The sequence below is a fragment of the Anolis sagrei genome, chromosome 2 (genome assembly GCF_037176765.1).
Source record: "Anolis sagrei isolate rAnoSag1 chromosome 2, rAnoSag1.mat, whole genome shotgun sequence".
In the NCBI taxonomy this organism is placed as follows: Eukaryota; Metazoa; Chordata; class Lepidosauria; order Squamata; family Dactyloidae; genus Anolis; species Anolis sagrei.
The window spans coordinates 219,617,538-219,905,895 of record NC_090022.1 but is presented as its reverse complement, the minus strand read 5'-3'; the positions used below and the strand labels follow the sequence as shown (position 1 = coordinate 219,905,895).

The 288,358-nt window shown below is 39.7% G+C and overlaps 1 protein-coding gene and 1 long non-coding RNA gene across 4 annotated transcripts; one reads left to right on the top strand and one right to left on the bottom strand.

The window, feature by feature from the left end:
- Positions 1 to 47,697: 47,697 nt before the first annotated feature.
- Positions 47,698 to 251,942, bottom strand: GLIS3 (GLIS family zinc finger 3). 3 transcript variants are annotated; one of them, XM_067464418.1, is made up of 12 exons: positions 251,563 to 251,942; positions 235,702 to 235,762; positions 229,278 to 229,758; positions 189,525 to 189,732; positions 187,016 to 188,129; positions 124,005 to 124,166; positions 122,445 to 122,555; positions 98,259 to 98,400; positions 80,361 to 80,511; positions 73,661 to 73,845; positions 53,298 to 53,480; positions 47,698 to 49,589 (listed from the first exon to the last, which is right to left on the bottom strand). In XM_067464418.1, the coding sequence occupies exons 3-12, from the start codon at positions 229,660 to 229,662 to the stop codon at positions 49,453 to 49,455; spliced, it is 2,778 nt and encodes a 925-aa protein (XP_067320519.1). In that variant the 5' UTR covers positions 229,663 to 229,758; positions 235,702 to 235,762; positions 251,563 to 251,942; the 3' UTR covers positions 47,698 to 49,452. The 3 variants fall into 3 exon arrangements, with proteins under 3 accessions (XP_067320519.1, XP_060618255.2, XP_060618256.2); XM_060762272.2 differs by lacking the exon at positions 251,563 to 251,942 and adding an exon at positions 251,207 to 251,361; XM_060762273.2 differs by lacking the exons at positions 229,278 to 229,758; positions 251,563 to 251,942 and having other exon boundaries at positions 235,702 to 235,758.
- LOC132766459 (uncharacterized) lies at positions 251,474 to 270,529 on the top strand. Its single transcript, XR_009630486.2, has 2 exons — positions 251,474 to 251,537; positions 269,698 to 270,529. It is a non-coding gene; the product is annotated as an uncharacterized lncRNA (long non-coding RNA).
- Positions 270,530 to 288,358: the final 17,829 nt, after the last annotated feature.

Here is a 288,358-nt window from a genome sequence, read left to right as displayed (position 1 = left end):
GTTTGGATGGTGTTTTTATTAACAAAAGAGAAGGTGGGAGAGTAAACTAATTTGAAGATGTAAGGTATCTTACTTGTTATGTAAAGCAGCCATGCTGGTCAGGGAATCTCAAAATGCCAGTCCAAACCAGTAATGTTTCCAGGCTTTGTGTTAGATTCATAGCTAATGGTATAAATCATAATAAAATACACCTGATATAATTTACTTCCAAGTAAGTCTGTGTAGGAATGTAGCTTAACCCCATAATTCTTCTGTTATGATCTCTGTTCTTGAACAAGTTAATCCTATGTTAAAGTTGACACATCTGCTCTGTCCTCAAAGTCCCATTCATTCAGTGAGATTCCAGTGCAGGATTTGATTCTAGGACAGCGTTTCTCAACTTGGGGATCAGGACCCCTGGGAGGTGGTTTGCGAGGGAGTGTCAGAGGGTCGCCAAAGATCATTGGAAAACACAGTATTTTCTGCTGGTCATGAGGCTTCTGTGTTGGAAGTTTGGACCAATTCTATCGTTGCTGGGGTTCAGAGTGCTCTTTGATTGTAGGTGAACTGTAAATCCCAGCTATTACAACTCCCAAATGTCAAGGTCTTTTTTCTACAAACTCCACCAGTTTCCACATTTAGGTATATTGAGGATTTGTGCCAAGTTTGGCTCAGATCCATCATTGTTTGAGTCTACAGAGCTCTCTGAATGTTGGTGAATTACAACTTCAAAACTCAAGGTCAGTGCCTACTAAAGCCCTCCAGTATTTTCTATTGGTCATGGGAGTTCTGTGTGCCAAATTTGGTTCAGTTCCATCATTGGTGGAGTTTAGAATGCTCTTTGATTTTAGATGAACTATCAATCCCAGCAACTACAACTCCCAAATGACAAAATCAACCCCCCTCAGTCCCACTAGTATTCAAATTTGGGTATATCAGGTATTTGTGCCAAATTTGGCCCAGTGAATGAAAATACATCCTTCCTGCATATCAGATATTTACATTATGATTTGTAACAGTAACAAAATTACAGTTATGAAGTAGCAATAAAGATAATTTTATAGCTGGGGATCACCACAACATGAGGAACTGTATTGAGGAGTTGTGGCACTGTAGAACCACTGTTCTAGGAGTTTTCTGTCTATACTGGTCAACAGTATCACAAAATGTGGATGCAGTCTTAAAGACCTGGATCAGGAATGCAAAACAGCTGCAGGTGTAACATGGAAATTAAATAGTCAGCTCTCCATTATCTGCAAATTTAACTTTTGCGGATATAATTTAATACCTCCCCTGTTCTGTAATTCTGTTTGCTACTTTAAGCAAACATACTTACAGGACAGGGCAGTGACTTTCAAGTTCTATCTATTTGGTTTTTGTTCTTTATGATTCAAATCGCTTTGCTGGAGAAGACCACGAGAGCAATGGATGAAACAGGAGGAAAAGAAAACCTCTGTAAAATCAGCAACCAACTCATCTTGGCACCCCTCCTTACTTCTCCCCCCTCTTTAAGTGCTCCTTCACTCTTCCCCTTTGAAAGTGCAGTGCTCTTTAGTAACCTATAATCTTTCGAGTGCTAGTTGTATGCTGTGCAGCTCAGTTGCCTTTCTGACACTGGCAAAATGCTTTCCAGCCCTAGTCACATTTCCGCCCCTTTGCACGTCCAAGGTTGCCAGCCTCACGTTCCAAAAACGACAGGAGAGTCCTAAATTTTGAATAGCCCCCCACCATATGCTTTTCAGGGTAAGGCATAAAAGATGAAAGACTGGAGAGGAGCAAGGGTGATGGCTATTTGTATTTGTAGAGCACGAAAACTTATGTATTGACTGTTGACACTCACATAGTACAGGTTAATCTACACTGTAGATTTAATGTAGTTTGATACCACTTTAATATCCAAGGATTACTGTAATTGAATCCTGGGATCTGGAGTTTGCAAGGGCAATAGCGGTCTTTGGGAGACAATGTTAAGGACCTTGTAAAATTTCAGTCCCCATGATTCCATAGCACTGAACTGTTAACATGGTGTCAAACTGCATTAATTCTATAGTGTAGATGCAACCTTGGACATGATTGGCAGAATCAGTAATAGAATAGGATGAATTTTCAGATATCCTATCTGACGATCTTGCAATTCTGCCCCAGCTTTCTCAGAGCTTAGAAAGTAGCTTTTTTTGAGAAAAAAACCTGCATTAATTGTACAGTGTAGATGCACCCTTAGTTAGTCCAACATAATATTGTTATAGTATGCATTTTTTTTTAAAAAAAATCTTGTATTCTGATTTCACACTGTTTCTGGTTAGTTCATGTAGTGACACAAAATTATTTATTTTATTTATTAATGTCACTTTTATCCTGCCCATATCAGCCCGAAGGCGACTCAGGGCAGTGTACAAATCGGCAACAATTAGATGCCATATATAAAAATACATACATCGGTTAAAAGCAAAAAATCACATCACAATACATTTAAAAACCATAAAAGCAATAAACAATAACAATTATAAAAACTATGTCTTTTTGTTCAATTCCTCAGACTTGAAGAATAGTTAACTAGATATAGGACAGACATGGGCAAGTGCCAAGGGAGCAGGATGGTATTTCTTCCCCACCCCAAAAGGTTGTATCATCATATTTCAGCATGCCAGAAGTGCATTAAGTAGGGTGTGTGTGTATATGTGTGTGTATATATGTGTGTGTGTGTGTGTGTGTTAGTGGTATTCACACACACACATCATTGATTTTGTTCTTTCTGATAATGGGGTTACAGACTGGATAGCCTGCCGTTTTCCATCCCATCATCTTTGGGTCCCATTATCCTTCTACCCAACTCTGTTTGGTCTCTTACAGGCCCGTAGCCAGGATTTTGATTCGGGGGGGGGGGGGCTGAGTCTGAGTGAAAGAGGGTCTACCCTAGCAAACCTTTTGTATCATTACCCCAATACCCCCATACATATGGGATATATTGAGCATGGTGATCAGATCATGATATGAATAAAGTTTAAATAATGCACCAGTAAGGCCTTCTCGCGGACCACCATGAGAATTTGGGGGGGGGGGGGCAGATGCCCCTCAACCCCCCCCCCCCCGGCTACATGCCTGGTCTCTTAGAAGATGGCCTAAACCATAGTAGATGAAAGTGTGTAAATATTGAAGCACATATTTCAAGACAGTGATTCTATAGTCTAAAATTACCCCACAAGAAGACTGATGCTGTGATTGGCTTTCTGTACCTCTTCCTCTCTCCATAATTTTTGCTTTCACCCGACTTTCCCATTCTGGCTCTCCACCCTTTGTTTATCCTGTTTCTCTTGATGCCGTTGGCTGATCTGCTGTGAATACGATGCCCCACAGGGGACTGTGTTGGCAGAAGAGTCGGCTTCTTTCTGGCTGCCAGCACTGTGAAACTAGTGCCGGAACAAGTTAAGCTCCTAGGAAATTTTGCAGCAGACCTTAGAGATTTTTCCCCATCACTGCTTGGATGACCTGCCCCTTCCAAGGCTGTCAAACTGCAGTCTATCACTGATGGTTCTTCACGGTGTCACAGCTCTGGCCTCAAACACGTATGGGCTGCTTCTCCTTTTCAGATATGGAAACAAACTGCACTGCCAGTTGATGTAGATTCTGTAGCAGCTTTCACTATCCCTGAGGGCAGTGTGCTGCTTTAGGGAATCAGAATGTATTATTTGGCACCTACCCAGAGTCTTAATAACTCGATTTTTGGAGAGGGGTGCGCGAATACCCAGGGGACTGCCACATCCTTCCCTTAGCATTTTCAGTCTGTCATTTCACATGTTAGCAATTATTATGGTATTTGTATTTAACAATTAAGAACTACAGTGTAAGAGCTAGTGTTGGACTAGGGCCTCATCTACACTGACCATTTAATGCAGTTTGAAGATAGCTTCAAAGTGTGGTGGCCAGACAACAAACTCCCACAAAAGGGCATGAAAGAAATCCTTTAATACTCATCAGTGCTCTGCATTTTGTGAGATCACCATCCAAGCCCCAAGCTACTTCCACAATTTCCTATGTAACCCACTATGCAATGAAACCACTTTGTTCAATGCCAGTTTGAAACCACATTAAATGGTCCATGTAGATCCGTGTTGTGAATAAGAAGCTTAAGGTTTGAATCCCCACTCAGTCATGGAAACCTACTGGGTGACCTTGGGTAAATCATACTCTCTCAACCTTAGAGGGTAAAGCCCCCCTAAACAAAACTGGCCAAAAAACATGGTAATAAGCCCAATCTAGAGTCTCCATAAGTTGGAAATGACTTGAAAGCACACAGCCACACAAGCAATTATTAATCAATCCACAATCTTTGATGTAAGCTTTTGACAAAGGTAGCACGGTGTAAAATCTCATGTTGGTTGGCATACAGCCAACTTGCATTTCTGCTTAGCCGACCTGCCTCTCGTTTTGGGGAAGGCCATTTCTTCTCCAATATCAATACTGCTCTTCTAACATATCAAATCACAACTTTGTTCCAGTTAATTTGCCACTGAAACCTGGCGTCCTTCCTATACTAACAGACTTAAGTTCATGATTCACAGACGGAAACTCTTCCATTTTTTGAGACTTTATGAATTTAACATGAATAGAGGGTTTAAAAACTCTAGAGCACATTAACGCTGCTGGTTTTTATTATACTCCATCTCAGATACTTGGTACATGACTGTTTGATATTCTTTTCTATTCCTTCTAATCTTTTTTAAAGAAGTGAAACACTAGATATGAAATAATGTGGAGTAATTGTTAGCCATGTTACAATATGCTTCTATAGATCTCTTTATTCTCGAAAGATCAGTTTAGCTTCCTATACATAATTGAATTCCATCAACAATCTCTGAGATTTCATACTGAATTGGTGAAAACGAACGCCTGACTTGTCGCATGGCATTCCAATCTCGTTTCATTGTAACCGGATGGTAAAGCCCATATTCTTGGAGAAAGGCCCTACCGCATTCCTTCTAAAATTCTATATTATCTCGATTATGGTATGCCTGTTTTGTTTTGCAAGTTTCCTTGTTTTATTTTTCATGCCTTCTAGCATGCAACATTGTTAGTTGTTGCCATGGGGATTATATTTTATTTCTTTCTACTGTTTTTACAGGCTTTCCCAAGGTTTATAAAATACATCTTGGTTACAGTTATTTTTATCTCTGTAAAATGCACAACACTTTTCTGCAAAGGAAACGTAACAGGTAAAAGCATGAACAGCACCCCAAAATCTTGACGTTGTTTCACCATAGGCATTGGATGTATGTAAAAAGTGTGATGGGTCAATACTGAAATGAACATGTCGTGAAGAATCTTTGGGATCTTGACAAGTGAAGGAAAGTTAAGAGACAAGCTGACTATACAAAATGTTGTGATTTACAAATGTGTATTGTTGAGGGGAAAAGATGCCAAAGCAAAAACTTATTTTTAATATATACACATATTGCCATATTTATTTGTTTGTTTGTTTATATTATTTATATTCTGCCCTTCTCACCTCACAGAGGACTCAGGCAGATCACAATGCACATATACATGGCAAATATTCAATGCCATAGACATACAACATATATAGACAGACACACAGAGGCTATTTCCAGCTTCATGAGAGAATTCCAGCCACCAGGGGAGCTGTTGCTTCACTGTCCACTTGTGACAACAATAGAATACTTCCTCAGTCTTTTGCACACTGCTGGAGAGTTTTATGGAGTCGTAAATTAGTTAAAGTAGCCTCTCCACATAAGCGGTACCTAAATTTCCTATTTGAGTGATGCAACTCTCTTTCGGGCTGCAAAGGTCGACAGTAAGCTAGACAAAAGGGTGGGAGCTTACTCTGACCCAGGCTAGCTTTGAACTCATGACCTTTCAGTCAGTAGTGATTTTAATGCAGCTGTCTCCCAACCAGCTGCGCCACAATCCGGTTCTTTTCCATCAGTTTTACATGTTGCCCCTTTGTATGAAAGCCATCACAGTTCAACAGGACTATGAATATTTTAGGTGATGTTGTGCAGTCCTTCCATTAGGCAAGCGGTGGGAATCATGTGGCCTTCCAGATGTTGTTGGACTGTCATTCCCAGCATTCTTTATCCTTGACAATGCGGGCTACAGCTATTGAGAATTATAGTTCAAGAACACTTGGAAGAGTGAATGTACAGTACAATCCCTGTATCCACAAAGAATAAATTCCTGAACTTCCTGTGAAAACAAGAAATCATGGATAATAGTGAACCCTATTGAAATGAATGAGTTACATCAAAAGATCCCTTAGAGTTGGTCTAGAGAACCTAGGGAATTGTTAAACATGTATCCCTCTATAGCAGTGGTTCCTAACCTTTTTCTTTTTAAACAGGGACCAGTTGACCAGGGACTACTCTCAAAAATTAGTACCAAAAGGATTATGAATTGAGCCAATCAGCATTGAGCATGAGTGTGGGAAGCACAATGAAGGAGGAAAATATGACTCGGAGATGGGAACGTGACTTTAGAGCAGTGTTTCCCAACCTTTTTCTTTTTTTCTTTTTTTGGCCAGGGACCACTTTGACCAGGGACCCCTCTCCAACATTAGTACTAAAAGGGTTACAAATCCGTTTTTGGTCAACTTTTGGTCAGTTTCGGTATTTGGGGTGCTGTTTCAGAAAATTGCATTGGATAGACCACATCAGCTCTAGTTTCTGATACAGAACATATGCCACCCATTAGTCACCATGTGCTCACCCACAGAAAACCATATTTAATAATCTAGAGCTGATGTGGTAGTAGTAATCTTTCGTGGGTAGTCAGCCTCTCCCCTCTCGACATCCCCATTGCCTTGGCACTACAAGATGGTTTTGCGAGACCAGTCGCTCTCATTGCTGCATGGTTCGAGGCAACAGTGTAAGAATGGTGAGGCTGCGTACCATATTTTTGTTCTTATGGACCACTTCTCTATAGTAACTTTGAGCAAAAGCATATCATAGAATTTCCTGGAGGACTTAGAAAAATTCCCAAAAGGATATATTTAGTTTGATAAGGGCAGGTGTAACTGTTGGTACTGACCCCATGAATACAGGGATCATACTGTATAACAGGGATGTCGAACTGATTTCAAACTGATTTTCACCATTTGTGTGTGAACGGTGTGGATCGACAAAGAGCAGCAACTAACAACAACGAATGCAGCGGAGCTGGTTTGGGAGAGACTGGAGGCCAACATCAGCCTTATAGTTGCCTTAAAAGGGCCGATTGTAAGACTTTGTAAATGTAATTCAGGCAGTCCCTGAGTTACAAACATCAGACTTACAAATGACTCTTAGTTAAGAACAGAGGTGAATCAACAGGAAGTGAGAGAAAATCTACCCCTAGGAAGAGAAATTCACTCCAGAAAGAGTTATCATGGGGGAAACTTTCTCACCCATCCTTAAATCCAAAACAAGTCATTTTTTTCAAAATCCAATTATCACAAGGATAGAAAGTGGGGAGAAATCTTCTAAACAGGGGCACAGATAGCAAAACCAATACCACAAGTGTGTTAACCCTTCCCTACTGTATCCAAAGCTAATATGTGGTGCTTGGGAAGGGCTGTCAAAACTGTTCCACCGCCTGTAAGTTGCTGAACAGAATCTAAGATGGTACCTGCTCCCTGGCACAACCCCCTCCGGCAAATACTGGCTATGCCCTTTGTGTCTGCTTTGTTTGAAACATAGAGGATGCAGCCAGCGCTTGCCAGAGGGGGTGGCACCAGCGCAGGGAGAGGCTACAAGTTTTGGAATACGTTCAGACATAATGGGCAACATAAAATGAAATTATGGGTTGGATTCGGCCCGCGGGCCTTTGGGGACATGTGCTGTAGAGTGATACAAGCTGCTTCGGACAACCAGTTGCAAAGGGTATATTTATGGAGGGGGCAAAATGTGAACCTGGCTCCCCAATGAGAATCCCTTCCCATGAAACCTTCCTTCAGCCCCTAATTTTCGGTCCATGTCATCTGACAAGCTTTTCTCCAGCACTACATTTCAAATGAGAGCCCATCCAAATGAGAAAAAGGTCTCTGAAAATCCCATTTGTTCCTGGGCAAACCTGTTTTATTTTGGAGATTGACATGCCTTTTTTCATCTTCAGGTATTTTCTTGGAAATCCTGGAATTACCAAGGATTTTTCATTTCTATTTCTCAGGTCAGTTTAAATTAACCCAGTATTTACGGAAATGAAATGTATTTCTCCATGGTGGTCTCTATTATCTTGGAACTAAAGGAATGGAGAGGGAGATATTTAAGAAAAGAGTTGGGATGCAAAACTGGCAATGTCGGCAGGTAAAACAAAACAAACAAACAGCCCCCTGAAACTCTCTATACTTCTAGAGAGTTTACGCCCTTCTGAATAAGCCCTGAGTTGATTTTCTTCCTGCTGGTTTTCTTCACTGTTCAGCTTTCACAACCATAAATAGAAATGAGAAATATGATGGCATAGATGACTATGACTTTGGTATTTAATTATCTGCCTTTGCATTTGAGGAGCACGCCTTGTACCTTCATAAGTGCTCTTTCTAAATTCTTCTGAGTTTTTTTAGTCTCAATTTTTATTAAAGTCTGAGCTGAAATACAGAAATCGTTATTTTGATGTACAAATATTAAAGGTTTTTGTAAAATACAAAACTGATATATTGCAACACATATAAACGAGGAAACAGTATTGGAGCATTCTGGAACCATGCTGTGTTGATTCCAGAAGGAAGCATTGTTTGTGTTACATTATCACCGTTTAACTGAATTGGTTGATTGCTTTTGAAGGATGCATCTAGGTCTTAGAATGAATGCAGTTTGATATCTTGGCTCAATGCTATGGAATCCTGGGATTGGTAGTTCAGAGTTCTTTGACAGAAAAGGCTGAACACCTTATAAAACTACAACTCCCATGATCCCATAGCACTGAGCCATGACATCAAACTGCATTCATTGTAGTTAGATATTCCTTAAGAAAACATAAACATCCCTGACTAGAGCATTCTCATTGAATCAATTAGATTTGCCTTCATGTTAACATACCACTGAATCATTGTTAATCATAAGGAAGAGGCACACCAGCAGTGGGACATGTGTAGCACCATGTTTCTATGCCAGTTTGCCTGCCTCGTGCGATAAAGTCTGTTATATTGTTGGGTTAATGTCACCCTGATCTTCTGTCAAGGACAGAGTAGGCATTTTATTGCATTAGGAGATCCCTTGTAGTCCGAGGATGATAGTCCTCCAAGTGTAGTGTCTTGCCGGTGGGTCCGCAGATGGCTGTGGAGCCACCAAGTCTCCTGTGTCATCAGTTGGGAGCCCCTCCCCCCAGAACAACTGCTGCACTGTATCCAGAGTGAAGAAGGGGATCCAGGAAGACAATTCCACCATCTCTCCTGGGCCATCAGAGCTCCTCCACCCAGCAACAATATAGTAATATACAGGGTTAGTCAAAATGCATTGGCCAATAAGCCATTCAATTGCCATTCAATAAGCCATTCAATGGCTTATTGGCCTATGCATTTTGACTAACCCTGTATAATACTAATATTGTGCTGTGCTAAAATAATAATAATAATAATAATAATAATAATAATAACAACAACAACAATACAATACAATACAATACAATACAATACAATACAATACACCTGACATCACGATTGTGGAAAAGAAAAAAGTTTGGATTATTGATGTTGCCATACCGGGTGACAGTCACATTGAGGAAAAACAAGAGGAAAAGCTCAGCCATTATCAAGACCTCAAAATCGAACTGCAAAAGCTGTGGCATAAACCAGTACAGGTGGTCCCAGTGGTAATCAGCACACTGGGTGCCGTGCCAAAAGATCTCAGCCAGCATTTGGAAACAATAAACATTGACAAAATCACGATCTGTCAACTGCAAAAGGCCACCTTACTTGGATCTGCGCACATCATTCGAAAATACATCACACATCACACAGTCCTAGATGCCTGGGAAGTGTTCGACTTGTGATTTTGTGTTATGAAATCCAGCATATAGATCTTGTTTGCGGTGATATACTGTGTTTTTGTGTCAGAAAATAATAATAATAATAATTATTATTATTATTATTATTATTATTATTTTATACCCTGCCAACCATCACCTCAAGGGCCTCAGGGCAGCTTACAAGGGACAAGCCCAAAAATTACAAATAGAACACAATCAATTAAAAACATCAGATGAAATATAATAACAATCACAATTGTAAACAACACCAAAACAATATGGCTGAGAAAAGGAACATAGCTAATAATATAATATAATATATCGTACATACATATAATATTGATAATAATATTATAATGTAATGCAATATAATACTAATAACTATAATATGATATTATAATTATATATTTTATATTGCATGTAATATTACTAATAATATTACAGTATAATGGTATAGTATAATATAGTAATATATAATACTAATATTGTGCTATGCTAATAATATAATATATTGTATGTACATATGACTTGTAAGCTGCTTGGAGTCCCTTTTGGGGTGAGAGGGGCAAGAAATAAATAAATAAATAAAATAAATATTCTTGATCCGCATGTTCTCCTGTGGTCCTGGTCAGAATTGGCTTGACATGCCTTCCTCTTGACACATTTCTCCCTTTCACCCTCCATTCATGCCTCTTTGAATTCTGCATCACTGCTGGTCACAGCTGACCTCCAGCTAGACCACTCAAAGGCCAAGGCTTCCCAGTTCTCAGTGTCTATGCCACAGTTTTTAGGGTTGGCTTTAAGCCCATCTTTACATATCTTTTCCTGTCCACCAACATTATGTTTCCCGTTCTTGAGTTGACTGTGTAGTAACTGCTTTGGGAGATGGTGTTTGGGTATTCGGACAATGTGGCCAGTCCAGCTGAGTTGATGGCCTAGGAGCATTGCTTCCATGCTGGTGGTCAGCATTGAGTAGGACAGAGGGGAGGATGACACCTAGTGGGAATCCACAGTTAGGAAAGTAGGAAAACAACTTTGTTGATTCTGCCACTTGTTCAACAGCATTGTCCTGTCAGGAATAAATGGATTAGGAGTTGTCTTATAACATCTGAAAAGCTTTGCAGTCTCCACTCTTGATTGCACCTAGGTATAATGACGCCTGCATAAATTTTCCTTGAATCAGTGCTTGGAAACATTCCTTTTTCATAGTAAAACATTCCAGGAAGTAATGTTTGCCTCACAGATGTCTCAGATTGTATTGTCTGCCCAGGAGCCCCATATTCTTTTTTCTTCCATTCTCACATGTATATGGCCTGGTCTTGCCAAGCTGCTTCCTCCCTGATTAAATCATAGTTGTATTTTGATATTCACATTTTCTCTCACGTTTATGTTCATTGCTGAGGACATTTTTTTTAGTTCCACAAAAGTTAGCAGGGGCTTTTCTAAAAAGAGCTTAAATGTCTTAAAAATAAATCCGAGGCTTTAATGCTGTGTAATTATCTTGTCTGTTATCTGAGCTGCTGCTTAATCTTTCATTCCTTCCCTTGATCTTTTATGGGACTGCTGTGCATGTTGTGTGTGTGTGTGTGAAGATCTCATAAAGGAAACAAGTATTTTCAAAAGGAAAAGTTCCTTTTGCTGGCATTTTCATCTTATTTTCCAGAAGAACATTAATTTGGGAACCTTTCATGAATAGCTAAGAAACAGTGTCAAAGAGAGGGATGTAGAAATCTGAAAAATGTGTTGTCAAATGCTTTCATGGCTGGAACCACTGGGTTGCTGTTAGTTTTCTGGGCTGTATGGCATTCTCTCCTCAGGAGGGAATGCTTCTGGAACATGGTCATACAGCCTGGAAAACTTACAGCAACCCAGAACATCTGAAAGTTAATGATTTGTGCCTCATCTCTGCTATGAACACCTTAATTTTGTAATCTTATGTGTGCTTAGCTGGCAGTAACACCAAGACCCCACAATCATATGGCAGGAAGGACAGCTACAAGTTGGGAAGGATATAATATACTTCATGTTATACATGTAATCTCATGATCCATGAGGAACATTTTGTTTCATATGTTGTTGCCTTTGTTTGTTAAAAGGCTTCCCATTGCAACTTTCATTTAATAATGACATCTAAGAGTACTACTAATTTTCTATCTACATGAAACTTTATAGGACTTTATTGCACAAAGCTGGTAAATCATAGCTATATCAGGATAATAGCATGTCGAGCTAGTACTTATTGCACAATGTCACATCTCTTTGTTGTTAGTGGAGTGCCTCTTTTCACTGACATGAACAACCAGTTAATGACTTACTGCTGTTCCAATACTGACTCTGGTACAATGCAGCAGAGTCCCTTCTGCTGCATTTCCAGTATGTCGGCAGTCAGTCAGGTGGCATAAGTGAATGTGATTCTCCTTTCTCCTCCCCACTTGCTATTCCCAAGCAGGGTAAAAAACCTGATCTGATTCTCCTTGTCAAGCTATTGTTGGGTTAGGGATATGAAGGGTGTTTCTACACTGACCAACATGTCTACACAACTCACTTAGGATGGTGCAATTTAACCCAGGAAAATGTATTGTCAAAGGCTTTCATGGCTGGAATCACTGGGTTGTTGTAGGTCTTTTGAGCTATATGGCCATGTTCTCGAGGCATCCTCTCCTGATTTTTCGCCTGCATCTATGGCAGACATCTTCAGAGGATGTGAGGGCCTACAACAACCTACAATAACCCAACCCAGGAAAAGCTGCCTGATGCAGCTGCAGACACCCTACACTCCTGACTCAAACAGCCTCTCCCATCTCTATCCCCACCTCACCAATTATATATACCGGAGTTCCTAAATCTTGGATGAAGTGGGAAAGTAGCTCACTACTCTCAAGTTCACTTGCCAGCCACATAGAGAGAGACCAGAAAGTAGAAATGCAGGAACTCAGGTACGTCCCTTTTTACTGTATTTTTGGAGGGGGGAGGGAATCGGGAGAATAGGGAGGGTGGAGTTCAAGCCCATGCTCAGTCGTGACAAATCAATTTTGGCTTAGTTATGCTATCAGGTCAGTGTCCTATCACTGAGGTGCTCAGGACACCCCCTGTCTGGCTACAATGTGTCTAAAACCAGTATTTTTCAGGTTGGTTATGACCCATATTATGTGCTTGTGTAGAACCACCCACAGACACACAGAGAGCTGTCTGTCTATCTGTCTACCTATCTTTTCATATGCAGTGTTCTCTTTGTCATTATTATTATTATTATTATTATTATTATTATTATTTCCCTGTTTCTCCACATTATTGAAACTGAGTCCCAAGGAGCCCATACACGACACAGAGCAACTTTCAGTGAGACTCCATGGGGCTCTGTTTTGGCAGCGTGAAGAAATGGAGCCCAGAGTGGCTTTGGAGGACTTGGGTGTTACCTGACTCCTCATTGCCGAACACAGGGAAAAAACAGGAAACCACATGGGATGGGAGGTCATCACAGAAGAAGGGGAAAGACTGTAGGGAATGAAGGAGGACAGTTCCCTCCACTGTTTGCCTCTTTCCCCCGCTTTCTCACACTTTCCCCCTGCCAATCTGATGAGGATCTATCTATCTATCTATCTATCTATCTATCTATCAATCATCTATCTATCTATCTATCTATCTATCTATCATCTATCTATCTATCTATCTATCATTTATCTATCTATCTTTCTATTATCAGCCCTCCACATTCAACCACTCTTCTTCTCAATTCTCCTTCAGTCTTCTCTCATCCCAACTCAACCTTCCAGATTTCAACCCCAGACCTCTTTGCCTCATTCCTCTTTGTCCCAATTCACCTCTACCCAATCTCCCATCCTTCAGACAACATGGTCCATCTCATCCACTGATTTTAATGTCCTGTCCTACCAGCAAAGCGATTAGTAAGGTGGTGGGAAAGAGTAATCATGGGACCCAGTATCACCAAAGCAGTACCGCAATGTGATTTCTGAGAAGTATGATAATGATTGACTTCATATTGCTATGTATTTGTTTGCTTAAACAACACAATTGCTGTGAGACAACAGACTGGTGTGATAGTCTATAGTCATCAATACATGGATTATCTTTTCAGTGTCTTGGTTTGTGCTGATGAACCAATGTTAATGCAAATATTTAGCCAGTTAACTTAAAAAAAGTATGACCTTTTAATTGCAAAATCATGAATCAACACCAAAGACAAGAACTATTGAAGGTTTATTTCACTAAAAATGAGGGTCAGTTGTTTCTGTAAATCTCCTGTGTGTTTCGAGTCTACCTCATATTTTTCTTCCTTTGCTTTAGCAAAACAGACACAGTATACAGGAAGAGATAAAGGAATCTGCAGGATTAGTGAAGTGGTGCATGGTGTCACCTGCTCCTCCCATTTCCCCTGGGACCGCCACAGGTAACTCCCCAACAGGAACACCTCAGTCCCCCACAAAGATGTTCATTCCTGCCCCCCCCCCCACTTTTGTGGAAAAAAGATGGACTCATAGCCTCTATGAAACTGGAGAGAGACCTGTATAACACAAAGATAATAGGCAACTATTTGGCCTTTCACTCCTTAATGCAGTGGTTCTCAGCCTGTGGGTCTTCAGGTGTTTTGGCCTACAACTCCTAGAAATCCCAGCCAGTTTACTAACTTTTAGGATTTCTGGGAGCTGAAGGCTCACAGGTTGAGAACCATTGCCTTAATGGGCATTTGTGGAAAGGAAAAAAAAAGAGAAAGATACAATTGTAAAACATAAATTGGTGCAAATGAAAGATTGTAATACCTGGCATCCAGGAATAATGTTGAGCGATGCTCAAGCCTTGTCTGAAAACACAACTACTTTCAATTTATTTCAAACAACTCATAGATTTCACATTGGTGGTGTGTGTGTTTAAATTAATGTTTACGCAAGATATTGAGTGTCACAACTGACAATATGCCATGAAAGCTAGAATGCCTTTGTGAGGTTGGTTTGCGTAAATGACAAATACTCAAGACGACAGCTTTAGATTTTAGTTAAATAACAATTTCACATAACAGCACTGAAGGCATTCCTAAGCCTAAACAAAAAAAAAAAACCCCGACTCTGCTTTGAATACTATCTGTAACTGCTGTCTAGATTGGGCTTCTTTGCTCCAAAAGTAATGACAGTTACGTGACGTATTTGTTCTCTAAACCATTTTCTTCTATAACAAGCCCATCGAATCAACATGACAGGATTTAAAGTTGCAGTGTTATTCTCTGAAGATACATCCAGGTTTCCCGAAACAAGCCTCTCTGTAAAGCTGTGTCAATAGTTTAAAAAGAGAAAAATCTATTGTCTTTGCCACGCAACATACAATTATTTTTGCTTCTGAAAAAAGACTTCTCTCTTTGTTATTTGATGATGAGAATTTACCAGACTGCCTTTTTAGTATTATTTCAAAGCCAGGATTTCAATGCAGTGCTAAATTTATTCACCAGGGGTCATCGAAGGTCTGGATTTTCTTTGTCTACCTGTTGCATCTAAGATGCAGGAAGAAATCGGAGCGGCTCCTCAAGGATTTAATATTCCGGAGTTTTCTTTAACAATCTGTTGAGGCAGTACAACTCTGTTTCCAAACCCCAACAGTTTGCATATTTAAAGCACAGTCATTTTTCTTTGCTCCCAGATTGGTAAAAACCTTCAAGTCTTTATTAAGAAAGCTGTCCTTATTATGACAGATATCACTTGTGTTATTAAATAAGAGAACATTCATATGTGTAATTGCCATATTAGCTGATGAATGTGATGAAGCCAAATGGGGATGAGGTTGCATTCTATCTGTGAGCCTTTTTCATACTTGCCTGTGCTCTGTTATCATATAAATATATGTAAAGTATATGTATGACCCCCATATCCAAAGGGGATATGTTCCTGAACTTTGTGTGGCTATGAGAAATTTATTTATTTATTTATTTACAGTATTTATATTCCGCCCTTCTCACCCTGCAGGGGACTCAGGGAGGATTACAATGTACATATACATGGCAAATGCCATAGACACACAACATATATAGACAGACACACAGAGGCTATTTAACATTCCAGCTTTTTCATGAGGGTATTCTGGCCACCAGGGGAGCTGTTGCTTCACGGTCCATTTGTGACACTGATGAAGTACTTCCTCATTCTTTGCATGCTTGCTGGAGATTTTTATAGCATCACAAATTAGCCTCTCCACATAAGCTGTACCTACATTTCCTACTTGACAGATGCAATTGTCTTTTGGGCTGCAAAGGTCGACAGCAAGCTACACAAATTGGTTGGAAGCTCACTCCAACCCGGGCTGGCTTCGAACTCATGAACTTTTGGTCAGTAGTGATCTTAATGCAGCTGACTCCCAGCCAGCTGTGCCACAGTCCCAGTGCTAATAATAATAAATTGTGAATAATAGTGAGCCCTATTGAAATGAAGGGATTCTAGCACAAGAATGGCATTGATTCATGCTGGAGGACCTATAATACACCTAGAGATGACAAGTACAGATGAAAGCATGGCTACCAGATTGTCTTGTACTTACTTAGGTGATCCCTCGTTGTCGGAGTATGATGGTCCTCCAGGTGTAGTGTCTTGGTGGTGGGTCCAAAGGTGACTATGGAACTCTATTCTTGATCATGAAGGTGTTCATGACAAGAGTTTGCTTGATGCGCCTTCATGGCACATTTATTCCTTTCGCCCTCTATTCGTGCCTTCTCAAAATCCATGGCACCATTGGTAACAACTGATCTCCAGTTACAATGCTTGAGTGCCAGGGCTTCCCAGTTTATTTATTTATTATTTTATTTAAAGCATTTATATTTCGCCCTTCTCACCCCGAAGGGGACTCAGGGCGGAGCACAACATATAAACAGCAAACATTCAATGCAGAAACATACTAGACCACACACATACAAAAGCATTAAAATCACTTATCTTGACATTAAAATCCTCTAGTTAAAACTGTCTCAACACCCATATCGAATTTGGTTATCATATTAAGAGTTCCTATTGCTGCCTCATTACACAGTCCCAAAGGCTCGATCCCACAGCCACGTTTTTATCATCCTTCTAAAGGACAGGAGGGGGAGGGGGGCTGACCTGATCTCATTAAGAAGGGAGTTCCATAGCCGAGGGGGCAATCACTGAGAAGGCCCTGTCTCTCGTCCCCGCCGAACACGCCTGTGATGGTGGCAGGACCGAGAGCAGGGCCTCCCCAGAAGACCTTAATCTCCCCAGTGGTTCATAGGGGGAGATGCATTCGGACAGGTAAATTGGGCCAGGACCGTTTAGGGCAGGGGTCCTCAAACTTTTTAAACAGAGGGCCAGGTCACAGTCCCTCAAACTGTTGGAGGGCCAGATTATAATTTGAAAAAAACATGAATGAATTCCTATGCACACTGCACATATCTTATTTGTAGTGCAAAAACACTACAAAACCATACAATAATTAAAATGAAGAACAATTTTAACAAATATAAACTTATTAGTATTTCAATGGGAAGTGTGGGCTTGCTTTTGGCTGATGAGATAGGAATGTTGTTGTTGTTGTGTGCTTTCGAGTTGTATCAGACTTTGAGTGAGGGCCAGGTAAATGACCTTGGAGGGCCGTATCCGGCCCCAGGCCTTAGTTTGAGGACCCCTGGTTTAGGGCTTTATAGGCCAAAGCCAGCACTTTGAATTGTGCTCGGTAACAAACTGGGAGCCAGTGGAGCAAACTGGGATCCAGTGGAGCAAACTGGGTGCCAGTGGAGTTCTCTGTGTTTATGTCACATTTTTTAAAGGTTAGCTTTAAGCCCATCTTTAAATCTCTGTTGTCCACTAGCATTCCCTTTTCTGTTCTTAAATTGAGAGAAAAAATAACTGTTTTCAGAGATTGTGATAAATCATTTGGACAATGTGGCCAGTCCAGCGAAATTGATGGCAGAGGATCATTGCTCCAATGTTGGTGGTCTTTGCTTCTTCCATAATGCTTCATTTGTCCACCTGTCTACCAAAGAAATCTGCAGGATTTTTCAGAGACAATGCTGATGGAATTTTTCCAAAAGTTGAGAGTGATGTTTGTAGATCAGTGGTTTTCAACCTGTGGGTCCCCAGGTGTTTTGGCCTACAATTCCCAGAAATCCCAGCCAGTTTACCAGATGTTAGGATTTCTGGGAGCTGAAGGCCAAAAACATCTGGGGACCCCAGGTTGAGAACCACTGTTGTAAATGGTCCATGTTTTGCAGGAGTGTGATAGAGTTGGAAGGGCAATAGCTTTATAAACAAGCCTCTTCGTATCCCTATGAATGTCCTGACTCTCAAACACTCTCTGCTTCATTTTTTAAAAATGCTGCACTTGCAAAGCTCAGACGGTGTTGTATTTTGGCATCAATATCAACTTTTGTTGGGGGGTGGCTGTCTAGGTAGTGGAAATGCTCGTTGTTGTGATAAAGGGCATAAATGAAGAAGAGGAGGAGGAGGAAGAAGAAGAAGAAGAAGAAGAAGAAATAATTAATATCGCTCTATAAGCATCCATGGAAAGCATTTGTATCCTTCTCTTATTTGAACAAGACATACATCTTATTTTAGAAAATAATGGTTCACAGAATGCTGTCTTCATAAAACAATATTTCCCTAGCAAGCATTTGAACCTCTCTGTGTTTATTGCATTCTTTTACCTGGAGGAGGTTGTTGAGATTTAATGAGGTCGCCTGGAGAGTTTGTCTCTGGCAGCGCGTCAGGCCCGAGCCTGATTCTAAAATGCTTCTTTCGAATCAATTAGCACTAATGGTGAGCTGATCTGCTGAACTGGTGCATGCGGCCCATCCAGAAGAGTATTGTTGTTCACCACTTAAGTAAATCAATTGAGCTTTGTGTTTCTCCAAATGGGAAGTTAATCTCACTAAAGGCCAATTTGTATGTTAGTCAATCACTCATAAAATTGTATAATAAAAATTGTATGAAAAATGCAATTGATATGAAGGACAAACTTGGATCAACTTTAAAATAGCATGAACCACTTGTAAAAATGCTGAAGAATATCAGAACGAATTCTCAAGGATTGAAAATGCTTCTCTGGAGGAGACAGGAAAGACATTTTCTCTTGGCTTATACAATAAATAAGTGCCAGTACCTCACAAAACTTTTCCCTTTCTCCCACCTACAAAGAATTTTCAAACACAGGTTATGCTCTCTGGCAATGCTAATCTCCACTCTCTATCCAGTTCCATAATGATAAACCTGAAGTAAACTTCTAGTTCATTGATATTTTTAAAGGCAGTAAGATCATCAATGATTTATGATTCAAATGTTTATTATTTGATTAAAAATGGTTAGCTTCCCCCAAAAAATGGAAATACCATATCAAGAATTCAATGTGCTCTTGTTGTTGTTGTTGTTGTTGTTGTTGTTGTTGTTCATACAAAAGCTGACTGGCACAACCTGGGGATCACAATTAGACACAGTGAAGACATCTGCCCTTGCACTTTGCTACTCTGCTGCTGAGTACGCATACCCAGTGTGGAACACATCTCACCACGCTAAAATTGTGGATGTGGCTCTTAATGAGACATATCGCATTATCACAAGGTGTCCGCGCCCTACACCACCGAAGAAATTACACTGCTTAGCTGGTATTGCACCACCTGACATCCGCCGGGAAGTAGCAGCTAATTGTGAGAGGACCAAGACAGTGATATCTCCAGCCCATCCCTTGTTCGGATTTCAGCCCACACGCCAACGCCTTAAATCAAGAAATAGTTTTCTAAGATCTACAGAGATGCTTGTAGAAACACCTCAGCAAGCGAGAGTCCAAAAGTGGCAGGCTAAACCCCAGAATCTCAATCCATGGCTAGAGACTCCCTCCTGGGCATGCAGAAGACTGGGAGACTTGGAAGGCACTGAACAGACTGCGCTCTGGCACCACAAGATGCAGAGCCAACCTTAAGAAATGGGGCCACAAAGTGGAGACCACTACATACGAGTGTGGAGAAGAGCAAACCACAGACCACTTATTACAGTGCAGTCTGAGCTCTGCCACATGCACAATGAAGGACCTTCTTACAACAACACCAGCGGCACTCCAAGTGTCCAGCTACTAGTCAAAGGACATTTAATATAATGCCAAGTTTTCAAACTTTGTGAGTTTTTTTGTTTGTTTGTTTTTTAAATACATTACAACTGTACCCTTGGTTTGCTCCTGATACCATAAATATAATAATAATAATAATAATAATAATAATAATAATAATAAATTTCACATGTATACCACTTTCCAATAAGCCTTTATTGGCATATAAGTTTTCCCCTGATATTAAGTCTAGTCGTGTCTAACTCTGGGGGTTGGTGCTCATCTCCATTTCTAAGCCGAAGAGCGCTGTTACCTCCCTGCCAGAGCGGTACCTATTGATCTACTCACATTTGCATGTTTTTGAACTGCTAGGTCTGCTGAAGCTGGGGCTAACAGCGGGAGCTCACCCCACTCCCTGGATTCGAACCAGCGACCTTTTGGTCAGCAAATTCAGCAGTTCAGCAGTTTAACCCACTGCAGCACTGGGAAGTATAACACCCACTATTTCTTGGACACTTCTTTTGTCCCCTGAGGAGACATTCAGGCAAACAATGTATAATTCTCATAATTCACCTTGAAGCCTAATTAAAGCTGGTAGTAAGAAATCAAGATGTATTACAGGGCAAAAATTACCTCTTTGGGCTGTGTAAGAAAACACATTAGTTTATCAGACATTGACCATCACTGGTATTTAGAACAGTGAGTTTGGATTATGATCAAGGCCATAGGCTCGGTTTCCAGAGCAAAAAATAGGAGAGGCAGAGGGCAGATCTTATTTATTCCTATGTAAGTCTTGATCTCAATTTAATTATTAATTTAATGACTTTTAAATGTTTATGATTTTACCTAAATAATGGAACATAAATGCAACCAACTAACCAATCAACGTTCCTTCTAGATTATACATAAGATGCTAAGCAATCTCCTTATTTTCTCCCTAGTAATGTAATAGTAGTTACATATATCATCTCTCTCCATCTAGAACAGTGGTTCTCAACCTATGGGTCCCCAGATATTTTGGCCTTCAATTCCCAGAAATCCTAACAGCTGGTAAACTGGCAGGGATTTCTGGGAGTTGAAGGCCAAAACATCTGGAGACCTACAGGTTGAGAACTACTGTGCTAGAGGTTTTCTTTTATAAGAGTACAAATATGGATGGTCTGGATAAGGTGTGATGCTTGACTCAAGCATGGACTCAGCTAGGAACCCAAGGACACGCTCAAGGAGGTCATGACAGCAGTACACTCACTCCAACAACATTAGGGAACATGAAAATGTTTCAGACATTTCCATTTCCATATTGGCATAAGAGAAATTTGAGATCAGTCACATTCATTGTTTATGGCAGGTCTGCTCCTCCTAATTGAAATGCCACTTCTTTTCTGTTTTAGGACTCTCCATATTCATGAGTAGATTCAATAAATAAGTGATGGCAAAAAAACCTGCAGTACCCTAGATATTGTAATGAATTAATCAAGTGTGTGACCTGTAAGACCATTTAGACACACACACATGCATCATTCAGTTTCTCGTCATCCGATGGCAATTGGAGATGCCAGAACAAATTTTGAAATACTACTTTTTCAAACTGTATAGAACTAAATTTCAATTACAAATATGTAAATGAGAGCCAGCATGGTGTGGTAGTTTGGGCATTGGACTATTTATTTATTTTTATTTACTGCATTTTTATCCTGCTCTTTTCAGCCCAAAGGCTACTCAGGGCGACGAACAGACTGGTAACAATTAGATGCCACTACATACATACATACATACATACATATTAAAAACATTTAATATCACACAATAAAAATCCATTATAAAATCAAATAAAATTATATAGTCCATGTTTACCAGTTCAGCTCCGTATCCATTTACATCGTGTAAGCTGGAGACCTGATTTAACCCTTGCTTGGCCATGGAAACCTATTAGGTGACCTTGGGCAAGTCATGCTCTCCCAATCTTATAGGAAAGCAAAAGCAAACCCACTCTCTGAACAAATCTTACTAAATATTGTGACAGAGTCACTTACTAACTCATTAATGTGCTGCCAGAATCACTACACATTGTGGTGAAACCAGTGGTGCCTGGTGGGGAATGGGGGAACCCGTTGCCTCACACTCCGCGTTGCCTGGCGTCCCCCCCTACCTCAACCCACAGGGGATAGCATCTGCCACCCAGGTTCTACCTGTAGATCCCAATGTAACACATGGGAAGTCTTCTGTCCCCGTTCCTCTTTAGGTTTTTGATGGAGGCCCACCAGAAGCTGTATGTTATGGGATTGGAGCTGGTGGGCTCCGTCACAAAATTGAAGAGGAACTGAAGTTGCCACCAAAAATTACCCCATCTGATGAGGTCATTACAATCACCATAAGTCAGATATAGGTTGAAGTTACTCAGCAATAGCACTCTAGAAATATTCTAGAAAATATTCTAGATTAGTGCACACAGATGTGTAAGTCACTGAGATGAATGTGTAACATGTATAGATTACATAAAGTGCATACCGAAATCCCTGCATCTTTTTGTGTGGAAAGGAGAGGAAGCAGAAATCTCAAATGCTACTAGGACGGAACTGAGAACCACGATGAAAACGGGACTGATGCATTTCCACATCACTCCTGAAAACAGACAAAAATAACCATTAGCTAATAAAAGATTTCTAATGTCAGAAGCAAAGTATTCTGCAGCTATTTAACAGCTATTGCAAAATGGGTATTTTTGCTCCTGAGAACAACATGAAGGTGAGTAAAGCCACCTGTATAAACCATATTCAAGATGAATAATCAAAGGGCCTCATCAGAAGGGCAAAATTGCCTGTCGTACGATGCCCCCTAATCACTTGCAGCACAGAGCCCGCCACTTCCCATCCCATGACATAGATGGACTTCTGGTGGGGCTCCATGGCGCAAGTAAAGAGGGAGCGTTGTAAGCCTCCGTGGGGAGGCAGCCAGATGGCAGACACTTCTCCCCCACTTGGGATGAGGTGAGGGGAAAGCCGGGCAATGTGGGGCATGGGGTGACAATTTCCCCATGCCCAAAGCCGTGGTCTGCCATTAATGTGAAGAAGGACCACTATCAATGTGATGAGGTCTAAGCCAGTGAGAAGTTATAACACGAAATACACAAAACAAAACAACAAAACAAAGAAAACCTAATATCTCAAATACATCATGGAAGAAATATAAATATAGTGCAAGTGACCATTTGGCCATTCATTGGGAAAGCTGCTCATACTGAGTAACGATGTCATAGGAAATTAATGGGGGGCATTATTGGTTTCATCATCTTATTTAGTTGAGTGTATGCGTGTCCTTCAAAAATATTATGCTTGCTGTCTACAGGGAATGAATGGATAAAACATTTATTGACTGATGAAGTCCTTTCCTCTGGGAGGCTTGTCAGAGTTGTCACTTTTTTCCCATTAAGTGCTCTTTTCTTTCTGAAAATGGCATAAATAAATGACCAAAAATCTGCTCAGATTGACGGGCAGTCATTGGGATTGAACTGATTTGTACTGCAATTTGTGCTTGATTGTTTCAGAGGTGCATTTTGGGGCTTAAAATGTACTTATCACCTCGATTAGTGGAGAATTATTCCTACAGATCAAAGTTGGTTTTGTGTTTATATTTGGAAAGGTGATTATTTTCAGTGTTGTGCACAGGAGCATTCATTTAAACCTGGGCTCTCAGTGAGTATCTGCAGGCATCCATGTACCTATGGAGACCCCTCTTGGTAGCTGCCCAGGTCCATGCTCCTTAGGATTTTGATCGTGTTTTTCTCTTATAAAGGAAAAGAAACAACTTGTAGTCACCCACCATCTTAATTTACTGTCAGAAAATGCTTCTGGGTCTAACCTGGGCCTGGAGGCATCCATAGGAAATGGAGACAGTAGTTGATTACAGGCCGGATGCTTAGTGCATGCTGTGAAGATCCCTTACCTTGCCAGCGTGGGTGGCAGGGCCTAGGAGAGGCAGGCTAGGTAGTTTCAGCTTAGAAGGCCTGGCAGAGGGCAGCAGGAGCCATCTTAGTTTAGGGAAAAACTCCAGTTCAGAGAGGGGGAGTGGCCTAGGCCTGAGCCAGCCTGGAAACAGCCAGGATTGGTTTGTTAAAGGGGGGCGGAGTTGGCCTGTTTGGAGGGAAAGAAAGAAGCTGTTTTAGTCAGAGTGAGTCTGGTTGATGTTAGAGTTAGAGCAGGATTACAGTTTTAGGAGTTCGTGATTAGAATAGGCAGTTTGCCTGAAGTTTGCCAGCCAAGTGAGCTGTGGCAAACTGGGTTCAGCTATTTAGTGAAGGAATAGCTGGGTTTTATATTTGTAACCAAGAAGGAACCATTCTCATGCAACCGCTATGCTTTTCAAGAACATTTTATCTGTAACAGCCAAGCTTATTCAACTGCATTTTCATTCTCTTCTGTACCTCTATCAATAAACGTTCCTTGTTATTTTTGAAACTTAAGCCTGAGTCAAGTGTACATCTGTGGATTTAGCCTTTTTCTTTTTAAATCAACCTCACCTGTTTTCCTTCAAAGAAGCCCTTTAAAAACATACAGTACTTGGTGGTCTAAAAAGCCTTTTAACAGTTTAACCAGCTAGAGGGTTCCTGTTCATTAGGTGTATGGTGGCAGCGAAGGTTTAAATAGAGAGACATCAAGTGTTATATAGGTGCCAGTGAAGTCTTTATAAAGTGGTGTAAAGTCTTTATTGTCAGGAGGGACAGTGGTGGGATCTGTTGGCCCCCTGTCAAGGTATATATTGTTGGTGCCATATCGTAAAGGAGTCATTATAACTGGTGTCAGATGGTGGGATTGATCGTATTGCCATCTGCCCAGTTGTTTAGGAAGCATCTGGGTTGCTTCCTAAAGTTTGTCAAAAACACAACAGAATGAAAAGGAAGGAGTCCCACTGCTCTGTAGTGTTGTGGGGAAGGACAGAGAGGTCGTGAGTTGGGCTGGGGAGGGTTTTAAATTGCTATGAATTGACAAGCAGGCTCAGGAAGGGGTGCAGGGAAGTCAAAGTGGGATGGGATCGGTTCAAGAAGAGTCTGGAAGGAAGAGAGAGTGATTAAATGGAGATGGTTGTGGGGCAATTGAGGTGTGGCAGAGAAAGGAAGGATGTCATTTGCTGGTGTGGTTGATGCATTTTGGGGTAGGAGGGTAGGGGGAGGAGAGAGAAAAGACTCACCAGATTGTCCTTTGGGACTCATACAACCCCTCTATCATGTATTCAGGTTTTAGGGAAAATAATAATAATAATGAAAATAATAATAAGTAGTTTTTTCCAGTGCAGGACTCACATATTATTTGTTTTCTTATCTTCTTAATTACTGTATATACTTGAATATAAGCCAACCCAAATATAAGCCAAGGCATCTAATTTTACCACAAAAAAACTGGGAAAGCGCATTGACTCAAGTATAAGCCGAGGGTGGAAAATGCAGTAAATTTCCACCCTCGGCTTATACTGGTAAATTTCAAAATAAAAATAGATACCAATAAAATTACATTAATGAGGCATCCATAGGTTAAAATATTTTTGAATATTTACATTAAACTGTAATTTAAGATAAGACTGTCCAAACTCTGATTAAACCATTATTCTAACCTTTTTCAATGTAAATGTGCTTATGTATCCTTCCAATAATAACAAAAAGAGTAAAATAATAAATGTAATAATAATAGAATAAAATAATAAATGTAATAATAGAGTAAAATAATACATGTAATAATAACAATAAGAGAGTAAAATAATAAATGTAGTAATAGTAGAGATAATAATAATAACTACTAATATTACAACAGAGTAAAATAATAAATAACTTTTCCTCAAGTATAAGCCGAGGGGGGCTTTTTTCAGCCTAAAAAAGGGCAGAAAAACTTGGCTTATACTCAAGTATATACGGTACTTTTTCTGAGGTTTGGTTTTGTGAATGGTTGTACTCAACACAACCAGCATGTCATGACTGTTCCTCCATGGCAGTGATCTTGTGAAGATGTCAGGAACAATGCCTCAAAATTCAAATATGGCTACCAACCGAAAAATATTGGGGAGCCCTATTTTGGTCCTTTGGTAACCCAGATCTTGCCGTGTGCATTGTGGAATTAAGGCAGTTTGACACCACTTTTAACTTCTGTCAGCCTCATCACTCCAGAGCATGGATCCACTTTAAACCTGATTTCTGCCTCCTGCAGAATTCTGTGGTTTGTAGTTTAGTGAGGCCCAAGACTTGCTTGGCCGATGAGTTTAAAAGCCACTCCCTAAACTACAAGCCCCAAAATTCTGCAGGAGGCAGAAACATGCTCTAGTGTGAGGAGGTCCTATTAGTCTCAATGCAATGGAATCATAGGGATTCTTGCTTTATCTTTAGCCTTCTCTGCCAAAGAGTGCTGCTACCTCACCAAAATACAAACCCTGGGATTCAAACGCAGTTAAAGTAGTGTGCCTAAATTCCAAAGTGTAGATGCACTATTAGAGAACTGCTGATCCAAAGATGTTTGAAAGAGATGCTAAAGTTGAACAAAGAAATTCAAACCAAACGCAGCAGCATGTAGTAATGCTGGCAACTTTGGACATTCTTGGCTGAAAATGATTTCAAATAAAGCCCTGTTCAAAAGAATGACCCTAGGAAAAGTTTGCACCGCAGTGAATAACAATAACCCAAAGGCCCTCTGTCTGTGTCTTATTTTTGGCCAAGAATAGGGCTTTTTTTGGAGGCACTTTGAATTCTTTCTGGTGTTGTCCACTTAGAGAACAATGTGATGTGCAACCCTGAATGTTGGCATCTTAACCGCAGAAGAAAGCCCAAGGCTCACAAACTCATGTCACTAGAAAAAAGCACGCTGAAAACAAAACCAGCAGTAAATATATTTGAAAAGCTCAACTTGTTTTGCTTCTTTTCTGCTTCCTGTGGGATAAGAGGAAAGCTCAAACCCTCATTTCTTTTTCATGGATTAGTGAAGCAAGCTCCCGGGTAACCATTGTTGCCTTGTAATCTTCTGGTCTGCCCAGAAAATTCTTTGCAAGTGACAGCAATTGTTGTTGTTGTATATTTATCTTGATGCAGAATAATGTGTGCAGCTGAAACTTGCAGCATTATCTTTTCTTTCCTACACAATTTTCTCAGAAATTGTGGGCGTTGGGCATTTGAAAAAAATAATCACTCCTTTCCAGCAACAGCATTTGTTCTCGAGTCTGGTAGAATCTGAGCCACCTTGCAGTAAGACAGGAGTGCGTTTGGGAAGTGGAGTCAAGTTTTTAAATCTTCCCAAGATTCCTGACAATACAGAGAAACATCTCAGAGAAACCCAGAGGTTTAGACAATCGTGCTAGATTTACAAATAATCTACCTACTGGTAAAATACACTCAAGATAGGAAGATCCTGTTTGTAACTAGAAGCTTAAGCAGGTTCAGTCCTGCTTAGTATTTGGATGGGAGGCTGCCAAGCAATATCAGGTGCTATAAGCTATATTTAGAGGAAGGCAGTGGTAAATAATAATAATAATAATAATAATAATAATATTAATAATCATAATCATCATCTTTATTTATATCCCGCCACCATCTCCCGAAAGGGGACTCGGGGCGGCTTACATGAGGCCAAGCCCGATAATACAATTACAATAAAATGAATACAAAACAGCAAAAATAACAACACAATAAAATAAGGCAATAACATAAGTGAACATAAGAACAAAACAGCACTGCAAGATACACTAACAAACATACACAATGGGCGGGCCAAATTGTACACATAAAGTGATAAAACCCTGGATGAGATGACAATGAAAAAGAAGTATTTGTAAGGGAGGAGCGTATGGAGGATGGCACAGTGGAGTCAGGCCTTTAAAATAAAATAAAATAAAATAAAATAAAATAAGGTGAGGGGAAGGGCAGTATGAGGACAACTTGAGGGAGAAGACAATAGGAAAGAAATATGTGGTCACTCTCCAAAGGCACACCGGAAGAGCTAAGTTTTTATATTCTTAAAGGCTGCTAGGGTGGGGGCATGCCTGATCTCACCAGGCAGTGAGTCCCACAACCGGGGGGCCCACAGCAGAGAAGGCTTTCTCCCTCATACCCAAAAGTCGTCCCTGTGATGAAGGAAGGGGCGAAAGGAGGTCGAGGAGGTCGTGCGGGTTTATGGAAGGAGATGTGGTCACAAAGGTAGTCTGGTCCCAAACTGTTCAGGGTTTTGTAGGTCAAAACCTGCACCTTTAATTAGGACCGGAAAATGAACGGCAGCCAATGGAGCTCCTTAAACAGGGGGGTTGACCGCTCCCTGTAATTTGCCCCCGTTAGTAATCTGGCTGCCGAACGTTGGACCAATTAAAGAGCGCTTCAAGACAGCCCTTTAGTCTGAGCACATTCGTGTTTTAAAAATATGAATGTTCCTGGGTCCTAGTCTACACACACCCCAGGAAGTGCATGTTTTCTGGGGTCAGTATCCAGATGTTCTCCTGGGACTTTCTGGGAGAGCACCCAGACACGGAAAACTGTGAGGACACCAACCCCTTCCCCAAAAGCCCTGTTAAAAGTAAAAGAACTTACCCAGCCTCAATTAGAATGGTGCTGGAGCTCTCCTGGTGCTCAAAATGATGTGCCAGGAGAAGGGGGGGGGGGGAAGAAAATCACATCATTTCTACATGCCAGTAGACCTCCAGCACCACTCTAATGGAGGTTGAGTAAGTTCTTTTACTTTTTAAAAGGGCTTTTGGGGAAGGGGTTGGTGTCCTCACGGTTTTCCAGGCTAATTTAGCCCGTAAAACTGCGGGACTGTTTTCTGGACTGCCTCCTCAAAAGCCTAGGATTTTTGAGGGAGCAATCCGGACAGTGGAAGTAGTAAGTTTATCCCGCGCTTTCCAAAAAGGTGAGGAATAAACCCACTCACAAATTAATTCATGTTTCTCTAGGACGTCATCTGGACGGTCCCATTTTAATTACGGGAACTCCCGCATTAAAGGGACTGTCTGGATGCGCCCTGAGTACTCCTTGGCCAAGAAAAGCCACAGGCAACCCGAATGCACATACTGCGACTGCTGTTAATAATACCAAGAAAGTCAGTTTGGAAGTAATGATGGGAATCATGTGGCTGATATGTCAAATCCTTTCAGATTAAAAAAGGACATTATAGTTGACTGCTCATAAGGGATGCAATTTGCCCTTCTCTGCCCCTCATTTTTCAAGCTTCTAGTCTGTAAAAAGCATGTCAATGGTATCCCCTGAACATGTCAATAATGGTGGTTTTTTTGGAGGGTTTATATACCATGTCAATGGACTTGCTCTTTCCTGCTTCTTCCTTGACTTTGTGGGGTTATGCAGTCCTCCAGGGCCCCATCTACACTGACCATTTAATGCAGTTTGAAGCTAGCTTCAAATGATGGTGGCTAGACAACAAATGCTCACGAAGGCGCATGGAAGAGAGCCCTTAATGCATCCCAGTGCCCTGTGGTTTGTGTAATCACCATCCAGGGCTCAAACTGGTTCCAGGATTTATGATGCAATCATCTGCACAGAGAAACCATTTTCTTCAATAGTGGCTTAAGTAGTCAGTGTAGATGCACCCCAGGTGTTCTTGAATTGAGTACCCCAGGAGTCCTAGCCAGAATAGGCAATGATGATGAAAACTGGGAGTTGCTGTCAAACCATGGCTATTTGAGAATGGAGAGATCAGTGGAGATTCATGCCACTATATTCCTGCACCTGGAAGCTGAAGGAGACATTCTGAGGAACTTCAAGATTTCCTCAGGAAGACCTTGCAGATGACATCCTTGTGAGACATCTGAAAAACACAGGAAAAGAGCGGGATGCACCTCTGCCACTCCTCCCATTCCAACAACATGGCAATGGGTTGTTGTAGGTTTTTCGGGCTGTATGGCCATGTTCTAGAACATAGCCATATAGCCTGAAAAACCTACAACAACCCAGTGATTCCGGCCATGAAAGCCTTTGACAATATGGCAATGGATGTGTTGAGAGTGGACGGGCTGTATCAAAGGGAGGGGTGGCCATTGATTGGTTGGTGAAAAATTATTTTTAAAAGTGTGACAATAGCTAACCTAAGCTGATTATGACAGAGAGATTGCTATTTAGAGAGTGAATGGAAGTGTGTGTGTGTTTGTTAAAGAGGCTGCTTTTGAAATAAAATCCTTTAACTTTCCCTGTCACAAGGTGATTGTTAGTTTATTTGGGTCTTAGATCAGTCTTTCTAGCTAATGATCATTGTGCAATACTCTCTTATTTCTAAAGGCATTTTATTTAATTGGGAATTTAGTCATTGAGTCAAAATAATTTTGCAATCCTAGATTAATTCACAGCTGCGTTTGTTTGCTAATGCAAGACACACGTCATACGTCGGAACAGATATATTTAGCAGGCATTGGAAACTATGAAGGCATGGATTCATAGGCACCCCCACAGATTTCTGCAATTGTGTTCATTCAGAGGCAAAGTTTAAAAATTGAATTTGAAAGCTGTCTAAGACAACTCTTCCTTTCCCCTTAAGCGATTTATCTGCCGTGTAGAAGAATCAATCTACTGTATCTGGAATTTTCAAGTTCCTCTGTGAAGAAAAAGCAAAATTCAGATCTCCTAATAGAAGTGAATGCAGAAAGGATGTTGATCTGGATTCTTGAGTCGTATCCAAGCTCCAGATTTCAGATTGGAGTAGGTCCAGATAATTTCAGCTCTTCCTGGATGATTTGGAGCTTTTCTGGTGTTTTTCTAATCTGGGGTCAAACTGGATTAATCAGGACAGAATCTGGATTTTCAGACTTGCCCCCAGAATAAGGAGAGCTGTTCACAGCTCTGGTGACGAAGCCCTCTAAAGACTTGTGTTTATGAAACAAAGGTGTTCAATGTTTTTGGGTGGACTGGCAACCAAATGGAGCGAGGCTATGTGTGCACCAATGTCCCTACTACCCATTTATCTCCTTTGAGTGCAGCTAAATGCCTGATTTGGGGTTTGATATGATTTGTTTGACACTTGCAATGGCCCCAAAATGCTACAGCCAAGCTGTTGACTGGGTCTGGTCCTAAGGAACATCTAAGGGCCCGTCCAGACAGCCCCTTTATTGTGGAAACTTCCACAAAAAAGGGGCTGTCCAGACGATGTTCTGGGCAGTCCCGCATTAATTCAGCACAAACCAGGAAATTAATTTGTTAGTGGATTTGGGTCTGGACTGCAGAATACTTCAATAAAGACACCATTCCCACAATCTACTGGGCTAAATAAGCCCGGTAAACTGTTGGAATACCCACCCCCCTCCCCCCAAGCCCCCAGACCCCTTAGAAAAGGAGTAAAAACTTTCCAATCATCTACTAGAAGCCTCAGCAAGCTCTCCAGGCACATAGAAATTGACCCCCCATCCTGCTCTCCTGGTGCGTCATTTCTATGCACTGGGAGAGCTTGCCGAGGCTTCTAATGGATGATAGGTAAGTTTTTACTACTTTTCTAAGGGATCTGGGGGCTTGGGGGGAGAGACGTAAGGCCTCCATACATTCTCTTGGGCTAGTCTCGAAAGAACGCCTGGATACCCATGCCAGAAAGTGCATGCTTTCTGGCTTGGGTGTGGACAGCCACCACCAACATCTGTGCTCTTTTAACACAGATGTTTGTGGGATAAAGGGCTATCCAGAACCGCCCTAAGTCCCTTGTTGTAACAGCTTCATTGGTTATCACTCTGTTTCTGGAAATAATTCAAAGTACTAGTTGCAGTCTTTAAAAGCCCACATGGATTGTGTACAAACAATCTGAAAAACTGTATGAAAGACTATGTTCCTATCTAAGTTTTAAGATGTTTGGGAGGTCTTCCTCATGGTCCCATCATCACAGGGATGTTTGGTGAGTATATGAGAGACAGTCAACTCAGTGGCTGATCTCAGGCTGTAGAAAAACTTCTCCCATGGGAAATTCAGTTGGTCTACTATCTGCTCTCTTTCTAATCAAAGGTAAAGATCACCTCTTCTAGCGACCTTCCGCACAAGCATAAAATGCAGTTAGAACTGGCATTAAAAATGTCTAGCTCTGAGTCACATTGAGGCTACACTAAGATGCCCTGAGCCATTTCTGTGGCAGGACAGCAGCCAACCCCGCTGTGCTAAAGCTGGTTCAGTAGGGCTTGGCATGGACTGGGTTTCCCATCCTCCCCAAACCCCCAATTCCACCCCCAAATTACACAAAATCACCCTTTACCATTGCTGCAGGATCTGTACTTCTACCTTCTGTGTCATACAGTAGCCTGGAGGGGAGTAAGCCCCCTCCCCTCTTCCAAAGCTCGGTCATTTACTACATGATGAAAAATCAGGAAGTACAGACTTTGCAACAATGGTAAAACATGGCTTCCTATAGTTTGTAGGCAGGGTGCTGCCATCCCACCTGCCTGAGCTCGGGGAGTGCTTTGGGCTAGGGGGCTGGATCCTAAAGATGGCAGTCTCCACTACAGAAAACCAGAAAAAGTCATCTTCTCGGATGATTTGGATCTTTTCTGGTATTTTTATAACCTGGCGTCACAATGGATTAATTGCCATGCTCTAAGTTAAATCACATTATCCTTTGTGCATTGTGTGGGCACACCAGGCTAATGCAATTCCTTTGCTGTATTAAATGGCAGTGTAGATGCAGCCTTAGAGAAACCTTTGGTTGTTAATTCATGTAGCACACAAGTGTTTGCACGTGGTGTTATGTGTTTTTGTCTTTATTTTATTATATTTTAAATATGTTTTAAATCGGTTAAACCTTGTGGTTTAATATAATTCTTTAATTGGTTTTTAAGGTATATTACTATTTTAGCTCTATTTTGGTTAATCCTTAGTGAGTACCTTGTCCCTGCAGGATATTAATTAATTTTTCAGTGAGTTATAGCATATCCCATCTTTTGCTTCAAGGAAACCCATTATTTGGAATATAACATCAACTTGAATACAGATGACAGCTGGAACACTCTTATAAAATTTGGAGGCATTGACCATTATTTCTGAATGATTTATGTCAAGCTCCCCAGTTTTGCTTCTAAGAAGGTGTCTGTTGGGAATTTTGAATTAAAACTGGCCACTGCAGTCTGGGCTTGTTACATTAATGCAATGGTTCTTAACCTGTGGGCTGTGGACCACCAGTGGGGCCACGAGGACAAAAATTTGGTCTGCAAGTCTCTTTCCTCTTTATTTATTTTATTTCCGCTTCTTTCATACCACTTCCCACTTCTTCCCTGTCACTGACCATGGAATATGTTCTCTATCAGAAACTAGAGCTGATGTTCTACTAGAGCTTCTTCTGGCAGTAGAAGTAAATGTATGCAGTATTTCGGAAAGACAATGACTGGAACGTCAATTTGACGGACAAGACTGTTTTATTGTTTTAATGATTGTTTTATTGCTTTTGGATGTATTGTTTTAATTTGTTTTATGTCTAACTGTAGTGTATAACTGTAATTGTTACTGTAGTGTATAACTGGCATTGAATTTTGCCATTACTTATGTGTGAACTACTTTGAGTCTCCCTCGGGGTGAGAAAAGCGGTATACAAATACTGTAAATAAAAATAAAATAATAATAATGTGGTCTATCCAATGCAATTTTCTGAATCAGCACCCCAAAAAACCAAACCAAATCTAAAGTTGACCGAAAACTGATTCATAACCCTTTTGCTACTATTGTTGGAGAGTGGTCCCTGGTCAAGTGGTTCCTAATGAAACTGGTCCTTGGTCAAGTGGTCCCTCGTCAAAGTGGTCCCTCATCAAGCGGTCCCTGGTCAAAGTGGTCCCTGGTCAAGTGATTCCTGATCAAAGTGGTCCCTGGTCAAGTGGTTCCTGTTCGGAGTGGTCCCTGATCAAAGTGGTCTCTGGTCAAAGTGGTCCGTGTTCAAAGTGGTCCCTATTCAAAATGGTACCTGTTCAAAGTCATCCCTGGTCAAACTGGTCCCTTGGTCAAGTGTTCCCTGGTGAAGGTGGTCTTTGGTCAAGTGCTTCCTGATCAAAGTGGTCCCTGGTCAAGTGATCCCTGGTTAAAAAAAAAAAAAGGATGGGAATCACTGCTCTAATGTATATCTGCTCTTGAGCTGCCTTAGATCCAGCACAGATAAGCTGAATCTGGGACTGGTGTCAGGTGGGCAGGAAATGCACTGACCACATTGGGATGTCACCATGTCTTCCACTGCCACTCCTCACCAGCCACAAAGCTCAATGCATGTGCCTGGCCATTGCCTGTTGTGTCTGATGATGTCCAAACTGAGTGCCTGGGAAACAAGCAAGTATGGATTGAAACCCTTGTGAATTAGGGCAGGGCACAGGTGATAACGGTGGTGTTCATCTGTACAGGGCATTGGTCCATAACAGTCCCAACCATCTGTCCAGATTGCTGTGAAGCCCTGGGATACTTCATAGTTCCCAGAGGCAAAGTTGGGTTAAAGCCAGAAAACCTGAAGTACTCACTGGAAGTCCGTGTGCACCATGGAGACAGGCAGCCGATTTGAGGTGTGTCCAGGTGTTCTGATTAAGATAGAAAAGATTCTGGACAATAACCAGAAACACTTCCCCAGGTTTTTGAGCATCTAACATGATGTTTCAGTGGGTAACATTTGCCACAGACAGATAAAGGTCTACACATTTTAATTTATGTCCAAATACTGTATCAGTTACAGGCCTGTTCCTGGGCATTATTTCTTTAACTAGAGGCAGAACTAACTTGGAAAGGACAATTATGGATTCTACACCTTCCAAAAGAAGAGTAGTTCAACATGTGTTGGCAAGCCTTTTATTCAAAACAATATATGTGAAACGAGACAGCAATGTCAGGGAAGCCTTGTATAAGTAAACAAAAAACATTTTGAACCTTTTAGAGACCACTTGACACCTTTTCAAAATGGATTCAGGCTTTTTATTTTCATCAGCCTCAACTTGTTTTACAATTTCCATTTTAGTGGCCAAATCTATAAAGCCATTCTTTTTTTAAAAAAAAATGCTGGAGATCACTGGTCAAGCAGGCTGATCTGCTTTCCCTTTTGTCTCTGTTTTGTTGTTCTACTTTACCAAGCATCACGGGTAGAAGGACAAGTTATTTAGTTCAATGTACTTAACTAAGGAGCTGACATAGAATTCCAGCCGCAGATAACTAAATGGTTGGCTTTTGGTGAGAGTGGGAATAGTAATAATAATAATAATAATGATGATGATGATGATGATGATGATGATATAATAACTTTATTTTTATACGCCGCCTCCATCTCCCTGAAGGGACTCTCGGCGGTTAACATGGGGCCAAACCCAATCACACAGAGCTAAAAACACAGCATGTAAAAATATAACAGTGTAAGACAACATAAAACAACATTATAACAATAATAAATCAGGCATCATAAGCAACAACCAAACAACAATCAAATCGCATTGTGGGAGGGCAGGCTGGTGTGCAAAATTAGAAAATAGGTGCATAGGTCATATAGCAACTTAAGAATAAGAGCAGTTATAACAGGGTCATTATGGCTTTGAATAGGGAAGTAGTAAAGTGCAGGGACATAATTTTAGGCCATGGTTAGGGCCAACTGTCAAGGGAATTGTCTAATCAAATGCACTATGGAACATCCATGTCTTTAGTTCCTTATGAAACATGGATAGGGAGGGTGCTAGCATGATCTCCCTGGGGAGGGAGTTCCAGAGGTGAGGGGCCACCACCGAGAAGGCCCCCCTCTTATTCCTACCAACCGTGCCTGAGACAGGGGTGGGAACGATAGAAGACCCTCCCCAGAAGACCTTAAAGATTGTGTGGGCTCGTTGGGGAAGATAGGGTCATGAAGATAGGAAGGTCCCAAACTCTTTAGAGCTTTATAGGTAGTGACTTGCACCTTGAATTGGAAACGGAAACTTACCGGCAGCCAGTGGAGCTGTTTAAGCAGTTGGGGTTGACGGCTCCTTGTAGCTTGCTCCAGTTAGCAACCTGGCCGCTGATCTTTGCGCCAATTGCAGTTTCCGGACCATCTTCAAGGGCAGCCCCACATAGAGTGCATTACAGTAATCCAACCCTGAGGTAAATAAGGTGTGGACCACCACAGTCAAGTCAGACTTCTTGAGGTACGGTTGAACAAGGCCTTGCACAAGCTTTAACTGTGCAAAGGCCTTTCTGGCCATCACCGACACTACGTCAGCACTGAGTCCAGAAGGACCCCCAGACTGTGGACCTGAGTCTTCAGGGGGAGGGTAACCCCATCGAGCACAGGTTGCCACCCTACACCCCGATCGGCCGAGCAACTGACCTAGAGGACCTCTGTCTTGTCAGGATTTAGCTTCAGCTTGTTGGCCCTCATCCAGCCCATCACAGCAGCCAGACACTGGTCCAGGATCCAAGGGACTTCCTTGGAGTTAGGTGGAAAGGAGTAAACTTGCTAACTGAAAGGTCGACAGTTCAAATCGAGGGAGCAGGGTGAGCTCCTGATGTTAGACCCAGCTTTGTCCAACCTAGCAGTTCAAAAACATGCAAATGGGAGTAGATCAATAGGTACCGCTCTGACAGGAAGGTAATGGCACTCCATGCAGTCATGCCGGCCACATGACCTTGGAGCTGTTTATGGACAATAATAATAATAATACTTTATTTGTACCTCGCTACCATCTCCCCAAGGGACTCGGTGCGGCTTACATGAGGCTGAGCCCACAATACAACAATAAAAACAATAGCCACAGTAATACAAACAATGAATAAAACTCATGCCGGTTCTTCAGCTTAGAAATGGAGATGAGCACCACCCCCAAGAATCAGACATGGCTAGACTTAATGTCAAAGGGAAACCTTTACCTGTACTATCATAATATCGTCCACAAAATTTCCCAATTGCTGTTGTGCTACAAAGGAGAGGGAAAAACTATTTTAGGAGTAGATTGGTTACACATTGGTGGCCATTTTTTTCCACTTAAGGGAGAGTGTCCATGCTAACGTTTAACTATGGCAGCTCTAATTTCTGTACCAGCAACTGCTAGCATGGTATGCCTCTCTACAAAATGTCGAGGAGGCTCAAATCAAGAATGTGACCTTGTTGAGGAGGTGTGTGATGGCATCATTCTTTTGCCATGCCTGATGCACACTTTCTCTTGGTCCCACAGTTAATTCACTTGAGTCACGGTTCAGTCTGGCATACTTGGCATTCCTCAGTGCAATTGTCATAATTAATGATTGGAAGCCACAAGCGTACCCAGTGGAGCGGACACCTTCTGCGCATTTCAAAAGCTGATCAACAGGGAACCTAATCGTTTGTTTGCAACAGAACTGTTTGTAAAGGGGGGTCCTATCGCTCTTATTTGCTCCTTTTTACAGCTGGAATTATTTGGGGGTTTCAAAGAAAACAATTATACACCTTTTTTGGAAATGAAATTTCATTACATCATCTCTCCCATGTTCCCGATTTTGCCCAAGACATCTGAGAGAATGATTAACATTTCAGTCGGGTCAGGTGTTCCTTGTTGGTCCTGCTGCCTTGCTCCCCGCCGGCCCCCATGCCATTGTAGATAATTGGTTGGATCTTAGCATTCAATAATGCTGCCTTTGTAAAATGCCTGATGGATGAGGTAAGGCTGTGGTACTGAGGTCAGTGCATTTAAAGCCAGGCAAACACTTTGGGATTTTCCCCAAACATTTGGGGCAGTATCAGACCAAAGTGTGTCAGAAAATAATGGAAATATTTGAGAAATTTACTCCTCCCTCCACCATTTATTTGCTTTAGCATGTCCTATTATGCAGAGGCATGGCTGTACTGAATATTTAAATGGGGCTAAAAATAAGATCTCTCTCTCTCTCTGGGATCTTGGAAATTCAGAATCCATAGCAAAGACTTAGGAAAGTTGGGACTTGGCACAGCAGAATCATCAAGCCTTTCATGGATCTTAGTTTAAGTTTGAGGGGCCCTCGGTGGCGTAGTGGGTTAAAGCACTGAGATGCTGAGCTTGTTGACCAAAAGGTCGCAGGTTCGATTCCAGGGAGTGGTGTGAGCTTCCGCTGTCAGCCGTAGCTTCTGCCAACCTAGCAGTTCGAAAACATGCAAATATAAGTAGATCAATAGGTACCGCTCCGGCGGGAAGGTACCTGCGGTCATGCTGGCCACATGACATTGGAGGTGTCTATGGACAACGCAGGCTTAGAAATGGAGATGAGCACCACACCCCAGAGTCAGACATGACTGGACTTAATGTCAGGGGACAACCTTTACCTTTACCTTTTAGTTTAAGTTTGAGGAAATTGTGACAGGAAAGATAGAGGAAAACAAGTGTAAATATGTAATATATGTATTTATTTATTTACATATTTAAATACTGCTTTTCTCACCCCTGGGGGGACTCAAAGCGGTTTACACAGAAATGCCTTACATACATATACCAAATCACAATCAACATCATACAACTAAGCATAAAATCAATAAGACAATTCATCATAAGATAGGATAAAAGGACACTTTCAAACATGAAATGTAAGAATTAAAACACCTAATGAAAACATTAAAATCACATGATCCAAGCACGTAGACTGGACCTTTCAAATGTCGATTGCACATATTCCATATTTGCTTCTTGTACTGCATTACTTTACTAGACAAAAGCTTGGCTTCATAACCATGGTTTTGTTTTGTTTCTGAAGGCCAGGAGGGAGGGCACTGATCTAATCTCACTGGGGAGAGAGTTCCAGAGCCAAGGAGCCACCACTGAGAAGGCCCTGTCTCTCATCCCCACCAACTGCACTTGCGACGCAGGTAGGACCGAGAGCAGGGCCTCCCCAGAAGATCTTAATGTATTTCTGCTTTTATTGAATACTTCGTTAGTCCTCCCCTTTGCTTATATCCAGAAGACAAATATCTTTCCCCTCCCCAGTCACTTTTGGTTAATAGGCAGAAATCTGCCAGCTTGAGAGTTAAGTGTGAACAATTTTAGTGAATCACTCTTTGCAATGCAAACATTTTGGAAGTGAAGGACAATTTCATTTGGGGTGAAGAATTCTTATGGGGTGGCAATGCCGTCATTCCATCTATAACTTCACCCCCAATGAACTCCAAATTGACACTGACGAACTTCAAATTCAATAAGTATTGGTGAAGACCAGTTTTAAATTCACAATTAAATAAGCCATTTTGTTGCCCATTTGTGAGGATTACTGTGTGGCAACAGCAAGCAGGGACAATGAAGAAACAGGAGTATGTTCTGTGGCCAACCTCATGGGATTATAATAACAGGAGCCAGAGTCAGTTTTCTGTGAAATCCCTGAAATGGCAGAATGCTACTTCAGCTGCTTAAGCAGAAAGGGTTATGTGGAAATGGAAACGAAAGAAATCTAGATGGTGGACCAAGGTGAAAAGTGACAGCTTTCCAACCATTAAACTTCATAACTACATTGGCATACTCTTATTAACGGAGCCCCCAGTGGCACAGCGGGTTAAACTGCTGAACTGCTGAACTTGCTGAGAAAAGGTCGGTGGTTTGAAACCAGGTAGCAGGGTGAGCTCCCGCTGTTAGCCCCAGCTTCTGCCAACCTAGCAGTTTGAAAACATGCAAATGGGAATAGATCAATAGGTACTGCTCCGGTGGCAAGGTAATGGCGCTCCATGCAGTCATGCCAGCCACGTGACCTTGGAGGTGTCTATGGACAATGTCGGCTCTTCGGCTTAGAAATTGAGATGAGCACCAACCCCCAGAGTTCAATAGGTATCGCTCCGCTGGCAAGATAATGGCGCTCCATGCAGTCATGCCAGCCACGTGACCTTGGAGGTGTCTATGGACAATGTCGGCTCTTCGGCTTAGAAATTGAGATGAGCACCAACCCCCAGAGTTCAATAGGTACCGCTCCGGTGGCAAGGTAATGGCGCTCCATGCAGTTATGCCAGCCACGTGACCTTGGAGGTGTCTATGGACAATGTCGGCTCTTCGGCTTAGAAATTGAGATGAGCACCAACCCCCAGAGTTGGACACAACTAGGCTTGATGTCAAGAGGAAACCTTTACATATATAGCACCGGTTCTTCGGCTTAGAAATGGAGATGAATTGAGAATTGGACTCATCTAGACTTAATGTCAAGGGGAAACCTTCACCTTTTATTCTTATTCACAGTGAAATTTTGAATCAAAAGCTATTTGCCTTTCAGAGAGAAAACGTATGATTATGGACCTTACCACACAGTAAAATACTTGTCTTTGACACGCTTTGCATACTGATTCCTATGGGACTTATCACATGATGCATGGTCTGTTTTGTAGGTAATGCTAGGTACACTATACCAACAGGATCTTGCCATGTGCCTTTTTTCAAAAAAGGGTGGATTTTTGCTGAGAAACAGAGGTTGGTCATCCCTCAACAATATTTATTTTTTTACTATATTTGTATATTTGTATACCACCCTTCTCAGCCCTCAGGCAACTCAGGGTGGTTTACAGAGGCAACAATTCAATGCCTAAAAACACCATAAAACATTTAAAAACATTACTATATAATATAAAACCATCACAAAAGCAATACAAACATAAATCATTTGTGTCTCCTAATTAAAACGTTGTCCAATCTCATCATCCAGTTGTTCCATATGTGAGAGCAAATCTTCTAAAAGGCTTTTAAAAAGTGAGACGATTGGGTTGTACTCTCTGTTTTCTGAGGGCCCTTCCAGACAGGACCTATATGCCAGGATCTGATCCCAGGTTTTCTACTTTGAACCAGATTATATGAATCCACACTGTCAGATAATCTGGGATAAATGGAAAACCTGGGGTCAGATCCTGAGATATAGGGCCTGTCCGGAAGGGGCCTGAGATGTGCAAATAAATCCCAGAGAAGCACTATATTGCCACTAGTGTTTAAACTGTTAACAGGAGCATAAATATGACACTTTACTGCTTTTTCAATCTCATTGATTGTTCAGGGTTCTGTTTTGCTTCCTCCTCTTTCTCCTCCATCACCATATCATCCAATTAGCATATAACGTGTGATTTCTTGAGTTAGTGTTTTTACTCCCCCCACTACAAAAGAAGTGATGGAAGTGCCATGCTGGGAATGCAAAAGATTTCTTAGGCTTCCTGGAATGTATTGGCATGAATCTTCCTCCCCTCCAGTTGCAGCCATGCATGAGGCAGGAATTTGCTACTTACTTCAAAGGTATGCCGAGGTTTTAAACAAGGAACACAGAAAACGAGTCCTTTGTTACAATTCAATAAACTAGCCCATCGCTTTTGTGAATCATTAATGATGCTGACAGCCTGGTAAATTTACTTTGGTTTTAAATCCATAAATGGCAGGGGGAAGAAGTAGTAGAATGATTTTCATATCTGACTGTAAAGCATTTGGGTTGAAACGACAGGCTGAAAATAGAGGTGTGTGGCAGGAACTGGACTAAAGGTAACACTGTGTCTGATGTGGGGAAGATAATATTGTTCCTAACCTTCTGGAAGTCAATCAGAAATTTGACATTACCTTTGCCTGGGACAGAATCATAGGGTTTGAAGAGACCTCGTGGGCCATCCAGTCCAACTCCCTGCCTAGAAGTAGGAAAATCGCATTCAAAGCACCCCTGACAGATGGCCATCCAGCCTCAGCTTAAAAGCCTCCAAAGAAGGAGCCTCCTCCACTGAGTTCTGATATGGTTCCATGAGCACTACTGAGTGCCTCCTACCATTCTCTGCAGAGTTGATATATATGGCCTTAATCATTGTTTTGACCCAATTGCTATTTTATAAGGTCCTTGTGCAAATTTATTTACCAGAACCATTATTTTAATTTCTTGTAATCTGCAGGTTATCCAGTGAACATTTGTAATTAGGCTGTAAATATATGGATGAAAAATAGACAGAAAGACAGACTGATAATTTTAGATGTGTCCAGAACCAGTGCTACAATCTTACCTGGAGCAAAGAGAGATGGAGGTGCTCTTTGTACAAAGTGGTGCTTTCATGTGTAAATGATGTGATCTCAATTTGAAAAAGCTGGAGTTAACAATCACTACGGTAGGAATCAGGATTGCAACACTGTTTGAATGCTTTAAGGATAATTTGAGAAAATGAGCATGTCAGGAAATAAGAGCAGAGAGGAATCCTCCTTTCTGATGTTTTCTTTTACTATATGCATGTCACAAGGAGCAATGCCTATTGAATTCACTGTAGCTTACTTCTGAATTTTCATGGGAATTATTGTAAATGCAGCATCATCTGAAAATACTCTTAAGGCAGATTAGCTATTCTTCAAAACGTGAACTTAGCACAAGTGATTAGCAAAGTAATGAGCAGCCCTTATTTGGAATTCTAAAATCCAAAATATTCCAAAATCGAGAACATTATACTACTATAAGCAGTAACAACAGGAGGAAAATAGTGATAGTGAGATAGTGATAGCTTTGCTTTCTGATAGTTCAATGTACACAAGCTTTGTTCCATCCACAAAATTATTAAAAATTACCTTTGGGCTATGTGGATAAGGCGTATGAAACATGTATGAAATTTGTGTTTAGACTTGGATTTCATTTCCAAGGTATCATTGTGTATACTGTATATCCAAAATCCAAATTCTGAAACACTTCCTGTAGTAAACATCTCAGATAAGGGACATCCAGATTGTACTTTCTTCAAAAAGGCCCATGAGCACTGCAAGAGCAATGGGACTGATCACAGAACCAAATCATTTCACCATGGTTGATAGGATGTGTATGTGTGTAATATACATATTGTTTAAAGAAGATATTGTATCATATGGGACTTCTTATGCTAGACTGTGGGGGGAAAAGATTTGAAAACTTTTGCCAAGGAGAGCTAGACCCAGTGTGGAAAGTCATCCACACAAACACAGTTTCTTAGCTTAGGACAGAGGTCCTCAAACTAAGGCCTATGGGTCAGATGAGGCCCTCCAAGGCCATTTACCTGCCTCCACCTTAAACTTTAGACTTAAGGTTGGCCTAAGTCTGAAACAACTTGAAAGCACATAACAATCCTAATTAACTTGACTGTTTCATCAGCCAAAAGCAGGCCTACACTTCCCATTGAAATACTGGAAAGTTTACAGTGGTTGAAATTGTTCTTCATTTTAAATATTTTATTGCTCTTTCATTATTATTTTTGCACTACAAATAAGATATGTGGAATGTTCATAGGAATTTGTCCAAGTTTTTTTAAATCTATAATCTGGCCCCCCAACAGTCTGAGAGACCACGAACCAGTCCTCAGCTTTAAAAGTTTGAGGACTCCTGGTCTAGTGCATTCCTTTGAACGGCAGCATCAGAGCTTTTCAGCAGAAGATTGTAGGTCTTTCATAAAAGCTACACATCCAAGGATTCCACTGGGTGAAGCAATAGCATTTAAAGTGGATACAGCCACTTGCTGAAAAAAGTACCTTTTCCAGGCTCAGCTGTTTTATGGGTTTACTCTGGCTTCTGGTCTTTTAAGTTTAGAAACCCCCATTGCTTCACCTGTCTTTTTTTTATTGATGTGAGATGTTCTGAGAAGCGAGCGATTTGTATTGAAAACAAACAAACAAAACCTCCAGACATTGAGAAGCTTTTAACAGACATTTGCTTACAGAACATAAGGAATGCTAACAAATACTAAAGACTATGGCTGTTGAGTGGTTATGAGATTGTAAGCCAAATTTATAGTCTTGTAACTTTTGGGATTCATGTTCATGGTGCTTAATGACTGAATATGACCCCCCAAAATTACTTTTCCGGAGAAGAAGCACATCAGCTGAAGAGTTTCTAAGGATCTATTATTCTATCTCCAGAATTCTATATGTTATATTATATATCTTTAGATTTGCCTGGCTATCAGGGGTGTTCATTAAAGATTTCCCTTCTCTCTTCGAGGAGAAGTTGGGGCAATGCTGACAGGGGATAGGGAAAAGGCAGAACTACTTAATTCCTTCTTTGCCTCGGTCTTCTCACAAAAAGAAAGTCATCTTCAACCTCAGCAAGATGGAGTGGATGAGGGATTAGAGGACATCCAACCCCAAATTGGGAAACAAGTCATCCAGGAATACCTGGCTGCTCTAAATGAGTACAAATACAACGTGGCTTTTGGAGCAACCTGTCAACTTCTTCAAGCGAGGTGTTTACAGTTCCTTAAAAAGATGGGTGAAGTGTGTTTCCCTAGGTGGCCCCTATGTAGAGAAGGACTAATAACTGTGCTAAGTTTCATTGCTCTTAAGTTGACAGGAAGTGGGTCAGGGGAAATTTTTAATGAATCCCCCTCGTACCTGGCAGAGGTGGCAAAAAAGTAACCTTTCCTTCCACACCAAACATATTTTGAACCTTATAAGATTAATTAAATACTGGCTTGAGACAGAGATGCTTTTCCAAATAACTCTCAAATTTCCCTCCCACTTTCTTCCCATATGTTTCTAATTATATTAACATGTTTAACTACTGTAGGTCCTTTCAATGAAATTTAGATGCCAGTGAAGCTTTATTTTTCAAGCATATTTTGAAATAAATTGTTCTGGTCACATAGATGTGTTATAAATTCCAGTTTTCACTTTATTTTCTTTATCCTGTGCATAAACCCTTCATTTCACCTTTCATATTTAAAAAAGACTTCATGAAACAAGACAAAATAACTTATGATTATATGAAATGTAACTGTAACCAATCACAAAACTATACATGTTAATAGAAAAAGGCACTCTAATTCTTTTTCTTAGGCATACAGTACACAACGGATAAATGCAAAGTACAGTAAAATCAGCAAGATATACATTATAGCATAAGGAATTAAAATCTATAAAAAGAAGCATATATAAATATATACAAAAATGTAAGATTTATATAAAACACATTTCCACATCCCCACCTCTCCCCCCAAAGTGCTTATCATGAGCAACATTACATAAAATGTTCTACTTTGTATAGAAATTGAAGACAATACTCTGTTAACATTAAAACTCATTTCTTTGATTTATCTTTTTTAAAAATCACAGAAAAGTGCTGGTTTTTACAAATGCTGTTATAAAATGGCACAGTCTAAACATGGGCATAAAACACAATTACTGCAGTTGGTTTGGTGGGGCTTTTTTTAAAGGATTTTTTCTTTTTTATGATAGTGGTTTCATATAACAGTACTAACCTCACAATGTAAGTGACACTAGAAAAGCACAATCACAGATTTATGTAAATGTCTCTTCAAATACATGTGTGAATTTCTTCCTAGGACAGATATAAATACTTTATCTGAGGGTAAGAAATGATGAGACAGACATAGCCATGATACAGTCAGCATGAGACAAACGTTTGCTTGTTGTTAAGCCACCCCCTCTGTTTTATGGCAACACACTTGAGGATGACAGAGAGAATTACGATACCACAAACATGTAGCAATTTTCTTCTTGACCTCCAGAGATATATCTAAAGCAAAGGTTCTCAACCAGAGGTCAATGGACCTGGGTGTGTGTATGTGTGAAATATTATTTCAGGGAGTCTATGAACTTGAATCAATTTACCATATATACTTGAGTATAAGCTGAGTTTTAGCACATTTTTAATGCTGAAAGAGGCCCTCTTGGCTTATACTCAAGTAAGAATCCTAATGGGAAGGTGTGGGGCTGAAAGAAGCCCTTTACAAGGCTTCTATAAGCTGGATACCTCCTGCCCTTTTGGCACAGCAACCCAGCTGGGTCTCTGTGCTGAGAGAGGAAGAGAGGAAGGTGCGTGGCCTCTCCTCTCGGCACAGTAACCCAGTCGAAAGGGGAGAAAAGGAAGGTGCATGGCTCATCAGCCATGCACCTTCCCACTGGGCTAGGGCTGGCCTCTCCTCTTGGCACAGCTACCCAACTACCACACACCTTCCTTTCCTCCTTTCTCGGGTCAGAGACCCAACTGGCTTGCTGTGCCGAAAGGAGAAACTCCATGCCTTCCTCTTCTTCCCTCTCAGCACAGCAAACCAGCTGGGTCTCTGTCCCAAGAGAGGAGGAGAGGAAGGTGTGCGGTAGCTACTGCACTTCCCACCCTAGGCTTATACTCGAGTCAATAGTTTTCCCAGGTTTTTGTGGTAAAATTAGGTGCCTCAGCTTATATTCGGGTCAGCTTATACACAAGTATATAGGGATTAAGATTATTAATGTAATTTTGAATAATCCAAAAAAATTAATTTTAAGACATATTATGTTGAGTGTAATAAAACTATTTGCTGCCGCTACATTCTGATAAGGTATTTGTGGTTTTTACCTGACTGGCGAAAGAGTTTTTGGAACAAAAAAGGTTGGGAACCCCTGATCTACTGTGTCTAATAGCTGTGTAAAAGATAGGATTCTACAATATGCATGCAAAGGCTTTTACTCACACATAGATATATTTTTAAAGAAGTGGGGAGATTGGGTTGCAGCCTTTTCCTATTGAACTCCTCAAAACAAGCTCAATTTTGGGAAGAGTGAATAGCACAATGTACTAGGCACCAGCAGCCTGGATCCTATTGTTAATTCCCACTAGGGTAGAAATGTTGGATCAAAGGACTTATGCCCACGTTGATTCACCATCAAATAAATGATCTAATGGGTCTACACTAGTTAGGACTAACAAACAGGATTCAGGCCCCTCTGTTTACTCTTCTATATATAGTCACATACACAGCCAGCCTATAAAAGTCTGTTCCAAGGCATTTTGCTCCAGGCATCTGAGGAATAGACTTGGGCCACACCTACATAGGACAGGAAACTCCAGCCCCAGTGTTTTTTAGCCTCAGATTCATTATATACCTGCTGAATCCAGAATGAAACCTAGGATACTCACCAGACATCTCTGTGCATCTGGAAGACAGTAGTGACTCCAGGTCTTTTCACTGTTGCAGACAAACTTTTATTTTATAAAAGCTTATGCTACCAATTCAGTTAGTCTCCAAGGTGCTAAAAGATCCCTTTGCATACTGACAATCTGGACTAATATGCTCTGCCTTTCAATTCTACCTCCTTTAAAATAAGTAACATTATTTAGCAATTAGAAATGTAATGAAATATTGAAATGGGTTGTAGGTTTTTCGGGCTATATGGCCATGTTCTAGAAGCATTCTCTCCTGACATTTCGCGTGCATCTGCGGCAGGCATCCTCAGAGGTTGTGAGGACCTCACAACCTCTGAGGATGCCTGCTGCAAATGCAGGTGAAATGTCAGGAGAGAATGCTTCTAGAACATGGCCATATAGCCTGAAAAACCTATAACAACCCAGTGATTCCGGCCATGAAAGCCTTCGACAATGTATTAAATATTGAAATATTTTATTCTGACTGCCTGTGGTGCAAGGTGAAGGGATTCATCCTGATACTACAGTGAACCCTTCTCAGATCATCCACCAATGTGTGAGTTAGTAATGTAACATGCTCTTTTCAACAAAGCCTGTAAGAATAAAGTGAAATTTTGGAATCTATTCAGTCTCAAAACCAAGTTAGAGTGAATTCCTTCAGTAAACTTTGATTTAGCAAACTCTTCAAATAGCTTACTTCAGAATACCAGTTACAGCTCTACAGAAGGAAACTAAGCACGTCTAGGTCAGGAGACCACTAACAAGAGGCCATATGGGGAATGTGGGCAGCTGCTCTGAAGTCTTCATTGGAGGAGACAGCCAGGTGTAAATATGAAGTTCAATACACATCTGATAGTGGTTCTCAACCTATGGGTCCCCAGATGTTTTGGCCTTCAACTCTCAGAAATTCTAACAGCTGGTAAACTGGCTGGGATTTCTTGGAGTTGTAGGCCAAAACATCTGGGGACCCACAGTTTGGGAAGCATCATTTCAGTTTGTAAGATGTGTTCTTAATGGGAGGTGATGGTACAAAAATGAATGGACATTGTGGCTGCATGTGCTACATATATGACAATCACAGAACACATTTGCATGTATATATATCTAAGCTCCACTAAACAATGACATCATCTGAAGACTCCTAAAAGTAATCCTGTTCTAATTGATGTAATTCTCACAATTAGAAATGCTTAAGTGTAATTAACCATATTGATTTCAGTGGCAATTACACACTCATAAATTTACCAGGAATGTACCCAATATGTTTCTTTCTGAAATGTGGAACACAGGAGGAATATTAATGGGGAAAAACAGCTCCTAATTTTCCATATTTCGCCTGTTCTGTTGCTTGTGAAAAAATGCATGTGTGAAACACTTCTGGTACAAAAAAAATTACCATCTATTTGTAGGTATTATGGAGAAGTGGTGCTTCTAACTTCTTCAAAAATAATTTCTGAAATCATGGGTGTTAACGAACCAAAACATAGCAAAAATTGCAGCAGAATTATATAGGGGCCTCATATCTGCCCACAAATGTTTTCTCCTAGATTTAGTCATCAGCTATTTTTAAAAGAGCAATTAAAATCACTGAAGTACTATAGAAAAGCTAACATTGTCAACAAAATTTGTAAAAATGTAACCAAATGACTAGAACCCCATTTTGTGCAGACTGAGCCTTGTCTGTTGTTGTTGTTGTTGTGTTCCTCCAAGTCATTTCTGAGCTATGGTGACCCTAACATAGGGCTTTCTTTGTAAGATTGATCAAAAGAGTATGCCATGGTGTTCCTTCAAGGTCAAGAAGGTGTGACTTGCCCATTGGTTTTTATGGTCGAGCAAGGATTCAAACCCTTGTCTACAGAGTCAGTTCAATGCTCAAACCACCACATCATGTTGGGTCCTCACCCTAACTATCTATCGGATTATTAAGGAACTAAGTTTGGTGATATTTGTTAGGAAAGTGGAGGCTGGTGTGAAACACCTACTCAGAATGGGTGTGCTTTTAAAAATAAATTAATATATATGGAAACTAAAAATTAATTAAATTATAAAGCATTATTCATACTCAGCAGAATGAATTCACTTTGACAAAATGTTAAGAAGCCACAAACACTCATATTTTACAGCGAATGCAGTTAATACTGTGTTGTTAAGAGTATTAAAGGAGTATTAACAAATCCAGAAGCAACAATACCTATATTTTAGAAAAAGACATTGCAGCAGTACTGTTACCACTACCTACTGGTACCACAGAAAGTCTGAAAAACACACGATTTTCCCTTTTTGCCCTTTTACATGTGGGATTACTTAAATTCCAGAGCACCTTAAGACTGGCTCATTATGTAAGGAGCTCTCTTTTTTTTACAGGAGGTTTACAATTTATAGTTGTGGTTCATTTTCATATCGTACTTACAACAGATTTTTAAAATATCATTTTCTAAAAACCAGATAATTCATTTTAAAATGTATCAAGCAGTCGTTTTCTTTTCCGTTCCCTTTGGAAAGAGGTTTTGCCACAGAAAAGGCTGAACTGAATAAACGACTGCTCACACTTTGGTAAATACCTTTGAACCAACATCTTCTCACAACTCCAGATATTAGCTGCAACTGTGAAGCTGAGTCTTTCTGATGATGATAGTGGTGGGATTTCCTCCATTTTTAAAAAAGTCATACCTTTAGTACTTGTTTCCTGACCAAGAAAAAAAAAGATCTATAATACAGTGGTTCTCATGGGAGTTAAATGTAGAATTTTTACTTGTGTTTCCTCAGCCTTCAGTATAAACAGAAGAAAGTTGACTAGGGCAGCGATCTACAGCATTTATCTGAAGGAAACTGGTGTCCTCGGCCCCATTGCATAAGGGATCACCAAAGATACCCGTGGAGCCAGATGGAAGATCATACACTGAAAGAAAGAAAAAACCAAGTCAGTTAGGATATCAGTTACAGCTGTGGTGGGAAACTGGCCGATCCAGGGGCTAACTTTCTCCTGGTAGCCTCCAAGGAACAAAGGACCAAGGACTCCATCCCTTGCCCCATTAAAAACTTAAACATGACTGAAAATCCAGGTTTTGAAAAATCAAACACTACTGGGTTGGTGATTGTTAATTTTCATTAGTGTTGTCAAAGGCTTTCATGGCTGGAATCACTGGATTGCTGTGAGTCTTCTGGGCTGTATGGCCATTCTCTCCTGATGTTTCAGCCACATCTATGACAGGCAGGTTGCAAAACTTCAGGAGAGAATGCTTTTGGAACATAGACTTAAAGCCCGGAAAACTCACAGCAACCCAATTGTCATTAGGCTGGCTTCAGCTTATGGCAAGACTGTGAACGAAAGATGCCGAAGACACTTTGGGCCCTTCTACACTGCACATAAAATGCAGAAGTTACTGGGTTAAAGGGGAGAGGTGGCTACATGATGCTAGTGGTAAATCTGCACTGATTCACTGCAATGGATGAAAAACACATGTTTAAAAGGTCCCTTTCATCTTGATTCCAGGCGGAAAATGCACATATTCACATCACTGTATTATTCCTGCACTCAAGGAAAACACATGATTTCTTTCCCTCCCTCCCCCTTTCTTGGAGACTTCTCCAGCACATGTCTGCTTTCAAAAGGCCCAAAAAAGCTGATCAGCTGATTGGGCTGTGAAGTGATACCCAGCTACTTTAAAGGAAGCATGAACGGAGGACAATTAGAACTCTCTGAAATTCTCTATTTTAATTTTTATAATAGTAAACAGAACTTGAATAAATAATTGTGGGAAGAGAGAAATCTGGCATTTTTTTCAATACAAAATTTGCTCTGTTATACCTTGAGCCTCATATGCGCACATGCGAATCTGCTTATATTTATATTAAGATATTTGCATGCGTGCATATACAGTCCAGGGCATAACGGAGTGATTTATTTTTTTAAAAAAACTTCTGCTGGATATCCTCCATCCACCATCTTGGTCTGATACAGAGGAAGCCTGTGAGGATGGCAGGGGAAGAAATCCTGGGACTGACAGGTATATGTGGAGACCTGCAGTCAGATCCCGGCATTTTTTTTGTTTGTTTTTAATTGAAAAGTTTTATTTTACATACACATACATATAAAATCCAAAACCAGTACAGAAACAGATACATACACCCACATACATCTACATATAAACGAACATATCAGGTACAAGAGGGTAGATATAGGTAAAGAGGGGAGGGGAAACGGAGGGTACGGGGCAGGATAAAACGAAAAAGGTAGGGAGTGCTGATACTTCCAGGTACACCCAGGAAGGTTCAAATCTTTTAACTTCTACATACGTTGCTTAAGGTCCTTAATACATTATATTCCTTCATTTCACTATTTTTATTTGATAATCTTCTTCAGCGTATGTTTTATCTGCTTGCTCCGGGGATTTGCCCCCTTCTTTATTTGATTAATCCTAGGATTTTTTCCCCTTCCTTATTATTGTGATATATATATATATATATATATATATATATATATATATATAAGTCCACTATACATATCTCTTTGTTTCTTTCCCTTATAAATTCTATTACTGAGTTCCATTCTGTTCTTTGAGGTTTCGAGTAGTTTTGAGATATTCTTTGTGTCAGAATGTCCATGCCTATTACGTCTATTATTTTACTACACCAATGCTCAGTTGTTGGAATCTCTTCGGTTTTCCATCTCTTTGCTACAACCATCCTAGCTGCTGCAGTTAGATAAAAAAAATCCCATCTTCATTCTTTTCCAAGCTCAGATTATGTAGGCCCAATAGTAGAGTTTCTGGTTTACTGTCAAATTTTGTTTTCAATATTCCATCATTTTGTGAATTTGTGACCAATATTTTTTAATTTTTCTGCAATTTCACCACATGTGTAGGAGATTGCCTTTCACTTTTCCACACTTCCAGCACCGATCTTTCTTTTTATCCTTGTTAATTTTTGCCAATATCTCGGGAGTTATATACCACCTATAGAAGATCTTATACCAACTCTCTTTGAGTTCTGTGGCATACGTATATTTAATTTTCTTTTTCCAGATTCTTTCCCAGTCTGACAGGGGTATGGAATGACCTATGTCTTGTGACCAGCTTATCATGTTGGTTTTTACTTGCTCCTTCTCTGTGGCCCATATTAAGAGTTGGTTGTATATTTTTCTTATTATTTTTGTTTCTGTTGTTAATATTTTGTCCCAAAAGGATTTCCCAATTTTGAAACCTAGTATTTTATCTGCCTTAAAGTTTTCCTTTATTTGATGGTAATGAAACCATGAGATGGTAGCATCTAGCTGTGCTAATTCTTCCCTTGATTTTAGTGAAATTTCTTGTCCCTTAATCTTTATAAGGGACAAGATTAAGAGATCCCGGCATTTTTAAACTACCATTTAAAACCCAGAGTTTTGTGCTGTCTGGAAGCACCCTTTGTCATCAGCAACCCTGCTCAGATCCTGACATATGGCTTTCTTGACTAAATCAATCCATCAATACAGCCTTCCCCTTTCCTTACTCCCATCTACGTCTAATGAAATATCGTGATTTGGCCAAAGTATAATAGCTTCAATTTAGTCATTTTGGCTTATAGGGAGTCCAGGCATTTGCTAGGTATTCAAAAGGTAAGCTGTCGTGCATGTAAATCTCCCAGAGAGACCATGTGCCAGGCATCCTCAAACTTTGGCACTCCAGCTGTTTGGGTCTCCAACTCTCAGAATTCTTGACCATTGAACAAGCTAGCGAGGGCTTCTGGGAGTTGGAGGCCCAAATAACTGGAGGGCCGCAGTTTGAGAATGCCTGTCATATACTATTCTGGGGGGGGGGGGCAATGTAGGGAAATAGAAGGCTTTGATGGCTGCAAAAACAGTTTGGGGGGAACATTTGTACTCCCATTTTCATGCCTTCCCTATCCTGAGGATAAGAATGAGCTTGAACTGTTGTGCACGTGTACTACACATGAACTGTTTACTATTGCAGGTTCACTGGCTGTTGGTTTGATGGTTGCTTTTATATATAATGTTGTTGTTTTATTCTGTTTTATGTTGCTGTATTTTATATCCACATGTGTATTTTTAACCATGTTTGTTTTGGGCTCATGCCTAAGCCGCCCTAAGTCCCTTCAGGGAGATGGAGGCAGGGTATAAAAATAAAGCTGTTGTTGTTACTACACAGAGGAAATCTGAGATCATCTGTAATTTTCATAGATACGTAAGATTCCTCATGCATATTTGGAGAGAAAATCTCCCCCCCCCCCCCCCCCAAGACTAAAGGTGTGTCCATTGAGGAAAACATACATCTATCTGAAGCACTGCAGAGGAAAAAGCAGCAGTCATTTGTGCGCATGTATGGTTGCATGTGCAATTTGGAGCAAAGAAGAGGTGAAACTAAATACATTTTCATCAGGGGAAAACAACTGAAAATCTACCCATAGAAGTTTCAAAGACGTATCTACAAAGCTTATGCCTGCCAACTGAGATGCTTTGGAGAGCCTTTCAAAAATTCCCCACAGCCCAGTTCTTAAGTAGTTTCCCCCAAAGAAAGCCACACAAATATTTTGTTGCCTAAGAAGATAGGGCTAAAAATATTAACCATGAAATGGCTCTTTAAGTAGAAGGCACACTATAAGCATTTACCTGCAATACCAGAATGTGCTGAAAATGCTCTGTGGAAAACATCAAGACCTGCCTGCCCCACAGATGTGGGTACAAGACAGTCTTCAAAAGGAGGGACCATATTACAAGTTCCAACATGTTGAATATTTCTTTGATTGTCAGTATAATGTGGAGAACAGAAAGTTTGTAGTTGGCCATAAACACCTAAAAGGGAGAGAAAACAAGAAGATATCAATTACTGTATGTACTCATGTATAAATCTAGAATTTTAGAGAAGAAACTAACCCCCCAAAAACCTATGTGGACTTATGCGCAGGTCAATAGAAGTACTGTACTGTAACTTATAAAAAAGGAACCATAGAATCAGAGTTGGAAGAGACCACATGGGCCATCTAGTCCAACCCCTTGCCATGTAGGAAAAGTACAATCAAAACACCCCTAACAGACAGCTATCCAGCTTCCACCACACTCCAAGCCAGGGAGTTCTACTGTTGAACAGCTCTTCTTAGGGTCAGGAAGTTCTACCTAATGTTCAGGTGGAATTTCCTTTCCTGTAATTTGAAGCCATTGCTCCAAGTCTTAGTCTCCAGGGCAGCAGATAACAAGCCTGTTCCCTCTTCCTTATGACATCATTTCACATATTTAGGCATGGTCATCATGTCTCCTCTCAACTTTCTCTTCTGCAAACAAAACATGCCCAGCTCTTTAAGATGCTTCTCATAGGACACACGCTGTCCAGACCTTTGCTTGTTTAATCACCCTCCTCTGGACTCCTTCCAGCTCTGGACACACATCAGCAATACTTTTCTTTAATTGTAGTGTCCCGAACTGGACAGAGTATTCCAGATGAGGTCTGACCAAAGCAGAACAGAGAGGCACCACTGCCATCTGTAAGAAGAGGCAGTTGGCTACCCGACGTGGTGCTGGTACTTTCTTGTCTCTGAAAAAAGGCCCTCAACTGACATGTGGGTCAAACCCATAACCTCAAAACCTGCCTCAACTTGTACATGAATTCAAGTTATACATGAGTGTATACCATATGTACCTCACTGGCATGTGTCCTGCCTTGACACTAAATTTGTTATAAAGTTATCTTTGATTATACATTTTCCCAGTAAAGTTTTAGCAATATGTTCTCGGCTATTTTAAAACATAGCTAAATCTAAACTCAGATGCTACCATAGTAATTGTCCTGACATTTTCATAAGAATCAACTCTAAAAAAATACTAATATTTGCTAATTTGACCCTCTTTAACCAGAAAGTAAATATTTTTCTTTGAAGATGGTAAATATGGAAAGGATAAAAGAGGAATTAAGAGGAAGAGACTTAGATTGGTACAAGTATCTACAATTGGGTAAATGGTCAAGTGACATAAGGAAAAAGTATAATGGAGGTAGGGAATATACAAAAATAGAAAAGATGATAACTCAAAGGAAGACTAAAGAAGAGACTGTAACATTAAAATGCACAGTAAGTGATATCTATTATTAATGGACGAACAAGAAGTTTATTTGAAGGAAGTATGGGAAGTAGATTTGGGGAGAAAAGTGAATAATCAAGAATGAGCAAGCATATGGAGTATGAGATTACTAAATATATGTCTATAAAAACCAAGGAAAATTACTATAAAATGGTATGGAAGTGGTATCTAACTCCCATTAGATTAAATCAGATTAATAAAAAAGTACTCAAATCAGTGTTGGAGAGGCTGTCAGGACATACCTTCATAGGTGGTGGTCATGTAAAACTATACAAAAATTTTGGGAAAGTATATTTAAAGAAATAAGAGCAATAATAAAAATAGAGATTGAGATTACACCAAAATTAGCATTATTACTTGTATATGACAATATAATTCCCTTACAAGAGGAGAAAGAATTGGTTTCTAATTTGATAACAGCAGCTAAATTGGCAATAGCAAAAAATTGGGGGGGGGGGGGGAGGAAATTCAATCAGAAGAATGGTATAGGGAAATTTGGAATATAGCTATTGATGATAAGCTAACTTGCAATATGAAAATTAAAAGGGGAATATAGAAACAGACAGACTTTTGGAAAATATGGTTCTTTTCTTGTTAGATTGTATATAATATGACATACTGTTTTGTTTAAGATATGGTAAGATATGGTAAAAAAAGGGAAGAATGTATGATTATACGTGTTGTTTGACAAATTTATAAATAAAATCTATTAAAAAGTAAGTATTTTTCTTTGATTACTCTTTGCCCAAGTACAAGTGTAAACCTTTAATACTACCCATTAGAATAAAAATAGACGTATATGTACACAGGGCAAAGGATGCTGATGGGAGCTAAAAACCGTTGCTATTCCCCCTAGCCCTGGGCAGTTTAACTGAAAGCTAGAATCCCTTGAATTTTCTGAATTCTAGCACTGTCTTGTGAAATAATGATATTCCATCACGTTTTGGATCTTGGATACCGAGCCAAAAAAGCAATCAACTAAATATTAGCTATTGATAACACAAACAAACCTCCTACTCCTTTTCCTTAAATAAACATTTCAGGAAGATAGAGCCATTCTTAAAGTTTAAATATATGAAGCAAAGCATCTAGCCCTCATTGTATGTGGAGAAAATTGAGGCCAAGATCTTGCATCAGAAACGATAATTTATATCTGTATGATGATGAATTTATGTCAAAATAATACACAACCCATCTAGTGAATTGTGATAATGCATATCTGGTGATCCTAAATGCTGTCCCATTACACAATGAGAAGCCCCATTGCATTACAGGACATTTGGTGCTATGGTGGCTCTGCTGACATAATGGTCTCCAAAATATCTCTGCTCGCCTTCCAAGAATACAAATATTGCATAACACAACAATTCAATTTCACAATTATAATGTAACTACCTAGAAGATCGTTAGCAACAATTATGATCACTGATAGTTCACATCTGCAAAATTAAGTAAATTCTCCTGCCATGACCCCCTGCTAACATTAAGAGTCAGCATCCAGATCAGGTGAAGGAGATCCATTCAGTTTCTAATCAGGATGCAATGAGGACAATGCTTCCAGCCAGAGAGCAAGACTGTGACAAGGGATTGTGATTAAGGTCCTGCTTCTAACTATTACAGTTTTGCTTGCTGGAAACTTCATTTAGAAATGTCATATCTCTTCTGCTCCAATTGGAAGCTGAATGGACCTCTGTTGCCCAGTCCAGTTGTTGGTTCTTAAGATGGGATGGGTGGCATTTACATAGACTTAACAGAACAGTTATAGATCTATAACACTTCAATACTGAATACTAAGCATTATTTATAACTCTGATATCTATGGAAAGAAAAAAGTCTAGAACAGTAGAGTCTCGCTTATGCAACATAAACAGGCTGGCACAATTTTGGATAAGTGAAAATGTTGGATAATGAGGAGGGATTAAGGAAATGCCTATTAAACGTCAAATTACATGATAATTTTACAAATTAAGCACCAAAACATCATGTTTTACAACAAATCGACAGAAAAAGCAGTTCAGTACATGGTTAAGTTGTGTAATAATTACTGTATTTACAAATTTAGCACCAAAACATTGCCATGTAAACAGCTGTGGATCCAGGTGGGAGGCAGACTGCGTTGGAAAATACAGAAAGTTGGATGAATGGAGGTTGGATAAGCAAGACTCTACTGTACTTAAAAAAACAAAAACACTTCCTTTAGAGTATTACCTTCATAATTTGCATTCTTATCTCTTGGGAGATTACTTATTCCATTATTTTTTAAAGAAACCTTTCTCCACTACTACCCTCCCTTTCACATTTGGCAATCTTGTGTCAATCAGCATTATCTCAAGTGTGTTTGGGATCCAGAAGAGGGTATTGTAAAAGGCCTAAACCAGGAATGAGTGTGGAACAATGTGAAAGAACATTTTTAGCCTGGCTTTTCTTGAGCTTTGCCAGCTGGCTTCAAGTACTAGGGTTAGAAATAGCTGTTTCTGGTAACTGCTGTGTGACTCAGCTGTAAATTCACACAGAGTGGCCACTGCTGGTTGGGATTGCAGCTATTTTAAAGAATGCTTTTCAAGTAAGCACAAAGCACCATTGAGAGTAATGTGCTAAAAACTGTTTTGGAGAGTTGTCCATTTTCCATTATTTTACTACAGCTACTTTTCTTCTTAAATGTCAGCCCGGGGGGGGGGGGGGGGGGAGGAGGAGGACCTGCTATAAACAACCAACATAATTTGCAATCCAGTTGATTTAGTGGAAAGATAGTTATAGCAATTTGCCCCCAAATCAGCATAACTCCAGCAACAAGTATAAGTAGTCATACTGCACTGCACTGCATTTTGGTCTGAATAAAATAACCAAGGGGTTCTACTGATCTGATATGAGAGTTACTATGTTATGAGATATAAAAGTATTTTCTTATTATATTAGAGTAGCTTGATTCAAACACAAACACAACAGAGGCAGGCAGAAAGGATTTGGTGTCAAGACTGCAGACGTGACCATTTTAAAGCGCTTTCTCCTCTGTGCAAAAGAATGAGGGGAGAAGGAGGCTGGCCAGGGAAATGAGTATTCAACAATGACTAAACCAAAACAATATTCTTGACTCATATTTTTCATCATATTTTGCATGAGTGCAGCATGATGTCATTATGCCAGCAAGCAAACATTCCCATGGCTTATAACTGAACTGCAAACGTTAATGTAGAACAGGAATGAGAGGCTTGCCTTTGCCTTCCACTGTGGTTGAGAGAACGTGACTTGCCTAAGATTATCTCATACTTTTCCATGGCTGAACTTTGGTCTCCAGGGTTGTGGTCCAAAGCAAAAACCACTACAGCCAATTGATTTTAATATAGCCTTCAAAAATTCATGTTTTTTTGAAAAAATTCTTGCAGTAGGAAAAAAACACAGAAATTATTCAAAATTACCCCCAAGAAGAATTTTGGTGAAAAGTTACATTCCTACAATGTTCTTTCACATTTTAGCTAAGTTGTAAATATCACCAGTGGGTGACTCACCCATCCCATCCTCTTGAAAAGAAGCCCCCAGTAGTGCAATGGGTTAAACCTTGTGCAGCAGGACTGCTGATTGACAGTTCGAATCTGGGGAGAGCGGGTTGAGCTCCCTCTGTCAGCTCCAGCTCCCCATATAGGGACATGAGAAAAGCCTCCCACAAGGATGGTAAAACATCAAACATCCAGGCGTCCCCTGGGCAACGTCCTTGCAGACAGCCAATTCTCTCACACCAGAAGCAAACTTGCAGTTTCTCAAGTCACTCCTGACACACACACACACACACACACACACACAAGCTTTTGAAAGTGACTAGGGGTACTAAAACATCACTTCTGGTCTCTAAAAATGCCAGGGTCTTACGGGTCTTAAAAGGTGCCAAAATGCCCTCTAATTCCAAGAGTAGAGCCATCTTTGTACCATATAATCTCTGTATATGTCTCTCCCTATAAGCATGCATGCAGGCAACAACTTCCCTCTTTTGGTTGACAGATTTCTGCAAAATTTCCTCCTTGCCAAGTCCCATTTAAAAGTGTCTTTTAGACAATGCTAACATTATAAACAAGTGTAGTGAATGTTGAGGCTGTGGCACTAGCTCCCAGATGGTTTGATGCATCCAATACAAGACAGCTAATGTTTTGTTTTATTGCATTTCCCTGACTTAATGAACCGGCATCATTACTGGTAAGCCAGATGTTCCCAATCTCCCTCCCTACTTTTAAATAATCACCACCCATCTCTGTTTAGATTTATTTGATACCATTAATTACTCATCCACTTTACAAGGCAAATCCCAGCTGCAAACATAAAAATTGTAAATCACAGGGTGTCAGAAGTACTGTAGGGCACAGAGAGTCAATACAAGCATCTTTTCAAATGTATATGTGAAAAAATTGCTCCTTTTCTTCTTCAAGTATGTGTTTTCAAGTGCTGCAGTCAAAGATCAACAATTTTCAGATACAAAACCAGTATAAAAGTATTGTCTCCTCTACACACGTCCACACACATTCAGGGAATGAACAAAGAGAAAGAGAAGTTAATGGAAGCTGACTAGAGACTGTACATAGGCATTGGTGACTGGGGTTCACATAATGACACGACAAACATGCACAAATAATCTTAAGAAGGAAAATTTAAAGACTGCCTAGACAAAAGCTCCAAGTGATATCAGAAAATATGTATCTGTGGAAGGCAGAAACAACTTGTTGTCAGTGAGATCAATATACATAATAGCCATATATACAAATACAAAATTTCTCGGGTAAACTTTGTTATGGGTTGATGATGCATGCATCTTAGTCCTTTTGTATTTTCATATGAGCAACACAAGCAGAAAATGGAAAACATACATTTTACTCTTATACAGTAGAGTTCAAAAAACCAGTAACTTCAACACAAACTTGCAGCATTGCAAAAAATACTGTCACAGTCCCTCTGGAGTAACACACATATAGTCCTTGCATATGACTCATGCAATTATTCCCACAGAAAATATATCTCTTCCAATATTCCTTTCTTGGACATGGAGACGAGCAGAGAATGGCTCCAGCCCAACTTACCTGCCTGAACATATATCTTCCTACAAACCAGCTAGAACATTAAGATCTGCCGGTGAGTCCCTGCTCTCAATCCCACCCCTTTTGTAAGTGTGTCTGGTGGGGAAGAGAGACAGGGCCTTCTCAGTAGTGGCCCCTTCGCTATGGAACTCCCTCCCCAATGATATTAGATTGGTCTTCAGGGAAAAAGTTGTCCTGACTATGGAACCAGGTGTTTGGGGAACAGGGCAATATTTATTCTTTTATTTATTTACGGTATTTCTATCCCACCTTTCTCAGCCCAAAGGTGACTCAAGGTGGCTTACAACTGGCAACAATTCAATGCCACAATAGTCATAAACCACAATTAAAAACATTTAACACACATTCTAAAAAACCAATAGTGCAATAGGGAACAGACACGAATGCAGCAGCATAAAGGACTACCACAGATTTAGGATTATGTTTTTAACAGCTTTAACAGTTTTATTGTATTTATATGTTTTATCTGTTTATTGTTTAATATGATGTATTTATACACTGTGTTTCCTATGTGGCACGGAAGTGACCAAGCTCTGAGTCCCCTTTGGTGTGAGAAGAGCGGAGTAGAAATATAGTAAATAAATAAATTTGCCTGCATCAAATAGGCAGCAAGCCAGGAGCCAACACAGTGTTAAGTTCAGGAGCAAACATTCAGTAAGCCCAAAATTGAATTACAAACACTCCCCGGTTATACCCCTTTGGGAGTGGCCCACACTTGCTGACCTTAAATTATCCCATTCACCCAACCTGTGTTTTGTAATTAACCAGGGTGAGTCTTTTTCTCTTCACACACACACACACATCTGGTAGTGATCCCACTAAAACCTAGCCGGTTCCTTACATATACTGCACTCTCCAGCATTCTTTGGACGCTATTTATATCTACAAAGACAATGGGGTTGGAAATGCCCTCTTTATAATGGATGGTTATTCATATTCTCAATTTTTGTACTGGAACCATACCTTTGGTATTCCAATCAATTATCCCTGTCCACATATATAGCTATAGATATTGCTAGTCCCAACTGGAGTAGATCCACTGGATGTGGGATTTGCCATGCTGCAAGTACCCTATATACGTATGCCTAAGTCTAGAAATTTCAGTCATTAAATTAACTCCAACTACCTGGATAGACTTGTACATGGGTCAATGTGAGTCGTAAACTCTTTTTTAAAAGGGAACCTAAAGGAAGTACCATCTGCTCTTTCTACTGTGATGCTATTTTTGGTGGTGGCAGGGATGGCTGGCCCTCTGAGGTGGAATTGGTGCTCCCCTTTCACCACAGAATGACCCTTGACTTATCCATATGTCATATCAAAATCCATTATTTTGGCCCCAAAATCTGCTGTCAAACTATACATATGATCAACTTGTGTATAAAGAAATAGAGTATAATGGAGTAAAGTCTAAGGAAACTGAAACTACTTCTAGCATTATACTATGCCATTAATCTAGTAAAGGGTATGTAAAAAGAAAGAGACTTTAACTTTCCGCCTACTAAAGCTTCCTACACATATTTATGAAGAATATATGGGGTAATTCCACAGATATACTCTAGCTGGAATAAGCAATTGGAATCATGCTCCGCCCCCTTTTGTATATGTATGTGATCAATACATATGCAAGATCTAGCTGTGTTCTGATAGATATGAGCCTGTATAAAATTATGATTTAATCTTAGCAAACGTCATCTGAACATGACGGTGCCAGCTGGGAAAAGCTGGGCCTTTGCTACTGCTGAACAGAAAGCAAACAGAACAGATGAGCTTCCTGAACTTTTGAAAATATTGCTCTGTTCTCTTGCCTTCTGGAATAGTGGAAGTTGGCTCATTATAAGAGCTGCAGCATCTCTTCAGCTGCTCCACTGCAGATCCCAAACAAGGACTTCAATCACACCGACAGAGAAGAGCCTTCTTTTCTTATAATTACTGATAGTACAGCATTGCAAGTTCTCAGTATAAAGCAGCCTTCCTCCATATGGTACTCTCCAAATGTATTGAAACACAACACATGAAAGACAGAAGTCCAATGGGTGCAGACCCCAGGGGCATTCTGCCTACTGAGTGTCACTTGCTGTTAGACACAAAACTCCAGAGACACGTGTCCCAGATGGTATGTGTCTCTGGCATAGAAGAAACACAAACTGCGCCAGTGTGACTTTACCTAGCATATGGGAATGGAAGCAGGACCTATAGATATTGTGCTTGCATTACAAACAGCGGCAGGACTCCTGGGAAGATGGCGGGCAGCCTTAGACTTGGGTCTAAGGTGCACCAGTGTATCTAAACCACTTTTATTCAGGTACTACTACATGCAAGCAAATGGCACCATCCATAGAATGATTGAAGTAAATTTTCGATTGTTCTGGTGACTCATTTAGGAGGAAACTATACCCTGTGTATTGTTCAATGGAATATATTGTTTGCCACAATACTGTTTTAAATGGAGCACATTACTATGCCTAATACCATGTGTGTCATTGTGCTGGCAATACCACAGAGTCCACTCTGTTCATTACTCATGTAACTGACCAAAGAGAATCCTTCATGTGGGAGTTAATGTAAAAGAAAATTAATCACAAGTAACTTGTTCCAGGCATTCAACCAGATTACTTTTAAGGTACTTCCCTACTCTGTCATTCTACATGGATTAGATGGGTTGCCAACTTTTTTTTCCATGTCAGGGGCAACTTGAGAAACTGCAAGTCACTTCTGGTGTGAGAAAATTGGCTGTCTGCAAGGACGTCGTCCAGGGGATGCCTGGATGTTTTACAATCCTGTGGGAGGCTTCTCTCATGTCAACACATGAGAAGCTGGAGCTGACAAACAGGAGTTCACCCCGCTCCCTGAATTCGAACTGCCAACCTTTCAGTCAGCAGTCCTGCTGGTACAAGGGTTTAACCCATTGTGCTACTGGAGGCTCCCAACTGGGAATGGCAGCTTCAACTCTATATATTCTATAGGTCCAATTCAATGAACTAACAAAACGTAAATATACTAATTTTCTACAGATAGCCAACTAGCTCCAAGGGAGTTGTGGAAGATGGAATTAACTATAAGTCAAGATACCACACTATATTGCCTAAATTATATTCCTGTTAAGACTGTGGGAACTTCCTAGAATTTGGGAACTTGAATCACCATGGAAAACTGGAAAGCTGTATGGTTAATCAAATATCAGAGTATAGGCAACATGTGAATCAACAATAAAAGTGTCTTTAAAATGTGTGTAAATGTTCATATCTTGATATTTTAGATGAAGACATCACATTTTCCTTCAAATGCAGAGCTTTTTTTCCTTTCTACAAGGTTATCCCTTTGTCCCCAACACAGAGAATTATTTTTCTGACTAATGATGTGGGGTTAGTTACTTAGCTGTCAAGCACAATAAAATAATCAAGGCTGAATGTACATTAGCAATTATCTCTTGAACCGTAACTTTACATTTAAAAGCAACCACAAATGGCCTACAAAGTGAAGTAAATAACTCTTGGAAACTATCATGTTCTCGGATTAATGTTCTAATAGTACAATGCTCTGCATGTCGTCCCCCCCCCCCCCCCCCAGAAATAAGTCCTTCTGTTTTCAGTGCTGCTTCCTCACCAGCAAGTGTGCTTAATTTTCTGGCTGAGAGAAAAGGGCTACATATTTTGTCTGTAATGTAACTTCAGATTGAAGACATAGAGTAGCAGAAAAATCATTCCTTACTGCCATAATTGCTTCTGCAAAAGCTGTCCAGCTGAACTGTTTCGAGTGGTCAGAAGACTACTACATACTGGTCCTCAAGGAGAAATCCTTGACCATTCATCAGCCTGCTTTGAAGAATTTGAAAGGCACTTTGCAGACAAAGTCGCTCAGAACTGTTGTGACTTGGATGCTGCTATTGATACAGTTCCAATGGAAGTAACTTTGACTCCTGTTTGTCCAGTGTTGATGGATACCTTTCAATTTGTGCAGCCTGAGGATGTGGACAGGATTCTAAGAGAGGTGAGAGCTACCTCATGTATTCTAGATCCTTGCCCTTCCTGGCTGATCAAACAGGCCAGAGGGGGACTGGCAAAGTGGGTGAAGATGGTGGTCAATGCCTCCTTGGAACAAGGCAAAGTTCCAACTTGCCTAAAGGAGGCACTTGTGAGACCTATATTTTAAAAGCCATCCCTGAACCCCTCTATAATGGACAATTATCAGCCAGTGTCCAACCTTCGCTTTCTGAGCAAGGTTCTGAAGCATATGGTGGCCTCTCAACTCCAGGGATTTCTGGATGAAATTGATGATCTAGATCCATTCCAATCTGGTTTCAGGCCGGGCTATGGAACAGAGACAGTTTTGGTCACCTATGCAGAAAGCTAGATGGGGGGGGGGGGGGGTGAGTGTCCCTGTTGGTTCTCCTGGACATCTCAGTGGCTTTCAATACCATTGACCATGGTATCCTTCTGGGCCATCTCACTGGGATGGGATTGGGAAGCACTGTTTTACAGTGGCTCCGGTCCTCCCTGGAAGGCCGTACTAAGAAGGTGGTGCTGAGGGACTCTTGTTTGAACCCCTGGCCATTGATCTGTGGGGTTCCTCAGGGTTCCATTTTGTCCCCCATGCTGTTTAACATATACATGAAACCACTGGGAGAGGTCACCCAGAGTTTTGGCATAAGATGCTACCTATATACAGATGACACCCAGCTCTACTACTGCTTCCCACCTAATTCCAAGGAAGCTGTTCTGACCCTAAACCAGTGCATGTCATCAGTAATGGACTGAATGAGTGCAAACAAATTGAAACTTAATCTAGACAAGACAGAAGTACTACTCATCAGTTGAAAGGTAGGTAAGAAAATAGAGATCTAGCCTTGGGATTTCACTCCCCCTGAAGACACAAGTCTGCAGTTTGGGGATCCTCCTGGACAAAACACTGAACCTGGAGGCCCATGTATCAGTGATGGCCAGAAGGACCTTTGCTCAATTAAAACTTGTGCGTTAATTAGGCCATGCCTTGAGAAGCCAGATCTGGTCATGGGGGCAGACGCCTTTGTTACATCCCATCTGGATTACTGTAATGCGCTTTACATAGGGCTGCCTCTGAATAGTGCTTGGAAACTTCAACTGGTCCAAAGAGCTGCAGCCAAGTTGCTCACTGGAGATGGCTACAGGGAGCACACAACTCCCATTGCAGCAGCTCCGCTGGCTGCCAGTTTGGTTCTGGCACAATTCAAAGTGCTTGTTATTACCTTTAAAGCCTTAGATAATTCAGGCCTAGGCTATTTGGCTGACCGTGACTCCTCGTACAAACCTGCCCAGGCCCTGAGATCTTCAGGAGAGGCCCTTCTCTTGGTTCCACCTCCATCTGAAGCTTGATTGGTGGGAACGAGAGCGCGGGCTTTCCTTCGGTCTCTGCCCCTCATCTCTGGAACTTCCAGGGAGCCAGAACGGCCCACTCCTTGTTGTCCTTCCGGCGGTGGCAGGCTAAAACCTTTTTTATTTAGACAGGCTTTTAAGGATTAAATTGTTTAAGATTGAGTCAGGTTGTGCTGTGGTTTTAACTTGAATATGCATTGAATATGCTTGAATGGTTTTTATCTGTGGATTTTTAATACTGTTTTAATTTAATTCTGTTTAATGTATATCTGTATATTTTAAATTGAGTACTAATGCTTTTATGTTAAGCCGCTTTGAGTCCCCTTCGGGAGAGATAAAGCGGGGTATAAATAAATACTATAATGATGATGATGATGTAGTAAGGTCTAAGGAAACCAAAAACACTTCTAGCCATATCCTATGCAATTAATCTAGTAAAGGTTATGTAAAGAATAGACTATCAACTTTTCCCCCACTCAGGCTTCCTATACTCATTTATAGAGAACACAATCCCAACCACTAAGCCAAAAGACACATTCAAATGTCAATCTCAGCAATGTTTTTTTAATACCACAAGAACAATGTTTTACAGGTTATTAAAAGTGGCAACTTTGCTGCATTATTAATGCAATGAATTCATAAATTGTGCAACAGAAATGCTTCCCCATGTTTGTCAAGTGAATACTTCGCCATCCTTGGCTTCAGCTGATTACTTCAAGTAGTTGGGGAAACTGGTGATATTTCCTTCATTATCAGCCTGGAAAACCTACTTTTTTGGATACCCAGCACCTAGAATCCTCCAGCCAGACATTTGGCAATATCACTTGGGAGGACAACGTGGGGCAGACATTGGTGCTTAGCTAACGGTAGGATAATTGCTACTTGGGTTGGCTGCAAGTGTTTCCCTTTAAGAATATAATACACTATTATTTGGTGTATCACTTATTTTATAATCCTTCTTTAGTCCAATATATTCTATTTGCTTCTTAATTAACATATAGTACAAAGACATCAAATATCTCCATGGCGACAGTATCTATAAAATGTCATCCCTGGAGTTTGCTAAGATTTTGGGGGAGTGATGCCCCTGCCTATTTATTAACTAGTGGTGTGAATTAATTTGTCTAATACAATAGATGTGCTAATCAGACTCTTTAGATATTGTTGTTATTTGCTGTTGAGTCAAATTCCCTATGAATGAGAAACCTCCAGGAGACCCTGTTGTCAACAGCCCTGCTAAAATCTTGCAGATCTATCTTACATTCCAGAATGTATCCCCGTTCTTTTCAATTTTATATTGGGTTAAAATGAAATCAAACCAGAGAGGTAGTATAAAAGGTATATGATCATACTGGGAGCTGACAGAAAATATTCTGGAATAAACAACATGAATGGATCTCCAAAATAAATCTGGAAAGAACAAGAATAAAAGATGGCACTTTCTGGTCACTGGATGTGCCTCTAAATATACAGAATTGAAGCAATGCAAACATTGATCTGAGTCACCTTTGCTGCAGCATTATCTTCTGTGATCTAGACAGACTAGTTGGCTTGTGATGTGGCTTATCCAACCCTTTATAAAAGATCACAGCTAATATTGAATTCAGTGCATCATTTTCACTCCAGATGAGGTATTTAGAACTTCATCCTAAAATCGTAGCACAGTTTTTTAGAGAATACAATGCTGTGCCCATTATAGCTCTACACTTCGCTACTTCTCCCACTTCTCCCATATAATCTGCCCTGAACACTTAAGTCCTCTGGAGGGCATCTGCTGCAGCCTGCCAGAACCCGACTGGTAATCGTTACCCAGAGGACTTTTTAATCGGCCGCCCCACAACCGTGGAACAATATGCTGGTAGAGCTTCAACAGATAGATCAGTTGTCAGAATTTAATACACAAGTGAAAACCTATCCCTTCCGGCAGGCCTACCAAGATAGTTTTAATGATGAATTTTAAACTTCTACTCTATGTCTAACTTTTTCTTTGTGTATTTTAATATGTATTTTATGGAAATGTGTTTTAATATGAAATTCTATGGTGTGTTTTTAAATGATTATGTGTTTTAGCTATGTTGTAACCCATCTCGAGTCATGAGGAGGGGCAAGTAATAAAATTGTTGTTGTTGTTGTTGTTGTCCGAATTCCTGATCCCCCAAACCAGTTACTTTACTCTCAGCTCAAGAATGGAAAACGGAATGTCAGTGTACAACAAAAGAAATTTAAAAGATGGGCTTAAAATTAACCTTAAAAATGTGGCATAAACACCAAGAACTCAGAAGCCCTGGCTTTCAACTGGTCTAACTGGAGGTCAGCTGTTATTTTGAAGAGGCACAAATAGAGGGCAAAAGGGAAAAATGTGCCAAGAGGAAGACTACTTCTGGAAGACAATCATACTCAGTCGCAAGGGATCACCTATGATGTTGATAGCTCTACATACTATCACTTTGATTAAGTGTTCCAATTGTGTCTGGAAATATTAGCTGGTGATAATGTTAAAGATGTAAAGATGTAGTCCTACAGATGTTGATGACCAGCAACATGCTACCCTTATTGTCCACCACATTTGCTATGCCTCAGGGGAGTACAGAGCTAGTACACAATAGTTTTGCAATTTCCAAAGATATAATCTGCTGAAGTGGAACATGGAGTGCCCTTGTCCCCTATATTAGGAGTCTCAACTCTTCTGGACTGGCAGACACATTTTGAGAAAGTGTCATGGATACTTGGTTTTCGAAGGCTTTCCTGGCCAGAATCACTGGGTTTTTAAAAAAATCTAGAATCAGGACAGTGAATAAAGAACAACACTCAGAAAACAAGGAATTCCACACAGGAAACAATCAGGGCCAGTTAACATCTCCCAACAAAGGATTCCCCCAGGCAGGAGGCAGCCAGGCTTTGAAGCTTCAAGGCTATCCAATGATAATCAAGCCGGCCAATTGCAACATTCACACTTGCCTCAAGCAGGCAAGAGTTCTTTCTCTCACTCTGGACTTTCCACAGATATATAAACCCCACTTGTCCAGTTTCCAATAGACCTCACAACCTCTGAAGATGCCTGCCATAGATGTGGGTGAAATGTCAGGAGAGAATGCTTCTGGATTTTATATGACCTGTCGATAAGTCAATATTGTTCCACAAATAAGGGAAAGCACAATGCCGTCAGAGATAAGAATTAAGCTACAGTATTCACATTCACCCATGAATAAGCCAAACCAAGTTTTTTTAGTTTATTTTGTAATTAAAATTTCTAGAGTTATACCAGAGTATTATAGGGTAACCTATCCAAGAACTTGAGATCTGGTTTGAACCTCAGAACACAAAACCTTTCAATCTAATTTTCTGGTCTAATAAAAAACATGCACTGGCTTCCTCTCTTCCTTTTTCCAAAACAGACACTGAGAATGGCTGTTTCTCTTTCTTCCTCCTCCTGTTTATTCAACAAAGAAGCAATGCCTTTGTACATCTGAGTGTGGAGCTAACAGAGAAGCAGCAGCTAACTGAATCTTTTCTAAAACCAGCCTCAAATCTGTATTGCTCTGAGTACTGCCTCGATGTGGACGTGTAGAAAGCATAATAGATTTTGTACAGTGATAATGAATTTTCTCTAGTGCGAGTGCAGTAATAGCAAGTAAGAGCAGTGCAATGCGTACACCTTTTTTTTTTTTTTTTTTGAATTGGAGCAATTACTTGTAGAATTAGTCATTCTTTCCCTCCCGGTGTAAGCAGCTGTCAAGCACTGAAAAAGTACATTATGAAGTGGAGTATGCTGTAGCTGATATGAAAGGTTATTAGGCGTTTATTTGACTGCAACATCGCTTCACTTGCAACACCCACTGATTTCATTGAGTTTTGAAGATCTCCTGTTTTTTCAACATAGGAAACCATTTACAACCTGTTTTGTTCAAAAGTGTTTCTTTTTGGCAGAGAAACTCCTTTTCTTTTTAGTACAGCCAATTTAAACCTAGCTGACAAGTTTAAGGCTACGTATTGAGACAGAAAAATGTCACTATTGTTGGCAGCAGATTGAGCTGAAAGTTCAGTGGCAAGAGCTATAGCCCTCTAAATCATGTGAAGGCGGCACAAGAATGGTAGGAAACAAAGGCTAACAGAGTTTTCCCTGCTACCTGATATATATACCAAATAGATGAGGCTTATGAAGCTGCTCCATGGGATTGTTCAACTGAATTGTAATAACATGACCCAGGACAACAGGGCATTTCCCCCCCCCTTTTTTTTTTTCTGTAGCTACCAAGAAACTTAATACTTTTCAACTTTTAAACAAAATACAACACAAAGCAGCATTATTGCTTTCCATTTGCTGCAGTAGAGTAGTTGAATGAGAAAAGGTGATTTACAGAGCAAAGATGTCAGCCCAATGAACAGGTTTGAAGAATGGTGCTTTGCAACTCTTCCCATAAGTGATTGAAAGTATATATATTTGTCAGCATCCCACATTAGGACACACACGTATGTTTTATAGTGGTGAATAATACAGCTTAAATCAAATATTGCACCAGTGGATGTCTGCTAGTGTGATGGAACTGCCCCATAAATCTGCTCCAGAGGGTTTCCCAGCTCCATGGAATAGATTTCTCTGTGTGCCGAGAAGCAGGGAGGGGGGAATAAAGAAGAGAAGAAAGTGGTTTTTTCCTACATTTACTGATGGAAACAGCCCCATCAGTAGATAGCACTGAATCTTGCTCCTTGGGATTAGAGTCATAGAGTTAGAAGAGACCTCGTGAGCTATTCAATCCAACCTCCTGCCAAGAAGCAGGAAAATCGCATTCAAAGCACCCCCAATGGCCATCCAGCTTCTGTTTAAAAGTCTCCAAAGAAGGAGCCTCCCCCACACTCCAGGGCAGAGAGTTCCACTGCTGAACAGCTCTCACAGTCAGGAAGTTCTTCCTCATGTTCAGGTGGAATCTCCTTTCCTGTAGTTTGAAGCCATTGTTCTGCATCCTAGTCTCCAGGGCAGCAGAAAAGAAACTTTCTCCCTCCTCCCTATGACTTCCCCTGACATATTTATACACAGCCATCAACTGAATAAACTACTTACTACTACTACTACTACTACTACTAGAAGCTCTGAACTTTCTGTATAGGACTGGCCTGGGGCAATGTGAGCTGGGTACTAAGGTGAAAGATGATCCCAAATGAGCTTGGAAGTCTCTGTTTTGTTAATCATACTTTCTGTAGTTGAGTAACAAATATTTTGAAAACACTTCTCTCCACCAATGCTACAGGTTGTATGGGTGTTGGCTGCAAAAATATACTTTTCTTTTAGGTCATGTAATGATAATGATCCACAACTGTATAGGACAAAAACAGACTGAAGTGGGCAAAGACATTTCAGCTTTTGAGAATTCTTGAAAAACACTGTCCAACATGTTTGGTGTTTACCCTCCTAAATCTCTTGTATAAGCTTATTATTAAATGCAGAACTGTACAAGCCCGGAAGCAGATTTTTGAGCAGTTGTTTGTACCAAACTAGCACTATGTTCACATGGATCTTGCATAGAATTTGTAGGATTTCTATACTAAAACTTTAAAACTTTCTGGATCCTCACCCCTGACACTGTAACAACAATTTTGGAATGTTGAGGCGATAGAACAGGCATGGGCAAACTTTGGCCCTCCACGTGTTTTGGACTTCAACTCCCACAATTTGTAATAGTCTACCGGCCGGTAGGCTTTTAAAAATTGTGGGAGTTGAAGTCCAAAACACCTGGAGGGCCAAAGTTTGCCCATGTCTGCTATAGGACATGGGCAAACTTTGCAAAATGTTGAAACATTTTGAAGAAATGGTGGGGAGGAATTGAATAACAATGTTATTAAAAGTTAAATTTCCTTCCCTACGCATTTATATTTATGTACAAAAAAGTATTTTTGCAAATAATAATAACAATAATAATAATTCCCCACCTTTCTCCCCATGGGGTTGCAAGGCGGCTATGGGGACTCAAGATAAAAATATGCATTTTTTTCTGTTCCAAAAGCCAATCTTTTTTTTGCATGAATACATTTTTTGCTGAAATGTGTTACATGCCAAAAAATCTTGCAGTTGACTATTTTCACAATGAAATATTTTGATGTGATGAGATAAACTTTCTTGCTGAGGATGAGAAAATGTATGAGCATTCTTTATATCCCCAGTGGGAATTCAAAATATACCATTCTGAGTGTAGGTTACAATGCTGCCAATATGGAACTATTATCACCCACACTGCCTGCATGGTGATAATGAATAGCTTTCTGATTACACTTCATTATACCTTCAGTTAAAGAGATCAAATACTTCTCCAGTGGCAGTAGCATTCTGTGTTAATGTTGATGGTACGTCAGTTTGTTAGAGCATGAACTGTTGCTGATGCTAAGTATATTAAGTGGTTGTGAAGGAGAAAAAAGGAGGAGAAGGAGAAGAGGAAGGGGAGGAACCACCACCACTTTTTTTCTTTTCTTTTTTCCGTATCAGAAGCAGCTTGAGAAATTGCAAGCCGCTTCTGGTGTGAGAGAATTGGCTGTCTCAAGGACGTTGCCCAGAGGATGCTGGGTTGTTTTGATGTTTTACCATCCTTGTGGGAGGCTTCTCTCATGTCCCCGCATGGAGAGCCAGAGCTGACAGAGGGAGCTCATCCGTGCTCTTCCCAGATTCGAACCTCTGACCTGTCGGCCTTCAATCCTGGTGGCATAAGGGTTTAAACCATTGCACCACTGGGGACTCCTTACCACTAATGCAACAAGGTAAACCCAAATTTGGGGTTTTGTATATACTACAGAAAGCAAGAAAATGTAAATACTAGGCATGGTTAAGTCTAGTCGGAATCCTCGTTATTCGGAATAAAGTTGGGAAAAATTCTTTTTGAAGTGATTTCAAAGTTTTTAAAAAACCGGAAGTCCCTTTGCCCTTTCTGAAGCCTTTTCACCATTTTTGTTATGACTCATGAAGTGAGTCAGAAATTATTTAGCTTTTCCCCACTTCTGGTCCCTGGCCTCGGCTCAAGCCAGAGAAGCCAGTTTTAAATCCAGAGAAGTGAGTTATAAACCAGAGAAGCATGAATTTGCTCCCCTTCTGTTTCAAGCCAGAGAAGCCAGCCAGTTTTAAAGCCAGAGAAGTGAGTTATAAACTAGAGAAGCATGAATTTGCTCCGCTTCTGTCTCAAGCCAGAGAACCGAGCAAGTTTTAAAGCCAGAGAAGCGAGTTATAAACCAGAGAAGAATGAATTTGCTCCCCTTCTGTCTCAAGCCAGAGAAGTCAGTTTTAAACTGGAGAAGGAAGGAATTTCCTCTGTTTGCTTTTCCCTGCTCCTGGAGTAAAACAACTACTTTCAAAGTAAAGACCACACAATGAAACAGGAAATAACACTTTCAAACTATTAACGAAAGGATTTGGAAGTCTTGGAAGTTTCAAAAAGTTTTGAATTTTTTTTTCTGTGAAAATCGGAATTGACATTAGAATCAAACCACCGGCGCCCCCTACATCTGAAATGAGTTTTGAACCATTTTTTAAAGATCAAACAAGCCTAGTAAATACATTTCATTTTGCATAATTTACTTTACCCATGTTTGTTACAGTAAGGAGTAAAGAACCACAGTTAACCCTCCCATTTGCGGGAGTTAGGGGCACAGGACTCCTGTACAAATAAAAAACTGCAAATAAAGGAATCACTGCATTTTTTTTTTACCAGAGACAATAACTCTTTATACCAATGGTTCTAAACCTGTGGGTCACCAGGTGTTTTGGCCTTCAACTCCCAGAAATCCCAGCCAGTTTTCCAAAACATCTGGGGACCTACTGGTTGAGAACCACTGCTTTAGACAATTCTAGGTTTTCCAGCATGACTCTAGGGTTGAATTTCACTGGAGGCTGACCACAGAATCACATTTAAGAACCTAGAGATTCCTAGAGAGATGTTTTCCTTAGAAAATTATAAGCCCTCCAGCATAACAGGTTAAAACCATAGAATCATACTGGAGAACCTAAAAAGGAACATTTTAAACAAATCCATGAATAATCAAATCCACAAAAGTCACTACAACAAACGTGGAGGGTTCGCTGGAATGCAAAAACTTTGTTTCTTGGTATCCCAAAGCACCACAGCATTGCTCTCTGACTTTAGATATTCAACTGAACATGCTGAATCATATTTTGACATTTATGTAGAGTAGAAATAAGTTTTTTTAAAAAAATAAAGAGAAGATCGAGGATTTATATTTCCCCAGTCAACAGTGTCTAATTTTGTTCCTCTTTGTGTATCAAGAATGGTAGATACATATAACTTAAGACAAACATGGACCAAATGAATAAAACAGCTAACAACTGAAAATATGAATTTGGGATGAGTACATAATTTCAGCCTGTATTTACAACTTTATTGATAAAGATCTAGATATAGATGTTTTTTGTACATTTGAACATCCCAGTTAGTCCCACAACACAGATTCAGAATAAGGCTGGGGCAATGTATCTACTTACCTTGGATTTGGATGCTGTTTGGCTGAAGAGTGGGATGTTTTGATGGGTCATACACCTTCAAATGAGTCCCCACAAGTTGCTGGCCATTGGAGCACTGTGCTGTCCCTTTCTGCATCAAGGGAGAGGGAACAGAAATTCTCCTGGGGCTTATATGATGAGGAGAAAAAGGAGCAGATGTGGAAAATCTGAGAAATTAAGAAAACAAAATATGCAATCATAAATGATCAGACTTGGGTCATATGGGATAATATGTAATTCGCAGTAATGCGATTTGCAAGGAACAAGGTACTACAAATGAAGTTTTCCACCCTAATCTTTAACCCAAACTCTATAATGACAGATGAAATGTGTTCCAGCTTGCTTTTACCCTTCTGGGGATGTTTAGGCAGGACAGTAGTTCTCCCCCTCCTCCTCCTTCTGTTTCTTCTTCATGACATCCCTTCAAATATTTAAAGATGGCTTTCATAACACCACTCAGTCATATTTTCTCCCACCTCAGTGATTTTCAACCTGTGGGCCGCCAGGTGCTTTGGCCTACAACTCCCAGAAATCCCAGGCAGTTTACCAGAACAGGATGTGGCACTGTAAAGTTCTATCAAGTGAGAGGGAAGTAAATATCCCCCCACACCTCCCAAACTTGACCTTTCAAGCTCCAGATGTCCACTCTCAACATGGCTACATCTTCAAAGGGGAGAGACAGTGGCAGGGAGAAGGAAGGAGGAAAGACAAAGTCTTGTTTGGTAAACATGGATAGGAATGTGGGGGAAGAATCCCTCAGCCTAATCCTATCTCTAGTCTATCTATTTATTGAGGTCTGGAAGCTTGATGACACAAGAGACTTGTGCAGACCAGGGATGAAACCCAACAGACCTAAAGAGGCCATAGTGGTGAATGTACACCAAGGCATCCACATGATGCACAGGTTCCATTACCTTAGCACAGTCTTTTCCTGTATTAAAATCAAGCTGTCTGATACTCCAGAGTTTCAGGGAATTTGGGGCCAGGGTAAAGAGTTGGGCTGCTTACTATTTAGAAGCAGACGTGACTGTTCACAGAGTCATAACAGTTTCCCCAGGCTTGGACAGGCCAGGGACAGGGGATGGCACTTACCTTCCTATGTTGTTTTGATCGTAGCAGTAACTACCAGGCATCAAACTGGTGATGGTGGTCATTTAACACTTGTGCTGGAGAAGGGGTGGGGGAGGAGTGATTCCTCCTTTCCCTCTCTTCTCTCTCATTACTCTAGCTAACATCATGACAGGCATGGCTTTCATGCCTGTGGTTGCTACTATGACCAGATCGATGGGGGTAAGTAAGGGTGGCACAGCTGAGCAGTGCAGATACCCACCAGCCAGAGCCAGCTCACCAGCTGGCCATGCAGACTTCAGCTATGCTGATCTGGAGAAGCCTGCTCCAGACCAGCATCTCCATTTCTGACAGGTATACATGACCCTGTAGATTAACCTCCAAAAGCGGAAACTCTGACTTCCATAAGGCAGGAGTGCAGACCTTTAAATCAGAAAAGCATTGCAATTCTGTTTGTTACTTTTCCCCTGCACCTCTCCCATTTTGATTGATAGGAAAAGATTATTGATTTACTTTAAGGGATCAGAACAATGTCTATAGCTGTCTTTCTTATGTAAAGAAATCTGGAACATCATTGTGAGTGTAAGCGTGCTGAGGGCTCTTGCATAATTTCACCTCTGAAAATCCAATCAATGAAAAATGGCTTTAACTGTCAGCTAACAGTTGAAGCAAAAATCCTCTAGAAAATCTTTACATACAAGCACAGTTTTGAAGATTTCAAATGGGATTTAACATTGGAGAAAACCTTCCAGATGATAATACAGTATTTTGAATAGCCAAGCATATCTTTTTATTAGACTTTAGTGCTTTTTATAATGATTTATGAATCTGGTCATGAATTCCTGGCTCGCTCAAGTTGGTGACTATAGCATTCTACTTATATCGCTTTCCCATCTCACAAAAGAGAAAGTTGGCCTTGCTTCAGTCCAGATTTGTCCCCAAATAAATCACAGTGTGTTACTGGGGAAACAGCAAATTAAATTTTGCATGCACAACCATCTATACCAGCTTGCAACCACAAGGAAACTGATAGTAGGAATGGAGACCATGCCCTGCAGTCCACACAAGTAATCACAAACCAGATTATTACTTTTTCTTTTTTGTTGCAAAAAGAAAGAATTCTGACTTCAAAGCCTGAGAAGATCAGCTCATACAAAGATGTATTATTCACGTCTTCACTGCCGAGAACCTACCCATGGAACTGAAGGCCAAAACATCTGAAGACCCACAGGTTGAGAACCACAATTCTTTTTTTTAAAAAAAAATACTTTTTATTGTGGTTTTAGAACCACAATTCTAAAACATGTGTTTTAATATCCTGATTGCAATATTTCCATACCCCCCAACATTTCAGAGATGTAATCAAACCACATGCAGTTAAGAGATATCAGAGTATGGGCAACATGGCAAAAGTAATTAATGAGAAAAAAAGAGACCAGAAGAGGTTGCCATACCTTGCTACTTCATCACACTAAATAATGAATTCACTTTAAATTTGGTTTCTGCCTTCTGCAGAATTCCGGGGTTTGTAGTTTAGTGAGGCTGTTAAAGGCTCCTTCCTAAACTACAAACCCCAGAATTCTACAGAAGGCAGAAACCAGATTTAAAGTGGATTTATTCTCTAGTGTGATGAGGGTTTGGCCTTAGCCTACAGGGAAGAACAGTATTCTGCTCCTCCTTTCTTCTTTGCCCCGCTGAATTAACTGGTCTTGAATTCAGTTTGAAGCAAGGGAAGGAAACCAGGCACAAAGGTAGAAAGTAAAAGGAGGCAAGGGTAGAAAGAAGAAGGAGGAGAGACAATCTGGGACATTTTAAAAGCAGCTGAAGAAGTTAGAATTGAGATTATCCCTGCAAATTTGGGACAACTGGAGGATGGTGAGTGAGCACTTTCCAAATATTAAAAATCCTTCAAATATTGAAAATAAAAATGGCTCTTACTGTATCATATAAAAAGTTTTTTCCAAAAAATATAACAATTAAAGAACACATAAATAGATGGGTTTAATTTCACAGTGGACATAGTTGTGCTGTCTCTTAGAGACAACTATTGTAACACAAAGACGTTAAACAATATTCGGTATCTTAGTAGGTCCTTATGCAAAAGAGAATGGAATTCAGTGACCTGGTATGTTTTACCAAGATACCAAATGAGGAAAAACTTGCTCATATTGTGCAGTGGAAAAAACACTGATAGATTATACAGCTATGTAATATAATATGCCCAATAACTCAAAAGGAAGCTCATTAGCTGCATAATGTAACATTGGAAATTCAGTTGTAGATAAGAGATGCCCAACTTCTGGGAGCTATTTTTCACTTGACTCCAGTCCCTTGACTCCCATTTTTTAAAAAATAGACACTTTTAGTTTCTTTTAAAAATCTGGCTAATCACAAACTCCATTGACATGTTTTTTTTCCAGCATAGGGAGCTGAACAGGTAACAGGTAAGTTATCAGTTTTCAACAGTGGATCTGTTTATTGTGCAATTCTTAGCCATTCTTTCCTATATTTAGCATTTTCGGATTAAGATATTCATTAAAAAGTAACACATTATAAATGTGGCACTCATAAAACAGTTTGTGTAATGCCTTTTAAAAATTAATGCTTACATGAAAACATTCAGTTTATAAAATAATGTCCCAAGCTTTGCACCTTTCATTCCTTTTCACATTATGAATTACACTTCATCTTGAGCATGTTGGTAGACAAGGTGGCATCAATGCACAGAAAATAAATAAACAGCAACATGACTGTGAGGAGTGAAGTTAGACTCGGATAGGGACAATCTTGATGGCAGTAACAGCAGCTTGAAGTTAGGGGGCATGAACCAGAAATAAACAACAAATACACAATCTAAAAAGCATACAGTACGCATTGAATACAAGAATCTGGCAAAGAACATGACAGCCTAGAAGCAAGGAGCAGAACTGCAAAATAAAAACAGAAACGGGGAAGAAGATTCTGTGAAGCAAGCCTGGAAAGGAAAAGAGATTCAAACCAGAGCCCAGATTTTTGTATTGTAGATAATGATCAGAGATGAAGACTAACAACATTATTGCACTATGGTTTAATGGTGAATTTAGGCATTCCAAATCCATCCTTGTAGAAATCAAAAACACACCGAGATAGCCCCTCTCCAGATTGCCTGATTCCCCTAATAACTCTCTTAAAATACAGTCACATTCTCTGCTTACCACACCATCTCATAGAATACACTTCCCAAGCCATATATTGCCCTTCATAGGCCATGACCTCCCATTTTTTTACCAGAAGGACCATGCAATTTCACAATTTAGGTCTTTATTGCCAGAGTCCACCATTTTATGTTTTCATTACTGTGCCATTTCACAGTAGCGCAGTAATATACTTTTGAGGTTTGTCGTGTAGGTGTAAATCTCTCTGTTTTGTTGTTCATTCGTTCAGTCGTCTCCGACTCTTTTTGACCTCATGGACCAGCCCACGCCAGAGCTCCCTGTCAGCCGTCACCACCCCCAGCTCCTTCAAGGTCAGTCCAGTCACTTCAAGGATGCCATCCATCCATCTTGCCCTTGGTCGGCCCCTCTTCCTTTTACCTTCCACTTTCCCCAGCATAATTGTCTTCTCTAAGCTTTGCTGTCTCCTCATGATGTGGCCAAAGTACTTCAACTTTGTCTCTAGTATCCTTCCCTCCAGTGAGCAGCCGGGCTTTATTTCCTGGAGGATGGATTGGTTGGATCTTCTCGCAGTCCAAGGCACTCTCAGAACTTTCCTCCAGCACCACAGCTCAAAAGCATCTATCTTCCTTCGCTCAGCCTTCCCTAAGGTCCAGCTCTCACATCCGTAGGTTACTACAGGGAATACCATGGCTTTGACTATGCGGATCTTTGTTGCCAGTGTGATGTTTCTACTCTTTACTATTTTATCGAGATTGGACATTGCTCTCCTCCCAAGAAGTAAGCGTCTTCTGATTTCCTGGCCACAGTCTGCATCTGCAGTAATCTTTGCACCTAGAAATACAAAGTCTGTCACGGCCTCCACATTTTCTCCCTCTATTTACCAGTTGTCAATAATTCTTGTTACCATAATCTTGGTTTTTTTGATGTTTAGCTGCAGCCCAGCTTTTGCACTTTCTTCTTTCACCTTGATTAGAAGGCTCTTCAGCTCCTCCTCGCTTTTGGCCATCAGAGTGGTGTCATCTGCATATCTGAGGTTGTTAATGTTTCTTCCAGCAATCTTAACCCCAGCCTTGCATTCGTCAAGCCCCTCTCTCTCTCTGTACTTCCCAGCAAAATAGATATGTATGACATAAGTAGTAGTAGTTGTAACAGTAATAGCAGTATTTACATCCTGCATTATGACTATTCTGAATCTCAATCTTTTATATATTAGTTTGTGCTGCCAGGGGTTGGTACAGTTATCGGTTTTACATTACTATGGTGTTTTAATAGTCCAGAAATAAGTAAAGTTATGAGATCATATTTTAATCAGCAGGAAACAGCTCCTGACTGTATCAATCTGTTCCCATTTTATTTATAATCTGCTCTGCCCGTCTGTTCTCAATCATAGTGTTATTTCATAATTTCATTGATTGTATTGTTCTGAAGACACCCCCAGCATTTGTGGAGTGCAAGTGACTTTTGCTTTTTGAATAGCTTGCATCTATTTATAGAAGCTGAGGACAGAGGGGAAAGCACGAGGAGAGAGAAACTGGAACATTTAAAAGCAGCTAAAAAGTGGGACGACAGAGGATTAATCAGGACTGTCCTCCTAAATGGGAACAAATGTTCTTATCAATAACATAATTTTAGAAAATACAGCATCTTTGTGCAAACATAGCTGTCAATCATTTGTACTGCAGGCTGCGTATTTATGATACAAGTAACAAGAGTAACTTAACAATGCCAAAGCAAAACCCTTCACCGTGCCAAACTATGCACAACACAGTATTTTGGAATACATGATCCAAAGTGTGTGTACTACTTCCATTTGAACTGTAGTCTCATCTTTAGACAAATTAACTGAAGGGAAGTAAAGATTTGACAAATATAAAAAGTGACCAATACGTGGAAGAATGATTATTCTGTGTCCTAATCTTGTTGTGTATCAAATAATAATAATAGGACACAGCAAACAAGATCACTATGCTAGCTTTTGTATTTGAGGTCAGACACTTCACAAGTGTCTAGGACTGTGTGATGTATTGGCGAATAATGTGTGCAGATCCAAGTAGGGTGGCCCTTTTCAGGCTGACAGATGGTGATTTTGTCAGCACGGATTGTTTTTAAGTGCAGGCCAAGTCTTTAAGCACTGCACCCAGTGTGCTGAGCACCACTGGGACCACCTTTACTGGCTTGTCCCAGAGTCTTTGCAGTTCGATCTTTAAATCCTCATATCGTGTAAGCTTTTCCAGTTATTATTATGTCATCAGCTTTCAGTCATGTCTCTTATATCAAAGAATGTCTCTTTCAACCTTGCTCTTTTCAGGGCATCACAGTTGGACAAAACATATTATGATTCTTTTTTTAAAAAAAACTCGTACATTTTAGACATAAGAACATTGGGTTTGCTGATTTTGACACCAAAACCTTTTGAAATACCGCAATGATAACTTCACACGGTCCTTTTGTGGCCTTACCTCTCTTTTCCAGAGTCTCCTGTAGTGAGAGGGAGTCCTGGGCCACCATGAATGTTGTGTCCTGGTGAACTGTGGCTCACAGAGAGTGACGAGGTCATAACATCTACTGCCGTTGTACTTTGGCTTGACTGATTACTTGAGAACAGTGCAGCTGCAATAAAAGCAAAAACATCTATGCATTATATAATAATAATAACTATAATAATAAAACGTCAATAATAAAAATTATGACTTTTGCAGACTCCTCATGCAGACTCAGCATTTCAGATATGTGAAGAAGATAAACCAACCTTAAAGGTACAGCAGTGTAAAAACAACAACCGTGACAGTCTTTTAAAAAGAATCACGAATCTCTGAAAACAAGTTCTGATCTTTGTTTGAAAAATTGTAACATTTGATATGAGCTATTTTGTACTACAAGAAGAACACATTCTTTATTGCTGTAGTTTTCCTTGGTTAGAAGTGAGAGGCTGGTTCATCCTTCAAGAACCATGAGCAGAACCTATTTATTGCTTGAAACGGAACAGAGAAAATGGTTGGAACCTGACAGAAAAATAGCAGCCTTTCTATAGATCAGTACCTGTCCTGGATGAAAGTACTGTCATACATGTCACAATGACTCAAGGCAGGACTGCCTCCCAAGTCCAATAAGACAGCTTCCATATTTGAACCAATCCTAAACGCATATGACTGACCCTCCCCAGCCTACACACACATTTTTATCCTGTTCTCCTTGTCTCCATCTTTGCTTCTTCTCTGTCTTCTCCCACTCACTAGTAAAATGTTGAGGTCTTTCAGATATACGTCTCCTTAAAAGAAAGTTTCTCTATCAAACACCATGTATTTGGGTGGCACGATTCTTAACACTAAAATTTGGAAAATATAAAAACAATTTACACTGGCTGAAGACTGAAATCCATCTCCAACCTTTTCTTGATACTTCCAAATAACTGGAGATTTCTTACTTGGATTGGTTTTGTAGTCCAATTCTTCTTGATACTCCAACCTTCAGTTTCCTCAGGACACAAACCTCTCAGAACCCCACCTTCACTAAAGTCCAACCTTCCAAAACCTCAGCAAGAAGCAGCCCTTTTGCTCTTTTATTACTCTGGCTGTAATTGCACAATGGTAGCAGGGTGGTTTGGCTCTTTCTGCTTGCTGCCCTGATCCTTACACTACTTGTTGCTTAAGAAATGATAAAAACTCTAACAAAAGGTGTCTCAACTTAAGCTTTATCAGCAATCCTTGTTTCTACTACAAGCCATTTTTTAATCCACTTGTCAGAGAGACAGACAGCGAGGTAAACACTTCAGAACAAGGGGGCAGTCAGCTAAGGAAACATTACATGGGTGTTAACCATTCCCTATGCTATCGAAAGTTTGAGTGTGTGTGTGTGTGAAGATAGATAGATAGATAGATAGATAGATAGATAGATAGATAGGCTGGAGTTACACTTAAAACATGTGCCTGTTCCAACTTACATACAAATTCAACTTAAGAACTACAGAACCTAACTTGTTCATAACTTGGGGACTGCCTGTATTATATCTACTGAAAATGTAATAGATATATATTCAGTACATGGGTATAGCTAGAAAAAATTCATGTCAAAAATGAAGAGACTATGGCACCAGGAGCTGAAAAACCGTAATTCAGACTCCATTTAAAACAAATCAGCATTGTGAAAGATAAACTGTCACATTTCAGTGACAGGATTGCCATGTTTCGGGTGCCAGCTGAAATCTCAGGGGACTGATATGTTTCTACAAGTCTCCAGATAAAAAGACAAATCTCAGGGCTTCAAAGGTCTTGGCTCCCAGCCCTTTCCCACTCTCTAAGCAACAGGGCCCAATGGCTATGTATTTTGAAGTGGTGAGTGAGATTTAGGAAAGCTTTCTGGGGCTTTATAAGTTTTTCCCTACTGTCATTACTTGTTTTTCCTTCTTAGCCATGCTTCTGAAGAAATAATTTTACAGCAACACATTTCTCCTTCAACAAGTAGAAAAATCCATTGCAATTGTAAATTTACAGTGGTATCTACCATCAACATAGCAACAAGAAGATCTCTGTATGCAGATCTCTGGGAAGGATTTGTACGTGAATTGCACCCATGGGACAGCTACAATAACTGTGTTTTTTTTTTTTTACACTGATTAAGGAAACCTTAACGCAGCATTTGACATTTACTCTGATGGTTTTCAAAAAGGCATTTGAGGTGGATGAGTCAGTTTCAGGAATGTTATTGGTTTCATTAGCTCATATCTATCCCATCATTCCTCCAAAGAGTTCATGCATTGCTTCCCCTTTCCTTAATCCTCACAACCATCATCTCGAGTAGATTTGTCTAAGAGTGAATGTTTGGTCCAGTATCCTCCAGCGAGTTTCATGGTTCAATGGGACCTAGAATGTGGATCTTCCAAGTCCCAGGCCCAGTCTCTAAAGTGAAACCTTTTATAAACAGTAAGCCTTAAAACATCTTGTTTTAATCATGTTTTTGTGGGTGCATTTGCAGAAAAGCAGAATGAAGATGAGAAGTATGAACACACAAGTAGTCTATATGTGTTCGTGCTCACACCACTTTCTGGAAGAGTATTTTTTAGGAAAAAAAAATTCCACAGGGTTATTTTATAGAAAACACATTTAATGAAGAGTAACAATGATGGTGGTGTTAAGGGAAAGAGGAGACGATATCCAGACTCTTGTGTTCATCATAAGTAGTGGAACACTGGAAATAAGGCTTGTTCATGCACAGCTGGGACTCAGATGTTTCTGTGCCAATGAAGTGTTCAGTCTAATTAATAATAGACATAAATGAAAAGATCCAATACCAATTAAACCAGGCAGTTTCTAAATCATACTAAGCTCTTTTCAGGGGACATGGACTGGAATCCTATTGAGCAGTTAAGACTATATAACAAATGTAGTTGTTACAAGCAGTCCCCAAATTACTAACAAGATAGGTTCTGTAGGTTTGTTCTTAAGTTTGATTTGTATGTAAGTCAGAACAGGGACATTTTAAAGTGTATCTCCAGCCATGTGTGTGTGTGTGTGTATAGCTGGAACTACACTTAAAAATGCCTCTGTTCTGACTTAGATATATATTTAAAAAATTGGCCCATTGTGGAAAAAAAGATTAGTGATAAAGCTTCAGTGGAGACACCTCTTCCCCATGATAACTCTTCTAGGAGAGAATTTCCCTTCCAAGGGCTTGATTTTTCTCACTTGCTGTTGTCTAATCCCCTCTCTTAACTATGAGTCATTTGTAATTCGAGGACTGCCTGTAGTTACTGAGTTTTGTGCAGTGAATTATTTGTCCAACCCCTTCCCTTGTTCCTCAGGGAAGAGCTGACTCCCATTTCTACACTCTCCTGTGAGTGATCTCCACTGCAAGAGACAGAATTAGGATCTCTCTCACAATTCCCCCCATTTTGGAAGGAGTGAGTCAGAATGGCAGTCAGCTGCTTTCCAGATGACATGGGTTTGGGTCCAAAATTATGGACTTTGGTATGAACCATGGATAAGTTGTGGGCCATTCCACGGAGAGGGGAAAGTACCTATTCTGCCTCAGGGAAGCCACTCACCCCTGAGCATCACCAGCATTTTCCCCAACCAGTGGGAGGTGGGTTCAGTGCTTATTTTAGGTTTTCCTACAATGGAACAAGCTCTTACCTTTTACAACTCTACTCAGAGAAGGTGATGGTTCCTTTTTTGATAAGACTCACACTGACCCATGGATAAGTTGACACAAGTTTTTGAGTTGATTTTTTAACTAAAATATCTAGATTTATACATGAGTATGTAGGGTAGATATGCAATCTTATTTTGTTCATGCAAAGAAGAACCAGAAATTTCAAATGTTCTTCTTTCCATCAGGCATCTGGCATTCTCATTTGGTTCTTGTTTTGCACATTCTTCAATCTATATATATAAATTTGTTAGGGGCATCCAACGAGGAAACAAAACTCAAAAACCCCCCAACGAAACTTAACCAAAATTCCCATGCCCATAACACAACCCACAAGGTACAAACATATCTACTCAAAATGAAAAACAACACAATAACACACTCACAAAACGGCAAAACAACAAAACTCAAAAATCCCCCAACGAAACTTAACCAAACTTCTCATGCGCATAACACAACCCACAAGGTACAAACATATCTACTCAAAATGAAAAACAACACAACAACACACTCACAAAACGGCAAAACAACAAAACTCAAAAATCCCCCAACGAAACTTAACCAAAATTCCCATGCCCATAACACAACCCACAAGGTACAAACATATCTACTCAAAATGAAAAACAACACAACAACACACTCACAAAACGGCAAAACAACAAAACTCAAAAATCCCCCAACGAAACTTAACCAAAATTCCCATGCCCATAACACAACCCACAAGGTACAAACATATCTACTCAAAATGAAAAACAACTCACTCCAAGCCCCGTCGTGCCGCTTCCCGTACACACACACCCCCTGCCGCACACACACACACAACCCCACACTCCATCACTCCCCCCGCCGCCGCACGCACACACGCAACCCCACTCCCCCTGCCGCCGCACACACACACGCAACCCCACGCTCCATCACTCCCCCCGCCGCCGCACGCACACACGCAACCCCACTCCCCCCGCCGCCGCACACACACATGCAACCCCATGCTCCATCACTCCCCCCGCCGCCGCACACACACACACAACCCCACGCTCCATCACTCCCCCCGCCGCTGCACACACACACGCAACCCCACGCTCCATCACTCCCCCACCCCAATCTTACCTCCTTTTACTTCATGCCACCTCCAAACCCCACCCCGCCCCTTTCCGCCCTGTCAAAATCTAGGAAAGACAGGAAGGAAGGAAAGAAGGAAGAAAGAGAAAGGGAGGTAAAGAAAAAGGGGGAAGGAAGGAAAGTTAGAGGAAGAAGAAAAGGAAAGAAAAGGAAAGATGGAAGGAAAGAAAAGAGAGACAGCAGAAAAGAAAGAAAAAGGGGGAAGGAAGGAAAGAGATAGAGAAAGGAGAAGGAAAGATGGGAGGGAAGGAAGGAAGGAAGGAGGGAAAGAAGGAGAGAAAGAGGGAAGATTGGCCACAGCAACACGTGGTGGGTAAAGGTTGTTATTTCTATTATTATTATTATTATTATTATTATTATTATTATTATTATTATTATTATTATGCTATTGTTCCTATGAGACCCTTTTAGGGGGAATGGGAGAGGTGTCAGTTCCCAGAGGCAATGTATTGCATTATTGTTATTGTTATGATGGTGGTAAAATAAAAGGAAATAAAAAGTGAAAGAAGGAAGCAAACAGGGAGGGAAGAAAGGCAAAGGAAGAAAGGGGGAGGGATTGAAGGAAAGAGAGAAGGATGAAACCAAGTAGTGAAAGAAAGAAAGAGGTAGAGAAGGAAGAAAGGAGAGAAAGGGGGAGGAAAAGGGGGAAGGAATAGGTAGGGACCTCTCTTTCATAATAGTCCAGATATCTACCTCAACTTTGATAAGTTTTACTATAGGCCACAGCAACGCGTGGCAGGGCACAGCTAGTTGTTTATATTTAAAGACTTTTTCTGAGAAAATTAACAATATTTTGTGAAAATAGGATTAGTTTGGTGCAAAAATTGTATTATGTATTTTTAAGTGGTTCTAGGGATTTTTTAAAAAAAAATGCTTTGTGTTTGAAAAAAAAGAGACTTGAAATGTGAAATAATAACAGAAGTAATAATACTAGCAGTTAAATAGTACATTAGTGGGGAGCTTGTTTTATTGAGCCCTTTTATATCTTAAAATAGCAGTTGTGAGCATTGTTTATATTCCAATAGTAGGTCTGAAGTACTGTTGTTTAGGCTCCTTTAATTAGTATTCTAACCATCATGTATGCTTTACATAAAAATTGGTTAGGAAGCAGTGCAAGACATTAAATGTCTCTTCCCCTCCACACTATCCTTGTTTCTCCCACACGTTATTTTGCAGTTGTTACACAAGGGACCACCCCATGAGACCTTAGGTTTTGGCCATGAAATTTCAGGGAATGGGAAGCTGCTGACCTAGCAACTCTTGTCATGACATACAATCCAGAAAGTGCCATTTAAAGCATGGCTTTCATCTATCAATAATAAAGCACTATAAAATAATTTTGGAGAAGCAGCTTCAGAAGTTATACAATACAATGGGAGAAGTGTTTAAAACTGAATGTGTTAGAAGATTTGAATTACAAATCTGGGCTGAAATATTTGTTCTAGATGTTTTGGACTTTAGTTTCCAGAATCCCTGACGATTTAACACACCACCTGGGGTTTCTGGGAGTTTTCCAAAAGACCTGACCTGGAGGATGGAAGGTTGAGAACTAGTGAGATAGAAGCTATGCAGAGAGAAAGCGGGGAGTACTGAGAGAAAGAAGTTGAGCATGTAATCAACACTTTGGATAATTACTGATCTTGTGCCTGACACATATATGATGATTTTCATAGTTACTGGAAACTGATATTACAAAGCACTGTAAAATAATACACCATGCTTTGCTTTTAGCACTAACATTTTGTTTACAGGGATTGTTAAAAGAACAAGACATGTTAATCTAGTGCAAAATCTAATAACTGCTTTAACATACACAGCAAAACACGGAAAATCTGTAATCAAACCTTTAGAAGGAGGAGTGGTTTCAAGAACCATGGGAAACAATATTTATGAACATATTGACAGCATTAAAAGAAACTCGCTGTTCTTTTTCAAGTCCCTTTGTAAAGATGTGGGAATGTTCTCTTTGTTATTGAAATGTGCATAGTAAAATGGGAAAAGAATTAAGGTGCATTTTGTTTTTTCTCAGTTCAATAATATGTGCCTGCTTAGGTTGGGTGTAATGTATTTCATGGGTGTTTTAATCATAACAACACATAAACTAAAAACTAAAACTACCATTAGTATGAAAGGAAAATGTTTTGATTGCATTCTACGCAGTAGAAATGAACCATGAATCCTTCAGCTCTTGAAAGAGCCATACTGGATCAGACCAGCGCTCCCCAATCTGGTGTCCTCTAGATGCGGTACATTACCACCCATCATCCCCACCCACTCTGGCCAATGGACATGAGAACTTGGCATAAAGAGTTATCATCCAAGGCCATGGGGGGGGGGGGGAGATGGCAATGTTTGGAAAAAATCTGCTCAACACCTCTTTCCTACATCTGGCCACCAGATGTTTCAGAGAACTGGGATCTAAGAAGCATTTAGCTCTTCCAGTTTGTCTCCCAATACTTGGTATTTTGACATGGAGGTACAGTAGAGTCTCGCTTATCCAACTTTTGCTTATCCAACATTCTGTATTATCCAATGCAATCTGCTTCCAACCCAGATCCACAGGTGAGGGAAGTGGAGTGTATGTTTACCTGTGGAATAATGTCCAGGGTGAGAGAAAGAAATAACTCTTGTCCGTTTTGGTGCTAAGTTGGTAAATACAGCAATTATTACATAATGTTATCGGGTATTGAACTGCTTCTTCTGTCAATTTGTTTTAAAACATGATGTTTTGGTGCTTAATTTGTAAAATCATAACGTAATTTGACGTTTAATACGCTTTTCCTTAATCCCTCCTTATTATTCAACATTTTCGCTTATCCAACATTCTGCCGGTCCGTTTATGTTGGATTAGCGAGACTCTACTGTACCACTTAACAGCCACATCTAATATTTATTTATTTTTAAATCCAGAACTTCTATTCACTAAGCACACATTCTTCAAAAACATTTCATCCCCTTCCTCTTCCCATGCATTCTCCTCTTTACCCTAAGTAGCTATGAAATATTTTATACATTTGAATGTTATAGCTTTTAGCTTAATGGTAATTTTCTCTTGTTAATGGATGGTGATGTTTTGGCTACAAAACGAATAGCATTTGGGTTTGAATGACAAAAAAAGAAGGAAAGATGGATCAATAGATTTTTGTTATATTATGAAAAGTACATTCTTTTATCTGTCCTCAGTCTACTGTAAATCAGTTTCATCCGATTACTTTAAGGGTCAAACAAGATGTGACATTTTTGGTTTTTGTGGTGTGTTTTGTTTTCTTCTGAGCTCAGTTCCTTGAGCAGATTGCAATCATGGTGCATGGGGGACGGCATCAATCCTTACCACCCAAATGGATTCCCCCATATACTGTCTTTTGCAATGAGCAAGGCTCCCATTGAAATAAATGAGATCTTTTCCACCACCACAATGACAATGCACATGGAACTCCCTTCTGATCAGAACTATAGTGGGTCTGAGGCTTACAGCTCTCATGCCACAGCCCTCATTATTCTCCGCCTCTGCATCAGCTACTGGTTTTAATAGTCTCACCTTGTAGAGCAGATGGTGTAACTGTTTCAGCATATTATTTGTTCTTTTCTGCATGTTTTCTTACTGTACAATATGCTATTAGACCCTTGACCTTCAACCCTGTAGAGTTGTAAAAAGGCATTCTTGCTTTATTTTCCATCTCTTATGTTATAATCCCCAGCATGAAGTTTGTCATCTCCATTGCTGTACCATTTTCGTTGAGCTATTCACCATGATTCCAACATTGTTTTTATGTTCAGTCATTGCCCATTCCATTAATGTATCTGAGTAAAGTTCTGTGAAGATGTTAGCATTTTATGTATGCATTTATTTACTCACCTCTCCACAATGAATCTTATTTGACAAGTTGCTGTCCATCCACTTAGCTTCAAGACCTCCTTTGTTTCTATTGTTGGCTGGCATCCTTTTTTATGACAGATGCAAGTCCAACTCACTTTTAGTTTTTGAGGAGGCTGGTATTCTCCCCCATCTTCTACAATGTCCAAAGACCTCTACTGTTGCTGCAAGGGGGTTTTGTGCTGGTTGTAGCTTTTTGAATCGGCTGAAGTTTCTGAACACTCTCAAAGGTAGCCATACACAAAATCCATTACAGTAATCCTCTGGGATCTATCTACGGCATGGGTTACTGTGAGCAGATCTGACATCATTATGGTAGGCTTACTATTTAGCAGTTGATTAAATCAGTTTACTACGGATAGGACTACCACTTGAATTTAAGTTACATCTTTTCACAACACAAACTAGAACCAAAGCAGCTCACATCCTGCTTTTTAAAAAGATATGAGGACTATGATAATGTTTAGAGTTCTCTCCTTTTTAAAAAACAAAAAATTAAAAACTCCTGGAAAAAGAATTGCTTACTGTTTATTTTTGTTTTCTCCATGAAATATTTTTCTGCATTTCTAAATTCCAGAGAATTTCTATAAATTAAAATTCGAAAAATATGAAAAATTACACTATCACTGTACAAACCTTTCACACTCTAAAAGCTTATAAAAAGAAATTGCACAGAAGTTGTGGACAATATTACAATTAAAGGATGAGAGCCTGTGTTTTCAAACGGTTGCTAAATTGAAGCTTGAAGAAAAACCAATTTCCCCACTTAGTACTGCACATACTCTGTAATTTTATTTTATTTTTTCAAATGCGGAATTGCCACCTTTCCTCCTGCAAACTACCAAGTATGCTGTAATTCATTTCCATAGATATATTATTCTTAAATTAGTCTTCCGTCAATCTTTTTTTCAGATCAAAAGAAAAATATCTCTTCTGTGTGCCTACAGAATCCAAATAGAAGAGTTGTCACTTCAGTGTCTAAACAGTCATGAAGAATAGGGCTGGCATTGGCCAAAAAGTAGTGGACATTTTTAGGTGTCAAACTAAGTAAAGCCTGTCATAAATTGGTGTGAAATAGAGGGTTAATTTTAGATCCTCAAATTCCATTTTGTTGACACAATAGACAGATGAACCGAGAGCCAATCTGTACATTATCAGTGTTTGAGGGTTTCTTTTTAAATAGTAGCCATAAGCTTTCTCATGAAGGCTAAAGACAGGAGGGAATGGCACAAATGCTGTCTGTTCATTCTGCATACTTAACTAAAACTGTTTACTTCTATGTTCTCAGAGAAGCTGATGTCTGCTTAGAGGCCACATCTACACTGACTATTTAATGCAGTTTTAACCTAGTTTCATTGTGCAGATGATTACATTGGAAATCTTGAAACCAGTTTGAGGCCCAGAAAGTGATTACACAGTGCACTGATGCACATCAAGGGCTTTATTTCATATAGTTTTGTGGATGTTTGTTGTCTGGCCTCATAATTTGATGCTAGCTTTGAACTGCACTAAATGGTCAGTGTAGATGGAGCCTAAGAAGAGAAAGGAGAGAAATAGTTGTATTTGCAGTTTTCAGCAGTAGCCAAACAGTCTTTGATTCTAAGAATGAGAAATTTATTTCAATGGGTCCAAATTACACTTATATCAAAGTTCTGAAAAAAGTCTGCTTGTGGTTAACTTGTAAGTTCAATTGATTTCAACAGAACTTACTCCAAGGTAAATGAAGTAGTGGATTACCGCCTTAGCTGAATTCTAGTTCCAATCTAGTATTCTCTTCTCTTCCTTCAATTTAAGTCTCAAGGAGACTTACTCCTGAGTAAACATATGTAGCATTATGCTATTAATTAATTCAGCAATCAACTATAGGTTCAAAACCATATGACTATTTATCTTGAAATGATTTAAACAGTGGATAAACCCAGACATCATAAAAATGTTTGGAAAGAAGGACCAATGGACAAATTGAAGGTTATTTGTATGGCTAAATAATCATGAAGGAACTTGTACTGGTGGCATATGAAATACATTTTTTTTGTTCAGAGATGCATATGTTATCAATCTTGAGGAAGAAGGGATTAATCTCCATGGACATATTATGTCACAGGCCTGCTGCATAGTTTCAATATATTACTTTTCCCAATATTATTTTTATGTATTCCTTCCCATTCAACTATACTGTTGTAGTCTAGCTGGGGCCTGCAGGGTCAAAGTGCTAGAATCAGCAGAGATAATGAAGCCATTTTCCCCTTCTTCATCCAGACTTCCTTTTTTCCTCCTTGAAACAGTGCAAATCTCAGAAGTAGCTGAAGGGGAACCGACATTCCCAGCAACAATATATTTTTGAAATCAACATATCCTGCAGAACTTGGGTGAATTAATTTTTGGATGACACCTTCCTGTCAGGATGGTCTGTGACTTTTCCAAGTTGTTCTCTGTTGCAATGAAAAGAATACATGAGACAGGGAGGTGTCCACATAACCTGCCTATATCTTGAGATTCTCCTTGGGGTGTGTGGCGCTTATAGCTCTGTTGTGTTGGATGCTGGAATTGCTAAACTTCATCAACTTCTGATATTCTTCTCCTTTATATATGACTGAATTAGGTATCCTGTTTGACTCAACCTTACATCCTTCTGCTTGTGGTGTAAACTTTAAACTAGATTGGCATAAATGGCTGTAAACACTGACAGCGGCTCGCTATTTCCTTCTTACATAACAAGACAAGACCTCAAAACAGGAATACGCTCCAATCTTCTAAATTAGATAAGAGCCAGCCTTTTGAGTGGCAGGGATCTAACATAATGACCTTCACTTTTAGAAAGACTGGTTTTAATCCAGATCCCACACTTTTATTGCTTTGGGGATTTTACTGCCTCTTAATCACAAAAGCAATAAGAGTTTCCAATATGTTCATCTGCCTCACTTAATCAATTGTTCCAGCTGCCAATCACAAGAAATATCTGAAGGCAAACTTAAATGATTTCAGCCAGCCAACAGAACAGCTGTGGCCTCCTGGGAATACTGAAGGGTCTACACAGTGAACTTCACCTTTTCCTCAAGCCTCTCTGACATGTTGTATATTGTTTCACAGCAGGCTCACCATTATTGCAGTGTAGGTGAGCAGCATGGAAGGGATTTTGTCGGTACTGCTCTCTTTCTCTCTCTCTGTGTGTGTGTCTAAGGTAAGCCCTGAAAATTATTGCAATGTCCAGAGCTCGGTCTATTTATGGAAACTATAGAAAAACTGGATAACTAAAATTAAGTGAGAAGTGCCTTATAAACCTTCAGTAATAGCAGAAATAATACTATAGTATATCAACTTGATCATTATTATGAACTTTGCTGGATGCATAGTGATATTAGCCATCTAATCTAATTTCTGACCCCTGTAGGGTAAAAAGTAACACATTTAACATGCACCAAATCAGGTAATCCCTCTCATGATACAGAATAAGCTTTATTATTATGAGATGTGCGACCGGTTGCAAAGAACAGGACTCCTTTGTGTTTGAAAGAGTTTCTCTGAATAGGTGCAGTTTTCAACCCCGCCTTGTAATCTGCATAGACCCAAATGACCCCCTAAGGCAGTCTCCCTCTCTCTGGGCCATTCTCTGGATCTAGATTCTTTCCTGCAAGAAGAGAAAGTGGCTTTCAAGAGAGAGGATAGATCCCCTCACAAAAACAATATGGTTAACTCCACAAATACTGTGAAACATTGTATTATTCCTGGGAATGTTGCCTTGTTGTTGTTTTTTTTTAACTCCACCTTTAGAGCAGTTCATTTCATTTAAAAATGGTACTGGAGGAGAGTTCTTGGATTGCTGTTGTATGCCTTCAAATTATTTTTTACATATGGTGACTGATGTAACCTAAGGCAATCCCCATCGCAGGATTATATTAGCAAGATTTATTAGGCTTGCCTTTGCCTTCCTCTGCGGCTGAGAGTGTGACTTGCCCAAGGTCACCCAGTGGGTTTTCATAGCCAAGCACTGATTCAAACCTTAGGGCCCTTCCACACAGCCCTATATCTTAGAACATCAAGGCAGAAAATCCCACAATATCTGCTTTGAATCCACATTGCCATATATTTCACTTCAAAACAGAAAATGTGGGACTTTGTTCAGCTGTGTGGAAGGGACCCTAGTCTCCAGAGTTGTAGTGAAATACTTAAACCACTGCACTACACTGTTTCCTTCTACAGATACTATAGGCTAATAAAAATGCAAAATGTGAAATTTAGATCTCAACTCTAAATGGAAGTCCAGATAACTCAACTGCGTACTTTAAACATATCTAGAGACAATGCCATTCATTGAAAAAGTCAATAATACTCTAGAACGTGGAAGGTGGTAGGAAGGAGGAAAACCATACTACAGGTAGATTGATTCAATAAAGCCATGGACCTGAGTCACAAGCTGTAAGCAGGGCTTTTGATAACTAATGCTCTTGGAAGTCTCTCATTCACAGGATCACCATAAGTCAAACTTAACTTGAAAACAAACAACGATACAATGGGTTGACTTTTAATGCAAAAATTGAATTTATTCAGTAACCACGTGTATTACGATTGAGATATTTCCCTTTATTTTGTGTATTCTACACAAAAAAATGTAAAAAAAAAAAGCTTTATTAGGGTGTTGTGGGGTTTCCAGGCTACTTGGTCATGTTTTAGCAGCATTTTCTCCTGACGTTTCACCTGCATCTGTGGCTGGCAACACCTCAGTGATTTCAGCCGTGAAAGCTTTCGACAATGCAAAAGCTTTATTGATTATGTCTTCAAAGAGTCCCTGGTTTTTGTTCACGTCCAAACCAGATTGATCCCTTTCACTGAGAAACTAAATGTATAGATTCAATAGCTTTTCTTTCTAGCATAATATTGGACTTTATATCAAAAAAATAGAAACTGTGCTACCTATTCAGAATGTATTTTATATCTCTTTGTTGTCTTCTGTTATGGACATGTAGCGTCAGAGTTATTTAAACAACCTTGGAAAACTACTAAATTTTTTGATTCACTGCTCAGGTAAATTATTATTTCTCTAAGAGGTCCCCATTCTATGTTTACATTTTGGTAAATGTATTTATTCAATGCATATGTGAAACTCAGAATATAAACCACTGGAGAATTCTACTTGAATGAAATGAGTAGTTATCCCTGACCTATACCCTGGGTAATGTAAAGGGGAAAGTACTGTCTCAAGGAAAGAGATAAATAAACATGTTAAGAGATTGATAGCCATAACAATGAATAAATATATTCTGGTGCACAATATATTATCCAGTGAAATGTAATAACTTGTATTTACATTGACAAGGAATGCTTTCAGACAAATATGCAACAGACAAAAAGACAATGCCTGGCAGTGATTTATATAAGCCTAACTTACACTACTATGAATCACTTTTGGGTTGTTGCAGAGATTGGGATTCTTTTCCAATCCTCTGCAGTGACTAACTCACATATCCCTTAAACCAGGCATCCTCAAACTGCAGCTCTCCAGCTGCTTGGGCTTTCAACTCCCATAATTCCTAACAATTGAACAAGCTCTTTAGGGCTTCTGGGAGTCGAAGGCCCAAACAGCTGGAGGGTCGCAGTTTGAGGATGCCTGCCTTAAACCCACCTTTCAGCTGCCAAAGGCCCCTTTTCCACACTTCTCTGGTCCTTCCTACTCTCCCAGTCACTCAATCTCTCCAGAGGGAAGGCACTCCTGCAATTAGGATTGACTTTGGAGGAATATAATGTAGTTCTGCATGCAGATGATTTATGCTTATCTCTGAGACTCCAGTATTTTGCCTATCATGTAACTATTTTGCCTTTCTTTCCTTAGCAGATTTTTGTTGAAAGGCTGTCAAAAAAGGGATGGAAGAAATGGTGGGAAAACAGAAGAGGGATACAAAGAGGGTTGCATTTTGGCAAAGATAAGAGTATGTCAGTAAACCTATCGGTGGATATTAGTCATATTCATTTTCACTATCACAATTTTGGACCGGATTAAATGGAATTCTGTTTTTCCTCATGTGAAAATACACATATCTTGGTATTTTTATTTATCGTATCAGAAGAGAACTGAGGGTACAGTTGTAATTGTTTTGTTTTTGTTTTTTTAAAAACACAAAGTTTAAAAAACTTGACATTATACTAAATGTCCTTTGATCAGTAGTTGGCCACTTGTGGAGTGCCTCTGATGTTGCTGTAAGAAGGTCCTCCATTGTGCATGGGGCAGGGCTCAGACTGTATTGCAGTAGGTGGTCTGTGGTTTGCTCTTCTCAACACTCGCATGCTGTGGACTCCACTTTGTGCCCCCGTTTCTTAAGGTTGGCTCTGCATCTCGTGGTGCCAGAGTGCAATCTGTTCAGCACTTTCCAAGTCGCCCAGTCTTCTGTGTGCCCAGGAGCATGTCTCATATTCGGTATCAGCTATGACTTGAAGTTCAGGGTTTTAGCCTGCCACTTTTGGACTCTTGCTTGTTAAGGTGTTCCTACGAGTATCTCTGTAGATCTTTATTGATTTAAGGTGTTGGTGTGCTAGAATCTGAACAGGGGATGGGCCGGAGATATCACTGCCTTGGTCCTTTCATTATTGGCTGCTATTTCCCGATGGATGTCAGGTGGTGCAATACCGGCTAAGCAGTATAATTTCTCCAATGGCATCAGGCATAGACATCCTGTGATAATGTGGCATGTCTCATTAATAGCCACATCCACTGTTTTAGCATGGTGAGATGTGTTTCACACTAGGCATGCGTACTCAGCACACCCAGCAGAGTATGTACATATCTTGGTATGTATCTTTTTAAATACACATAATTTCAACACATTTTTCCATTGACTAAATCATGTTTGTGAGTACTTTCAAAACATATTTCTTTAGTCACACACTTACTTATAAATCAAAAAAGAAAGTTAAATAACCTCTTTCATATTTTCTTCCTGATAGTGGAATATGTGTATTCCTTCATTAAGTGTTTTGCATACCATAAACTAGGTACTTTTCTTTTCGATAGTTAATACAAATTTCTTTTCTGGATCTATGTTACCCATTCCAATGCTAAATATGCAATTGGTTTTCAGAACACAGTAAAGAACCTGCCCAACTGCAGTTCTGGGAAAAGCATGTCATCCAAAACCATGCAAGGCTAATTCTAAGATAGTTAGAATTATCCATACTATTGTATTCCCTATTTCCATATACAGTTATAAAAGCAGGACAGTGAAAAAAGCTGACAGGAAGGAAATCAACTCATTTGAGAGGTGATGCTACAGAAAAGTTCTATGGATAAGTTCTATCTTTTTGAATTTGCTGTACCCTGCCACGAGCCACCAGGAGAGAGAAGAAATAAATAAATAAATAAATAAAGATAATAATGATAATGATGATGATGATGATTATTATTATTATTATTATTATTGAGACTGTGGACTGCTAAAAAAAAAACAAATAAATGGGTCCTAGAACAAATAAGGCCTATATTTTCTCTAGAAATGAAGATTACTAAACTAAGGTGGTCGTACTTTGGCCATATCACAAGAAGAGATGACTCACTAGAAAAGATAATAATTTAAGGTAGAAGGAAAAGAGGAAAACTGCATTCCAGTTGGATAGATTCAATTTAAGGAAACCACACCCCTGAGTTGTCAAGACCTGCTGGGTATAGGGTGACTTGGAGGTTTTTCGTTCATAGGATTGCTACATTTGAGTCGACAACAACAAAAAACTGAAAGCTAGGACTCAGAAGGAATTTCATCTGAATAAATAGAGTATTGCACAGTAAATGTACTTTTGCATAGGAAAACTGCATCATCACCACTATCACCTTCATAATCATTGTCTGGAATCTGTATGGCAGTTACAAATGTGTAACCTAGAGTTACATACTTGTGACTGTTTTTATATTTGTGTAGCAGTTTAGAGCAGTGGTTGGTTCCCAACCTTTTTTTTCCACCAGGGACCACTTGACCAGGGACCACTTTGGCTAGGGACCACTCTCCAACATTAGAACTAAAAGGGTTACGAATCAGTTTTTGGTCAACTTTAGATTCGGTTTGTTTATTTTGGGGTGCTGATTCAGAAAACTGCATTGGATAGACCAGATCAGCTCTAGTTTCTGATACATAACATATGCCATCCAGTAGTTGCCATTTGCTCACCCACAGAAAACCATATTTAATAATCTAGAGCTGATCTGGTCTATCTAAGGCAGTAGTTCTCAACCTGGGGTCCCCAGGTGTTTTTGGCCTACAATTCCCAGAAACCCCAGCCACTTTACCAGCTGTTAGGATTTCTGGGAGTTGAAGGCCAAAACATCTGGAGATTTCTGGGAGTTGAAGGCCAAAACATCAGGTTGAGAACCACTGATCTAAGGGGTCGGGGCTGGTCAGCAACAGGGCAGGCAGTGCAAAAGGAGCGGAAATAAAATAAAATAAAATAAAATAAATAAAGAGGAAGGAGGCTCATGGACCAGATTTTCATCCTCGTGGCCCACTGGTGGTCCGTGATCTCCTGCTTTAGAAGCTAATAAACACTGTGGAAGTCCATGAATCCCTACTTACTGGGCAGAATCGATGTGGATCTAATCCTCTGTTGCATGGGAAGCAGCTGACTGACATTCCCACCCCTTATATGAGCGTTGTGGCAAAGGTCCAACTTCTGACTGTCATACCAGAGACCATTCACAAAAAGACTGCTTTCTGAGCAACAGTGGAACAAGTCCCTGTAAACTGTAGGAACTGCTTCTTAGTACATAGCGTCAAGGAGACAGGACAGTCTGGATTTCAGTGCAAAAAACAATAACTATGGTGCATCATCATATCATTCCCCAGTTCTAAGACTCAAGCCATATTACAAAAATGAATAAATTTTATTATTACAGCAGCAGACCAGAAGTTGATTACAAAAATTAATCTTCCCTCTTTAAATTTAATAGGATCTCAAGTTCTTAAATTTGGCAGAATGATGCCTATTTTTCCAGGAATTATGTAAACTAATTATAGGGTTGTTTTTTTGGGTTTTTTTGCTTTTGTTGGCTGTTTCTTTGCAGTGATTTATGCTGCAGTATTTATGCCACAATTTTAATATGATAAATTATTTCCAAATATCCTATAAGCTTCTACTTTGATGGAATGTTATGCTCCTTCTGCATTTAATATCTCTTTCATTTTTGGTCTTTTGCCTCAGGTCACATGGAGCACCTGTTCTTATCAGTTTTTCATCCTTATCATACCTGTGTAAATGTCAGGCACCAGTCCTGGTGATCGTCTCACACTGCTATCTGCAGCATCATGTGGGGATGTGGATTGCTGAAAAGTTTGGATGGTGAGACAGTCATTGAGAATGTCCTGGTCAATCTCTGTGTTGGAACGCAACTGAAATACAAACACAAACAAACAGAAAATCCTAACTGTGGGAAAAGGGCTGATATGGAGACAAGTTCACATGGGGCTGTTATGATCCCCAAACTGACAGTATAAGACAGGCTAGGAAGAACAATCACTGTGTCAAAATAGGAACACCAGGTCCAAGGTATGAGCTGGCATTTCTTTTTTGGGAATGCCAAGATAGCGTTTCTGCTTTGCATTACCATCACTGCTGGAAGAAAGAGTTGGAAGCACTGTGTGGATATTCAAAGAAACCAAAACGTATATACCAGGAATTGATAAACTTTGGCCCTCTAGGTGTTTGGACATCAATTCCCACAATTCCTAACAGCCAGTAGGCAGTTAGGAATTGTGGGAGTTGAAGTTCAAAACACATTATATAACTCCAATGCAAATTGAACAATTCTTTTATCATTTCATCCATTATGTTCACATTTAGCAGATCATTTTGTCAGTATACATGACATGCTTTGTCTAAGAAAAACAGAACAGACAGCAAAAGCTTATTATGGACCGTGCTATTATGTTACTCAAACACTCCTTTTAGCTCTATAATGTAGTATAATTAATAACCAATCATGGCCTGATCCCGAACATGGGACAGGGAAGGATATAGAACCCAGACATTTAGAAGAGCACAACTGGATTGCAACCCTGTTGGAATAGGATGCATCATATGGATGATAGGTACAGATCACACTTGAGAATAATTATGGAAATGTCACATACCAATATACCTATTGTCCAGATGTTGTGAAATGTGCTGCAAGCAACGAGAAGCAGCATTAGAGCAGAACAAACAACAGTAGAGGTGGGCTAGAGAGACAGACAAACAAACTGGATCAACAAAAAATCTACTAGTCCAGAATTCTGTCCACATAATGCCCAATCTATGGGAACACCCAAACAGGACAGGAATGCAATAGCAACCCACCACATGTGTTACTTAGCAATGTGTCAGAGCCATTCCACTTTTAATAGTGCAGGCAACATATAACTATCCTAGTTAGCAGACAGTGTTGGACCTATTCTCCACGAATCTCTCTCAGTGAGTTGCTGGCTCAAGCTATTCTCTGTAAGGGGGGAAGGGGGTTAAATTAGAACATGATGTCTGAGACACAAACTGCTTCTGTGTGACATGCCACCTCAGCAGTCGCCAGACCACAAGTTCTTTACACCTTGGCAAAAAGAAGAAAGAACAGATGTTAAGGGCAAAGCACAACATTTTTTAAAAAAGTACTAGTTCCTGAAGCTTTAAAATTAATTGCCGTTGTAGTTGTTACTGTGTGGCTTCGAGTCATTTCTAAATTATGGCAATCATGAAGCTTATTTGGAAGAATTCATTCAGATGAGTTCTGTCCTTGATGTATTTTGTTTTATTTGATTTTGTTTTCTTCCTTTGTCAACTTGTTCATTTATTTTGTATGTAGTATTTATTGTATTTACTTATGTTGTGAGCTGTGATGAAATCTACCTTTAAGACGACAAGGCCGAAGCCTGCATGACAGTAGCTGTCATCTTGGAAGGCAGGCAGAGATAGGAGGAGGAGTCAAGCCGACTCCTGATTGGGTATAGCAATTGGGGGAGGAGTCGGTGGAGAGAGGGAAATAAGCTGTCAGCTTTTGACAGGGAAAGAAGTGTTTTGACAAGAGAGAGTGAAGGTTCGGTTTGGTCTAACCCCAGAACAAAGCTGAAAGACCTTCAGAGAGATTAAGAGGAAGCCTGGGGAGACATTTTCCCAAGTAGGGGCTAGGATTGAAAAAGCTCTAGTACGATGGCTGGAGGGTAGTAAGGTGACCACCTTTGAGGCTTTGAGAGACCTGATCTGTCTGGAACAGTTCTATAAACTGGTCCCAGCACAGTTACGATGGTTCATTAAGGATAAGAAGATCCAGACAGTGGCCGAGTGTGCTTCAGTTTTGGACGGGATGGAGGGAGACTTTGAAATGGTCCCCCCAATGTTCAAGAAGCAGAAGGAGTGGGTCCTGAAGGGCAGAACTGACAAGGAGGGTCAGGGAGCCAAGCAAGGGGATGCCATCTCTAGGTCTGTGCCACGTAGGATCGTATGTTTCCTGTGTAACCAGGAGGGACATGTTAAAGCCTCATGCCCAAAGCTATCTAAGGAGAGAACTGGAAGCCTGCCAAAATTCATTAAAGTGGTCAAAAAGACTCAACCACAAGATGAAGAACCTACTCCTGAGGGAGAGCCCATCAAAATAATGAGGGTTTGGAGTATGGACCGTGGTGTGGGCAAAGAATACTTGGAAGAGGTCCAAGTTAATGACCAAAAGCTAATGGGACTGAGGGACACAGGCGCTGACGTGTCTTTGGTGCACCCTCATGTAGTTGAAAAAGACCAGATAGTGCCAGGAAAGAAGTGGACACTAAAAGGAATAACTGGTGTCAGCTTCAGTCTATCCATCTCCTCAGAACCAAGTCTGTCAAACCCATTTTAAAGTCCAGTCATCCAGTGAAGAAGAAATAGAAAAACCAAGAGCTCAAACACACCTTACCTACAACACATTCACACCTTTTGGTTCCTCAGGCCAATAGAAGCTGAGGTGGTGGCAGTTATACCTACCAAGAGCATCGGTCATTTATAGTATTTTGTTCTCCCTTGCCTTGAGGGGCAGAGGTGGGATTGATTGTTTGTTCCCCCCTGCCCAGACAGCCTCTTAATTTCGTTATATGAGCCTCCCCAAGTCCTTTCAGGGAGATGGGGCAGGATAGAAATAAAGATGATGATGATGTCTTCTGAGATTGAGAATGTGTGAATTGCCCTGGGTCACTCAGGTAATTCCATGATGAAGTAAAGTTTTGAGTCTTGGTCTCCTAATGTTCAATTCCAAACCTCAAGCCACCATACTAGACTATTAATTAATTTCCCTATTCTCCAAAGTTCATAAAATATTTGCTTTCAGTTATAGAATTGAGAAAAAAAATAGAAAGCTGTGAGATGCTGACATGTGAGACAAAATATAACCATGCAGCCTCTGACAACAATAAAATATACAAAGAAAGAATAGATTTTTTTTAAGTGATCTATAGGATTCGTAAGAAAAAGTAAGAACACTATACCAAAATGCAGCCTTCACCTCCAAGCAATGATACCCTGGTGCATTGTACAGAAATATTTTTAAATGTACATTTAGAATGCTGCTTTTGAAATACAGCTTTTTTTTCTCCTCCAAAATAATCAGTTGCCTTTGAATAAACACGCAAGAATGGGGGGGAGGGGGGGGGAATCCATAAAGGTTTATATAAAAGCCTAAATAAATTTCACTTTAAAGTAAATTGCACAGAAAAGGCATGTGAACAAAGCACTCCCCAAACAACCCCTTTCCATATTGAAAAATGAGAAGAAAATGATTTCAATATATCATTTGTGTCTGTAGCAACAATGATAATGAAAAGGTGCTTGAAGCATCTTTTGACTCCAATCAAACACTTCTGAATAATCCCCAGACAATACCACCACTAGAACCACCATATTCTTAAGGTTTACAGAAACATAAATGCTACACAGTCCTAATCATGTTTTTCCAAAGGTCCAGGTTTATGGATTACAAATGTTACTGATGACTCATTGGTCTGTAATGAAAAAGTGGATTTCCTTGTCCATAAACTGTTTGCAGCTGTACTGCCCCATTGGGTTTTTAAAAAATGACACACTAACAAGATAGTAGTTTCACAAAGACGAACCAAAAAGACATAAGACAATCAAATCTCCTGTAGACATGATAACCCCCCCATGCATTTTAAAGAGCTATCTTATGCAAGGAATATTCAGAGGTGTTTTTTGTCAGTTCCTTCCTTTGAAATATAGTCTAGACCAGAGGTCTCCGAACTAAGACCTGGGGAGCCCTCCAAGGTCATTTACCTCCATTTACTCCTGCCCTAAACTTTAGGCTTAGAGACACCCTTCTGAAACTACTTGAAGAAACACAACAGCAACAATCTTAATTAACATGACTATCTCATCAGCCAAAAGCAAGCCCACAATTCCCATTGAAATACTGCTATGTTTATATTGGTTAAAATTGTTCTTTGTTTAAATATTGTATTGTTCTTTATTTTTTCTTTTCTTTTTTGCACTACAAATAAGATATGTACAGTGGGCACAGAAGTTAATTCATGTTTTTCCCCCACTATAGTCCAGCCCTCTAACAGTCTGAGGGACCATGAACCAACTCTCTGTTTAAAAAGCTTGAGGGCCCCTGGCCAACAGCATATGGGTTCATTGGTTGACTCTCATTCAAGGACTAACCAATGTTAACCATGCTTAGCTTCCAAGATCAGAAAGGATCTGACGACTTCAGGGTAATTATGTTGGAGTGAAGGCACTTCTCTATAGAGAAGAAAATGAGGATTTTTTTCTTACATGATTAATGTATTGTCATGTAGGATGGAATTGTGATATCTGTACGGAAGGAATTTGAGGTCTCATCTACACTGGTCAGTTGAGCAGCCTTGGTTGCATCACGTTCGTGTTGAATCCAAGACCATTGTTTATATGGTCAGGGAGAGCAGCTGTGTCACCATAAGCAATTCTCTTAGCTGGCCAAAGAGCTCCATGCAAACTCTTGAACAGCATAAGTGGCTCTGCAGATGTTAGAATGGGGAACCCAAATGATACCCCTCCTCCTTCCAGGTCACACAGGTGCTCCGTTCTGACATTGGTAGAGGCGTCTGCCTGATCACTAAGAAAGAGGAGAGACTTCCTGATCGCACAAGTGCCTCTGCCAATGTCAAAATGGGACATTCATGTGATCAGAATGAAGGAGGGGAGTTCCACAGATTGGGAGTAGTCATTGAGAAGTCACTGAAAAGAGGTGAACTGACTCTCCGGAAAGCCTCTTGGGGTGGCAATTTATCTTTTAAATCTTCACTGTGCTGTGTAACATTTTAGGTGAATGTACAGAAAGTTTCCACACATATTAATTCTTTACAATAAAGTGTTGAAAAAAATCTTTTTTAAAACAGGAAAAAGGAAGATGCTCTAACAACTTTTGACATCCTTTCTCATTTCTTTCTCGTACTTCTTTCCACACTGGGACTCAGATGTTTCTAATGCTGTAACCATGAACTTTGCTCTTCATTACTTACCAGCTATTCTTACTATCCTGCATGTGCATCTGTGAGGTCAAAGATACCATCTACATTCCCCATATCCTTATTCTTAGTGCAAGTACTGCAGTTGGCGCTAATTGCTGTGAAACACTGTTCAAGAAAGAGTAACCTTTCCAATAAAAATTTCAAGGCTACAGTATTTACCCTATATTTATGTGTGAAGATCCCTTTACAACTTGGCTTACCAGCAATTTATCTGCTTAAAATATATATATACAAAAGAATCGGACTGTGAAGGTGCTCTCTTTATAGGCATCACAAGTATCTGTAATTGGACTTGGGGCATCAGGGGAAGGAAAGAGTGAAGGAAATAAAATTAGAAGAAATTGTGCTTTGAATGCTTTGAAATGATGAACTGCAAACAAAAATGAAATAAATGCAAAATATAGGCAAGCAGTGGTAAGAATTTGTGTGGGTTCCTTAGCACAACTATATAAAGGACTAGTATAGAAAAACACACATGCATTTTCTTTATAAAGGAGTGAAGCTAGCTAAATCCCAGACTTAACACAACAATATTTTGATGGTTACAAGGAAAGGTGGATAAAGCAATTTATTTTTAACATGATCCTTCATGGATATCAATCCACTTCCTCAGATTCACTAACTGAGTTGGAAGTACAGCCACAAGCATATTGGAGCTGCAAGAAGTAGAGTCAGAATGTAATGGGATACATTAATGCAAATTGTAACCCAAAAGTAAGCTTTCAAATGGTTATGTGATATAATACAGGTCTGTTAAGCAGATGAGAATGCAAAACTCAAAACAATATTAAGGAAGTCAATATGTAAAATGATACTGAGGAAATGAGTGAGATTTAAGGCTATTTAGACAATACCAGAGATACCAGAGGCAATGCCCAAGAAAAATGTGAAAATAATGCTAAAGAAAATCAGTTTCCTGGAGCTGGAAAGGTTTTCTGAGAATTTGCACGTACATGAGCAGTTGTTAGGATCTAACATGAATAGTAACAATTATCTCATTTCATATCTCTGTTGATGGTCTGGAATTTATAAATATATCCTAACTTCACATTGTTTGGCATGGGGGCATCCAGCCAACTACTGAGATTTCCTTTCACCATTCAGTTGTACAGGGTTAGTCAAAATGAATAGGCCAAAATGAATAGGAAATTGTAGCCGAATTGGCCTATTCATTTTGACTAACCCTGTATTTCAGTTGTGAAACTGTACAATCCACACTTCTGACTGTAATTTAACCTAATAACTCAATAAGCATTTCTTGCCCCTATCTTGTGCCTTACAACTGCTACTAATTCTCCTCTATATCAGTACAAGACCTACAAAAAAAAAAAACCCCTGTGCAATGTCACCATATAAAAATCACCTAAATCATAATACTTCTGTGACTCTGACAAGATATGTAGACTAGGCGCTAAACTATTTGCTGTGTGATCTCTGGGTGGCAATCTAGGCAGTGGCATCACTAGGGCAGGATTGGTATCACCTGATGTGGGAATTCACGGTATAGTACCAACAACGTGGATGGCACCTCACTGAGCAAAACAATAAAAGAGACAACCAAATATACCAAAGGCATATAGTCTAATTGTGGTGAGCAGCAGTTCAATTCAACACAGCTAGAGAGTCCTGAATTGAGAAATGACAAAGAAATGCCATGGAGCAGGTGCTGAAGTTTAAATGCAAACTGTTCCTGTAATAAAAAGTCAAATGGCACACCATCTGCAAATTAGGTCTAGAACTCAAACAATGGGAAATTTTGGTTTGAGGGGAACTTGGAAAGGAAATGAATTATGACAGGGCAAAAATTAGATAACCTCTCTGTTCCATTAATTCTCTTCACTAAATCTCCATACCACCTCCACATAAAAGGCAAAAATTCAATGCCCAAATACAACAATACATCCATACTAACAAAAATTAAACAACTCAACATATAAATACGAATTATAACTTAACAAATTAAAATTAAATAAAAAACGCAACCTGTTATAACAGACATAAGACAAAACATGGACAATTAATGAAAGTCTTCAAAGTCAACCATATAGTTTGGGAGCTTAAACCAATTAATTTCCCAGACATTTTGCTAACATTGTTTGCCATCAGACCAACTTCAACTTATGGGGACCCTTATGAATGAGAGGCCTCCAAGAGTCCAGACCATCACATGCTCTGCTCAGCTCTTGCAAACTCAGGGATGTGGTGTCCTTGACTGAATGAATCCGAATGTATCTCCTTCTACGTTCCACCTCGGAGTTTAAGATATTCTGGGAAGGCCCTGCTCTCGGTCCCGCCTCTGTCTCAAACACGTTTGGCGGGGACAAGGGACAGGGCCTTCTCGGTGGTGGCCCCCCACCCATGGAATTCACTTCCCAGGGGAATTAGGTCATAATCATCCCTCCTCACTTTTAGAAAGAAGGTAAAAACGTGGATGTGGGACCAGGCCTTCGGGCAATTAGGTTGAAAGGACAATTGACAATGTTGACCATGGCTTGGAAGTGGGTTATGGATAAGTCAAATGGAGTACTCAGTCATAGCATACGGCTAGATAAATAACCACCAGACTGGTAATAGCTCAGTGGACTGTAAGTATATTGCTTTAATTTTTATGTCTTAATGTCTATGCTTTTAACTGTTATAATTGCTGTTTTGTATTTTATTATGCGGCATCAAATTGTTGCCAATTGGAAGCTGCCCTGAGTCCCCCAAGGGGTTGAGAAGGGCGGAGTAAAATGTTTGAAATAAATAAATAGATAAAATACTTGTAATTAGACTTCTTCTTTTGATACTGCCTTCCACTTTACCAAGCAATATTCTTCTTTCGGTGAATCACATTATCTCATGATATATCCAAAATACAATAGCTCAGATTAATCATCTTGGCTTCTACTGAAAGTTGACATTTGGTTTGCTGTAGAATCTATTAGTCTTTTTAGCAGTCCATGATATCCATAGAATTCTCCTTCTGTACTATACTTCAAATGACTTTATATCCTTCCCGTCAGCTTTCTTCAACTGCCCAATTTTCACACCCATATATAGACATATTATAACATAGATTGTTCTGACCTTTAAAGTTGAGGGTCTTATCTAGTGTTTTCATAGCTGCCCTTCCAAATTTTAGCCTTCTGATTCTGTGGGCTCAACTGAAATCATTTTAACTTTCTCTACCTCATGTCTTTCCCTCAAGATGTATAAAATGATCAAAATTAGAATCAAACTACCAGTAAGATTTAAAACCATTTCTAGTCTGGTACCTTCCATGCTATCTTTTCACAGGTAGGCAAAGACCTTTTCTTATTATAGCCTGTGAAGACTGAAAATCCAAGAGAGCTCATCTTGCATAATATACTGTAATATCTCCCACCTAGAATACTGTGTCCAGTTCTGGGAACCGAAATTCAAAAAATATTGACAAGCTGGAATGTGTCCAGAGAAAGGCAACCGAAATGATCAAAGGTTTGATTGTAGTGAGAAGCATTGTAGTGAGTTGTGTATGTGTAGCTTGAAGAAGAGAAAGCTGAGAAGGGACAAGATGGCCATGTTTAAATATTTGCAAGAATGACACATTGACGAGTAGAGAGCTAATTTTCTGCTGCTCTGGAGACCAGGACACCGAGCAATCGATTCAAATTGTAGGAAAAAATTCCACCTAAACAGTAGGAAGAACCTCCTCATGGTAAGAGCTGTCCGGCAATGAAATGTGGTGCCTCAGAGCATAGCATGGTGGAGTCTCCTTGTCTGGAAATTTTTAAGCAGAGGCTGGGTGTGCTTTGGTTGTGTTGGGTGTGCTTTGGTTGTGTTTTCCTGCATGGCATGGGGTTGGACTGGGTGGCTCTTGTGGTTTCCTCCCACTCTAGGATTCTATGACTGTGTCCGTTTTAATATGTATGGATTTTTAATTTTACATTTTAAACTTTTGCATGAGGTTAATTTTTAGCTACGTTTGTTTTAACTTTTCTAAGTGGCTTCAGTCCTGGACTGGGGAAAGGACAGGACTTTATCATTGTCATATTCACCACCAACAAGAAGAAAAGCAGCAATGCCTTTGATTCTGTAAAATCTTTTTTTTCTGAAATGTTTTCCTTTCATTGTCTCTTTCGGGTGAGGCAGTCAAGCTTGCCCATCTAACAGATAAACTTTGCATCTGGAAACTTGAGTAGCTCCCAGGAGAAATATCTTGCTTATTTAAATGTACTAGAAAACAAGACAACATCTATAGTGATTATAGATTTTTCTTCTTCTTGACAGCTCTTCTAATGTGTGTACATTCTCAGAACAAAAGATGGAAATTCAACTCCCATCATTTTCTCATTTTAGATATGATTGGATAATCACCCAAGATTTAGTAAATCAAGTGGAAGCAACTAGAAAAGAACAAGGCCCTTAAATTCTTCAGTTTTCAGCTGCATTATATTTAAGTGTAAGACCAAGCATTTCATCGGTATGAAGTATGACACACTTCCCAAGACAATCAAAAGACCTTTTCTTTTGAATTTCCCTTATCACTTTTGTTTATCAGACTCCTGTTTGCTTCATGGAGAACCGGGTAGTTTTTATTATTTAGTGGAAACCAGATGCTGCTTAAACATGCCTCTGAATAAACTCAGTCAGGGGGAAAATAGTTCGATATTTGTTCACCCACATTTTTTATAATAATAATAAAAAAAACCACTTGTCGTAGAATCATAGCTCTGTCAATACCTAGACTCATATTTCCCATTATTGTAACATTTAAGAATCCATCTGAAGACTGACATTTATGAAGCCAGATAAGCATTTTGGAGTCACAGAGTGTGCAATGTTATACCAGGTGATAACCTAATAGATAACCCAGATGGATAACTAGCCAGATGGCCTTTTCTCTGGCTATACCATGAGATAAACAACTCACTGCAGATCTTGTACCAAACTGTGACATGACAGTCAAAAGCGATTGAGGAATTAGGAGCCACTCCAAGGCAGCCTGTGGAAAGGCCACTTCATCTGTGAGAGATCCACAAATAAAATAAGAGCAAACAAAACAGAAGAAGGGACTATCACATCCACCCACATTGATATATACTAGTGAAGGGCAAGCAATCATAAGTAAATGTGAGGTTCAAGAGTATATAAATGAAGTAGGAATTGTTTTCTCACTGGGTCAAACTGGCAGTGAAGTGGAAAGAGTTATCTCAAGGATACAGAGATTTTCATCATTCCACCTAAAATCTTGAGGTTGGCTACATAAACATGCGCTTTCAGCTTGATGATGTGATGATTAATTTCCACAAATCCTTTCTGTCAAACCTTAATATGCCTCTGCATGACAATTTTGCATGGTCCTATTTTGACACAACGTTGGAAAGTCAATCCAGCCACACTTTGATGGATGTGGCTGAAAACACAGAAGAAGTAGTCCAGAGCCTAGGGGATGTGGCTGCTGTTGACAGACCTTCCACATCTGAGGACATAAATGAGCCAAATTTTTAACAATCACAGACCTTCTGAAGAAGGAGGGAGATATGGAAGTAGGTCCTTTCCATCAGTTCTGTGGGAGCAACCCCATTCGGTTTTTCTTCTTGATGCTTCCCATTCCAGTTCGTTAGAAGAACAACTTGTAACTTTTGAAAACTGACACCTGAATGTGCTTGCTTTCTTCTGCTCTTTTCATCCTTCCCCAAATGCCACCCCCTTTTCTGTCTTTTCAATTATAAGATTGTTAGCCAAGACAGTCTTGTTCCGTACTGATCCTTAAATTGACATAGGAACTGTTTCAGCTGAAGAGCTGGATAAAACTACTTTAACTGTCCAAATCTATGTATATGTGCTGAGAAGTAAATCTCTGAGAGTTCACTGGAGCTAATTCTTGGGTAAGTGAGTACTAAATTGGAGCTTTAAAGTACAAGGAAATTTAGGGGAAAAAGAGACCCCCATTGTACAAGATATCATGGCTGGTGACCAGGAGATTGTACTGTGTTGCATGACTTAATGAATAACAACCAGATTATATAATTCAAGCTCTCTGAAACATTTTATTCTTCTGCATTCAAACTAAAAAGAGATTTAGATGGTTCTCTTTCGTCAGGTTAGTTTTGTAACATTTTATTCATTTTAAAGCAGTGTGGACCACAAAAGAAACCTGAGCAATTGCATCCTCTTTTCTAAGTCAGGTGCACAAAACCCAAGCCTATTTTGCACATGCCTTTCTTGCTCCCTGGCAGTTAAAAAAAGTAACAGAATTCAATCAAATGACCAATGAGTTGGTGTCCTGGTGTAATATCCCAAATTTGCTGCCTAATCAGATGTTGGCATCCAATAAATTAGGAGCCCCAGATAGCGCAATGGGTGCTGGCAGGACTGCTGACCGATAGGTCAGCGGTTTGAATCCGTGGAGAGTAGGTTGAACTCCCTATGTCAGCTTCAGCTCTCCATGCAGGGACATGAAAGAAGCCTCCCACAAGGATGGTAAAACATCCAACATCTGGGTGTCCCCTAGGCAACATCCTTGCAGACAGCCAATTCTCTCACACCAGAAGTGACTTGCAGTTTCTCAAGTCATTCCTGACACACACAAAAAATCCAATAAATTCATACCTATCCCCTCCCCCCCACCCCCAATTCTGCTTGGAGAAATATTTATGCTTCAGTTAGGATAACTGGCATGTTCTTTGGGATATGCAGGCAAAACATTTGGAAGATAACTTGACACTGCTGTGCTGTAACCAGTAGCAACTGGATGCTCCCATGTCAGTGAGCCCATGAATCTGCTCCAGGTTTTAGTCCAACCTTTAAAGAAGCTAAGTTGTTAAACTCTTTCTCGAAGACGTTCAGAACCTCAATAGTTTAGACTAAAACTCAGATTCACCTGATATGGAATCTACTAACTATCATTTTGTTGTTAACTGCTATCAAGTCCAACTTTGACCTATGATTACCCAAATCACCCTATAATCAATAGGTCTTCTCGGGTCTTGCAGTCTCAGGGCCATGTTTTCCTTCATTAAATGAATAACACACATTAGTAATGCAGTTTTCTTCTTTTCCTATTGCCTTCTACTTGCCAAGTATTATTATCATTTCTAATGAATCACATCTTCCTGTGATATGGCCAAAATAAAAGTCTGAATTTAGTTGTGTTGGTTTCTAGAAAGGTTCAGGCATGATCTGCTCTAGACAAACATTTATTTGTCTTTTTAGTCATCCACAGTAGCCAGAAAACTCTTCTGTGTGTGCAGGCATTCTTTAGGAGTTGAGCAAATTTGCTCAACAGATGGAATATGAGCTATATTTTGTTCACACACTACAAACAGATCTAAACTGATGTTCCGTATCACTGAAATGTACTACAAGTACCATGTGCTTTACAAACATGAGATATGCTCTTTACAATGAGAACATGCCCAGACTATGTAATAAAAATAATAGGCTTGGACTGCAAAGCTTTCCGGGATGAACCTCAACAAGGAGTAGATCTTCCATACACTATTTGTTGCATTTAACATAGATGTATTAGCTGCATGTTTTTCCCCCTTTCCACATAAATTTTGAATATCCAAAACAGAAGAGTTACTTAGGGAAAATGTTGATGCTGATCTCCTTGCTAGGCAATATTGTTGTTTGCAACCTTAGTAGTGCAGGTAGTTTAGTATCTACTGTATAATAAGCCCTGAGTAAATCTATCTTTGAGTCCCCCCAGGGGTGAGGAAGGCGGTATATAAATACTGTAAATAAATAAATAAATCTAGGCACAGATTGATATGCATAAGGCAAAGATGAGTAAGGGAACAGGCTGTTTTGTTTTGTCAGCTTAACATCCTTCAGAGGTGTTATTATTATTATATCCCTGACCACTAGCTATGTTGGTTGTGGGGTTTAGGTTTGTTATAGTTTATGCACCGGATCCAATTGTTAGAACCCACTAAAGTGAATGCATTAAATGCATTGGACTTAATAAGTGATGACTTGTTGTCTAGCAATTAATTAAGTGGGTCTGCCCTAGTTGGCAATTGGATATAGCTGCTCTTCCTCTAAAGCAGTGTTGCTCAACCTGGGGGTTAGGACCCCTAGAGAGGCTGCAAAGGGGTTTCAGAGGGGTCACCAAAGGCCATCAGAAAACATATATTTCCAATGGTTTTAGGAACCCCTTTGGCAGAAAAGGTGAAAGATCTCTCTACCTGTCCTTCTCTTTCTTTTGGAAACAGATAGTGAATCCTCCCATCAAAAGCCCTCCTCCGCTGTGATTGGCTGGCCTCTCAGCCAAAGTGAGAGCTGTGTCTGAGACTCCAAGCAGGGATGGGAGAGCAGGCGTGCTTGGTGCATGGCTGTGTGGTGCGAAAGTGCTGGCAAGGGAGAGAGTGTGAGGCTGGAGAGAGGCTTGCACCAGCAAATCCCTTCAAGGCATGGGGGTTCTGTGTGGGAAGTTTGACCCAATTCTATCATTGGTGGGATTCAGAATGCTCTTTGATTGTAGGTGAGCTATAAATCCCAGCAACTACAACTCCCAAATGTCAAGATCTATTTTCCCCAAACTCCACCAGTGTTAACATTTGGGCATAATGAGTATTCATGCCAAGTTTGGTCCAGATCGATCATTGTTTGAGTTCACAGTGCTCTCTGGATGTAGGTGAATGACAACTCCAAAACTCAAGGTCAATGCCCACCAAACCCTTACAGTATTTTCCGTTGGTCATGGGAGTTCTGTGTGCCAAGTTTGATTCAGTTCCATCATTGGTGGAGTTCCAAATGCTCTTTGATTGTAGGTGAACTATAAATCCCAGCAACTACATCTCCCAAATGACAAAATCACCCCCCCCCCCCAATCAGTTTTCAAATTAGGGCGTATCAAGTATTTGTTCCTAATTTGGTCCAGTGAATGAAAATACATCCTGCATATCAGATATTTATATTATGATTCATAGCAGTAGCAAAATTACTGTTATGAAGTAGCAACAAAAATAATGTTATTGTTGGGGGTCACCACAAAATAAGAAACTGTATTAAGGGGTCGTGGCATTAGGAAGGTTGAGAAACACTGTTCTAAGTATGTAGCCCATGCTCAGGATCCTATACACTTTGAGGTCTCCAAATAAAACCCAATATTGGATCATTCACTATAAATAAAATTCAGCAATGCATCAATGATCTATAACAGCCACAACATTACCAAAGAGGAGTAAGGAAGTGGAAAATTACAAGTTATTTGACTGCATCTTTCCTTGGTATCTCAATAGAGGCCCTACTGAGGGTAAGTATTGTACTGAGCAAAAATGTTGTACAAATTCAGCAGCTTTCAGCTGCAACAAATGAAAGGAACGATGTGACAACACTGACAAAGCCAATCTAATCACTTTCAAGGTTTGTTTTGTTGTTTTTAATTCACCATTATCAAAAGAACTGGTTGGTCATCATCTCCCACATTTCACCACAAATAGTGTCATTAAATTTCTTAAACACTTCTGCACATCCCTAATCCTTTTGCACCAACACCTCTTTTAAGAAAAATCACTGTGCTCCACAGTGTCTGAATTATATTTCATTTTGAGAACAGGAAGTAAAGGGATTAAAGTTGAGGATTAAAACACTTACTCTTTACAGCATTTTTGTGAAGAATAGCTTCTTAGTTGCTATGGGCACAGCTCAGTGACCCTTAGCCTCCAAATGCAATTCCTCTTGCATTAATGAAATATTTCAATTGGACTCCATTGAAAACAAATGAGTGGAGATGTATTTAAAATTCAAGTGCGTGCAAAGTAAGAAAACAGATTACTTCTGTTGTCTTCTTGCTTCTCTCTTTTTTACAATGAAATGTCAAATGTAATTTGAAAAAAAGGACATTTAAAAACTACCGCAGAATGTTGGAAAGCCCACCTTGGAAATATAAAGAAATGATACAATTGAAAAATACTTTGAGACTGATGTTCAGAAGGAATACGCTCTAGAGCACCAAAAAAAATTGCCATATTGTCAAATACTTATAAAGTGTGAAATGTATTTTTTCTGTTCTTGTGCCTCATCTTTATTATATCAATCAACTGTAATCAACAACAAAGGCTTGAATTCTATTGTTAGTCCCAACAAGTGTAGACCTGTTAAAACATTTATTTATTTTCTTACTTACTTATAGGATTTATATCCTAATTTTCTCTCAGAAATTAGATTTATACTTATTGTTCAACAATGATTGTTTTATTTATTTCTTGTCAAAAGCATTGCATAAAATAGTTTATCTAAAACTGATAGTTTATCTAAAACTGATAAAATAATGGGGATCACAAGCTGCTAGATAGTCTTAGACCAAAAATGGGCAACAGCGACCCAAAATCTTGCCCTCATACTTTACTATTGTTCTGTACCCAAAGTTATAATATATCTTATATTGCCTTCCATCTCTACTGTTGCCATATGACCTACGCAGCCCTATCCTCATAACTGTTTTTGCACCAGTCCCACTCAGAAATTGATTATCATCACAGGCTCATTGGTTGTTGGTTTGGTGCTTGCTCATATGTTTTGTTATAATGTTGTTGTTTCATTCTGTTTTATGCTGTTGTTTATATATTTTAATGTATTATATTTTAACTATGTTGATCGGGCTCATCCCCATGTAAGCTGCCCTAAGTCCCTTTGGGGAGATGGAGGCGGGGCACAAAAATAAAGTTGTTGTTGTTGTTCTGTGCGTGAGTTAGGGCATTGTGGACAAGCATACAGATGCAAAGTTGTTTGTTCTGCTCCACCATCGCATAAGGTGGAGGATTCTTCTAGGCAGTGCCATTTTGCCAGGTTGTCTTTTGATCTGCCAGTAAAAGCATTGCTTTACTACAACAATTAATTAAAAGGTCATATTCTAGTTGGGTTACCAATAGGATTCCAACCAATGTGTCTGCCTTGGAGTCTTAGCTCCAAGATCAAACCAAGGCGCCCATTGTATTTGGCATACTATTAAACATGCACCCAGTGTTCCTTTTAAAAAGTATTGATTTCTATGTATCCATATCTTTGAAGCATTCAGTCACTAGCATTCAGTCACTAGGTAGCAGACTTCCCTGCATGGGAAATTAACTGGTCTATTCTACCTACCAGTAACTTTGGATATTCCACCTCAAGAGTAATTTGAAAGGTATTTTTCTAATGTTTTTTAAAGTATTTGTACCATAAAACTACACAATGCAATTTTGTATCATAGATCTATGCAGTTATTTGCTTTGTCTACCCAATTTCCTTGGTTCCATTGAAAGCTTGATGCTTTAACAGAAGGTTCCACCATTCAAACAAAGTGCTACAGCCATCTTAAAAAACAAAGAAGCATCTTAGCTGCTTAACTCAAAGGATTAAGAAAGTCCCATGCTTTTAAATCCATATGTCTGTTCTCTTTCTCAAAACTGCATGCACAACACACTGTCCCATTCCAGAGACAGTCCAATTCCAGCTTGCTTTTCTCTTAACACATGACACAACTCTACTTTAGAAGTCTTTCTTATAGTCAATTGCTTCTCCAAGGAGAGAAACAGAAGTCTTTTCTCTTTTACAAAAAGCACTTTGATGATGATGCTCCTGCTGATAAAATCCCAAAAGGGAATAAAAAGGGCAGCCTTCTTTTTGCTCCTCTCTCCAGTGTCACTGAAATCAGCAGCAGCAAATGCTCAGTTGGTGCTTTCTGCATGGAGAGCAGCTCTTGGGAGCAAATAAAATAAAATAAAATAAAAATATCACTCTTTCCCCACATGCCAGAAGGTTAGTCCAACAACAGTATACGGGGGGGGGGGGGGGGGGGGAGCAATGCAAGTTCTAACCCAACAAGCCTAAAACTGCAAGTTTTGTTGATGACAAAACATGATATTTTTAAAAACAAAACACCATTTGTATTGATGAAAGATTTGTGATAATGATGGAAGAGGAAACTCTTAGCAGTCAATCAGCTGCATATCTATGAAGTCCTAAAGAAAGAATCACTGCTTTTTTCTTTTCTCTTCTTTCGTGGTAGCTGCTTTATTTGACTTGTCAGCAAACCCAGGATTTGTAAACAAAATCATGATCTGTAGCTGTGGTTTGCATTTTAAAGTATACATCCACCCTATATTTGAAAATTGCAAAACATTTCTTCAAATAGTACTCCTTGTGACCAGCCATATTATCCAGCAATGATGAGAGCAACAGCAACAGGTGGGTGATGAAACCACTCTGAGTTTTAGTTCAGGCTTTAAAGGTCCTAATATACACAAAAATAACACTTCAGCTCTCTCTTTCTCTCTCTCTCTCTCTCTCTCTCTCACACACACACACACACACACACACACACTCTTGCTGAATGCTGCTGCATGCTTCTACCCCCTTGTCACTCTAAAATCCAATAGACAGAATTTCAGGGAGTTTGACACTTCCTTCTCCAATACTCTTACACTCAAATAGTGGCTGAGACTCTTTCATTCTCAAAAGCCTGGTTGTATTTGCCAGCATCTAAAAGAAATGGGTTTGTTTAGCCTGCAGAAGAGAAGGTTGAGAGGAGACATGGTAGCCATGTATAAATATGAGAAAGGGTGTCATAAGGAAGAGGGAGTAGGTGGCTTGTTTTCTGCTGCCCTGGAAACTAGAACTCGGAGCAATGGGTTCACATTACAGGAAAGAAGATTCCACCGGGAAATCATTAGGAAGAACTTCCTGATGAAAGAGATGTTCAACAGTGGTGTAGGCTCCTTCTTTGGAGGCTTTTAAGCAGAGGCCGGATGGCCAACTGTCAGGGATACTTTGGTTGTGCCTTTTCTGCATGGTGGGGGTTGGAATTGATGTTCCATGTAGTCTCTTCCAACTCTACTATTATATGACTCTATGATTCTAAAATTGGACCTATGTGGGAAAAACTGGGGGAAAGTAGGAAATAGAAAGAAGTGTTTGGAATGCAGAACAAGTAGCATACTGCACTACATTTTGTGGCAAGTTCCAGCAATACCCTTTGCCATCACATTTGCTCTGGGCATCACTAATGGCTGGGATCACTCTGTGCAGTAACGGAACGGAAAAGAGATTTAAAGATGGGCTCAAAGCCAACCTTCAAAACTGTGGCATAGACACAGAAAACTGGGATGCCCTGGCCTTTGAGCGCTCCAGTTGGATGTCATCTGTGACCAGCAGTGCTGTAGAATTTAAAGAGGCACAAATGGAGGGCGAAAGAGAGAAACATGCCAAGAGGAAGGCACGTCAAGCCAAGCCCAGCCGGGACTGCCTTCCACCTGGAAACCGATGCCCTCACTGTGAGAAAACATGCAAATCAAGAATAGGGCTCCACAGTCACCTAGGTACCTAGGACACCGCACATGGAAGACAATCTTACTTGGACAACGAGGAATCGCCTAAGAAAGTAAGTTAATCTCACATAACAGACTCATACACAGCATTGTAGCTAAAATGCCAGGAAATGTGACAAAAATCAACAGCTATTTTTTTTTTAAAAAAGACACAGCAGCAATTGAAAAAACAGTGCATATGTTAGTGCATGCAGATGAAACCACATGATTCAAAAAGCCATTGTAATTTGACACCTCTAATGACATGTATATTATTAGAAAATTCAAAGAAGTAAATTAGCAGAGAGTTTTAGGTATATAGATACTGAACAGGTATACTAGGCTTAGAAAAAGGGATATTGTTTATAAATAAAAATAATATGTATTGTCGAAGGCTTTCATGGCTGGAATCACTGGGTTGTGAGTTTTCCAGGTTGTATGGGCATGTTCCAGAAGCATCATCTCCTGACGTTTTGTCTGCATCTATGGCAGGCATCTCTGAGGATGCCTGCCATAGATGAAGGCAAAACGTTAGAAGGGAATGCTTCTGGAACATGGCCATATAGCCCTGAAAACTCACAACAACCCAGTAAAAATAATATATTTCTGCTGAAACAGTGCACAAAAGTTGTATAGACAAGTTATTTTGGTGGCATCCTCTTTGCGAGTATCGCCCAGTGCAGTTTGCACCCCTCTTCACCCACCCAGCAATGACACTGGCTACAAGAAACAATAGTGCCTATTATCTGGTCCCTGTCTGAATCAATGTTAAGCCAATAAGATTATTTGTTGATTTTTTAAAAAGCACTCTATGTTTGTCAGTTCATGAACACTAACACTGGCCAACACACATATTGGTGCCTCACATGTTACACCTGTCTCTGGGTATATTTGACCTGCGGATTCCAAAAATAGATTCACTTTTCTCCTACCAGCTCTAGGTTTTGAGATACAGAACATATGCCATATATCAGTTGCCATCTGCTTGCCCATAGAAAATAATGATTTTCTAAGAAACAAGAGCTGATGCGGTCTATTCAATGCAATTTTCTGAATCAGAGTCCCAAATTATTCTAGAAGCTGAGATCATGAAGAAGACTTCAAGAAAAAAATCGGTTCAGACGTATAACCAAAGTAAAGTGGTTGGGCACGAGAAGTAATCCCTTCATTTCACTATTGTTGACTATGAATAGCAGAGTCCCAATCCTTATATTTGTGACATGTACTAGATAATGTCTTTTCTCAATGTTTCCTCAATCAGCTTTTCTCTCGAATGCCACAATTTCAGAGCAAGTTCCCATGCACTGACCAACTGGAATGAGATCAGAGAAGGCATGGTCAGTTTGCCCTATTTCATTCACTCTGTCCTAAATACAGTATTTGTGTTAACCCAATTAGGGTAGACTTATTCAATCAATTGGATTTACCTAGGTGTTTACTCATTAAATCAAGAATTCAGTAGGCCTACTTTGTTTAAGACTACCCAACAGGAATGAACCCCCTGTCTTAAATATATGCAGTAAATAAAGAGGAATGCTAAAAAAAACAGGGGAATTCATGACATGAAACAATCAAGGCCAGCTAACACCTCCCAACAAAGGATTCCCCCAGGCAGGAAGCTTCTGTTGTAAGAGAATTGGCCATCTGCAAGGATGTTGCCCAGGGGATGCCCAAAAGTTTTGATGTTTTACCATCGTGTGGGAGGCTTCTCTCATGTTCCCACATGGGAAGCTATAGCTGAGACAGGAGCTCAGCCTGCTCCCTGGATTCAAACCATCAGCCTGTCGGTCAGCAGTCCTGCCAGCAAAAATGTTTAACCCACTGCCCCACCGGGGCTCCTACCTCTGAGGATGTCTGCCATTGATGTGGGTGAAATGTCAGGAGAGAATGCTTCTGAAACATGGCATTACAGCCCAGAAAACACACAGCAACCCATATGCATTCAATTTGGATCAGTTCTGTTTTCAAGTAAGTATATAATACCACAATCTGGATTGAGACAGCCATGGGTAGAAAGAATTAAACCATCCATTTTAAAAACTAAAGTTCACCCTCCCACTTGCAAAAGCCAAAGGGGGAAAGGAAATTCTCAACTGATTTTTTTCTCTTTTTTCAAACTATGATATGTGAAGACAGCATATGAATTAGGGCTTAGCCAGCTGCGGAGAGATTCCTATCACCTCATATTATGCACAGTGGCGCCAGTTTATATCAGAGTGCTGTATGCTTATTTAAGAGGTAAAAACTATTTACTGTAATTTGAAGTTTAGCTTCCTGGTTCAGAAGTTGACCATCTACTAGAGAACCCTTTGAATTAAAATAAATGTGGTGACTATTGTGGTTTTTAAACACGCAGATAGGTATGAGAGATTTTATACTGTCTGGAAATGATCATCTGACATGTATCTATATGAAAAGAGAGTGTTAACTCGCTGCCCTCTAAGGAAAAAGGTCACTAGTTTTTCAACACTCTCCCTGGATGTGGCATGCATTTAGAGCACAAGTAGTCAGTATGTACAGGATGTGGAGTTCACTCTAAATTACTACCAAAGTGATGTCTTGACTAAATTCCCTGGGGAAAAGCAAAATGCTATAATGATTCATTAGGATACTGGCAATATCAGTGTGACCACATGCTGACACAATTACTGAAATCCAGCTGTACTGGAATCAATAGGCATTCTGTCACTGTGGCCAGGATTTCTCAAGAGTTTAAACATAGGGTTCACACACACACACACACACACACACACACAGAGAGAGAGAGAGAGAGAGCACTCATGGTCAATATGAGCTTGGCATTTTGAATGGCAAGTGATAGCAAAGTAACAAAACGATGTTATTTAGTGTGCAGAGGGGAAGTTTTAAAAAGAGGATTAGAAGGCAGTCAAGCAGGACATATTAAACAAACCCATGACTAACCGGGCGTAACAGCAAAGGGTCTCATTCTATTCAACCAAACGGTTCCCTAGGGCTGGAACTATTACTTCACTGTGCTTTTATCACCTTGGAATTTTTATGGTTATTTTTTTTTTATGAATTCACATTTTTGTAAAGATTTTTTTTGACATTAAGCCAATTTTAACTTTTAATTAAAGTCATAAATAACCTTAATTCTGACTTTAAGGGTTTATTGTTTCTTACATTTTTATTATTATGCCAGGAAATATTTCAAATACCAACGCATGAAGTGAGCGAGTCTCATAAAGTTCCCAAAGATATTGGAAGTGGAATACAGCTCACAAACGTTATGACCTTACTTAGAGCATATTAGTGAACTCTTTTGATCTATACCCAAAATTCTTTCCTCCTCCCTTTGTTCACCAAATGTATTTCCAATTCAAATTGATAAATTACAAGGATACAAAGGTAAAGGAACAATAGAGCTAAATCCTGTTATTACGCATAACTAAGGAAGAAAAGTGGCTGTTACATTTATTTCATTTTCAGGGTTGGAGGTTATGGAACAATCAAGAATGAACAATAGACCATGAAAAATGCAATATAAAGAGCCAAATCATATACTGTAAAGAGATAATAAATGATTTTTTATATATCATGACACATTGTTTTACATTAACAGAAGGCAAGAAACGTTTAGTAAGATGTAGCTTTAGTGATTACCCCCCAATTGGAAGAAAGGAGCACCCGGTGACACAATGGGTTAAACGCTTGTGCCGACAGGACTGAAGACTGACAGTTCAAAGGCTCGAATCCGGGGAGAGTGCGGATAAGCTCCCTCTGTCAGCTCCAGCTTCCCATGTAGGGACATTAGAGAAGCCTCCCATGAGGATGGTAAAACATCAAAAACATCTGGCCATCCTCTGGGCAATGTACTTGCAGACAGCCAATTCTCTCACGTCAGAAGTGACTTGCAGTTTCTCAAGTCGCTCCTGACACAAAAAAGAAAACCATTTGGAAATACAGTAGAGTGTCGCTTATCTAATCTTTGCTCATCCAATGTTCTGTATTATCCAACACACTCTGCCTCCCACCCAAATCCACAGGTGTTTCAATATATTGCAATGTTTTGGTGCTAAATTCGTAAATACAGTAATTACTACATAACGTTAACATGTATTGAACTGCTTTTTCTGACAATTATGTTTTGATGCTTAATTAATAAAATCATAACGTAATTTGACATGTAAAAGGCTTTTCCTTAATCCCTCCTTATTATCCAACATTTTTGCTTATCCAACATTCTGCTGGCCCATTTATGTTGGATAAGTGAGACTTTACTGTGGACCTCATTTGAAATAGCAAGGGCAATTATATTGTGCATACCACTGGCCTGGGCAAACTTCAGCCCTCCGGGTCTTTTAGACTTCAACTCCCAAAATTCTTAACAGCCTCAGGCCGCTTCCTTTTCCTCCTCAGCCGCTTAAGCAGCTGAGGAGGAAAAGGAAAGGGCCTGAGGCTTTTAGGAATTGTGGGAGTTGAAGTCCAAAACACCTGGAGAGCCGAAATTTGCCCAGGTTTGATATAGCAGGATACAGTAGTACACAGACTTGTGGATAAAGTTTCTTGTTTCTAAGGTTTTTATATAAACAAAAGGAAATGTCATGGTATTTGCTGATATGATTTACAAAGAAAATTTAAAGTCAGAGATTTATTTAAGAATTCGGCACCAGATACACTCTGGTTTATTTAATCAACTTTTTACAAAAAAAAAACCAAAAAACAAAACCCCACAGTAGCTGCAATTCAGTGACAAAAGGCATGTCTCAAACCTACAACTGTTGATAGCCTCTATTAGCTAGATGGCATTGCCCCCCCCCCCCCCCCCCGAATGTGCAATGGGAAGTTGCTGCCAACTGTGAGAACAATAAGGTTGGACACTGTGAAAGCCACCCACTGCATGGCTATCAGTCTCTTTCCAGCAGATTCAAATCAAGGAAAAGTTTCATGAGAAGCACCACTCCTCTTAATCTTCCTCCACCAGCAGCAAGACTATCTCTCTAGGCAGGTAAACCAGGAAAGCCCAATTGGATGCCCCCTCCCCCCCCACAAGGGTTTTCCTCCAGGGGCAAACCAAGAATGGGCAACTTGGCAGTCCCTGAACAGACTCAGAAGTGGAGTGGGCAGATCAACAGACAACCAGGCAAAATGGCACTACCTAGAAGAATCCTCCACCTTGTGTGACTGTGAAGCAGAACAAACAACTCCACATCTGTATGCTTGCCTACAATGCCCTGCCTCATGCACAGAGGTAAACTTGTTTAAAGCTACAGACAATGTGATTGCTGTTGCCCGTTTTTGGTCTAAAATTATTTAGCTGCTTGTGCTTCCTCTATTTTAGCAGTTTTATACTGGTTTATTTATGAAATGTTTTGACACAAAATAAATAAATGACAAAAGGCCATGACAAACTCACTGATCAGCAGCAAGCAACATTTCCAAACTATATATATTTTTGTTGTTATTATTTTTTGTTTCTATTTTTTTCTTTAACTAATAATGTCAAGACGTTTTGGAACGTGGCTCAGAATCTTTTGCACATGTTTTAAACAGAAAAAAAACCCTAGAAACTTACAACATTTTCTATGTCTAAGTAAACTGTTTTCCTCAAAATGGCTCGACCTCATTTAAGCATTACGGTCACTTTCTGACTTTTTTTTCTGACCCTCTGGATAATAGTGCTGTGAAAAAAGTTACCTTTTTCCTGGCCTGCTGATCTTTGGAGGAATGGGCCTTTACATGCTTTCTTAAAGAACTTGGATCGGTGTATCGTTTGGTACATCCAGGAATCTGGCAAGCATAAGGTTTCTAGATAAACAAAAGGAAAATTGCTAAGTCACAAGATCTTTATTAAAAGATCATTCATGTTAGCTTGATATCAATAGCAGTACAATAACTATATAGAGCTTAATACCACAAGCAGAATGGCCATGTAATTTATCGAAGAGTTAAGAGAGAAAATAAAGCAGAGGGAAGGAAAAAATGAGAACATTTTGATTATTTTAAGCATGGAGATCTATGTTGAGATATGAAAAAAAGTTTTCTCATGTTTCTCTCAATGTGTGAGCAAGTCCATGAAAATAGTCATATCTTGGACATTGTATATGCTAACATCTCATTCATATGACACAAGTAAAATATTATTATTCAGTGTTAACTACCATAGTTCTGTATTATGGACTCCAACAATTTGCAGATTAAGGGACATGTAGCTTGAGTATCTTTTATCCAAAATGCTTAGGTTCACAAGAATTTTTGATTTCTTGCATTTTGAAATACCTACATAAGGTGAGATCTGGGAAATGGGATAAACATGAAATCCATTTATGTTTCATAAGCTCAACCTGTACTATATCTGTGTAGCGTGATAGAGTTCTGAGTAACTCCACCTGTGGCATCTGCACACCCATTTTCAGAGACTGAGACTTCAAAGGTAAACAGGTCCATGAACAAAGGTTTCAATGTGGATTGATTCGCATCACATGAGATTCCAGATAAACACAAAGGCTTTGTTCTTGCAGATTCCCACATTTCATAAAAAGATGCTCGAATATGGGGCTAAGTTAGTACATACACTGGGGTCATGGCTACTCAATATGGCTCCATTCACATGCTGGAGGCTTGCTTGGACAAAACTTCTGAATTGAGGCAATTTTGGAGCCAGATGAGATGTATATCCTTGGTAAAAATGAGAGGCAGAAACAGGAGGGACTGAATTTCACATATTGCTCAAATAAATTCTCATCTCTACTTGTACTTACAGTTATTTAACCCTCACAGAAACCTTTGCCATTGTCAGAAATTACATTTCTTTATTGGTTCAGGTAAAGAAGCTGTAGGAAAGTCCCAGACACAGAGATATAGAAATCTGCTTCGGAAAGAGAGAATGAAGGGGAGACGTTAGATGTTATAAGACAGAAAAGAAATAAAAGTAGAAAGCAATGCTCACATGCTAAAGCTTCAAATGCATTAAAGGTTTTGCAAAGAATGTTTAGACTTAATTTATTAAAATATTGTCAACTTTCTGTGAAACAACTACAACATGTGCAATTGTCCTTATATGATTTTAAAAAAAATATTAGACTTTGGGGGAATTACCTATGTTAAGCCATAATTCTGTGCCTTTCTTAGTATTACATTCAAATACAGAATAGGCACCATCTGCATAGAATAATAGAATCATAGAGTTGGAAGATACATAGCAAAGTCAAAACAGGATAGCAAAACACCTTGAAGACAATCTGATTCTTCTCTTACCGTGTCCAGGTGCGTCCTTTGGTGCTTGGCTCGGTCACTGGAATTACTGAATGCTTTTTGACAGCCTGGGTGCTGGCAAAGGTAAGGCTTTTCTCCGGTGTGGCTCCTTAAGTGAATCTTGAGATTTTCTAGTCTAGAAAAGGCCTTCTTGCAACCTTCAAACTGTGAAACAAAACAACATTTCTAAGATCACAGCACACAGTGGAGGTAGGGTGATATTTTCTTTCCTACCTTGCACACAGTTAGTTTTAAAGAAAACCTGTAGCATATGCAGATTTAATATGTAGGAGAGGAGTAGGATCAGATTTCTTTGTCCTAGAGATTAGGGTTATTTTAGAGCTTTATTTTTGACCTAAAATGCCCAGAATCCACCAGTCACCTGTGAGATTAAGAGTTGAAGTCCAAAAAAGGAACTTTCCCAAACTGCTGATTTTTTTATATTGTTACACCCACCTAAATTCATGAATAGAGGCCAGTGTGATTTGAGTGTTGGCCTACGAATCTGGATACGAGGCTTCAAATTCCACTCCAACATGGAAACCCACTGGATGACCATGGTTAAGTTACTCACTCTCAGCCTCAAAAGAAGGCAGAAGCAAACCCTCTCTGAAAAAATCTTGCCAAGAAAACACCATGATAAGTTTACCATAGGTCTCCATTAGCTGAAAGGTACATACAAACAATAATTGTCTATGAGCATAGGGCTCTGCACCATTGAAAATCCTAGAAAAGGCATTGTGTGGCCACTGTTTACACTTTCAGATGAGTATATGAATGGACATCAACTCAGACCCCCTCCTCGAGTACATTTACTGAACATTCAGAAAGGGTTTGTAGTCCAACCAAGTCTTATTTAACGGGCATGTAAAATTTTGCTGTAGCATGTGTTTAAAGGGCAATTCCTGCCATAAACGTCAACACTGCTACAGGAACACACAGAAAGTGCACTAACACTGCAATGCGCTCATGCACATCTACTCAGAAGTAAAATCTACTAAATACAGTGGGAACTAAAACCTTATATTTGGGGGGGGGGGGAGTACAATGGAAACATGGCTGCCGGAAGAAAAATTAAAACCTAAATTATTTTTTTTTAGTTTACAGTGCTTCAAAAAGTTCTGGATGAAGATCTGGAGTACTACACTAAGGGTATATAGAATTCATGCAATTCAACTCCACTTTAACTGCAATACTCAATGCTATAGAATCATGGCAGTTATAGTTTTACACAGGTCTTTAGCATTCCCTGTCAAGAAGTATTAGATTACAAAACTCCTATGATTCCATAGCATCAAGCCATGACAATCTAAGTGGTGTCAAACTGGATTAATTCTATAGTGTAGATGCACCTATAATGCATCCTAAGGTAACTATAAAAATGACCATGAATCCCATCCTTTCCCAATTGGTGCTTTCTGGAAGTTAGACTATAAGTTTTGTCGTCCACAGCCATACAGTTCAGCCATTGGGAGTTATCATCTTTTAAATGCCCGGTAGTTCATATTCATTTCCTATTTAACCAACCTATCTCTTGTTTTCTCTGAACTGTATTTAAGATTGTAAACTCCCTGAACCTCTTATTCTGTGTAAATCACCATATAAATACAAGGGTTATCCAGAAAGCAAAGATACAAAATGGGGGACGCCTGGCTCGAGAGCAGTACGTGTGAAAAAGATCTTGGAGTCCTCGTGGACAACAAGTTAAACATGAGCCAACAATGTGATGTAGTGGCAAAAAAAGCGAATGGGATTTTGGCCTGCATCAATAGGAGCATAGTGTCTAGATCCAGGGAAGTAATGCTACCCCTCTATTCTGCTTTGGTTAGACCACACCTGGAATATTGTGTCCAATTTTGGGCACCACAATTCAAGGGAGATATTGAAAAGCTGGAATGTGTCCAGAGGAGGGCGACTAAAACGATCAAGGGTCTGGAGAACAAGCCCTATGAGGAGCAGCTTAAGGAGGTGGGCATGTTTAGCCTGAAGAAGAGAAGGCTGAGAGGAGATATGATAGCCATGTATAAATATGTGAGAGGAAGCCACAGGGAGGAGGGAGCAAGCTTGTTTTCTGCTTCCTTGGAGACTAGGACGTGGAACAATGGCTTCAAACTACAAGAGAGGAGATTCCATCTGAACATGAGGAAGAACTTCCTGACTGTGGGAGCCGTTCAGCAGTGGAACTCTCTGCCCTGGAGTGTGGTGGAGGCTCCTTCTTTGGAAGCTTTTAAACAGAGGCTGGATGGCTATCTGTCAGGGGTGATTTGAATGCAACATTCCTGTTTCTTGGCAGGGGGTTGGACTGGATGGCCCACGAGGTCTCTTCCAACTCTTTGATTCTATGATTCTATGAAGGTTAGATAAGAGTGCCTCATTTCGTTTCAATCCAAGTGTGAAGTCTGCACTGTAATATGCTACCTAAATGCTAAGAGCATGAACGCCACTGTGATTCATTGTGAAATTGTTTCAGTTTATGGAGAGAATGTAATGTCACGACAGCATGTGAGAAAATAGGTACGGAATATATTGTGAGACCATGAAGAAACTTCGCAGGACCATTCAAAACAAGTGTTGTGGGATGCTGACTGTGAGAGTCTGTCTCCTTCATGACAATGTGCGTCCGCACACCACTCATGCAACACAAGAGCTGTTGACTTAATTTGGTTGAGATGTCTTAAGCCACCCCCTCACAGCCCTGATCTCGCATCCAGTGACTATCACCTGTTCACTAAATTGAGGGAACATCTTGGTGGAAAACACTTTTCCGACTACGAGGAGGTAAAAATAAAAGTGATGAACTGGCTGAAAAAGGCGGAGGGAGACTTTTATGACACAGGCATCAAAACTCGTCCCATGGATGACAATAGTGAATGTGGAAAAATAATGTAATACCTACACTACAATCAATGCAAGTTTTATTAAAATGTAGTCATTCTTTGTATTTAAAAAACATGTTGTAACCTTACTTTCTAGATAACCCTCGTACATTGATGTGTAATAACAATGATAGCAGAAGTTAATTGTCATAATCATAAAAGCAGAACTGCTCTTCAGATTTATTGTAAAAGGAATATTAAAATATCCGCAAAATTAAGCATTCAAACCACGTTGGTAGGATGATGTTTATAAGAAGAATGTTTTCCTAAACTCTGTGTAACTTGCATGGTTTTATTTGCTAATAGGATTTTAAGCTTAGTTAGCTTATTTTCACATGAGCTATGATTAGGCGAAGGAACAAGAAACCAAGTTGATTGCAGTCACATTTCCAAATGGAAATGTTCATAACTTTTGAGTTATTAAGCACTGTTTTGAAGAGGATGTAACACCTTTACCACAATTAGTCATTTTAATACATGCCAAGCTTTTGCCATTATAAAGCTTTATAACTCTCACAGACATATGCCTGAATCATCCAGACTTTCTGGAAGCATTAAAATTTTGTGGATTTAATAATAATAAAAAAGAAATGGTGTCTGTAGTGTTTTCCTTGTTACTGTGCTTCTCTTTGTACAGTAACATTCAAACTGAGGCCATTAACTAACTCATAAAAACAATTTCCCGGACCATACTTTTAAAATATTTTATGTTAGTGTTCTTGTCAATAAAAATCAAGTGGAGTGTGAATATATTTACATGTAGGTTGTTTTGTAATTGAAATCAGAAAGTAAAGATAAAAGATATATAAGGGAGACATGACTGGAAAAGCTTTTGGTGTTGTTTGTGAGCAAGAGAGAAATATATCATGCTGTCATGTGCTGTGAAAGTGTGCATGTACAGAATCTATACAAATATGCATAATAAAATGTAATGTAATTCACATTTTCCTTGTTAATAATAAGCAGGACCTCCCAGCTTCAGTTACTACTTCCTATGCCATTTGAAAAGAAAAATAAAATCTGTGCTATAGATAGCTTGCTCTCACTTGGAGAAACCTCCAAAGCAGTTCTTTTGTGCATAATCTGTAAAACCTTTTTTTTTTCCAAAATGCAGCTGCAAAGGATGGAATCTCCAGCAGAAAATCTCTTTGGTAAGACGGCTTCTTAAGTCCTTTTCCTCCAGCTGTTTTTCTTCTAAAAATGCTTTTCACAGCAGGGGAAATATGTAGATATCCACACTTATTCCCTGGCAGGAGGGAACAAATGAGGGGCTTTTTTAAAAAACTGCTGGAGGTTTTTTTCTTCTTCCAAAAACCCTCCCAAGTGGAAACAAAGAAATATATGCCTAAGCATCATGTGTAGCTTGCTCTTCTGAGTGGCCTTGGGTGTTGGAAACACACAAGATTAGCAAACTGAACAATCTAGTTTGCATACAGCTATATCCAAAAGCAGCGTTGTCTAGGAAAATTATGCATGCTGTAGTTTTGAGCTACTCCTCTGTAATCTCTCTTGACACTCTCCAACTCATTCACTGACTGACCAGCTGACCCATTATTTTACATGATCAGCAGCCCTCTGAAATGCAATAGACACAAAATAGAAATTACAGGAACATATTCTCTAAGATGACCCGATTACATGAAAAGTCTGAAAGGGATTTTGTCTGTCACACACATCATGCAAAAGACATAAAGTAGAGCTGGCCAAGAACAGGGATGAACTACTTTACCAGGAGGGAAAACATAGAAAGTTGGACATACATGGCTAAGGCAGCTGCCCCTTCCCACTTTTGTTGAGCCATGCTCAGATTCAAGAGTGGCTGAGTAATTAAAAATCAAGACATGATGGCAATACAGATATACTATACTGTATTTTTTTAAAAAATATCAGATTCCTTACACATTCAGTTTCTCAGACTCCCTGTGTTTCTACAACCTCGTATCTCATACACAACAAAAGCAGCAAACGAATGAGACATGAGGACTGGAGAGAGAGAGAAAAAAGATTGGAAAGAGATGCAAGGATCTGTGATATGACAGGAAGTGTGAATTTTCACTAAGCATTATGCTTGGATTCCCCACATTTCACAGATATTCAAAAATCGGAAACAAATCCAACTTCCAAAACACTTCTGGATTTCAGTATTTCAGATTCAACCTGTAGGACATCTAGACGCCCACCTAAACAGGCCCGATGAGTCAGTCTGGGGATTAAATGGATCCCAAGGCATCCACACAGCACATGGCGTCCATTCATACTAATATGGGAAAAGGCTGCTCCTGTCCTGTGTTTTAAAAAGTTGTGGGGATGCTCCAGAGCTTCTTTGAAGCTTCAGAGCTTTCCCATGTTTTAGGGCAGTGTAAACATTTGGGCAGTTCCTATTCAGAAGTGGCTGATCACAATGCTATCTCACTTTCCCTGAACTTGGGCAGCCCAGGGTCACAGGATAACCATTACCTTCCTCTGTTGTTATGGCTGTAATGATGACCACTGGGCAAGGAAAGAGCGATAGTTAGACAACAAAAGTCACTTCTTTGGACTGCAAGGTTAGAGTGGCAGTCCAGCAGTGCCAAAATAGTTCTGGCATCATTGGATCTTGGATCTTGTGGGCACCATCCAGCCTCCAGGTTGCTTTGGGGCCACTCACCAGCCTCCAATCCAACTCAGTAGCTGGCTGTGTGAACTACATTAATGCTGATCTGGAGTACCCCACAACTGTAGATGGCACCCAATAAGTTTTTGACAACTTGGAGCATCACATCTAACTATATACACTAAATATGTTTTGTTATATAATCACCAACGGAAGGGATCTTGTTTTCTATTTCTGGGACTGAATTTCTAAGCAAATTTATCAGTAAAATTGTCCTATTGAACTTATGACTGTACATCACTTCCAGTAGAAACATATCTAATTCAAGAGGGCAGTCATACACATGGTAATCTGGGAGTAAATATCACTGACAACCACAGAGCTTACTTCTTTTCATATGACTGCAAAACACAAACCATCTTTAAACTTCATGCGGCTGTATGTGTACAAATACTTTCTGGGAATTGTTTCCTAATAAGAAAGTTTAGGATTGGGCTGCATATTCAGTAAACTTTCCAGTTTGAGCCATGCCTAACTTTGCTGTTGTTATTGTGAAGAATGTAAATATTATGACAAGCTTCTTGGAAGAGAAATTACTTCTGAATGTGTCAGCTGGTAATAATTTTAAAACCATGTGAAATGAAAGAGATTAGAAGAAAAACAAAACAAAATAAAAAGGGTATTATTTTAGTAGTATTTTGTTAGGAAGCAGGTCCTAACATTTCTTCTATTCAGTCTGTCCTTCCCTTTTCTCCATTCTTTTCCCACAACATATTTCAGTACCATTGTTTCTTATTTTTAATACGGCAAACCTTCAGAGCTAACCTGATTCTTCTCATGACTTTCTACTCTAGATTAAGCTTTGATTGTATCCAAAGGCCATTTCACGTTGTAGACCAGAAGTCCTCAAACTAAGGCCCGGAGGCTGGTTACGCCCCTCCAAGGTCATCTACCTGACCCTTGCTCAGGGTCAACCTACGTCTGAAATGACTTGAAAGCACACAACAACAACAACAACAACAACAATCCTATCTCATCAGCTAAAAGCAGGCCCACACTTCCCATTGAAATACTAATAAGTTTATATTTGTTAAAATTGTTCTTCATTTTAATTATTGTATTGTTTTTAAGTGTTTTTTTGCACTATAAATACGATATGTGCAGTGTGCATAGGAATTCATTCATGGTTTTTTTTTCAAATTATAATCTGGCCCTCCAACAGTTTGAGGGACTGTGACCTGGCCCTCTGTTTAAAAAGCTTGAGGACCCTTGTTGTAGACTGTTAGAAATTGTGGGAGTTGAAGTCCAAAACACATGCAGTCAGTCTGGAACGAGCATTTAATGCTGCCATCCCATCACTTAAGAAGAAGTAAGTCACACTGAAGCCACTGGGGCTTACTTAGAGCTTAGAAAAGTTACTTCTTTGGACTACAACTCTAAGAGTGGCCTAGCAACATAGAAGGCTTTCATGGCTGGAATCACTGCGTTGTTGTAGGTTTTTCGGGCTGTATGGCTATACAGCCCGAAAAACCTATAACAACCCAGTGACCTAGCAGCATTAGAAACTGTAGTCCGAAAGTAAATTCTTTAATCACTGGATTTACTTCTCAGTAAGTATGTGTAATCCTTGTGTAGTACAGCCCAGAATGGAACAGGCTTGTTCTTTTCTAATCTTTATGAACTATAGGAGAATTCTTGATTCTGAGAGAGAGAAAAGCAGTGAGAAGAAGATGTGCAGGGAAGAGTCTGTGGTAGAAAGAGAAGACAGACAGACAGACAGACAGACAAAAAGTCTTGACTCAATCTATAGTGGTTCTACATTGCAGAACAGATGCCGTTTAACACCACTTTAACGGCCCTGGCTCAAGACTATGAAATTGTGAAAATTACAGTTTTACAAGGTCTTTATCCTCTTTTGTTAAAAAGTGCTGGCACCTCACCAAACCACAAATCCCAGGATTCCATAGTAAGTGGTGGTTCAGAGAAGGTCTTCCATTGATTTCCTCTGAAGTTGAAGGAGTGATTTGCCCAAGGCCACCCGGCAGGTTCCCACAAATTTAAACCCAGAGTCACAGTCCATTGCTCAAACCAGCACATTGGCTCCCAAACTTTATCCCCCAAATAGGTTAACCACCTTAGAAAAGTCCTTTAAAGTTGGAACAAAAACCCGATATGGATTTCTCACCACACTGACCTGGACGTCAACAGCTCCCACTGATCTATGGCTGTAGGATATTACTTACATATCTCTATGTGCAAAGGCGGTTGGTTGCTGACCAAACATTTACATGATGGGGGAGGGGGCTGTTATCTGATCTTTTCAAAAGAACATTGCTACAAGGATAGTTAAAGTCAATGAAATTCAGAGGTAACAGAAAAAGGCGTAGGAGGGTGACAGATGGTATGATTGCCTTGTTAATCAAAACGTAGCAGAACTTTGACCCTGTGAGCCCTGGGCTGGTTGTGGGTAGTCTGTCCTTGAATATTTATAAATCTTCAATAGAAATAGATAACGGTGGGCATGTTTTTTCCCCCTTAATTGAGAGGGGCCTATTGCCTTTGCACTCCTCCAAATAATTCTGGTTCTTCCCCTCTCTTCTCCAAACAGCTTTTTAAACTGTTTTTGATGTTTATACTGATCATGTTGTTTATACTGATTATTGCAATGGTTAGGAGCTCCTGGTGGCAGAATGGATTAAATCCTTGTGCTGGCAGGACTGCTGACCGATAGGTCAGCGGCTTGAATCCGAAGAGAACGGGTTGAGCTCCCTCTGTCAGCTCCAGCTCCCTATGTCGGGACATGAGAGAACCTTCCCACAAGGATGGTAAAACATAGAGCATCCAGGCGTTCCCCTGGGCAACATCTTTGCAGACAGCCAATTCTCTCACACCAGAAGCAACTTGCAGTTTCTCAAGTCGCTCCTGACATGAAAAAAATGCAATTGTTTATTGTTATATGACATCAAATTGCTGCCTGCTGTAAGGCCGCCTTGAGTCTCCTCTGGGGTGAGAAAGGGGTTATAGAAGTATGGCAAATAAATAAATAGTGAAGATATCCATTATTTTGATTATGATGATGAATGTAATGGTTTTATCATTGAATTATTAAATTTGTTTTTTTAATTGTGTTTGTTATTTATTTTTTATTATCCTTTTTTAGTGGAATCATGAAATACAATGGCCTAAATCAGAGGTAGGAATCATATGGACATCCCGTTTTGTTGTATTATAACTCCCAGCATTCCTCTTAAGTGCCTGTGTTGGCCAGGACTTCTGGAAACTGCAGTCCAACAATGTTTGAATGGGCCACACAATTCCCACCACAGCTTAAATCCAATTGTTTGTCCAATTTACAGTAGATTCAGTGGCTCGATGGTGTTGGACTACAATTCCCAGAAGCTGCCTTGAATTCTATTGTAGTGGGAAGGTGGGATATTAATTCAAGACACAAATAAATAATAAAATCATTGGTGTTTTTGTAAATGTTAGTTTACCAAATTGATTCAACTGTCTGCTCTAGTTAGGATAACAATTGGATTTCACTCCCGTGCTTCCCTATAAGCAGCCTACTGTGTTCTTATTTAGGAAACCCAACTAAAAAATGCCCTGGAGTATTTGAAGATGCTGATCTCAAGTTTTTTTCCTTATGTAAAAGCAACCATGAAAGTTTAAAAAGTTTGGATTGGGACCATGAAGAGCATGTGTTTAACCTTTTCTCACATTCTTCCATCTAGTCCAGATATCCCCTTTGAAATTGGCATTAGCCATGGAGGGGAAAACCTAACGATTTAGACATTTGAGCCCCCAACTTCTACACTCACATAAGACATGTTGACAAACATAGATTCTGCTTATTAAGCACCCATATTTGTAATAAATGTTGATGTAATGTAATATCACGCGTAGTTCATGTTTGATCAGTCCGCACACTGTCTTGCCAGAGAAAGAAAATATGTCACGCAGGTGATCAATAAAGAACAAGTGCTTTACTTTCATAATGTGGAATAACATATGTACAATCATGTGAACAGATACATCAACTCACATAAAGTCCTTTTAGAGATATTTAAAATGGTCTTTCTTTGTCCATGTGGAGACTCATTTGAGCAGCTCATGAAGTGAAAGCACACTCCAAATTGTATCTCTCTGCTTCTCTGCAAGCACCTGCACAGCTCAAGCCTGAATAATGTAACCGTAACCAAAACTCCCGGGCTCAGCTATCTCCATGGGCCCAGCCCAACCAATCAGCTTTGTGCATCTTATTTTACAGTCAACACAAGCATACTAATTGATTTTTTTTTTGCATGCCCTAACAATATATAGAACTGTTACAGCTTACAGATAGTTCTATGGCAGACCTCTCATTTGTAGAGCCTAATCAATATAATGTCATACCATTGAATTCAGCGGAACTTAAGAGATTCAGGAGATTTACTGTGCCTACTGTTGCAATCACTGGACTTTCTGTAAACATGCACAAGATAAGGGGGCATTTTAGTTAAAAACAAAATGATTACAGTCCGGGGAAACAAAAAGGATGTTCCTTTTGAGATCTGAACAACATATCATTTGTCTTTTAAAAATGCCCAAAATACTCCAAAGACTCTTCCTGAGTGTTGATATCCTGACCATAGGCATTATTTGCTTAATGGAAGACAGTGTTCTTAAAATAAATTGTTCTGATCTTATGACTTGAATGTGTTTAGATAAACCAACACTGATTTTAATTACAGCTTGAAGAGCTTTCATTAAATTGAAGCATTGGACACATCTTAATTGGTTGTAGAGTTGTTTCTGCTCTTTGACTTCAGCTTTTAAATGATTAAGGCAGAAAATTGTCATGTGAACAGACAGAAAGATCTGCATCACGATGAAAAGATGCCTTGTCAAATACTGGCCTGAAATTCAAGATTAGCTCAAAAGCTCACTAAATTAACAACCACCAGTTTTACAGTTATGTCTTCCTCATTTTGATGTTCTGATTTTGATATTTTCTGTCTTTAAATAAATAAACATAGCTGTGAAGGAGTCACTATGCAGACTTTACTTTACGGCAGCCCATCACAGCTCAAGGAGGATGTAAAGTAGGGCTGCAAGGAAACCAAACAATCAAAAGACTGGACGGGTTTGAAAGTGAAACTAACAGGGTGTTGAGCTGAAACAGGCAGAATTTTGAACTGATAAGACAGTTTTAGATTCGAGGAAGAAGGGAATAGGTTATTTATGTTGAACATATAATGCTTTTGTGTTCAATAAACCTATTCTTGCTGTTTTAAACCTGTCTTTGTATGGCTGTCAAAACTGAACAGAAGTAGTTTTGCCACTCATATCAAAAACCAAAGAATCCCACTATATATCTTGCTTCTTTTATATCCATTCTGTCCTGGGCATGAGCACTGGATACGAATGATGGCCAGGAGCCCCCACAAAGCTCTGCAACTGTATGAAAGCAACAATGGTGACAACACGGACCTGCTCCACCCCACCTTGTCTCCTGTGCTATTCTAATACTATAATATAATGTAATATAATACAATATATTTTATATACATGTAATATTTATAATATTATAATGTAATGCAATATAATATTAATAATTTATTATAATTATATATTAACTAGCTGTGCCCTGCCACGCGTTGCTGTGGCCTATAGTAAGACTTATCAAAGTTGAGGTAGATATCTGGACTATTATGAAAGAGAGGTCCCTACCTATTCCTTCCCCCTTTCTCTCCTTTCTTCCTTCTCTACCTCTTTCTTTCCTTCTTTCACTACTTGGTTTCATCCTTCTCTCTTTCCTTCATTCCCTCCCCCTTTCTTCCTTTGCCTTTCTTCCCTCCCTGTTTGCTTCCTTCTTTCACTTTTTATTTCCTTTTATTTCACCACCATCAGAACAATAACAATAATGCAATGCATTGCCTCCGGGACCTGACACCTCTCCCATTCCCCCTAAAAGGGTCTCATAGGAACAATAGCATAATAATAATAATAGAAATAACAACCTTTACCCGCCACGTGTTGCTGTGGCCAATCTTCCCTCTTTCTGTCCTTCTTTCCCTCCCTCCCTCCCTCCTTCCTTCCTTCCTTCCTTCCTTCCTTCCTTCCTTCCTTCCTTCCTTCCCATCTTTCCTTCTCCTCTTCTTTCTCTATCTCTTTCCTTCCTTCCCCCTTTTTCGTTCTCTTCTGCTGTCTCTCTTTTCTTTCCTTCCATCTTTCCTTTTCTTTCCTTTTCTTCTTCCTCTAACTTTCCTTCCTTCCCCCTTTTTCTTTACCTCCCTTTCTCTTTCTTCCTTCTTTCCTTCCTTCCTGTCTTTCCTAGATTTTGACAGGGCGGGAAGGGGCGGGGTGGGGTTTGGAGGTGGCGTGAAGTAAAAGAAGGTAAGATTGGGGCAGGGGAGTGATGGAGCGTGAGGTTGCGTGTGTGTGTGTGTGCGGCGGCGGGGGGAGTGGGGTTGCGTGTGTGTGTGCGGCGGCGGGGGAGTGGGGTTGCGTGTGTGTGCGGCGGTGGGGGGAGTGATGGAGCGTGGGGTTGCGTGTGTGTGTGCGGCAGGGTGTGTGTGTGTGTGGGGGAAGCGGCGCGGCGGGGCTTGGAGTGGGCATGGTTTCCGCAGAGGGAACGTTGGCCGGAAGGCCATGTGCGTGCGCCAGGGAACTTGCGGCTGGGCGCCAATGCGCATGCTCAGTTGTTTTGCTGTTTTGTGAGTGTGTTGTTGTGTTGTTTTTCATTTTGAGTAGATATGTTTGTACCTTGTGGGTTGTGTTAAGGGCATGGGAATTTTGGTTAAGTTTCGTTGGGTTTTTTTGAGTTTTGTTTCCTCGTTGGATGCCCCTAACAAATTTATATATATAGATATTACATGTAATATTCCTAATAATATTACAATATAATGGTATAGTACAATGCAGTAATATTTAATACTGATATTGTACTATGCTAATAATATAATATATTGTATGTATATATATCTTATAAGCCCCTCTGGGTCCCTTTTGTGGTGAGAAGGGCAACATATAAATGTCGTAAATAAATAAATAAATACATTTTCTGCACATTGATGAAAAGGGGATACTATCAGTATCCTGTGTATGACAATGAACTGATCCTCAAATAAATTACTATTATTACATTCATTTATACTGTTATCTTCCCACCTGAGCAGTACCTATTGATCTTCTCACATGTGCATGTTTTTGAACTGCTAGGTTGGCAGAAGCTGGGGCTAACAGCAGGAGCTCACGCCGCTCCACGGATTCGAACCTGCGACCTTTCAGTCAGCAAGTTCAGCAGTTCAGTGCTTTAACCCACTGCAACACTGATATATAAGGCTTATATTTTGTGCCTCCAGTTTTCTGTTCTAAAAGTTTAAGACACAAAATATAAGCCTTACATATGAATATTATATTTACCCTATTTGTAGTTGCAGTACAATCCCTGTATCTACACAGCATGTGTCCCAATAGCCCCATGGATACCTAAAACCGTGGATAATAATCAAAATATAGTTTTCATTAATAGCCACAGTTTCAGGTATCCATGGGGCTATTGGGAAACATTCTGTGTGGATACAGGGATTGTACTGCAGCTAAAAACAGGGTAAATATAACACTGATAAATAAGGCTTATATCTTGTGTCTTCTAGAACAGAAAGTTTGCGTAACATTATGGCCTCATCACCTCAACTCCACTCATGGAAAATGTTTCAGTAGCAGAACAGCAGCTCTGGAAGCTCAATTGTTGTTGGTTTTTTTTCAGTTCTGTGAATAAGGTGATGCCAGTAAAATACCCAACCAATTAATCAACCAACCATGCTAGCTGTTTCTTTGTTTTTAATTGTATTTACTTGCAGGATACATACTTCCATTGTGTGAGGATTTCTAGTATATTTTTATTTCATGTTCTCTCTCTATAAAAAACAGATCTTAATCCTACGCCAAACAAGCAAAGCCTAATTGGAAAAAGCTGAGGGAGCTAAGCAGCAAAGAACAGAAAACATTTACTGAGCTTGGAAGTGCATGCTGAATGTTGCATGCGGATCCCTTGTGGAGAGAAAAAGAGAAACGTTCTCAGCCTGTTTGTTGCCCTGATGGAGTCCCACTGATTCAAATAAAAGCCCCTTTTGCCATTTTCTTTTTGATCCAACTGTTCTCTTTTCTTCAAGCACTAATTGAATATTCTGGTTGTGGGCAAAAAGGGGGAGAAAGAATGGAAGTAGTTGTACCCAGAAAAAGAAGAAAATATATATTTAGATTTTAAATATTAGGCCATGTTAATTCAGATTGTTTTCATTCAGTTGTAGTGCTCGGATAACTGAATGAACGTGAGGGGGCAATTCTTGGAGAATGCAGAATGTTTTCCAGATTGAATTATTACATAAATGTGTCTAGCTATAACATGCAGATATGCTGGAATCAAATAAGAGCATCATGTAGAGGCAACCACCTGTTCACTGACACAATGCCTGTTCAGAAAGAATTGCCATAATTTTTATAAAGGGCTATAACAACAATTGATAACAGAGGCACAACAGATCCTGTTCAATGTATCTTACTCCACTCAATTGTTATGTTCTGAGTAATGCAAAACAAAGGCTATAGTTCGAACAAGTATGTCTCTTAGGGCAGGTATGAGCCTTGTGCAACCAGTTAGGAATATGCCCTCTGGACCCCCCCCCCCCCCCCCCACTTCATTCTGAAAAAGCTTTTGGCTCCACAATGGAGAACCATGACCCCCTGGAAGCTTCTGTTGTAAATCTATTTCCCCATGTAGGCACCTTTATGGATCATGCTATAGAATCAGGGGGATGTTAGTTTTACAAAGGCTTTAGTATTCTCTGCCATACAGTGCCAATGCCTCAACAAACTACAAATTCCAGGATTCCATAACATTGATCCATAGCAATCAAAGAGGTGAAAAAAACCAAACACATTAATTTCAAAGTGTAAGTGGGCTGGAGCCTGTGAAGAACAATGAGGAGGGGAGGGGGGACAAAGAAGACCAAAGTAATTGGCAAGAAAAAACGCCAACATTTCAAACATCTGATGAAATAGAGATTAAGACCCTGGTCAGGAACTGCGGCATGGAGGAGGGGAGGTGTTCCACTAGCCGAGGGGCCCCCATAGAGGTCGTGGTGGGAAGGAGGAGATGCGGGAAAAGGAGACCTCAAATTCGGCCAAATTTGGACCATTTATCCAAAACATTAACAATTCCAACTCGGTCTCCTAAGGTAAATTGGTGTAACCAGGTGAGCGGACCCTCTGGACTGAAGGTGGTGCTGTTGAACGCCAGATCTGTCAACGGAAAAACGACCTGGATCCAGGACCTAATCCTGGACGAGCGGGCAGATCTGGCGTGCATCACGGAGACCTGGTTGGATGAAGCTGGAGGAGTAAATCTGACCCAGCTTTGTCCTCCGGGCTTCTCCGTGCAGCACCAACCGAGATCCGGAGGGCGGGGAGGCGGGGTCGCAGTGGTCTATAGAGATTCCATCCATCTGACCAGGTGCCCCATCCCGCAGACCGCAAATTTTGAAAGCGTCTACCTGAGGGTGGGTGACCGGGACAGAATAGGGATTCTGTTAGTGTACCGTCCACCTCGCTGCACTGCAGTCTCCCTACCTGAGCTAGCGGGGGTGGTCTCGAGCCTGGCGTTGAAGTCTCAACAGCTCCTTGTGCTGGGAGACTTCAACATCCATGCCGAGGCGACCCTCACAGGTGCGGCTCAGGACTTCATGTCTGCCATGGCAACCATGGGGCTGTCCCAACAAATATCTGGCCCCACCCACTGTGCTGGACACACATTGGATTTGGTTTTCTGCCAGGGATGGGAACAGGGTGGCGGTGTGGAGGAGTTGTCCATCTCTCCGTTGCCATGGACCGACCACTTCCTGATCAGATTTAGGCTCACTGCGCCCCCTAACCTCTGCAAAGGTGGAGGACCCATTAAGATGGTCCGCCCCAGGAGGCTGATGGATCCGAATGGATTCCTGACGGCTCTTGGGGATTTTCCCGCCACCTCGGTAGGTGACCATGTCGAAGCCTTGGTGGCTCTCTGGAATGGGGAGATGGCCAGGGCTATTGACATGATTGCTCCGGAACGTCCCCTCTCAAGTAGCCGAGCTAAACCAGCCCCTTGGTTTACTGAGGAGCTGGCAGTGATGAAGCGAAGGAAGAGGGAACTAGAGAGCGTGTGGCGTTCGGATCCGAGCGAGTCAAACCGAGCACGGTTTGTGTCCTTTCTTAGGGCATATGCCGCGGCAATAAAGGCCGCAAAGAAAACTTTCTTTGCGGCCACTATTGCGTCTGCAAAGAACCGTCCGGCGGAGTTGTTTCGGATTGTCAGAGGTCTTTTAACTCCCACCACTGCAGGTGGGAGCCCTGACAATTCGGTCGCGCGCTGTGAAGCATTTGCTCGGTTCTTTGCAGACAAAGTCGCCTTGATCCGTTCTGGGCTGGACGCCGCGTTAGATGCAGACTCCGAGAATGTAACAAGAGCACCTGCTTGTCCTATTTTGATGGATTCTTTTCAGTTTGTGAAACCCGAGGATGTGGACAAGATACTTGGAGGAATGAGGCCCACCACGTCCATCCTAGACCCCTGCCCATCCTGGCTTCTGAGGGAGGCCAGAGGGGGATTGGCTGAGTGGGTAACAGTGGTGGTGAATGCCTCCCTTCGGGAAGGCAAGATTCCAGCGAGCCTAAAACAGGCTATCATAAAGCCGCTGTTGAAGAAGCCATCACTGGACCCCACTAAATTAGACAACTTTTGGCCTGTTTCCAATCTCCCCTTCTTGGGCAAAGTCATGGAAAGCGTGGTGGCCTCACAACTCCAGGTATTCTTGAGAGACACGGATTATCTGGATCCGGCACAGTCTGGTTTCAGACCGGGGCATGGTACCGAGACGGTCTTGGTCGCCTTAGTGGATGATCTGCGCCGGGAGCTAGACAGGGGGAGTGTGTCCCTGTTGGTGCTCCTGGACCTCTCAGTGGCCTTCGATACCGTCGACCACGGTATCCTTCTGGGGTGCCTTGCGGAAATGGGTCTTGGGGGCACTGCTCTGCAGTGGCTCCAGTCATTTCTGGAGGGCCGCACCCAGAAGGTGTTATTGGGGGACTCCTGTTCCGCACCACAACCTTTGACTTGAGGGGTGCCACAGGGTTCCATACTGTCCCCCATGCTGTTTAATATCTACATGAAGCCGCTGGGTGAGATCATCCGGAGTTTCGGGGTGCGGTGTCATCTGTACGCAGATGATGTCCAACTCTGTCACTCCTTCCCACCTGCTACTAAGGAGGCTGCCGAGGTCCTGAACCAGTGCCTGGCCGCTGTAACGGTCTGGATGAGGGCGAACAAACTGAAACTAAATCCAGACAAGACAGAGGTACTCCTGGTCAGTCGCAAGGCCGAACGGGGTATAGGGTTACAGCCTGTGCTGGACGGGGTCGCACTCCCCTTGAAGGCGCAGGTTCGCAGCTTGGGTGTGACTCTGGACTCATCATTGAGCCTGGACCCCCAGGTTTCAGCGGTGACCAGGGGAGCATTTGCACAGCTCAGGCTCGTGCGCCAGCTGCGCCCGTATCTCGGGAAGTCTGACTTGGCCACGGTGGTACACGCTCTTGTCACATCCCGCCTGGACTACTGCAATGCTCTCTACATGGGGCTGCCCTTGAAGACGGCCCGGAAGCTTCAGCTGGTTCAGCGCGCGGCAGCCATGTTACTAGCTGGAGCGGGTGGCAGGGAGCACACAACGCCCTTGTTGTCCCAGCTCCACTGGCTGCCGATTTGCTACCGGACCCAATTCAAGGTGCTGGTTTTGGCCTACAAAGCCCTAAACGGTTCCGGCCCAAAATACCTTTCCGACCGCATCTTGGCCTACGAGCCCACGAGGACCTTGAGATCGTCTGGGGAGGCCCTTCTCTCGATCCCGCCTGCCTCACAGGCACGGCTGGCGGGGACGAGGGAGAGGGCCTTCTCGGTGGTGGCCCCCCGGCTGTGGAACACTCTCCCTGCACACATCAGACAGGCGCCTTCCCTCATGTCCTTTCGAAAAAGCCTTAAGACATGGCTGTTCGAGAGGGCATTTAATTAAGTGCTAAACAATACGGTAATGAGAACTGGAATGGAACAAGGAATGTGAGACTGGCTATGATTCCACTAAGAGACGAAGCGGATTTTTAGTGTAGTCTGTAATTGTTGTATAGTTTATATGTTGTTGAAACTGGCTTTTTTGTAATTGTCTTTTATGTGTACTGTACACCGCCATGAGTCGCCCTTATGGGCTGAGAATGGCGGTTAATAAGTGCATCAAATAAATAAAATAAATAAATCCTTCTAAAGGACAGGAGGGAGGGGGCCGACCTGATCTCACCAGGAACGGAGTTCCATAGCCGGGGAGCAATCACTGAGAATGCCCTGTCTCTCGGCCCCACCAATCGTGCCTGTGACAATGGTGGGATGGAAAGCAGGGCCTCCCCGGAGGATCTTAATCTCTGCAATGGTTCATAGGGAGAGAAGCATTCAGACAGGTAATTTGGGCCAGGGCCATTTAGGGCTTTATAGGCCAAAGCCAGCACTTTGAATTGTGCCCGGTAGCAAACAGGCAGCCAGTGGAGCTGGCGTAACATGGGAGTTGTATGCTTCCTGTATGCTGCCCCAGTTATTAACCTGGCTACCTCTTGTTGGACTATTTGAAGCTTCCGAGCAGTCTTAGGCAACCCCACATAGAGTGCGTTGCAGTAGTCTATCCTAGATGTAACAAGCACTTGGACCACCGTGGCCAAGTCTGCCCTCCCAATATAAATGTTTTAAATAAATAAGTAAAAATAAATCATCTTGTTTTGTGTGACACATCCAAAGTAAAGAGACAGGTTAATAAAAGGCAGCCTTACCTCACCTACTTGCTAACTGGAAACCATTCCATGACTCTTTTCAGAATTTCTTTATCTATTGTCAAATGTTACTTCTAATGCCTTACTTCTGAGCTTTCATCAATTCCTTTCTCCTCCTACTTTCTATAACTCCTGTGATTGATTTACATTGTGCAAGCACTGCTTGCGCTTGAGTTACATCTAGTGCTCATTGTTTTCTAAACCACTGATATTGCTAACAGTTGGAAGTTATTGGCCAGTTCTGGAAACTATTCAGCAGTTGGTCAGTTCTATCTGGACAGGAGTTATTCATCTGCTCTGAACTACCTTCAGGTCTTTGGCTGAACTGCTTCTCTGCTTTGATGTTTTGTTTGAGCATTGTTTCTCTTGATTTCATTTCATCTTGGCTGTCTTCATGATATTCCTCCACTTCAGTAGGTATCACAAGGTAAACCATGTTAATCTGAGGATCATCTGAGGAGGTCCTGCTCCTTATCCCACCATCTTCGCAAGAGCAATTGGTGGGGACAAGAGATAGGGTCTTCTCAGTGGTGATCCCTCATCTATGGAATTCCCTCCCCAATGAATTCAGGTCAGCTCCCTCCCTCCTGTGATTTAGGAAGAAGCTTAAGATGTAGCTGTGGCACCAAGCATTCAACCAGTAAATAGTGCAATGACAATAACAGACTAATGGAACTGACAATTGGACAGGCCTTGCACTACAATCTGGATTATGTAATTGTAATTAACTGCCCAGGGGTTTTCATTAACACATGATAATTCAAAACATACTTCTAGAAGAATCCCAGACCAACAGATAAACCACTCTTGCTATCTTTTCATATAGATACAACTTACTATTTTGCTATACAGTCAGTCCCCTAGTTACAAACATCTGACAAATGACTCATAGAACAGTGGTGAGACAACAGGAAGTGATCTATCTATTGCAAGGGAAATTTGCCCCTGAAAGAGTTATCATGGGGAAAAGGTGTCTCAACTAAAAAGCATTATTACCAATCTTTGTTCTCACAACAAGCCACATTTTTTCAAAATCAGAGAGACAGAAAGTGAGGTGACATCTTCTGAACCGGGGCACAGAAAGCAAAACAAACACCACAGGGATGTTAACCCTTTCTTATGCTATCCAAACCATATATATACACATACCCACACACACACACACAGCTGAAGCTACACTTTAAAAATGTACCTGTTCCAACTTACAAACAAATTCAACTGAAGAACAAGCCTACAGAACCTATCTTGTTCGTAACTTGAGGACTGCCTGTACTGAGGTAGTAGTTTTAAAAACCAAAGGAAATCTCCATTCAGCAACAACAACACCAAATCCCTTACAACATTAGTGGCTATGCACAAAAACCTTAAGGTTTTCACACCACACTATAATAATTATCCTAGTTGTAAATGCTTCTCATAGAACCAACATTCTCATTATCGCATGCTTAACTTTATACCAGGGGACACTGGTTGAAAGCTTCAATTGTTCCTTTCAATGTCCCACCAAAGAAAATTGAATGGGTTGAAATAATGCTTGTTGATACTTTTGTACGTCTAAAGTAGCTGCTGGCAACCTCCCCCTCCTTCGGCCGTCACACTGAATGGTGAAACTGGTCTGCCAAAAAGAATTTGGTTTCGTCTTTTTTTTTTTTAACACATTCCCTGTTTGCCTGAGCTAACCAATTATTCTACACTTGCGATCAAGACTGCAGACTTTTCTTCCCGGAGGTCATTAAGCTTGTCAAAACTAATTTGTCACCACAACTGCTGACCCTCATTGCCTCTGACAGCTGCACAAGTATCAAACTAAACAGTCCCTTGCATCTGAAGGTTGTAAATGACTGATCAGAGCTCCGTAGTATGTTCTGATTGTATGGTGTGCAGCGGCCTTCTGACCTCAGGAGATGAAGGAACTGTATCAGTTCAGTTACATGGCTTGCAAAACCATGTAGGAATCTTCCTAGGGTTTTTCAGGGGCATGGGAGAATAACAAAGAAGGATACAAGGCTTGGAAACTGAATTTCTGAGGAATCTAATTTCTGAAGGTCCTATTCCTCCCAGACTAATAGAAACACTAGGAAACACACAAAAAACATACACAGAATTTCTAAGGTTACAATCCTACACTTATTTACCTGAAATTAAGCTCTTTCAAATAAAACAGGCACACAACACATTCCAAAGTAGCAGTTTGCTGCTATGATTGAAAACAAATTAAAATTAAAGGGTTCTTCCAGAAAGATAAGGAAATAAGATGCTAACTTACAGAAATTCTAGTCAGCGGGTTAGGACTTGCCTATGCATGAAATATGGGATTTTGGTAACACTGGAAATGTATACACACAAAACAACATACAAATGAATGCCACTTTGTTTCTGACTTGATCACATAAGGTAGGAATCTATTTTGCACCCCTGTTATTATTGTTTAATTGATATTTAAACTCCTTTTCGAGCTTGATTATCCACCAAAGGCAATTCACATTAGTAAAAAAAATATATACAAAATTATAAAAAACCAAAACATAATCAGTTAAATATACTATCAATCCCACCTGAAGCAGACACACTGATGTTATGGAGCCTTTCAGTAGTTGCTTTTCAACCCAAGGTAGTTTACAATAATCAATAAAACAACAAAAGAAAACACATGGAAATCAAAACATATGGCTGAAAATCCTGTTGGTATTGTATCCACATGTAAGCTCCCTTGCACATATGGTTGTAACAGGACAAAAAGAAGACACACGGCAGGTAGATATGTGGGATCAATATACAACAGGAGAATAGTGCAATGCAATCACAGGCACACCCTACACAAGTATAACCATGACATAGAATTGTGGCCAAAGGAGAAATCCCAACATTAGTCAGATGTTCTAACAATTCCCATTATTTTAAATAGGTCCACTTTAGATAAGAGCACTATTCGTTCAATCAGGTAAAAATAAAAGTGCCTAATTAAAATTAGAATATATTAAGTTACAACAGCAAATAAAAGTTATTTAACATAAACTCTAAAGAAACTGGTAAGGATTGACACTTGCATACAATACTTAGGGCTCTTCCGCACGGCCCTTTATGCCAGGATCTGATCTTAAATTATCTGCTTTGAACTGGAATATATGAGTCCCCACTGCCAGTTAACTTGGGATAAACAGATAATCTGGGATCAGATCCTGGGATACCCGTGTTCAGAAGATTTCAGCTCACATCCTGTCCCTGTGATAACTGGGTTTTGAAAAATTTGGATTGTTGTGGAAACAAGGATGGGTGAGAAAGTTTCAGTGGAGACACATTTTCCCCATGATAACTTCCAGGAGTAAATTTCACTTCCAAGAGGCAGATTCCCCTCACTTCCTGTTGTCTCGACCCCAGTGGCGCAACGGGTTAAACCCTTGTGCTAGCAGGATTGAAGACTGACAGGTCAGAGGTTCGAATCCGGGGAGAGCACGGATGATCTCCCTCTGTCAGCTCCAGCTCCTCATGCAGGGACATGAGTGAAGCCTCCTACAAGGATGGTAAAACATTTTTAAAATTCCGGGTGTCCCCTGGGCAACATCCTTGCAGACAGCCAATTCCCTCACACCAGAAACGACTTGCAGTTTCTCAAGTCGCTCCTGACATGGAAAAAAAACCCATTCTTAATTATGAATCATTTGTAAGTTGGATGTTTATAACATGGGGACTGCCTGTATTTCTCCCCATTCATTATGTTGGCTAGAGCTGATGGAAATTGCAGCCCAATATGGCTACAAAATTCCCTACCCTGCATTATCTGATGGTTCTTACAAAGACATGCAGGTAGGTGCATTTGCGCATAAATATAGTATTCTTATATGAAAACAGGCTTTCATGTAACAAAAAAATACAAATTCTGTGTATTAAAAATTTAGAGATTTTAAAAAATGCTAGAAAAGATGTGACAATACATGTATCTACTTGCATTTTAGAGAATCTACTCAGCATTACCTGGATTGAGGTTGATTGTTTTGCTTATGAATTTTATGACACAAAGGTTAAATTTACAGTATTTCATGCTAAGTTTCAAGCAAAACCAGCATTTTTCTGAAGAAAAGCAAAATCAGCTACTCTTGTACAAAATAGTGCAGGAAATCAGCCTTTGTATGATTTGATCAAAAGTCTGTTTATGCATTCTGGAGCCAAAAGATAAAAATAATATTAATAAATACAGAAAATTGTAGTGTGTGCGCAGGAGGTACCCGAAGTAGTTGACTAATTGCTTCCAAACGGTCTTTGTTTTGGTAACATTAGATAAATTGCTAAGGCTGGTGATTCTGTGACCAAGCAAGTGGAGTCATATAGCACAAGGAGCAGACATGAATACACATTTTGCAAAGACACTCATAGTTTTGTGCACATTCTTCAAAATTCATCACAAGTCTTGGCAACGTACACATTTCTGTGGGAAGATTAGTTTCTTTCCATTGGAACTTAAATATGATGGGAAGAAATACAGAAATGGAGTCTAAATGTTAAGAAGCAAAGCTTGAGCTTGGCTTGCCAACATCTGTTTGAAAGAATTTGATGAGCTCATGGTTCACCCCTGATGTAATCTTTTTAAATGATGGTGTATTTGCTAGAAAAACAACAACTACTGGATACTAAAAATGGGGGTGGGGGAGATGGTATGGAGGAAGGGAAGAACCAGAAACTGTGCCACATGGCACCCTCAAGAATCCTGGTCCATTCTAATGATATCATTCTGCCTTTAATCTCTGGTGACAGGGGACTTTCTTCCCTGCCTCCCCTTCAGCAAGACCTCCTGCCAAAAATCTCTGCAAACCCCAGGACCAATCTCCCAAGGCAGAAGCTGGATTGGAATGTTACGTTACTTTTATCTCACTGACAGACAGGAATTACTACAAGGATTAAAATAGATGACATAAAATCAATTTAATCTTAACATTGTATTTTCTTTCTGCTAAAATAATCATCAAAGTAAAGACTATGCAATTGGAAAAATATTATGTGTTCTAGCCAATGTAGCAAACAGAGATTTCTGCTCCCACGAGGGGGCTTCCCCATCTGCTCCTCTTATATGTCCCCTACTTACTCATTAAAGCAAGGAGCATTGTACAAAGGAAGTTGGATTTGTTATGTCAACAGTGCCCATTCTACTGGTAGATGGGCGGTTGGATATAACCATAATACTGTTGGTCAAATATGACATAACTTTTGTTATGGAGCTTCTTTTGTTATGTAGCCAAACGACAATGATTGTGCTTTTTCTGCATGGCAAGGATAGCCCTTGTGGTCTCTTCCAATTTTATGATTGTAGAATTCTATGACTCCTGATCTGACCCCTCTCAATAATCACTTAGCAGGCAGCAGCCACTGCAAGCAATAGGGATCTGTTCCCTTGTCAATTCAAAATAAGCTGACTGATGTTCTCACCCGGTCCTGTGAGCAATCTTTTGCAATAGACAGAAACAAGATCCCTGTTGCACTTGCCCTTGGAGCTGGAAAGCGCTTTTGTGAGGGAGTGGGGACATCAGTTAGCTACTTCCCAACTGATGGGGGAACAGATCCCCATTTATGGCAGAGGTTGCTACTCACTAAGTGGGGATTGGGGGACTTTCACAGTCTGTATGTATCCTCTAAGCTAGGATGTATGTGGGAGGAGTTGAGGCCTTTTAGGTGATTTTCTGCTGCTACAATCCTTTGTGAGAGCAACGTTATATTCAGGTGAAGAGCTCTTGGTTCCTGGTCCTACGTTTTTGGATTCATGTATTCAAGTTTCTAAGTTTGTTCCTGTTTCTAGTTTCATGTGTGACATAGGTTGCCTGCCTTGGATTCTTGCTATCATGTTTGGGGTTGATCTATGGATTGATTCTTGAGACTGTATTTGAAAGGATTCTGAAATCTTGGCTATCTTGGAGATAACTTTTTGAACTTTGACTGTCCATTTTGGTTTGCTTATTTTTATATATATGCTTCTCTTAATAAACTTTTACTTACTGGATTGCCTGGACAGAGTGTGGTTTGTGGTGAAAAGGTGTTTCAGGACTCTAGTGCAATAAGATCTTTTTCACATGAACTGCTTTCAAGCCAGATATCACCTATGCTATAGTTGTCATTTCCCAGTCTATATGAAGTACCTTACATTTATTTATTCCCATTACAATCTTTGAATATGTTTAAGACATGCATGGGCACCATTCTTTTTTACACTGACACTCTCAGAAATACCACGCATAGCATGGACCAATAGAAACAGCAAAATAACTTAACTTAACCTGAGCTGAGATGGAGGAAAAGTCAGACATGTGTGAATAAAGCCCCCCAAGTGTGTCAGTTGTGGTGACTACCAAACATCGATTGCATTTCCAGCCATTACATTTCAATTACGCTCTTAGCCACATTACTCTAAAAGAGCACGTTTTCTTAACAAGCAATATGTTTTGTTGCTTCTCTTGTTGAAGAAGACATGTGGAAAATAATTTAGGGGGGAAAAAAACCAGGCCCATAATTAAGATGTATCTGCAATTGAAATGATGCCTTTCCATTCGGATCATGACTGCCAAGCTGCCAAGCCAAAATGTAAACATAATAAGCACTAATCTGCAATGCACAGAGCCGCATGACAGCCCTGTGGTTATCTGATTGGCACATTTAAAATGTTCTACTTGGGCTATTTACATTTAAGTGTATAATAAAAGTACTTTAGAAGACTTGTCTCATATTTAACAAATTATTCTGCTACAGCAATTAAAACGTAGCACGCCCTAGATTTCTAAAGTATCTTGCTGCGTTCTTATGCTCACAGGGAAGAAGAAAAGGTCCATCCACTTCTGAAGGATTATCTTCCAGTAGGCCACTTACATGCAGCTGTTGGAAGACAGCCGAAAAGTGTATTCCAGTTAATTATTCCCAATCTGGCTACCTGTTGTTCTAAAATTATATTATAGAAAATGGTAGTTTAAGATAAGTTATGTCTGCCTTAGTTCAAATGCAACAAGAATCTCACGCTATGCATAAGCCATAGTGAACCTCAGGCATGTATACATTTGCTTCCATACATCAGAGCAGTTTGGGGAAATTGCTTTGTGGATTGCAATCTACATAATCCTCGTGTCACTGTCTATGCTGACAATGGGATTCTGAGAGCTATAGTCTAAAAATTAACTTTTGTAAGCTTTGTTTTCTGAGGAAGAAACTGAATAGATTTAAAAGGGACCCCTAAAGAAGGACAATTATATGTTGCATTTTCCAGAGTAGGCAAACCAGACAATCTCTACATCAACACTGACAAAGAAACAATAAGAAATAATGTTTATCCACAAGAATAAAGAAATTACATATATTAAAAAACCAACACTTTTTACTTTATTTTCCAGATCACTAGACTGGGCCAGAGCAACGCAAGGCAGGGGATGGCTAGTAATAAATAAGCATGGCAATAAGCCACAGAGGCTTGTGTTCATGCACCTTCTCCTCACCCATGGCCATACAGCCCGGAAAACTCACAACAACCTATTAGAATTCTGCATTAAGAGTAAAAAATAAATATTATTTGATTTCTCCTATTTTTTAGGTATTGATTTACAATTCTAGGCGCTTACCTTTCAACAGAAATGCTTTCAGAATAATTTTAAAACAAATGTTTATACCCATTTGAATGAGGACTTAAGAATGCGTAGACAGCAGGGTTATTTCATATACACTTTTCAACAGTAACAACTGTCTTTGCTGTTCAGGGAAACAATGCTCTGCTTCAAATCTTCCAGCTCTTGTCTGTGTACTTGGTGAACAATAACATTTATGATGGTTACTAGAATTAGTTGCTCTCTAAAAGTCAAGCAGCACTAGTTTTTTACTCATGGAAAGGCTGGGAAGTTCAGGTGGAATTTCAAATGAAATTGTTAAAAGTTAAAAGAATGCACTCAAAGGTTTTTTTTATAAATACCAATGAGGTGTATAAAAGTACATACTTTTACAGCTGCATATATTGCAACTGAATGAAAGCTTTAACCCCTCCATTTTCAGTATTTCAAGTTAGCGTGAGGGGATGGAAAAGTGGAATGAAGAGAGCGGAATTTAGTCAGGCAATTTCACCTTCATAGACACTATTAGATTATTACTACCTATTCACTGCTATTATGTACTTTGAAGAATGCATAGGTCAAGAACATTAGGGGAAGGTTCTCTAAGAATTGGCAAAGTCAATACTTTCTAAAGGCATACTGAAATATTTAAAAATATTTTAGCATTTTACTGAACAATCGTTTTTCTATTGTTAAGTGGGAAGGTTAACATCAATTCAACGAGTGCCAAGCAATCTTACTGGCTGCTTGATGGAGACCAAAGATGGTCAAAACAGAATAGAGTGTACCTGTTGTCAGAGCACAAGCTATTGTTTGAAAGTGGGTTGAGGACAATAATCCAAAATAAAAGTGGAGTTACTACGCAAGGCAGAGATATATTGTTCACCAGGGGCAAATACTGAGTCAAGCAACACAGCTTAGAAAAGCTTTTTGAATGTGTACTGAGATGCTGCAAGCCCTCCTGTCAGTCAAGTGGGAGAATTGGGAAGAAAGGTTCACAGCAGTTAATAGATAGCACTTCATTTTATTGAGAGAACATAGTCTTAACACATCAGAAAGAACATGTCAACAAATACATCCACTTTTGTGGGAGACTGAGCATTAAGTACCGTGGCAGCTGGTGGCTTCTACCTCAGCGTGAAGAACCCACTATAGATTTTGAAGGAGTTATCCAAAGTACTGAACATTAGCCCTCAAATATATTCAGCACTTTGGACGATACCTTTAACATTAGGACTGAATAAAATCCCACATTTTCTGTTGTGAACTGGAATATATGGCAGTGTGGACTCAGATAACCCAGTTCAAAGCAGATATTGTGGGCTTTTCTACGTTGAAATTCTTGGTTAGATGGCTGTGTGAAAGGCCGCCTTAGTCTCAGGATCCTTCCACACAGCCCTATATCCCAGAATATCAAGGCAGAAAATCCCACATTATCTAAGTGTGCACTCAGATAATCCAGTTCAAAGCAGATAATGTGGGTGTTTTTGCTTTGATATTCTGGAATATAGGGCTGTGTGGAAGGGCCCTCAGAGACTCACTGCCACATTGATGAGTCACACAACATCACTGGTTAAAAACACAGAGATATAAAGCCCAGTTTCTTTAATTCATTTCATTTCCTTTATGCCTTTGTACTCAATGCAAACTCAATCCAGCCAATAGGCCAATAGAAGTACAACATTTTATAAAATCTAAAATGATTGGATCCTTCTGGATCCACAGAACAGGATGGGAACAAGTGTCAGTCTCCAGCACAATGGAAAAACTACTTACAGTTCCATCATATCAGGGAGTTTGATGAGAATTAAGTAAACTATAAAACAGTGGGTTGCTGTAGGTTTTTCGAGCTGTATGGCCATGTTATAGAAGCATTCTAGAATAGCCTGAAAAACCTACAACAACCCAGTGATTCCGGCCATGAAAGCCTTCGATAATACATATAAAACAGTGCAGGGTATGGAGAACGTGGACAGCAGATGGCATTTCTCTCTAGAACTGGAGAGACACCCAACCACGCTAAAATGAAAGATTATTTCCTATACATGCCCTAAACATTAAAACACTGCTTAAAACAAGCAACAGGAGGGAAATTTGCTATACAAATTCATCATATGTTGCCTATGAAATGGAATACCTTCCTTCAAAACCAGAAGATGCTGAAAATAACAATCTCTAGAATTTCAAATTTGAAAATAAAGAACTCACCCTTTTAACTTAAATCTCTAAATACAAACACATTGTATACTAGTAAAAATAATGCATTACCCATACACAAAGAATTATGATGGGGCCTTTCCACCATTGGTGATAACAGCATTTGCTTGCAGAAATAAAATGGTACATATTTGGGACCAACACCTATGTTTTTGTTTCATTATTGATCCCATCAACACAGGCATTCAGTTGTATTTATTTTTTAAATTTGAGATTAAGGGTTTGAAACAACTTTCCTATGAGGAACGCATCTCATATGTGGTTATATATTCTCAGACTTGGCATCCACTATGGATGATAATATCTGGTGAGAATTAACAGTTGTGACTGACACATGCTGGGAGCTTTGTTTCAAATCCTGACTGCAACTTCTACTTTAGTTTTACAGAAACTGAATGTCCTGGAAGTTCTATGACATTGTGGGTATAAAAACAAAAAGAAAACCAAGTGATGTGCAGCTGTACCTTTGTCATGGAATAACATAACATCAAAGACATTGTATTTTCAGGAAGGTAACATAGTGACTGCAGTTGGGCCTACTAAGGGACTAAAATGGCAACCTGCCAAGAGCCTTTATAACCATGAAATCAGACCTGTATATCCCATAAATAAATTTGGCACTTCCATTTGCCAGTTGTGAACCCACTGCTAACCAATTTCATTAGGTAATCTCAAACTCCCAGAGAATCAGCATGGACTAGTGATTTGTACTACATTTCTGGAAGACAGGATTTGAATCCCCATTTAACCATGGAAACCAACTGGGTGGTGATCTTGGACAAATCACACCCTCTCAGAAAACCCTCCCTTTTATATATGCAAAAATGCCTAAAAATCCTATCTGTACACATCCCCCTTAAAACACGCGGCCAGTGGGCAGCCTGACACACAAGCCAGGCTGCCCTATCTCCTCCCGTTCCAAATAGTGAATTGCCTGTTCCTTAAAACCTCTAGAACTAGTGATTCACAAATTAAATAGGTTGCAACTTTCCCTCCTTGATCTCAAAGGAACTGCCTTTGTTTCTAATGGAGAAATGCCCCCCTATTGTTTCTGAATCCCAAATGCTTCAAGACCAGCAAGGGAGTGTGATCTTTACTTGTATCAAACGCCCCACCATCATTATTCACTATTCACTACTACAACTATTATTACTACTATTCATCACTACGCCGAATTGGATTGGATTTGGCTTCATGGTTGTTAATATTTTAAAATGGATTTTAACTTAATGGTTTTATTTAATGTGTAATGTTGTGATATATTGTGTATATATTCTGCATGTGTTGGCATCAAATGGTTGCCATTGTAAGCCGCCCTGAGTCCCCCTTCAGGGGTTGAGAAGGACGGGGTACAAATGTTGGAAATAAATAAAAATAAATAAATACTCAGCCTTAGTCTTAACATCTTATGAAAAATGCAGCTCTGTTATCATCCACAGTCATAATTCTTCTAATACCACTTTTAGCATCCTTGCCTGATGAATATGTCTGTGAGCTTCAAAGACTAACATAATGTATTTTGCATCTTTTGATCAGTGTAATAAAAATACCACTGTAATGTGTTTTTTGGATGCTCCCCACACTATTTAACATTTGAATCTCTTCTCTCTCTTTTTTTTCCCCCAAAGCCACAAATGGCTTTCCAACCATTTCTTTCCAACCATTTTCAGGGGCGCTGACATTTCTAGCAGTCTATGCAGTCTCCAGAGCAGACAAATTGCCACCTCCAACTGCCAAAATTGTCCACCCTTGTCCTAAAAGTAATAATGTTTTCAAACGTGATTTATAAAAGAACTCCCATGCATTGATTTCTCATGATCCCCAATAATAATATAAGTAATTTTGCTACCAGTAACTCATTACTTCCAAGCTCTGCATACCAATAAGAATCTGTATTCTGGTTATCCTGGAAAATGATGAGTAGTCACTGCGAAAGTATGTATAGATGCATGTTTGGAACTATAATTGAATTAACTGATGAATTCAAAATCAATTTGCATTGAGAATGTTGAACCCTTTATACTAGTACAAGAGTTGTAACATAAGTAAATATATTCTAAGAAAATAGTAATGTTGAATACGGGCTTGTATGCTGTTCCACTGGAATTTTTAAATCATCTGTAAAAGAAGTCCATGTTTGAAAAGTAATTTCCTTAAAAGGATAGTCTGCGGGGATCTTTTGTGAGTTTCAAAATAAAACATAAATTTTCATTGTCTACAGACATTTGTAAGAAAACACAGAGGAAGAAAAGATCTGGTGTATAAAAGACACGGTCTACAACATGTTACGCTATCCAAGACATGCTGAGTTTTCAACTGTGCCATGTGAGAAATTGAACAATCCGCAGTATAGCTCCATAGGAAAGGGAATATACCTCAATGCAGTGTATATCTGCCAGGCCTCCCTATGTCATTTCATACATCCACCAACATCCTGCAGACAAACATTTAATCAATATTCACTGGCAAAAGCCTATCAGGTTTACAGACATATATTTTATTTTATTTATTTCCTATATTTATACTACGCCCTTCTCACCCCCGAGGGTGAGATCGAGACCTCCTATAAATGAAGAGGTCTTGATTAGCTAGGTTCCCTCCTTATTTGTTAAGAACTTCCTGTGCGTACAGACATAGTGATTTTGTACTGAATGTGAAACAGATATTTATTGCATGGTGATCTTCACTGCAAATGGCAGCAACGCATGATTAAAAAGGATGGTGGTCATAATCCACATGATTCTTTGCACCAATTCATTCTAGTCACTCCTTTTGAGACATAAAGGATGAACAGAAAGAGAATGACCACCAATATTTCAATCAATTCTAGTGCTGGGATTGTTTGTGGTTTTGGATTTTGTAGCATAGTGGGCAAGCTTTGGAATACCAAGAAGTGCTTAATTTAAACATCTCTTACTTATTTAAAACTAGCTCGGGTACCTGGTGTTGCCTGGATTATTTGAAAAAGTCATTTTTAAATTTTTTTACAAAATGCATAAGGTTGTGGGTGAACTACAACTCACATCGTGTCAGATTAACCCCCTGAAATTCCATCAGTAGTTAAAGTTTGTCATGTCAGGGAAGTTTGCTCTAGATGCGTGATTGGTGGAGTTCAGTATGATCTCAGACTGCAGGATAAACTACAACTCCCACCATGGTGGGTCACTCCCTCTAATCCCTCCAGTAGGTTCAGTTGGTCATGAGGGTTCTGTGCACCAAGTTAGGTCCAGATCTGTCATCGGTGGTGGTTACAGTGTCTCTGGATGTAAGTGAACTACAAGTTCCAGAAATGAAGATCAGTTCCCCCCAAACTCCTCCAGTATTTTCAGCTGGTCATGGTGGTTCTGTGTGCCAAGTTTGATTCAGGTACATCATCGGTGGGGTTCACAGTTTCTCTGGTTGTAAGTGAACTACAACTCCAAAAATCAACATCAGTCCTTCCCAAACTCTTCAAGGATTCAAATATGGGCATATCAGGCATGTGTGCATCATCATTTGGGATCACGGTGCTCTCTGGATGTGGGTGATCCATTATTTTTTGGTCATGGGGTTCCTGTGTGTCAAGTTAGGTCCAGGTCCAACTTTGGTGGGATTCAAAGTGCTCTTTGATTGCAGGTGAACTTAAAATCCCATCCAAATGTCAAGAGTTCACAGTGCTCTCTGGATGTAGGTGAACTACAACTCCTATAAATCAAGGTCAATTCTCCCCAAACCTTCCCAGTAATTTTCATTGGTCATGGGGGTTCTGTGTGCCAAATGTGGTCCGGGTCCATTGTTAGTGGGGAGGTCACAGTGCTCTGTCTTGATCCAGGGTGAACTACAACTCCCATCATGTTGAGTCAGTCACCCAAACCCCTCCAGTATGATCAGTTGCTGATCAATTCTGCTCTTTTTGTTGTACGCCATAGAAAAGAGGAGGAAAGAGTTATTGAAGAGACAGAGGGTGGGAGAATGCAAATTCCACACCAATGGAGAGAGTCAGAAAGACTGTGATGGAGGAAACATGAAAATCTAGGATAAAATTGCCCCCTATTAAATACTTCTCTTGCGTGGTGGGCAGTGTTGTGTTTGTGTAGGATACTGGCAGGGGATGTACATGTCCACGGCGCTCACTATAAGCTGCAATGTCATTGGAGGGAGGGCCTTTGGTGGCTCCTCAGATTTGGAGATCATAGTTGTTTGTGGAAGTGGGAACCTGTCTGAGAAAGTGAGCACCCCAGCCACATACACATACATATTTTCACTTTTATTATGTGTATAGATAAACAGTTACCATGCTAATGTGTTGACAAAACCCCCAAATCTTCTCATAACCCATTAAAGATCAACAGGTTTATTCGTGGCATAAACTTTAATGGACTGGATTCTACTATTGCCTCATATATTATCCTCCATTTGTTAAATTCAAAGATGGGCATAGGTTTTGGTTTTGTTTTTGTTTTTCAAAAGAAACTTTGTATGTTTTATCTTGGGACGCTGGAAGCAAGTACCTTTCCTCCCTATGGCTTTTCATCCACAAGTGATGATATGGGCTCTAGTCCACATATATTTTAAACCAGAATAAATCTTTTACTTGTTACAAGAACCAAAGATCTCACTTTTTAATATCTTCCATGGATAGCTGACATTTTACCACATTATGTTATTTCTGGCAATAACGGGGATTCGAGGCAATGTTCTGTTAATCTTCTGTTTGGATAAATAATTCATTTGGTTTAAATCTTGCTTCTTTATTTACAGTTCACTGTGCCAAAATAAATGAATTGCATGCATTCAGCCACACCAGTCTTCCCACAGGGATCAGTTTTTTAAAACTACACATGTTGGGAAAGGATCTGAACTCCCTGCACTTAGTAGTTTACGGTGCCATACTCCCAGCAGTGTACTTAGTACCGTATCCTGTTGAATATCATCTTTACATTCCTTCTCTCAAGAGGCATTACTCTTGGGCATGCTGTAAAAACTTTCATTCTTTATTAAACAAGACTATTTTATAAAAGCCATTCAGAGTTTTTCTATTTCAGGTCTTTTGGTGACTCTATTGATGTTCAAAGCCACCATAATCCCATTACCAACTGGGAGAGAAGTACTACCATGAATGCACTTTAAAACAATGGTCATGATCTCATCATTGGGCTCTAACATTTGATGTATGACATGGAACTGACTCGGACAATTCATAGCTAGTTATCAGTTAGCACACAATTAAACTCCAGGTGCTTTGTATGCTAAATCATTCCTTAGGTAGAGCTTGGAAAGGAATTTGTTCCATTTTTATAATTGCAAAATAAAGTGGAAGACTTCTTCTAGCATTGCTTGTTACTTATTTATTTATTTATTTATCTTATTTATATACCGCCTTTCTCAGCCCGAAGGTGACTCAGAGTAGTTCACAAACAGCACAATTCAATGCCCTCCCAACATAAAAAGCAATTAAAAACAATTAGCATAAATAACATCACACAAAGCAGTAAAAACCAATAAAAGCATAAATCCTCAGCGTCTCATTACTAAAATCATATCCTAGGGCTGATAACAGGAAGACAATTCAAAAAAATAACAGGAAGACATAAAATTCAAAAAATTCCTGGCCACATTGACTTTAAAAATGCTTTTTAAAGGAAAAATTGAAAGCTTATATGCTGAATATATCATATTGTAATGCAAGACTTGGAGGAAGGAGGTGTGAAAATTGGAAGAAGGAACATCAATTTAAAATATGTGGATGACATCATAAAACTAGCAAAAAAAGAACAGGCTTGGAACAGTTGCTGAAGAAAGTGCAAATCAGGTTTACAGTTGAGCATTAAGAAATAAAAAAATGGTTTATATAATTTTAAAACAGGCAGGAATGACACGGAAATAGTTCAAGATTTTCCATACCTTTACTCAGTCATTAAACAGAATGGATGCTGCAGATATTTATTTCTACAAGAGTCTGCTTCTAATAGACAAGTGATATGTATTATTATGCCACTGGTCAGTATCTGTCATAGATATTACTCAGTTCAGTAGCCACTCTTTCTAATCCTTCAGATACATAGTATCACAGTAGTAATACTGCCAGATCTTATTTTATTTTATTTATTAAAATATTTATAACCTGCCTTTCCATCCAAACAGAGCCCCCAAGGCAAGTCTACAGAAGAACATTAAAAGATATTCAAAATAACTGATGAGACTGACAGCAGAGCTAACATTAAAATATCAGAAAGCAGAATCAACTCCTTTTTAAAAACCAACAACATTAAAAGCCAAATGGAACAACAACTACCCACGCACAACTGAGCAAAGATGAGGCCAATCACATTTTCATGGAGAAGAAATTACAAAACGAGGAGAGGGGCAGGGGGCTGCTAAGAATGGCCTCTTTCCTGTTTCCATAATCCTAGCCTTTCTTGATAATGAGGTGCATAAAAAGAGTAGATGTTTTCTGATACTTTGGTCCCAAACCACTTAGGGCAGAAGTGGGGAACTGTGAAAGGCTAGGAGCGCATATTATTCTCCCCCTGGAGACCATGGAAGGCTGCACCCCAAAGATACTTCCCACCACAAAAGGAGAGAAAGGCTCCCCACTTGAGGGATAACAGCATTTTCACCATTTTCAGCACATGAGTTGAGTGTGTGTGTTTACAACTGGAAATGAGCAGAAGTCACCCATTTTTAGAAGGTCTAAATTGGTTGGGGGAATATTTAAAAATGCCTCTATTCCCCCAAAAACATGGGGAGCATTTGGGGGAGAAAATGTCCCAGGGGATCCTAGGAACCACAAAAACAGCCTTTAGGGCTGAATATGACACCCACAACTCAGACCTTTATAACTATGTACCAGCACCTGAAGTAAGGTCTGGAGACAAACTGATAACAAACAGAAAAGCAGTGCATTATAATATGCCTTACATGATGTACACATCATATTTACCACCAGGTACCGTTTCTGGACACACTTCAAGGAGAGCCCCGCATAGAGTGCATCACAGCTATCTACATGGAGAGTGATTAAACACTAAATATGCATGGGCATTTCAATGCATGTTCCCAGAACCCATCCTGGTATCTCCAGATTGCACGAGCAAGTCCCCTACCTAAAAGAGGTCAGTACAATGTCAATGCTGAGCTAATGTAGACCAATTATCTGGATCATTATAAAAAGAACTTCCAATATTTTAATGGCAGACCCTGATAGCTCAATGTCCCCTTCACAGCACGCACATACTCATTCAGTTTATGTGAACAATTGTGTTTCTAGAGACAACTTGAAATCATTGAAAATTGAGAAACTAATTGCTGATACAGTAGAGTCTTACTTATCCAACATAAACGGGACGGCAGAACGGTGGATAAACGAAAATGTCGCATAATACGAAGTCTCCTACTATTACCCATCTGACGCGGCACTAGACACCTAGAGTGCTAACAACAGGGACTCAAAGGGTTAAGGCAAGGCAATGCCTTGGGGCTAGAGTAGCCCAGCAGGAAGTGCCTGGAAAAGGAGCGTGGAAATCACAGAGGGAAGGAGGGAAGACGCTTCCACTTCCGGTCCTGCCTCTTTTCCCCCTTTCTTCCCTCCCTCCTCATCCTTGTCTTGCATTTTTCATTTATTGGGAATGGAGAGAGAGTTGGAGAGCACTCCTTTAATTGAAGGGGAAATGCTGGAGGAAAAGGGGGGCATCAGATATGAGCATCAGATAAGACAGAATGTCGGATAAGCAAAGTTTGGATAAGCAAGAACATACTGTACTTATGTTCTACTACTTTGCTGGTGTAGAAAAAAGAAATCTGAAAATGTCTATGTGTTATTCCATTACCAACTTGCTGAATTTCAACCAAGTAAAATAGTGAATTGTTCATGTAAACAACTTTTTTTCTTTAATGATACATCAAACCATACCATGTAAGCAACATTTGATTATTTATTTTTATGAAATGAGATCATCAGCTGAAAATGCTCCAATATTTGCAGTTAGATTCAGTAAAAGTATCGAGACAGACAAATAATCCATTAAAGAGTTAATCAAGGGTATTCTTCCTAAGGTGAATAACAACCACTCATTTTTCAGTTTTGACATTCCAAAAATGTTATCACGAAGATGATTGTTTCTTTTGAAGCCCTTCAGAAAGAGCTGCACAACTTGTTATCATGCAATAAAGATTCTTTCTGTTGACATACATGGAAACCTCTAATTACATGAGTCACTATCATTTTTCAACTGAATAAACAGTTGAGTAAATTGGGATTTTTTTTATCGTAGAGATTATAATGACTGCATCTAAGGCTGAGACACAGGCTCTCACCAATTATCTTGGGGCTGAATTAAGTCATTTACTTGCTTAGATGAAGATTAATTCATTCTGAAAAATTCTTGTTCTGCCTTTCTCTACACTGGACAGCTTGGCTGCAACAATTATTTTGATAGCTTGCTAAGACTTCGTTGATTATAATGGTACGCTATCTTTGGAAAAGAATATGTGTGTGTATGTGCACATATACCTACAAACATATTATTAACTTGTAATACATACTGCATTTAAGTCTATGTTATGGCCACAAACCTTGTTCTTTCAAAGTCCTATTTGGTTTTTCACCTAATAAATTTCACAGCAATATAGTTCACAATTATTCCTAAAATATCAGAGAATTTGCTATTTTGCAAAAGTTATGGATTTGCTCTGACTGATTGATTGACTGATTGATTAATATATCGCCTTTCTTCATAAACTCCTGAAACTCAAAGCAACACAGGAAAAGATGGCCATAAATAGAGGGAACAAGATAAAATACAATTGTATTAAAGGCAATATCAGACATTTCAATAAAAAGTACAGCATCTATCAATGGAAAGTTCCTTCCTCAGCAATGAGGACCTCATCCAATGAGTGGGGGAAAGGGGGAAACTTCCTGTCAACATCCGTCTTCTGGGATGGCCAGTCATCCCGTGTCTCTTCCCTGTCAAAGTCTGTTTTTCCACCACTTTCCTGTGTCAGGTCATTCTGGGCTCCACTTCCATGCACTGTGGAAATGGAGTCCTACTGGAAGTGCTCTTTATGTCATGTGATAGCCTCCGTGAGATTCCGTTTCCAAAGCGTATGGAAATAGAGCCCAGTATCCATGGGATTAAGTCCTTTATAAATTGCTCAAAACCCCCCTGAAAACATTTTTCCATTGGCAAAATAATATTTGACCTCCTTTGGAATTGAGTTCCCACGGTGTAAAGTAATGACTGGCAAAAAAAGTAAGGGCTGCATTCACACTTCAGTCTCAAATGCAGCCCACTTGCCTTTGTTTATTGTTTTAGATATTGGAGAAACCATATACACCTCTTACCAGCATGCAAGGATAAAATACATAAAAAAAAATCCTCACCTGAAAGATGGCAGTATCTTTTTTGTAGCATCAGTCAGTATTTGCACATTTGTAAGACTATTTTTTGTACATATTGCTCAAAGCAAAGAAACTACAATAGTTTATATTTTGTTGCAGACATGGTTTTTTATAGCATTATATGTGTTGCCTGGTTCTTTTTGGTCAATCCGTCACTGTGCTTTCTGAGTATATGTACTTAGCTTGTTTTGCACAGAAGCATTAGTTTTCTGCAGACGCTTTGCACAAAATACTGAAAACAGAGAGGAAATGCTCATTTTCTCACGCTGGAGGTGAGAAATCTCATATATGTTCAACAACGTCTTGATGTGCTATCTTGGCAAGAACAGACAAGTAAGGAGTTTTCTTCACATTCCTATTAGATGTGAATTGTTCTGCAGAGAATGAAAACAAACCATAAATTGCTTTTCTTATTTCTAGCCTGTTTTATAGAATCATAAGATTATAGAGCAAGAAGAGGTCTCAGGGACCATCAAATCCAATTCATTCCTCAATACAGGATCCTCATAGCCTTTGTATTGGCTCTTTTTTCAAGGCAAGCACTTGAAAACACGAGATATGAGTAAGTGAAGACCCTGATCTGCATTCACATTCAGATGTCACAACAGCAGATTGTTAAAACCACCAAGAGTTCATAAACTCATAGAATCTTAGAGCTGGAAGAGACCACAAGGACATCTATTCCAATCCCAAGAAGTAGACATTGCACAACTAAAGCATTCTTAAAAGATGTCCATCCAACCTCTGCTTAAAGACCTCCAAAGATGGATAGTCTATCAGCCTAGGAGACAATTTATTCCACTATTAAATACTTTTCATTAAAATTTCCTGATGTTTACCTGCAATCTCTTTTTTAAAAAATTGAATTTATAAGTAAACATTAAAACATGATTTCTAATTTCGGTTTGCAGCTGGCTATTAAGTCATGATTATGAGTTTGGATATAAGACAATGTCAGTCAGACTACAACAAACTCCAACCTGGATTACTGTTACATGCCAGAAGGGTTTGTCTAAGTATTTTAAAAAAAAAAAACGCCATTCAACCAAAAAGGCTCCAGGAACAGCCTACAAATTGTTAATTTAACAGTTCTCTGCCTTCAGGATTACAGTCTAAAGACACTAAACATTAGGAAAGGGACATGGCAGTGTGGGAGGGGATTAATTTCAGCAGAGTCCCCTCGGGGAGGTAGGGCAGGTTACAAATAAAGTTTTTTTATTTTACCAGCTGTTATGAATTGTCGGAGTTGGAAGTCCAAAACACTTGGAAGGCTGAAGTTTGCCCATGCCTGTTTTAGCTGTACAGTTCTGGGTCTATACTAGACATCTGAAAACACTTTATCCCTTAGTGATCTGAATTTCATATTTTACACTCAAGACAAACATATCCATATGCTTGTGGCGGTTGTCTTCTGCTTTCCCCTGTTACAAAACCTACTTATTACAACACTGTATAGGCTCTCCTTTATATATTTGTGAAACACTGGAATCCAAGTTCTTCTCCTTGCTATTAGATATTTCACCCTAACCTCTTGTCCATCAATGTTTTGATGTTAGTTAAGGAACTCTGCTGGTTGCAGTTTTACATAGAACCTTGATGTTATGGATTTTTAGATTTCCACTGGTTGCCCAGGAGGCATATCATCTCTATTGTGACATAGCTGAACTAGTGTATGCCATTTCTGGGGAGACTCCTTAAACAACCAGACTTTAAGACTGCTAATTCAAAGATAATAGAAAGACTATAAAAATCTGACCCATCAACTTGCTTTGTTCCAATTCTATTATGCTGAGAAAGATAAAGTGTTAATTATGCAGTTTCCTCACACTAAACGTTTTCAATATGATTGTGTAACTGAGTAGATAATTGTCTAGTACACATAAAACAATGGGAGACATACATTTTAAGATGATACCATTTCATGGGAGGAAGGGGTCTAACCACATTGGGTTGGGAATTCTTTAAACTGGGCTTCTGTGATAATAATGGAAGTTATTTTTTCAGAGATGGGACTAACTTCCAATTAATTGTTTTAATGTCATATGCTTTCAAATAGGGTTATTTCATTCTTACAGGGTATTTGTGTGATACAATAATGTTGCACTTATTATATGGATGCTAATGTCTTTATTACAGAAAGCAGATGAGGGTGTAAAATAAAACTACTCAACTACAAGAATGGGATGTCAATTAATGTCAATTAATGATTATAATTCTTTTCAAACATCAGGAGATCTAAAGGCTAGTATTCTTCCAGGTAAGCAGTATTAGTTAGCCTATACTAGTTGTTACTTTCCTTTTTATCATACATGTTTAGATACAGCATATACTTAGGGTAACATTCTGCTTGTTTGTTTTCACCATGTCATCTCTAATCTTCTATCTCTTCTATCTTCTATGGGATTAGTCCTTCATGAGTAATTTGTAAGGAAAACTATTTCTATGTGTTGTACAAAGACAAATAAGCTTATTTTTTTCTGCTACATCCTGTGGAGGCTGATCATTGTTTAACTTTTGCCTTTCTATGATTAATATGTTCAAAATCCACTAGTATCAGTCAGATATACCAGCAAGCATGACATAAGGCTGTGTATGTGAGAGGTTTTGTTTATATTAAGAACATGCAGAATATCTCAAGGAAAAATACATTATTTATTTAAGGCAAGGAATGCCAATAAAAACAGCCATCTGCAACTATACTCTGGGATATATACATACATACATACACACACACACATATACACATATGCCAGGATATGTGTGTGTGTGCATTCTTTGATGGACTTCGCAATAACTGTGTGCACCCTAGAGTGTTACAGTATCATGTGTTATACTGAGGGAAGCATATTTTGTCTTCCAATACTTAAATGAGAAAAGTGTAAGTGGTCTTACTGAATAACAAGACAGTCTAAAATAAATGATATGACTGAAAACCTGATTCAGGACTTGGACCGGTTTGGAGTAAGCAGGAGGTGGAGAGAGGCCATACTGATCAAGTCAGAAAAATGTATCCTGTTTCTAAAACCATGAGGTGTTTGGATCAAAGAAAAACATTACATAAACTTTATCAGCTTCAGAAACATCATTCTCGATAGGATGAGATACTATTCAGTATTAACATCACTGTTTTGCTCGACTGTACACATGACAATGAAAGCGGAACCTCAAGCCAATAATCCCTGTTTTACAACTGTTTGGATTTAGGGATCCATGTTGCATGCATACCTAGGGAAAGCTTTGCCAAGCTTTGAGGTAAGCAGCGAGGCCATTTGTACAAATGTGTTCTTAATATAGTTTCTCCACTGGGACTGAATAAGTGCTATAACTACTTGCACAAAAGTAGTTATAGCCGCATAAATATACAACAGCATTGTGGCCTTAGTGAGTGGGTGTATAGCAAGTAACACCAATGTAGGCAGGCTTGGAACATAAAGATTTAATCAGTCCTTTGAGGTACCAGTTATCTTTAGGACAGATCTTCCTAGTTAGCAAATTATTTACTTATTAGATCAGGTGCAAATGTAAAAAAATGGCTTTATAGATATTTTCTTAATCATGTTTTCACTGGAGAAAGTATTTTAAAAAGTTATTTTGACTCCATCACATTTCTAAACAAAAGAAAGTGGAAAAAAAGCTTTAAAAATTAAACAGTGCCAATCAGCCAGAGTAGCTCAGCTCAAAGATGGAGCCCTCATTTCCTTTCTGCTGTCTCCTTGGAGATGTCACTCAGCAGTTCTATACACACACACGTCACAAAACTATTTGACAGAACCCAATGTACCTTACCTCTCACTCGTAGCAGATGATATATCTGCAAAACAAAGCAATGGACTGAAATTTGGCTCAGTGGAAGCAAGTGTAAAGAGATGCACACTGGGTCATAAAATCTCCACACCTACACTTAAGGACTTTGGGCTGGTGTCAACCGGCCAAGAAAGAGATCTTGGAGTTGTGGAAATGTGTTGTTGTTGATTGGCATCAAATCAGCTTTGACTTATGGTGAACATATAAAGGAGAGACTGTCAAGTTTTTGCAGAGATGTTTACACATTCTACTCTTGAGCCACTGTCTTGATGGGAACAAAGTCAAGCCCATCCAATTGGGCTGAATCCAGTTTGGCCCTGCTGGACAGTCACCCTTACCTGGACTGTTGTTGCTGTTGCAGTGGCAGCTCCAGACGACCCCTAGGTACTGCCAGGCCCCTTTGCTGATATCGAAGGGGAAGGGGAATGCCCCTTCCTTTCCTTGGTTGCACAGGTATCCTTGATTATGTCAGCAAATGTGCCCAGCAATGGCCAGAAGCTCTCTGTGTGTTCCCAAACCATCTGCTCTTCCCTGAAGCGTGGATGGTGATGCCTGGCCGTATGGATAGGATATGACTTTTGACTGAACCTGAGGCATAGGCCAATGTAGCCAAGACCTTGGTCTCCTTCGCCTAAAAGAAGACAACTAAAGGAGGGGGGGGGGGGCGGTGACAGAGGTACATGATCAAAGAATGGGATTTGCATAAGGCATAGTGACGGCACAGCAATGAGGATGTTTTTTTTTTTAAAGGACTAGACAAATTGAGGTAGACTAAAGCAAACGATGGCTGCTACAGACAATGGTTATATCACAGCTTCACAAGCACTGTGCCTACCTATGTCAGTAGCTTCTGGGGAAATAGATGGAAGGGTGCTTTTTTTTTTTTTACTCTTAGCATGTACAAAATGTTGGACTAGAAAGGCTTTTGATCTGATCCATACTGGTTCAAAAGCACACTTCTTAAATTGTTCAGAAGATGTTGTGGTCTTTCTTACACAGAAGTTGCCCCATGTCTGGACTTTTCCAAGGTTTTATATCCTGTCACTAAGCAGTCAAGAATTTCTACAAGATGTGGTCAAAGAAAAATTGAGTAACTCCCATAGAAGACCTTTCAGCATTTGAATGGCTCTCAGTCTGTGCACACATGCTGGTTGGTCTGATGCTCCTCCTGTTGGCCACCCAAGCTAGATGGCAACACCCATGGAGTGTGTATCTGGGCAGGTACTGAGTCTTTTCTCTTTGATCAGAACTCAATAGTTACTGCATGCATTCTGCACAGCTCACTTTGTATAAGTAATATAAGCCTGTCCAAAAGCTTTAACTGTAATAGGTATTATTTAATACGTCATAAAAATCCCAAGTATGCTGCTATGAGGAAGAAAGTAGGCTACAAATATGATGGATAGGTAGTACCATGTTGATAGATTGAGATAATATGAGACAAGCTAAATTACGAAACACAGTAAGACTTAATTATGACTATAAATGGGATTGTGTGGTAGGCAAGTCATTCCCCTTTGACTTCTGTTCCCAGTCTCTAAAACTGCAATAATCATTTAATGGGGTGAATTGATGTTTAAAAGAATTATAGTTTTCAGTACCACTTTCAAATGTATTTCTAGTCACATTGAGAGTGTTAGTGATCGCAAAGACGCTAGAGGTACCAGAACACAGGACCTTATCATATGGTATACTGATCTTCTGAAAGTAGCTCATTCTTTAAAGCGGGGTTATTCTTTGACATAGTCCAGTTAGCCCTCTACATTTGTAAGGTTTTTTTGTGATAATTTTAGATAAAATTTCTAGATGTATACCTGAGCATATGGGATGATATGTTCACGCTAGAAATTTTAAGGTCCTCCTAAGAGCTACGTCTACCAGAAGTTGACCACAGATCCATGCCAAAGGACCTAGAAATTCCTAATGAGATGGTCTTTCACGTAAAAGAACTGGTTCTTTTAATTTGCAGTTTTCCCACTTGTGAACCTCTCTGAAACTAGAGGGCAGATATAGAAATTTTTCATAGAACAGTCAAGTGGGCCAATTATTTTTCTTATATTGTCTGAGGAAACACTTTTTGAAGCCATTTAGACCTTTAAGTTCTCTGAGGAATATTCTAAGGCATATATTCCTTGCAATAAGCAATTGTCTAATTTGTCTGAGTGGGTAAGCTTTCCACTACAATTGGAATATAATTACTGTTTATCACATTGACCCTGAAGCTGAATGTGTAGACAAGAAGAAAAGGGGTATCTGTTACTGGATCAACTTGGGTGTTGCATGCATGCTTCTACACCAAAAGAAGACTAACAAATGAAAGGTACAATCTAATGTGATAGTCTCAGGATTATTCCACGTAATCTTTTTCTACTTAACCACGATTCCTCCTTTTTCTTTTATCAGTGCTCTCCTACCATTAGACACACCCCTGAAGTTTTCCTAAGCCAATCTCTGAAACAAGATTTGGGGGCTCTTAAAAACCTACCTCAAACAAAGCATAAGCTTTCAAAGTCTCCACATTAAAATCCAAAGGATGAATTCTTTACATTCCGCACCCATTTCCCCCAGCCTTTCCTGCCTCCTAAAGCTTTCCCAAATCCCCACTCTCCAAAGTCCTTTTGCATACCTTGCATCAAGTGGAGGCAATGGGAGCAACTGTGGTGACACTGAGAGGGTCCACATTTAATGTCAGAGAGATGTTCAATCTCTACCATTTCCAGTTTAATAAGTATTAGGCAGCAGGTAAGAGCCAGCATATATTGTAGTTTATCTGTAGCTAGATAAAGATAGTGGTATCCATCCTCATAGTTCAAAATTACTGTGTGCTAAGGATGCATAATCCCAAATACCCAAGACAAAGTGAAGAATATACTGAAACACTACCAGATGTTTGAGATGCCTCTTTGTACATGAGGTGGGTATGTGCCTTCTCATTGCCTATCAACTTATGCATTTCACAGAGTTTACCGAGACAAGGAATAGAGATAGTTTTGCCAGTTCCTTCCTCTGAAATATAGCCTACAGCACCTTGATGGTCTCCAATCCAAGCACTAACCAGGGCTGACCCTGCTTCCAAAATCAGACAGGATCCGGTACCTTTGGGATATTTAGGCAGGGGGTGAGCCTGACACATGATTAAACATCCACCCTAAAATTCTTCCTTGGTAATAAGCATTCAGAAAGAAGGATGTTAGTGTAGATTTCCCACTGACATACTAGTACCCACCAGCGGCGCAATGGGTTAAACCCTTGTGCCAGTAGAACTGCTGACCAAAAGGTTTGAATCTGATGGTCAGGGTGAACTCCATCTGTCAGCTCCAGCTTCTCATGTGGGGACATGAGGGAAGTCTCCCACAGGATGGTAAAACATCCAGGCATCCCTTGGGCAACGTCCTTGCAGATGGCCAATTCTCTCACAACAGAAGCGACTTGCAGTTTCTCAAGTCACTCCTGACATAGAAAAAAATAACAGTATTCTCTTTGCATACAGTTCTGTACATCAATATCTCAAATATGTAAACATAACACACCCTAAATAGTACATTCTCAGAGAGAGATATCATGTAAGACTTTGGCAGGAGCAGGGATAGATATTCCTTTTATTCCATTGGATCACAGAGGCAAACAGGGCTAGATTACTGCAGTAACCTATTTCCTCTGATTCTTGAAGTATTTGTGGCAATTCCATATTTGCTTTATTTTATCCAATATTTACCCCTGTATTGGACGCTTACCATGGGAAAGATGTGAAAGTGTATGACCTCACTTTCCCACGGTCATGTTTGCTTAAGTTACTTTTGTCATCATAACAGGTACAAGGGTGACTGTCCTTGTACTTGCACCTATGTTGTAGACTCCTATTGATTTTATTTTTTGCTTTGAAAATACCCATTCTCTGGACCTCAGAAGCATATAAACTCCCATTTTGTAAGGGCCAGATCTTAATGGAATTTCAGGAACAACTGGTATATCTTCTGAGGATTAAGAAGGTTCACATGAACCAATAATATGAACAAGAGTCTTTTTGAAATTACACGTTTTAAGCTTTAGTGGTAGGGTTTCCCAGTCCAAAAATTCAATTTCCAGATAGACTTGATCTCAGAAATATTTTATTTAAAAATTAAGAACTAGTAATGGTCTTAGCAAGACAGCCAACATGCTGTAGTGTTCTTGAGTGTCAGACTATATCTCTGTAGATCAGGATTCAAATACCCACTTGGCCATGGAAACACACTGGATGACTTTGGGCAAGCCACATGCTTTAACCCTGAGAAGTCGGCAAAAGCAAACCACTTCTGAAATATTTTTGGCAAGAAAACCCTGTGATGGGTTCACCATAAGTTGAAAATGACTTGAAGACCTACATTAACAACAACAAACAAACAACTTTGTTAGCAAGTGTCAGAGAAAGAATAAATATGAATAATGCCTTTCTACCAGTTTCTGGGGGGAAAAGTAATACAGTTTCACTGCTATGTATAGAAAGAGAATTACTCATTGCAACTGGAATGTGTCCCTTTTCATCCACTCACTCATTCTCCCCTTCCACCTTCCCTCTGTAGACTTTGGATTGTAAATGAATGCCTCACTATGAACCTAAGGGCAAGAGAGGGGGTGTAAGCAATTAAAACTGATATGCACTTTACAGTTGCAATGTAGCTGACCTTAAAAAATGATCATGTTGTGGATTACGCGAAATAATGACCTGCTGTGAATCTGGGATAAATACACAGAAGTAATTTTAGAACTGCTGCATATCATTCTTATTGCAATTGTTCTGGACATGGGTTCAATGTGTGCAAATGCCCTGCAGAACAAAGGTATAATATTACTTTTCTCTTGTGACATTTACTACCACAGGAAGTTTAATTACTTCTATGACTAAGAAGTATGATAAAGAGCCTTGCCACTTCAAATTATATGTTTAGAGATTCTTCTAAAATGCCCATCCATTCTATCCACCATTGCTAATTGCAAAGGCTCTGGGGAGCACTAGCCATCTGGAGGCATAAACATTTACTCAAAATGTCCCTCAAAATTCAGTCTTCTAAGGAAGAGATAGACAGACAGACAGATTATAATTTCTGAAATTATAGAAATAGAAATTATGGATGGACACACAGATCCCCTATTCTGTTTGGTATTTGTATCATGCTTTGACCCGAGTATACTAGCACATACTGTCTCTTGCTATGCAGCAGAAACAATTTAATAACTGGCTTCTGATTATGAAATATCTATTCTTCGTTGTTTGACAGCCCTGGAAGTATGGTGCCCAAGAGATTTGGAGAAATTGACAAGTGAAAACAGAAGGAGAAAATGTTAATGCACTGAAATATCAGCTACTCTTGTTCTCCTCCAAGGCAACTTATCTAAAAATGCCGAACTGCCCTCCCTCCCTCCTCTCTTTCTTTTTTGTCGAAAAAAGTGTCTGGCATCTTGTACTGAAGTTGCAGATTCATAACCTAGAGTTTTGGGTCAATAACTGCCCATTTTTTTGCCTGCAATGTTTTTATGGGTTGGTGAGTTTCACTACATTGTTGGTCCACAGGTCATTCAGGCTCAGGAAATATCTATTTTTACAACACAAAATGATCTGGAAGTCACGTTTTGGGTCACTATTAGACAAAAAAGACTTCCATCCACATGAGGATGGGAGAAGCCTCAGCCCCATTTTGCATGACCAATTATAAAGAACTTTGAGAACTGTATTCCATACACTCCATGTACGCACCAAAGCCCTCCCAGCCCAGATGTGCAAGAAACCAGATCTCCCCTTTTATCGAGCCACTTGTATACTCCTCGTACAGCTCCTGCCTGTGTGGGCAGCTTCCCCTTTACTTACATTTCAAAACTAATTGTTTGTCTCTGAGAGCCAGTGCTAGCTGGCATAGGTATCACAATACTTTTGGACAAAAGTATTATAGCTCAGGGACAGAGCAAATGCTTTTTGTGAACAAGACTTTGGGATTAATCCCAAAGTCTGGAATCTCTAAGTAATAGGATCAGGTAGCAGATGATTGCAAAGGTCTCTGCCTGAGATCCCAGAGAGTTGTTTTCCAGTTTTGAACAATATGGCTTAAATGTTTCTTAGCATTATATCTAAACTGAGGCTGCTTCCAGACAACAGTCAAATGCGTGCCAAAGCAGGTTTAAGAACCCGCTTTGGCACATGTTGGGCATGCGTTTAGGTCCCCACACATCCCCCAAAACCAGCATGTTCCCGGAGAGGTGTCTGGACACCCAAAAAACCCAAAAGAAGCCCATAAAAATTAAAAGAACTTACCCAGACGCCATTAAGATCATGCCGAAGTCCTCCTGGAGCATAGAAATTATGTGCCAGGAGATCGGGGAGGGGAGTGATTTTCCTCCTCCTCACCTCCCCACTGTGTGATTTCCAAATGCCAGAAGGACTCCGGCAGGACCTTAAGTTATTTTCTGAGTAAGTTATTTTCTATTTTAAGGCCTTGGGGGGGGGGGGGGGGGGTTGGGGGGGAGTCAGTGCCCTCTAAATTTTCTGGGCTGTGTGGATTGGTTCAAGGATGCAGTCCCTGGGCCCATTCCGCAATGGGCCCATACCTGGAAAGCCTGGATCTTATCAAAGATCTGGGTCTTACCAGGTATCAAATTAATTTGGGACAAAGCAAGGAATTAATTCAATTTTACTGGAGGCATCATTTGGATGCCTCCTGGTTTGTTTTTCCCCCAGTCGCTTTCTAATTCTGATTTGTTTTTGATGGAATTAATGAGCATCCTAGCATATTGTTCTCAAGCAACACATTTTTGTGTGCCACACAATTTCTTCCAGTGGTGGCCAGTGAGCGCTCTAATTTTAGTTCAAATTTTATAATTTGAACTAAATAATAAGCTATCTATGGTGCTTATTAAAAAAAAGGTTATGCATGACAACTCCTTTAAAGTTCAGACTAGAACCTAGAGCTGACTCAGCATTCTGTTGACATAGAAGCCACCAACATCCACTGATTGTTCTTTGTTGTATCTTCTTGCCAGCAAATCACTAAGCTAAGATTAATTGGAATTCTGGCTTACTGTTATGTACTAATGCATTCTTAATGCATTCTGAGGTCAAAATGACATTGTTAGCTGTCGATGGTGGAAAAAGCAATGGCCTCAAATTCATCATCAGCTGTAGTCTGGCATGTCACTTCCACTGTTGTGTATGTTTCTATGGTTCCCTTTTATACACGTCTGTTTTCAGTCACTGGCACCTAGCTCTTGTTAAGAAAACAATGGTTTAGAGGCATAACAATTAACAAATTCCACTATTTAAAAGCATTGGCATGCTTTTGTTTCATGCCTAGCTAGATTTGGGCAGTCACAATCACTTTATTTAGGTATTTAGTATAAACTGTTTGCTCAGCAAAAATTGCCATCAGATTTTAAAAAGATATCAATCGCTCTTAAAATAAAGGGACTGATTTAGCCATTCTTACAGTTGAAAAGGTTTCTATTTACCTATTATTCAGTGAAACCAAATATTAGAGAGGAAAGCTTGACAGTGTTATTGACTTTGGCACAAAAAGAAATAACAGTAGACAGCTGCTTCAGTAAAATCTTCTATTTATTTCTTTATTTTTCACCCTTCCTTCAGACTACTACTGACAAAAACATTCAGATCAAAATAATATCTATTTCTTGCTTCTTTTCCATTCCTGACTGGCTACTTGCACTTCTACCATTCCCAACCACACAGATTGTCACAGATGGTGGCTTTAAAGAACTGCTAAAGGCACAACAGATGTAAAGATCCAATAGATGACTTTTCTACTGGTAGAAGATTAATAGCCATTGCTACAAACACTGGAATAAGACAATTTTCACCAATGGTGTCTTCTAACTCTCCCCATCAGTCAGTGCCAAACATCTTTGTGTAGAATTCCTCAAATAACAGGAATATAACTCTCTTGCTTTCACCAACTGTAGTAAGAGGTCATTCTACTCCTTTTATGTGTTAAATCCCACACTGAGATGTTGGCTCTGACTATTTGGGAAGACTTTGAAGAATGTGACTGTACGAGCTCTTCAACAGTGAAACTCTCTGCCTCTGAGTGTGGTGGAAGCTCCTTCCTTGGAGGCTTTTAAACAGAGGCTGGATGGCCGTCTGTTGGGGGTGCTTTGATTGCACTTTTCTTGCATTGCAGGGAGTTAGACTAGATGGCCTTTTCCAACTATATTATTTTATTTTATGATTCTATTATTTTATGAGTTTATGAACCCCTGTGGGTAGACAATATAAGTTGTGGCCATCCTGAAATATAGGACTTAGAATACATAGGGTACTTTGCTCAGGATCACCTCAAACCTGGAGGCAGGTCTGCTTTATTTATTTATTTATTTATTTATTTATTTATTTATGCCCTTTCTACCCCAACCATAACAGCCCGAAGGCGACTCAGGGCGGCAAACAAGTTGGCACAATTTGATGCCATATTAAAATACATACATCAATAAAAATAGAGAAAAACATCACAATGTATCTAAAAGCATAAAACAGTGAACAATAAAAAATTTAAAATTATGTTCAAATTGGGGAACTTGCTTTAAAATCCCAGATTTTGTTCTTTCCCTACTCCTACTTCTTTTATAAAGAAAAGTCTTGTAGCATCTTAAGGGCTAACAACTTTTATTTGTCATAAGCTTTCATGGGCTGCAGACCATGTCATTTCTTGCAAAACAGAATGTTAATAAAGTGAGGTTTCAGTTCACAAAAAAGTATGCTGGAGTATTAATTTCAGTTATCTTTTCTTTGTATATCACCATTCTCCCAGAGTAGGACCAGATGACAATGTCACAATTATGGTTAAATGAGTGTCACATATGTGGAACATTGACCTAATTACAGTATATAATCATGTATAAATCTAGAAAATTTTGTCAAAAATTGGCCTAAAAGACCTCACAACCTCTGAGGATGCCTGCCATAGATGTAGGCGAAACGTCAGGAGAGAATGGTTCTGGAACATAGCCATACAGCCCGAAAAACTTACAACCCTGTGATTCTGGCCATGAAAGCCTTTGATGATACATCAACCTAAAATAACTGGGTCAACGTATCCACGGATCAATGTAAATACTGTGCCTTAACTATTCAATATTAAAAAGGAACTATCCCTTCACTGGGTAGTGTGGTGAAATGTAAAAGCTTAGACCATCTCAGGAGAATCTAAAATAAGTGCCAATCTCCTGTTGATCACAATGCAGCATCTGTATTTTTTGAATGGGAAAATGGCAGTGGTAAAGCCAGCAGTAGTTTCCACTCTGAGATGGTGCTGACGCTTTCATGTCTTCTTGGAATTATCCTCAATTTATCTGTGGGGCATATCAAAATTCATAATTTTGGCCACAAACCCTGCCCTTGACCTATACACGAGGCCAACATATTTCACTAAGTGGCTGATACAAAATATTTTACACAAAAACATAACTATGCATACACTTCAGCAAGTAAAGTAATTAGCTTTTTAAAAAATTGGGGGTGTTCTATATAAATGGTAAAATATGTGAACTTTGTTGCAGATATCCATTTGCTTTACAATAAGAATGTAAACATTAATCTATCCTACTTCAGCAAATTAGTCAATGCAAAAATAATCAGATCAAATTCATAACCGGTCTTTGTGAAACTTGATGTTTGAAAAATGCAGGTAGGAATTGCCAGCAGTGATATTATTGTTTTTTCATTCTTACACTAGTTTAAGTACAGGGGGACGAGATTCAAGCTACAGTACAGAGTGGCTGTAAGGAGCTTTGATCCTTTGTCTCTTTTCTAGTCCCAGTACAGATCAAAAAACCATGCCATTTTATTGCCTAGCTGTGGCCTCTTAACAGAAATGGAAGACTCTGAATAAAAACCATAAGCACAGGGCACCCAGTCTGGATTGGGACCACAGAAATGATCAAAATGTTAAAAGCCCGGATGCCTGTGCTGTAACAGTTGTTCATGGTGATCCTGTTCTGACTTGTGGTCTCAAGTAATTACTCCAGAAAAAGAAAGAAGAGGCAGGTGTCAATTGCATTGTCTAGTTTGACCTCTAGACAATGTTCCTCTGAAATAATTATTAAAGTAGAGATTGCTGCTCAGTGAAACAGACTAGGAATTACTCCCAGAGCAAATAACCTCAGACTTTCACTAAATGTAAATTAGCTTTTGAACCAAATACACGAACGGCTCAGGTTGCAGTACCAGAATGCCATCATATAAAACAAGTTTCAACATGTATAGCTGGGTCACTGAATGAGAACTTGCCACTCACAAGACTAGAACTCTGTCACACTATTTACCAAAAAAGCACGGGGCAGCTTTTGTGTGGTGGGGTGAGAGAAGGAAACCATGCATTTCACTAGGCAGAGAAGGCAGGCATTCTCCAAACAAAAGCAATCTTTGTTTTTCCATTATGTCACGAATCCTAATTAGAAGCAATGATATTCATTGTTGGTTCAGATAAGCTTGTTTGAATAGTTGTATGTTCTTAATGCGGCCTTCAACATAACTAGGAAAATATAAGACCAGGCTGGTCCCGCATAACAAGAGGCAGGTTAGCAAAATATTAGCGCAGCATTTTTCTTCTACTGGATTGAATTATTGGTGGAAAAGTTATAGAAAAATGTGATGTTTAAAATGGAGGAAAGCATAAATATGAAACCACCCCCAAATCCAAAATTGTACAATACTTCATATGGATAACTGCACTAAGGACACCTTTGCTTTCTGACAGTTCAGTGTAAACAAACTTTGTTTCATGCACACAATTATTTTTAAAATATTGTGTATACAATTACCTTTAAGCTATGTGTATAAGAAACATAAATGAATTCCATGTTTGACTTTAATCTCATCTCCAAGATATCTCATATGTACATATGAGCAAATACTAGTATTCCAAAATTCCCCCTTCCAAAAAAAAAAAAAAAAAATCCCAAATCATTCTGGTCCCAAGCTCTTCAGATGGATTCTCAATCCACATCATTCTAAATTAGGTGAGTTATTTAAAATGGTTGGTTCAGAAACAAAAGGTAAGGGCATAAATCTGAATTCAAGTTACACAAGAACATAGCACCTGTTCACTTAGTGCTATATTCTACTTCAACAACTATGGGCTGAGTATCCCTTATCTAAAATGATTGGAATCAGAAGTGTTTTGGATTTCAGGGGGATTTTTTCAGATTTTCAGAGATATAACTATTTCAATTCTGTTGCCTCACAATAAAAATGTTGCCTCAGCAGTAAAAATGAACTTAGCCTAATTTTCTTTTAGTTTACTTTTTTTGGAACATTTTCATTGATACTACTACATTGTAATGAATGTTAATTCAATACTAAGTCATTAAGGTTAAGGATTCATGGAAAAAGTAAAGAAGTTAATGTCTCAGATGCATGAACATTTAAATTTAACAATAAAAAGTTAAACACACACACAAGCAAAACAACCCTCATAAGTGTAAATTCAAATAACTTAAAATATCAAACCAAAATACTCATCCCATTGCTGTCATTAAAGCAATCTATATTCTCCATAAAGTGCTGTTATAAATCTAACCAATTCAGAGCAACATATTAATTTTTATTTTATTGTCCCCAAGCCCCGATTTTAGTTTAATTTCATTATATGTTGTCTTTCTACTGTGCTTGAAATTGAAGGCAGTTCCCAATGTACAATAGCTATCAAAATAGGCCAGGAAGACTGTTTATTTCAAAACATATCAATCAGATTCAGTAAGAAATACAGGTAGGATGCAATGAAGTTTTCTAGTTCCATTAGAAAAATAGTGGTTTTCCTAAATAAAGCTAACCACACTGCACCAAAGGTCTCTTCTATGGATTTCCCAAGTTTGGTGGGAATCACTGGTCCAGTGTTGTTGTGGGGTGTGTTGAAATAATTTCTGACTTCTAGTGTCCCTATCATGGGGTTTTCTTGGCAAGGTTGATTCAGAAAGGCATTGCCTTTGACTTCTTCTAAGACTAAAAGTGTGCGATTTGCCTAAGGTCAGTCACTGTGTTTCCATGCCTGAATAGGGGCTCACACATTGGCCTCCAGAGCTGTACTTCAACACTAAAACTACTATACTACACTGGTTCCCTACAACCTTTATAAGCCTTGGTGCATAAAGCTTCTTCCTTCCTTCCATCCATCCGCCCATACAGTGGTTCCCAGCCTGTGGTCTATGGACCACCAGTGGTCTGTAAGAACTAAAATATGGTCTGTGGCCTCACAGTTACCACACTGTTGCAATGAGAGTGACTGGTCTCATGAAACCCTCTTATACTGATGAGGCAAGGGGGATGTTGGGAGGGGAGAAGTTGAGTACCCACAAAAGGCACGACAACAAGCCTGCTGACTGCTGCTTCTCCTCTTCCTCCCTCCCTCCCTGTGAACAGAGCAGTTCCATGTGAGACCTGGAAGCAGGGGTGCCTTGGTGTCTTCATTTTTAGGCCTGTTCCTTTGGTTACTTGGGGTGCCAATTCAGAAAATCGCATTGGATAGACCACATCAGTTCTAGATTATTAAATACAGTTTTCTGTGGGCAAGCAGGTGGTGACTACTGGATGGAATGTGTTCTGTATCAGAAACTAGAGCTGACGTGGCCTATCCAATTCAATTTTCTGAATCAGCAACCCAAATAACCAAAACGAATCTAAAGTTGACCAAAAACTGATTGCATAACCCTTTTGATACTAATGTTGGCGAGTGGTCAAAGTGGTATCTGGTCAAAGTGGTCCCTGATCAAGTCTTCCCTGGTAAAAAAAAAAGTTGGGAACTAGTGAAATAGATTCTACACAGATTTGTATTGCTGTTGTTAATTTCCACCAAATCAACTTTGACTTATGGGGATCCTATGCATGACAGACTGACCACCAAGTCACCTAGAATCAACAGTCCTGCTCAGGTTCTGCAAATTCAACGCATGATAGAAGAAACAAACCCTCACTATATATAGCATGCAGCACCTCCCACAGTGTATTAACTTTTTAAAACAAACAAACTTCTGTGTTTGTTAACTACATTTTAAAGGTAACATCTGTTTTAGTCCTAAGATGTCTTTGCAAATTATATACTGCACCTTCAGCATTTTCTTTATGTCTAAGCCAGTCATTCCTTTGAAGAAACCCTGTCTTTGTGCATCAACAAAAACATCTAAGTAAGAATGCCAAAAGAGTTTTTACATACAAAAGCACGTTCCTGCTGAAGTAAACAAATGGGTACACTGCTTCTTTTCTGGTTTCCCAGGAAATGACATAAGCATTCCATTATGTTTAAAATGAAAGTGCACACTATGAATAATGTATTATATAGAATAAGACAGATTGGTGAAAAAATAATTTTACTTATATCTTTCAATATAGTAGATACTTCTCCTCTTCCCCTAACCTTACCCAATTAGGGTCCAGGTCATGATGGCAATTTAGCTTACAATCACAATTCAACTGAAGTAGTTAATGCTGTAGCCCCCTTTCAGCCATCTAAAATAAGGGATATAAGATGTAGCGGAAAACAGGAGAAAATACGCTCCTTCTCCAACCTACTACACTTTTATTACAATAACACCTGAAGAAGCCTTCTCACTGTAACGGCCTACTGCAACTCACAGCATTTTAAACAGTTTGCAATGGTGGCTGGGGCTGATGGGGGGCAGAAATGCAAAACATATGGAGGGCACCAGGTTGGAAAACACTTACCTGAAAAAATAATCCACAAATACAGTTAGTGGTTCTCTCCAGAGTCACTAAACCACTAGCCTTTTAATTACGTGTAATGGGATGGCCATCTTGGGGTACATTTAAAGGTAAAGTAAAGGTTTCCCATTGACATTAAGTCTAGGCATGTCTGACTCTGGGGGGTAGTCCTACTGTCTATTTTTATGCGAAAGAGTTGGAATTATCCATAGACACCTACATGGTCATGAGGCCAGCATGACTGCACAGAGTGCCATTACCTCCCTGCCAAAGTGGTACCAATTGATCTACTCACATTTGCATGTTTTTGAACTGCTAGGTTAGCAGAAGCTGGGCCTAGAGAGTGGGAGCTCACCCGCTCCCAGCATTTGAACTGTCAACCTTTCAGTTAGCAAGTTCAGCAGCTCAGTGGTTGAATCTGCTGCGCCACCAGAGGCTCTTGGGGTACATTTCCACATTAGAATTAACGTAGTTTGAAACACTTTAAACTGCCATGGCTCAATACTATGGAATCGTGGAAGTTTTAATCTTATAAGATCTTTAGTCTTTTCTGCCAAAAAGTGTTTGTGCCTCCCCAAACTACAAATCCCAGGATTCCATAGTATTGAGCCATGGAAGCTAAAGAGGTGTCAAACTGCATTGATTCTGCAGTATAGGTTCACCCTTGGTGACACAACACCAGATTTAGTGCTTCCCACTTCCTTTCAAAACAAAACTGCTGCTGTTCCACATAACTTTCTAGACCAAACTTTTTCTAATTGCCCGATTCTCAGGAGTCCTTAAAGTCAGGCATTGTTGGTTTCCAAAAGAAACACAGCTCCCATCCCTGTGCTTTGTACATCAGCCATATCAACATGCACGTAGACAGGCTCCCTATAAATATTCTCATGGATGTGTGTAGGTTGGGAGCAGAGATTGCTGCCATGACGCTACCCTCCTTCTACATGAATTATTACTAGTTTTTGAATACTTGAAGAGGGCTTTTGTTCTGCTGAACTCAATGGATCATGTTAACCTTGACTAACGTAACCCGCTTTTTCAATAGAGCTGAAAAACGTCAGCTGGATTGGAGCCAATGTATTTCCACACCGTGCAAGCTAGTGCTAAATGTAAATCAACATGCCTGCAATTACATATTAGCATATTTCATTGCTTTATTTCAGCTGTCTGGGTTGTTGATTCAGAGCTTAAAGACCCTGGCTGAGAGACATGGCATTATGTATAAGGGCCATGAACCAGAAGTGTTCATTTAAAACTTAATCTCTGCTAATACACAAAAGCCTTTAAGTATTTTAAATACTTGCCCTCCATTTAATAGATACACTTTGTGTGTGCTGCCTTATGTTTCACTTTTTGTTGAAGGTTTGCCAGCTATTTATGTATTTATGTGCACATATAGAAGGGCTTCCCTTCCTTAGGGTTAGCTTCTGTTTTTTAAACATAGTATAGCAAACACACTTCATCATTAGGCTGTGACAAACCGCTTCTCCCCCCCCCCCCCCAAAGTAATTGAAAGAGCAATCCTCTGTTTGAGTTCTGCCAGGATGATATTTGGCAGAAGATACACTATGCCAGCAGAACATGAAATACATAACTGGAATGAAAAATAAGTCAGATTCACTGGGGGAATGACCATAGTGGATTCGAGGCAATACAGTTGAGACCTGGTAGACTTTCAACTTCTATAACAAGGGGTCTGCAAGGAGAGGAGAACTGTCAATGCAGTTTCAGGCTGCATCAATAGGAGTATACGTTTAGATTGAGGAAAGTAATAGCACCACTTTATTATGTGTTGATCAGACCTTACCGGGAATACTGTGTCCAGCTCTAAGCACCACAATTCAAGAAGAATACTGACATCCTAGAACATGTCCAGAGAAAGGCAACCAAGATGGACAAAGGCCTGGAGGCCAAGCCCAATGAGGAGAGGCTTAAGGAACTAGGTATGTTTAGCTTGCCAAAGAGAATCATAGAATCATAGAGTTGGAAGAGACCTCATGGACCATCCAGTCCAACCCCCCTGCCAAGAAGCAAGAAAATCGCATTCAAAGAAGGTTGAAAGGAAATGTGATGGTAATGTTTAAATATTTGAGAGGATATCATATTGCAGAGGGAGCAAGCTTGTTTTCTCCTGCTCTAAAGACTATAACAGGGAGCAATGGATTCAAATTGCAGGAAAAGAGAGATTCCACCTAAACTTTAGGAAGAACTTTCTGGCAATAAGAGCTTTTCTGGCAGTCAAATATGCTGCCCTGGAGTGTGGTGGAGGCTCCTTCTCTGGAGGTTTTCAAGCAGAGTTTTGGTGGCTATCTGTCTAGTGTGCTTTGATTGGTATTCCTGCAAGGCAAGTGGATGGACTGGATGGCCTTTGTAGTCTCTTCCAACTCAATGATTCTATGAGACGGGGAGTTGCAGTAAGTGATGCTCTGAGATATGACTACTCTTTCCCTTGCTTATAGATGTTGGATACTTTCCACCCACAGAAGGGCAGTGTCTTCCTCACACATAACAAGAGAATTAAAAAAAGAAGACTTATTAAAAAAAAGACCAGGTAGCAAAAAAATACAATTAGAAATAGAGATAATAAGAAAGGAAATAAGTGCCACCCAGATTAACCAAATGGCAAAAAACTTAAAATATCTAAAGGCGCAGTACTTTGTTGGAGCTAATAAGCCAGGGAAACTGCTAGCAAGAAAGCTAGCAAGAAGAAGACAACAAAAATACATAACACAGATAATAGAAAAAGGAAAGAATTATACCAAAGAGAAGGACATCGCGATGCAATTTAGAGAATTCTATCAAACACTATACAAGAAGGATATAATAACGAAAGAAAGCGTAGCGACATTTGTCTCAAACCAAAAAATTCCTAGAATAACAGATGTAGAAAGAGAGTATTTAAACATACCAATAGAAGAAGAGGAAGTTAAACGAGCCATAAACAGATTAGCAATTAATAAAGCTCCTGGGCCAGATGGCCTTACTGCACAATATTACAAGACATTTAAAGAAGAAATAACAACACATTTGAAAGAAACAATGAATAGTATATTGATAGGCAATGAAATGCCAAAGACCTGGCACGAAGCACACATCACTCTGATCCATAAGGAGGGCACAGAACCTTCAGAATTAAAGAGCTACCGGCCTATCTCCCTCCTCAACTGTGATTATAAAATCTTCACAAGCATATTGGCGGAAAGGTTTAAAAGACTTCTAAAGGAAAGAATAAAGGAAGATCAAAGAGGGTTCTTGCCAGGGAGACAAATGAGGGACAACGTGAGGACAATTCTGGACATTGTGGAATACTACGAGAAAAATACACAGAAAGAACTTGGACTACTTTTTCTTGATGCCGAGAAGGCATTTGATCAAACAAATTGGGACTTCTTAACATTCACCCTCAAAGAAATGGACATTGGACACTCCATATTAAATGCCATAAGAGCCATCTACACCGGGCAATCGGCAAGAATAATAGTAAATGGGATACACACAGAGAAAATTAAAATACAGAGAGGGGTGAGGCAAGGTTGTCCCCTATCCCCCTTATTGTTCATACTAATATTAGAAATACTATTGGATGATTTAAGAGCAGACAGGGACTTAAGAGGCTTAAGAATAAGATCTGAGGAGTACAAGGTATTAGCATTCGCAGATGACCTTGTCTGCATAATGGAGAGCCCAGCCCAAAATATCCAAAAATGGATAAACAAAATAGAAGACTTCGGACGATTTGCAGGCCTCAAAATAAACAGGGAAAAAACAAAAATGTTAACCAAAAATGTTAAAACAGAAGGAAAGGACAAAATCCATGAAGACTCTGGGATAGAGGTAGTTAAAAAGGTCAAGTATTTAGGCATCATAATCTCCACCTCAAACAGACACCTATTCAAAGATAACTACGAAAGGATATGGGATACTCTACAAAAAAAGCTTAAAAACTGGAAGTACCTAAACCTCTCAATTCTAGGTAAAATCTCAGTTATTAAAATGAATATCTTACCGAAAATGACTTTTTTATTTCAAATGATTCCTATTATAAAGACAGGAGCGTGCTTTAAGAAATGGAACAAGGATATCTTGAATTTTATATGGGATGGGAAAAAACCTAGGATCAAGTTCAAAAACCTTATAGACGCCAAAAACAGGGGAGGACTGGCTTTGCCGGACATACAATTATATTACGAGGCAAGTGCCCTATCCTGGGTAAAAATATGGGCGACCCTTGAACAAAAGAAAATACTAACCCTAGAGGGACATGACATCAGAAGGGGGTGGCACGCCTATCTATGGCATGGGAAAGCTGAAATAGAAAGAAATTTCACCAATCATTACATAAGGTCATCCCTACTAAAAATCTGGAATAAACATAAAAATTTCTTCTATAAAAAAACACCTATGTGGTTATCCCCAGTAGAGGCATACCATAAAAGAGAAATCCCTAGGAACAGATGGCTTAACTATAAACAAATACTTGTAAAGACTAATAACGAATGGAAATTGAAGCCCATAGAAGAACTCAAAGAGGAAGATAAAGAAATAGGCTGGTTCCAATATCAACAAATAAAAGCATGCTTTAAAGAAGACCAGAAAATGGGATTCAATGAAAAAGACACTAGTTGGGATATTATAATGAAAAAAGAAAGAAAACTGATTAAAATACTGTACCAAACTTTACTAGAGTGGAGCACCGAGAAAGAACTTATCAAAGACAATATGATCAAGTGGGCCAGAGATATAGGCCACTCAATAATGTTAAAAGAATGGGAGCAAGTCTGGAAAGTCAAGCTAAAATATACAAGAGCCAGTAGCACTACAGAAAATTGGTACAAAATCTTCTACCGATGGCACCTAACACCTGTGCAACTCGCCAAATTTAATAAGAATTGCAATGGAACTTGCTGGAAGTGTAAAAAAGAGGCTGGAACATACTACCATTTATTTTGGCAATGCAAGAAAATAAAAAAATTTTGGCTGCAAGTTCACAAACATACACAAAATATAATCAAGGTAAAATTCCATATGAAACCGGAATACTACTTACTGAACATAATAGATCTAGACCTCAAAAGAAATGAAGAACAAATTTTCTTCTACCTCTCCACAGCGGCGAGAATATTAATTGCGCAAAAATGGAAAGACAAAGAAACCCCAACAAAGGAGGAATGGATTAAAAAAGTAATGGAATTCAGAGACCTGGACAAGCTCTCATACATGTTAGTGGAGCAGAAGAAAATAAAACAGATAAACTGGAAATCTCTAGGAGATTATTTTAGAGAAAAAACTAAGTTAGATATTTAAAGTGCTATGATCCAACTAATAAGGACAGATATAACTAATAAAAGAAGAACTACATAATCAGATGAACATCTCTCTGCGGACCGAACGGAAGACCAATTCACCGCCCCCACCTCCCCCCCATGCCTGGTTCCCGGATCTTTTCCTGGCCCCCTCACCAATCCCCTACCCTTTCCTACCTCCCCAATCCCCTTCACCCCACCCACACACCCCTTCCCTACTATACGACATGTCTACCTATCCTTTCCAATCTTTCTATCCGGCTGATTGTTCCCCCTCTTTCATTGTAAAAGGAAAATTAATAAATAACCAATTAAAAAAAAAAAAAAAAAAGAGAATTATTTAAGCACTCCAACACAATCACTGGCACTACTGGTCAAATCCTTTTGAATCATTTTGCTTTGGAGGTTTGTAAACTGCGTACAGAAAGCAAAACAAAGCACCAGCCTATACATGGTGTTCTAGAGCCACATAGAGGGGGGACATGGGTCATAGAACTTCTCTGCACAAACAAACAAGGAAACAAAAAAAGAAACCAGACTCTGGCTATCTACATGATGTACAGGCAGTCCCCAAGTTACGAACAAGGTAGGTTGTGTAGCTTTGTTTTTAAGTTGCATTTGTATGTAAGTCAGAACAGGTACATTTTTTAAGTGTAGCTCCAACCCACCTGCCTGCCTATCTATCTATAAGTTTCTGACAACATAGAGAAGGGTTAACACCCCTGTTGTTTTGTTGTCTGTGCCTCTGTTCAGAACATTCCACCTCACTTCCTGTCTCTCTGATAATTGGATTTTGAAAATTTTGGCTTATTGTCAAAACAAAGATTGGTGAGAAAGATTCAATCAAGACACCTTTTCCCCATGATAACTCTTTCAGGAGTGAATTTCCCTTCCTAGGGGTAGATTTCTCTAACTCTGGTTGTCTCACCCTGTTCTTAACTATAAGTTGCTTGCAAGTCAGATGTTTGAAACTCAGGGACTGCCTATACTTCTGATGACAGATTTTCTGTCCTTAGCCTGGCTTTATTCCACTTTAAGCAAATTTGCAGTGTACTCCAGAGTTTGCAGGACACTGCAGAGTATCTTGTGGTTTCACGGCCATTTAAAGAGCTCAGTCTAGTCCATTTTGATCCAAACTACTGTCCAGTAAGTAGTTCCAACCTGTGGGTCCCAGAAATCCTAACAGCTGATAAACTGGCTGGGATTTCTGGGAGTTGCAGGCCAAAACACCTGGATACCCACAGGTTGAGAATTACCAGTCCAGATGGACATCGCCACCATTATCCTTTCCCTGTGCAGACCCCATGATGCTTCCGCTGCTTTCCACCCACAGAGCTCCCTTCTAGTGTCTATCTGTTGCAGATGTGTCCAAGGATATCAGAATGAGACAGCCATGTGATCAGCAAGAAGAAAGAAGTTTCAACATTGACAGGGAAGTGGGATATTATAGCAAACTTTCCATGAAAAGAGACTATGAGTACCAAAGAGTTATGTCATTTTTGCACTATTCCTCTCAAAATTACCCAACTGCTAAGGCTATTAGTCATGTTGCTTGGTGGGGGGGGGGGGGGGGGAGTCTGGGAATTGTAATCCCCAAAAACTAACTTTTCCAATTTTTTTTCATCTGCAGTGTCCCAGGTCTGGGGCAAAAGGTTGACATAAATAGTTCTTGTTCAAATAAACAGAGGAGTGTACAACGAGTAATGAATACTTATTTGAGGGCTTGCATTTTTTGGATCTTTTTGGATATATTTACGACATTTTACTTATATTTTTCTTATTTTTGGTAAGAGCATGCAAAACCCACATTTCCCTCCATAAATTCAAGAGATAGAATTTGAGAGTTGAAAAATCTACACATGGTAGAGTGCAAAATTGACCAATTCATGCATCCAGGCAGAGAGCCTTTAGTGTTTAACCCTGTGCATTCAAACATCTTTGTTACGGCGCATCATAGTTGTCATCTCGCTCCCCACCCCCCCACCCCAAGTTTAAAAGAGACTCCTCAACTTCAACAGTTAAAAGAAAGAACCTATGCATTGGCAATAACTATATTTACTGAATTTGGCTATTGTAGATGGTTACAAAATGGTTGAGGTTGCTTTTCATAAGAACATTACAAGACTTGCACATTGCTTCATAAATTCAATGGACATATTTGAAAATGTCGAATGTGAAAGGAAACAAAACAAGCAAATCCTCCCATTCCTAGATCTTGGCTATTTCCCACCTAAATCCAGCTTGCAGCCTCCCACATCCTGTGTTTCTAACACTAACTCTAAGAAAGTGCTGGCTCACAAAACAATTTTGAGTCTAGTGTAACTTAATATCTTTCCCTGGGCAAGCACATTTAATATTTGTGGGCTAAGATGTTCAGAGATTGTAGCCTGTGAGCTTTGCTTTAAATCTAAATTAAACAGTAACATTTCAAACAAAAACAAAAACATTTCATTTACTCTGTGACTCACAGTAAAGATAAGCAGATGAAATCTTTTGTTCTAACTCTGCTGAAGTATCAGAAGTTAAAACTTGTCTTTCCATGCATATGAAAATGAATTAATTTGATCATTAACAAATGTTGCTTCCCTTCCTCCTTCCCAAAACAAGTTATATACACAAAGTACGTTAAATGTTCTTTCCTTCAGTTCTTGTACATGTAACAATGTTATCTATCTAAAAAATGTTGCACTTACTGTACATTTGTTTGGCTTCTCTCCTGAATGCACTCTCATGTGAATCAGAAGTTTGTAGCGGGCATTAAATGGTTTGTATCTTCGAGGGCACCCAGCCCAGAAACAAGTGAAATCCTCTCCTTTCCTTTGGTCTATGTGAATTTTCTCTATATGCCGTACAAGTTCTTCTTGCAGGTCATAGGTAGCACTGCACTCTATCCAGCGACAACAGTGTTTGCCATTAAAATCATCCAGTTCACCATCCTCATCCAAGAGAGAACCTTGGATGGATGGTGGCAAGGAAAGCTGGTGGGAATGGTTTATGAGTTCATGCTGATGCGCATGGTATGGAGGTGGTGGGCCATGTGGCAGAGGAAGAACTGGAGTTGCCAATGGAGAAGCAGAGGACATCTCATTGGTGTTTCCAGAAAAACCATCCATACTCCCACTCTTTAACATACCCACAGATTGGCTGTCTAGAAGAGAAATACCTTGTTGAACCACCATGTTGTTTGTGACCACTGGCTGCAGGATGTTTTGTTCCATCTGTTGCATGCGTTGGTATTCAGTATTTCCATTTTCATGGCACCCTGGGAAGGTGACAGTGCCATTAGCCACTAAAAGTCTTTTTTTGGGATTAGGAATCGAACATGTTTGTGGGATGCAACTTCCTCTTATTCCCAAGAAATGTCCATAGACCTCAGGCTGAGGAGACAGGTTTGATGGAGATGTTCTTGAACCATTTATGTAAGCAACAAGAGAGGTGGGAGATGTGCGGATGATTGTATTGAAGTCAATCCCAACGCCATCAGACAAAGGGGACAAGGAGAGGGCCCTCTTTTTGGCTGAATGAGACCTGGCTGAAGAATGGTGGGGGCTAGGATAAGGTGAATGGCTGCTCTCCATACCAAACAAGTAAGATGGTAATGAGCTAGAAACGTTGTTGGACATGGACATGCCAGATGTGACACTTGGTATATCACCCGACTCACTGCTGTTTTGTGAGCCGTGATTGGAAGGAAAAGAAGGGAAAATCCTATAACCATGAAGCCACTCTTGTTTGACATTCTGTATTGATTGACTTTCAGATAGGCTTAATGTTGTGGATGCCAAAGATTCCCGTGACATCAGGGATCTGCAGTAAAGACAAGCAAGAATGCAGTTTTAGAAACTTAAAATCTAGTTCTTGGCGATTATATTAAGCAGCTGACTAACTGGCATACTCAGAACTCAGTCCCAAAACCTGATAATAAAAATCTAATAGTTAACTGCTGGCCTTTGGTTTTTTTTATATTTAAAGCCTATGTGCAGAGTTATTATACAATTGTACACTAACAATATTGATTGGAATTGTGCACTGCAGTAGTATAAAGACACCCCACAAGAAAAATTACCCTTACTTCCCAATGCAGCCCTGGGTGTACTCTCCCAAGCCTCTTTTGGAAGTTGCAAAGTCCTCAGGAAAAAGCAGGGAAGTGAGGCAAGCAGCTGGATTAGCATTAGATAATTATTAGAAATCGGGAAACTGGAATTCAATCAGGATTGCAGACCAGCCATTCATTATTAGATATAACCCATTGATAAGATAGACTATATAATAAACTTTTCAAAGTATATTACTGTCATTCCAATTAATAACTCCTGCATCTTGGGAGTAAAAGTAAAAGTTTCCCCTGACATAAAGTCTAGTTGTGTCCAACTCTTGGAGGTGGTGTTCATCTCCATGTCTACAGATAAGTTGAAGAGCTGGTGTTGTCTGTAGACACCTCCAAGGTCATGTGGCAGGCATGACAACATGGAGTGCCTTTATCTTCCCGCAGAAGCTGTACCTATTGATCTACTCACACTTGCAAGTTTCCGAACTGCTAGGTTGGCAGAAGCTGGGCCTGATAGTGGGAGCTCATCCCACTCCCCAGATTCAAACCACCGACCTTTTGGTCAGCAAGTTCAGCAGCTCAGTGGTTAACCTGCTGCATCATATTGGAAGTAATTCCAGAGAAGTCGTATTGAACATCAGCATCTACAAATTTAATTGTGTAATCTTGACCTAGGCAAGATATCTCAATGGCAGGACTCTGTGTTTGAATTGCCCTTCTTCATTCATACACACACAACTATATAAGAGAATGAGAAAAGGCGAGTTTAAAGCAGGGTAGAAATCACACAGCCCATGTGCTGAAGATAGGCCTTGGAGGTCCTTTGGGGCTCTTGGCAGTTCCAGCCTTGTGCCGAACTCTGATATATATGTGTGTGTGTATCTTCTCTGTCAAAAATATACCTCAGGCGGACCTGTTTGTTCATTAATGTACATAATTTTGCCTGCTCCTACCCCAAACAGAAAGAAAATTCCTGAAATGATTTCTGGGCATCATTTTTTGTCATAAACAGACAGGCCAGTGTTGCCCACCAAAGATCTAGAAGAGCCAAACATGGACCTTCACCACTGATGGATTGCCATCCTGTTCTAAAGCGAATGATGCAAAGGTCTGATCTGGAATGAAAACTGAATAGAAGCAATGTAACTCAAGACCTTGTATCAGATGGAGGTATATTTAGGTTTGCAGCATTCATAGCCTTCTGTAAACTAGAGCTGATTTGGTTGCATGCCGTTGAGACCTGTTGTGCTGGAGGAGATGGCGGTCCCAGTCTCTGAACCATCATTGGACTGCTGGTAACTATTAAATTGTTGCAGCTGCTTTTTCCAATGGACTTGCACCGAGGCCCACAGACAAGACCCCCTAGAAATAGAGGAATCCAGTAAAATTTTAAGTCATGCTTTTCACACATGAAAACATTTTAATAAAATTATTTATCATTTTTATTTTATTATCTGAGCAGTTGATGAACGAGTTAATCAACACCTTTACTTGGAATACAGGGAAAAATCTTCAAGTTATTTACACCTTGTTATTTACATCTGTGTAACACAATTTTTGTTCCTGGGTTATAAATGTCATTTCCTAATTGGTTCTATCATAAAAACATGGGGAAAATTAATTAAACTACGGGACATCCTGCAACACATTTTGCTCTACTTTTTCAATGAATATCTCAATGAGTCTCAATCAATTCAACTGTGGTATCCACAAAAATGAAGTTTCTGGAGTATAACAATTACTTTCAAAGTAAGTACTGCACAATTAAGCAGGAATAACACTTTCAAGCCAGAAACGAAAAATCTTTCAAATGTTGTTAGATAGTTTTATAGTAGTTGCTACGTTCTGAGAGAAAGAGACAGAAAATGAAGGGAAGCATGAACATAATTATGAATCACCTCACCCATAGAAAGATTAAATGTTGATTTTTAAAATGGAAAAGAACAATGCACAGTGAATTGGAAAAACTATTTGATAAAACATTAACTATAGTTGTTTGATCAGTTTCACAGACCTCATTTCTTCTTTCATTCTATCTATGGCTCAAAAGATTTTCTTTTTTAACAGATCTGTCTGAGAGTTACAAATCTAATTGTTAGCATTTAATTTTTTAACAGTTCAGGCAATTTTTAAAAATGCTCATTTTAACAGTATGAGCAAAAATGTAAAGTAAAAAAATGTCTTCTTCCAGTTTTTGACTTTTGTGAATAATGTACTAAATTTCAAACATGATTTTCTAGATATTGCTATATGTTCATTCCTTGCTATTTCCCCCATAACCTATAAGAAATTCATAAATTTATTGCAATTTATGAATCTCAGGCAGGACAAACCTGCAATATCAAGGATCATGGATGAAATATACCAGTTCTACCATAAAGCTTATACACATCTATACACTCACAAGCATAAAAGACGTGATCTTCTTTTTCATAAAAAACACAAGATTCTCATCATTTCAACATACGTGTTTAATGTTTATTTTCAAAATAAAAGCTGTACCATCCTCAGGTACTCACACTAAAAGCATTACAATCAGCCAATGTAGTTACTGTGGTAATTCTGGGAATATTAATTGAGCAGTAAATTATAGCACTCATATTTTATTCCAGAAAAAAATGGCAATTAGTTTCCTGGTAACCCAGTTTAATACCATACAATTTTCTGATTGGTATTTCACGGTAAAAACTCGGCAAATATTGGGAAAACGTCCTTACTAAACAAGAGTGAACAATAATGCTGAAATACTATAATGATACCAATGTATTTTACAGAGATGATGAATCTATAGAAGACTAATATAACACAATGCCAAAATATAAACATGATAAGCATTATATGCTTTTACCAAAATCACAATTGCAGTTCCAGACAGGTTCCCAAGGTACAATAAGAAAAAGACCAATCCTGATTATCCGACTTACAAATGACTCAGTTAAGAACAGATGAGAGAAATCGGCCCCTTGGAAGGGGAATTCACTCCTGAAGAAGTTATCATGGGGAAAAGGTGTCTCTTAAGCCTTACCACCAATCCTTTCCCACACCAAGTCAAAAATGTCAAAATCTGATTATCACAGGGACAGAAAGTTAAGTGAAATCTTCTGAACAAGGGCACAAACAACAAAACAAATGTGACAGTGGTGTCAACCCTTCCGTATACTATCCAAAGCTTATGTGTGTGTGTATGTGCGTGTGTCCGTACACAGAAATTTTAGCAATAGCACTATCTTAGTGGGAAAAGAGTCTTGTGTGATAAAGTTTTAGAAGGACAGTGGAGACTTTTTGTTGGTTTTCAGTGGTAGCTTTTGTGCTGGCATTTTCATTTTATCTGCCACTATTGTTTTTGTTCTTATTACTGAAGCCATTCTTAATATTCCTATTTACTTCCCACTGTGCATTGATTGGGGGACTCAAGGGGCAAAGAGACTGTATATATGATTATCCTTATTCAAAAAACATCAAGCATAAAGTGGGCACTAAACAGCAAGGGAATGTGAAAGGCAATAAGAAAGAAAAGTAAGATAACTGAGACCATTTTTTTTCTCTTTCTGACCTCCTAATCTTTTACACCTAGAACTATGTAAAAGTGAAAGCCAAGTGTGCCAAGAAATCAGAAAGTAACTGTATATGTTTGATCAAGCCCAGTGCTTCAGAAAACATCCTTGGGGTCTGGCAACACTAATAAAGTAAACTAATAAAGTCAACTCGTGCCACGACACATTTTCAAACCTACAAAAGGCATGCTCCACTTGATAAAATATTTCCTCAGTCAGATGATGAACCAGTTTAGCTTTCCCCAAGTTTGGAGAAGTTTGAGGAAGAAGTCAACTCTCATTGGATATTGCATCTAAGGTTTGAAAACTATCAAATACTGTGCACAAAAGGGAGGGGGGGAATAGGACCCCAAGGTATTTTTAAAAAAACAAACAAACAATTTAATGATCTAAACTTGTTGTAGATTTTTTTTAAAACAAAAAGCACATAGCCTTGAAAAGAACAGCCTCACTTTGTTTGGTACGATATCTCAGAATCTTGGCAAATCGCACAGAAACTTCCCTGCTTCCTGTATAACAAACCAGTGCCACTTACATGCTATCTGCAATTGTTAAGTAAAAGCGACAGTCATTGAACCTGGATTTCAAACATTTAGCTCATGACATTGAGGCTATCAGGTTTCTTTTCAGGGTGGTGACAACATCACACTGTCTAACTGTTCAATTGGAACATTTGAAACCGTGTAATTAGACAGCTTGTACCTGATTAAACATGAGCTCATCAGGAGTTAAATGTCAAAATGTCATACATATTAGCAGTCAGAGATACATAATACCCACACTTTTGAAATGCAATCTTGCAATTCTTCCAGTCCAGGGCATTTAAAGTATGTCATATATAAATAGCCACATATTTAGAATAAATTAAAAAAGAATGAAATATTTATAGAAGTGAAATCATTTGAGAAACAATCCATTTCTGTGCAATCGTTTCATCTACGATTTTTAATAAGTCTGTCTCATATTGCCTTAGAAAGATTTTTTAAAAGCAGCTGTGTAAAAAGAAAGAACTTAACATTTTAGATACAGTATTAAAGTACCAATGTTACACATGTATGCAGTCGTTCACAAGTTAAGTGCCTTTTGAACCTAAATCAGTCAGATGCAATCAATCACAGACAAGATATTTCCAGTCATTTCCACACAACTGTCATCACATTCAAATTAGTCCTCAGGTGGTTATCCCCTTTTAAGAAAATCCATCTGAAAAGATGGCTACACTATAGAAACCAAGCCTGTATCCAGACTACAGAATTATAGCAGTTCGATGCCACATTACACGCAATGGCTCAATGTTATGGAATTCTGGGATTTGGACCTTTGTGAGATATCTACCCTCCTCTGCCAGAGAGTTCTGGAGCCACAAGAAATTCATCCTATGGATTTCCTCCCATCCCCCCCCCCCCATCTCTAACCTCCTAAGGGCGGGACTAGGGACCACGGTCCCCAAGGGGTAAGACAGTCCATTACCCAGGTATACAATCTATAGGTTTTCTTGAAGCGCTACTAAGGCTCACGCCACAAGGGCTGATAGACCGATCTGTCTCCTATGTGGGAATCACCAGATCCCAGAAAAGGTACTCACCTTGCGTACCCACAAGAAAACTATCACAAGTAATAACACCCAAGGAACTGCTTCCCCTAGCCTGCCCTTCTTCCTTCCTTTATAGCATCCCCCCCTCTCCCCGCCCCGCCCTGCTTCCTGTTTCAAGACAACCCCACCCGCCCCCCTCTCCCCTATCCCCTCCTTACTCCCCCCCTTCTCAATTTTGTAATTTTGTAGTTTGTCATTTTAAAATCAATAAAGATTATTCTAAAAAAAAAAAGAAATCCATCCTATGGGATGGAGCCATAATCTCCATAGGCCTACTAGAACTGACAATTGTTTTCACCATAAAAATCAATAACTTTTCTACAGGACACAATGCATTTTGCTCACAATACACTGGTCTTTGTACAAAATACAACTTTGTGAAAGCATATTTTCAGCGTATTTTGCATCATTTGTACAAAATATAGTTGCTCATGGGGGTTCTGTGTGGGAAGTTTGGCCCAATTCTATCCTTGGTGGGGTTCAGAATGCTCTTTGATTGTAGCTGAACTATAAATTCCAGCAGCAACAACTCCCAAATGTCAAGGTCTTTTCCCCCCAAACTCCACCAGTGTTCACATTTGGACATATTGAGTATTTGTGCCAAGTTTGGTCCAGATCCATCATTGTTTGAGTCCACAGTACGTTCTGGATATAGGTGAACTACAACTTCAAAACTCAAGGTCAATGCCCACCAAAACACTTCCATTATTTTCTGTTGGTCATGGGAGTTCTGTGTGCGAAGTTTGGCTCAATTCTATCGTTGGTGGAGTTCAGAATGCTCTTTGATTGTAAGTGAACTATAAATGACAGCAACTACAACTCCCAAATAAAAAAATTAACCCCCCCCCCCCCCGGCCATTGGGCATATCAGGTATTTGTTCCAAATTTGGTCCAGTGAATGAAAATACATCCTTCATATCAGATATTTACATTATGATTCATAACAGTAGCAAAATTATAGTTATGAAGTAGCAACAAAAATAATCTGATGATGGGGGGGGGGGGTCACCACAATATGAGGAACTGTATTAAGGTGTTGCGACATTAGCAAGGTTGAGAACCACTGCTCTACATCCATGAAGTCTGTGTCCACAGATTCCACCATTCATCATTTGTCCTTTTACACATCATTTTACTACCTCACTGAACGTAATGGGATTTGAATATCCACAGATCTTCTTCAATTTGATCATGAAATGATTTGCATGGCATTATTTTATCTCAACCACAGCTGACTGACATTTTTCTGATTGATTCTGATTTATCTGATGGCGCTATATCTCAATAAGAGCTGTTGGGAGCTACTCTTAAGACGTCAACAAGAAGATATTCTCAAAAACTGCAAAGTCGAGTCACAGCAATCAGGACAGAGTTTCATTCCGAACGGAGTCCCAATACATAAATCAAAACTGACTTCATCAATAATTAAGCATTAATAATTAACAAATGCAAACAGCAAAATACTCTGCGGAAATGTTTTAATCTGTCCAGTTCCTCATTCCTCAGCCTGCCTATTTTGTTGTTTCTACTCTCTGGTTAGTTAATATCTAAGCTCCCGTCATCTCTGACACGCAACTAAATTCCACAATGATCTTCAAAGAATGTAGCTTTTAGAAAGATTTGTATTTTCTTGACGGCTGCAGCTTACAATATTTGTTTTTGTTTAATTAGTATTTGAGTTACAAGAAGCTTACGCTATTGGTTTCATGCAACAAATAATTTTGCCTTCAATTGGGTTCTTTATATCTTACATTCAGGTTTTGTTGATAAAAACCAGTACACTTCCTGCCTTTCTGAGCAAAACTTGGAAGATATCAAAAGTTCCCTCTTGTGTCCCGTGATGGAAGAATTGCATGAAATATATCACTCATCAAGTGGAAAGACTGGGATAAAGGATGAATTTTAGTAGATATCACGAAGCCTATTTCTGTTGATTACAACTTCTCGAATCTCCCAGGAGTGTGGTTGTGATGCCCATGGGGTTGTGGGAGGGGAAATCCATAAAGTACCTCTTCTAAACTTTGGATATGTTAGATCACTGGTTTTACACTTCAATTGGCCATGAGAGCTAGGCCTTCTGTGATTGAAGTCCAAAAAACCTGCAGAACCAAAGTTTGCAAATAAACTGAATTTGATGGACATAATGGTTCAAACCAGAAGCTTCATATGAAGCCTGATCTTCTTCCTTCAATCTCTCTCCATGTCTCTCTGAGCAGAAGAATTCCATTATTATCTTTAGGTATCAAGTTAAGATTTTCTCTGTGTGGTCTTTCTCTTGTATTTTACAAATTTGCATTTTAAGGAAATATTAAGGGGGATTCTTCATTTTAAGCTAAGTTTGTTCTCTCTTAAATTTTGCTGATTTCATTGCACTTTTAATTGTGCTAAAATATTTATAAATCCTGCCCAAATTCTGTTATTTGTTGACACCAAGCACCCCTGATCTGGATTTCTGAAATCTGAAATACTCCAGAATCCAAAATTATCCACATAAGTGACTGGGATAGCAACACCTTTTCCTTCTGGTGAAACTTTGTTTCGTGGACAAAATGTTTAAAACGTTAAATAAAATTAATTTCTGGCTATGTAGATAGGAAACATGAATTAATTTTGTGTTTAGACTTGGATCCTATCTCCAAGATATATCATTATATGTGCAAATAAAAATACAGATACTCCAAAATAAAGAAAAAAATTGAAGTCCAACATCCAAAAACAACACATTGTCCAAAATTTCTGAAAACCCCTGTGCAATTTTATGGTCAATATCCACCAAACATTGGCCATAGAGTTGTGTTAGAGGCCCAAAATTCCTAGAAAAGTGTCCTCTCAGCAGATTAAAAAATCACTTTCATGATGTGCCCTGTGCCCCTAATTCCAGCGAATGTGGAGGGAAGACTGTGGTAAAATTCTCACAACTAGAGGCAACTCATGGCAGGATTTTTCAGATCCAAATAGCAACAAGACGAGCAGGAGCCAAAAACGGTAGCTAGAACTAGACCAACATTTTATGATGACCAGTAAAGATTACTAAGGGATATAAATCTGTGATTCACTTCCTCTGGTCACTCAAACATGGTACAGAGTTTGATGGAACACCCATTTGATCTTGGAGAGGCATTCATATTATAAATTTGCTTTTTGTTACAGGAAATGGTAACCACTAACCAGAGTTCCTTAATGCATCATATCTTGCAATGGTAGCTTCTCTCGCATTTTGCTTTCCAAGGCTTCCATAGTAAATTAGGCAGCCTTCATTTCCAAGGCTTGCTTGCAACTCGGTGCCATGATGTAATCAGGCATACACTCGCAGCAATGTCTGCAACAATCTGACAAAGCAGCACAAAGAACAATGTCTCTCTTCAAGTGGAACAGGGGCAAGAAATTATCCAGCACTGACCAGTGCAAACAATACTCCGCAGGTAATTAACTTGGCTGGTTCAAAGCAGACAGCAATGAGATCACCTCCTTTTATGGAAATACGATTTAGTTGCTGAGTATGGGCAAATGAAAACACTGAGGTTTCTAAGGGCTGGAACAAGAATGCCTCATAAAATATCTAGGTATAAAACAGGGAGGAGGGAGAAAGAAACCCCTGCATATTGGAACTCAAAGCAGATTTTACTTCATTGTATGTTTGAATATCTGATTTCCCTCCTGCATTTTACTTGCCTTAGCAACAGTCCACTGATAGAATCTATTTCCTGAAAAATTGTTTGGTGTTTTAAAGTCTTATTTTGCATAAGGAAAAAGTTATTGGCTAACTATACTTACTAGCTAATATTTAACATGAGCAATAGGAATGGCATGCCTTTTCTTTTTTTAAACACTCGTTTTATTTTTATAGCACTAAACTATTAATTAATCAGGCAAGCTATATATGTATTCAGGTTTAAATGCTACTCCACTCTTTAAAATTCCTCTTAAAATAGTATTTCAAAATGGGCCATAAAAGACATAAACAAAAGCAAGTGTGCAGTCTTGTGGGCTTATGAAACGTCAGGAGAGAATGCTTCTACAACATGGCCATGTAGCCCAAAAAACCTACAACAACCCTTATGAATATTGTTGTTGTCATCATCATTATAGTAAGGTTCATTTATATCCCACCTTTCTACCATTAACGAGACTCAACAACACAGATGAAAAGCAACTGAGGAAATTAAAAATGTCAGAATTATTTTAAAAGTGATTGAAAAATTCATAAAGTCACAATATTAATTATTAAAAGCATTACAATTTATTCAAAGATAATACACAAACTTTAAAAACAGAACTGTGCAGCATTGAAAACCCACCCCAGTCGGTTCTGAAAAACCCTATAGCATAAAATGCTTTTACCTGATTAAAATGGAAGGAGATCAAAGACAGAGCCATTCTGGCTTCTCCAGGGATGAGTTCCAACAACTGGGAGCAGCTAATGAGGAGGTCCTCTCACTTTCTCCCATCCAAACAATGGTGGTGGGACAGTAAGAAGGCCTTCGCCAAATGACCTTAGTACTCCAAATGGGCTCACATGTTCTGTCAGTCATAAAGATAGAAGTAACAACTCAACTCACTCTAAGCACAGGGATATGGATGGCTTCTCAACCTTAGAGAAGAAAACCTGGTCTCCAAGACTTCTACACTTAAGGTGGAAATTTCAACTATGGCTTACTTCCAAAACTAGGTGTTCCAATCATGGATGGGGGAGACAAGGAGTATGGGCTGCATGACAAGATCAGAGAGAGGGAAATTGTAGGTAATGTTGATGTCTCTAAGGGCTGTTTTATCCTCTTTTAGAACTTGGAGGGGCCTCCCTGCCAACAGCACTGAATGTTTTGCCCATCACAAACCATGACCTTCAGAAGCTTCTTGAGAGATGGATTTGATTTCCTTTTTAAACATAATTCCTCTCTTCCTGTCAAGCCTTTTTAGGTCTACTGGGTCCTTTTTTTACTTTTTGGAAACAAAAATGAGAAGCCAAAGAATTGTTCCATGTCTGTAACTTCAAGCAGAAGAACTGAAGTCATTCCTTGGGAAACAACAATCTGTCACTGATTCCTAATCTGATTCTTAGTAAACTGAACTGCAAATGTCCAATGCACAGCATAAAAAATGTATAAGAGACACCATAAGAAAGAAAGAAGTAACTGAGGTCAGTGGCATAGACTTTATTATAGCCTGCATCTAATAATTATATACATTTACTGTATTATTATAATGGAGATTGGGGGGAAAGTATTTTTATAGGAAAACAGTGTATGTTGCCATTCTTAGGGTTGGCACAGATACCAATAAACAAACAAGCATTACACAAATTATAAAACAAACAAAAACTAAAGCCAAGACATGGGAAATCTTGTTTCAAGGATGTATATATATATTAGTAAATGTTCTAACTTATTTAAAAGTGAGAGGAAGTTATTTTGTAGATATGAGTAACAACCTAATGATGAATTACTGATAAATATTCTACAAAAAGAACATGTTGGCCTCTTATAACATTTCACCTCCCACAATACCTCCCTAGAAATATCACCTGCCTTCCACTGCACATCTATGCTCTTCTTAAGATAAGCGATACATTCTTCATCTATCATATAAAATTCCTCAGTTTTGTCATTAATCATCTAATACTAACATGAAGGAATTATAGGTGCCAGCATTCCAGTAGATCACAAGAACATTTCTACATTACCAAAAAAAAAAAAAAACATTTCTAGTGCAGCCAGGATTCCAGTGTATTAAAGTATCTTAAGATAACAAATGAAACTCCAACCTAGACAGCAATTTATAGCAAATTGTATATTTGCATTTAATTTCATATTGTATCCAATCAGTGAACTGCATCCTGTGAAACTCAGCAGCCATTTGCTTTTGGAAAAGGGCATTTCTATCCCTTAATGTTTTGGGGACACATTAGAAGATGTATTGAGGATTGGGGCAAGGGAGACAAATGTTCCATGTAATATATGATATTTACTTATTTAAAGTATTTATGTTCTGCCCTTCAGCCAAAAGATTCCATTGATTTGACAGTTCTCTGCCTCCAGGACTCCAATGATAGACACATGGGGGAAAAGTGAACAGGAGACAAGAAAAGGATTATATCCAGGAGGTGCTGGTTGCTTTTTCTTCCCCTCCATGGTCAGGGCAGTGGACGTTGGGGTAGAGCAGGCATGGCCAAACTTCGGCCGTCCATGTGTTTTGGATTTCAACTCCTACAATTCCTAGTAGCCAGTAAGCTGTTAGTAATTGTGGGAGTTGAAGTACAAAACATCTGTAGGGCTGAAGTTTGCCCATGGGGGTAGAGAGGAGGGGCACTTCATCTTTTGGGTCTAGGCATAGTGGGGCCATGGTTGTCCCTTTTTCTTTCCCTTCTAGGCCAGGCAGGGAATAAAGTGTGGGCTTCTCATCTACTTCTGAGCTTCTGAGCTTCTGTTTCTGAGAACTAGATCTGCTGCTGTTTCTTTCCCTCGGAGGTTCAGAAACATTAAAGTTTGTAAGAGAAACACATTCAGAGCTGGAGAAGCTTTGAATTACCTGAGATGAAGAAGTGTGTCTATTTGTCAGAGAACATAAATATTAATATATATATACATAGCTCATATATGGGCTGGAAACTCATTAGTGACCTATGAAGGCCTAAGTTGTACTGTACACTCAGAGGAATCTTTTGGGCAATGTGCATAGGTCGTATTCAGCAAACAGTGGTGAAAACAGATGTGAATGTGAGTCCCCTCGGGGAGATAAGACAGGATATAAATTAAATATTACTGCTGCTACTACTACTACTACTGAACATGCAGTACTGCATTCAATTACACAGAGTGACGTGCAGGTGTGCATTGCCGATATGCATTTGTACACTGCACATAGTAACCGCACAATGGTTAGAGGCCATATATATTAATTTAGATATATATTGGTTTATATTGGTATTAAGTATAAGGATTAAATAAAGTAAATATCTGCTGGTGAATATTTATGCTGTATTGAAGGGATGTGAGATTACGGCCACTGTGTGAAAGAGTTAATTATAGTTCTTTGGATCAACAGTTATTAAGTGGACTATTCCCTTTCATTGACTTGCAATTCTAGGCAATTTTTTTCATGTCAGGAGCGACTTGAGAAACTGCAAGTCGCTTCTGGAATGAGATAATTTGCTGTCTGCAAGGACATTGCCCAGGAGATGCTCAGATGTTTTACCATTCTGTGGGAGGCTTCTCTCATGTCCCTGCATGGGAAGCTAAAGCTGAGATGAGAGCTCACCCACTCCCTGGATTCGAATCGCCAACCTGTTGGTCAGCAGTCCTGCCGGCATAAGGGTTTAACCCATTGCGCCACCAGGAGCTCCTTAGTCCTAGCAATGACTGGTAACTTGAAGTTGCAACATATCCCTGGAGATCTGATCCTACCATTAGGCTGAGTAAGGCAGCAGCCAGAGGTATCAGATGCTGAGAGGTACACAGCAGTGACAAGAGTTTGGGAAACAGCGTTGTACTTGCCATGCAGCCTGTTCTGTGACTATAATGCTAGTCTATTGCCTTAAACAGAAAGGGCAAAGCTAGTGTTGTAGGTAAGATACTGCGTCTCCATTTGCTTACCAAATGTAGTACAATAAACTTGAAATCATACTTTCCCACAACTGCAGATCATTGTGTCTCATATTAGCAAATGGCTGTGATGTGAAAGCAGACACACTGAAGATTGTGTACTCATGTCATCACCATTTAATAATATGGGCATGGCCATTCACTTTGTTCTGTGGTGGATCCCAGAACCAAGCTTCTATGGACACCCTGAGTCCATTGTATCTCCTACTTTATTTCAGGCAACAAAATAATTTGGGTTTGGCATTGACTGTTTGGTCAACAGCATGAAAACTATATCACATCTGATTCTCCCCATTAAAATTCATTTGAATAAGCAAAGAATTAAAATATCAAAATATTAAAATCCAGCCCAGAGACTGTGGTCTAGCTGATCATCACTGTTCTTTAAAAGCAAATATTCACAAGCAAAATAAACAGCCTGCTCTGTGTAACTAATAGAAAAGGGAGGCTGCAAGCTGCAACATCAAAAGAACCATAGGAACCAACTTGAATGCCCCATGTAAATAGAAATGCAAATAACTTGCAGTGACATGAAAACCTCTGTCATGGTTTGCTTCCCAAATCAAATGCATTATGAAAGGATCCTAAATTAAAACCTGATGTGCTTGAGTTAAATATGCCATCCAAGCTTGCAGGAATTATAAATGCAGATTTTCTCTTCTATCCCAACATTAAATAAAGAAAGATTTAACATTGTCTTTTTGAAAAGCTTACATGAGAATTTTATCCTGGATGTCAATTTAATCAGGCAGAAATAATAAGTATACGGCCCACATATAACATATTTATTCTGAGAGCCTTTATGTTCTGTTAATTAGTTTAGCTATTGCTTTCATGGTTCATTTGAAAGCTTCATGCTTCATTAAATATCAATACATTTCATTGCCTTCAAAAAACTTTACAAGAAAAATACAACTGTTTCTTCAAGTGATAATCTTGTTAACTGATATATACATTTCAGGCATGCATACCACAAGTATCAAAGCTGGAATTTCTATAATGGTTCTAGCTTTAAACATTATGCAAACGTTGTTACAGGGTTAAAGGAATAAGCACCTATTTCTAAATAAAAAAGAAGTGCTTTCCTACACATTATGTTTAAATTAAGCAGACTTAGCATACTAAACTATCACTGCTTTTTTAGGCTGTAGGGCTCCTGGGTTATCTTTATACAAAGGAGATGCATAACCTGGGAGTCCATCTACACTGTAGAATTAATGCAATTTGACATCACTTTAATTTCCATGGTGTGATGCTAGGATTTGTAGTTTGGTGAGGCATCAGCATCCTTTGGCAGAGAAGGCTAAAGAACTTGTGAAATTACAACTCCCATAATTCCATATCATCAGGTAATATGGCAATAAAAGTGGTGTCAAACTGCATTAATTCTACAATGTAAATACAACCTTTCTTGCAGCCAGGAAATCAGACGATATTTACTTCTTGGGAGGAGAGCAATAAGCAATCTCAACAAAATAGTGAAGAGTAGAGACGTCACATTGGCAATGAAGATCTGCATAGTTAAAGCAATGGTATTCTCTGTAGATGTGAGAGCTGGACCATAAGGAAGGCTGAACTAAGGAAGATAGACACTTTGAAACTGGTGCTGGAGGAAAATTCTGAGAGTGCCTTGGACCGCAAGAAGATCAAACCAGTCCATACTTCAGGAAATAAAGCCTGACTGCTCACTGGAGGGAAGGATATTAGAAGCAAATGAAGTACTTTGGCCACATAATGAGAAGACAGGAAAGCTTGAAGAAGATAATGGTGGTGGGGAAAATGGAAATAAAAAGGAAGAGGGTCGACCAAGGGCAAGATGGATGGATGGTATCCTTGAAGTGACTGGTTTGAGCTTGAAGGAGTTGGGGGTGGTGGCAGCCAACAGGGAGCTCTGGCGTGGGCTGGTCCATGAGGTCATGAAGAGTCAGAAGCAAATGAACGAATAAACAACAACAGATACAACCTAAGTCCAACTTGTTCAACATCTGTTTTGATAAATTCATCAGCCTACACTGTAACACTGTGCTTTGTGTTTCTGGTGGTGGTGACTGTTAACTTCCATGTCAGAGAGTTGGTGAGACCACTGTGGGTTTTAGTGTCAAATTTAAAGGTAATTTGCAATGTACTGAATCTATTTTGAAACCTACAATGAAATCATTACTCCCTTGACAGGGAAGTCATTAGCTGACAGTGATTGCTGGGCTCATAAAGAATAATTTTCAAACCTGATTAACCCATGCGACTAGTCTCAGCTTTGGATATAGGGAAGCCAATCTCCAAACTAACAAATAGGTGCTTTTATACTTGCATTTGGACAAATCAAATTGAAGCTATAGAATTGTGACTAGTTCCCTTGGAAAGAGCATGGATTGGAGCTTGGAAATGTTACTTTTCGAACTATTATTTTCAGAATACCCCCAATCACCATGGCCTATGTTTTTATGTTTGAACAGGAATATCCAATGTTTCCAATAACATTTCATGTGGGGTATTCAGCTTATTTTCTCTCCCACACAGCCATTGCACACTGGCTGATTGAGTGGATTGACTGTTGGACTACAACTCAGGAAACCAGAGTTTGAATTCCCACTCAGACATGGGAGCACACTGGGTGATTTTGGGAAAGTCACACATTCTCAGCCTCAGAGGATAGCAAATGCAATCCCTCCTCTGAACAAATCTTGCCCAGAAAACCCAATGGTAGACTTGCCTTAAGGTCACCATAAGTTATTTATTTATCGTGTCAGGAGCGAACCAAAACAGTTGTATTGCATTAAAAAACAAACAAACAAAACACAAAGTTTGCAGACTTGGAATTCTATTAAATGTCCTTTGACCAGTAGCTGGTCACTTGGAGTGCCTCTGGTGTTGCTGCAAGAAGGTCCTCCATTGTGCATGTGGCAGGGCTCAGGTTGTATTGCAGAAGGTGGTCTGTGGTTTGATCTTTTCCACACTCGCATGTCGTGGATTCCACTTTGTAGCCCCATTTCTTAAGGTTGGCTCTGCATCTTGGGGTGCCAGAGCGCAGTCTGTTCAGCGCCTTCCAAGTCGCCCAGTTTTCTGCATGCCCCGGAGGGTGTCTCTCATTTGGTACCAGCCATTGATTGAGGTTCCGGGTTTGAGCCTGCCACTTTTGGACTCTCATTTGCTGAGGTGTTCCAGATATTGTTGGAAATGACGTAAAGGCACACATTAACAAGAGGCACAAATCTATCAATCACACAAGAGTCAAATGGTTTAAATAACAGACCCAAACTAAGGTTAAACCACATGTGACTGCAAAATGTGTGAGGCTCAAAAGGTCTCCCCCCCCCCCCCTTTAAACACACATTACCAAAAAAGGAGCATGGAGGATGGTGCATTTAAAAACTTTTAAAACAAGAAACATTTTTTCACCTTGGTTTAGCTCTCTACCTAGGATGAAATTCATATATTTATGGTATGTACCCATTTCACATATAGTAAGCTGTGACTACATTTTGTCCAATTTCAGCAGTGATCTTTATTGCTAAGTCTATCAAAACTTACCTTTATTTTCATACATTCCACATTTCCCTAATATACTGCACATTTTCCCTAAGGATGTCCCCGTTTATACATTGAAGTTTGTATAATATATGCATTTTCATGCAATTTTTGAACAGAAAACCACATACATTTGAGGAAGCTCTAAATTCAAAACATAATATGTCTCAATCCACATATTAGACTGGAAAGTGTAAGTTAGGCTAATTCCCTTGCCCAGAAAATATTTTGCTGCATCTCTACTAAATCCTCCCAATCAAAATAACATCTAGATCAGCTGAAAGAAGAGCCTACTATGAAAACCCACTGGAATTCAATTCCCAGAAATCTTAGCCAGCATGGCCAATGATAAGGAATTCTGAAAATGGTAGACCAATGAGGAATTAGCAGCATCTACACACAAAACCACAACACTCATCTAAATACACACCAAACTGTGATTCTGTGTTCCAGGAGAATAGGATGTATCGGGAGGCAGAGAGATATAGGAACGAGTTTAAGATTAATCCATAACAATTGAACATAGAACTTTCTTTGTACTCACTCCTATGGGAGATGCCGGCACTGCTTAGATATACCACTTTACAGAAAAGCTATAAACAAAGTAAATTGCCTACTTTCTTTTTTAGCTCCTTAAAAGCCCAATGTTATTAGATTACACCATGTAATACGATTTTTGTTCCTGGGTTATACATGTCATTTCCCAATTGGTTCTATCATTAAAACATGGGGAAAGTTTATTAAATTGCAAAAACTTTGTTTTCACAGGACATCCTACAGCATATTTTGCTATAGTTTTTCAATGTTTATCTCATCGAGTCTCAATCAATTCAACATAGTTTGTGGCAGCCACAAAAATGAAGTTTCTATAGTATAAACACTACTTTCAAAGTAAATACCACACAATTAAACAAGAAATAACACTTTCAAATCAGGAATAGTTTTTTTTTCACAAATGTTGTTACATAGTGTTATGAGCAAAATGAAATCTATGTCTTTTCAAATTAGACACTTGACATTTCAGGGAAATAAGATGTGGAGAAATCTAGAGACAAACTATCTCAGATATTCAAAGCTTTCATTGTTCCTACATATGCAATATCAGCCTGTACTACTTCTGGGAAGGATAGCCCGATATTTCATTTCTTGTGTTCAGCCTTCTGCATTGCTAGGACAAAGTGTACAGGATCTCTCATCCAGATTAATAGAATAACCTGAACAATGATGAGTATTAACCTTTTGTTATCACTGCAGTTATGATGTGGGGATTCTATACTGGTAGGAAAACTACAATTTAATACGTTTTCCTTACTGTGCAAATAGATGTGGGAGTCCAATCTAGATTATGACCAAAAGGAACAAAGGATTAAATGCCATAACCATCCCTACTATGATGTTGATCCATATTGGGGAATACAAATACCTGTAATTTATTTTTTTAGGAGAAATGACTCTAGTTGTTAGCCACCATATCTAATTGAACACCAAGATGATATTGTTTGGGATGCAAAATAAGACTGAGCATTAGGTTAGTCTAATGTTAGGCATATGTTTTTTAGATAGAGAGAGAGAGAGAATGCTTTGGTTAGCATAAGAAAGTGATTGTTGTGCTGTCTATGCCCCTGTTCAGAAGATTCCACCTCACTTTCTCTTCCTGTAATAATTGAATCTTGAAAAAAATTGCTTGTTGTGGAAACAAATATTGGTGTGAATTTTCAGTGGATACACCTTTTTCCTCCTGATACACCTTTTTCCTCCTTCAGGAGTGAATTTCCCTTCCCAGAAGTAGATTTCTCTCACTTCCTGTTATCTCATCTCCGTTCTTTACTATAAGTCATATGTAAGTTGGGTATTTGTAACTCATGGACTTCCTGTATAATTAATATGTGTTGTGTGTTAAGTGTTCAGTATTCAGCCACTAGGTGACATATTTTACTAATCAGTGCATAGATCTACAGTATCTGAAGCTGCAGGAAGTGGTGCAAATAACTGTGGAGTAGTCCAAGGGAAGTGATACCAAAAACACCAACTTTAATACTTGCAAAACCTTTGTTGAAGAGGATAGAGTATCAAACAAAAGACTATCTAGCCCAGAGGTTCTCAACCTTTGGATCCCCAGATGTTTTGGCCTTCAACTCCCAGAAATCCTAACAGCTGATAAACTGGCTGGGATTTCTGGGAGTTGTAGGTCAAAACACCTGGGGACCCACAGGTTGAGAACCACTGAAGTCCATATGAAGCTGGCCATGTTTTATCTCAGAATTAAACGTAAAAGTTTCCCCTAACATTAAGTCTAGTCATACCTTACTCTGGGGGTGGTGCTTATTTCCATTTCTAACACCTCCAAGGTCATGTGGCCAGCATGACTGCAAGGAGTGCCATTATCTTTCTGCAGAAGTGGTACCTATTGATCTACTCACATTTGAATGTTTTCAAATTGCTAGGTCAGCAGAAGCTGGGGCTAACAGTGGGAACTCACCCCACTCCCTGGATTCGAACCACCAACCCCTCAGTCAGCAAATTCAGCAGCTAAGCAGTTCAACCTACAGCACCACCTGGAGGCCCTATCTCAGAATTGTTACATGCCTAATAATTGCATTGATTGATTAATAAACTAAAACTTAAACAATTAGACTTCAGTTCTTCAATTAATTTCCCATGGAGAATAAAATGCTTAGCTAAAGTACAAAGCTGCTAAGAACAATTAGTGAAACAGATTCAAATAGTTCTGCTCACAAGATGTTTAAATTAAAGGAAGAAAATGCTTTTAACTGATCCTGAAAACCTGATCCAGTGGGTTAAATTGCCCTCTAGACCAACACAGAAAGGGGCATAGGAGGCTGCTGAGGGAGAAGGAATTTTTTTTAAAAAAAAATAAAAATCCCTTAAAAGGATTTTAATATAGAGCACCATTCATAAAATATGTTACTTATTAAGAAGACTCACTGAAGTTCTAAAACAGAGAGCTGGGACATAGTTTAAGTAGGTAAGTATATGAGAATGTGGCAGTTCTTCTCTGTCTTGGCTAAGCACAACAGAGATTATTGAACGATGTTTGGAAAACTCATTCTGAGGACTGATTTTTTCCTTCAGCAATACCAATGATATTGGTGAAAACTGCTGTCACTTTCATTGTTCTGTTACTAAAGTGAAATAAAAAGTATTAACTAGAAAGTCCAAAACATAACTAGAGAAACTTCTGAAATGAAACTGGGTCTTTGGAGAGATTCACATATTTGCCATGGTTGCCTCATGCACACAAAACAAATATCTTTTTTGGCAGTAGAGAAATGACATTGTCGTAGGACAGCAACTCCTATAAGCATTTCAATATTCATCTTTATTGAGTAGAAGCTGAAATCTTGATGAAGATGATGATGATGATGATGATGATGAACAACAGCAGTAGCAACAACATCAACAATACCACCACCCCCATTGGGATGATATAAGTATTATAACATCCCAGTTTAGATCCCATCTGCACTGCCATACAATTCAGTTTCTGAATCCAGATTAACAGCTTTGAACTGGATTATATGGTAATTTTAGACACACATAGTACTTTCCAAAATCACTTCCTGTTCTGAACGCAGTTGTCCAGCACATCCATTAGGAAAGGTCATGAAGATGTTATGCAAACGATGTCAAAAACCTGCATTTTAATTGTGATCTATTCACATGACTCATTTCCACAGGGATTGGGAAATCTGAACAGCTTCACCATATGGCTACACATAGACATACCAATGAATAATATTCATGGCATTAAGATATCAGGGTAGACTCATCACTGCAGAAATCACGGAGATATAGGAAAAGTTTACACAGAAGAAAAAATCCTAGTTTGCTTGCTACTATTAATTCCATTTACATCCCTTTTCACTTTTCAACATGACTTATAAAACCAATACCAATAAAACATAAAATGATTTTTAAAAACATAGAAAATTTTAAAACATAATTGTAAAACATCAAGGAAAAGTAAACAAACTATAGTATCTACAGAGTTAAAAGACTTTACCAAAGACCTGTATAAAATTATTTTTTCCACCAATCAAACAGCAGGAGAAAGGAGTCGAGAGTATAGCTTGTCCAAGATCACCCAGTGGATTTCCATGACTGAGAAGAATTTGAACCCTACTTTCGCAGAGGTCTATGGTGCATCTACACAGTGAAATTAATATAGTTTGACAACACTTTTTCTGCCATGAATCAATGCTACGGAATTATGAAAGCTGTAGTTTTACAAGGTGATTAGACTTCTTTGCCAGAGTGTTGGTGCCTCAACAAACTACATATCCCAGGATTTCATGGCATTGAATGATTGCAGTTAAAGTGGCTTTTTTTCTGTGTCAGGAGCGACTTGAGAAACTGCAAGTTGCTTCTGGTGTCAGAGAATTAGCTGTTTGCAAGGCCGCTGCCTAGGGGACGCCCAGATGTTTTACGATCCTGTGGGAGGCTTCTCTCATGTCTCCGCATGGAAAGCTGGAGCTAACAGACGGGAGCTCACCCCACTTCCCAGGTTCAAACCGCCTACCTTTCTGTCAGCAGTTCAGCCGGCACAAGGGTTTAACCCATTGCGCCACCGGGAGCTCCAGTAAAAGTGGTGTCAAACTGCATTAATTCTACAGTGTAGATGAACCCCAAGTCTAACATTCACGTCTCAAAAATGGCTCTTCTATCTGCCATGTTAGTGGTAATATAAAGACACCCATTGAAGAGCTAAGAAGATAATATCTAAACTTTTAAACAATCAATCTAATCTTCATATCTCTTGGTTGAATTTGTGTAATTTTTTTTTACTTATTTGTTTGTTTCTTGTTATGGATTATATTCATTTTATATTTTCTTTTAATAGGTTTGAAAATATAATTTGAATTATCTGTACTAAAAGATATACTTTTTTTAAAAAATAAGTGCTATATAAATATCATGTTTGCACATAATTGCAATTTACACAAAGTGATCAACACAATAAACTACAAGATTAAAAAAAGAAAGAATATGATTTATGAACTCAATGTAGAAGTTTTGGATTCGTAGGAATCTGATCTCAGATACTGACTGGGAATGTCCCCAGAAAATTAAAAGTCACCACGTACTCCGTGCACAGTTGAAAACCACATTGTCTAGAAATGGCCATAGACTAAATATTGTGAACTCATCCTGAGGTGTAGGAACATGAAAGAAATGCTGGACTGCTTCCTCCCACATTCCCTAAATATGGATTTTCATATTTGGCAATCTGGCTACGCCAAATAGGATAAAGAGAAAAAGTGAGAAAAAATATAACTGTAACCATAGAAAACCTTTTGGAATTGAACCTTTTTCCAAAAAAAGTTAGCAAACCTATTTCTTAAGCTTTGCTTTAATGGTCTTATAGGAAACCATTTGAAACATTCTGACCTTTTGTGAGCTGGCAATTTGCTTCATAATGAAACAATACAAAACTGATTTGTGTCCTTGCTTCTTCATATACAGTTAAATGCATTTTCTATGAAGAGAGTTGGGTATATGTGACTTTAACTTGGTTTACTATTTGGAACCTTGTTCCAAATGAATATGAATGTCACATATCTTGATTGGCTAGGTTTTGCACAAATATGCAAGCATTCCACCCAATATCCCTTTCTATCATAAAGTTAGTGCTATAAACTGGCCTGAATTCCCAGATATCATTTCGAAGAGATATTTTCAAATGTTCTTAAGTAAAGTACAATGACCAATGCAATAAAATTCTTCAGACCAACAATGGCACTTTCTTTTCATCATCTGACCTAGTCAAGAACTTTTATGCAGCATATTGTAACTCTTAGTGAAATTCCCCTGATGTTTAGATCAAGAAGATGTAAAAGATGTAACCGCACGGGTATTTTTGCATCCAAAAATTGCCCTTAGTCTATATAGCCAACGATGTGGATTAATTAGAGTTGTCATTCAATAACACCTGGAGACTCATAATCTGGATCTAGAGATTACTCCAAAGATGTAAGGAAGCTTGTTTTCTGTTGCCCTGGAGACTAGGATGCAGAACAATGGCTTCAAACTACAGGAAAGGAGATTCCACCAGAACATGAGGAAGAACTTCCTGACTGCGAGAGCTGTTCAGCAGTGGAACTCTCTGCCCCAGAGTGTGGTGGAGGCTCCTTCTTTGGAGGCTTTTAAACAGAGCCTGGATGGCCATCTGTTGGAGGTTCTTTGAATGAGATTTTCCTGCTTCTTGGCAGGGGGTTGGACTGGGTGGCCCACAAGGTCTCTTCCAACTCTGTGATTCTGTTTCCAGTCTTATTCTAATCAGCAGTAAAAAAAAAATATCAGCTGAGATCCAACTTTAGGGTGGGCAACTACATGCTGCATGTTCCCCAGATTACCCGTTTTGCCTCTTTTGTTCTCCAAAATGGCAATTTGAAATTAAATGGCATCACTTCTTATTGCCATTTTGGAAGGAAACTGAGATATATAAGGACAGTGGAAATTCCGGGAGATGTTGGGAATTGGAGAGGGATTTTTTTTAATGTTTGTATGTATATTGTGGGGTTTTTGCACTTAATGCAAAAAATCAGCTGAAAACTACATTTCAAAAAGATTTTGTAAAGCCTTAGTGGATTGGCAGGAGGATTCAGAGCCACAAAAGTGGGAAATATGGGCTAAATGTCAACTGCGATCCAAATCTTCCCCATTCTTGTCCTTCATCCTGCTTGTGTAAGTTAAGTCTACATTTTAAGTGATTTTTAACTTTGAATATGTTTTGATGGATTTTAACTGTGATTTTTAAGTGCTGTTTGTTTTTAATTCTGTTTTAATGTTTGTATATGTATATATTTTAAATTGTATACTAATGCTTATATCAAGCTGCTTTGAGTCCCCTTCGGGGAGATAAAGCGGGATATAAATAAATATTGTAATAATAATAATAATAGATTCACATAGCTACACTACATTTCTGCTGAATACTGGACCTGCACAACCAACTGTGTAACTGCTAGTGTTCCTGCTTAATGTACCTTTACATGCTGGGAAATGCACAGAGGCACAGTGTTGCTGCTATTCCACTGAATAAAGCAGTATATTGAAGGCACTGATGAATTATCCAGTATCCAAGAATGTAACTGTATGGCTGTAATCCTGCTGGTTAGTCCCAACAAGAAGGAACCTATTCAAACAATTGTTGAATCCTGAGCCAACACACAGGTAAGGTCAAGTTATTCAATGGCTCCATACAAATTGGAACTCACAATGGGATTTAGTCCCTTGTGAAATGGTTGTCCTGGTGGAACTCTTCCTATGTAACCATGAACTGAATGCATGATTAAGCAAGGGCCAAAAGATTTGTGCCAATATCTTTACTTGCAGAAGAAATGACCAGCTGCGTTTGTTCACAGGGACACAGCATAGAGCAAACTAACTCAGTTGTGACTGAGGTTGGTAAGGAGTCTGGTGGCTGTTTGGATGTTATGAGTTATTGTCTTTATCTGATTGTGTACATGAGATGCCCCATGCCCTTTAGTGGAAAGGGTTTTATAAATAAACATTATTGTTGTTGTTGTTGTTATTTGACACACAACAAGATTACTACACAGCAAACAAGATCACTATGCTGGCTTTTGTATTTGATCACACATCGAACAAGTGTCTAGGCTGTGTTATGTATTGGCGAATAATGCGTGAAGACCCAAGTAGGGCGACTTTTGGAGATGACAGATGGTAATTTTGTCAGCACCTATTGTTTTTAAGTGCAGGTCAAGGTCTTTAGCCACTGTACCTAGTGTGTCAGTCATCACTGGGATGGTATTTGTGACACAAGTTCCAGTGGATCATCTGAGCAACAGTATTATGTCTCTGCATATAGTCCATCTGTGTGATCTTCTCCAACAGCTGAGTATGTATTCCATTGTTTTCATCTGCTTCCTTGCAGAGTCTACATTTGGAATCTGTCATCGACTTTTCAATTCTGGCTTTGATGGAATTGGTTCTAATTGCTTGTTGTTGCTGTTGTTGTTGTTGTTGTTGTTGTTGTTCAAACCCATGTATTCCAGATAATTATCCAAGACCACTGTTCATAGAATCATAGAGTTTGAAGAGACCACAAGGGCCATCTAGTACAACATCCTACCCTGCAGGAATACACAATCAAAGCATCCCCTACAAATGACCATCCAGCCTCTGCTTTAAAACCTCCAAAGAAGAAGGGGACTCCACCACATTTCGGGGCAGATGCCACTGACTGCAAATAGTTGTATTTGGAAGACACCTGATTGGTGGAAGACTGACATAGAAGCATGGGTGGTGAAAGAACCTCACCAAACAGCGTCTCATCCTGTTGGCCCTACAATGTGAAAAACAATAATAGTCTGCCCTGACTGTCAAAATGACAAACCAAATTAAAAGGGAAAGCATGTGCTGGCATACGACAATGTGACTTTTACCTTCCTCCCACCCATCCAGCCACACACCACATATTTTATAATAAATGACAACAGTTTTAAAATACTTTTTTTCTCTGTCTTTGGAAGAAAGTCAGCTATTCTTCATGCTCTGCACTTTAAATAAATAACTGCCTAGAATCTTGACAGTTGCCAAGAACAGGCAAGGTTCACACAAAAAAAATTACACTGCAGTTCTGTAGATTGTACTCTTTTTCTGATTAATTAAGACAGCAGTGCTAAATTGGTTATTCTTGAAGCACATTTTGTTCTGATGATACAGTTTAATGAGAGATTTGATTATCTGTGACTTGCAAGGCAACCATAGATTTGCTAACACATGTTCAAACAGTAACTTCAATAAATATACCCTGGATCAATTACACTGCACATCAACTGTTCAGTTTTCCTGAGAAGATTGTCCTTAGAATTGTCACAACAGAATAATGATGGGGAGAGAGGGTAAAAGGATATTTCGAAAGGGCAATTCATAACAGATTGCTGGCACAATAAATTTCACACTGCTGATGTCTGGAAATGAGGGACAAAGCTTTCTCTGGCCTTTTCTGTTTGGACAAAATTACTTACATACCATCAAGATTTTCATTCGCGGAGAGATTCCATCCTCTAGTCTAAAACCACTAGGTAATTCTCACAGTTGGACTCCACTTGACTGTTTCTACCATCTAGGCTTTAGTTTCCAGCTTTGCTTGACTAAAAGCTTTCATGCTTCTCTGCACGTCAGTCTGGAGTTGATTCAGGAAACTGTATGTCTCCCAGCAAGAAAATTCTTTTACACAGAGTAGAGTAGAGTGAGGCAGTCACTTCAGCTCCTCCCCAATTCATCTTCTTGAGACTCCTGGTCATTTCCTTCTGTTGGAGGACTATGCGGGTGGGAGAACTTGTCCTGAACCATGAGTCTGCTGCTCTTTGGATGTCTCAGAGGTCACAATCTGACTGCTAACATTAAAGTATGACTCCATTAAGCACTGCTATAAATGGATTCAAATCTTGTCTGATTTGGGGATCTAAATGGGGTCTCATCAGATCTTGAAAAAGATCTCCAGATTGGAGTAGAAAAATGTTCCAGCCCTAACTGCCAACCACAACATAGCTGGACAAGTTGGATCAGTAATCTCCCTCACCATCCAAAATCAGCTACCTGTATTCCTGTTTGCCTATTCTATTATCTATACATAAAAAGGAGAAGAGCAACATTTTATTAACTGCATCAGTTGCACTCTCCCAATTGCACTCTCCCAATTTGGCAGGGACAGTCCTGATTAACCCTCTTTTTCAGCTGCTTTAAAAATGCCCCAGCCTCTCTCTTCCTGTCGTACTTTTCTGCTTCTAACCCAACTTACTTCAGTTCCTGCAAACTAGGGTTAAAATGTAAAAGTAATTAATACCAGAGGGAGAAAAAGAGGGGCAGAATCTCACTCTTCCCAATATACTATGGTCCCATCTACATTGCCATATAAATACAGATTATCTGCTTTGAATTGGATTATATAGCATATATAATCCAGTTCATATAATCTCATATAATCCAGTTCAAAGCAGATACTATGGGTTATCCGCTTTGACAATCTGGATTATATAGCAGTGTAGAAGGGGCCCAAGGCAAAGGAAAACTGCAGAAGGACCTCCTACTTTGTGTCTTCTTCATTAATACATGTTCACATCTTGATCATACATTGATGTTGCTGGGTAACATACATTCCAATTTTAATCTATGAAATTTTGGAGGATATATTGTCTTAGACCTGGTGACAATCGGCCCTGGCATGTAAAGCCCTCAGCTGATTACACAAGCCAACAAAATCAAACCTTTTGTAATAATCAGAAATGAGAGTAGCATTTTTTTTGTGCTGATTTTAAATATGTCTTTATTTTTTTCCATCACATCAATTTTTAAAAATATGACGAATGGTACATTACAGTAGACTACTGTAAAGTCTGCACATTTCATATCATATTTGTGTAACTCAACCCAACAAGTATTTTTCATCAGATATAATTTTAGGTAATGCTTATAGAGTTTTTCAAGCTGAATTCAGATCTGTGTTTATTTTTTCTCTGTCACGTGTAGTTTTTGCGATGAGGCTAATCGAATCATTAATGCATTTACATACTGATATCATTAGAAACTAATTAACCATAAGCCAACAAGTATTTTTCATCAGATATAATTTTAGATCATTCCTATAGAGTTTTTCGTGCCGAATTCAGATGTGTGTTTATTTTTTCTTTATCACATGTTATTTTTGCAATGAGGCTAATCAAATAATGCATTTATGCACTGATATCAATTAGATTGTATTCTAAATGCATTAATTATTCAATTAGCGTCATCACAAAAATTACATGTGATAAAGAAAAAAACACACAGATCTGCATTCAGCATGAAAAACTCTATAAGAAATTATATCTGATGAAAAATATTTATTGGCTTGTGTTATTACTTTTTCTGTGTTAATGATGCTGTATACAAGAGAAATATTAAGTAAGATAAAATTGGAACAAAAAATTAAGAAAACCGAACAGGTTTTTGGAAATCTGAGAAAAATAAGAATATGGAAAAGGAAAAGTCCAATACAAACTGAAAAGGAGACGACTGTAGCTGAACCGTTATACTTTTCTGCTTTCAAACGATTTCCCATTTAAACTTTTAGAGTCTGAAGATGCTTGCTTAATTACAAGCAGGGGTAATATGGAGCACAGCTTTTCCGTTCCAGTGGAAAGCATTTAAAGATGTACAAACTTGTTAAAACATTCCATCTATTTCGGAGCTGAATACTTTACTTTTAAATTGTAATTAATTGCAGTTATAGTTCAAAGGCCTGAAAGATTAATTAGTTGCTATTATAAAATATCTGAATGCTGAAAAAAACTGGCCTATAATATTCCCCCCTCCAACTATTCTGTCATCACCTCAACACCCACAATGGAGCAGAGACACAACATAAACTAGTACTTGAACCACATGATATTCCCTTCTACCATTTACTCAGGCCACACAGGCAGTTCTTGGATATAGGGATTAAATAAATGGTGAAGGGGAATATGGCCTGAGTAAATGGTGGAAGAGAATATCATGTGGTTCAATGGTGGAAGGGAATATCCACCATTGGATATTCTTTTTCAACATTAGAAGGGAATATCATGTGGCTATAGGGACTGCCAGGGACTATAGGGAAAGATGGGGTTGGAAACAACAATTCAAATGGCATTCTACTTCTCACCAAACATGCAGAACACAACCATGTCATCATCAACATGCTCTGCTGCCAGAAAAAAAAGTTTAAGACATCACAGAAGCACCTCTGGAAAAAGCATTAGCACCTCTTTGACTACATAATTATACGTGCCAGAGACTGCCATGATGTGTTTTTCACAGGAGCAAGTGCTGATGACTGCTGGACAGACTACAGATTAATTCGATCCATGATCACCCCAAACACAGACTCCAAGGAAGGAATATAGTATTATTATATTTATTGATACCCCACTTTATCTCTCCTAAAGGGGACTCAAGCCCTTCAAGACTCTCTAAACAAGCCCTTCCCCAAACAACATTCAAGGGTCATCTACCCATAGAACACCCTGAAAATGTTGAGGAACATTGGAATAAACTAAAGACCTCTATCATCACAGCCTGAGAAGAAATCATTGAATACCAAACTAAGAAACATCAAGACTGGTTTGATGAAAATGATAATGAGATCCAACAATTAATTGATAAGAAAAGGAAAGCCTTCCAAATATGGCAAAGAGACACAAATTGTGTTGCTAAGAAAAAGATCTACAGTAGTGCAAAAACTGAGGTCCAAAGAACGACCAGAGAATGAAAAAAGCCTCAAGAAATCCCACACAGCCAGGATTTTGATTCGGGAGGGGCTGAGTTTGATTCGGGGGGGGGGGCTGAGTCTGAGTGAAAGAGGGTTTACCCTAGCAAACCTTTTGTATCGTTACCCCAATACCCCCATGCATATGGGATATATTGAGCATGGTGATCAGATCATGATATGAATAAGCATAACAGTTTTAATAATGTACCAGTAAGGCCTCGCGCACCACCATGAGAGTTTCGGGGGGGGGGGGGGGCTGAAGCCTCTCAACCCACCCCCCCACCCCCCCCCCGGCTACATGTCTGGCCACAAAATCATCTATGGCCCAACAAATCATGGCATGCACCCACTATACTCATCAGATGGAACTAAACTTCTAAAGAACAAAATATCAGTTGTACTACTTTGGAAAGAACACTACCATAACCTCCTTAACTGCAGCTCCAACATGGCTAAAGAAGTCTTCCCACAAATCCTGCAACAACAAACCATGGATGAGCTTGTAGCATTGCTTAGTTTAGAGGAAGTCAACAAAGACATCAGCTAATTAAAAAATATCAAAGCCAGTGGACCTGATAGGATCCCTATTGAAATTTTTAAAGAGCTGACACAACATCACCAGCTCATTGAAGAAGTCTGGGTGACAAAGAAGATCCCAGCAGACGTCAAGGACACCACTATCATCACCCTTTCCAAAAAAAAAGGGGGGGGGGGGAGAACAGACTGTGAAAACTATTGAAGTATCTCCCTTTTAACCTTCACTGAGAAATTCCTCGTAAGAATCCTTGCAAACCACCTTCTAACTATCTCAGAAGGTATCTCAGAAGCCTTCGACAATATCTCAGAAGACATCCTCCCTGAACCCCATAATGGCCTCTGCCCCTCCAGAGGAACAGTTGATATGATCTTCACTGAATGACAGCTCCAAGAGAAATGCAGGGAACAAAATCAACATGGCATTCAATAACCTTACAAAGGTAATCAACAGAGTGAACCTTAATTCTCTCTGGACCACCCTCTTAAAAACCAGATGCCCTGATAAATTTATGAACACCCTATGGTTCCTCCATGATGACATCACAGCAGCAGTCATAGATAGCAATGGCTCTTAAAGTGACCCATTTAAAGTGGAATCTGATGTCAAACAAGGATGTGTTGTCACCCCAACCTTATTTTCCATCTTTATAGCTACGATTCTGCACCTTGTTGATGGGAAACTTCCCACTCGTGTGGAAATCACCTATCGGATAGATGGCAAATTATTTAACCTCACCAGGCTGAAAGCCAAAACCAAGGTGACAGCAACAACTATTACAGAACTCCAATATACTGATGATAATGGAGTCAGTTTTTATTCGGAAGAAGACTTACAAGCCACTTTAAACATCTTTGCAGAAGCATATGAAAAGCTTGGCCTCTCATTGTACCTCAAGAAGACCAAAGTGCTCTACTAGCAGGCACTAACTAATCCTTTTGCAATGCCAGAAATTCTGCTTAACGGTGTAAAGTTAGAAAATATTGGCCACTTCCATTACCTTGGAAGCCACCTCTTCACAAAAGTCAACATTGACACCGAAATACAACACCATCCAGCTCTGCAAGTGAAGCATTTTTTTAATGAAGCAGAGAGTGTTTCAGGATTGGGACATCCACAGGGATATAAAATACTTGTTTATAAAACTATTAATCTCTGTTATATGCCTGCAAAACATGGACCATCTACAAACACCACTCTCAACTTCTGGAATAATTCCATCAGTGTTACCTCCGAAAAATCCTTGGGAAGACAGGAGGACAAATGTCAGTGTTTTGGAAGAACCAAAAACCACCATCACTGAAGCGATGATCCTCCACCATCAATGACACTAAACTGGCCACTTCATCCAAATGTCCAATCACTCTCTCTCAAACAATTACTCTACTCTCAACTCAAAAATGAAAAATACAATGTTGGTGGGCAGCAAAAGAGATTTAAAGATGGGCTTAAAGCTAACCTTTAAAACTGTGGCATAGGCATAGAGAATTGAGAAGCCCTGACTTCAAGCAGTCTAACTGGAGGTCAGCTGTTGCCAAGAGTGCTGTAGAATTCAAAGAGACATGAATGGAGGGCAAAAGGGAGAAACATGTCAAGAGGCAGGCGCATCAAGCCAATACTTGTTGAGATCACCTTCAATCTAGAAATTGATGTCCTCACTGCGAAAGAACCTTGTGGATGCAGAATAGGTCCCTACAGTCACTAAGGTCCTACCACCAAGACTCTACACTTGGAAAGCAATCATATTCAAATGCAAGTGATAGCCTATTATGATATAATAAGCACTCCCTAAGTTACAAAGAAGATAGATTCTGTAGATTTGTTCTTGAGTTGAATTTGTTTGTAAGTCAGAAGCACTGGTGATATCATTTCAGTGGAGACAGCTTTTCCACAAGATAACTCTTTCAGAAGTAAATTTCCCTTCTGAAGGGAAGACCTTTCTCATTTCCACTTGTTTTGGTCATTTGGAAGAAAAATTAGGAGTTTTTATAGGAGTGGGGTAAGGGTTTGACGCCCCCAAGGTCTCCTAGAGTCCTAATGAAACTCCCAACGTCCCACAGTTGTCCACTTCACCATACTTATTGCAGAAATGTACACTGTGTTCTACATATGCTAACTTTTTGATGGAACAAAAGCTGAGACTACTTCCATCTCCACAAAATAGATTAATTTCATACAGGTGCTGTCATTCTTCCCTCATTTTTCTTTTCTTTTCTATATCTCTCTGTGTGCTTTTTATTCACTCTTGAATCAAACCATGGACAAAGAAGATAGCATACATAACAGAACTGCAAGAAACCAGTTGTCTTCCTTTAAGATGTACACATTTGACACAAAGGAATCAGATTATACATAGAAAACAGTTCTATTCGTTTACTCTTCTCTTTTTGCAGAATATTTTAAAAATGAAAGCAGTTCATTTGAATATAGAGTGATGTATGTTTCCATGGAATAGAACAAAAGGTTTTGGAAAACCTGACCATAACTAGATAGATTTCAGCAACAACTTTTCTCCAGTTATGGTTGGGTCTGGATGTTTTGTTTTTGCAGTTTGTTCTGATTCATGGTGAGTTGTAACAGAAAGTGATTAAGTGTTGGCATTGTGCTAACAAACACTTTTTGAGGCATTTCATAATTTTTCATATAAAAATAGATCCATTTTGGCACAAAGACTAATACTCTTCAGAGACATCTGTAAGTGCCTTAGGACCTTTTGGCTATGTAGGTCTTCTAGCTGTCTGGGTCTCCATTAGGAACGAAAAAGGCTCATTGTTGAAATCATTATTTTTCAGGTTGACTTTTGGGGGATTTGCTGGGATGGTATGTGAAACACTTAATGTCCTCTGCAGGACTTAGGCTGACAATAGCTCAGCAGTCATATATGAAACAAACTGAATGTACTGTTTTCAAAAAGTTCTCTAAAGTAACTTATGCCAAACAAATGTCTTACAACAATAAAATAAACATTTCAATTTAATTGGAAATCAAAGGAACTAAATCCCAAGCACACTCTTCTGTCTATGGTTTCTCAAAGTTTATAGTACACACACACACACACAAGGAATTTAGCCCAGAGACTATTATGTGCTAAATTCAATTCTTTTGGCACAGAGGCACAAATACTGGAGGAATTCATGCAGACCTATTTCTTCTGGCTTCAAGTGAATCCCTCAGCCAATTGCTCTAAGCTTCCATTTGTGATCCCCTTGTGATTTGAGTCTTGTTTTGTTTCTTGAGCTTTGTTTAACCATTTCAAAGCTGCTGGAATGCATGGAGCTAAAAAGAAGGAGTCCTGTGGGTTTGTTGAATACAAACCTATGCATTTATCATGTAATCACTTCAGTATAAAACATTGTCTCTGGTCCGGCTTACGGAGCCACTGGAAACTGATTAAAGGCAGCAACAGAGGAGAAAACAAATGAAGATGGAATCCAGCTTTTTGTGCAAGGAGTCTCACAGCATACTGATGAACCTCTCTTTTTCAGACCATGCCAAGTGACAGATGAAAAAACAATGGCCTTAAAGAGTAAAATAATAACTATGTAAAAGAGACATTTCAAGTGTGGCTCAAACTGCTTACTGATTAACATTTTTGCACATAACCCTGTTAAAAAACCTATGCCTCTATTATGCACATTTAAAGGCCCTCTTGACAATTACCCAAAAATTACTCTAGCTGACCAGACGTTCTGCTATTCTCATACAGTTTAGCAGTTTAAGAGGCTTATATACCTTTTCCTCTGCAAAGAAAACACACATGCACACATTTGTGTTAGGGATTCTAATCCTTGACTATTTTATCCTTGCATGCAAGGATAAGTAGTTAAAATAGCTTTCTCCCCACTGAAGAAGAAAACAAATATTCCTTCACAGCATTTTCCCCACATTTGAACATCTTGATATGCTGCAAAGGAATTGTTCTGAAGAAAAAATGTATTTTCTTGTTCAAGCCCCCCTCCCATCTCTTGTTTTCTGGGCAGGAAACCCATCTTCTACCCAGAAAGCAGGTTTTTGTGCCAAAAATGTGTTTTTTCTCCAAATAGTAATCTCTGTGCAATATTTTACAATGTTGAACAATTGCACAATATTCTTGCTGGTCTATTATTCTTCCTAGACAGTTTTCAACTGTTGGTTAAACATTTTACAGTCTGGAAACAAATAATTAAGAATATTCATTCCACTCCTCATTTCTGTTATCTATAGCTTTGGGAAGGTGAACAAAGATTTCCCAGATTTTGGGATGTGTATTCTACACACACTTCCCTTGCCTTATGTATTATGGTTATTGAATTAATATAATGCATTATGTATTCTGTATTACATAATGCATTATATTAATGCATGTTGGAGTCATTGCCTATAGCTCTGTGATAAGTAACTAGTACTATTGACTTGTAATCAATGAGTTGTTGGTGCGAACATTTTCCAGGTTTTCCCCCTCAGTGTTCCTAGTTGGTATTTGGATGGACCCAAATTCACCACATGCTTTTATAGATTTTGTAATATTTGTTTCTACAGCCTGTGTTATGAGTAGCTGGCACTCTATTTAGCCTTCAATTTCTGTGCTTGCCTATCGTTATTTACTTATTAATTGCATGGATATTGTTGGTAACTGTTGTACTTGTTTGATGCTTTCATTTAGGATGTTGGTTCTGGAATTTGTTTGTTTTACTGGTGTTTGTACATTATCCAATGGGTTGATTTTATTTTTTTGTATTTGCATTGGATTACTATTTTTATATACATCTTCAGAATATTGCATATTGTTATGGTTACATATTCTAGATAGTTTAATCAGTTATGCTCTCATTTAATGTGAGGTTTTGGGCTTAGAGACCTTTCCCTGTTTTTGTTGGCTCTATAATGTCCCTGTATCAGAGGCAACATTACTCTGAACAATAGTTGCTAGAGAACAATGAATGCAAGGTACATAGGATTTGGAGCATTATACTCGTACTTCCACTGTTCAGTTATGAATGACTTTGGCATCTCACTGCATTAATCTTTCTTAAATGCTCTTTTCTTCTACTGATTAAAAAAACTTAGTTCAACCTGTCATCTGAACAATCTTCAAAATCAAGGTTTACTGATTGTAATTTTCTTGTATGTTCTGAATTCTTGAACATCAAGTTCATTGAACAATAGCATGGCATACTATACTTTAGACACACAGAATAGAAAATTCTGGCCTAGGAAACTTTGTATGCTTTTCTAAGTACAGTAGAACTCTGTCAGGAAGTTACAAATAAATTATAGTGCTGATACCAATTGCAGCCTAAATTTGGCAACAGCTGATATTCTTAAAACACTGTAATCACATAAGAGTTTCAGCTTTGGTTCTCACAGTTATAGTACAAATCTAAGAGAAGAAAATGACTATGGAAAATACACTGATTTCATTTTCAAAGTTAATGACATAAGTAAGTTCCACTATTATTTCTGATCTACAGAATTTAATAAGCTAAAACTGGTGAGATCAGAAACTCTGGAAGAAATTTTATTGCTTGATGTACTTTACTTCTATCCCGCCTTTATCCCGATAAAGGGACTCAAGGCAGCTAACATATAAATTCTGTTTATATTCGGCACATTATAAATTAAAAACAGGGCAAATGCATGAAAAACAAAAATTAAAAACAATAAAATATTCTGTGTCATGAAGCACAAAAATAATTAAAACTACAGTTATAAACCACACAGCCCCCACCCAGAAGGCTTCCACTCATTCCCTAAAATGCTTGATGGCAAAGGTAGGTTTTCATCTGCCTGTAAAATGTAAGCAGAGATGGAGCCATCCTGGTCTCTCTTGGGAGGGAGTTCCAGAGTCTGGGAGCAGCCACCAAAAAGGCCATCTCCCTTTTCCCCACCAAACGCGCTTGAGTGGGTGGTGAGACAGAGAGAAGGCCCTCCCCAGTCGATAGTAGAGTTCTCATAGGCTCATAAAGAGAGATGCAGTCCTTCAAACAAGCTGGACCCAAGTCTTATACGGCTTTATAGGTCAAAATCAGCACTTTGAATTGTACCCAGAAATGAGTGGGCAGCCAATGGAACTGTTGCAACAGAGGAGTTGTTTACTCCCTGTAGCCAGCCCCAGTTAACAACCTGGCAGCCGCTCTTTGGACCAACTGAAGTTTCTGAGTACTTTTCAAAGGCAGCCCAACATACAGTGCATTACAGTGATCTTACAGAATCAATTCATGTACCACTGTGATCAGATCCAACTTTTACAGAAATGAGTTCAGTTGGCACATAACACCTGATCACTACTGATACCTGAGCCTCCACCAGAGACATGTTGTAGCTTGTGAGTAAAGATGGAGTAGAAAAGGGGAGATGAGATTTTTCCTTTCCCTTAGCCTCTACTATATCCAAAGACAAATGGAAATAAAGTTAGGGAGCATACAAAGCACACACAAAAACCCTGCAAATGAAATATGCAAAGGAAATACATGCAGCCACAGCATCCCGATGATGGCACAGAGAACATGAGTGCTATGCATGAAGCCTCACTCTTTGAAGAGGTGTTCCAAAAGGATATCTCCATCTAACAGTTCATCCCTTCCCTATAGACATCAAAAGCTAGTAGCTTGAAATAGGACCTGTTTTGTGCTCATTCATCATGCACAAATCTCTTGTATATCCCTAAACACTGCACACATTAAACAAAAAAGGATATGTGTGATCAAACAAAATCAGAATGTGGCCAAGATGACAAAACATATTAATAGGGAGCAGTTACAAACAGATTGCATTTGCCTGAGCCTACTTAGAAAGCCAAAGTTTCATCCAGACCTCTCCTCTCTCCAGCTGAATTAACTCAGTGCAAATTACATTTGCCCTTTGAAGTAAGGTCCCATCTACACTGACCATTTAGTACAGTTCAAAGCTAGCTTCAAATGGTGGTAGCTGGACATCTAACTCTAAGAAATGTGTGAAAGAAAGTCTTTTATGTCCACCAGTGCTCTGTGAGTTGGGTAATCACCATCTGGACCTTAAACTGATTCCAGGATTTCCTATGTAATTATCTGCATTGTAAAACCACTTTCTTCCATACTGGTTTGAAACTGCATTACATGAACAGTGTAGGGGCTTCAGTTTGCAGCAACTGAAGAATGATGAGGACAAAAGAAGAGAGTGAGAAAAGAGGAAAAAACTGGGATGTTTTAAAAGCAGCTGAAAAAATGAGACAATAGGAGATTAAATAAGTAGGACTGTCCCTACCAGATTGGGTTAGTTAGAGGATTACTTTCTAGCCTGCCAGGCTCCTTGCTTTACATGGGTCTAAGGATGCATTAAAAACTGTTCCTTTCTTGGTTGTGAACAGCCTATGGCTTTGCAAACTATCCAATGTTTTCTTCTTCTTTGGACCTATTGGAGCTATTTCAGATGTTTAGAAAATGGGGAGGACATCATGTGAACACATACACATGGTAAGCTGCAAGAGGCCACAGAAAGCAATAGGGATAGTCAGAAATGGTAACATTCAGCTTCCAGAAGGAACCATCTTGGTGTAGTTTACACCATGGTTGCCTAGATGTAAGGCCACCTCTGCTATCAATTATAATGACTGTAGCCATACACTGAAAGAATTACGTTAACAATGCTTACTACTGTTTCAAGAACATTCTCTTTGTATATGCTTCTTGAGATGCATACATCAAACATCCAAATCTTCTCATTATGAATCAGATTTGAAAAAATAACATGTTTTTAAAGTAAGTTTAAAGATGTGTGTTTTGTTAATCCTACTACAAAAATGCTACATGTTTACTTAATATCATGAAGCTGCACTTGTGTGATTTGTATCTACCTTGCAGAAGGTAATATAATATTAACTAAAATCAAGACCCATACAATTGTTCCTGTTGAGACTTGCCTGTTGAGAGTAAAAAGGGGAAAAAACAGTAACACACAGTCTGTTCTACACTACCAGGAAGCATACAGAACAAAACGTTGTTGTCATTGGGACTGAAGTACTGCTTTCTCAAGTAGTTCTTTTCTAATTTTTCTATGGCACTGAACATTTGGAAGACACTATTTAAACTAAAACGTGTGTATTAGTTCTGTTGGAAACTGGCTTTCATCCCCGTCATTCCAAAGCCAACAAGAAGTACATTTGAGAGAAAAAAATAATTGGTACAATTGCATTATCCCAAATACATGCTGCCTTGCTTTGGATGACAGGAATCCGTCCTGATTCTTTCCATATATACCCTTACTGAAACAGCAGTAATTAATTTTAAAAGATCCCAAATGGCCTCCAATTTAGTTATTAACTATATTCCCTTAAAATAGCTTCCAGACATCACTATTATTGTATGCCATCGCTGCAAAAGAGAGGGAAAAGAATGAGAAGCTACACTTGCCAAGCTATTGAGACTCATTGGTTGAAAAAATGTATGATTATGTTCCTGTCTTGAGTAATTTTATTAAGCTTGGGGTTTTTTTCCCAGAAGAAAGATGCCTTCTGCACAATTAATACCCATATCCCCTAACCCCTACCCTTTTTTTCATATAAAAAACCATGACATTGCAAAAAAATGTGTTTATTCACCAGAATCCTATATTATAATTATGTAACACAACTTTAAATATACATTGCTAAGTAGCTACTAAGCCTAAATGCCTTAAAGACACCAAATCAGATCTGATACAAGAAGCTAAGCAGGCTCTGCCTGTTTAGTACTGGGATGGGATACTGCAACTAAATATCAGTTGTAAACTATATTCCAGGTCCCTTCTACACTGCTGTATAATCCAGATTATTAAAGCAAATAATCCACATTATCTGCTTTGAACTGGATTACATGAGTCTATATTGCCATATAATCCAGTTCAAAGCAGATAATCTGGATTTTATATGGCAGTGTAGAAGGGGCCTCCGAGGAAACATATGGGCCAAACAACTTCTATCCCTATTAAATTCATGGGGTTGTCATAGTTCAACAGGTGACTTGGAAGGAACTTACACTCATACAACTAAGTAGCAGAGGTACTAACAAATCATTTGCTAATTGAAAAAATTCCAACAATGCCTGATGTGTCTTGGTACCCAAAATACAATGGTCCTTATGCACATTGATCATATATTGCAGTAGTTACTTTGCCAGCTTTAGTACATAATAATATAACAGCAACCTTCTACTGGATTCAACATTATGAAATTGCCCAATTTTAATTCCCACATATGTCAATTCACTAACTTCCATAGAAAATTCTGACCAACATGTGTTATGCAAAAAAAATGTTCTCAAAAAAGTTCCAAAATGCAGAAACACTCATTATCTGCCTTTTTCATATATGAAATAAGCAAAGACTCCTATCCATATTTACATGGTGAGTCAAGAAAATGTTAAAGAAAAATGGAATTCCAGCTTATTTGTCCTCCCACTCATGTGAAAAGGAGACAGAGGAATTTGTGAGCTCAACAATTTGTACAGGCTCCTTTCTGTCCGTGGACATTAAATAAATTGTGATTCATTGTAACAGGCGAAGACAGCCTGTGTGTAAGACATGACTTTGACTGCTGTATGATTAGTGTGGTCATTTCTTCAGCCCAGTAGAGAATAAGGCTCACACCCACTGCTGCTGTTGTGTGCCTTCAAGTCATTCCTGGCTTATAGTGGCTCTGAGGCCAAGCTATTACGGGGTTTTCTTGGCATGATTTGTTCATGATTTCTTTGCCTTTGCCATCCTCTAAAGCTGGAGAAAGCAGATTTACCCAAGAAACTCAGCAGGTTTCTGTAGCTGAGAAGGCACCCAACACTCTGATCCTCAGAGTGACCAACATTCAAACCACTAGACCAGTGTTTCTCAACCTGGGGGTCGGGACCCCTGAGGGGGTCGCGAGGGGGTGTCAGAGGGGTCGCCAAAGACCATAAGAAAACACAGTATTTTCTGATGGTCATGGGGATTCCATGTGGGAAGTTTGAGCCAATTCTATTGTTGGTGGAGTTCAGAATGTTCTTTGATTGTAATGAACTATAAATCCCAGCAACTACAACTCCCAAATGTCAAGATCTATTTTCCCCAGACTCCACCAGTGTTCACATTTGGGCATATTGAGTATTCATGCCAAGTTTGGTCCAGATCCACCATTGCATGAGTCCACAGTGCTCTCTGGATATAGGTGAACTACAACTCCCAAACTCAAGGTCAATGCCCATCAAACCCTTCCAATATTTTCCATTGGTCATGGGAGCCAAGTTTGGTTCAAATCCATCGCTGGTGGAGTTCGGAATGCTCTTTGATTATAAGTGAACTATAAATCCTAGCAACTACAACTCCCAAATTACAAAATCAATCCTTGCCCAACCCCACTAGCATTCACATTAGGGTGTATTGGGTATTTGTGCCCAGTTTGGTCCAGTGAATGAAAATGCATCCTGCATATCAGATATTTACATTATGATTTATAACAGTAGTAAAATGACTGTTATGAAGTAGCAATAAAAACAATATTATGGTTGGGGGTCACCACAACATGGGGGACTGTATTAAGGGGTCACGCCATTAGGAAGGTTGAGAACCACTGCACTAGACCATGGTATCTCCTTTCAAATAACTGTAAGGCTGAAACACAGAAAATGGCTAAGGCTTGTTCTCCAGTGCCTCAAAGAGCAGAAATTGTTTTAATGGGTTTAAGTTACAAGATGATAATTGCAATTGATTGCTAGGAGAAATTTATCTCGTAAGTAAGAAGTCTTGAAAATGGAACAATTCAGCTAGAAGTGAGTAGACTCTTCTTTGTTTGAGGTGGACAATCATCCAGATTTCCTGAATCAAGCAAGAATCAGACTGTCAAGCTCCCTCACAAATTATTATCCTCTGAAACCTGCAACTAGACAAGTTAAAAAGAAAGAGACAGCTAATGCCTAGTATGGATGGTGGGGCAGAATGGCACTCCAGATTTTAATTTGATGCTCAACTTTCTTGCTTGCAAAGGTCTAAATAGTCACTATATTCCTCTTGTTGGGAAGGATGTTGGGAATGAGGTTGGCATTGGGGAGTTCTACACAAGGTGGCTCAAGGGTGGAGTATCCACATAACATACACACATACACACACACACACACACACCATGTGCTTCAGCATGCATTTAAACAATGTATTTAAAAAACCCTTACCAGAAAGTCTGGAACAAGTTAGACTGATCAGAGTATATTCCATTCAGGCTTGAAACTGGGATATACTCTGATCATCAGCAGTGCATCAGCTCATCTCAGCAGACTGGCTAAGAAAAAAAATAATTTGCTGATGGCTATCTAGATGCGGATACTGCAGTTCCTATGTCCAGTTCATATCCGCAATCGGCGGATACTGTGGCCAGTGTTGCATCATCCAACTGGTTCGTGGGGTGTTTGTGCAGGTGCAGAAAACTCAATTTGTTTCAATCCAAAATGGATTATTATAGTGTCTGTGTAGAACTGCCCAGTGTCCCTAGAAAGGGATGATGGCCAACATAATACAAACATTAAAATACTTGAACTGACAAAGCAGAGTCCAACAGAAAAAGGTTGTGCTTGAAAAGGGATACATTGAGAATCCTTTTGAACATGAAACATGTGGGGATGAGTAGAAAATATTTATACCCTTGGAAGCATCCCTATTGTATATAGATGTCATGGAAAAACTTTGGCCCTCCAGATGTTTTGGACTTCAGCTCCCAGAAATCCCAGCCAGCTTACTGGCTGCTAGGAATTGTGGGAGTCTATGACCAAGACAGCTGGAGGGCCGAAGATTGCCCATGCCTGGTATGCAAGTACAGAAACAATGCGTAATTTCCTGGAAATAACACTACTGAGTGTGAAAAAATTAGCCCTACCTTTAACTGTGCTGGTAGTGAAACTATTTCCAAATTCTTGCTGCTTTGGCTTCAAAAACTGTGGTGCTGTCAATCCTGGAGCTTGTGGAACTTGGAATGAAGGTTTCCCACTTGTAACTGTTTGCCTCCTGGGGCTTAAAGCAGGGAAATGAATATTGGAATCAATAATGTTGTTTGGTGGGGCAATGCCTCCTCCAAGAGATGCCTTTAAATGAAAGTTGCTGGACAGGATCCCAATAGCTGGGCTTGGAGTACTAGCACTAGTTGATGAGCAAGAAGTTCCTACATGAGTTCGGTTGGGTGGGATATGAAGTCCATTTACCATCTTGGACCTGTGAGGAGTACTTGCTGTCCGATGGCTCATACTGCATGACCTTACATTCATTGTGAAAGAATCGCCCTCTTAAAGATATGCAGTGCAAAGCCCCGGCTGGCGAAGGCATCAGTCCATGATCAGTGAGGTTTCCATATTGCATTAAGCCTGTTATAAGGAAGGGGGAGGAGAGAATGTAATTAAAAAATAAAATAACTTGTACTGATATAAAATACAAGAGGTCAGGGCAATGCTTTTGTGTCTAAATGCATGGGGAAGAAATATTGATTGTGTGGACATCAAAGTAGAAGCAATCACAGAGAAAGAGCTCTGGGGAGAAGGATAAATGATTACTGAGAACTATAATGCAGGGAAATTGTGCCCCCTTCAAAAGCAGAAGTTAACAGTGAGGTCAGCTACCTTTGTGCTAGTTAACCAGCCATGAAATGGAATGAACACTGAGCAAGTGAAAGAAGCAGCTCAGAGAGAAAACCGAACCGCCGCCGGGAAGCTCTGGCTGAGCAGAGCATCCCTCTCCTGTTCTTTTATTTCTGCCTTGTGCTAATTTAAAGAAGGGAACAGAAAACATGCACAGCAGTTAAGCAGCACTGGGACACGGGCCAAGTATGAAATCAGTGGTGGTTTATATTTTGAGGGCCAGGAGCACAACAAAAGAATGATGAGAACCGCATTATTTCTACCTACTGGTAAGGGTGGAAATGGAAGGAAATAAAATAAAATGCACTGTGTGTCTATTGTTTATTTAAACACTTATGTGTGTTAATTTCATAATTAACATAGACCAAAAAGAGTATCTCAACTATGATACAAGACAACATTCAAGATACAAGAGTTTGTTTCCGCCTGCAAGGGTCTTCCATGCCATCTCAGATTAGAAAGCAGAAACTGTGTGAGTCATGGAAAGTGATGTGAATGCAAAGAATATGCCTTGTATTTTTCATTTTCAGCCACACGTTGTGTCTCAAGATTTCAAGATGAGACTGAAATGGCAAACACTTTCCCCCACTTTCCCCTGTCAAGAGCTCAACAATTTGCACAAAGCATCTGTGTGCAAAACTAGTCTTTTTCCCTCTAGTTAGGCAAATATTCACTCTTGCACACACATGCTGACTCAAACCTAGAAAGAGGCAAATCCATCCAGTGCTTCTACAGCATGGGCCAAAAGTCGTAAAGCAGTCTTATATATAATGTATAACAGGCATGGACAAACTTCGGCCCTCCAGGTGTTTTGGACTTCAACTCTCACAATTCCTTTCAGGTCCAAAACACCTAGAGGGCTGAAATTTGCCCGTGCCTGCTGTATATTATGCCATGGTGCTGGATGCCATTTATGAGTTTTGATTGTTCACACAAAATATAAATTTATTTCTGATATATACTATGCATGATGCTATGCTACTTTAAATTTAAAAAATGAAGTTATTAAATGTTGAACCTCCTTCATAGCTTATGGCCTATCCTATATTTCCATGTAAAAAGAAAGCAATGATCAGGAGTGGGGAATGGATCCTTAAGAGAGGAGGTGCCTCTTGTGTGAATTAAGAAAAAATGAATGAACTGGTGCAGATGGTCTGAATCATAATTAAAGTAGTCTTCAATTAACGTGTTTTGGATTTTTTTCCAGGATATGTAAAAACTTTTACATGAAAAATACTTTAAAGAAATTGCTAGCCTTTCCTTATTATGAATACTTCTTTATAAAACACAGAAAATAACAATTAGTTGTACTTTAATAGTTCCTCAACCAAATTTAGACAATTGTTCTAGAAAACTGTGAATCTCAGGCTAGTATTGGCAATGCTCACTAATAGCTGGATTTTGTTAGACCTACTCAGTGATAGTGACAGAGAGCACAAAAAAATGTGTTTCAAGCATTCTGTTTGTTACTATCACTATCTCCTATGGCCTTTTTCTTTTGGTTCCATTGCCTCCACCAGCATGAATACTCTGATGTAGTGCATCAACATCAACTCTGGCATGGTGCTTTCAGTGCTGGACTACAACTCTGGATACCATGACTTGATTCCTTGCTCAGCCATGGAAGCCATCTGGATGACCCTGGCCAAGTCATACAGCCCTAGATAACAGGGTTACCTTAGAGTTGTCCTAAGTTGGACATGATTTGAAGGCACACAACAATAAAGTGCTTCAGCAGAATCTGAACCTCAGAGCTGTTCTGTATCAATCAAAGAGCAAGAGTTTCTGAAATCAGGTGAGAGAGCTCTCATCTTTTAAAGAGATCTGGACCTGGTTGTTTACAGGACCAAGAAAACAACTCTCCCTAAATATCTTTGCCTAAAACTGTGGTCTATTGGAGAGGCTCGCCTCTGTGTCCCATTAACATGAGCAATGCATTGTGAAAGTACACGAAGACAGCCTTCTATGTAGTGGTACTTCAGTTATAAAAACCCTCCCCTTGCAGGATTGATTAGGACTAACATTCATGTTATTCAAGAGACAAGTCAAAGCACTTCTTAAAATGAAATCCTTCAGGGCCTAATTGATTTTATCCAATTTGCATGTTCTCCAGTGCAACTTCTACCAGAAATTGATCATAGAGTCACATGGGAGGATACCTCTCTAGAAATCTCTAAGCCAGTGTTTTCAACATGTGGGTACCCAGATGTTTTGGCCTTCGACTCCCAGAAATCCTAACAGCTGGTAAACTGGCTGGGATTTCTGGGAGTTGTAGGCCAAACCACCTGAGGACCCACAGGTTAAGAACCATTGCTCGAGTGCAATTCTGTGGTCAACCTCCCATGGAATTCATACTGGAGAACCTAGAGATTTTTAGGGCCTATCTACACTGACCATTTAATGCAGTTCAAACTGCAGTGGCTAAACAACAACAAAATTCCCACAACACATACTAAAAGAAGCTTTTAATGTGCGTCAGGGCTCTGTGGTTTATATAATCACCATCTACACCTCAGCTCGTTCCAGGATTCCCTCTGTGGTCATCTGAACAGCAAAATCATTTTTTTCAATAGTGGTCAGAAACTGCATTAAATGGTCAGTGTAGACGTGCCCTTAGAGAGGTGTTTTCCCATGTAAAACAAATGACAATTTCTTTTCTTCACTGTTTTTCAGTTTCTCAAGGGTATTGTACCCCTAATCCCAGTGAATGTGGAGGGCTGAATGTATTTCTCTTTCTTGATTCATACATGCTATTGTTCTCATCCAAATTAGGTTCAGGTTTAGGTTGGTGGAACTGGGTTGTCAGAAACAGACTTTCCTTTCCATAACATAGTAGTTCTCAACCTGTGGGTCCCCAGATGTTTTGGTCTTCAACTCCCAGAAATCTTAACAGCTGGTAAACTGGCTGGGATTTCTGGGAGTTGTAGGCCACATCACCTGGGGACCCACAGGTTTACCATCTTCCTAAAACAGCCTTTCAGGTCCCCTAAATGTGTGTCACAGAAGACTGGGGGATTTGACTGTGATGTCAGGAAAAATTGGTAATCTTTGAAATGATAGAAATGCCTTTGGTGTATGAAATATGGACTATAATGAATAACCTAATGCTAGTTGTGTTTAAAGCTATGGCAATATTCCTACTGACAACTCTGGGAGTGCACAAGCCCCAGGTCAATTTATTTAACTCAAAAAGATAAATGCTAAATTGTTAACTTTCATTGTTCAAGTTGTAGATTGTGGGAACATTTATTGATTAAAAGCAAAATCATTTATTTTCATGGCTGGCTGCGACATAAATCACATTTTGCAATTCAGCAAGGGACAGATGGGGCTGAATGTTCTTTAGGTTCCCAGGGTTTGTTTGAGTAAAGCAGAATGTACCTCGGACTAACACAGGTGACTAGCTCTCGAGAAAAAGAACAGGAAAACAAAGAGAATTCACGCTCTTGGCAAAACTGTGTGCCATACAGTATTATAAATCAACAACCAATCAAAATAATTATTGTCTATAGCTTTAAAATACATTAGCATTATGCAGGCTTAAAAACAGGAATTTATATGTTAAACATTCATTCTCTTTTGTTCAGAAACAATGTGCTTTGATTACCTGACAAAGGGCCTGCCCTGGTCTATTGTCAATGTATTTTTGATGATTCCAGCACATCTACATTTCTGCCTGTTTTCCTTAAAATGAAAGTTTCAGTAAGTAGCAGGACAGTTTTTTTATAGAGTGAAGGAAGGAAGACTTCACAGTAATGGCTTTTTTTATCATGTTAGAAGCGACTTGAGATAACTGCAAGTCGCTTCTGGTGTGAGAGAATTGGCCGTCTGCAGAAACATTGCCCAGGGAACACCCAGATGTGTTACCATCCTGTGGGAGGTTTCTCTCATGTCCCCGCATGGGGACCTGGAGCTGACAGACAGGAGCTCCCCCCATCTCGTGGATTCAAACCACTGACCTTCAGGTCAGCAGTTCGGCCAGAACAAGCGTTTAACCCATAATAATAATAATAATAATATAATAATAATAATAATAATAATAATAATAATAATAATAATAATCTTTATTTATATACCGCTCCATCTCCCCAAGGGGACTCAGACCGGTTCCTGAGTAACATCACAAAACATACATTGCACTAACGTGGCTCACTTAATCATTAGTAATTGATAATTAAACTATTTGGGGGTTTTAAAAGAAAATCATAGGATTGACATGCAATGACATGATTGATTGATGTATTTGTCTTCTTATTGCCCAGTCTGTTATTAGCTCCTACAAAAAATGTTCCTTTTTTAGTTTTTACAATGCCTTCACTAGCTTGTCATTTTCTGATGCTTTGGACTAGATATCCTATAATTTGCTTGATGAAAAGATATGGTAGAATTTGTAAAGAAAATGCATCCTGAAACTGCCAGGCTGTCCCTAAGCATGGTACATAACAACATGTTCAATTAAATGTTATCACTGATCTGTATTTCTTTTTCCTACCCCCTCCTACCAATATGTATACTATTCAATCAGCCTTTGAATTGTTTGCCTGTTATGGAAAAGGCAAAAAATTATTATGTGTTCATTTCATTACACAATTGGGGAGCCACGGTGGAACAATGGGCTAAACCCTTGTGCCAACTGAACTGCTGATCTGATGCAGTGAGCTCCCGTCTGTCAGCTCCAGCTTCCCACGCAGGGGCATGAGAGAAGCCTCCCACAGGATGGTAAAACATCCGGGTGCCCCCTGGGCAACGTCCTTACAGATGGCCAATTCTCTCACACCAGAAGCAACTTGCATTTTCTCAAGTCGCTTCTGACATGAAAAAAGTACAAAAATATTACAAAATGCAGCAATAAAGATTAGTTATGAATGTAGAATAGATATTATTTAAAATCAGGAATAACTTATTCCTCTACCACCCCACTTACCTTAAAATCATGAAGCTGAGGGAGAGGGGACAAGTTATCACGCAACTTGTTAAAGCTAATTAGTTGCTCCAAGCTCCATCAAGTGCCATCAAGCAATTTAATTTGTTAAACTTCAGGGGAAGGAGTAACTAACCAGTACACAAGTAGTTATATATATTTAACTAGTTATTTCCAAGCTCAGCCATAGATAATATGCTGGGGAAACTAAGGCTGCAAATGTAAACATACTTATTAGAAATGATGTTCAGAATCTCACCTTAGGCATGGTTCATATACAAAAGTCTTGAATCCATGTGGAACAGGATTCCACGGCTCACTGGTGGGCCACGAAACCTAAAATAAGGTCCGTGGCTCTTGATTATTAAATATGGTTTTCTGTGGGCGAGGAGATGGCAACTACTGGATGGCATATGTTCTGTATCAGAAACTACAACTGATGTGGTCTATCCCAGGCAATTTTCTGAATCAGCACCCCAAATAACCAAACCCAATCTAAAGTTAACCAAAAACTAATTCAGAACCTTTTTGGTACTAATGTTGGAGAGTGGTCCCTGGTTAGAGTGGTCCCTGTTCAAGTGGTCCTTGTTGAAATGGTCCCTGGGCAAAGTGGTCCCTAGTCAAAGTGGTCTCTGGTAAAAAAAAAAAAAAAAAAAAAGGTTGGGAACCACTAATGTGGGGGACTCAGAAGCAACAAAGTAATAAAATAAGAACATATGTATCTCATAGATCAGAATCAAATGAAATCTTACCAGCAGTTGTGAAGACCAAACACTCCTGATGTCTGAAGAGTTTCTCCCAATGTGCAGTTTACTGCAAAAGAAAGGACAATTTGGTTGATCTCAGATCCAAGCAATGTTCGTTATCTAAAACTATATTATACTACCATGCTGTGGATATAAAGGTCCTTGTTTCTAGGATTTATGGTATTATAACTAAACAACCAGATGACATCTAGCCTATACTTTTAATTATTTGTGAACAGATCACAAGAGCTGTCTTCATTCAGCAGAATCCAGAATTCCAAGTAAAATCAGGCCAATTTGAACAGATTTGTACCTACCTATATCCTGATTGGATCAGACTGGTTATATGCAATTCTGAAGTGGAAGGGCAAAATGAAATTGCTATGCACTCTTCTGGAAATCAGGACATCCAGATAATGGTTGAGAGCCTACCTCACTGCTTATAAAGCAGTACACTATATATATCTCTCTTACTGGCCAGTGTCAAGATCAGCCCCCATCTACACTGCCATATAATCCAGTTTCTGATCCCAGATTATCTGCTTTGAACTGGATTATATGAATATATACTGCCAGATTTTTTTGTCGTGTCAGGAGTTACATGAGAAACTGCAAGTCACTTCTGGTGTGAAAGGTACTGCCAGATAATCTGGGATAAGCAAATCTAGGATCAGATCCTAGGATACAGAGCAGTGTAGATCCAGCCTCATATAGTCCAGTTCAAATCAGATAATCTAGGATTAGATATTGGATTATATGGCAGTGTAGATCCAGTATCAGGGGTAGGGTGGGGATATTGCAAGTACCACTAAGTGATAGGAGGAAAGAACACAAGCAACTATGGGTCCATCTACACCAGTGTTTCTCAAACTGTTTTCCTCCAGGTATTTTGGACTTCAGCTCCCAGAAATCCCAGCCATCTTAGGAATTGTGGGAGCTCAAGTCCAAAACATCAGGAGGAGCACAGTTTGAGAAGCTCTGATTTATACTATAAAATTAATGTAGCTTGACACCACTTTGACTGCCATGGTTCAATGAGCTTTCTGTGCCAAAGAGTGCAGATGCCTCACCGAACTAAAAACCCCATGATTTCATAGAATTCAGCCATGGCACTTAAAGTGGAGTCAAACTGCAGTGATTCTACATTGTAAATGCACCCTATGACGCACCTTATGTCTACTGGAATTGCATTGAGACATTCCACCATTCCTACAAAAAGGGACCCAAACCCAAACACAGTATAAGATAAACAAAATACGGCTAAAGACCATTTAGAATATAAACACTTTAAAAAGCTAAATATGCAATCATATAAAACCCTAATTTAAAGCAGTTTTGAAACATTCAAAACATAGAAATGGGGATAACAGTACAATAGCTCTCACAAAAGCCCCTAATGCAACAGCCAATTATCAGCCCAAATACAAAGGGTTTTGCTAGCTGGTGGAAAGAAAACAGAGGGGACATTTCCTTGGAGATAATTCTTCAACCTGGAAGAGGCTGAATCAAAGCCCCTTGAATTGGATGCCACTGAAATTATATAGCCAACATATATAGTCAGTTATCTCCTGCACCTTTTCATTTATTTGCCAGATTCTGAAATTAGCAGGAGATAACTGAGATATTTTTTATGGTTCAGTATCATTTGAGATTGGTCTCTCTGGGACTCTCTTTTAATTTCACAATCCTTTGTCTTCTTGGACAGTGCTTTAAGTAACGAAAATGATTGGTGACTCATCCTGCGCAAGTTGATGGGTGTGTTATCTGCTTTCTCAAAAGGGCTCATTTTAAAATATAATCTCTCTAGTGGTGTCGTGGTTTGAGCATTGAATTCCGACTATGGAGACCAAGATTCGATTCCCCACTTGGCTATAAAGACTCACTGGATAACCCTTGGTGAGTCACACACTCTCAGCCCAAGAAACCCCCATGATAGGGTAACCTTAAATTGCCATGACAATCTGAAAGCACACAGCAATAGTCAAAGTCTTCTGTCTCCCTCAGTGTGTGTAATTTCAGTCTGCAAACACATGTTGATTTACATTTCAAAGCACATTATGATTAGTCTCCTCCTCATCATCATCATAGGTCATGTATCAGGTGTGTATTCCTGCATGGCAGGGGGTTAGACTGGATGGGAGTTGTGATCTCATTCAACTCTGAGTAAATGTTTAATTCTCACTGAGAAGAAAGATTGTCAGGAGCAAAGGCTGCTATATCCCTGGTAGCAGCTGTTCCCAGAGTCTGGGTAGCAACTACTGAAGTGATGGAGTGGAAAAGACAGAGTCATTTGGGTTTCCAGTGCCAATCCCACATTATTATTTATCATCTGTTCTTATCATTATCATTACAGGTATACTGCCATAAATGAAGCAGGTGTGTTTCTGGCTTCACTTCTTTAACAAAATTTGATACTAGTGCCAAAAATAACATGGGGAAAATAGGAATAGGGTCTTACACCACAAAAAGAAAGGCCGAGATAGAAGTTTCTGCAAACCTTTCACACAGAATAAACAAATGCACAATTGACACAACCAGGCAAATTGAGTCTTGTATAAGTAACTTTTAGAAACCACTTAAAGGCTCTTTCCGAAATGCATTTCTAAAATGGAAATCTAAATGAAATGGGCTTTTAAAAGAGTAAGGAAAGGAAAAAAACACTGAAGAATGGGAAGGAATTTATTTCTACTCTTTTAGAACAGTTCTGGCTATCATTCTGGTAGTGAAATATGCATGTGCAAATTGCACTATGTGCGCAAGGAGGATTACTTGCCATAGCGTAACAAACATCTTTTGCTGACAGTGACCAAAGTGGAGCTGCACATACAGCATCACTGCACATTATGGCTATATATCGGGCATTATGTACTGCAGTTATATACTGTGGTTGTCCTATGTGCATTGCACAATTGCATGCAGTCAGTAACATGTGTTGTATATTGTTACTATTCTGTATAGGGGTTGCATAGTGCTGGAGCAACATGTCTCATTTACACTATGCTCAGGGGGGTGTTGGATTGCAGCTTTTATTTGAAAGTACAAATTTGATGGTTTCTATTTATATCCTCATCTGGATGGATTTCCCCTTAGTTCTAGGCAGAAGTTTCAAATTTAATTAAGAGTTATAATTAGGATAATCGCTTCACTTTGCTACTGATGCTATTGACAGTCCAAAATCTAGGAAGCTGGTACAGAAATGCAATCTGCTCTCCCAAGGTTCACAAGTCTATCAAGACTTTTCATTTCCTTTGCTAATGTTGAGCAGACTCTAGTGAAAATAATACAGTCACAGTATTTGTTCATGTGTGATATGTACATTCATCATATTCAGGTGGGTTGGATGGCATTGTGATGAGTATCATATAATAAAGTAACATTTCACATAATGTTAATGTAGACGTTGTGTAGTGTAACAAGTAAAGCTTTTGAGTTATTTTCCCATCTCTTCCCCCCATCCTCAGACATTTTAGAGCAGGCATGGGCAAACCTCGCCTCTCTGGATGTTTAGGACTTCAACTCTCATAATTCCTAACAGCCTACTAGCTGTTAGGAATTATGGGAGTTGAAGTCCAAAACATCCGGAGGGCTGAAGTTTGCCCATGCCTATTTTAGAGGCATTACAAGCTGGTTTTTTTAAAATTTTATACAATGTGTCTATCAATCCAAAACCTCTGTGAAGTAAAACAAAAAGTATTAAGCAACACAAAATTGGAGTGTTGTGTGGTTTCCAGACTATATGGCTGTGTTTTAGCAGCACTTTTTTCCTGACATTTCACCTGCATCTGTGACTGGCATGGTCCTCTGAAGATGCCAGCCACAGATGCACATGAAATGTCAGAAGAAACTTTTGCCAGTACGCGGCCATACATCCCTGAAACCACACGACACCCTAGTGATTCCGGCCGTGAAAGCCTTTGACGGCACATTGAACACAAAGTTGCTTTTTACATAGCGATAATCTACTTTAAAATAATTATTGTGCAGACGTGGAAACTAGAAGAAACACCAAAAATAGAAATTTTGAGAAGATATCTTCCGGTAAAAGACCCTTCAATATTTTAAAAAAATGGAAACTCTTCAGAAATTTCCTACAAGAAAAGAAAATTCTAACATGGGGATTTCATGTTTAAAAGGTCCATCTATTACATTGTATTTTACAGAATGAAGTAAATGATATGGAAACAACAAAAATTCTTACGTATATGAAAGGATGTAGGGGCTGTGGTGGCACAGAGTGTTAAACTCCTAAACTGCAGAACTTGCTGACTGGTTCAAATCCCATTGTTAGCCCCAGCTTTTGCCAACCTAGCAGTTCGAAAACATGCAAATAGGAACCGCTTCATTGGGAAGGTAACAGCGCTCCATGTAGTCATGCCGGCCACATGACCTTGGAGGCGTCTACGGACAACGCTTGGAAATGGAGATGACTAGACTTAATATCAAGGGAAAACCTTTACCTTTGCCATGTGAAAGGATAGGTAAAAATCTGACAATATTTCCATTAAAATTTCAAATAAAAAATAAAAAAGCCATTATATTACTTAAAAAAACAATGTTCTGGCTTCTAATGCAACCATTATCTTATGCAAAATTTTAAAATTAATTCTTTGTAACAGCATCATAACAGTCAAGGCCACATTGTGGCATAAATGGAGTGCCAACCTTTCAAAAATGGCAAAGGTTGGATAAGCGAGACTCTACTGTATTAACATTCCAACAAGCAGTCAGGAAAGAAGTTCACCCACTAATGTTGGTAGAGTTATTTCCAGTAACTATCTGGCAACTTCAGCTTTATTTCTCCTCCCGTCTCATCTTTTACTTGGGTCACTGAAGATGAGGTGCAGAGGATGCAAACCATCATGTGTGACACCATCAGAGGAGGTGACCATCTATTAGAGGTGGCAAGGCATCAGAAACAACAAGTCCATGCTTTGCTACAGTGGTCCTCGCTTGGCCACTCACCAGGTCAAGCTCCATGGATTCATTTCTGAGCCTGCTGTCACTGAATCTGCATACCCTCCATGACCAGGTCCACTGTCCAAAAGTGCAGCTACTCACTAGGATAAGGCATTTTAAAATGCGGTAGTTTGTATTGCTTCCCACAACTTCCCTCCCCTCCCCTCTCCCAGCTTACTTGGCACCCAAGAAAATCCATGCAATAATATCTAATCCTTCCTTGTTTAGATGTTGCCTCTGCCACCTTGCAGTTCTTGGGAGAGAGCCACTCTTTATTGTTTCCTTGCGCCCAAAGCTGTCATACATGGAGGGAGTCAGGTAATATGGCTCAAGTAAATAACTTAGAGGCACCAAATCCGGTCTAAGCAGGGTCAGCCCTGGATAATACTTGGAGAGGAAACCACCAATGAATACCAGGTGCCTCTGGCTATATTTCAGAGGAAGGAACAAGTATCTGTGCAATCTGGTACAACAGAAGATCCATACTGGTTACAGCATAATTTAGTACACTGAGTGATTACAAAGCCTAGTACTCATGATGTTGTTACAAACTTAAAAGAGAGCAATACATCATGCCCTTAAGTCAGATTTAGTTTGTATGTAATCATTCCACAGTCTCACCACCTTTACTCATATTCAAAATGAATTCTTTTTCAGATGCTTTCCCCTCTGACTCAGTATAATGATTTGGATAAAAACTAATGTAAACACTACATGATTGACTCAGATCCTAATGTACACTAATTCTCATTCAGAAATACCTATGTCTCAGTGGGTCTAGTTCAAATGTCACATCTAAAGGCATTTTAAGGTCATCATCACACTAGAGCAGGCATGGGCAAACTTCAGCCCTCCATGGGTTTGGGACTCCAACTCCCACAATTCCTAACAGCCTACCAGCCTGCACCAGTGCATGGATCCACTTTAAATCCAGTTTCTGCCTCCTGTAGAATTCTGGAGCTTGTAGTTTAGGGAGGGGCCTTTAGACTGCTCAGTCAGGCAGGTCTTGGGCCTCACTAAACTACAAAACCCAGAATTTTTCAGGAGGCAGAATCCAGATTTAAAGTGTATCTATGTTCTAGTATGATGAGGCTATGTGTTTTAATAGCAAAAAAGAGAGTTGTATGGCATCTTATAGAGTAATAGATGTATTGTAGTTTAAGCTTCTGTGGACTTCAGGCTAGTTCGATAGATGCATGAATTATATCCTCGGTTGGCAGATATGAATAAATACATGTATCATGTTACAAGATTTTATTTTTAAAGTATAGCTAATTAAGTCAGAAGGACATGAAAGAGTTACATTCTGTGGAATTTCTATGAAAGGCTTGAGCATATACAAGATAAAAGGGAGTCACTGTATAACAGCAATTTTCCTACCATTACTGGGTTAATTTACCCTTTGTAGTAGGAAAGAACACCTTAGTCATTGCCGAGTACTACAAAATTAAGTCATAATTACTAAACTGAATTTACTGAGCAATAATTAATCAGAAGTGTTGACTCTATTCATTCATACTGAAATGTTTTCCACAGTAGAACCGTGCTTCTGAAAAGCAATTATAGGTACTGAATAGGGAAGAAATAGTTTCCAAAATCAACGCACAATTTACGACAATTAAGAATCACGTTTGAAAGAACATCACTCCCCTTTTCAGAAATTCAGAGAGAAGTATTAGTCTCTGTGGAGTCAAAACAGCACCTGAGGAGGCAGTGTCAGCAGAGTTTGGGAGCCCATGGTTTGAACAAATACACTCCAAAAACTCTCTTAAAGAAGATTTAAAAAAACCCATAATGAGAAATCTCCACAATAACTCAATGACTACTGAGCTCAGTGGCCATAGAAACCTGTTGGAAGACTGTTGGAGGCACAGGAGGAGGAGAGAAGCAGAAAACACATTGTGAACAGGAGGGAGGTGGACTAGAGTATTCTAGAACTCCAAACTGAAGCAATTTCAGTGTGCAAAATTTGGCTCCATGGCCTACTTTGATGACTTGTATGTCGGAATTAGGATAACTAGATTTCTAATTGAAATGCATAGGTTCTTGCAGTCAGGAATCTCTTTTTATTGTTTGTGCATTTTTAATCTTCTACCATGAGAGAAAATATTAATGAGAAATTGAATTTGCATTAATTTATCTGAATAGCCATTTAAACAGGAATTTGACATCATCTAAAATTGTCCTTTCTCATAATCAATATGACTAATGATATTATTGATAATTGTGCACTATTAGTTGCACAAATGGAATTGGAAACTGCTGATTTTTAAAACAGCAATGTATACTTTCCCATTTATTGTAGTTATCAATCATGTGGCCCCAGCAGGGCAAGCTGAGTGTACTTTACAGGTCCGAAGTGATAGATATTGAATTTTCTGCTTCCAAACTTAATCTATGAACACAAAAATCCAAAGGCTATGCTCAGCAACCTATTAGATCTGTGGGATGAAAAAGCACCTTGAAAGTAAGAATAACAAAAATTCTACAACTGGATGATTCACAAGTGCATAAACCTTCTAGCACAATAATATGAGGAAACACATCAGTAAATGGACAAATTTATCAATTGTATTTTCTGTCAATTTCTCATTTTTCCAATGTTAAGTTCATTCCCTAACATTTCTTCATCCACTTTGTCCAATATATACCATTTTGCAGGAACATTTCTCAATACAGTGCAATAAATGTTCACAATTGTGTGGGGGTTTTTTTTGTGGGATTTTAATAAATCAGAGAATCAGATCCCAACATGCAGGGAATTAGAAATACCAATAGATAACTGCAATTCTGTTTGCATCGTGGGTTTAAAAATCTGAAGTAGATAGGTTTGCATTAAGTGCAGATTGAATTAATTTTCCCTCATTACAGCATGTGGCCAATATTATCCATGTATAATAGTGCTTCACTACAATGTGGTGCGTGGAAAAAGAAGACAAAAGGAGCATCTATACTTATTCATTCTGTTCTAATCCATATCAAGGTGGGATCGTTTCATACAAAGGTTTTGCTACGGTACTCAGAGTATGGTTATGAAAGTCAAATAGTGGTTGAGACAAAAAAAAATTACTAATTTGAAATGTGGTGCTACAAATACTGTGAACTGCTAAAAAGTCACATAAATGGGTCCTAGACAAACTCAAACTTGAACTTTTTCTAGAACCTAAGATGACGGCCAACAGGGAACCGACAGGCATGGGCTGGTCCATGAGGTCATGAAGAGTCGGAAACGACTGAACAAATGAACAACAAGATGACTAAACTGAGGCTGCCATACTTTGGGCATATAACGAGAAGACACAACTCACTAAAAGAGACAATAATTGGTAAGGTAGAAAAAAGGAAGACCATAATCCAGCTGGATACTGATCATCACACTAGAGAAAAAAAATCCACTTAAAATCCGGTTCCTTCCTCCTGCAGAATTCTGGGGTTTGTAGTTTAGTGAGGCTGTTAAAGGCTCCTTCCTAAACTACAAACCCCAGAATTCTGCAGGATGCAGAAACCGGATTTTAAGTGGATTTTTTCTCTAGTGTTATGAGATTGTCAATCAAAGAAGCCACAACTTTGTTTGCAAGACCTGATCATGATAGGGTGACTTGGAGTTCTCTCATCCAACATGTCATCATAAGTCAACACTGACTTGATGACAATTAACAGCCACAAGAAAATAGGCATTACACACAGAAGGCCTCAGGCTAAATTGCTAGCGTTTGTATATAGAGGTGAAGAAAAAGTCCTGTCTCTGTCTGAGACCATGGTAAATTCCTGCCAGTCAGAAAAAGAAATTATTAGGTTATGCTGAGAAACCGTTTGAACAGGATGGCTCAAAACACTGATCTTCCAGAAGTGCACATGGCATTCCCCACTCATGAAAGTTAAAATTATTCATCCCTAAATCCCACCAAGTTATTTTGGTACAACATGCAGGAAACCACTTAAGCACTTTTCCCCATCCCTAGTTGTAATAACATATATAATAACAAAGCACCTAACACTTCGTAGTCCTTTAATAGAACCAAACTGTTTGCCTGAACTTGAAACTTCACTCTAACTAATGGTAGGACTGGACCCAGTTTAATTTGGTGTAGGTAGCCTCCTAATGGAATAAGAAGAAGCATGAACTTAGCTTCTGGTAGCAGTAAGCTACTACCCATATTCTTGCAATCCTTGAACTCAAGTGTTTGGTTTATGTGTCTTAATAATTAGATAATCACAGAAACCACACCAACCTGGAAGCCTATCCTTCTTATTCCAAATATGTGTTCTATATGTCTGTAGGCACAGTGGAGGCTTGACTGTTGCTCTCTTTAGCAGAGGAAGAAACTTTCAGCATTTCCCAGAAGTGTCCACCCCTTATAGTTGTTTCTCTGGTATCAGTACAAGCTCTATGACTGATCCTGGATGATCCTTGGCTTCAATAACTGAGAAATCATAAATAGTAAACCAAAAAGCATTCAGTGATACAACATTCATAAAAGTACAGGCAGTACCCAAGTTGCAAACATACGACTCACATATGACTCCTAGTTATAAAAAGGGATGAGGCAACAGGAAGTGAGTGGAAATCTAGGATGAGACTGCTGTAAGAGTTATCATGGGAAAGGGGTATCCCCACTGAAGCTTTATCATCAATTCTTGTTATCACGACAACCCAAAATTTTCAAATTTCGAATATCAAAGAAAGTGAGGCAAAATCTTCTGAACAGGGGCACAGATAGCAAAACAAATGTGACAGGGGTGTTAACCCTTCCCTATGCTATCCAAAACACACATGCACACACACGCACGCACACACACACATCCTCTTTCTTTATACAGATAAGAGCCGTCGCAAACTCTGTTCCTGCGAGAGAAACCCTTGCTAGCATGTCCCTGACGTCACGAGACTCCGCCTCTCTCCCCGCCCCTTTCTCTGCCCCTTTCTCCATGCGAGCGTGGTTTTTCCTTTGCTAGGGCAGCATTGCCCGCATTTTCTCTCAGTTGGCAGAATTCAACTGAGAGAAAATGCGGGCAATGCTGCCCTAGCAAAGGAAAAACCACGCTCGCAAAGAGAAAGGGGTGGAGAAAGGGGCGGGGAGAGAGGCGCAGGCTCATGACGTCAGGGACTTGCTAGCAAGGGTTTCTCCAGCAGAAACCTAGTTTGCGACGGGCCTATAGATAGATAGAGAGAGAGAGAGAGAGAGAGAGAGAGACTTAAAATGTATTTGTTCTGACTTACATACAATTCAATTTAAGAGCAAACCTACAGACGTATTTCGTTCATAACCCGGGGACTGCCTGTATAGGGATATTTTACAAGCCCCTATATCCTTCCTAAAATGATCTCTAAATTGGTTGCTATAAAAGGCAGAAAGATCAATATCTCTTATCAAATCTACTATAATTTGAGTAAGGCTGTATCCCACATTTTCTCTGGGGTTACATTTCTAAACCATTCTGTGAATGAGATAGCATGTGTTGCTTTTGTAAGCACAGTCATGGTCAGTGAAATATAATGTTCATCTCCTCATCTTTTAGCTGAGTCTTCAGATACTTTTAATTTTTTAATTTTTTATTTACTGTATTTATATACCGCCTTTCTCACCCCTGGGGGGACTCAAGGATGTTTACAATAAACTAATGGCAAAAATTTAATGCCAACATACAGAAAAATAAATTATAATAACTAATTACTACATATAACTATGACTAAACTCATTAAAACCACTAAACATAAGACATAGACAAATTTAAACATTCAGATTAAGCATTAAAATCATCATAGTATAAATATTAAAAATTACATGATCCAAAAATTGTACACCATAGCCATTCCAATTGTCATTGCACTTTTAGACTCTTAAAATCCCTAACCTGGGACCTAAATATCAGAAAGGCACCAGGTTCCAACTGTTCCTAGATGCTAAGTAGTATCAACTCTGGTTAATTCTTAGATGGGAGGCCACCAAAGACTACCGAGGGCTGCAGACAATATTTCATACGAAAGAACTGGCAAAATCATCCCTGAGTATCCTTTACTGAAGGAAATGCTATATAGGATCAACATAAATCAACAGGTGACTTGCAGACACATACACACTATTAACCTGTGGTTGTGCTGGCTCGGATTGATGGGAACTATCAATCAAAAATATTTAGGGATTACTCACTCTGACCTATAAAGAACATTGTTAAGGTTGTGAACATAATTACTACTAGGGAGAATGCTTTATTGAACTCCATAGCAGAGCTGGTCCTACTATTAAGTAAGCAGTTTCAAGTAACCCGTACAAAGTGTTGGGAATGACAATGAGTTGTGTGTGAGTGTGCCACTATATATTCATGGCTAGCCTGCTGCCATAAGGTGTGATAAGAGACACTGTAAAATTTAACTGGTGGTCAGCTTTTGTACACAAAATGAAGAGCTGAATTCCACACCTAGTCTTTTGTCTAAAGTAGTAAACTGTTTTGAACTACTACAGCTATGTTATATTTACTGCTGGGTAAACATGCTTTGAGGCCTACATATTCTAAAAGTACAAAATCCCATCTAATCTTAAGTGCTAAATGGGATTAGTACTTGGATGGGAGACCACCAATGAATACCAGGTGCTGTAGACTGTATTTCTGAGGAAGGAAATGGTGAAACCACAAATCAGTATTTCTTGCCTAAGGACACCCTATGAAATTCATGGGGTCACCATAAATTGACAGACTATGTGAAGGCGCATACACACATATTACCCTCACTACTACAAAAACCTCACTTTAATCCTCATCATAGTGCCTTATCACATGTTTGCTCAATTACCTTTTTAGTCAAAATTACTACCTCAGAGGGTTAAAAGTGAATATCTTTGCATTCCATATATTATCAATGTTAATGGCAGACATCCTCTATTCTTAGATATTCTGCCTTGGGATGCAATCCAATAATAGATGGCAGGATCACAGATGATGTATAGCAGACATGGGCAAACATTGGGCCATCAGGTGTTTTGGACTTCAACTCCCACAAGTTGTAGTTGAAGTGCGAAACACCTGGAGGGCCAAAGTTTGCCCATGTCTGCTGTATACAGTGAGTCCCACAGTCCAAATATTCTTACTGGACTGAGATATGAACCATGCAATATCTGAAATAAATGTTCAGAGGACATAAGATAGCCTGGCATACATATATGCTAAGTAGATTTCTCTAGGCCTTTCACACTACAGAATTATAGTGCTTGGATCCTATTTTGATTCCACTCTAAGTGCCACAACTGCATCCTATGGATACATCCTGTAGTCTGGGGTACCTCATGATACTACAGATATCAGCATTCCACAGATAGAACCATGACAGCGGTAATCAAAGTGCTATAATTGTGTAGTGTGAAAAGGCCCAAAGATGTGGAAGCAGGGAGAGCTAGTTGTTACAACACAGTGGCACTGCTAGCATGCTCAAAGACACATACTTGAATTATTACTTCATATATGCCAAAATCTTTGAAATGGGGAACTTTTCCAAGTTGCTGTAATGAAACCCTTGGGCACATCTACATTGGCTGCTTAAAATGGATTAAAGATATCTTGAAAACGTGGTGGATGAAGAGCATGAATATGCATGGGAATGTGCTTTAGAGGCCTTAATCAGGGATAAGCCATCGGTGAGTGTAGGTCACATGGTGAAGCAGATAAAGTGCTTTGAAAAAAAGGCATGGATGCTAGGGATCCTAGAACCAGGTGATATCTAACTTCTCTGGTGCGAATAAGCATTGACCAGGCCTTGACCTGTTTCCAGGGCTTTGTGTGTGATCAGCATCATTTAACTTTTCTTCTCTCTTTGCCACTTTTGTCCCAAATTACTAGTGCCACATAGACACTGATCATTTAATACAATTCAGTGCTAGCGGGGACAGGACAACAAACTCTCACAGAAGACTAGAAGAACTCCCACTGGAAACAAGGACATGGAACAATGGCTTCAAACTACAGGAAAAGTGATTCCACTTGAACATAAGGAGAACTTCCTAACTTTGAGAGATGTTCAGCAGTGGAACTCTCTGCCCTGGAGTGTGGTGGAGGCTCCTTCTTTGGAGGATTTTAAACAGAGGCTAGGTGGCCATCTGTTGGAGGGGGTTGAATACAATTTTCCTGCTTCTTGGCAGGGGGTTGGGCTGGCTGGCCCATGAGGTCTCTTCCAACTGTATGATTCTTTAAGTGCACGAAATAAAGCCCTTAAGGTGCATAAGTGTTCTGCAGTTTCTGTCATCATCTTCCAGGTCCTCCAGGCTTTCCTATGGAATCATCTACACAGCAAAACCACTTTCTTCAATACAGTTTGAAACTGCATCAAATGGTCAGTGCTGATGGGACTTGTCAGTGTAGATGAGTTCCTAGAGAGGACATTCAGTTGCTTACAGAAGTTTAGTTGTGCAGCAATCCCCAAAAGGGAACTACAGGGAGGGAAGAGCTGTAGCAGCCAGCGAACTTGCAGCATCAAAAATAATTACAAGGCACCTTGTTAAATCACTTCCCACCAGTAAAGGTTTCTTTGAGGTTTTAACTAAAGATAGAAAGAAAAACCTGGAGCAACTACTTTTCTAGTAATCCACCCTGTCTCCTGTCCAAACCTTCCCACAGTAATTCGGAAGCAAACCACAATGGAGCCCATAACATTAAAAGATAGAAACACACATAAGGAGTCGTTCATGCTTCTGAAGCAACCCTGGAAGCAAAGCTAATGTGGAGGGAAGAAACCAAGCGCTCCTCTATATTCTAACTTGGATTAATCATCAACAAGATGACAAATCTCCCGAAGGGAATATTTGTCTCAACTTTTTCAGACACAGTTCTTTCCCCTCCCATTTCTCCAGCACACACTGAATAACTTGAAAGGAGGGGGAGAGTGAAGCGAATCTGGGACATCAATCTGTGAAGACGAAAGTCTAAAAAGGGCTGAAACTGTTTGTTTTCTACCCAAATGAAATCCATTTTTTTCACTTTAAGGAGTGACTTGAGAAACTGCAAGTTGCTTCTGGTGTGAGAAAATTGGCCAACAGCAAGGATGTTGCCCAGGGGATGCCTGGATGTTTGACCATCCTGTGGGAGGCTTCTCTCATGTCCCCCTATGGAAAGCTGGAGCTGACAGACGGGAGCTCACCTCATTTCCTGGGTTCGAATCACCAACCTTTTGGTCAGCACAAGGGTTTAACCCATTGCACTACCAGGGGCTCCATGAAAGAAGCAAACAATCAAGAATAGGAAAAATGGGAAAATCACCATTCTCAGTGTGCACCTCCACTGTAGAATTAATAAAGGTTGACAACACTTTTAAGTAGACACTGCAGATTTTTTGGAGTTCCTAGTTTTACAAGGTCTTTGGTCTTCTCTGCCAAAGCGTTTTGGTGCTACAAATGCCAGGATTCCACAGCATTGTCCCATGGATGTAAAAGTGGTCTCCAACTGCATTCAGCTTCAATCATTGCTTTATATGCTATTGGTTGCATCTTTTATTGTATTGTGTGTTTATTTTATGCATTCTTTTAGGCACATTGTGCTATATGTAAGCCGTCCCAAGTCCCTTTGGGGAGATGAAGACGGGGTACAAAATAAAGTTATTATTATTCATTCTATGGTGTAGGTGCACCCTAAATTAACTCAGTACTGATTTGTTTCAGATAGGGGCACTTGCTCGTACAAGCTGCTGTCTCCACAAACTACAAATCCCAGGACTCCGTAGCACTGAGCCAGTGCAGTTCAAGCAGTGTCAAAGTGCATTGACCCCAAAGTGTAGATGTACCCCTCGGCTGATTTGAAGAAACAGTTCCCAAACCCGCAAATCGCATGGTCAGGGCTGAAGCTCCACTGTAGAAGGAATGCAGCTGGACACAGTTTGAATGGCCCTGGCGCGTTGCAGTGGAGTCCTGGGAGTTGTCGTTTTGCAAGGTCTTTTTGCCTCCTCTGTCAAAGTGTGCTGGTGCCTCCCTAAACTACAACTCCCAGGTTGCCACTGCACTGAGGCAAGGCTGCATTCATTATATAGAATGATTTTGTGTGTATCAGGAGCGACTTGAGAAACTGCAAGTCACTTCTGGTGTGAGAGAATTGGCCGCCTGCAAGGACGTTACCCAGGGGACGCTGGGATGTTCTACCATCCTGTGAGAGGCTTCTCTCATGTCCAGGCATGGGAAGCTGGAACTGACAAGCGGGAGCTCACCCCTTCTGGCGGATTCGAACCACTAACCTTTGAGTCAGCAGTTCAGCCGGCAAAAGGGTTTAACCCATTGCGCCAACAGGGGATGTGGCGGGGAGGGGGAGAGGCTGCTTTGTACTACTCTTACTACTACCACTACCGCTACCACCACTACTACTACTAATAATAATAATAATAATAATAACAATAATAATAATAATAATAATAATAATAATAATAATAATAATAATAATGAATGTATTACCCGCCTCTCTCTGCGACTTGCGGCGGGATACAAGACCGTTGAAACAAGAGAGAAAACACTACTAAAAGACATGCAACACAGTTACAAATGCAAGTTGGGATTCACAACCAGACTGGCCGGGTGCTGCTTACCCCAAGAGGAGCGTGCGGGCTCTCTTTTCCGCTCCGAAAGTTGGGCTGGAGTGGAGTCTTCCTTCCACGCGCGTTTCTTCTGGGGGAGGCTGTCCCTTCACCGCCCCCTTCCTGCCAGGAGCAGGCGCGGGGAAGGAGAAGAAGGAGGCAGCGGCCCTTCGGGCTTGGAGGGAGGGCGGGGGCACCCCATTCTCCCCCTCCTCCTCCTCACCCCCTCCCTCCTCCTCCCGCCCGAACTTAGACCCCCAAAACCGCGGAGGCTTCTCAGGGAGGCAAGACCCCGCGTCCTCCTCTGGCGACGTTCCTATGGCAGCCTCCCGTGACTTCCCAGGTAACTAGGTGCCCGACAAACAAACCTCTGGAGTCCCGTCCGTCCGCAGCGCCTCCTCGAGTGGGGAAAGAGCGCGGGGCTGGTCCAAAGAAGAGCCCACGCGTCGGAGGCTGGGTCTCTTTGGGAGAGAGGCGCTCCTTTGGACCACTTTCCGGGAGAAAGAAGCGCAAAGGGAGGGAGCAGAAGACTTTCTTTCCCCTCAGACTTGGGCTTCTCTTTCTCCACGCTTTCACCAGTTTTTTTTATTTATTTCCCTCTCACAGCCACCCAAGTGGGTGTGTTTTTGTAGCCAAGGAAAGGATACTGCCTCAGCTGCCTCTTCTTTGAGGAGATGTGGGGGAAAGTTGGCCGCCTCGAGTGAAAGGAAAGGAAGACCGAGGAAGGAAAGGGGAAGAGGTCGGGCTTCCCACTAATTGGGGAAGAGAGCAACACCTACGTTTTTGGGGAAAGGGTGTCCAAAAAGGGGAGCTGGGGAGAGGGTGCGCACACTCATCTAGTGTCCTAGCAGATAGAGCAAGGATCTCTTGCCTTGGTTCTCGCTTCAAGCCATGTCCTGGTCAAGTTTTGCTTTAAGTCTGGGGGATTTTACCATGAACTCAAGCTCATGTATTGTTCTTTGATTCTTGGATTATTCAAGTTGATGTTTTATTCCTTGTCTTTTGGATTATGCAAGCTCATGATTTAACCCTGCTCCTTGGAATTATGTTCATGCTTTAACCTTTGCATTGGAGATTTATCTCTGGCTTCTGGAACTCCTTTTCGCATCTTCCCCTATGAACCAGTGCATACCTTGAGGTCTTTTGGGGAGGAACTGCTCTCTCTCCCCCTGCCCTCTCAAGTATGGTTGGTGGGGATGAGGGAGAGAGCCTTCTTGGTGGTGGCCCCTCAGCTCTGGAACTCCCTCCCTAGAGAGATCAGACAGGCTCCCACTTTGTCCTCCTTCCAGAGTCAACTAAAAACCTGGATGTTCCGGTGTGCTTTTGATTAAGCAGCTCACCAGTAATTTTCCTGTCCCTACTTTAAGTTCCGCACTTTACACCGACCCTCATTTGATCTACCTCAACATATGTTATGACAGTATTTCCTGCCCAGTTTACTGGATTGTTGCACTTTCCTTGCGCTCCTGTAAAAATGTATTGCATTAATTGAATCTGTACCTCAACTATGTTCTTTTCTCTCAGCCATATTGTTTTTATATTGATTATAATTGTTTTTGTATTTGTTTTTATCTGACGCTTTTAATTGGTTAAAGTGTTTTACTTGTGTGTATTAATTGTAATTTTGGGTTTGTCCCTTGTTAGCCACCCGAGTCCCCTAGGGGAGATGGTTGGCGAGATATAAAAATAAAAGTTATTATTGTTGTTGTTGTTGTTTTATCTTACCTATTTGGATTTTTTACTCTTTTACTGTGTGTGCTCTTTCAATAAATGTTTTATTCCTACTTTTGGCTTCCTGGTGAGTACTTGGTGAACCCCAGCTGAGTTGCAACATCTAGTGTGTGTGTGCGCACACGTGCGTCGGTTGCCCATTGGCCAGGCATTCATTCTCACCAGTTCTTCTGGGGGACATCTACCTTTTAGAGCAGGCATGGGCCAACTTCAGCCTTCCCTGTGTTTTGGACTTTAACTCCCCCAATTCCTACCAGCCCATGCCTGCTGTAAGGTGAATGCACCAGACTGCCATAGCTCAGCACATGCATAGTGTAACTTTATAAGAATAATAAACTTTATTTATATCCTGCCCCATCTCCCCAGGGAACTCAACTTTACACAGACATGTTTCACTGCCAAGGATGCCAACCAGAATCTGTTCCAACAGAGTAGACTTCTTTAATCCATGGAACTGACCAAAGTGCTAGCATGTTTTTATTCAGCAATTGATTCTACTTGTGACCAGATTTAGGCCAGGAGTGTTGCTGCGTGGGAAGGAAATACTATGCCAGCTTACACGATGTGGAGTGCTGGGAATTCCACTTCAGTGGCATCTGGGAAATGCACTTCAAAAGTCCTTCTCCATTCTGTTTGGGGACTTCCCTATTAATATATTTTTATTATTATATTTATTAATACCATGCTTTATCTCCCTCTGAAGGGGACTCAAAGCAGCTTAACATAAAAGCATCAGCATACCAATTTAAAATATACAAACATTAAAACAGGATTAAATATAAATGGTATTTTAAAATTCCCAGTTAAAAATCATTAAAACATATTCAAAGTTGAAAACCAAAGCACTTCCTTAATTGATCTGAAACACTTTAATCACTTAAAGCCTGTCTAAATAAAAGGGTTTTACACTGCTACTGGAAGGACAACAAGGAGGCTTCCCTGGCAGACCATTCCAGAGTTGAGGGGCAGCCACCGGGAAGGCCTTCTCACTCGTTCCCACCAACGAAGCTTGAGATGGAGGTGAGATAGAGAAAATGGTGTCTCCTGAAGATCTCAGGACCCGGGCAGGTTCATACAAGGGGATGCGGTCAGCCAAATAGCTTGGACCTGAACCATCTAGGGCTTTAAAGATCATAACCAGCACATTGAATTGTGCCCGGAAACAGACTGGCAGCCAGTGGAGCTGCTGCTACAGGCAGGTGTCCGCTTTCTGTAGCCAGCCCCAGTGAGCAACCTGGCTGCGGCTCTTTGGACCAGGTGAAGTTTCTGAACACTCTTCAGAGGCAGCCCCACATAGAGTGTGTTATAGTAATTCAGACAGGATGTACTGTAACTAAGGCATGTACCACCATGGCCAGATCTGGCTTCAGAATGGGCGCACTTGGCACACAAGTTTTAATTGTGCAAAGGTGCAGCCACCGCCAACACCGGGGCCTCCAGATTCAATGTTGAGTCCAGGAGGGGCCCCAAACTGCGAGCTTGTGTCTTCAGGGGAAGAGTAACTCCATCCAGAACAGGCTGTCTTCCAACTGACCAGAAGTACCTCTGTCTTGTCTGGATAAAGTTTCAATTTCTTTGCCCTCATCCAGTCCATTACTGATGACAGGCACTGGTTTAGGGTCAGGACAACTTCCTAGGCATTAAGTGGAAAGGAGTAGTAGAGTTGGGTGGCATCCGCATACCCTATTTACTCGCCAAAATTAGGTTGTGCATTAGATTCATGTGATATGGTAATCCAAGTGCTGAGCCAAAGCAAAAGGGGGAGCTGCTTCAGGAACTGCACCTGGAGCTCCTCTTTGAGGGAGGCCATCTCTAATTTCATTGCCATGGCTCAATGCTATGAGATCCTGGGATTTGTAGTTTGGTGAGGCATTGGCATTTTTTGGCAGAACAGGCTCAAGGCCTTGTGAAACTACAGCCTCCATGGCCCCATATCATTGAACAAACACAATTAAAGTATATTCATTACACAGTATAGATGCATCCTGAGGATTTTTTTCCATTGCTGGAAGCTTTGGTGTTTTGATGCTTTTGTTTTTGAAGAAGGAATTCGAAGCAGGCGGCAACTGTAATGCACATCTTTTTTGGCCAGAATACAAAGAAGGCACGTTTTGCTGCAGCAAATACTTTTTTTGGTTTCAGGATTTTGAAAATTGAGGTGTGTATTAGATTCAATGCCACATTAGACTCAAGTAAATATGGCAATTTGGTGATTTGCTACTGAGTCCAATTTGGTCTAGACCAGGACTTCTTAAACTGTGGGTCCTGACAGCAAATGGGGTCTCTTTAGCTCGAAACATTTTCTACACATCACCCATTGCCTATTTTAGGGCAGTTCCAGACAGAGGAAGAGTCTGGTCGAACCACACTGGTAAGAAACCTTGCACTTTCCTGAGGGGGTGTCCAGATGCCCTGCTGAACCTTTCAGCAGGGCACCCAGACAAACAAAAAAACCCCAGAAAAGCCATAAAAATAGAAATTACTTACTTGGCCAGCATTTCCCTGCTGCCGGTCCTCTCCTGGTGCGTAGAAATGATGTGCTAGGAGAAGGGGGGGGGGGGGGGGGGGCAGGAGCAATTTTGCTTCCCCTCCCCCCCAACTTCTCCTGGCACATCTTTTCTACATGCCAGGAAAGGGCAGGCAACAGGGAAATGCCAGCCAGGTAAATACTTTTTTACTTTTTAAGGAATTTCTGGGGAGGTTGGGGAGGAAGTGGGGGCTGTCTTGGATTTTTTGGGCTTCAGGAGCCCTAAATTCCTGAGACAGCTGTGTGGTTTGGGACTGGAAGTCGCATAACGTAATCCTCGAATCCAATCTACACAGAGCCTGCACTTGAAAGACACAGGCCTTTCCAGGTCCCAAATTAATTCGCTTTTACCTGAGGCATCGTTTGGATACCTCACGTAAAAGTGCAGGTGCTTGTGCATTTTAGGGCCTGTGTGGATGCGTCCTTAAATAGTTACATGAATATATTGTGCAGTGCTTACTGTATACTCTGCAGAAGATGCTTCAGATGTACTTCATAAAAAGGAAAATCAGTCTGTTTATCAAGCCTTGCAAATGCTGACTTCTTATCAGTAAAGGTTTGGTTTTTATACTTATTTTATATACCTATAGTAATCTAAGATTATCCGGGGAGGCCCTGCTCTCACTCCCATCAACAGCACAGATGCGCCTGGCGGTGACGAGAGACAGGGCCTTCTCGGCTGTGGCCCCTCGCCTATGGAACACACTCCCAAATGAGGTAAGTTCCACTCCCTCCCTCCCTCGTGGCTTTTAGAAAAAATTAAAACCATGGTTTTGGGACCAGGCCTTCGGGCAGTAGAAGTAAATGTATGCAGCATTTCGGAAAGACAATGACTGGAACGGCGATTTGACGGACAAGACTGTTTTATTGTTTTAATGATTGTTTTATTGCTCATGGATTTATTTTTTAATTTGATTTATGTCTAATTGTAGTGTATAATTGTAATTGTTTGTACTGGCATTGATTTTTTTGCCATTACTTATGTGTAAACCGCTTTGAGTCCCCCTCGGGGTGAGAAAAGCGGTATACAAATACTGTAAATAAATAAATAAATAAAATATATATCTTGGTCATGTAAAAATTTCTCAGGCCAAAAGGGGTTCTGAGTGGAAAAGTTTAAGAAGCTCACGTCTAGATGGATCCTATTGAGATCGCATGTCCAAATCAAGATTCAGAAATCTAGATAGTAGATCCTCCCCTGTTGTCTTATACTGGTAAATCAAACTCACTATCATTTTCGTTGTCCCCACCCCCCACACCCATCCATCTGTATACAGTGAAGGTGCATCCACCTTGTAGAATGAATGCAGCATGACCCCATTTTAACTGCTACGGTTCAAGGCTATTGAGTACTGGGAATTGGAGGTACCAGTATCATTTGGCAGAGAAGTCTCAAGACATTATGAAACAGCTACCACGATTCCATAACATTGATCCATGGTAGTTCAAGTGGTGTCAAACAGCATTCATTTTTCAGTTTAGATTCACTGTAGGCTTCATCAAGACTTTGTGTTTGTCTGCCTTCTCTCTTGCTAGATGCACCCTAGGAATGGCTTGTTTTGTTTTCTCCATTAAGCAATCGCCTTCCTTTTTTTCTGGGTGTTTTCTTCATTTCCCATGCTTCATTTTGAAAAAACAAAAACAAACCACTTTTATTTGGATTCCACTTTAGAAACACATTTTGGAAAAAGCTGTCAAGTGGCCTCTAAAAGTTACTTATGGAAGGCTCAATTTACCCAGTTGTTTCAGTTGTGTGCCACTTTCACTGCCATGGCTGAATGCTTTTTGGCAGAGATTGTCCAAGACTATAAAGCTCCCATGATTCCATAACACTGAGAAATGGTTGTCAAACTACATTAATGCTGCAATGTAGGAATGAATATTGTTTTTCCATCAATAACAAGCATTATGCTGCAGTGTAAATGTTCGCTGAAGTGCCCATGATTCCACTATAACAGCCATGGCTGTTATAGTAGTGTCACACTGCCTGAATTCTATGCTTCATTGTCAAACCCATTTTCACTGAGGGCCACATCAGCCTTATTGGCTGTCTTCAAAGGGCAGTTTGTAATTGTAAAACTGTATAAATGTAACTATATTGACCTTGGATAGAAAGCCTCGCGTTAAATGATGTAGAGGAATAAATTCAGTTCATGGCCCTTGTATTTGAGGCGTGTGGTATAGATACACCCTTGGTTAGCAGTAGGACTCAAGAAGGTAAAATATAGGGGCACTTCCCTGGCTTCCAGAGGGATTTTCCTATCACAATGTCAAGAGTAACAGTTCTTTTTCCCAGGACTCACTTTGGGTGAATCTACATTGATGGGGAAGTGTGCATATGTACAAATCTATGCTTGCCTCTGTGAGAGTGAGCTCTTTTTTTCTAGGGTAGTTGTTCCCAAATGTTGGTTATCCAGATGTTCTGGATATCAGCTTCTACAAGTTCTGACTACTAGCCAAGCTTGCTGGCCCCAAACCTCTGGAGGAACAAAATTTGGGAACCTCTGTGTAGAGATGCATCTACACTGGGAAATGAATACAACTTGACACAACCATGGCTCAATACTCTGGAATCCTGGGAGTTGTATCTTAATGAGGCCTCAGCACTCTATGGCAGAGATGGCTAAGCACTTTGGAAAACTACAGCTCCCAAAATTCCATGGCATGGAGCGGTGGCAGTTAAAGTGATGGAAAAGTGGGATTTGTCATTTGGGGAGGCACTGGAACTCATTGGCAGAGAAGGCTGAGGGCCTTGTAAAACTACCACTCCCATTATTCCATATCATCCTTTGGAAACTATTGGCAGAATGTGCAACTCAGTTCTGGTTTACTGTATTCACAACAGAAGGCAGACTCACTGACTTCCCAATCGTAATACGAGTACTTGAGTAGTATAACTCTGTGTGTCTCCTCAAAAGTAAAAGCCGCTGAGTAAGACTTACCTTGTAAGCCCCTGGTGGCGCAGTGGATTAAACTGCTGAACTTGCTGACCGAAAAGTCAGTGATTCAAATCTGGGGAGCAGAGTGAGCTCCCGCTGTTAGGCCCAGCTTCTGCCAACCTAACAGTTCGAAAACATGCAAATGTGAGTAGAGCAATAGGTACCATTTCGGCAGGAAGAGCGCTCCATGCAGTCATGCTAGCCACATGACTTAGAAGGCATCTATGGACAACGTTGACTCTTCAGCTTAGAAATGGCGATGAGCACCACCACCCTGTCCCCCACCCCCAGAGTCGGACATGACTAGACTTAATGTCAAGCAAAAAGACTTACCTTAAGGCAAGCTATATTCCTGACAACTTCACTATGACTTCTGTAGTGGTTTAAGTGCAGATATGAAGCTTTTTAGTAAAAAAAAAAAAGCCAGATATTATTTTTTTTACATTTGCACAGCTATCAAAAAGCACAGGAGCTGTAGTAGGGAATGGCAATCCTATAGGGAATAGGTGCACCGAGAGCATTGCAGAAATTGGTGGTTTAGAGCATCTTGTGCGGAAGCGTGAAATCTGAAAGCCTGCCTTAATGAATGCTCTGGGAAAGAGAGAAAGAAATTTGTTCTCTTGGAATTTCTCATAAAATGGAACTGTTGGAGGAGGTGAAAGGGTTTTGGCACAAAAGATGTGCATCGTGAATTCTATGTAACTAAGGAAAATTTGCTGAAATGGGTGAGGGGAATACAGTAATTATATCCCTTTGTGAAAATGATATGGGCCGTTTTCCAAATATGTAAAACATGATAATCTTCAAGGCACCAGAAAATTCTTTTTTTCCACTGAAACCCTCTAAAACTCAACAGAAATTGTTCACAGTAGTTTGTGTACAAACGTTAGATTATGTCACATTCAGATAAAAGTGCTAATTGCTTTTACTTAAAAAAATGTGGGTCGAGATTATAATAAAGTACTGTGGCTCTTAGATACCAAAATTCATAGATATTCAAATTCCATTGTATAGAGTAGCAAAGTAAAACAGTGTCCCTTGTATCAAATGGCAAAATCTAGGTTTGCTTTTTGAATTTTGTTTTGGGTGTGAGACTGTAGGTGGGAAATTAATGGAGGCAGAATATGAAGGGCGTACTGTGCTGTTGTTGACAGCTGACATTTATTTTAATTGTCTTACCAAAATGAGATCCTTATTCAACAATTGACACTATAACTGTGTTATTTATCCTACAAGTCCCGTAGTGGTCAAGCTATCAGAATGAAATCTGGCACAACACATATCCCTCGTTTCAGAAACAAATATTTGTTTGATCTCTATCTTTCATAATAAACCATTGTATCATTGTATCAGAATGAATGCTGGAATGCCTATTTGTGACAATGTGTAGGATTTCATGACACCTGGAAAGTTGCATAATATACTCACTTGCAGGCATTGTATCAAAATGAAAGATGATGGCATGGTCAGAATGATATTTTTTCAGTTTGAAGCATGAACCTCAACTCAGTCGCGCCTTTGTTTTCAGGCAAAGAAAAGCGTAAAATAGTAGAATGCAATGATGATTCAGTACAGATTTAAATGGATGTCTGCCAAGGGCTCAATGGAGAAAGCTATCCTCTTGGCATTTATAATGAGTAGCAGCACTTCTGGGTACCTGAGAATCAGTATATTAATCCACAGAATGCCTTGGAGCAACTTTTCATCAGGGGCATTATAGGAAAGGAAAAAGGCAGGTTCCCACACAGCTGCATCAAACAGAGTTTCAAGATTACATACACATTCAAACACACACTCACGCACCAGGACAGTCAACTGCAGTTGATCTGGCTGAAATGCTGGCAGCTGCCAAAGGATGCCAACCGCTAAAAAACATTTCTCTTTGAGAATGAGATATTACAAGTGGATTTACATAACAGTCTAAAACATTTGAAATACAAGCAGTCCCCAAGTTACGAACAAGATAGGTTCTGTAGGTTTGTTCTTAAGTTCAATTTGTATGTAAGTCAGAAAAGGTACTCTTTAAAGCAGTGGTTCCCAACCTTTGGTCCTCCAGGTGTTTTGGACTTCAACTCCCAGAAATCCCAGCCAGCTTACCAGCTTAAGAACTGTGGGAGCTGAAGTCCAAAACACCTGGAGGACCAAAGGTTTGGAAACACTGTTTTAAAGTGTAACTCCAGCTATACACATATATAGAGAAGGGCGGGGGGGATACCATGACTTAAGAGTTTAATTATTATTTATTTATGTATTTATTTCGGGCATTTATATCTAGTCCTTCTCAACCCCCAAGTGGAATCTCAGAGTGGCTTACAACTGGCAACCATTAGATGCCATCAAACAAACAATAGCAACACAACAATTTAACCTTAAGTAAACAAGATCATAAAATACATTAAAATATTGACCATTAAAATATTAAACAACCAAGCCTAAGTTCCCAAATTCAAATCATAATCCAAAGTTCCAGTCTGGGGTCTATTAATTAATTCCATGACCAAGCTCTTGACTCAAAATATTCTTATCTCAAAACCAATTTTCCCATTGAAATGCTATTAATCCTCGAAAAACCCTACAATTTTTTGTTACGTGTTTTTAAATAATAAAATGTATTTCATAAATAACAAATAATGTATAAATGCACATTCACGTGGAACAACAGAAAAAGATAGCTCAACTTTAAAATGATAGAAGCACAAAGTTGTGGTAAGGAAGCACAAAGTAAAGAGGCAGAAGCATCATTTTCTTCATACTGTACTCATTTCAGCCTCCCTCCCTCTCTTGCTGCCTCCCCTCTCTCTCTTCATGTAACCAAACATACCAAGAATAAAAAACACACAAAATCAACTAACCTACAGTTCCTCAAAGCAGACGAGGGCAAAACAGACAGCAATCTCCCAAAGCGGACAAGAGCATGAAGCACGGAGGCATGAGGCACGGGGGCCACTCCCTTGAAGCCCTAAAGCCCTGTACTGTCACGCTAGCACTCTCTCTGTTGCTAGCTCTCAACTCAATATGCTGCTCGTATGTCAAAGTGAAACCTGGGATGCACAATGCTCTTAACTCAAAACAGTATTCCATTGGGACACTCATAAGTCAAGGTTCCACTGTTTAAGCTTTAGATAGCATAGGGGCAAGTTAACAGCCCTGTGGTATTTGTTTTGCTGCCTGTGCCCCTGTTTGGAAGATTTCACCTCACTTTCTGAAAAAATGACTTGTTGTGGAAACAAGGATTGGTGATAAAGCATAAATGGAGACAGTTTTTCCCATGATAACTTTTCCAGGAATGAATTTCCTTTCTGAGGGGTAGATTTTTCTCACTTCCTGTTGTTTCACCCTCATTCTTAACTACGAGTCATTTGCAAGTCGGATGTATTTAACTTTAACTGCCTATATGAACCCCAACCCTCTTCCCCTTCTTTTGGGTGTCAAGGAAAAATGCTCATAATGTGACACAAGTCCCTTAAAAATTAAAATAATGAGATGAAATAGAGTGAAACCTGGTGTGCATGTTCACAGCAACATCCTACATTGCAAGTAGAAGCTCAGATGCAACTCCCATATATTTTTAAAATAGTGTACAAAATACCCCAGAACTGACTTAAAAGATCAAGAAATCATAATGAAACATGACCCATGTATGTGCAAGTATGGACACACAAACTACGAATTTCCATTCACCGCTCTCTGACATAGCCTTGTTTTCAGGGTTGGAAGAAGTAAAAACCTAAAATACACACTATATCTTCCTTGCAGATTTAAGTTTCCAGATAAACATCATTGCACCATGATCTATCAGTGTTTATTAGTGCTGAAGTGCTGTTCTCTATGAAAATGGGAACAACTTCTTCCTTTCACATAGTCCCTGTTCTATTCAGTAGATCACTAAATTGCATAGCTAAAATTACATTGCAGGCAAACAAAGTAAAAGAGCCAACTAATGGCAATGCAGCCAGAGGTCCTCTCTATCTAGATGTTTAATGGCTACAGCTTGGGGACAGAAATTTTATGCCACAACATCCCCACACCACCACATGGATTCACTGAATATTGCGGCAGCACCACTAGCTATTTATCGCACGGAAATGCTGAAATGACAGTGTTTGGCACCAAATCATCAGTTTCCTCTGTGAACTAAAAGGTATGCTCAAGTAACAGAAACCTCAAATGTGTCACTAGTATGCAACAACATTGTCTGATAAGCAGCACAATTATGTGCTGTTAAACAGCTGCAAATGCTCACCCAACCCTCATGCAATAATGCTCATGATGTTTATGCTCAGCATATAGTTTATACATTACATAATAAATATACTTTTCATCACAAGGAGCCTGCAGAATTTCTGAAACAGCTTTACTCATTATAATTTCTTGCCTTTCTTATTTTTTCTATATAATTCAGCAACAAATCAAGAAAACCAATTTGAGTTTGGTTTTTTTAAAAAAAACACAAAACACCTGAAGAAATATTATACTAATGCCTTCCAAAAGATAATATTACTCACAGTCCTGGATAAGAAAATTAGACTTTGCACCTGGCAAAGACCTGAGATGGATTCTGGGTTATTATGGCGCCACGGCAGAGAAGGCACTGCCTTTTGTAGCTTTTGGTCCAGAACCCCATGGGTGCATGAACACTTGGAACAGCATGTCCCCAGAGGATGGAAATCACATCACTGAATGATGCAGTTACTCTATGTTGAAAGTAAATGTATAAATCATCTTGTAAACTTGTAGCATTGCCAGCATTCTGCTTCCTCCTCCCTTCAAACTATTTGAAAGAAAACTGATGTGATTTAACCAAACATGTATTAAGGAATTGTGAAATAAAGCAAACTAAATGAAATACAGGTTACTAACTACCTTATTTGTTCTACATGCACAGTAATTAGTGATAAGCTGATGCTGATTTTATGTCTAATTTCCCAAGTCCTTTAATGCAGTATTTTGGTTGGACAAATTCCAGAAGCAGAGGCCCCTTTATCTGGAGCAGGATGAATGCAAGTGTGAGTGAGAGAAGGAGGCTGTAGCAGGCAGAAGGGAAGGCAAAAGAGGGAAGGAGGAAGGGTAGGAAGAGAACGAGCCACTGGCTGTGAGAGAAGGGGGAAAAGGAAGGAGGCATATGGGTTCAGTGAGGGCACATAGGAGACCAGTGCTCTGAAAAAGGAAAACAGAGAAGCACAATATTGACTTCATATCAGTCTCCTTCGTCCCCTCTCTCCCCTGTCACTCCATCTCTACATCCTCCAGCATTTTGGGACTATATGTGTCTAAACGAGATCTGACTATGGTCAAGAAGGCAAAAAGTTATTAATATGGGAGGACACACAAGCCAGAGACCCTTCCAGACAGGCCCTATATCCCCTGATCTGATCCCAGGTTTTCTGCTTATCCCAGATTATCTGGCAGTGTGGACTCATAAAATCCAGTTTAAAGCAGAAAACCTGGGATCAGATCCTGGGATATCAGGCCTGTCTAGAAGGGCCCTAGAAGAAGATGCAATGGTTTGCTTTTGCCTGGCTTACTGGGAAGCCTCTTCTCTGTTGGCTTAATTGAATGCAAACTACTTTAGTGTTTTAGACTCAGTTTCCAGCACTTAAGGTAAGCTGAACAGGAAAAAGTAAAGTGGGAGAAAGAGCATGAAACTGAGATGTTTTAAAGGCAGCTGGAAAATAGAATGGCAGAGAAATAACTGGGACTGTGCCTACCATATTGGGACAATTGGAGATATGTTTCCTCTTAAACCAGGGGTGGTGTCTGACACCACTTGAACTGCAATGGCTCAATGCTATGGAATGCTGGGAGTTGTAGTTTTACAAAGCCTTATCTGCTAAAGAGTGCTGGTGCTTCAGCAAAATACAATTGTCTGGATCCCATAGTGTTGAGCCACAGCAATTTAAATGGTGTCAAATTGCATTAATTCTACAGGGTAAATGCACCACAGGAAACGTGCTGATTTTGACTTTGGATACAGCCGCATGTACTAGAACAAGGTTGCATTAGACAAAGGCACCTGCATGAAAGGTTGGGGTGTCTGGGAGAACACACCTAAAGGTGGAGGACAGGAAGAGAGCACAGATCTTCCGTTGCCTGAGCAAAAAGACCCACAGGGGTCAAAACTGAATCTTGAAGAAAGTTTGAAAACTATTTTTGGTCTTAAAATGCCTTCTAGCAGGCCAGGAAGGCCCCAAAAATGCCTCTGGGTCTCATATATGGCATAGTATAGTAGCAAAGCTGTTATTGGGGGGGGGGGGTGAATGTAAAATGAGAATCGATGCGATATTAAAAAATAAGGTTGTAAGGGATGGAAGGATACAGGTATGAAGGGAGGAGAGGTTATAACATCGCATAAATGAAATACTTGTGAGGAAGAAAAAAAAGCCTTCTCATCCTGGTCACTGGATCAACAATGGGGAAAGGTGAACTGTGGAACCCCCTGCTACCAGAAAAATACTGTGGCAAATAATTCCTTTCTTGTTTTCAAATAACCTGCATATTTATAAATATGTTAATAATAGTAAATTGGGTGTGCCGAACTCCACCTCCATCTTCCATCATTTTTATGACTGGTGGTCTCACTCATTTTTCATCTTTCTGAAGTGCTTCCTGGGGATGAGAATGCTTGTTAAGAGAGGTCATTAACAGTCCTTAGGAAATGTTCCCTCTGACTTCTGCTCAATTATACTAGCTCAGAGGGACATTATAAACCACATAAAATCTTGTGCCAGTAATAGGCTTAAAGTCTAATACTTTTTTCAAGAATTCACAATCAAGCCCTTCTATATTAGACCAAAACACTATCCAGTCCAACATCCTGATGCTCAGAGTAGCCAACTAGATGTGAATAGGGCAATAGTGGTCTCATGAGATTGTTTTCTATTCAGAGCTTAGATGTGGAAAGAGAATGCATTTTTGATAAGCATTTATGTGGAATGGTTTTGTGTGGAGACCTGCAATAAACACAGTCATTGGAAGGAGACTAAGGGTATATCTGCACTACACAGTTATTCAACTACAATGGAGCTCCCAGTGGCACAATGGGTTAAACCCTTGTGCTGGCAGGACTGATGACTGACAGGTCAGAGAGGTTCAATCCAGGGAGAGTGGATTGAGTTCCTTCTGACAGCTCCATCTCCCCATGCGGGAAAATGAGAGAAGGATGGTAAAACATCAAAACATACGGGCATCCCCTGGGCAACGTCCTTGCAGACGGCCAATTCTCTCACACCATAAGCGACTTGCTGTTTCTCAAGTCACTCCTGAGACCAAAAAAAGCAAAACAAAAAACTTCAACTACAGCTTTAACTATTATGGCTGCCTCCTAGGAAATATCCTGGGATATGTAATTTATGATTGCAAACTTCTGATAGAAAAGATCTAATAAACTTCTACTAAGCATTTTAAGCACTGCATCAAACTACAAATCCCAAGTTTTTGCAAAATGTAGCCATAACAGTTAAAGTACTATGCAACTAGTTAAACTGGTATAGTGCAGATAGATGGGGATTGGAAATTTAGAATTATTCCAACAGCCTTTGATTTTAGTTTAATATCAGATGCTGAGAACTTCATAAATGAAAGCATTGTCAGCTGTCATTCCGGGATTGGGATTCAGTGCCTTAAATGTGTTGATATATTTTACAAATGTTCTTGTATAATGGAAATTATATATTCATAGTACACGGCGTTCTTCATATAGCAGAAATTAGCAATGTATTATCATGAATGTGTAGGTATTGGTGTGCTCCAAAACTCAGCTAAAGTTAGCTCAGTATTGGCACTTTCTAGTACTACTGAACATTTGCAGTATTTTATATTTCAGAAAATGCAACTGAGGAATAATCATATGCCCTCACTACATAAAGATGCATTTCATCTTTATTTCTTTCATTTACCACCTTTGGTTTGCAAACATACATAACAAGACAGAAAGAACTCTTAATAGAATTGGTTAATTTCAAGGGAAACAACATTGGTAAGTGACAAAATCTCATCTTCATTTGTATCACTATATTTTACCAATGTGTAAATGTCAATAATTGTTCCTGACATTTATTGCTGCATTGCAAAAAACACACAAAGAGGTAGCCATAAATAACTCAGCTATTCATTCATTCATGTCTTACTTTTCTCTTCTTACAGGACACAATGTGGCAAAGTTACAAACAATAAAAAGGGTACAGCTTCAAAAATCTGTTCACATTTTTAAAAAACAGTTAAAGAATAATTTGGTTAGTAAAACAAAGTTCAAACAATTAAAACACAAGCCCATTAAAAGCCTTGCTGGTACAGAGAGAAATGTACAGTACTCCACTTTGACAATCAAAATGAAATGCACAGATATAGGATGGGTGACACGGGAAAAAACCAGGGAAAACTACAAATATCTAGGGAAAAAAAAGAGACTCCTTGCCCATCGCAAAGCCCCTTATATTAAAAGAGAATGACACCACTTTAAAACCTCTTCTTTCCATAGGATAAAATTGCCCTGCCCCATATGATAAAGGAAACTGATAGGAGTGGGCAATTAAACAGAATGGAAATTTTTTGATAGCTCCCATCCCACCTGCTTTTCAGCTGGAACCATGGGAGTTTTACTTACTTACTTACTTACTTACTTACTTGGGCGATCCTTCGTAGTCCGAGGATGATGGTCCTCCAAGTTCGGTGTCCTGGCAGTGGGTTCGTAGGTGACTGTGGAGTCCTATTCTTGATCTGCATCTTCTTCCACAGTGAGGGCATTGGCTTCCAGTTGGAAGGCGGTCTCGGACGGGGTTGGCTTGACATGCCTTCCTCTTGGCATGTTTCTCTCTTTCACCCTCCATTCGTGCCTCTCCAAATTCTGCAGCACTGCTGGTCACAGCTGACCTCCAGCTGGAGCGCTCAAGGGCCAGGGCTTCCCAGTTCTCAGTGTCTATGCCAGAGTTTTTAAGGTTGGCTTTGAGCCCATCTTTAAATTTCTTTTCCTGCCCACCAACATTCCGTTTTCCATTCTTGAGTTCGGAGTAGAGAAGCAGCTTTGGGAGATGGTGGTTGGGCATCCGGACAACATGGCCGGTCCAGCGGAGTTGATGGTGGAGGACCATTGCTTCAATGCTGGTGGTCTTTGCTTCTTCCAGCACCCTGACATTTGTCTGCTTGTCTTCCCAAGAGATTTGCAGGATTTTCCAGAGGCAGCGCTGATGGAATAATTCCGGGAGTTACATGTGACGTCTGTAGACAGTCCACGTTTTGCAGGCATATAGCAGGGTTGGGAGGACAATAGCTTTATAAACAACCACCTTGGTATCCCTACGGATGTCCCGGTCCTCAAACACTCTCTGCTTCAATCTGAAAAATGCTGCACTCACAGAGCTCAGGCGGTGTTGTATTTTGGTGTCGATGTTGACTTTGGTGGAGAGGTGGCTGCCCAGGTAACAGAAATTATCAACATTTTCTAATGTTACACCATTAAGCTGTATCGCTGGCATTGGAGAGGGGTTGGCTGGTGTCTGCTGGAACAGCACTTTGGTTTTCTCGATGTTCAATAACAGGCCAAGCTTCTTATATGCTTCTGCGAAGGTGTTTAGAGTGGCTTGTAGATCTTCTTCTGAATGTGCACAGACGACGTTGTCATCAGCATACTGGAGTTCTATAACAGATCTATAACCATGGGAGTAAAGCATGATAGGAGGTAGGAGCTCTGAACATGATTGCTGGCCCTTGTTTAGAGTCCCCACCTTTCAGGACATTTCTGCCTCTTTTCAACCCTGGAAGTAGTTTAACATAATGTGATAAGTTCCATGCCTCTCCATGCTTGAAAAGAGGCTGAAGGGTCCTACGACTGGGAAATTTCTCAGTGTGATGATGAGATCCCTGAACGTGATTGCTGGAGTTACCTCCTTTCAAGACACTTCTTCAACCACAGAGGGCTATGCATGATGGCCGGGAGTAGTATAATGTCATGTGATGAGCTCCGTGCCCCTCCATGCTTAAAAAGAGGTTGAAATGTCCAATGCCAGGGAAATTTTTCAATGTGAAGAGATCCTACAACACAATACACAATGGATTCAAATTGGGGGGGGGGGGGCGATTCCACCTAAACATTAGAAAAAACTTCCTGATGGTAAGCTGTTCGGCTGTGAAATATGTGTATGTTGCCTCCAGGGACAGTGGGGGAGTTTCCTTCTCTGGAGGTTTGTAAGCAAAGGTTGGATGGCCAGGGGTGCTTTGACTGTGTGTTATGACATGGCAGAAGATCGGACTGAATGTCCCTTGTAGTCTCGTCCATCTTTGTGATTCTATAATTCTAAACATCAATTGTAAGCGAAAAGCTGGCGTCACCCTGAGGAGAGTGAGTAGGCTGAAGCCTGTTAAGGTAAGTTTTGCCTCCGTGAGAGAACTCATCCATCTGTGTGAGGAGTCTATATAAGAGAAGCCTTGTGTGAGGGATCTTTAGTATATAAAACCTGCTGTGTGTATAAAGCTACTATGTATTTGTTTATTCGTGTTGTGAAAACCTTGCTATTGTAAATAGTGCAACTATATTGTTTTGCTACAAAGAAAAGCCTCCTTTGGAAGATATAACATTGGCCTGTGTCTTTTTGTTCTTTTATCACTTTGGGCTACTGGCGCTGGCTCACGCTGCTGCTGCGAAGTTGCTCTGCTGTGCATTTATGGGGAGGGTCTTTTGTTATTAAGTCCACTCGCCCAACAACTTACACATGAGTACATACAACAGGTTGCGTTTTAACAATAGTTAAAGCAATTATTTATTGAAGGCTGTTGTACACTAAGAAATGACAGGCTTTTTTTCCACAGTAAGTTGCAAATGCCAAGCAGGTTTTCACATTTACCACACTATTCAGAAGATTAGAAGGCTTCTGTTCATAAATGAGGGGGGAAAGCATTAGTAACTAAAAGCATCTACTATTCTTACTATTTTAATTTAAAAGCTAAAGCAATCTTTTATAATTCTATGTCAGTTGAAAGAAACCAGGAAACAAAATTCAGACTTATCAGCAGACTCTTTTAAATTTTAATGGCTCCAGAAAAGTAGGAATAGCAGCATGTGGGAGGAATTAATTGTTCTCCCCAACTCAGATACGCATTTCCAAAAAGGAAATGGGTAGTTGTTGTAATATGCTGGCACGGGGCAAACATTTTTGACAACTAAATTAGGGTCCTAGGAAATAAACTCCATCAATTATGCTTTATGATATGAAAGGACTCTAAGTGGCTGACTTTGTATCGCAGAAACTCACATTTAAAATGTCTTGAGTTTGTAAATGTGGACAAAGCATATTTGGCTCTGTTTTTATCTACAGATCAGCTTGACGGCCATCACCTTCAGGAGTCAATACCTTCATAACGTCAGCTGATCAACAAAGGAATCATGCATACTTAGAGTGACACGGGCATTATAAGTGTTCATTTGCCAACAACATAGGAAAAGAACAAGTGTAGATGGCAAGCTGCAGGTAAGTATGCATCAAGCACTGGTAATTTGCATAATGCTTTACAGGCCATTAATTGTCCCTAGCTCTGAAACAGTTCAATGAGCTATTATCCTAGTTAAGACAACTTGGATTCTGGGACTAAGGTTGTGTCTACACCTACAGGATAAATCCAGTGTGAAAGTCTTTAGATCTGTCCTGATGCAGCCTGGGAGCATCCTTGGAGCTGTCCAGACCAAAGATACATCTTTGCTATAATAACCACTGGTCACATGGTTCAGTGCCAAAAATGACATCTCCAGAAATGTGACATCACCAACAAGCCTTTGGGAGGGACCTGATGACTACAATGACCACTGATCCCATGGTTCAATGCCAGAAATAATATCATCAGAAATGTGACACCACTAACAGGCCTCTGGAGGGACCTACTTGTTGGCAGCAACATAGCAGTTGGTTCATTGGTGATTTGGACAATGGATTGGGTTAGATCCAGCTGTCCACATCTCCAAAACTGCAGGATCACCAGTGCTTCCAGGAAGCTCTGGAGTAAAGCTCATGTTCTGAAGACACGGGTTAACATCTAAATGCAACATTTGTACTTTGAATCCAGCCATGCATCATGTGGATTCCTGCAAAAGCAGAGTGTAGAGAATTATGCTGTAAAATGTATATTTCACAATAAAATATATGCATAAATGCATGTGGAATTTTGTGTTTTAGGACTAACTCATAAAATGTGTAGGCATCTTTGTGCATTTTTTAAAAAATGCAGATTAATGCAGGAATGGATCAGATTAGATTTATGAATAAGCATGTAAAATGATAGAAGGGTATTTAATAGTGATTTTCTGTTTAGATATTTTCAATTATGTTTTTAAATCTCTTTCAAAATGTTTTGAACTGCAGTATGTGCTTTTTAACATATTTTTTTATTTTTTAATATTTGTAAGAGATTAGCTAAGTTTTTTTATTTTTACATTATTATTAGTCACTTTGAGGCATCAGCACTATAGAATTAATGTAGTTTGACACCACTGTAACTGCCATGACTCAGTGATGACAACAACAACAACAACTTATTTATATTCCGCCCTATCTTAGGGCAGATTCCAGCATATACAAAGACACAAGGCAAACAAGGCAGTGCCTCAAAACAATGAAACACAGACACACAGATAAAGGATTCTCCTTTCATCTCTGGCTCTAGGGGTGGTACTAATCCAAAGTTATGTGGCCGGCATGACTGCAGGGAGCACCATTTACCTTCCTGCAGAAGAGGTACCTATTCATCTACTCACATTTGCATGTTTTCGAACTGCTAAGTTGGCAGGAGTTGGGGCTAACAGCAGGAGCTCACCCGCCAAATTCAAGCCGCCAAATAAAGACAAAGCCGCAAGTGGTTCTCAACCTGTGGGTCCCCTGATGTTTTGGTCTTCAACTCCCAGAAATCCTAGCAGCTGGTAAACTGGCTGGGATTTCTGGGAGTTGTAGGCCAAAACACCTGGGGACCCACAGGTTGAGAACCACTGGACTAGATGGAGGTCAACAGACTCTTTTTTTTTATTGATAGCAGTTTTCTTTCTTTCTTGTGCTTTTTGTTATATTGTTATATGTTTCCTACTTTCCTATTACACCATTGTTCTCCCACTTTACATGTACAAGGTTTTTTTCTGTTTTGATAGTATTTTTGTGCTTTTTGTTACATTGTTATGTTTCCTTCTTTTCTATTACACCATTGTTCTCCCACTTTATATGTACAAGGTTTTTTCTTTCTTTCTCCTCTTCTTTTTCTTTTGACCTCTCAATCCCTAATCTCCCCTTTCTACCCTTAATAAAAATAAATTTGAAAAGGGAAAATATTCTGCATGGCAGTTGTTATCTCTAGAGATCAAAATAAATGGCTGTATGCTTGTACATGATAATAACTAACTTAACAAGTTTCAGTAATAAAATCTGAACCCTGAAAAAAGTATTCTACATTAAAATTATTTCAGTGTGACTTCTTTATTAAGAAATGTTGGACCTGATGAAGTCATAAATTCATAAATGACTTTTCATGTCAAAAAGCTAGGAAAGGGATTTTCCTCCTACAAAATGTACCACGCTTAAAATGAAGTGGGTGAAATGTTGATGAATTTTGTATGCTGAAAACCAACTTCAATATTTTATACAGATTTAGTAAATGGAGTTATTCATATTTTGATATTAATAACCAAGGATTACAAAGCAATATGAGGTTTTTATTATCATTATGATTAATAATAATAATATTAATCTCAACATCATAGAAACAGTTAAGCCCCCCGCCAACAACAAGGCGGCACACAATGGGGGGATGATGATAATAATACTTTATTTATAACCCTCCCTCTCTCCCCAAAGGGACTAAGGGCGGTTTACAGAAATAACAAAAATGGCAAACATTCAATGCCAGTAAAAAGGCAAACAACAATCAAGCCAAAACATAAAATCAAATAACTCAATATTACTTATAAACAACTGAAGTAAAAGTTAAACTAAATATACATTATAAGTACAAGGAATCAGACCAATTAAAATACTATACATTAAAAGCACAATATAATATATTAAACTCAGACATAAATGAATATGAGCTAGACCTTTATTTTGATTTGGCAGAATTACATGTTCCACAGTCCTGGGCTTTTCCCTTTACTACTCTTCTACTCCACTACTTTTTAATTTATCGTGTTTACCTAGTACCATAGAAAGGATAAGTAAAATTAATATCCTGCAATATTTATGGAAGCACTCATTGTAGGCTTTAGTTTTATGTCAACTACATGCATCCTTCATTTAGAGGCGATATAATGCTTCCAATTTCTAATATTTCTTAAGAGACAGTGAAGATATTTCCTCACTTACTTATTAAACATATGAGGAGGAAAAGGTAAAATGATCTGTGATTAAAAACCCTAAACACACATGAAAGGAAGCCCCATTTCATTCAGTGTGTCTTACTTCTAAGTATAACTGCAATTCTTAAGGTTAGCTCTGCATCTTGTAGTGCCAGAGCGCAGCCTGTTCAGCACCTTCCAAATCATCCACTCTTCTGTGAGCCCAGGGGGGAGTTTCTCATCCATTCTCAGCCACTAATTGAGGTGCTGGGTTTTGGCCTGCCACTTTTGGATTCTCACTTGCTGAGGTGTTCCTACAAAAATCTCTGTAGATCTTAAGAAACTATTTCTTGATTTAAGGTGTTGGCGTGCTGGCTGATATCTGAACAGGGGATGGGATGAAGATGTCAATGCCTTGGTCCTTTCATTACAGACTGCTACTTCCCAACAGATGTCAGATGGTGTAATACTAGACAAACAGAGGTGTGGGGCGTAGACATCCTGTGATAATGTGGCATGTCTCATTAAGAGCCACATCCACTGTTTTAACGTGGTGAGAGGTTTTTCACACTAGGCGTGTGTATTCAGCAGCAGAGCAGCAAAGCGCAAGGCAGATGTCTTCACTGTATCTGCACTTAACTGCAATGAAAGGGTACTAAATTGCACATATAACTGGATATTCTATGCACTGATGCATCATGTTAACATGAGGTAATAGGTTCAAGTTTAGATGAAAAAATGGCAAACTTCTTCTGAACTAATCTTGCCAGGAAAACCCTGTGATAGGTTTGCCATAGGGTCACCTTAGCTTGGAAATTATTTGAAAGCACACAACAACAGAGTAACTTTTAAACTCACTGATATCAAAGGGATTTCATTTATTCACAGCTAACCTTTTCTACTAGCTTCAGCAGGACTTAACATGACTAACCTCTGGATTGAGGCCATAATGTTACCCAACGCATATATTGCTTCATATATAAATGTTCCAGTAATAGGTTGGGTATTACAAAATTTTATGATTTCATGCAGCAACTATTTGTACATTTAAATCTCTTTAAAACTGTCAATAACTATGGAGGACAATTTATTATATTTTCTATTTTTTCTGGCCCAATAAATTATATTGTCTGTTGACAAAACTTTCATTGTTACCATATGTTCAGAGATAGCCATTACAAAGAATGCAGAAGGGCTGACATACACACAGATTCTCCTCTTTGGCTTTTTAAAGAGTTAATGCCATAAAAATAGGCACTATAATACAGCTAAGTAAAGACTGATATATTTGAAAGGATATAACAAAAAAAATTAGACTACATTCCTTTGAAAGTATATTAGCTTATATGTCTAAGATGCAGTGTAATATATGTTGGCAGTAAAATGCTATAGCCGTGTTACTTTTGCAATACGCAAAATGGTCACCTCTCTGACTGAAAACCAAATTACATGTTATAATAAATACAGAGTTCTTTACAAAAAAAAAGTTAGTTTTGGAACCGCAGCTCCAATAATCTCTTACCACCATGACCAGCAATATGTATTACATTTGACTAACAGTTGTGTTTGCCCATACGAAACCAAACTGCAGAACTGTGATGTGAATGGAGGGGTTTGAATTTTTTTTAACCAAGAAAGCCTTTTGAACCTATGATTTTCTCCAGAAGAACCAAGCTGTCCCCTGGAGAGAAAAGAAGGGAGGGCATAACACACTGAAACCTATTAGGTATCATTTCCAGAAAGATGTGTGGCTGCATGAAAGGTTAAGCTCACTCTCCACGCAAATTATTTTCTGGTACATCTTCAGGAGTATCAAATGACTATGGCTTGATTCTACATTGCCATTTAATCTGGGTCAGAATGAGGATTTAAGAGATCCGGTTTACTGTGGAGTGCCTACGCAGGAACCAGTTCCAAGCTGGGGTAGAGTACACAAAGATCCACTGATTGCAGATCAGTCCAATCCAACCCACCCCCTACCTCCCCCCACCCCCAAGATGCACTTGGTAAGAACCAGTCTGAATTATAAGAATCAGTACTAGAGGAAATCTGGGCAGAGGAATAAAAAGTGAGTATTCTTATGAGAATGCTGTGGTTTCCTCTCCAGAGAGAGGGCATGTTTGGTTTTTTGGAAAATGTGAATCTCCATAACATTTTGGAAAGGCACTGGTCACAGAAAAGTCATGACCTTGTTAGAGATCATAACCTTTTGAAAATAGGTGAACAGGATTTATTGGCCAAGCTCCGAAATTTTTTATAGTCCAATTCTAGCAACCTCTTCTTGATAAGAGTAAAGATCACAGTGAAAGTTAGCATATTCAAGAAGTCACTATCATAGGTCAATTCCCCAATCTTTGCTAGGACTTTTGTACACCATTTTGAGTGGTGGAGTTCGCTCAAGGTGAGTTGGGTCAAAGAGTTACTGGGACTTTCATAGTGAATGTACAACCAAAATTTTATGATGTTTAGCCATTTATTTATTTTGTATCAAAAGCATTGCATAAATTAGCATAAAACTGATAAAATAGAAGGTACGCAGGTGGCTAAATATCTTTTGAGCAAAAACAGGCAACAGCAACGTCTGTAGCCTCCAACAATTTCTCCTCTGTACATGAGGCAGGGCACAATGGACAAGCATACAGATGCAGAGTTGTCTGTTCTGCTCCAGTTACACAAGGTAATATTTTGCCAGGTTGTCTTTTGATCTGCCCACTCTGCTTCTGAGTCTATTCAGGGACTTCCAGGTTGCCCATTCTTGGTTTGCCCCTGGAGGAAGACCCTCGCAAGGGGCCATCCAGTTGGGATTTCCTGATTTAGCTCCCCAGAGGGATACCCTTGCTGTTGCTGGAGGGACGCCAAGAGGATTGGTAGTTCTCATAAAGCTTTTCTTTGATTTGAATCTATTGGGAGGAGGCTGGTAGCCATGTAGTGGGTGGCTTTCACAGTGTACAACCTTATTTCTCTCACATTTAGCAGCAACTTCCCGTCGCACATGGGGGGGGGGGGGGAGCAATGCCAGCTAGCTTGTAGAGTTTATCAACAGGTATAGGTTTAAGACACCCTGTGAGTATTCTGCATGTTTTTAAATGTTTAGCCATATAGTGGCCTCTATAGAGTATTGGCCAGATTCTAAGCAGAGAACTGCATACGGGACAGTCTGGAACGCCAAATAATTTGTGCAGGAATTTTGAGTGGAATGATCTAATAGCACTGCTATTAGGAGTTAGCCAAATGGAAACTCCATAGAGTAGTTGTGCTCTCGTCTTTGCTTGAAAAATGTGTGGAGCTGGGTGAATATATTGTTGCCCCTTGAGTGGTAAAACCTCATGATGGCACTGGCGCTTGATTGGGCCCAGGCCACTGTGTGTTTTAAATGAATGGACAATGGTAGATTGTTACTGAACCAAAGTGCTAAGTATTTGAAATTTTTTACTTGCTCAATATAGTGCAGGCCCAGAAAGCATGTGCGCCTGCCAGTTCCTACAGCTGAGCGCCTCTTACTCTAAGAGTAGAAACAGCAGGTGCCAGGTAAGAAGACCACGTGCCGAGGAGGAGCCAGTGGGTGGGAAGCCCCCCCCCCATAATGGTCCAATTTTCGGCCCCCAAAACAAAAGAACCGAAAACAACCATCCCAATTTTGGGAAGCTCACAAAAATGGATGGGGGTGGGGGCAACAAAAGCCAGGATACAAAATGGGACAAGGCTTCCCCAAAATTGACACATGTAATATGAAATGTTTATTTGAAAGCCTTCTCATTGGACTCAATTTTAATAGATTATATTTCAGATAATAGTTGAAAATGTTTCTGTGATTCACTGGTGGTCTCTAGGCCCATTATTTGGCGATCACTATTGTAATGATCAATAATTATGGCACCCACCGTGAAACAGAGAATTAATGTATAGAGCTGGAGGTATATGCAATGAGGCATGCAAGAAGACCTTGCATGGTGGGACAAAGGCACCTCTGGGGAGTTTCAGAGATAACTAATTTATAAGCTTTCAATCAGGTCTGCAGATGCTTCCTGCCGATAGACCATACTCTGTGTATTTATCATTTTGCTTTTTGATGTTCTGAACAATACAAACACAAAGGACAGAAATGCTTGTTCATCTCCACACTGATCAGCACAGAAAGTGTTTGCTTTTGTCCCAGCTCTGATATTTATTCTTTCTCTCTCACAACTACACGAAACTCTAGCTAGTTAAGGAAGAAGGTAGTGGGAAGCTACTAAATTAGGATAACAAGTTTACCCCCTTGTAGTTTTTCACCTTGAGCAGAAGAGTCTGGCTTCCCTGGCTGATGAACCTTGCTCTCTTGCATTTAAAATGTGTGGTATCCTGCAGCTGCCCACTGTGTGAAAGCTGCCTTCATTAGATAATACTTTGCTTCAGGGCACAGCGGTGTAATCATTCTTAGTTTACTGGTGCAAGAAAATGAAATATATACTTTTTTATTTCAAGTAATAGCAGGCTTTTGTATTACACATTCCGACAGAGACCGTCTTTTATGCTTGGTCATTTGTTTTACTTTTTAAAATAGCAGCTTTTGGTTAAACCAGTAGCTAATTTATGATAAGCAAAGTTCTGCCCACATTGGCTCATATGGCTGTATAATGATGACCTAATGTGATCATAGATAATGATCCATGATGACTGATATTAGAAGCTTCACTAATGAAATCGGCAATCATCATATAAATAACTTAACATGAATTTCGGCTAATCAGAGCTACTGTAACCTAGGGCAATCTTTACACATTACATTTTTAGATATTTCCATAAAATCTTTTACAGAGAAATGAAAGTTGTGTTGCTGTTATACACACACCCTATACAGTGGAGTCTCGCTTACCCAACATAAATAGGCCAGCAGAAGGTTGGATAAGCGAAAAAGTTGGATAATAAGGAGGGATTAAGGAAAAGCCTATTAAACATCAAATTACATTATGATTTTACAAATTATGCACCAAAACATCATGTTTTACAACAAAATCGACAGAAAAAGCAGTTCAATACACGATAACGTAATTACTATATTTACGAATTTAGCACCAAAACATCGCAATGTATTGAAACAGCAGTGGATCCGGGTGGGAGGCAGACTGCGTTGAAATATACAGAACATTAGGTGAGTGGAAGTTGGATAAGCGACTCTCTATTTTATATTATTTACTTTATTTATATGTCGTCTTTCTACCCATGGGGACTCAAGGCAGCTAACAGTCCCACACTTAGATCATAGTTTTAAAAGCGCAATACAAAAATTAAAAAACACACAATATAGTGTGGATTATGTAAAGACAAGAATAAATAAATCAGAGCCTCACAACAAAGGATCCCCCAGGCAGCAACCAGCCAGGCTTTGAAGCAGCAAGGCCATTTAATTCTAATCAAGGTGGCCAATTGCAACATTCACACTTGCCTCAAACAGACAAGAGTTATTTCTCCCACCCTGAACATTTCACAGATATGCAAACCTCACTTGCCTTGTTTCCAACAGACCTCACAACTTCTGAGGATGCCTGCCATAGATGTGGGCAAAACATCAGGAGAGAATACTTCTGGAACATGGCCATATAGCCCTGAAAACTCACAGAAACCTAGAGTAAAATACAGGGTTAGTCAAAATGCATAGGCCAATAAGCCATTCAATTGAATGGCTTATTGGCCTATGCATTTTGACTAACCCTGTATAATAAATACACTTAAAACAGCATTTAAAACTCACTAACATCTGTCTCAATAGATGATTTCCTGACATCCTTAGACTTTCTGAATTTTTGGAACAGCCATCTCAAAAAAAAAAGTACTTGGAACAGTGAATCATGGGTGCAGAATGATCTATTTTCTTGCAATCCAAATACTACCAGTAAGTGTCAATATACGATTAAAGGATATTAATGATTAATAATAAAATAGATTTCATCCAAGGTGTAGATGACTGCAGTTAGTATGTAATAGCAGCCAAAAAGAGAAAACAATCCTTCATTTACACTAACTATTTAATCCATTTCAAAGCTAGCTGTGGTTCTTTTTGCAGCAGAAAATCTGACCATTTAATGCAGTTAAATCACACAAAAGAAAGCCTTTTTATATGCATTAGTGCTCTGTGTAATGACCATCCAGGCTTCAAACTGGTTCCAGGATTTCATATGTAATTATCTGCACAGAGAAACCACTTTCTTCGATACTGGTTTGGAACCGTATTACAGTACATGGTCAGTGTAGATGGAGCCCTGGAATGTGAAAGTTGGTGTCAAACTGCATTAATTCTACAGTGTAGATGCACATTTGAAAGCAGTTGTCATGACAGAGATGGGACAGCAGCCTGCAACTTGCTCTAGCAGGTTGTTGAGGGCTCGAAAGACATCTTCCTAGAGAAGGAATCTTGAAAAACTACTCTACAGCAGAAGATTGCACTGTGTAACACGATTTTTGTCCCTGGGTTGTAAATGTCATTTCCTAATTGGTTCTGTCATAAAAACATGGGAAGAAATTATTGAACTGCCTGCAAAAACTTTTGTTTTTGTGGGACATCTTGCAGCACATTTTGCAATAGTTTTTCAATGAATATCTCACAGAGTCTCAACCAATTCATCATAGTTTTCGCAGTCACAAAAATGAAGTTTCTAAAGTATAACAACTTCTTTCAAAGTAAGTATCACACAAATAAACTGGAAATAACACTTTCAAACCAGGAACAGATTTCTTTTCCCCCAAAGTTTGTTACACAAAGTTTGTTCAGCAAACGGTACCACTGTACTCACAGGACTGAGGCCAAAATGGGACATTGAGAGTCAGGCTTAAACACCTCCATAGCAAATATGTCAGGCTTTTAAAAAGAAAAACTGAGCTGAAAGGGAGACACTTTTCATTAGGAAGGTTTCACCTCGTCTGGGTGCAAATATCCTTTCCCTACACTACTACAGTTCACTTTGACAAGGCCATGCTCCCATTGCTGACAGCAAAAACCTTCTTCCTAAGGCTGAGGCCCTTTCTACACTACATCCCAGGATCTGATTCCAGGCTATCTGCTTTTCTCAGATTATATAGCATTGTAGATTCATATGATCCAGTTCACAGCAGATAATCTGGAACCAGATCCTGGGGTATAAGGCAGTATAGATGGTCCCATCGTTGGTGGAGTTCAGTGTGCTCTTAGATTGCAGGTGAACTATACATCCCAATACCTACAACTCCCATAAAAACATGGGGAATCCTCCCTAAATCTCTCTAGTATGTTCAGTTGCTGATCAGTTCCTCTGTTTGCCGTGTGCCATAGAAAAGAATAGGAAAGGATTAAGGGAGAGGCAGTGGGTGGGGTCATGCAAATTCCACACTAATGGAGAGAGTCAGAAACACTGGGATGTCTGTGGTGGAGGAAAAGCAGAAAATCTAGGATGAAATTGTCCCCGTATGTAACCCTTCACTTGGGGTCTTGAACATGTTCATGGCGCTCTCTATAGCCTTAATGTGTCAATGGAGGGAGGTCCATTGGTATCTTCTAAGTAGTGGGAGGTTGTGGAGGCAGGAGCTTATCTGTGTAAGTGGACACCCCAGCCACACACACACATATATATATTCACTTCTTATGTATATAGATAGATTTATTTTTATTTAATATCATTAGATTAGATTAGATAAGGCACAAGCAATCCCACACCCCAAAAGTAATATAATGAAATGAAATAAAAATAAATAACTCTGAACACAAAAGTCAGACAAACATGTTGACATATAAAGTTCATCGCATACTGTTGCAGACGAAAAAATCAAATCTAGATTTTTTTGGCAGATAGCTATATTAAAAAAACTATTTTTTTTCTGTTAACCAGGCTGAATTATTTAGAGACACTATCGCAAAATGTTTATATGTACTGTACTATAATTAGCTTTTTGCTACAAAAGAAATGTGGTTCTTCTTAAAGAAACATCTTTGCAGAATTATTTGAACTGCCAATAGATTTTTAAAAGGGGAAATATGTAAGGTAACAGGAACTGCCTGATTCTAACTTCATGACCAAGGTTAAAGACCAAAATGCAGAATAACCTGCAAGACACTAGAATCCACTTTTCTGGTAACAAGTTCATGTTAATGACTTCCTCCCACATCTATATTGGGGCTTATTTATACCTAGCAAATGACATTTTTATTTGTCATTGGACAAACAAAAGTTTATTTTACAAGAGGAATAAAAACTGCACATCGTAGATAAGAAGGCTTCCATCTGCAGGGATGATTGAATGCATTGCAGAAAAGTTGGTTATACAACAAATAGACAATCACAGGTTTCTGAAACGGGAAAATAGCTTGTTCCAAGTTTACTGAAAATTTGGGATAGGTATAAAAATATTTGATCCCATAACATCCCACTGATTTAAAGGTCCATCTACACTACCATATAATACAGTTCAACTGCACTGAATAGCAACAACAAAAACAACACTTTATTTGTATCCCGCCTTATCTCCCCATGGGAACTCAGGGTGGTTTCCAACAAATCATGCAAACATTCAATGCCTATATCAAAAGCAATGACCACATAGTGCAGACTGACATAGTGCAGTTCAATGCAGTAAAACTGTGTTATATGAACACATTATATGGCAGTGTCGATGGTGCCTTAACCCATCTACACCTCCTTTTGGAGATTTTATGACCTTTGGAAAGGCATGACCTTGTTAGAAGTCATAACCTTTTGAAAAACTGATGCCATAAACTTTTGGTAAAAATGGCTTCATGCAAGGCAGTTAGGTTTCTCAACTGTTACACTGATATCCTAAATATCTCTTTGAACTGTTAGGGACAAAGATATGCCAATGCACAAAGCAATATATATATTGTTTTAGAAGTGTTTTCTTTAGTTGCTCAAAATCATCTACTCTCCCTTAAAATATATTTGCCTTTAAATCATGCTCTCAAGAAACAAAATTAAGTAGACTTCTTTAAAAGTAACATAGTTGGTTTACTCACAAACTTAATGTATTCAGCATGCATATACTTTGCATATCAATCCAGTTACAAATAGGATTTGAAGTAATTTCTCTGTGTTGGTAACACGGAATATCTTTCTTAGAATCAACAGTCCATAATCCAAAGCAACTCTTTGTTCTGAGAGTGTAATAGTTTCTGTCTAGTAGTCTGAAATTCCAATAGACTCTCTAAGCATACTGTTCCTACTGAAGTCTCTAAACATACTGTTCCTACTGCCTTCTTAGAAGCATCCTGTTCTAAAATGGAGTCTGAGTCCTGAACAAGCCCAGATCTGATCACATGGTCTGCAGCTCCTCCCACAACATAGGGAGGGGCTGCATATATGTGTACATACCAATACACACATATACAATACAATCTGAATTATATACATAGCAAACTAAGCAATCTGAATTATATACATAGCAAATAACTAGCGGAGGCTTGAAGAAGGTTGCTATTTCTAACAAGTATTGTATACAGTTCAATGTCCCAAATCCATGGAACTGGGGCCTCATCTATAATGAATAGCAGTATATGAGTCCACACTGACATATAATGCAATTTGAAACTTCATTATATGGTCTGTGTAGACTCATATAATGCAACTTTCAATTCAGTTAAACTGCATTGTATGAGTCTACACTAACCATATAATGTGGTTTCAGACTGCATTATATGAGAGTATAGGTGGAGCCTAACTTATCCATGGTTTCACATATTCACTTCTTGTCTTCTATATAAGATAAACCCTCTTTTCAGTTCCTCCATTATTTGCCCATTGAAAATAGTAGGATTGCTATTATCCATGGTTTCATGTATTCAGGCGAAGTCCCTGAACATCTCCCCCACAGATAGGGGGGTCCTACTGTATTAGATCACTCTCAATTTGATTTAAAAGTAATGATGTGGATTTTTCATTTTGAGACAACAGGCAATTTCATTTCAAGATATCATAACCAGTTCCAATAAAAAAAAATCCTTTATTCAACAATACTTAATGGCACAATTATATGCACGTCTATTTGGAAGTAAGCCTTCCTGAGTTCAATATGTTCATGTAAGTATGTATAGTTATAATATTATTCTCAGTATAATGTATAAGTGACCCAAAGGTTACAATTTATTTCTAAGACAAACGACTGTGCTGTTCAGTTTTTTTATGAGAGATAATGTATTTGTGTGAATCAAGAGAAAAATGGAAATTATTATCTCTTGAAAATAGTCTGAAATGAACAGTTCAGGTTAAAGGACAAGCGTCTCTGTCTTACACGGCAGTTGCATTACTTGCTATTACAAATCACACGCATATATACATGATAACAAAGACTAATTTGTGATTAGAAGAAAGTAAAGTTAATGTCAAAAGACAGATCTAAACAGATGTCTAGTAAAATTATTTTGTTTGAATAATACAATTTTTTTTGATTTGTGTAAATATTTAAAAATAATATTTTTGTCATTTTACATCAATCAGAGTCAGTTTACATCAATCAGTGATTATTTGGATCAGTGTGCAAAGAGACTTGCAATGTGTCAGAGACAATAGGTTCATCTACACCACACATGGGCAAACTTCAGCCCTCCAGGTGTTTTGGACTTCGACTCCCACAATTCCTAACAGCCTCAGGCCCTTTCCTTTTTCCCCTCAGCCGCTTAAGCGGCTGAGGGGGAAAAGGAAAGGGCCTGAGGCTGTTAGGAATTGTGGGAGTTGAAGTCCAAAACACCTGGAGGACCAAGGTTTGTCCATTCCTGATCTACACTATAGAGCTCATGAAGCTTGATCCCATTTCAAATGCCATGGCTCAATGCAATGGGATCCTTGGAGTTGTAGTTTGGTGAGGCACTAGCTTTCTTTGACATTGAAGGCTAAAGACCTTGTAAAGCTAGCTACAACTCCCATGACTCCATAGCATTCAGCATGGCAGTTCAAGTGTGGTTCATTATAGAGAAAGAAGTTGAAAGCACATGCTTCCATAAATTAAGTCTACTTCATCAGATGCATGAAGCCAACTGCCTATGTACAAGCCTTGATCATTTAGTCATGCCTTAGTGGGCCTGTTCTCAGCATGATTAACATAGAACCCAACAATGTTATTAAAGAATGGCATGCTTTGGTATGACTGATCGGAGACTCTGGTCTTGATTACATTTATCCCTTGGATCAACCTTTCTCTGCCTTTTTATTCTGAAGGAATACCTGCAATACTTTTTAGCTCTTAAGGAAACTCTGCATAAAAAGTGTGCCTACAGCTGAAGGAATATGTGTGTGTCGTCCCCCCACCCATGTAACCTGATATTATCATGATCCAAGAAACACTGCCGTAGGGTGCATCTACACAGTAGAATGAATGCAGTTTAACACCACTTTAACTGCCAAGGCTCAATGCTATGGAATCATAGGTGCTGTAGTTTTACAAAGCCTTTAGCCTTCTGTGCCCAGGAGTGCTGGTGCCTCACCAAACTACAAATCAGAGGATTCCACAACATTGAGCCATGGTAGTTAAAGTGGTATCAAACTGCATATATTCTACTGTGTAAATGAATGTAAATTTAAAAGCCTTTGCAGGACTAGTATATTCTTTCCCCAGTGCTCTACTAGGTACTTTACTTACTTGGGCAATCCCTCGTAGCGCGAGGATGATTGTGGTGTCTTGGCAGTAGGTCCATAGGTGGCTGTGGAGCCCTATTCTTGATCCGCATGTTATCCAATACTGAGGACATCGGTTTCCAGATGGAAGGCAGTCCCAATCAGGGTTGGCTTGACGTGCCTTTCTCTTGGTACATTTCTCCCTTTTCAAATTCTGCAGCAGTTCTTGGTCACAACTGACCTCTAGCTAGAGCGCTTAAGGGCTAGGGCTTCCCAATTCTCAGTGTCTATGTCACAGTTTTTGAGGTTGGCTTTAAGCCCATATTTAAATCTCTTTTCCTGTCCACCAACATTCCTTTTCCCATTCTTGAGTTCGGAGTAGAGTGACTGCTTTGGGAGATGGTGTTCGGGCATTTGGACAATGTGGCCAGTCCAGCGGAGTTGATGGCGGAGGAGCATTGCTTCAATGCTGGTGATCTTTGCTTCTTCCAGCATGCTGACATTTGTCTGCCTGTTTTCCCAAGAGATTTGCAGGATTTTTCGGAGGCTGCACCTATGGAATCATAGAATCATAGAATCAAAGAGTTGGAAGAGACCTCATGGGCCATCCAGTCCAACCCCCTGCCAAGAAGCAGGAATATTGCATTCAAATCACCCCTGACAAATGGCCATCCAGCCTCTGCTTAAAAGCTTCCAAAGAAGGAGCCTCCACCACACTCCGGGGCAGAGAGTTCCACTGCTGAATGGCTCTCACAGTCAGGAAGTTCTTCCTAATGTTCAGATGGAATCTCCTCTCTTGTAGTTTGAAGCCATTTCGGGAGTTGCGTATGATGTCTGTAGACAGTTCACAGGCATATAGCAGGGTTGGGAGGACAATGGCTTTATAAACAAGCACCTTGGTATCCCTACGGATGTTCCAGTCCTCAAACACTCTCTGTTTCATTCAGAAGAATGCTTCACTCGCAGAGCTCAGGCGGTGTTGTATTTCAGTGTCAATGTTGACTTTTGTGGAGAGGTGGCTGCCAAGGTAACGGAAATGGTCAACATTTTCTAACATTACACCATTAAGCTGTATTTCTGGCATTGCAGAGAGATTGGCTGATGATTGCTGGAAGACCATTTGGTTTGCTTTGGTTCTTCTTACTAGGTAAGAAGAATGAGGTAAGGAAAACTAAGGGCCCATCTACACTGCATTTGAAACTACTAGACTCACGCCCCTTCTACACTGCCATATAAAATCCAGATTATCTGCTTTGAACTGGGTTATATGGCAATGTAGACTCATATAATCCAGTTCAAAGCAGACAGTGTGGATTATCTGCTTTGACGGTGTAGAAGTGGCCTCTTGCAATGCAGTTCAATACAGTTAAGCTGTGTTATATGGATCTACACTGACCATATAATGCAGGTGTGAAACCCACTTCTGATTTTGGGTCTGTCATTCTCTTCCGGATTTACATAGTTCACTGTATTGTTGAGGAAGATAAAATGGAAGTGGAAGGGGACCATAAATATCAGTGATGGTGAACCTTTTAGAGTTGGAGTGCCATAGGTTCACCATCACTGATATATGGTATATCATCTGTTTAGTTTCTTGGCAGGAATGATGTAAAATGTAATTAATAAAAATAAACAAAAGATAATATGAAATCTACTTGCAGCAAGCATGATGATAGTTAGAAGAAAACAGAAGACAAAAACACTCTGTGTGATTTTGAAAGTCTGTGCCATGGTGGATTCTTGAACAAATTGACTTAGTTGTAGTCACTCATAATGATGAAAAATAATGACAGTCATTCTGGAAAAACCTCAGACAAGACAAAAAAATATATACAGGGACATGGTTTATTTTTATATATTTGTGGTAGCATTTTTCTTTCCAGATTTTTTTTTTAAAAAAAACCTTCCTTTCTAAGTGCAGAAAGAAGGGAAGAAGAAATGTAATCTTTTGGTCAGCATCAGTGAGTTTCTAGTGCCCTCTATGGATGAGTCTTAAAAACTGATTTTTCACAAGTCATAATAGCAGTAGGTACTAGGTAGATGTGGTGTTGATCTATTATATAAGCCGAAAGCAATGAAGAATGCCTTTATTTGGATCAACCGAAATGTCACCAAGCCGTGAGCAAACTTTTGAGTTCTCAAGAACTTTTCTTCATCTAAATGATTCAAAGGCCTTCTCATTTTGGTGACTTTTTAGTTCTTAATTCTGTTGTTGCTATGGAATTTTTCACAAGTCAGATATATCATCATTTTAGGATGGAGAATCCCTAGGCATCTTCTATACCTATGGTTCTCAAATTGTGGCCCATGGACCAGCAGTGGTCCACAAGAACGAAAATATAGTCCACAGCCTCACCATTACTACATCATTGACTCAAAACCACGTGGCAACAAGAGCAACTGATCTCGCGAAACCCTCTTATCGTGCCGAGTCAATGGAGATGTTGGGAGGGGAGAGGCTGACTACCCACGAAAGACTACTAGTCCCACATCAGCTCTAGATTATTAAATATGGTTTTCTGTGGGCAAGCAGATGGTGACTATTGGATGGCATATGTTCTGTATCAGAAACTAGAGCTGATGTGGTCTATCCAATGCAATTTTCTGAATCAGCACCCCAAAAAACCCAACCAAATCTAAAGTTGACCAAAAACTGATTCGTAACGCTTTTGGTACTGATGTTGGAGAGTGGTCCCTGCTCAAGTGGTCCCTGGTCAAAGTGATTCCTGGTCAAGTGGTCCCTAGTCAAAACAGGTTGAGAACCACTGATCCATATAGATGCATGGTTCATTGTTTTGCATGTCTATGCTTCAACATTGTTTATATATGTTTAGTTTGATAAGAGGATAGCTATATTTAAATACCATAAGGGATGTCATGTGGGCAATGGAGCAAGATGGTTCTCTGCTGCATCAGGAAGTTCTTCCAAACCTTTAGATAGAATCTCTTATCCTGCACTTTGAATCAATGGACCAAATTACCTCATGTCCTAGGGTGAATCTACACCAGGTATAGGCAAACTTCGGCCCTCCAGGTGTTTTGGACTTCAACTCCCACACTTCCTAACAGCTGGTAAGCTGTTAGGTATTTTGGGAGTTGAAGTCCAAAATACCTGGAAGTCTGAAGTTTGCCCATGCCTGGTCTACACTGTATAATTAACCGCTTCACATAGCTTTCACTGCTATGGCTCAATGCTATGAAATCCTAGGTGTTACATTTTGATGCAGCAACAGCACTATTTAGTAAAGAAGGCTAAAGATCTTGTAAAACTAAACTCCCAGGATTCCATAACATTGAGCCATGCAAGTGAAGATGGTGTGAAACTGCATTAATTCTACAGAACCGGTATACCAGGCTTACAGCATCAGAAAACAAGTTTGCCCCCTCTACAATGTGACATAATTGTTTTATTATTATTAAATTAGAGCCGCAGTAGCACAGCAGGTTAAACTGTTAGCTGCAGGGAAGCTGCTAACCAGAAGGTTGGTAGTTCGAAGCCATGAGTCAGGGTGAGTTCCTCACAGTCAGCTCTAGCTTCTGCCAACCTAGCAGTTTGAAAGTATGCAATGAGAATAGATCAATAGATACCGCCTCAGCGGGAAGGTAAAAGGATGCCCCATGCAGATATGCAGACATGCCAGCAACACAATTGGAGATGTCTATGGGCAACAAGTTCCTCGGAATGGAAAAATGGAACAAGAACACCTCCCCATGGCCGGAGTTGAGCATCACCTCCAGACGCCAGAGATGGAAAAAGGGAAAGGACTTACCTTTGTCTGTGTTGTATATCAATGCTCACTGTGTGTAAAAGGCATTGAATGTCTGCCTAATATATGTATTGTAATCCACTCTGAGTCCCTCTGGGGAGATAAAGCAGAATATATTTATTTATTTATTTATTTTATTTGGAGTGCTTCTACCCTGCCCTTCTCAACCCCCTAGGGGGGACTCAGGGCGGCTTACAAAAAGGCACAATTCAATGCCCAACAGTTCACAAAATACAGTACAATATACAATATACAATATACAATACATAAATTTACCATATAATGTCAACAATTGTAACTAATTAAAACAGTCAAACAATATACTAGCAGCAATAAA

Coding starts and splice junctions, on each gene's coding strand:
- GLIS3 (XM_067464418.1), bottom strand. CDS start 229,662: ATGAATGTAAGGTCATGCAGTATGAGCCATCGGACAGCAAGTACTCCT. Junction 122,556..124,004: donor AAAGGACGCACCTGGACACG/GTAAGAGAAGAA, acceptor TTGTTTATCTAG/AAACCTTATGCTTGCCAGAT. Junction 98,401..122,444: donor ATCAGCAGGCCAGGAAAAAG/GTAACTTTTTTC, acceptor TTTGTATTTCAG/TTGCGTTCCAACACAGAGAT.